The following is a 288,358-nucleotide window of genomic DNA, read 5'->3' as shown; positions in this document are numbered from 1 at the left end:
TTTATAGTAATTTATATACATGATATTAGAAACATTTTGTTTGTGTGTTTTGTGTTATGGATTCTTTATACCTAATAAAGATGAAAATATTTTATCCAAGGTATTTGTATAGAACATCAGAAGTGCACAGGGACAAAAGGATTTCGCGATTATTTTGGCCAAATTTCGCGGTACCGTGAAATTTAACAGGCTATACATTAAACTACACATAAAATTTGTCGCGGAGAATGGGAAATTTCGCGATTTCGTACTTGCCGCGAAATCCTTTTGTCCCTGGAAGTGCAGTAGGATCAGTTTCAGACAAAGTAAGCATAAATAACATCATTGCCATGCCTGAAGTGGTTTGTTAATGGGCCATTGTTAGTCCCAAGCGTTTTTGGTCCCTCATTCCTGCCACTCAGCATTGCCTACTGTAAAGTAGACATTTTTCTAAGACAATAGAGAAACTGACCCTGTCTCACTAAACTGACCCTGTCTCACTTCAACCACTTGCCATAATAAAAATACTAACAACCAAATAAAGTTTAATGAATAATACAATCACCAAAGAATATTTCCTCGAGTTTACTTCTAGATAACCAATTCGTGGTTTAAGCTCTTATTTTATTTAGGATTAAAGGAATGTAAAATGATACTTAATATTTCATTGAAACTTATTGTTTTGTTAAATATTGTAGAAGAAAACTTAAGCGAATTAGGTCCATTACAAGATTCATTTAAATAAAATTTTAGATTTATAGTAGGCTGTCACTCTATTAAGGGGGCCAGAGGGGGTCGGGTCTCCATCAAAATTATCTCGAAATTGATTTTATAGTTGTTTCTGATAGGGGAGGGGAGTATATGTATTAGCTGCTTTTGGTCTTATATAAAAATATTGTTCCTAGCCAAAGTTATCGCCAGTCAAAGGTCTGCACTTCTCCAACATTTTTTGAGCGATCACCCTGAAACTTTCAGGATATGTTTCTAAGGACCATTTAAAAGAAAATGTCGGGCCAGAATTTTGAAATAGGTCTAATACAATTTTTTATTCGATTTTGAAAATCTTGGACCTTGAAAAATCGTCAAAAAACGCCCCACTCTGCTAGTTCTATTCCGTGTAACACTATCTTAATCGCAACTCTGTCGTATCTAGACCAGTGTCTATGGACATTCAATATTTACTCAGTTGCCGTTTGGTATGAGTAACAGCACACACACCCCTTTGCCCGTTCAAACTATATCTACACTTCTTAAAGTTCCTTTAAATATTGCATTGAACTGTTTAAATACCCTAATTTTGATTGTTATAAATGACTTCAAATTGAAATTGTTTTTGACTGCAGATTATTTCATGCATTTTGTTTACTTGTAAGCTGGTTGGGACGTTACCACTGCATCACATCTTCCTACCCACCCAGTTAAAGTGGATTTAGCCCACAGACCAATAGATCTGTTTGGCTCCAGTGAAGTGTCCTTTCACATTGTATTGTAGCATATCATGACAATTTTCTTCCACTACAATACATGCTTTCACAATTACATTCGAAGTTATAATAGTCACTGGTACCTCTTGTATGAAAGCTAATGATGATTGGTCCCATATGTATACCAACCATGTCTTGGTGGAGAAGCATTTGGACCATAAAATTTTCACAGGCAGGACATTACATTACATCTTATCATTCTGTTCCAGGAAATAAGTAGAACATAAATATCTATTGTCACATTCTCTACAATATGTAAATTAAGTTTTATCCAATTTCACCCTCTGAATACTGATTAACTTTTTCCTTAGAAAGCTAAAATGTTGTATCTCGCCTTCCTGCTCTGTATGTGCTTGGGTTTTGTTGGAGCTCAAGATGATGCAAGATGTGAACCCCTTACAATTGGAACATGTGCTGAGTTTGGTTATTCAACTGTCCGGTTTCCCAACGAAATAGGTCAAAACACCCAGGAAGCTGCTGCTAACGATCTTCAGTTACTGCAAAGATTCATTGACACTGAGTGCAGCAAGGATCTAAAACTCTTCCTCTGTTCCTTATATGCCCGATGAAGGACTTCTAGAGCTTGTGTAGAAGACAAAGGACCCATTGGAAAAAAAAGACTGATGTTACTATGGCATCACTTAAAGGAAATGGTTGATAAGGAGTGAAATAACTGTTAACTTATGCCCTCAAGGACGATGCCTGCTGATTGTTTTGACTAAGAAGTTCCTAGTTCTCAAAGTCTGCGTATGTGTTTTGAGAGGGGGACTAGTATTTTTAAGAGTGAAACATCGAATTTATTTTTTATTTAAGGATTTAACGTTTATATTTTTAAGCTTTTTCATACTTTTTTAAATGTCATTTTTGTTTTGAGTCAGATCTTTATTTTTACTTTGGCAGATTAAGTTTTTAAAATCAGTGCAAGTTATTTTCAGATTGTTAAAGTTCAAACTAAGTTATTGACTAGTATTTTGCTTATGATTATTAAAATGTTTACCTAAATTTATTAAAAAAAAAAAAAAAAAAAAAAAAAAAAAAAAAAAAAAATATTAAAGACCGCAGTCCGGCCAATAGCCTGGTTCCCCTGGTTGTTGTAAAATGAAATATAAAAATCCGAAGTCCCGTCAGTAACCTGACTGTGTATTAAGGATAACTGAAAAAAAAAAAAAAAAAAAAAAAAAAAAAAAAAGAAAAGGGATATATATTAGTCATTGAACCAACCTGTTCACCTCCCTCTGAAGCCTCCATTATGAGGCAAAGCTTTAGCCTGCCAAACTTTTTGTGACTGGTTAGATTGTTTGTTTGTTCATTACACTGCTTTTAAGTTAGTTGAGATTGCATATCTATCCTCATATCCCAACCATCTCATTTAATCCATCATTCACATATGGCCATTTTACACAGAAAAAAGAAGATTTATAAAGATCTACAGGAAGAACATTTTCAAACAGCTCCAAACGCTAACGATAAGTACTCCTGCTACATTTCTGGTATCCGTGAAGATCGCCTAATAAAGCCGGATAACAGTGAAGAACTAGAAAGAAAAACTAAAAGAGGACTGATGTTAATCTATATACCATTTGCAGATGGCAGAAACGCCAGGAGGCTTTGTCTGACTTGATTTGTATTCCTTGTTTGAAGTTCATGTTTCAATCACCACTATGTGTACTGTCTCACTATAATGAAATTAAAAATAAAACACTTAAAATCGAAATCCATTCATACAACAAAATACAGGCCTACTGTATATTATTACATCTTATCACATTGTACACAATTATACACATGAACAAAACCGACAAATCACATCGCAATCTACCCAACTACCGACTTCTGACAGGACTATGACTGGATCCACAGTCCGGGCGCCCCTCGCCTTAATCAATCTTTTCTGTTATGTAATATCAAATTCTTTAAGAGTAACTAGTTGCTGAGCATTGATATTGAGCAGACAATAATCTTAGTTTTTTTAAGTAGTAAAAATGCACATCCGTCACGATCTGTCTTGCACACAGAACTGAAAGGTCTTGCAAACGATACTACCAGCCTACTGTCTACACCCATCAGATTATATATTAAGATCAAATTTTTCTTTATTCACGTTTTTATTACATTATGTATCTGTTTGTCAACTCTTACTTTTTTCTGTCACTGAAAGTGGCGCGAAGTAATCATAGGCCAACTCGGCTCACCAGCCCAATTGCGACAATTGATATATCTACCCTTAAAGTTCACACTGACCTAATTTGTGACCTAGTGCGGAACGTAAAACATTATATATCCAGGAAACGATCAATATACTATGCCCCGGCACATTATATTTCTGGTTACCATGGTTCTGCTATGATTGCGTTAAGAATATTCATAACAATCATGCCTCATGTCCACTCGAATTATTAAAAAGTGTGAAAATGAATTTTTTTAAAAAATAGTGATTGAAATGTTAAGGGGGTTTGTTGATTTCTAGATTTTTATAATGTGGTTTTGTTAAATGGTAAGTGGTGTATGGAAGAAATTAGTGTGTGTGTTTAAAGGTAGGATGATTATTGTGCTGTGAGGAAAGTGATTAAAAGGTTTTTATGTATTAGGTGTGAGGGGGTTTTGTTAGGTGAAGAAGGTTATATATAATATTGATTGATGTCTAAGATATATGGGGTTGGGGGGTGAGGGGTTAGATGTGTGTTATGGGTTTAAGTGTTGGGAAATTGTATGTTTATTGATAGTTGTTTTAAATTGGGGTTGTATTATAATAGGTTATGGTTTTGGAAGAAAGAGTGGTTATGTTTGGGGGGGAAGTTGGGATGTATGGTGGGTTTTTATGATATGTTATGAAGTTTTTGAGAATGGTGTAGTTGTTAGGGGGGAGGTTTATTTAATTGGGTTGGTGTGTTGTAATTTATTGAGAGTATGTTTTGATTGGGGATATGAAGTGGGGGATGTTAAGGAATTTGATTTTTGGAAGGGGTTGGTATGTTGTTAGGGGGGTAAATTTTGTGTGTTTTGAGTTGGATTAATAATTAAGTTGTATATGAAGTGGATTGTGGTTGGGATGTTGGATTTGATATTTAATTATTTTGTGGGTGTATAGTGGTATGAAAATGAGTTTGTAGATTTAGAGTTTGGAGGGTTTGGAGTATGGGGGTATTATGGAGAGATTATGTGATTGGGGGGGGGGTAAGATTATTGGTGATGTTTGTTTTGGAATTTAGTGTGGAGGTATTTAAGATGTGGTAAGAAGGAATTGGTGGGGGTGGGGGTTAGGGGGATAATATATGGATAATGATGTAGTAAGTTGGTGATGGAGTATATTTGTGTGTTTGTATAGGTTAGTTAGGGTTAGGTGGGTGATGATGAGAGTGAGTAATAGGGGTATATTGGTTAGAGGAGGATTATTATGAGATAGTAAAAAAATAGTTATATATTAATTAGGTGTGTTTATAGGGGATGTTTGTTTTTTTAAATTATTTAGAGGGGTTGGTTAGATGAGTGTTAAGGGTATTGTGGTTGTATGGTATAAGTGGGATGATTGTATTTTAAGGGAATGTGTGTTATAATTAATAGTGTTAGAGGAAGTGAATAGTTTTTGATTGATGTTGGAAAGGGTTTTGTGAGGAGTTGTATTTTAAGGTGTGTAAAGGAGGGTTGTTGGGGATGGAATTTATTTTTGGTTATTGTTTGGTAGGGTTAAGTATCTGTTGTTGTGTTAAGTGTTATTTTGGATTGTTAGGGTAGGTTTTTTATGGATTATGAATTTATTATGTAGTGTTTTTTATTGGATTTTTTAATTGAGATTTTTTATTGGGATTTTTGATTAGGTTAGGGTTTATTTTTTGTGGGGATGTTTAGGTTTGGATAGAATGGGGTTGGAGTTTGTATGGAGTTTTGGTGGTATTGGGAGAGTTATGGAGTATTATGATTTTAGATTGTTGAAAGATTAAGGGTAAAGGGAATGGTTGTGAGAAATATGAGGGAGATTGATGAGTGAGAATAGAAGTTTATGAGGGGGGTTTGGATTTGGTTTATATATATGGGGGTGGTGTGAGATTGAGAGAGTGGGGGAGGTTGTATATTTTTGGTTAATAGTTTTGTAAAGGAATGATGTGGGAGGAGTGTGGTATTTTGGTGATAGTTGAAGGTTGTATATGTGGAATATGGAAAGGTTTGGAATTTGTTAGAAATGAAGTTTTTAGATTTAGGTAGGTTGGTGTTAAATGAGAGAGAGTGGGAAGAGATTTTTGATTAGTTTTTTATGTGATTAAGTAGGGAGGTTTGGGAGATGATTTTTGTGGAGGGTGGATTTTGATGTGGAAGATTTGAAGTTATGGAGAGGAGGTTGAATTTGTATGGGTTATAGAGAGTATTTTTAATTTGGATAGTAGATAGGTGGTGTGGTATGTTTGATAGTAATATGGAGTATTATAGAGTTTGGTTTGGTATATAGTAGTGAATTGGGAGATTTGGGGGGTGATGTAAGTTTGTGTTTGAATTTGGATGGTTTATTGGTTTATGGAGAATATATTAAGTGTGATGGGGGGTATTATTTATTAGTGAAAGGTAGGGATATGTGTATATTATGAGAAAGGGTGTGATTTATTGTGGGTTTTGGATGTTATGGTTGATTATGATTTGTGTTTTTGTAAGTGACATGAATATTATTTGGCGTGTATAACAAAATTTTCGTTTAAGTTGATAGTGGGTTTTGTGAATAGGTTAGCTAATAATATTTTAAGTGTAATGATTTTCCGGAGTAAAGCGCATAGAACACATCTTTGATTATAGTTAAAAATGAAAAAAAGTTTTAGAACGTTAAACTGAAGCCCGGTTTCTTGTGGTAATTGTAGATGATAAGCTTAACTGGAGTAGCCACATAAAAGACTGAGGAGCAAGATGTCAAGATTTATTGGGTGATGTACATAAGGATGTACATAGGATAAAACATATATTGCCAATGAAGGGCCCGTTACAGATTTTCCAAAGTTTTGTTCATCCATAGAATACTTATGCTCACTTGTCTGGGGATTTTGCTTCAAAACTCTTATAGAATCTCTTTTTTGGCTAACAAAAACAAGGTATGAGGGCAGTTCATGGCCAGGAAATTGTGAACTACTACTACAAGACGGAAAACCTTGCCAGAGCCACAACAAAAACTAGCATTTAAAGAACACGAGGTCTTAACCGGTATTCAAAGGGGTTATCGTAAAACGTACGCACTTATTTTACTGCACAAGTTCGAAATATGTCCTAGTTTGTTACCTAAATCGATTTCAGAACTTTCCTCCCACTTCTCCTAAGCACACCCAATCAAGGACGACACACGACAAAACTTAGACAGTATCAATTTACTCACAAGACTGACCTGAGATCAAGCATCTTTTAATAAAGGCCCAATGCTCGCTACTTAAGAGCACTAACACTCGCATTACATGCCCATACCAGTATATTTTCTATCAACTTATATAAAGAATTCGTCAAAAAAAGTACTACTAGACTTGCAAAGTGCTGGCTGCAACGACGAATGGCCACAATTTTTACCTCCATCATCCACCTGGTTTAACGTAAATCAACAAAGAACTAGTCATAATCACTCAAAACCAAACTCAAACAGCTCAATTAAACAATCGATCAGGACAACATTTCAAAACCACCTGCCATTCTAACAGCACCTTCCTTATTTCACTCACATAGCGCATATCGAACTGATATCAACACTAATTGCGGTGAGGCAGCATCTTAAAGTTACCAATATCAAATAGTTTGCAGATTCAGGGCCCTCGACTCGACACATAAAATATTTAATATCGAATAGTTTTAATAGATACATCACAATTATTTTCTGCGTGCCCCTCGGGGATAATAATTAACTTATTTCAATTATATTATAAACTTTTGGTAAACAATGGCTGGTACTACGGACCAGATCCCCCAATCAATAAACAAAAACCAAGGCTTTACATTGGATCCTCTCTGACTCTAAAATCCGCAGATCAAGAAGCTGAAAGCTGCAAACTGCACAAGATGCGGAATAATAGCAAAGATGAAACCATTCCTCTCTGAAGATCAAAAAGACAATCATCGTACAATCTCCCCTAGTTATTAGTTCGCTTGACTACTGCCATGCAACTTTACTAAGTGTACTAATCATTCTGTTTTGAAACAGCTACAATCTCCTGCAAAACATAGCATGTCCTGCTTAGTTAAAGGTCAAAAGAGGAGAGAAGAAGTTGAGCCCTACATAAAATAACTTCATTGCTCAATGTACAAGAACGTATTGAATTAAAATAAACAGCTAACTTTCAAACTGCACTCGCGGATGGCAGCACGCGTCTTCACACCTTGTCAAACTTGTCAAGTACAATCCCAGTGTGTGCAGAGAATGTGTCTCTCATGCCCTATAAACCAGTCCACCAAGAGCCTTCTCTTCATCAGCTCCAAGATAAAGGAAACAACCTTCCTCAAAAATCAGAACAGTTAAACCAACAATGACTTTAAGGGAACACTAAAGCTATCTGTATTTAAAAGTCCTTTGATATGTACTGAGTAAAAATACATTATCAGCAAATTTTAAAATCTCATCCTATAGCAGGTCACTTATATAACGCTTTTAGAATTAATTATTTTAGCTACACTAATTTTTCAGGATTTTCCGGGGAACATTCGAGATAATATTCTTTCCGTGTATCACTGTGTCCTGCAACAAAATTTAGTGTCGGTCAGAAATAAGGAGCACTATCCCGGGACAACCAAAATTTTGGGTGGCACCCAGGAAGAAAGCCTGCCTTATTATCTTGGTTAGCTATTGTCTCAAGTAATTTTTAGCATCTTCTTCCACTTCTGTTTATTTCACCTCTCTAACTTTGTATGTTGCCCCAGTTAATATGACATGACTGTAATGGTGATTTTTTCTGTAACATCACGTACTGTCTGCAGTAAAGCTTTTTTAATTATTTTGTATTGATATTGAAGTATTCAGATTGTTTGTATATTTGGAGTTATATATATTTGGAGTCTCATACATAAGATTTCTTGTGGTCATCATCTATTTTTCATATGTTTTGTTAGAAAACCTGCTTACCTTTCTTGCTATCTTCTTGATTTAACGGTGTTTTACTGCCTTATTTTAGTCAGTATTTAACTGTAGCTATAAACTCCGTTTTATTCCCAGTCCAAGGCGAGTGCACGATCTTTACTGTACACACACACACACAGTCACCACACACAGCTATCTCTTTAGCGAGTGTGGAGAGCGAGCGAGGTTAAACATTTAACCTTATCGGTGCAGACTCACCAAAATAACATTAGACTAGAGCAATATTAATTACTTACACACACAATCTCCTTTTTCTCATCTAGAAAACACACACGACAACCACATTCACAATGGGGGTTCCATAAACACACACATAGCACTAAAATCTAATCAAGCCTCACACACAGCTTGCCTTGGATGCACCCTCGCAGGAACACATCTCTCCACACGGCCTACCGTCGAGGAATGACTATCTGCGGTTCTCATATAGTAACCATCTTTACTTGCGCCAGCTGCTATGCTCTGACTACAATTCTCTCTCAATGAGGGACCACAAGATGATGATAGCATAATCCCCCTTCTTGCTATATTGCTCTATATCTCATCATATCTACTACAGATAGGAGAGAGAGAGAGATTGATAATTGAGAGAGAGGGCATCTACATGCTAAAATTCACAGTAAAGACACACTTTTCTCTCTCTAGTGTATGCGAGGTGCGAGGAGCTGTTGAGAGTAGGGCAACAGGGGGCGCTTCACCCTTAGGGATATTATCTTATATCTCATATGGTTTGTATTGGAGTACGTTGAAGTATGTTGGTACATAGGGTGGAACTCATACAGGGAAGGGAGTGAGATAGCACAGATACTTGCCGCGCTTTATATATCTATAGTATAGATCTTCTTTGCTATTCTCTGGGAATTCATTTCCCCAGAAGTCAGTTGGTAAAAGTAGTCACTTCTCTCATCATCTCCTATCTTCTATCTAAATTATTCCGTGCATTTTATCGAGGAACTCGAGGTGATATGTTATCTGTCGTGTTGTGTGTGCATGACATATTACAAAAATAAAACTTCCCGAGATGATCTATGGTTAGAATATTGGCACCTGCGGGAGAGGAGTGCGTGGGAGGGGGTACTCTGTGGCGTGGGAATGTACTCAGTTCCATATAATAAGTAGCTAAATGAGTTCGTGTGTACTTGTAAGCAACGTGCTTTGTCATGGAATGCAAGTATGTTCTTATGTATGGTTTTGGTCGTTCCAACGACCTGTATTAATCTATTGGTATCATCCCTAACTAAATGTTGCAAAGTATGTGATATACATCTACGTACCTTGTGAACTAATACTAGTTCGAGCTAATGTCCGATCTAGACCAGTAAACCCCTCCATATATTCCCGTTCCCCGCATCAGGGTGCGCTTTCCTCTTTAGAGTTTGTCCAACGTCCTTCAGTAACTGTACAAGTAGCATTTCTTGGTCTGGCCTTGCTGTGCTCTACCGTGGCGCTAGGTTACCCATAGACTAAATCAATGCAAGTAGCGCAGGATGTCGGATGCATGTGACCCCGCCATTTTAATCTCCTCTTCGTACTTGTTTGAGAAGCCTGGGAGGCTACCATTACCAAAGTTATATTGCGACTCTTGTCCTTCATGAGATACCCAGCACCATACGCAACAACTTTGTGTATGTCCCGTCCAAACTTTTTCTCGTGACCTTTGTCAGTGTCCAGGTCTAGATTCCGTAGAGCATAACTAGAATCACAAAGCCGCAATGAACAAATCTAATCTTGAGGCTCTTGAGAGTTTGGATTCAGATATTCCATTCATCTATGTAGGCACCCCACGCTTTTCCTTTTCTAACCCTTGATCTCCCTAGCTGTGCTCTTCAATCCAGGTGGGGCGTGCGGGGTGGGGCTGGTAGAGCGTAGGTGCGATCCGCTTCACTAGCTCACTTCTCAAGTTATCTATGCTTCCCCGATCGACTTTGTAGGTCGCTAGATCGATCCTCCATTCCAGTGTCATGACCTTGGGTCATGCCTTCGTTTATGTTGTAGTTCCCCCGCTTGCTGCAGCCGAGTTCTACTCATGAGCAGGAAACTGCGTTAGCGGCTGTAGCCAGAGGGGACCTCAGATATAAGTGCTATACAACTGCAAAGTCCACATCGGTGATGATCTGGACCCCACTCTTCTGCTTTATTCTAGGCAGGTCGAGGGGTGAGTACAAGTCGCTTCCTCATCATCCGCCTATGGCTTGCCTCATACAGTAGTCGGATGACTATTGCAAAGTAGGGTAAGTGCTAAGGTATCACCCTTGTAACACACCTGCAAGTATCTCGAACAATCAGTTCTCCGTCTGGAGGTATGTAGAGGGACTTTGGCCATTGTGAAACCTTGGACACCTGTAAATCCACAAAAAAAAAAGGAGTGTTACTCGGCATCAGTCCAGGACGACGAAGATGATGGTGGTGAACTGAACTTCGGTCCAAGAACAGGAAACTACTGATGTCTACTCAAGAAGATATGAGCTGAGCGCTAAAGCCGATGGAAATGGTAAAAGTCTAAAGTATAAAAATTTCGGGCGGTCACGCCGCGCATTTTGCGCGCTGTGCCGCTATTTTTGGCCAAATTATCATATTATTACAATGTACTCGCACAGAAACATGCAGGGCATGCCGTCGGAGGCAAGATCATATTGTTAGGAATCCGGTTATATTTTCAACAATGTTGCAGTTATATGACGAATTCAGCAGTGGTCCTCTCTTTCGTCCGGTTCTGAGTGTTTTACGCCTGTCTGGATCCTCGAAGGTCATGAAATTTTAATTTTTAATTTTTAATATACTGGAGAGATGTAGTGGTTAGTTTTAATTTAGAATTTAAATTGTTTCAATTTTCTAAATGTGTTCTGCTTCCGGGACACGATTACCGTTTCGGCTTTCTTGAACTGTAAATTTGGAAGCCAACTATGCGGGGCGCCTGCCACCGGCACTGAAGAGTGATCAAAATGAATTAATTAAAATTTCCTAATATCACGATTTGAAATATAGAGTAAGTTTGTAAACCCGGCGCGCCATGGGTGTGTGGCCTAGCTTTGGCTGCACACCTATGACTGCGCTGTTGCTGGTGGACCTAGCCAGCTTTTGTTGGTGCAGTAGTGTTGCTAGAGAATAAAACCAACTGATTATGTACTAAATGAATCAAAAATAATAATGACTATATTGATGAACGATGAATTGCTAAATTTCGATCAATTTATATTTTCGGTCTCCAATTATTAACTGCGGAAGCTGGGTATGCCTCTCAACAATGTTTGACTATGCATGGGATGACGAATTGTAAACACGTATAATTGAACGAAAAATAAATGATGAACATGATTCAAAAACTGAAACCACCAATGGATTTATCGAGCTTAAATATAAATAGAGTATTAACAAACAAAAACCATCAAGTGCCGTTTAGCACAGGGGGGGCGCCCGGCTCATATGGGCCACAGCAATCGGGCGAAAATGGTTCGCGAACAAGCCGCCTATTGGCACTCGAGTCCCCTTGGATCTTTCCGATGGTTCACTGGGCATTTGAGCTGCCGTCCTTTCAGCTTCTGTAAACTGAAATTACTACCAATCCAAGTTTAGGCCCAGCAGCCAACGTAGGGCGGCGCGGCTTTATGGTTAGATATGTGTAAGTTGTAGGGTCTGTAATAAAGATCAAAGAATTCAAATTTGTTTCTCTAAAAAAAATTGTTTCTTCTATGGTTATATTCCGTAAAGGATGATTTGTTTCTAAAACAGGGTGACCGTCGAACGAGTCCAACTCAAGCGCGTGTCCTGGTAGATTATAAACTACAAGAGTATTGGCAAAGATTAATAGGAAATCTCCAAAGTTCTTTTATCTTCCATGATACGAGTTATTACTTACTGCAGAACAAACTCCTTCAATGATATGAACTCGGTGACTGTTTTAACTCGATTTAAAATAAATTAGGAAGGGTTAAAGATAAATTGATTTCTAACGAGCATTCTAAATACACTTTAACAGTTTATCCTGAGAATTGATTCTAAAAGGGCCCCCTTATCTACAGTGGAAACCAACTTCATTCAGATGTATTTTCGAACGCTGATTCCGAATTACCCCCCATATCAATAGTGAAAAAGATGAATAAATACAATAATTCAGCATATGCTTTTGTTAAAGATTGGGTAAGGTTAGGTTGGGAATCACATAAAGGTTAGGGTAATTTTCGAATAGTCGTTCAGGACCAGCTACAAGAATTGTTATAACGTTGCTGTTGTATGACCCGCCGGCGCAACGAGTGCGGCGGCTCCACCTTTTAATCGCAGGGAAACGACCGTGGGCACGCACATGATACAACTAAGAGTAACGGTTGAAAAAGTTACGAAGACAGTTTGAGTGTAGAGTTGATTCGGTAACGTAGCGTCCAAAAATACATCGATCTAGATCACTATTCAACGCCTAAAAAGGGCCTTTTTGTCACAAGAAATTTTCTTAAAATTTTTTATGGGCGAGTGATATTAGTAGGACGCATCACGCATGTTTACAAAGTATCAAATCACTTGCTCAAACCAGACCCTCAAAGTCGCTGAAGTCGCGCGCAATATATAGCTTGCGCAATAACATGTCAGTAGCGCCGATAGAGATTCGCGCGATATGAGATTCGGGCGGAATGCCAGGCTGAGCGCGGCCCAGCAAGCACAATCAGCGAGATAGATTGCTGTTGTGTCTCCTCTCTCCTTGTAGATCAGTGTATTGATTGCAAAAATGAGGGAAAAGAAAACCGAACGCTGGCACCACCAAAAAAACTTTATTCAGGCTTCTATTACGCGTCCCACAACCTGTACAATACACATGCTGCTCTATCCAGAGCCCTTCGGCGCTTTGCAGTAGCGCGCGCCCGCCTCACTTGTGAAACAAGCGGCGCCCCAAAGGCGCGAAACCACAAGGTAATAGAACCCAAGACACTAAGAACAGAACAAAATGTCAGATTATATTAATCACCCACTCTCACTCCTATCTTACTGAACCACAGATCACCATCACAAAGGACGTTCAGACCAGTTCATTACCCGAACGTCATCCTCCTCTACCATTTAATCAAACAACAAACATTGTTGGAACGACTGTCAAAAAATTGAAATTTGATAAGCGATATCTACTGCAACTAAATTATTAACGAACACAGAAAAGTGAGCAACTCAAGATAACAGTCCACTAGGTCACGAAGAATAGACTGGACAAATTACACTTCCATCAAATGGAGCTAATAGAAAAGGGGAAAATGTGGCATTCCGTTGGATTCGGTGTTCACGACGGGGTTACGTCAACGGAATAAGGTAGTTTAGACCCTTTAAACGAACATAATTAGACCTTGTTGGCCAATTTTGTATCTCGCCGCCACAACCTTTTTTTGCCACGCGCCATCTTTGAGGGATCTCCGCGAGAAGTGAAAATAGAGTTTTTGATAAATTTGTCGAATTAGTCAATGCTATATAATCAAACTAGGGTATTAAGACACATAAACACGGTGCCAACTATCTATATTTAGTCTAACAACTATTCAAAATCACATTTTCGATAAATTATTTATGAATTTGATCTTGAAAACAGAATAAACAAACTTTTTCCCATCTCAAGGATTAACTTGAAATGATATTTAAACATCAAATCTAGTATCATTGATTGACTGAAAATACTCAAGAATAACCATAGGCATGTTGTAATACATCAAAACATCATAAAACAAACTTCCTCCCAATGTGTAAACCGCGGCAACGGAAATAAACAAGGTACAATTACTGCGAGCGAAATAAGTACATTCAAAATTAACGTGGCACTTCATAACCAAAATACCATATATATTGTGTTGATGCATTTGATCATAGTTCATCTAAAATTTGTTCCATTGTGAAGGCATTCATTAAAGCTAGTCGACGGTTTCAACATACTATCATTCGTTATCGCAGTCTATGCTAAACAGGCTTCTGAACACCTTTGATTGTTTTTGTGGCAACCACCATTGTTGTTCACGCACTTGTTTCTTTTTACATTGCAGGATATCAACTACGAATACAAAATTCCGGTGCAGGTAAAAATGCCGTCCTAGACAGCTGCCAATCTGCTTGCCATCGTTACAAACTACCACCTCACAGGTCTACGAGAACAATCGGGAAGTGGTGGATGAAACTTAAAATTGAACGTTTCCACATGAGTGTGACGTAGTATTGCTCGTTAATAAGGAATTTAATTGCTGCCTTTTCCGGTTGGTGGCATGAGACTTCGTCCATCTTCCTGATGATTTTGAATATAAGCTTCCCATCCAAGGAGCCAGACGTCCCGACATAGAGTATCTATTGAGATCGTTTGTCTCTTTATAAACAGTTTTACAGGAACAACTAAGACATATTGTCAACACATCATTGCGATTTTTCTTCACCTGCGGACTGGCACCGAACAGTTTCATTGCCTCTCATATCGGCTTCGACATCGCAGAATACAAACGAAGTGTTTTAAACGCCCTTGATTTGGTGATTTTGATGAACTGCCTTTGTAATCACAACCACGTGAAATGTAAGCTCCAAAAGGTAGTGCCTCGCATAAACTTAATACAAGAGAATTCACCTACGCGACTTTATTGGACTACTTTTCTTCTTTACCGTTCTACAGCTCAAATCATTATGTACTTACCAGTTAACGCTGCGTTGTAAGATATATAGCTAGTATAAACACATCTATCATGGAGATACATCGCGAATGTCGGAGTGTTTCACAGCATCAGAGCTGAGCGTGCCTGATAATGCACAGCAAAAGTGTATCCGCTTCGTGCAGGCTATGTGTTTCAATTTCCCACTCTGGCATATTTGATAGGTACCAGTTCCTGCAACAATGATAAACAACTTGTGCAGAGGAACCTAATTCACCATAGACCATCTTTGAGAAAAAACTGACACATGATTTTTTGTTTCTCCTGGTGAAAGACCTAAGCTCCTAAGTTTGATGTTTTTTGGATAATGGTCCGCTCTGACAGTTTGTATTCAATTTGATTTTTGTGATCTGTCACAATCCAGTGTCCCTGTTTCTTCAAATTGGACAATGATTGTCGTAACTAGCAAATACTAAGACAACCTTTGGATACAGAGAAGTTTCGTCAATAATACGAATGTGCCGTTTAGAAATTGTTTCGAAAGATCTTCTAGGTATCAATATCTGGATACATTTTCCACTAGGTTTGCAATACCCAACCGTCGATAACAAAAAGTCCTGCGATGGGAATGTGATGATTTCCTGTTGAAATCCGGACGTGACCAATTATATCATTGAAAAAGTCACTTGATCAGTGCACTTCAATAATCTTCCCTTCCAGAGTGAACAAGAGAGTGACGGGAACCAAAACTGCTAAACTCGTAAGTCTTCAACCAGTTCTGCAACATCCAGGCCTTGATCTTGAGCGTGATATTACGAAGGAGGACGTGTCATTAGAACCTCGCTCCTCCTGAGTTTAACAATCTTTTTTCTGGTGGTCTTTGATCGTTATGGCTTAGTCAAGTCTTGAAGTTTTTTCAGTTTCCCGTTTTGTTCAATGGTTTCCCATAGTAGAGACGTTTGTTTCTCGACCCGATCAAATCTTTCAGTTGTTGAAAATCATTCAACATTACTTCCCCATTTTCTTTGATGTCAGTATCCATATCGATCTTTCAGTACGGTGTGAGACATCACATTGAAAACCAATTTTGGTCGACTTCAAGACAACAACAGGAAATCAACTAACGCAGCTTTGTTAAATTTTGGACTCGTACGGTTGGACTTTTTATAACCATTTTGCGTCTTCAATAATGAATATGGTTTGTGTATCAGGATTTGTGTCTCAAACTGCTTTAGTAAATTGCTCGCCGCAGTAATCGTTTTAAATCGGGTCTGCCAATTAAGAACGTACGTGTCAATTCTTCGTCTGACAAAACATACTAACCCTGCCAAAAAATCCCTCCATCGACATAAGCTCTTTGTAAACTTGCTCAAGACAGTGGTCCACTCTATCGCTACGAAAGTGCGCTTTCAGTTTTATTACAACAAAATTTTGGAGAGGAATAACCCACCGTTGCTGGGATCTTCGTTTGGGTCGGAGTTTATTCATTGAGGACAAGTACACAGTGTCATTTCTGGCGTAGTTTTGCAAATCCAAAGCTAAGAATATTTTGTTGAATTGTATCCAATGATACTAGGTGTAATGTTCCAAAGTTGTTTGCTTGTAGCTCTCATAATACTAACATTGTTTTATCATTACTAACACATTATTGAGAAACTTTCCTGTGTTCGGAAGAATCTTCCCTGAATGTCTGGACTTTGAAAAGATTTTACCCGATCTTCAATTCCTCGATGAGCTGAATTGTGACAGGAACGCACATCTTGTAACCTGTCCTCATCATTAATGCAGAATGGGTCCGACAATTTCTTTTGACCCTTTTCCTTAGATTCATCGTCATGTCCCCAGAAAATTTGATCGATAATGTCTGAAAAATGGACGTATAATATCAGGCTAAGCATCCCCGCACCGTTTCATGTGCATTCCTTCTAGAATCTTCCCTATGGCTTAATGGACCGTAAATAACGCAGTGACTGAACAGTCTCTCGAGTCCACTATTGGTCAATATATTTCCATAGCTCTACACATAGCAAAAACTACATGTAACTAGTCGCCCATCCTGAATATGAAGTGATCGCCGATATCCCTTTGGAATACAACTCGGTATCGCCTATATGTACAGCTGCAGATCTAAAGTGACGATCGTTTTTTTGATCTGGGGGGGGGTGGGGGGGGGGGGGGGGGGGGGGGGGGGGGGGGGGGGGGGGGGGGGGGGGGGGTGGGGGAGGGGGGGGGGGGTGTGATTTTTGTAGAAATGCATTGGCACATCATCAATGCTGTATACAGTGTCGACAATCTGTAGGCGGTGACTTTATAAGAGGAAGCAATTGCAATGTTTGTGACCCCAGCTTTGGAACAAAGGTCTCGCGTGTATGATTTCCAGGAAAGTGTAAACTATTTCTGTCATCATAAAGCTGTTGTATAGGCACCCAGGTTTCGTCGGTAATGTTGATATTCTTTGCTCGTCACTACATACAGATCCACATACTTTGGATGAGGTGGAGATAACATCCTTTGGGGGTAACATAGCTTCAGCTTAAGCGTTGAATCGCTCCGTGTGTCATCATTTTGAGTTTAAGATAACGCCTTGACAACTTAATCACTTGTTCTCCCAACTTAACATCATTCGGATAAACTGTTAATCAATGTACCATGGAGCTGACGCTTTCCCCATCTTTACCTGTCCCGCTGAAATCAGAGTTATCATGGGCAAAATAGGGTCTTGTTTTTTTGCAGATTGGTTAAAGGCACGTAGCAGTGTTTTCATCTAACAATGAACCTTGGCTAACTCACGATGCAATTCTTCAATGAGCTTTATTTTTTGTAGTCTTCAGAAACTTTAAGGCACCTTCGTTTCCGTATGATCTTTTTGGCTCCGAGTACTGTTGTGTATGGAGAGTCCTAAACAACAGAGAAAGGGGTTTCATACTGTGGAATCGCTGTTGTGGGCCATTCAATCATCACCTTGTCTAAGCTTCTTCTCACAGATCGATCCTTTTTCGTGTTAATGGAGATGAGCTGACACACGCATTTCTAGTGTCTTGCTGGTTTCTTTAGCTTAAATTGTGTAAGATCGCCAGGTAACATCACTTCATATCAGCACCATTTCAGAACGAATTCAAATCAATAAGGAGACTGGGAATGAGTAAAATGCTCCTGTAAACGTCCATTTGCTAGCTCTGCGTCCTCCAATCGACTTTCGAATCACAAGTCGGCCTTACGATATTCCACATTAAGATCCTCAATCAATGCATCAACTGCAAAAGAGACCAGCGCGATCTATAGAACATACAGTAACAGGAACGATTTTTTAGTGTGTTCGGATGAAGACTATACCACTTAGATTTGTCAATAATCAATTCCTTAATGTGCTTTTTAAACTTTTTGCTCAAGAACATCTCTCATATCGGCAGGAACTCTGGTGTCGTAAAAATGGTGACGTACTGTTTAATGTAGCCGTCCTTGGTATTGGTCCGAAAGTCTCTGTAACCAACAGTCTCGCACTTATCTAATAGCCAATAAGAACTCAAGGTTACGGCCTGTCCCTGGCTTGTACTTGTCTGCACCCATCTTCTGTTCATTTGTCGGCATTTTCTCTGCTTCAACAAACACTTCTTATGATAACATGATATACTCCATCAACCGCATCTGGGACAGCTCTCAGCGAATCCCAAGCTGTTCATCAGTAGTGACTCTAGCAATACGACAAAATGATTCACTTACAGGAGAGTGAGAACGCGATGCAGTGTATCACTGTCCCCAGGCAGAACACACACAACTGCGAACAGAAATAAAATAGAATCAATTGAACTCGCTGAGAATTTATCTTTAAGATTAATAATAATTAACAATTAATTAGGGTTAATATTATCAATTACATCACCAGCAACACGCTCAAACGGAACACAAGGACCAATATCACGAAATAAACAGACTTATCACGCACACAGGGACAATATCACGCAAAAAACGGAACTCAATCACGCACACAGGGACAATATCACGCAAAAATGAACAGACTATCAAGCACACAGGGACAATATCACGCAAATGGAACAAGACTTTATCACGCACACAGGGACAATATCACGCAAATGGAACAACTTTATCATGCACACAGGGACAAATAATTCACGCAAATGAACAGACTTTATCACGCACACAGGGAAATAATCACGCAAATGAACAGACTTTATCACCACACTTGGGACAATATCACGCAAATGAACAACTTTATCACGCACACGGGGTCAATATCACGCAAATAAACAGAGTTGATTACGCACACAGGGACCAATTCCCGCAAATGAACAGAATTATCATGCACACGGACAGATATCACGCAAATGAACAGAAACTTTATCAGCGCACACGGGACAATATCACGCAAATGAACAGGCTTTAATCATGCACACAGGGACAATATCACGCAAATGAACAGACTTATCACGCATCTAGCAGGGTAAAAATTAATGGAGCAGACTGTTCTAGCTGAGGTAAGATATTTAATGGAGCAGACTGTTCTAGCTGAGGTACGATATTTAATGGAGCAGACTGTTCTAGCTGAGGTAAGATATCTATAGCAGACTGTTCTAGCTGAGGTAAGATATTTAATGGAATGTTGCGGTGGTAATAGACATAATTTTAAGCTCATTCGTGTGACCTTTCAAAAAAATTCCGGAGAAAACTTCGAAGTATAATTGTTTTATCCACTTTTTCGACATGATAATTGACATCCTTAGTGGAAGTTGGAACATACTGAGAATACTACACTGACGTTGTACTATATTACAGGTAACACACAGGCTGTCTCAACACGTTACACTTCTCAACGTTCAAGTGATAAAAGAAGAGACCGCCGCCTTGTTCAACAACATAGCTCATACTCCCTTGATGACGTCATCACGACCAACTGTGACGTCAGCATCGGCTACCCATGGCTTCAGACCTGCTACTAAACTTAACGCTTCTGGCTTCAGAAATGAGAGGACGCTTTAGTTAGAAACCAATATGTGTTTATTTTAATTTAAAGTATGTGATTTTTTGGGAGAAACGTGACGAAGCATGATTTCTGTATCATTTGGGTATTTTAGATCAGAATAAGCGGATTTCTTAATCATCGCTTTATTAGAGAATGTTGATAGAATTAATAACTAAGATTATTATCCTGTCAACTGTGATGTAAGATTTTCTGTGAGAGTGTGAGCGCTGGTTCGCACTGAAATAATAACAAAGACAGTTTCAGTTAGTATAAATTTCTGGTCGCACAAATTTAAAAAACGTGACGGATGTTACTCGTCTAAATTTCTCCGAATTAGCGCGCGCCGCTTTCTTCTCGAAGTGTTGGCACGTGCTACGAAGTAGCGCGCGCCGGGCCAGACCATTAACCTAGCAAAACTTAGTTGGGGACCCCAGGCTATTATCAATTATGCTCATAAACATATATATCCGCCGAATAGAGATTCGGCGGAATGACAGGCCGAGCGCCGCCAAGTAAAACAAAACTCGCGCCGAGTTGGACTCGTCGACGGTTTGGAGGACTTCGACGCGCCGCGCGAACTAGCATTCTTGCTTTGCGAACTAGCATTATTGCTTGCAACCCATCTTCGATCGTTGCTCTGCTTCGCAGAGCAATATTATTATATTATTATAATATTTTGTTGCATAAAAATATCATTCTTCAGTGTTCATTGACGGATGTTACTTACCTGAGGACCCCAGGCTATTATGTTCATTAACATAAAGAATAAAGATTTGGCGGAATGACAGGCTGAGCGCGGCCCAGTAAGATGTTACTCGTCTAAATTTCTTCGAAGTAGCGCGCGCCGCTTTCTTCTCGAAATGGTCCGATGGCAAGTGCTACGAAGTAGCGCGCGCCGGGCCGGATCATTAACAATGGTCAACAGTGTTCATAAAAGACTGATGCATGATTGAAGATATGTCGGAATGACAGGCTGATCGATGCCCATTAACTTATATAATACATAGCTAGCAGAATTCAGCAAAGTTATAACAAAAAGTTATTATGAAAATGGGTCAACTGTCAATTCATTATTGTATCATTGTTAGTTTTTTGCTCTAACCAGAGCCCTCTCGTTAGCGCGCGACCACCGAAGCAGTACGCGTATACACATGGCTATAATGTGTAGTTATTAGTTCTATTTAATTTGTTTACTCAATAGTAAATATATTTAAACAATATTGAATATACACAAACAACAAATAAATTCAGAACCGCGCACGATAGTTTTCGTATTCTCTCAATTGTATTCTCTCAAACTCAAAACTATATATACAATATAAAGTTAGACACCCTATAAAAATATAATTTTGGATGAAAACATTTTATAATATTTAATCTATTGTATTGGTTTATTCGTTTTTCGAGGGTGTCTATCCTTATATAGCTAGACAATTATCATGGCTGAAATTATTTGTATAATGTTCGAAACATTTTTAATAAAAAATTTTGAATGAAAAACCGTTTGAAAATTCAATAGAAGTGTTACAAATATGAGTAAAATCTATAAAATAGATTTTTTAAAATCTCTTATTTGTAATAAATGCATATAATTTTTATTTGCTTATCACAAGTTGCAGATTTATGGGTCTGTCATCTTTTATCAGGAAAACTCGTGACGTTGCAATTACGAATTTAATTTACATGATTGGGAGCCCAAATCTGATGCTATTGATAAATGAGTTCCAATGTGCCCAATAAGTATAATGAACTTTTGGTCCGTATGAATGTGTACTGAAGGGAACCCCTTCAAGATTCACCCGAGTCATGATAACTGAAACAAATTTTCAGAGGGTTAGTATTAATTTGATTCCCCTTTCAGGGTGTCAGTTAATAATCCTAGTCAGGCTGTTATCTGTTAGAGTGCAATTGATGAACTATGCTAATATTCAAACCTTCCATAGGTTTAAAAAAAGGGGGGACCCCCAACCCATGTAGCTGAGACACCTCACAGCAAGTAGACCAAAGTGGCTCTTGCTTGTGATCAGTGCATCAACTACCTGCCGAAGCGGTGGGTTGGGAGTCCCCCCTGGGATCATTTCGTCCGTAAAATTATATATACAACATAAAATAGTACAGTAAAATATCAAAAATTACATAAACAAATCTAGGAGACCTCAAAGCTCGTCTTCTGGGGGATGAGGTTGAAGGAAATGTCTTGCAGTTCAAGATGCTGGGCCGTTGATCTTCCTCTGATTCCTCTTAGTGCAATGAGTGTACTTCTTAACAGATCAAATCTGAATCGTGTTCTGATATGGTTTTTGACTTGGCTCTTGGCTTCTTTTTTATGGTCAGCTATCATCTCAGAGACACGATCTACAATACAGTGCATAGCGGTCCCATACCTCCAGAGGTTGTGAAGACTAGAGGGGCAAAGGATCCTTTCTCTGACTGAAGTACTCTCTCTTCATACAAATCTTTCTTTTCTTTCTCATGTTCTTTATAGATCCTATCTAGCGTCTTAAATGTGTTTGTGTCACAGTTAGGATGTGTGACCCTAACGTCAAAAAATGTTCTTTCAAAGGGTGCATACAATCCGACAGCTGCAACATCAAGACGGGCTTCATCCTTTCATAGGTAGAAATTTCTCATCAACTCATGTTGAAGTGTGGTGAGGAAGATAAATAAACACACCACCTTCTTAAAACAAATTTTTAGATGTTTTAGGCTTTCTTGACCCATTCAACCCAACTTATCACTTATTTGCAGTGTAGATTAATTCATACAGGTTAGATGCAGGAAATTTGCAAGAATAATGACATAAACATCATAACCATTAATATTCTTCCTAATTTCTACATTATCAGAACAATGAACATTTCACAGCCTTCTTCATGAAAAAACAAACGAATTTGGACATGGTCTTTTTTATAAAAAAAATTAATTAAAAGTACTATTTTGTCTTTCAATTTATTCGAGTTTATTTTATGTACGTTATATTTGCTGTACTCTGTAAAGTTTGAAAAATATGTAATACAAAAATTTAAACGATCGCGATGGGCACAAGGTCGATTCCTGCATTTTCTTCATAACCTCATTCTTTAAGAAACCGCTCGTTTGGGCTATCTTTATACAATGAGATTTGCCACAACTTTTAAAGTTTAAATCGAGTTATATCACAAATATATATTCCTGTTATATTGAGATGAATCTTGATAAGCTGCAATATTGTTCACGGTTGTCTGCAAATATCATATTTTTTGTTTTAATAATTTTCACATTAATTTAACAAACTATTTATCTAAGGAGAAGTGTGAAGTGTGAGAGATTGTGAGTGAAAGATGTTTCATTATACCAAGCCAGAGTGAGTATCTATTAAGTAGACATGGTCATAAGAAATACGATAAACTCAGGTGTGCTTCCCCAACATTAGGCTATGATAAAGTGTAAAATTATAACCATATGCTAGAAGTGTAATTCTACATTGCCTTCTTTAAAAAGGTATTACAGGGAGCCATATCCATTACATTGGTCCCAGTCATGTCCCAAATTTTACACAGTTCAGTGATGAATATATATATATATAATAATATAGGTGTCAGTACCTACACTCATACTGTAATATATTGAATCAATTTGATGTTGTATATAAAGTAGGAATGTTAACAAGATGTTCTGAAGATGATGAACACAACTCTTCTGAACAGCTCCTATCAACTACCTTATCGCTTCCAAAAGCTTACTCGACCACTTTCTGTACAACTCCGCAGTCCTCAACATGAACCATCAGAAGAGGCTCTGCTTGACAGAGAGGATGACGATCATAGGGTAACAAATCTGACTATAAAGAACAGTTACAGTCAACCTATTGATGAAATTGAAGTCAGCAATCAACAAGGTTCAAAACACGATCAACTCCAGATCTGGAAGCAATCTGAAAAGATGTAAGATGCTACATGTCCTAGCAACAATTCCTAGACCAATCCTGCCATTTCAAACAACAGAAACTCTCAGTGATTTTCAATCCGTTATGAGTTGATTACCCTGTTAATCATTCCTATTTGGTTTGATTGTGAGCATTGTAATCGATTCAATATTTTTTCAACAATAGTGTAAATACTGACACCTAATCTTAACAATGCAAAATTGGAAAACCACTGAGGCACAAATGGGACAAAAGGACACGACACAGCATGTGGTGTTACCTATTTTAAGCCTCTCAAGGCAAAAAAGTAAAACAATCGAGGCCCTAAGGATGCACACCTGGGATATTGGTATTCTTTCTGTTATAAATACTTCATATATGTGTTGTGTGGTGGACCTTGATAGTGCAAGTGTGATTAAAGCAGGAAGCAGCATTTTTAGAATCCAGGTACTTTTCTTTACTTTCCGAAAATATTCTTTACAGCAGAAGCCATTTTTTAACTTACATTTTCTACTAAAAACAATCCTACCCCATTTGATGATATGCTTATGACCACATTTAATCACAATCCCTCACCCCAGAATGCACCAATGGGCGCTTAAAGTAAATGTCCCTGACGCAAGCGTCACCAAGACGTTAACTGTGTCTGGTGAATCTACTGTATCAGAAGTCACTCTTAAACTAGTAGAGTTATTAGGTAATTGCTTCATTTTCACTTTTATCATGAAAATTAATTTCGATCAAAGAAAATGTTCAAAATACCAGTCATTTACCTCGTTTATCTTCTCAATTTTATTGTAATTTTCTTTCAGGTAGTTTAAAAAACTGGTCAAAGTATGCACTGTGGTGTACGGATAAAAAGACTTGGTTGATAGCTCCTCGTGCTACACTCAACACATATGGCCTTGATGCAGGTACGTAAATTTACGATTCATTCCTCTGACTTGTAACTTACGAACAATTCTGGGGTTGGCTCCATATACCTTGAACATAATATATTATGTTATATATACTAGAATAACTAAAACATAGCTCGTCAGTACACCAGTTATAGTGCAACAATTTGTGCAATTCCAATTTTACAACTTCAAAAGTTTTCCAATGTATTATACTAGACAAGGTTTCCACATCGATATGAGATACTACTCAACAACGCAGGTAAAGTAACCGCTAATGATTTTAAATTTAACAGTAGATACAATAATACAACTAATTTGTACGAATTTTCAGGTAACAAAGTGATCTTCACGACAACCAGTAAAAAGTTGTCAATCCAGCTGCCGGACAGATCTCAGCTAGATTTGGAGAAAGCAGATTTCAGTAACACTTTGTTCTCGGTAGTGTGTACTATCTGTCGGGATCTGAGGGTACGACATCCTGAGGAGCTCTCTTTACTTAGGTAAACTTGTTATCTATAATATCTAGATAGTTTTGTTACATTACACTGTTACGATCTTATTATTTCTGTTTTGTTACACTATTATTACAATGTAACAATTATATTAAGATTGTTTTGTTATCACATGATCTGAGTACAACTCGTCTCCTCACGTGTACAAATTGTAACATTCTTTGTGACACGTCATGACTGACACCAGTCTGCTCAACTTGTAGTGAAAATAATCGCAAAGCTTTTACCTTACACCTTATTGTGTAGAATTTGACAGAGCGACACTATTTCTTGAAGTATTTCATACATTATTAAGAATTGTTTCACGGCTGATTTAATTTAACATAAAACTGAGAAAGAGTAAAATCCTTCCCTTCTCGTCCCCTTGTCCTGTAATTATATTCGGAGTAATTCACTCAGCGCTCACACATTATGAAAATATGATATCTAATCCGAGCATTACAGTTCCTTGTTGTAACACACACTCCCATAATATTACTACTCGGCTAGTGAGATTCGCAGGAAATTAGGAAGAGGTGCTGGTAAAAGCTTGTTCCCTCCTCGTAATACAATGTGTCGTGTACTCGCCCAGCACTCCTCTTGACAATGTAATACTATTACCACACTCACCAATCACAACACCCCATTCCGCCCACGAGACTAAAACCAGCCAATCACAGCCCAGACGGTCAGCACACGTGACTTGTTGTGATGTTTAAAGTTATTTTGGTGATATGTCATCGCGAGGGTTGTAAGGTTGCGATACAGAACGCACGGAGGGCTGGTTACATATAACAAACAGAACACACTCCGTAGATCTGTACATTACACACACACACACACACAGATGCCTTGTATCTGATATTTTAATAGTATGGAGATATCTTAGGACTGTAATTTCATTAGAGCAGGTCTCCTGTAGTAGTATCTTGTTGAACTCAGTACATTTGGAATTAGACTAGGTTTACGATGTAGTTATATTGTCTGTACTGTATACCTCTCCTGGTATGTGAGTATTATAATTGAGTTTGTTAATTAACCTGCTACTAACTCAACTCAGCTTCACTGCCTCAGCTTCACTTACCTGTCTAAGAATATTCTACAGAACACTACAAATGCACTGTTCTAATCTCTGTACCATATGCCGAGCTATATAGAGATATATAGAGATATAGACTTACAATACAAGTGCTCAGATACGAATAACACGCACGGATACAACATTGTAGCCAGGATATCATCTTCCCTGCTATTTCACGACTAGATGCTCCGAGTGTACCCATAGGAATGTGCCTATCAGCTATCACAGAACCCTGTATAATACACCCTGTATAATAAACCGTGTAACGTACTCAATGTAGTACGTGCGGCTATAAAGCTGTGTGTTAAATGCTGTGTTTATTTATTTATTTACACAAGTTTCCTCTCACAGGTGTGCTAAGGAAGAAGATTTGAAGGATGCGAGGAATGTCACAGCTCGTCGTACTTTCCGTGTCCGCAAGGCAAACAAGCCCAAACCAAAGAAGGATGCTGGTGCTTCCCAGGATAAGATGGATACTTTTGGTGCTTCAAATGGTGAGTTTAGTACTAGTAGCACGTGTTATCGAAAGTTGCTTGTAGCACATAGTTTACATATTGTATGTATAATGTACAGTGTACACCAGGGTATTTCGAATCCCCTTATAATGACAATATACGTGTATTAAATATAAATCTAAACCTCAGTTTAACGGGGATACAGTATTGCTGACTAAATTGAGGGGGACTGAATAGTGAATAGGGTCGAACCAGAATACTGTTGAAATAGACTATTTAAAAGTAGTATTAGGTGAATCGTGTGAAAATATAATATTTCGCCACCTATGTATGTACATTCATTACGTTAATGTTATCTTGCAATCCCAGCCGTGGACGAAAATGGTAAGTCCCAGGCTTCCCAAAATCACTGGGGATATTTTGACAAATTGGCTCGGGTTTAATTGCCCGTGTAATTTTTATTACAATAATTGTGAGGAGTCGGAGTTTATCATTTGAACATTGTTCAAAATGTTAAAAGAAAATAATTTTGAGGGAAATATGGTCTGACGTTTCTACTTTGAAATGTTGAAACCGGAGTTTGCCTAAATTATACCCAAATTTTGACCTTAAGTTTTGATCAGCAGTAATTGATTTGTGTAATTGCATAGTACATACTCAACACTATGGCCCATGTTTCCAAGCAGAATATATCTGCTCTTTTATGAACCTGTTGGCTGTAATCATTTTGGCGTTTTAAATAACACACAGGAGTATCAACAGTCTCATTGTACATAGTATATAGAGCAAAATTGTACTACTAAACGCAAAAACCATGTCAAATTGAAACTCTTTAATAATGCAAATGTGTATTGTTATAACATATATAATTAATTAATAACTAGATTATCCAATCTCCTAATTGCTGCCCTCCCAGGAGAGACGCTGTCACCTCACGGATCAGTAGCTAACGTGTGCCAGCTTACTCCTGATGAGATAGATCATATTGACATCAAGGAGGGTAAGACCATGGATGAGCGAGCCATGATGAACGCGGGATGGCTGGACAGCAGCAAGTCTCTCATGGAACAGGTACGATATTATGTTACTTTACTTTCATTTACACTTTCACTTTCAATGTTAATAAGTGTTCTGTTATTTTTTCATTTAATTGTGGTAATTCTACCGGAGAAAGGTTGGTAGCGCCTAAAGAATTTCTTAGCAATGCAATAAAGTTATGATCGAACGGTGGCTTCATGGATACGTCAAAAAGGCAAATATTTGCATAATTTTGTAGACAGAGAATAAATCGCATATATATTCTTAATCTGCACTTAACATAATGCAATTAATGTTGATCTGAAGATCTGAATTACTTAAGGTATCACTTTTCAAACATATTCTAGTCGCATTAAAGACAATCTCAGTGTCTCGACACTATTAGCAGTACTTTACCAAATTGCTACATGCTAAACACGCACATATAATGTTAGAATATGTAATCGGAGAGAATTAAGAGCTCTATTTTTAGGATTTCAAATGAAAAAGAGCTTCTCTGGCTTCCAAAGTGTTTTGTACATCAAGTTCACGCACTTATCGTGGGCGGTGCAGAAATAACCCGGCATAATTCTACGATAACTGAATTACTAGCGTCAAGCTCATTCGCTGTAAATTTAACACCTCGCACTGTACCAATGTGATGTGGTTAATCCACGTGACAAATAAATAAATTTACATCAACTGAAAATGTCCGAACTCTGTCGGTATTCGTGCAAGTCGGTGCTCTGAATAAGTTGGAAACATAACATTTATCAGGTGCAAACACATCCCGGACAATTCTTTAAATAGCTTGTCTGTAATTTGTGGGAGAGCTTCTCTGGCTGTTGTATTAGATTAGTGAATAATGTTGAAGCTATAAATATGTGTATTTCGTGCTTATTAAATCAATGCTATAGGTTTTCTCTCTGTATAGCTATATAATAAACATGCACCGTGACGTGCAATAGTAATACATGTACTGCGTCTTGTGACACATTTAAAATGTGTCTATGGCTACACGTGCAGTATAATCTAGAACTAAATTCAATCATTTATGATTATTATATTGAATCGAGCAGTGTTCACGGGCGATACATTTTAAAAAGGAACTTTAAAATGTTCTGTGTTATGGGCTATTCTAAAATTCTCTTCCAAGGGTTAAATTATGATTCCAATCAAAATCATGGAACATTTTACTTTAAGTAGCTGTTAAAAGTAATTAAAAAGTAATTAAAAGGTAATTAATTAATCAAATTCTAGTAAATCTAGATATACCCACTTGGATAACATGCTAAAAGTAACCACGTTATTTTCCTCTCGCACGATGACCTTTGAGAAATTATTATAATTTACACAACTCTCACTCTCACGGCGTATTAAACATGTAAACATGTGGATTTGGAAATATTTACTGTGAAACTTCAAGTCCTGGTCCGGCGTGTAAACTTCGAACAAAACGGAACATTTTGCTGGGAAATAAACTTTATAATGTTGTAAATGTGCGCTGGGAAAGTTAAGCAGGGCGGGTCCTGTACAAATATTGTTCGGGAATATCTGATTCATGAATTTGTTTGTTCCACTCTATAACATTTGTATTGTGTATCTCCGTACTGTGGAAGTAGAAAGTGGGGGGTCAGGTGATGGTGGGTCAGGTGAGGGTTGGTCAGGTGGTAACGAGAGTTCCTGGTTCGCTCCTGGTTCACGTTACAAATTCAATAAACCTGTTAAGCGGGTGTTAAGTGTGAGTACTATCTGAACACAATGCGGCTGAAAATATATACACAGAGTCCTGTGCTGTGTGTTAGTACACACAGCACTGTGCCAAGGTTATTGGATACAGAATAGTTTATCAAATTAAAAGCTAGAATCCAACCTCACTACCATGACCAGTCTCTAATACTGTTTAGTTATAGTATTAGTAGTTGGTAAATGTGTATAAAACATATTCCCTGTTGGCGATCAAATTTGCGTTGAATTCATTGCACCTTATTTCAGTCGTAGCAATTAATTAGTTTTTGTCAAAGTAGCGCAATATTTCTCAGTGCTACATTATATCACACATTCTCAGTAGACATTTGAAATAGCACTTTGCGGTGCTTCTTAAAATAAAATCCCCGTGAATAGTTATTTGAACGTTCTATCAAGCCGCTAAGTAGTTTGTTGACATTTCGTGTGAAGTTTAAGACTTCTCATAAGATTTGCATGTTATTCCTCAAAACTCTGTCTTTATTCAAACTTTGTGGTACACGCTTCATTTAAATTGTGGTACATGCTTGTTATAATAATTTCTAAAACCGGTTTTATATTTGTGTAACATCCTCTAAACATGTGACATACTAACGATTGTTTACTTTTCAAACATACTAACGATTGTTTACATTTCAGGACGTTCAAGAAGGGGACATGTTGCTCCTGAGGTTCAAATACTTTGCTTTCCTGGATCTCAACAAACAGGTAAATTCATCTATATCACGTGTTCTCTCTCTCATATATCACGTGCTAGCAGGATTGCCTCGTTCATTCAGAGTCAACACCAGCTGTTGTCCTGACGGGATGTGGATTCCCAGCGCTGGGTAAACTGTTGTTTTTCAGAACACTATACCATCTCGGGTTCCCTCAATTTGAAACCCACCTCTCACATCTCACTAACTCTTCCTCTGAAACGTCTACAGTTACGGGGTAGGGTGGTAAAGTGTAGACTACACACTTTACCACCATGTTTATCCCATGGTTAGGGTGGTTAAGTGTAGACTCTACACTTTACCACCATGTTTATCCCATGGGTAGGGTGGTGAAGTGTAGATTCTACACTTTACCACCATGTTTATCCCATGGGTAGGGTGGTAAAGTGTAGATTCTACACTTTACCACCATATTTATCCCATGGTTAGGGTGGTAAAGTGTAGACTCTACACTTTACCACCATGTTTATCCCATGCCTAACGGCTAACTCTGTCTCTAAAACTTTACCACCCTGTAAATTCTCCTTCACACACAAAACTTGTCAGTTATATCATGGTCAGAGTGTCAGCCACAATATTCTCCATGTCTACAAATGTCGGGAGTGCTAACTTGTGATTTAATACGTGTCACGTGTTGAAACCGCCTAGTCACGTGACATAACGCCTACAATATGTGCGTCATACTATAGTTCTACTAGTTAGTACTACTACATCATTCACTGTTGAGTTTTGACCTAAAAATGTCACTGATATCATCTTGTTTGGTAATCAAAGACCTTCAATATTGAATAATGTTATACAAATGGAGCTCTGAACCCTCTTGTAAATCTGTCCTGGACAGACCATCCATAAAACTCCACAACATAACAGAAGTCAGAAGTAAAATGTAGAATTCAGACGTGATGTTCACTGTTCATGCCAGCATTACAAAATAGAGCGGGCTTTTGTCACCATTATGAAATATCATCCAACAAAATTCAAACACGCGACTAATTAATTAAAGGTTATTAAAGCTTGATTAATAAACTATTGTTAAAGTTTACACGTTACATATCAGGCTCAGGAACAAATCTCCCAGCCTGTGTAACTGATCAGAGTAGCGATTATAATACGTGTAGTGACTACAATGTAGTCAGATCACGTGACTACATTGTAATCACGTGACTACATTGTAGTCACTTGGGGGTTGTTATAGAGTTTTCATTGTGTTAACTATGACACCCCTCCGTGTAACTGTGTAAGTATGATTGTGTGATAGTTGTTGTGTGATTGTGTGATTGGCGACTGTATGTTGGTGGGTAATTTGGTTCTTTTCACTCGGTGAGACTGAGTTAAGAGTAGTAATATAATGTACTCACACTTGTAGAGAGTAATACATAATTCAGCTTGTTGAATAATCTGGGGCCTATATAGAAAAAAAAACTAGGTTCCATGAGGCCCAAAAAAATGTTCAGCCCTCTACTATAATATACGGGTCAATGTGTAATGTCCCTAATGTGTAATGTCGCTAATGTGTAATGTCCCTAATGTGTAATGTCGCTAATGTGTAATGTCGCTAATGTGTAATGTCGCTAATGTGTAATGTCCCTAATGTGTAATGTCCCTAATGTGTAATGTCCCTAATGTGTAATGTCGCTAATGTGTAATGTCGCTAATGTGCAATGTCACTAAATGACCAGACTAGTAACGCCAGCAGAATGGAGCAGATTATAACAGGTGTTCTGTAGTTGACATGTTAACCTTGGCATTTATAAACAACAGTCTAACGGTGATAGTTAGTGTGAAAGTTAGGAAATTGTAGGGACTCGCTTGATATGAGCTGGTCAACTGTATTGAACGTGTTCGCGATTGTATGTGTAGCATTGCATTGTGCAATGGTTCAATGCTCGTAGCGGCATATAAATTATGCAAGTATGTAGGCGAATTATATATTCCTTTGTAAAATATTATTCTTTTCTAACTATAATAGAATAATAACTTATAAAGGAGACATGTCTATTGCACTGTCTGCACAGCTCCCTCAAGTCACTTCTCTCAAGGCATTTTACTTTAGACAGAAAGATAAATGAAACAGCACGACCTATGGCTATACAATATATTATATATCCTACATTTGAATTTGAAACTTTGATCAGTAATAAACCTAAAGCAATAAAAATAGAGCCCTTTTCATTCTGTCTAGGAAAACATCCTGATTGCTATCTATGTTAGTGTACTAGTTTTTAGTGATGTATAGATGAATTACTGACTGTGTGTAGTTAATGTAGAAGTCTGCAGCTGCTGACTTCTAACTAGCTTCCTATACATCTAATAACCCTCTAATTACCCCCTAATTATCGCTAATTAGTACTTCAAGGTTGTCCTAAATGTCACCTCCATACCGCAAAACTACACCCAATTCTTCACTTCTTACTACGCTTAATCAAACAAGGTTCTGGGTATGGTTATAATTAGCAGAAACATAATAATCACATATGTTTTTAATGTTCTTCGCGAGGCTCTAAAAAGCAATTAATTAAGGTTTCTAACAACTTGTTCATTAAAACAACAGCTGTTATTTCCTTACATTAATAGTTCCAGGCGGCAACGTGGGTCGGGTGACATTCTGTTAGAATGCTTATTAATGAAAGAAATTGAGTCGGGTATACACTATACAAGGCAAAGCTCCTTCTAAAAACTATGTTCGTTTTCCAATATAGTGTTCAGTGATTGTGTGATATTAACAAGATATTATCAAGATATTAACAAGATATTAACAAGATATTATCAAGATATTAACACCCGACTCCTCTCCAGAGAGACGAAGCTCGTATAAACGCTCTGTTCCACCAAGCTATCAGATCAGTGTTATCTGAAGATGTTGTACCTACTGAGTCAGAGTGTCTTGAGTTCGCTGCTCTTCAGGTTAGCTTTATCTTTTAACTTTGTTACCTTTTCATGGTACTTTTTCTTTGTGGTTGTGAATTACTTCATGATAACGATGCAAGCAGCCGCAAAAAGCTGGGATATAAACTTGGCAGGAAATTAACCCAGTTCCCCCTCAGTTTGCAGTTGAGCAAGCAGTGAGGAATCCCCCAAAACTAGCCCCGGCCATGGCACCCGGTAAAGATGACCTGGACTCTGCTTTGGCTGATTTGGAGGTCTCCCTCGGAGCTAACGATCCTGATCTGGAGAAACTGGTGAGTTTTGATATTGTGAGGAGTAAGGCTTGTTGGTTATATTTCTGTGTGTAACTCGCCTTGTTATCATAATATGTATGTTGTTCATAGTCTTTACTTTACCATCTTTTGGTTTTGTAAAAGCTCGTCAATCTTGGATATGAGTCGAAAAATATTCGGACATACGTCATCTATCATCGAACACATCATCAATTTTGAATCCTTACATTTTACATTACGAATAAGCTACACTGGAATGCGTGAATGTATCGAAAAATGTTTCTAAAGTTGAGGTCCCGCTGAGTGTAGAGTAATCATGGCTGACAATCTTTAATTAGCCACAGTCGAAATACGAGACCACTTTAAACATGGGAGTTTTTGGGAAAACCCCGAAACCTGTGCATAATGTGCAAATTCCATTCCCCAATATAATAATCATCTCCACAATCCTTACCGGATATTATTAAATCCTAAAATTCTTTCAATAACCTCGTGTTGATGATATAACGTTACTAATTTTACATATTCAAATAATGTCACATCAGTGGATTAAAGGTATTTTTCTGTCTTTATATTTAGTGTATTCAATAAATGTAATAAATTTGCTGTTAAAATCATATAACACCCACATTGCAAACAAACCTGGTGTCTGGTGATATTAAACATGAATTACTGCGTGAAATTTAAACACCCCTCAACAAAGACAGCTCGGACTTAACACAGATATTACATATCATGATATATTCTGAGCTGTAATATTAGTTTTCTAAAAGTGACGTTACAGCAGTTTGATCTGTATCAGTGAGAACAGTAATCAGTGTGACATTATAAAATGATGTAACAGTGGGCGTATATCACACATTTAACACCTCTCAGTATTGCTCCACCACTAGACTGCACAGTGTACTGGGACACCAGTGAATGTGAAGTAGGGACTCTTAGAAGTGCGTGTGAGGTCACGCGTGTGAGGTCACGTGTTATAATAATGGAGACTTATCAAGTGTGATTACGTCTGGACACCGTGGATTTTGTGTGGAACCGTCCAAAGTGTTCTGTGATATGGAGTGTAACATCTGAGTTACTATTTTGTAGACACACAACACGTTTATAAATGTATTATCAGTGGACGAAGCCTTAGATAGGCACTTTACAGACACAGTGTCTAAAATATTTAATTATTGAAATAATTCATTACGACTCATTTCATTGGTTTCAAACTTTCAAAATTTTACAGCCAGCTAAAAATGTCGAGCTGCCACCGCCACTATGTTAATACAGCACTTCCAATTGGTCGATACCAATCACGTGACATGACACCATCCTCTGATTGGTTAACAGCAGCCTGTCCTGCCATGCGTAATACGGAAAAAGCTATTAGAAAGTTTTAGAACGGCTGCAGAAAGTAGTTTATTTCACTTATACAATCCGGCTGACATTGCCAGTGTGACTTATAACAGGGTGTAGGCCGTGCCGGTAATATTATATATATTATATGTATTGTCAGGTACATCTTATTACTAGTCAATACTTTTATCAGTATGTTACGTCATGATACCATTGTCAGAGGATGATTTAATATGTGAAGCCGTTACTGTATAAAGGCGCGGGAACACCAATAGTGATCTAATAAGACCTCATATTTTAATGGGTGGGGGTTCTAAACACTTGTTATTGATACATCTGAATAAATTTAATTAAAAGCATAATGTGACAATAGGTACTCTTCTAAATATAAATGTTAGAATTTATTTATTAAAGGCCGTTAACATTAGCTTCCTACGCCGAAAAAATGTTTTTCGCGCTAGTTGACATATCAAAATAATGATAATATTTTCTTTTCAGAACAACACAGTGCTCCCTAACTACAACAGAGAACTACAAGCAAACCTGAAATTCAAGAAGTAAGTAAAAGCACAGCAGACATTTTGTTAATTCAATTTGGTGACATCATAATGCCTCCACTCAGCAATATATTACGACGATTGTGTTGCGACTGAAGTTTTGGGCGTGGTTTAATTTAAAGCCGGTACCATGACTGGAAGCACGATATGTTGACACATGACCACATTGTGTCCGACAGTTTGTGTGTTTCCCTGCAAGTTACACTTGAGTTACTATATTAGCCAACTAGAACCAACGTCACAACACTTTTTTAACACAATTTGTAATGTTTCTGACTGAGGAGTCACAATTTGGTGCCTAGTGTTCGGGCTAAATTTAGAATAATATGTAATATTCCTAATTATGACTGGTGGTAGTAATTGTGACCTCCAATACATCACATTTGTACTGGTTTCTTCTCTCCAGTCTCTGAAATTAACAGTAAAACTAGTTGACTTTTGTATCTTCTAACTTGAAATCGAGAAAAGGGAAGCCAACCGAACAATTAGCACAGCAGTGAACACTTGAACAGTCTATTTCGTAATTTTCTCTAAGCTGATAAGGCTTTCTTAAGCAATGTACATTCCATTCTATACTGTAAGTGCCGGTGACCGGAAATTTTAGTGTTCTAATCGGTCCTCATAGAAAACTCTTCGAAAGGAATTTTTCGAAAAATACACTTTTTCTTTAAGTGTGTGATTTCTTAGACTGGTTTAATCATGTATCGTTTTCAGGCCGAACAAGATTTTCTTCTTCTTGGCCAAGCCAAAGATGCACAAGTTTACATTCAGAGGTAAGAGTATTTCTATATTCTATGATAATTGACATTCCCCGATAATTACTTTGCAGGAAGCAAATATTTAAATCAATGATAATGACCCAGTCTTAATAACTTTATTGGCACCAATTTTTCAGAACAATAAGAGAAGTTCAATGCGTAATTAATTTCCCGTTCTGTCTCCGACGGAGTGGCGGCTAGCTAAATTCCCGCGCCTAAAATGTTATAGTTCTACTTGCAGTTTACTGTAGCGCGCGAAACAAATCTCGTTGTACTGAAAATTGTGCGTCATTGTTTAGTGTGACGTACGGCCATTACGCGCGCGCATCATATTCAAGAACAAATACGAGAAATGTTCTTTCAGATCTATTTTAGTCGACTTAACTGAAATATCACCTCTTTCCCTCAGATACAACCATGTCATTCTTTAAGGATGCGGCAGGTTCTGGACCCCCTGATTTCGTCCAAGATCTTAAAGGTATTACACTCTTAAAACGCTGTTTAACCAATATTATCGACCTCATTCTCTCACATTAAAATATTTCTTTGACCGTTGCACGGAGCTCTGACGAAATTTTTTCAGATTGCTCGATTGTTCCAGAAGTGGATGTCAGAAAAGGAAAATACATCCTACACATCAAACCTCCTGGCGGAAAAGAATACCTCGTTCTGTTCGGAGATGTGAGTGTTAACCTATAGTTATAATAACCAGTAATCGACCGGGATTCCCGGCGCCGTGAAATCCCGGCGCCGGGGGAGCTATTTCTTCCCGGCCCCGGCCGATTTTCAATTTTTGCCGGGAATTTGGCCGGGAATTTTTGATCGAGATCGGCCTAAAACTTTCATATAAATCTTAAAATGGATTTCAATTTTGAAAGGATGATGTCAAGAGTGCCAACTTTTATTTACTGTTTCAGCTGAACAAAATTATTTTACCAAAATATATATGAAATCTAATTACCTTCTAAACTGTTCAATTGATACTCGAACATTATATTGTCATGTAAAAATAAGTTCAGATCCTAAGTCCTGAAAAGTTCTAACTTGGCCGTGGATTTATTAAATTCACGGCCCCGGCCCCGGCCAAATTCCAGAACGGCCAATTCCCGGCCCCGGCAAAATTTGGACATTCCCGGCCCCGGCCAAATCCTAGCCCCGGTCGTTTACTGATAATAACTAATAATCTAGTCTTACTCATGGAAATAAAAGTTTTATCGTTGCATATCCAGCGTGTATTTTGTAATGAATGTGACTCACAAAATATAATTGCCAGAAAGAAGAGTTTTGCCAATGGACTGCAGCGTGCCGTCTGGCTAGCAAGGGAAAGCCAATCAGCGACAGTACCTACGACAGTGAGATCGACATCGTAAAGACGATGGCAAACATGCAGGAGCATTCCCAGACCCTGAAACTAAACAGGAACAAGCGAGCTGTTGTCACTTCTGACGAGGTAAGTTCCTTAGCGTTTAAAACTCAATTATAATTTATTACAATCCAAGTGATATGTTCTGAAAAATGAGTATTAACTTGTGTGAACTAAAGGACAACTTCCCGTAGATAAAAACTGAAGACTTTGTCTCGGCGAGGGTTGGAAGAAAACACCGACCGGAACAATTGGCTAATTTGATCCTTGATGCTCACAACATGTTACCCAGACGAGATCACACCGCTACCGAACTTAGACTCAAGTAAATTTCCCTTATTTAAGTAGTCTTTTGTGATCTTGCCAACTCTTATATTTACCTTAAAACAGCTGTTATTCTGCTGACGGTAACTCCTCTGCCATCTTATCTAACGATTTATTCCAACAGTTACATCTTGAAGTGGGAGAGACTGATGGACTTTGGAATCAGCTACTTTATCGTCAAGTTCGATAAGTCTAAAAAAGAGGAACTACTGGGAATATCTAGAACCCACATGAGCAAGTTTGACCTGGCGCCCCCACATGAGCTTCTCAAGACCTGGCACTGGACTTCTCTGCAGAGCTGGAATGTTAACTGGGAGGTTGGTGTTTTTTAGATTGTTGTTGATTTTAAAATTTAGATTGCAAACTTACAGCTTCTGTTAAACCACAAATACACTGAGATTCATATTTTAAGCTAAAATGCATGATTTGAAACGATCTCCCAATTGTATCTAGGTCTTAAATCACAATTTCTACAGATCAGAAAGTTAACGTTTAACGTTGACGGAGACTCCCACGCATTTGAATGCAACTCATCCGAAATCAAGATCGTGCACGAATACATTGGTGGTTACATCTTCCTGACCCTGCGCAAGGAGTCGGACACTGAGCTAGACAAGGAAATGTTCTACAAGCTGACCGGAGGATGGCAGTGAGGGAGGCTCGCTGACTGGAGGGCGGCGGTGAGGGGGTCTTACATCTCTCATACCCCTTCCGGGATCTGGGATCTTCTGGTGTTAGTTGGCAGAAACTTGATAGTAGACCGACTTGTAAGGGTCGACTTCCTCGACACTTAAACTAAACTCTTGCACCCCAATATTTTATATTTTCTCATACGTTAGGCTCCGATTCATCTTTTGGCAGAATTTGTAATTGTTCCCAGTGATAAACAAGCCGTCATTGACTGGAATTTTCGCTGTCTGAAAAGACGTTTCTACTGATTTTAAAACGTAGCTCCTGAAGAATTTTAGGTTTTACCATGAGCATGGAATGTTATGCGGAGCTGAGTGTGAAATAGCATTCATTATTTCTCGAATGAATCGCTCTTGACTGAAGCCGTTTGTAAGCTGAGAAATTTTGATATTTGATTCTTAATTTTTTGTTAGATGTTGCGTGTCTGTTTTGACAGAAAATAATGGACACCGAGGACCTAAGTGTCACTTAAAATAATTTAAATGGGTCTTACGAATCATTAACTTTTATGACTAGGTTGGTAGGTGTAGACTATATATCATTAATTTTTGTACGTTTTTAAAATATTATTAGTTTAACTTACATGTTGAAAGATTACAATGGTGTTGGAAAATTTCTTACCGGAACCCTTCATATTGTTCCAAATAGATATTCTGATTTCCCGTCATATATTATTAAAACTGTTTTCAAAAGTTAATCAAACCGCTCAGAAACTCTGTAATATGTATTCAAAAATGATGAACAAATATTGAAAAACTTTATCAATCAAATTTATTCTGCTTCTGATATTAAAAAATCCCTTTTTTGCGATTGGTTTCCATTGAAACGATTGCTTTATTATCGACCGAGAAAATTCAATCTTGGAGCATAATTTCCGTTCTTTTTTGACATTTTGTACATACTTTTTTTGTAAATCAACTGCCGAGGAATTATGAGTGTGATCGATGGTTAAAGATTTTCTCTTTTTGTGTCAAATTATTTCGCACTGCAGTTTGCTTTTCTGTGGTCAAGATTGTGCGTTTGTCTATACCTATAAGTGTGGAATGTGGATCTCAACAAGGGTGTAGCAGTTATTTACAGAGTTGGAAACTGGAAAAGATTTGAAGGCTCAGAAACTGTAAATTTAATATTCGCATAAATATGTTCTTACTTGCAATGGTCAATTGAGCGGCGTACGAGGAATGTTTTATTAACGTTGAAAAGTAAAGGACGATAAATAATAATTTGAATGTTTTGGAATGAATTTTACTTGACCGGTAATGAAAATTTCATCTAATTCTATTGTTGGTCTCAATGTATTTTTAGTATGATCCAAATTTTGTGGTTCATACCTGCAATCGATAGTTCATCGAGTGAATTTCTGGGTTCATCCCTCTGAGGGTAAACTCTAGAACATTTTCCGAATTTATAATCTGATCCGTGGTCATTAGCAGAACCATCCACTATCTATAATTTTGTAGTAATGTTATACAAAAAGTTTTATGATTGGTTTTATAAATTTAATTTTGTCTATTATTTGTTATCCGCCTATGTCAGTCCATTTGCGACGACGGTACATTAAATTTACAGAAATTAAATTCCATTATTGTAAATGTACCATGCTAAAATCATTCAGTCGTAATGATATCAAATACTTATCGATTATTATAACGCCACGCCAACAATATGGCTTTTCCCTAAAATAATTAACTGTAAAAATGAGATAAGAGGCAAGATTCCATCAAGCTTGCTAAGTGCTCTCCCGGACCTTAAGAGCTTAAATTAATTTACCATTTGTCGTAATATGTAATATCCGGCCATCTAGTCTTAGCCTTATCACTTATATATATATTATATTTATATATATCGGTCCATCAAATCAGTCCATAAATTCATAGTATAATCTGAGTGACTCCCCGTTTGTATGTCGTCCCATCAGTTCAGTATAAAACAGCTTCTAGGAGACAACCACATGACACAGGCCAGTGTCACGTGTGATGAAGCTGCTGCGGAATCTGCTAGTAAAACAGCGGGGAAGTGTAAACGAAAACAGCGTACATCTTTTACAGGTTTTATTTTTTGTTCAAATAAGGTGTCGTTCAGTGTTCACTTATCACGTAATAGTATAGTAATAGTAATCACTTTTTAGACAATTTTTACCCCCCCCCCCTCCCATAATCAGTTTTAGTTTTACACATAGCTATTGTGTAAAAATTACATCAGCGCGTAATCATTCAAATTTCCTGTTCGCTATTTCTGCACCGTCCAAATACTAATAGTTCGGTCATTAACCTTCAACAAGAATTGTGCATCACCATTCACCATAGCGTTCACCGTCTTCTAATTAGGAAGTACTAATTTGTAATTAGGAAGTAGTAGTACTAATTCATAATTAGGATGTACTAATTAAAAAGTACTATACAGTCATATTTCTGGTATCAGAAATATTTATTTTTAGATTACAGCCGCGCATTCGTGCACGGCAGGTACTGGTAAGGTCTACAAGTACAACGTGTGACAAGTAGATACTACTACTAGATTGTAGTGCGATTCACCACTGAGCTCAAATTAATGTTTTTCACAGACACATCCACGATACGAGATCGAAGCATTAATGATCAAGAGCTCTACGAGCTGGAATTATGGTTGACATCGTCAATCAACGTTGTATAGTGTATACTGTGACCTTTGAATCGAATAAAAAGTTTTAAAATGTCCTGATATCTGAAAATCCCGCACTTGGTTTCGTTGATCAAAATTTTGCGGTTAGCTGTGGCCTCTTCTCGAATTATTTGTATTGGCCACCTTGCCTAAAAAAAAGTTCTGTTACTTGTTAGGATCAGGAGTGATCTTTCAATCCAACATCCCACAGAGAGACAGCTAACAGCACTGGAGACAGTGTTCAGATACAAGATGTACGTCACACTGATCGACAGAGCCGTTCTCGCTAAACATCTCGATTTAACCGACAGTCAGATAAAAACCTGGTTTCAAAACAGGTACCTAAAGATTTTGTTTAATAAATCGGGTTTTAAATCTAGTTATAAATTGATTATTGTAATTGTATAAGCTCGTAATGTTTTAGGAGTTAGCAAATATTTGTTTTCTTTATCCAACATGTTGGTAACAATGAGATTTGCTTTCGGTATCATATTGATTTACATATGATTTCGTCTGTTCACTCTTATAAGCTCGATCAACACTTTCAGAAGGACTAAATGGAAGAGAGATAACAAACAAGAGATGTTATTTGGTTCTCACCCTCTCCTTCAACAGCTTCTCGCCAATTACAACAATCATCAGCCTCCAGTTTCAGCCAACAGTGGCAGACTTTATCATTAGGACTATTTTTTTTAATTTTTTATAATGATTGCTGTGAAAAACTGTGAGAGACATTCAGATATTGGATCAAAAATGAAGAGAACCCTAACATTGCTAAGAGGATTTGTCTATATTCACTTTTATTAATTCAAATTGGACTTTTTAATTTGAATGAGTAAACCCGAAAACTTTGTTCACAAACTTTTGGTCTGTATATTTTAAGTTACACTTCTAAGCATCTATTTTCCCGCTCCGGAAACGAAACAAGGGTTTTTGAACATTGGTATTCAAGTTGTAGTACAGTACTCAACGTCTTATTTTATAGCGTTAATGGGTCGGTGGGCCACAAAATGTATTAATCAGTTGATTAGAAATGAGTCCATCCCGTACCAATATTTTAAAAACTGAAGTAAAAATGCTAACAAATGTTTCTTCAACAATAAAGTATACAGTATAAGCGTAATTTCCTTCTGCTTCATTAAAAATAACGTACGAAATATAGAAAAATTATTAAAATTCAACTTATACTATATTATCACAATTTAAAAATAAATACAATGTATAGATATAATATATAGATATAATATATAGATATAATATATAGATATAATATTTAACTGAATTTATATACAACATTTATGGAACATGCTCGAATAAACAAAAACCTCTCCATTATTTAAAGTTTTGCACTTTTTAAACTCCCATCAGTTCAGAGTTATTCCTCCCATGGTTTGACGGGCAATGCTTTTGATTTGCTCCTCTTCGTTGTAACTTCTTTTCTTGAATCCTGAAATTATTTCCATCTTAAAATTATTTTCAATGCGCGCAGTTCGCGCACCGAATTAAATATCAAAGTGGCTAAAACACTATAGTCATTTCGATAAAATTATGTTATTTGTACTTCGCGGCCGCGGTATATACTTGGAACAAATGTGGAAATTCGGCGGGAGTTGTGGAAACTCTCACTTCATTATTCAATCATATAAAAATGTTGTCACAACCTAGCTTTAATGAGCACCTTCAATTGAAAGAGCGTCAGTAGCAAGTTCTCAACGCAAGACTCAATATTTAATGAGAATGTTAACAAATGATCAATGATGTGGTGTTAGAGGACAGTCTATGCGGACAGTTTACAGTTGTTAATAACCAATTAACCATGCTGGCTTGAACTGTGAAATATTACACCATTGTTGCGAAATAATTCACGTAATATTAATCATAACAACCACCAGATGGTTGTGATGTGAGCTGCTCTTGTGAATGACAATATTCAAGATTGTAGATCTACGTATTATATAGGAATGTTTGACGTGGGTGAAGGGTCAAATTTACAAAGATTTTATGATTTGATATTTTGTGTGGTGACAACTCGAACTTATAGAAGAGACTAGTAATTTATAGTGCTGTCAGAGGAAGTTGGCGTCTGATTCTATATTACACTCCCCCTTATTATGCTTGTGTGTATTTGGACTGTACTAGCAAGTCCGTAGTATTATAGCTTTATAGTAGATATTATGTGATCACAGGACAAAGACACCACTTTCAGCCGATGAAACCAGTACAAGTTCCTACTATAATTATTATATATGTAATTAGTAGGTATCCCTTCTCTGGTAAAATACCGAAGAAGAGTGAATGCCTTCTTGAGGTTTTGGTTTCGTTTTTTGGTCAATAATTTAGAGTAATTCAAAAACTAATCTGGCACTGAGTGTCTGGTTACTTATAGCGTAACTTTCAAAATTTAGAAAAAGCGCGGTAAAAATATTGCAAATCAGTACCTCAAGGCGTCTTTTCTTGCAGGCCTTTTTCTTCAAATTTGAAATCTTGATAATAATCTTTTTCAACAATATAGCTTGTCTCAAGTTCTTCTCAGGTTTTCTCATACATCTCCACTTTCTTATAGATGTCTCCCAGAGGCAGTTTAGAAATGAATCTGTATCTCCTGTAATACAAAGATGAGAACTTATAAAACAGTAAAACATTTTAAAGAATAGTTGGTTACAAATACGGCATCCCAAATTGGAATAAATGAGATATTACCAAAAGACAACAATACATAATACTTCGTGACATTTTGCCCCACTACATTATTCAGAATTTTCTCATCTGAAATTTTTAAGCAATTCTGATACGAATTACGTGAGTCATTAAAGGGTTGCGTGTGGGTAGTTACTTCTGGGCCACCCTGTACATTCATGATATCACGACCATATTACCAAATAGTAGTACACCTCGGAAAAGGACACGGTTGTACAGTATATTCTTACTTAAACTGAGATTATCACGAAATTTGATATTCTGACCTTAACGGTCACCAACACGTTTAACTGGAAAAACTCTCTAAAGTTAGAAATCAGCGCTACTCTAAGAGAGATTAGCACTGTAATGTCTTCACCGAACTTAAATATTGATAATTGATCAAGTTTTACCGATTGATTAATTGAGATTCTGACCTTTTTCTCATTAACATTAATGATTGAAGTCTGAATTTTAATAAAAAAGCTATCAGACCCACACGATGCATTGAAAGCAAGTTTTATCGGTTATATCGTGTAAATGGTATGAAGCAGCAAGCAATATTTTCAGTGATATCATACACCAAACCTTGTAATGAAACTTGAACCACGTCAGATTTGAGTTTTGAGTTTCATTTATCAACATTGCTTGCTTTCTTTAGCTTTTGTTTGGAAGTGATTTACGTGTTGTTAACATTGTCTTTTTTCCTATAATCGATAATAGAGCAGTAAATTTTGGCCGATTTTTCACAATACGCCAAATCAAATTGGGTGACATCGAATATTAATGGTTGGAAATTACTGCAAGATTTTCATCATTACATGTCCGAATTCCGATCTTGCCATTGTTAAACAAATCAAAACACGACCTTTACCAACCACCTAGACCTGGTCAAAAAGTAAACGTTTACCTAATAAAGTATTTACCTAAACAATTATACCTACAGTATTTCAGGAATGACAAATATTTGCCTCTATCTCTACCTCCTCCTGATAGTAGCAGACGGATCTTACTTCTCCCGTATAGGGAACATGTACCACGGACTTTATCTGAACGAGACACTCCAGCCCTCTACCAGTCCCACTTACTGGATATTCCGGGACAACATGAATATCCTCACTCCTGACGCTAACTACCAGCTGTGTATAAATGTTACTAAACACCTCGACCTGTGTAATGACACCATGGGTAAGATGGAATGTAATGTGTAATTTTCAGTGCCACTTCATAAACAATAAACATTATATGTAGACAAATATGTAATTCTCTGTTATTTGGTTTTTACAAATTCTGTGCTTTTCTGGATGTACTTTGAGCAGTCAGCATATTTTTCAGGATTTCAGCCGCTGTAGATTTCACTTTCCACTCCAAGAAATAACAACCAACATTTAACTTACAGGCTTGAAAGACACAGAGTGGGGATATGAGATAGGGAGCATGGGGCTTTATACAATATCAGCTGGAGACAGATATTATCTGACTCTAACGGAACTGGGGCGGGAGTGACACAACAACAAACTGGAAACAGTGATAAAATCCTCCTTTCACCAGCCACAGGAAACACAGATACCCCACTAGTCGCTACACTGGGGAAGGCGGTTAAAACTCTGCGACAAGAGTTAGATAGTGTTAGGGCGAACTACAGCAAGTTATTGGAGATGAAAGATGGAATGGTCAATAACAGTGCATTACTTGCTGACCAGGCTAGGAAAGCAGAGGAGGATTTTGACGGGAAAGTGAAGATGATCGCGGATAAGTTGGAGTATTATAAGACTGAGGTAGAAGAAATGAAGCAGAGCATGACGAAAGAGATTCAGGTTATGAACACCACGCAGTATAACATGGCCACAACTACTCTTCCTTCTATATCTGACTATATAGAGGATATGAGAATCAAACCAGATCAGTTTTTAGACAAGTTGAAGACGACAGATTTAGAAAGCTCTCTGAAGACTCAAATCACAGAAATCAACAAGACTCTCAGTAGTTACCTCCACAAACACAGGTAAGCTCTCAACCATTAACCATATTATAATTGAACATTATTATTTAACACTTAAATTACCTCGATAGTTACTTTGGTGTGTAATATACGGCTCCCAAAACGCTCATGAAGTTTTGGCGGGTAACACTTTAAAAACACTTTCTGAATCTCTTAACTCATGAATATTTCCAGGATAGCACCAGTCTCGGTGTACGATTGGTTAATCCTCCTAACTACACTTCTTTACATACTCTACTTTGTTGATATAATTGGTAGAACTGCAGGGTGGAAATGCTTTTCCACGAAGAGTACAGTTAGAACAGAGTTGGAAATGCAAATGGAGAATCCCACCAGTATTCCGCCAGGTTTGTAACTACTACTAGTAGTTTATAAACAGTAAACACCATAGTATCAACTTATCAATTACGGGATTAATTTCCTCAAGCGGCGTAAGTGCTTAATTGTGTATTTCAATTTTCATCCGATTTTATTATAGGTCTTAAAACTAGTCTTATTTCAAAGCTACTAAATGATTCCTTTCACCACACTTGGAAAGATATTATGATAATGCAACTGAAATTTCCCGAGCATATCACCATCTCTGTAGAAAACGGTCTCGCAAATATCAACTGTAATTTTACACAGGACGTACTTGATTGCTACACTGAGTGGAAGATTAGTTCGGCTAATGCAGCCTTGGGTTCTATTGATCACTGTGTGTGGTCCAACCCAGCAATAACTGACATCGGGTCCAAACTTTGGAACAATCATCTTATTGATAAGGGAATATTTTACATCTCAGATTTCCTTTCTATAGATCAAAGTACAGTCCTTAACTACGATATGTTCATGAACAAGTGGGAGCTGTCTCCGAATACGATTTCCAAAATTGATTACTGTAACATTATCATGGGGATACGGAGATATAACTGTCCCACGATTAACTCAAGGAATATCGAATTTGTTGACCCGAATATAAAACTTCGATTTTTACATTCTGCAACTGGGCAGGTGAAGGGAAGCAAAATTCGGGATAAAATGTACGATTCTATTTGTCCAAACGAGCTGTCTCCTTTACGTCAATGGGTTGTTGACTTGAACAGCCATTCCATCGATTGGGCAGTCGTTCTAAGCAACCTGTTTTTCTTAGTATCTAAAAACTTTAAGTTGATTCAATTTCAATACAAACTCTTAATGAGGATCACAACGTGTAGATACATGAGACATAAGATGAAAATTGTTACAGATACTCCCATGTGTAGCCTGTGTAACACATACTTAGAAACAATTCCTCACATTTACCTCCATTGTATTCACACAAATAGCTTCATCACAATACTTGAAGACTTTATTAAAAGGAAAATCGATAGTAATTACGAAGATCCCACTAAAATTAATTTTATAATCTGTAATCACACTTCACAAATTATAAATTATTTTAATATCGTTGCCAAATGGTACATTAGCAAAAAATTTCAGGCAGGAGACTTGCCGATCTGGCAGGGGTATATCAAACTTCTTAAGCTATCACTTACAGGAGATAAAATAGGTCACAAAAGTTCTATTGTGTCGATCTTGGCCGATTAGGGCAATATGTCCACTCCATTTTTATTGCTGTCTATGTTATTTAATTTTTATCGGTTATTGTTACAATCTTGTAGTACTACTAGTAGCTGTTTTTTTGTAGTACATGCCCTGCTTCCTTCCTTTCCTAAATTCCTTACAGGCTCCTCCAGCCTCCTCTCTTAAACCCTTTTCACTCACTTCATTTCACTCATTCACTTCATATTTTATTACCACAGTATCTGCCAAAACCAACATGGCCCAAGTGGAAGGGGGCCTTGACGTTGTTTCCCGCTTGGCCCTGCATCCCATGCTGACTGTCGGCCTCCACTCTAAAAAAACTTACCTTTAGTGAAGGCCGATGGTCGACAATTAGCGATGTAAGAGCTTGGCGGGAACAAATCCTGTCCTCCTTTTACACCTTCGGGACGACTTTCGCAAATGCGAGAGGAATGACCCGAGGAGGGCTCCATTGGTTTTAGTAGGTTGCATATTTATTTTTTTTAAAAATTAAAAAAAAAATTTAAAAAAATTTCAGTAGTTCAAGAGAATCAAACATTTTCAATTTTATACTTTCGCTTTTGGCTTTTTATGGCAATCTTAAATAGTTTGACGCTTTGGAATATGATGTGATGTAATAATAGACACATTACACAATGCAATTAGTGCATAGTGAATGATATCCTAAAATGGCGGCTAACTTTTCAGAGTATTTCATACAAGAAGAAGGTGAAGCAGCTAACTTTGAACGGACTCGAGCAAGTATCAAGGGAAAACTACATCTCAAACCTGTGGAATAATCTGGACGCATCACGTGATTTAACTCATAGACTTTCCTGACTTGCTTGAACATAATAAATCTCGTTTCTGTTCTGTTTCAGCCAATTCACCATGTATGCGAGTTGTGAAGGTCGAAAGAGATAAGGTTTAAATCTGTGTAAATCGCTTATATTGTTAAATACAGAGTATGAATATTATTAGGCTTGGGTGCGGAGAGTAAATAATTATGCGGAAATTGCACAAAACGTCACTTTTTCTTCGCTCACTTTTTCTTTTGTAAATCGTGTAATCTTAACAACAACTGTTTTAGTATTAATGTACTGCCTAGCAAGTTTTTGATATCTTTTAAAATGTTCCCACGATCAGTAAAATGAAGATAAAAACCTTATCTTTTATAATTATATTGTATATAACCTAACACTGTTCAACAAACAAATTGAGTTGTCACTTAAAATAGATAACTGATAAACTAACAGAATAAGAAATCTTATCAGTAAAACGTACTGTCATCTGCGGATTTGTTCGGCTCGTTATTTTCCTTATCAGTGCTATCCGAGCTGATATCGTTTAAAGAAACGGGTTGCGCTGCGTTTTCTAGTTCTAGGTCCATCATATGCAATAAATCTGAAATTATATGTTATAGAACCATGTAATATTGTTTTACTGAGAAATTCCTGTCGTAATCATGGAATTTTCAGTTCCAAGGGTATTAGAGCAAGGTATCCCAATCTAAAATAGCACTCACTAGCTTACAGCAGTCTATGTATCTAGATAGTTATTCGACCTACAGTAGAACGTGATACATTACGTATATCTCAGTCTGGTAAATCTCAGACTATCTAGTAGCCAGTTTCATGATTACACTGTCTATCATTGCTGAGCAGGAGCCTATCGTAGTATGTGACTCGTTTCTCTGCATTAACATTCAGTATAATATTATAAAGTTGTAAATAAAAATGGGGTTTGTAGCTTAACATATCATAACCACACGACGAATCACCATCTGCAATACGCGGGTAACGGGTTTGATGACTAAAGGACATCTCCGCGATAATTACATGCTCGTTTTATGTACGCTCTCTGGCTAATGCCTCAAAAATGATTTTCGAGTGTGCAGGGCTGATAATTATGAACATGGTAAAATATATAAAACTATAGCGTTGTAATGGTAACATTGATGTTACGGCCATTACTGGGTCTCTAGTCAAATCGTCAATATATTCTTAAAATTCAGATGGCGCAGGTTGCCTAGTAAAGTTTGGCGTGATTATAACGACAATTTAATGTACTGAAGTTGAGATGCTGACGTCAGTGTGCGTCTTCCTACTTGGAATTTAGACAAAAGATGCTGGAAAAATAATGATAATATAAGTGGATGTAATGAAAAGAAGTGTAAATTAGGACGCTAAGCCTATGAGTTTTATACACGGTGCGAACAATGAGAAACTCAGTAGAGCTTGGTGCTAAACTCATTACCCTCTAATGCAAACAATGAGAAACACTGAACTCAGTAAAGAATTAGAGCTAGAAATTATAGGTGTGTGTATGCAGGGAGTAGGGACACCGTCAAAACATGCCCTGTTTAATCTTTTTAACTTGTTCTCAAGTTCAAAACATGTTGAAAACACACCCAAAACAAGTCCTCTGGTCAGTAATATCAAAGAAAAATAGACTAATAGCCAATAAAATATTACTATGTTTATTGGGAGTTGAGGTAGTTACTGGTAACCAGTTACCAGTAACCAGTAACCAATTACCAGTAACCAGTAACCAATTACCAGTTACCAGTTACCATTTACCAGTTTACTCACCTGAAGAGGATGGATCATCTCCCTCTGCATCCTCTGTCGATCTTCTCTCACGTTTTAAAGTGAGCAGAGGAGAATTTGAATCTGAGATTGTTTCTTCTTTGGAGTAATAAAGTTCATTTTCTGAAAATTCCATCAAGCTACAGATCAGATCGCTGCATCAACTATATCAGGTTCTTATCGCTTGAGATGAAATGTTATTTAGTTTTTAAGGTAGCACAGATGTGCAAATTTGAGATTTATTACTATGATGACACATTTATAGGTTTCTTTAGGGGTCGTTTACATATGTAATAAATTTTTAGACAATTTTTATCCCCCCCCCCCCTCCGTAATCGGTTTTACACATAGTTATTATATCAAAATTACATTAGCGGAATCATTTCGAAACCCCCCCGGCCCCTCCCCCTCGGCTGATTACGTAATATGTGAACGACCCCTTATGACAAAACAAATTGGTGTCACTTTTATACAAGCATCATGTCTCAAGTTTGTGATAATTTCCCGTTCAGGTTATTTTATCCAACAAATTGGTAGAAAACAGCAACCTTCCTGCAGCTACATACGTATGTTATTCTAGTTGTGAAATAAAATTTGCTAATTAGGCGGTCATTATGATCTATAAAATCAATGTTACAGGTTTTCACACTTGCCAACCAATAAAGGCCTACAGAAAATTTGTAAAACCGGGTCACTAATAAAGGCTGACAAATATAACAGTGTAAAGATGATGATATTACATTTCACAGACATCGTTTGATCGTTTATAATCTCAAGTAAAGCAGTACATAATTTAACAAATATCCCACAGTACAGGGCATCATTAGATATTTAGCTCTTGATTGGGCACCCAAAGGCCAAATTATAATGTTACACAGTTACACAGACCTGTAGCTACGGACGAGCTTCCTGTACTGAAGTATCTAGTATATTTATTATTTATGAGTGTATAACAATCTGTTCCATAGCATGGGACGATAATAGATATCATAATTTAAATTTAAATTTGTTACTTGGGCTGTCTATGACAACCTCGATTGGTCTATGCAAAATAAGCAAATGGATAGTATAGATGAAAGTCAAATAGTTAAATTAAAGGATATCTATCAAATTAAATTACAAACAATTATTCCGACATAATGCATCTTCAATCAAACGTTATCGATGCATCTAACAAACAATTAACGCAATTCAAATAAAATAAGACCTTATTTACCAAGGAAGTTTTGAATTTTTCAACTTTTCAGCTTGTTTGTCTTTGAGCTTTCTTGATAATGAACGAAAATTCCTTGTATCTTTGTTAAGTTCCGCTGCCTTGGTATCTGTTTTCTTCAACGTTTCATCCCTCTTAGCTAGTCCCATGCCCACGAAGGTATTAGCAGCAAACTTGGCTGTCTTGGTGTTCCATTCAGGTGGAAACAAACTTTTATCAGTTTCTTGAATGGGCTCTGCAGCCTTCTCCTCCACACTGGAGACCACATTGGAATCTTGGGATGTTGAATATTTCTTTTGACATTCTTTATTGCTCTTATCTTCTTTTTTCACCTTTTTTTCTTTCTTTGAAGATTTAGATTTTTTGTTTTCGGCCTGGGATTTTACTGGCGGATCTGGCGACAGAAGTTTACTTTTTGGGTCATCGGAGCTGCCATCTTCAGGATTACTGTAGCAGCACAAGCACATTATTCATAATTACCTGATGTGATTTTATGATGAGAACAACTAATATGGCAATTTCGGTTATACATTTTTGCTCAAAAACTAATTTTGACATAACATTAAAGTATAAACTTTTTCAAAATCCTTAGGGGTCGTTAACATATTACGTAATCAGCCGAGGGGGTTTCCAAATGCTTACGGTTGATTACGGGGGGGGGGGGGGGGGGGGGCGGGGGGTGAGCGCAAACGCGAGAACAGCAGAGTGGGCGGCAAAAAACGGTACACACGGTTATGGTAAAGACGCAGAAAATAAACCGTGTGCGGTAAGTTAGCCAGTGTCTGACAGCCGGTGAACTGTGGAGGCAAAGTTTGAGGCAAAAAATCACAGAAAAAATCATCTGTGGCTGTCTACCCCGTACATAGGCACTAGGCAGTGTCCGAGATTTCAGGCATCTGGATACACTGAAATAGTGCAGAGCTGATTACGACCAGGGTCCTCACGGATACCCCGCTTCGGAGGTCCAGTCAATGCCCTGCTTTCGATACTTATGTCTACTGGTGGAACCTTCATATTTTTTCTACTAGCAGTCACTGTAACCCTATCACAGCTCCTACATGGACATACAGCCAGTGGCGTAATGTTGCCTGTTGGAGTGTTGGTGCTCCCCCCCCCCACCAAAAATGCACCCCCTCCCCTTTTGGCGCTCCTCCCTAAAATTGAACAAATTAGGTGATTTTTGAGGATAAACTGGTAAAATCTCCAACAAAGTGTTTCTAGAGCAAAATGCGCAGTTTTGCTAGTACCTCAGTTAAGTCATTCAAACGACGCTTTTGCGCCCCCCTAAGATGGCGCCCCCCGCACAGCAGGGTCATCAGGGCCCTTCGTCACGCCACTGCGTACGGCCGGGAGCCCATGGCCATATTGGCATATGGCATTTGCTGGTTGGACCATGTTTAGCTCCTAAAGCAAGTTCTTTCAATTTGACGAGGCAAGATTTTAGGCTTGGCCCTGTCTTCTTGGTGTAACTGAATATTTTCTTCCTAGGCGTGGAAGCTGTTGAGGAGGTCTCTTGGGATGTTTCAACAGTGTCACTTTCACTGAAACCACATAAATCTTTTTTGATAAAATATAAAATTATTCAAACAATATACACATAATATAGAATTGACCCTATATAAAATCTACCCTTTAAGAATTAAAAAAGTTTGCTAAACAATCAAAAATTACCCTTGGCCTTGTGGCTCCAAGTTAAGATCTAGACTGTTTATAATATCAACAATGTTTTTTCTCGCACCTCTGTCTCCACGGAGAGAAATCACTGTTGTTTTTAGGATTTCAAAGCGAAGGCGCTTTCTAATGTATCCTACAGCATCCGAGTACCTCTGGCCAGTGTGGTACTCCATCTTACTGGCCAGCTTCTTAACCAGTCTTTCAGCTTCACTGAAATTCCAGTGTAACAGTGATCTTGCTGAATTGAGAACCTTATTACTAATGTTCTCAATCATTTTCCTAGGGTAACACGCTTTTTTGAGGTTGGCGAGGTGTTCTTTGACGCATTCTTGGCAGTTGATGATCCTTCTGAGTCTAAGGCATTGAGAGTACACGATACCGGAATAGATATGGCACAGCGGGGTCATCAGGGCCCTTCTTCACGCCACTGCGTACGGCCGGGAGCCCATAGCCATAGGGATAAAAGTGACCGCAAGCCTTCCATCACATCCATCACAGATTCAAAGCTGGGAGGAGAAAAAGGAGGAGAGGAAAAAGGAAAAAAAAGAAAGAAGAAAAAGAATACAGAAAAAGGAAACTAGATATCTGCTTTCAGACTGTCTTTGAAGTTGAGGGTTGAGTCCGTAGATCTTGTTAAGGTTCTGGTCGAGAGTTTTATCAAACATACGTCCTCATCACTGAGATTATCTTTGCGATCGGGATGCGACATGAACGTGGAGGCAAGATTGAAGCTACCATTACCGACATTGTTGAGTAGATTTCAACTGAAATTTTGAAATTTGTCCCTTGGTACTTGGACCTTTCCCTAGGGGACAGGAATAGAGCATATGATTTTCGTCCTCGATTACGTTACGTTTACGTAAACGCTACAAACAAATCAAATACAAATAACACCTCACAAAACTACACAACACAAAAGCAACCACTTTATTCGATTTCTATTTTTTAGCCAAATCAGTTATTTAAATCATACTGATAAGGCCCTAGATAAGGACACTTTATTTCACTTAATTATCCGATTTTAGCATAAAATAATATAATTTACTTTTAAATCATATCACGATTCTGTAGCATACAGGACCTCCGGTTCTCGTGAAAGAATCTGATTTGAACTATAGTTTTATATACTATCAGTATCATAATCATAATATTTAGTTATAAATGGAACCCACTGTTACATCTGAAAACAAAGTCAAGATCAAATGTCCAAGCTGCAGCGGCTGGTGTTACTCTATTAGAAATATTCGCACGTGCTCATGGTGCCAAAGTAATGTCCATGTCAAATGTTTTAAGGATAATTTAGGCTGTACGAGTTGCTGTGAAAGTATCATTCCTGGATTTCACGCAACCTACTATGAAATCTATGACGACTACAGTAAACTTAATAGTGACATATTCAATCCGTACGATCAGAATAGTCGATTTAATCTTATTGGCGACGCCATGACCAACGAAGAGCATCAAGATTCAACTTGGAGCAATATTTCATCTTTCCTAACTAGTTGTCAGTACAAACAACAACGTAACGTGAAAAAATCTACCTGCTCTCAACTTAAAACATTTTCTATGAACATAAGATCCCTTATTAAGAATATAGATCAACTACGTGATGATATTGAGACTTATGATAAGTATGATATATTGTGTTTTAACGAAACTAATTGCACTTTAGGGAAATTACCGAACGGAATAAACGACGTTACCTTAGATGGATTTCATGAACCATTTATCCAGGATCCAATTCGACCATCTGGAAAAGGTGGGGGGCTAGCCACTTATGTACACAAACGTGTAGTCGATTATGATAAAATTGATATTTTCACTCCAAACCCTGAACCAACTAATACTAGTGGCGAATTCCAATTTATCAAGCTCCATCAGTGCAAAGGATACAACAGAACGAAAATAATTGGCAATGTTTACCGTTCTCCCGCTAGGAGACCTGAAGCGTTTCTAGAAATTTTCAAAAATACGCTGCACAACCTAGGGAGACACACCCGTAAACATATGACGCTTCATGGAGATTTCAACCTTGATTTACTGAAGCACAGCAGCGACCAAGCATGTCAGAACATTATAGATATTGCGTCCTCTTACGGTTTTATTCAAATTGTATCACGCCCAACTCGCCTAACGGACCATAGTGCCACGCTTATTGACCACATCTACACAAACAATCTTGAGGATACAATAAGCTGTAACGTCTTAACGACAGATATGTCTGATCACTTAGCAATAGTCACTACAATAAATCTTGATAACACGCCAACCAGCAGCTACCGCTCTGTGTCTAACTCACAAAATGTATCTCAAACTGAAACACGTAGATTTAACGACACCAACAATCAAAAATTCAGAGACTTAATTATAAATGAAAGTTGGTCAGAAATTTTTAACAATACCAATGATGCCAACGAACAGTTCAATAATTTAAATACGGCTTATAATAAGATTTACGAGTCTGCCTATCCTACAAAAAGACAATCACGAAGACAAAATGAACGTGTTAATCCGAAACCATGGATGCTGCCCTGGCTCGAAGAAGCTATAGAACGTAAAAATGAGTCATATTATGATTTTGTTAAGGAACCATCTGATAGTAACCGCAGTAAATATGACCGTCTGAAGAAGTTTTGTAATAGACACATCGATAAAGCTAAAAACAAGCACTTCAAAAAATTTTTTGAGCAAAACAAAGAAAATTCTAAGAAGCAGTGGCAAATGATAAACAGTCTTCTAAATAGGAAAAAATCTAAACCTACTTCAATAAAACTGACTGACGAAGACGGCTCAATCAGCACTCCGGCAGCTGTAGCAGAAAAATTTAACGATTACTTCTCAAACATCGCTCCAAAAATTAAGTCTGAAATTAGTAGTAGGACCACTTTTGATCCTGGTGGAACCCATAGCACACTTCGCAACGCCACTCCAAGTAGTATCTACTTAAAGCCAGTCACTGCCACAGAAATTCAGGACGTCATAAACCTGCTTAAGAATAAAGCCACACTAGACACTAAAATTGAACCTCTAAAAATCGCTAACAGTTGTCCCAGTTTTACTAGTGTACTAGCCCACGTTGTCAACAGTTCTTTTGAACAGGGGATCTTTCCACAGGCTTTGAAAGAAGCGAAGGTGGTCCCAATTCACAAAGGTGGATCTAAATCTGACATAAAAAATTACAGACCAATATCTCTTCTTGCTTCTTTCTCTAAAGTATTTGAAAAGCTAATGCATAACCGAGTTATAAGTTTTTTAGATAAATACAGCATATTACTATGTGAAAACCAATACGGTTTTCGCCCGGGTAGGTCTTGTGAACATGCTCTTCTCAACGCAAAAGACACCATTCTTAATTCAACGTCTAAAAAGCAGGTAACTTTACTTCTTTTAATCGACTTCAGCAAAGCTTTCGACCTTGTGGATCATTCCATACTCTTGCGCAAGCTGGACCATTACGGCATAAGGGGTCAAGCCTTAAACTGGTTTAAGTCATATCTCACTAACAGGAAACAGTTTGTATCAATTGGCTCGTCAAAATCCTCAACCAACCAAATTTTATACGGCGTGCCTCAAGGGTCAATACTAGGACCTTTACTCTTTATAATCTACATAAACGACCTGCCGCAAATATCAGATATAGCCAATTTCATTATGTACGCAGATGATGCCAACATCTTCCTGATAGGAGAAAATCTTAATGAAGTTTACGATAAACTAATAACTCTTAGCGATGCTTTAGTTAAGTGGGTAGATAATAATGGTTTAGCTCTCAACCTTAAGAAAACAAATTATATGATCTTCTCTCGACAAAGAAATCTTAATTATCGTGATGTGGCAATTTCTGGTGTTACAATTGAGAGAAAACAGAAGCCCGTTTTTTAGGAGTTATAATAGATGATAAACTAAACTGGTCCCATCATATCTCTGCCATGAAAATGAAAATGTCCAGATACATAGGAGTCATGTACAAACTTAAAAAATATCTGCCTCTCGAAGCACGTCTTCAAATTTATCAAAGTTTTGTGCAGTCACACCTTAATTATTGCAGCCTTGTATGGGGTTTTGCTGCCAAGTCTCATATTGAATCACTTTTTGTAAAACAGAAAATGGGCCTTCGATTTATTATTATTATTAAATCTAAAATAGCTAATAATTTAATAAATTATTAACAGGCCCCTTTTTTTATCAAGACACTTATTTTACTTCGGTGTATTCCAACAGCCACATTGTTACACAAGTGCAACCAGCCAATTACAGGAAGCCGAAGGATCTTTTTGGCCAGTGACGGTTAAGGTAGTGTGTACCATACTTTCTTCGCCCGAGACTTTGCTGCAATGTGCAGCTCCTCATTTAACCCTCACACCCGATTTCTCGAGTATTCGGCTGAGTAGACCGGGGGGCTGCATAGACCACTCATGATCCTTAGCTGAACGTCGACGACGCTCACCCCACGACCAGGCAGTCAGTGGGATTCGAACTCGCAACCTAACGATTGTAAGACAGGCGTTCTAACCAACTGCGCTACCTGGCCGTGGGCAATAATATACGCTTTATAAATTATATAAACAAATTGAAGTCTATTTTCCAATGTTGTTAAGTGTCTCTTTAGATCTGTTTTGGTCTTCCGTGGGAGTTCCCACATTTGTTGGTTGAGAATGCTCAACATAACATACATGATGCTTGACTGCTTTATTGACCCGGACAGGCACCGGGGGCAGACATCCCAACACCAGTGCGTTGGGACATAGTGTTGGTCTGCTTCAGGACGTGTTAGATCCTAGAGAAGCCGCCATCCCCTCTACTGCTTTAGCTCAGCGGCAGCATGAGCCCTGGTTTCCTGCCACATTGGTACCTCTGAAAGTACAGAAAAGTGGTGGATTTCGGGGTCCAGGATACTCCCTCTTTGTTCTTTATGGTGGTAATATTTCTCTGAGATGTTTGCAGAGTCTTTATTTCATGATCTTTCTAGTCGGATAAATCCTGGAGAGCATCATTTTGTCCCCAAAGAAATTCGACTCTCCTAATGAATGCTTTTTGTGTGCTGCTTTTTGTTAACACTTCATCTAGATAGGAATGTGAGTCTGCCCCACCCAGCTCTTCTTTCAGTTGCAGGTAACTGGTGTCTTGCACCTCCAGACACAATAGGAGCTGGTGTACGGGGGAATCAATGAAGCTGTTACAGAAACGACAGGCCTCACCACTGCCACCACCCATGATCTTTTGGATGTTCGCAAAGAGTGGTGAGCTGCCGTGAATGTAGTCCATTATTCGGCTGTCCAGATTTTTACTCGTGTTGTGCCCGAATAAAAAGTTGTTTTTGTCTAGGAGCAGCCCACTGTTTTTGATCTTTGTGATCACACCGAGTATTTTGGTCTCCTTGTTGTTACTGACAGTTCTGCATTGCAGATTTGTTTCGATGCTGTCAATCCAGATCTTATTTTTGTAGCTCATTATGTCTGCCTGAGTGTAATAGGCTAGATCCTTGAAATGTTGCTGCGTTAGGTCTATCATTCTGGTTCCGTGTGACTTATTTTCTTTCCAGAGGAAGTACTTTTTCAGTGACATTGTTAGGACATGAAAACTTGGTATTCTGCTTTCATCAACTTGGTAGAGGGTAGCTGAAAGATTGTCACCTTGTGTGAGTATTTTGCACATGAATTTAACCGAGAGAGCTTCGAGTTGCACATCCAGTGGTGGTAGGTGGAGAGCAAGTTCGGTTAATTCCCTTTGTGGGTTCAGGACTGATCCAGATATTTTTAGAATTATTTTATTCCAGAAGCTTTTAAATTGATTGAGACACTTGTGAAGCCAAATAGGTGCTGCGTAGAACAGTTTAGTGAGGACCATTGTCTTAAGGAGGAGAGTGAGGCTGTAAACGTTTAGACCATAGTTGCGGTTAGTTGATTTTGTTATTAATCCCCACTTTCTTTTGCATTCTTTAAGTTTTTGAGACGCATGTTTCTTGAAATTGAGGTCCTCATCTACTATTACCCCAAGGACCTTCGTACTTTTGACGTAGTTGATGCTTTTCCCATTAATACATAATTCTGCAGGTTTCTGTTCTTCATTATAAGATTATAGGCTGCAGTTTTCAAGATTATTGCCTCTGTTTTATTTGTATCACAGTTCACTACTAGCTTGTTCTTGATGCACCACTTGCTAAGGTGGTCACATACCATCTGCATTTTTTCATGGCATCCGGAGATGTTCTCAAAGGAAATCATAAGTGTACCATCATCAGCAAATTTGTAGCAGCTTAGATATCTTTTTACCTCTTCCGGGGTGTTGTGCGTCATGTCTGCTATGTATAGGATAAAGAGGAGAGGTGAGAGTACAGCCCCCTGAGGTAGTCCAAATATTGTGCATTTTCTTTTTTCTCCTTTATAGTTGTTCACTTTTAGACATATCGTCCGGTTGAACAGGAAACTTCTCAGCACGTTAAGAATATTTCCTTGAATACCGAGAGTTGATAGTTTGACACATAGTGATGGAAGATGAACACTGTCAAATGCCTTTTCGAAGTCAAGGAAAAGCACTATACATGCCAGCTTCTGTCGTTTAACTTCCTCAAGGTTAGCCAGCATTCTGAAAAGATATCGCGTTGTTGATCTCCCTCCAATAAAACCTTCCTGATCTTCATCAAGAGTTCCTTCAATGTCCAGGAAGAGTCTCAATCTTTTATCTAGCACTCTTTCACAAATCTTTCCAAAGTAGGATGATATGGAAATCGGTCTATAAGCACCAGGTAACATGTAGCTGGATTTTCCTTCTTTCCTCAAGAATGTTACATCGGAAGATTTCCACCGCCATTTTCCTGTGCTCATACACCAGTTAAATATGATCTGCAAGACGTGAAGACAATTTGTTTTAATGTGTTTGAGGATGGTGGGGTGAATATTGTCTGCATCACATGATTTGTCATTTGTTTCTTGCCTTTCTATAGCTGATCTTATCTCGTCTATGGAAATATGGTTGTTCAGCGGATCATCTTCACTGTAACTACTTGCAGATTTGCTGCTAACATTCTTTAATTTACTGAACTCATTATTTACATGCATTTCGTGCTCTTGGTCATTGGGTTGGTTTTGAAGGTGTTTTCCTGTGAAGAAAGTATTAAATAACAGCTCTTCCTTATCTTTTTCAGATGTGACCAGCAAGTCACAGTCTTTGAGGTTGCAGATGAAGTTGTCAGTTTTGGCCCCAAAAACTCGTTTATATTTTCTCCAGAATTGAGTGCAGTCTTTGGTGTTTAGTGCTTCAACTCTGTCACGAATCCATTCATTCTTTTCTTTAATCAGCGCTTTTTTGAATGATTCAATGCTTTCAGTGAGTGTGGCCTTGTTTCTGGGAGTTGACCTTTGCTTGAATCTGTCTTTCGCTTCTAGAGCTTCATTAGATAGAGTTGTAAGTGCAGGACACCAATAGGGTTTTGAATGAATGGATACTGTCTTCTGAGGGATGAACATTCGGTTAGCCTCCTGTATTTTATGTAATAACTGTTGCCATAGCTGATCCCCTTGGTTTAATAACTCTGGGGCCGAACGAAGATGTTGACAGTTAGTCTCGATTGCATTTGACCATCTTTTCCAGTCTGCATTTTTCCAGTCCATACACACTCTGGGGACAGTGTCTGATTTTGGGATCCCTCTGCAGATTTCTTGAAGCACCGGATAGTGACCTCTTCTTGGGGCACCTGAAAATAATTCAACATCTTTATCCATCCACTGATTTCCCAACTTTGAGATGATGGGGCCTTCGGCTAACACTAAGTCAATAACACTTCCTCCATTTGTACAGACAAATGTGCAGTCGTATGGTGAGCAGAGCGTTAGGGTTTCCTTTTCGACGTAGTCTAGAAGCTTCTTTCCTCGCTGCGTGGTAACATGATCTCCCCAGTCATGATGTCTTGCATTAAAGTCTCCATATGTGAGAAGAGAGTTGAATTTATATTTAGCCTTAAATTCTCTTGCTTTATCAATGTGGGCCAGAAGTCCTTCAAATTTTCTTATTGAATCATTCGAGTTATTGCAAGGTTTGCAATAAACTGATCCCACCAAATATCTCTTTCCTTCAACTTTTATTTGGCACCAAACAGCATCAACTTCTTCTACGTTAAGGTCATAGACCAACTCTGGATGTAGTGAAGGATCAATGACGAGCGCTACCCCAGCTGTCCCTTTATTTATGTCCCCAGCTTTATGAAATACCTTTTTATTAAGGAAACTTCCGTCTGATTGAGTCCAAGAGCTTGTTTCTTGAACCGCCATCAAGAGTATCTCATTTTCGTAGATAAACTTGTCAAGTGTCATCTCAGAGTTAGTTGACATCTTTGCTATATTTATTTGGCCAAAGATCATTATCTACTGTTGGGTTGTGTGGGTGATTTTGAACATTTGTTTGGTTGCATGTTGAGTTTCATGACAATATTTTGGTATGCTGAACAATCTCTGTTTGTAGCTACATGGCCAAAGACATCACAATTAATACAGTAGTCTCTTCGGTTACTCTTGCATTGATAGGAGTGGTGATTGTCTCCACATTTGCTACATGTTGCATGGTTTTGGGTACAAAGTTTAGCAACATGGCCAAACCTGTAACAATTGTAGCATTGGATGATTCTCCTTCTCGGCTTATACTCTTCCGCAGTATAAATTACCTGTCCGAGCTTTAACCCGTTTCCTAAGCATTTCTCATAGTCTTCCTTAGTCTGAAAGTTGATCAGAGAAATGTTGTCCCGTGTCACAAATCTTTTTGCCCTAGCTCCTGGATAACACCTTTCCACAGAAATTGTTAGATCACTATCCTGAATGTTTGTGGGTACTCCTTTGAGAATGACTGCCCAGCTTAGCTTTTCTAAGATCCTGCATTCTGTAGTCATGTTACTGTTTGCAAAGAAATCACCTTTCCATGATCCTTCTACTCTTATTGCATCTTCTTTAGATGTGAGCTCAATCATCAATGATCCACCTTTGGTGACAAATGTCGATTTTATGGCCATATCTTTAAAATATTTATTGAAGTTTCTCTTAATAGTTGCACTGTTTTTAAGATAATTTCCTGAGAGTCCTCTTGAGACTAGGACTGTCATGGAGTCATTAACAGTGGTTTCTGATGGCTGGTGAATGTAGTATTGTTTGCCCTCATATGTTTTATCTTCTGCTATGGTACTGAAAAGATCCAGGTTTGTGTGTCTTGTAGAAACACCTTGATGTCCAATTGCAGTTCTCTTGAACTCTACTCTGTTCATCTCTTTTAGGATGCTTTTATGTTCCTCCGTTATGTTATGCAGTGTGCGAAGTGCTTCATCCATGCCACTGTCGGCTTGTGGGTCTGAGGGTACTTTGTTAATCACGGGAACCCCCTTAGCTAACAAATTTCCCATATTCTCCGTTAAATTCGTCTTTAGATATTCAAAGTGTTTCGTTTCACTCTCTCGTAAGTCTTTCATTTCAGCCTTCATTTGTGACATAGATCTTTCGATAGAGCAGATTGCAGAGTGTTGCGATGCTAATACCTACATCAACTTGGTCACTCAGAGTTCTGTTGATGTCGACATTTTGTTCTGAACTACTGATATTTGAGTACAATGTCAATGGGTCAACCATCTCTTTATTACAAACTAGCCTATCTTGTGATTCTACCTGAATATTTTTCTTTTTTTCCTCATCTCTTCTTTCAGGTGTTGAGGTTCGGATTGGACAACAAATTTTTTGCTGAACTGGAGGATTGAGGTCTGGTGTTTTGATTATAATAGAGTCTTCTAGATGTGTATTGGACTCAATGGATCTCAAGGACAGACTGCTGCTGAACATTCTGTCAGATTTGCTGCACAAGATAGAGAGGTTATCATATGTATCTGAAGCTGACAGATCTGAGATGTGTTCAGTTGGGGCCGAGTCATCTATGGAGGCGCTATCAGACAGCTGTTTATAGGGGTGAATTGTTGTTTGCGTGTCCATATCTTTTCTCATTATAGTTGTGTACTCCCCATCTTTTTTGGTCAACTCTGCGATTTTAGCTTTAACTTTTACGGTGGCTAGATCCAGAATGTGGTTTAGTAGGCTTGGAGAGTCACATGAATTACAAAGCCAATGCAAATTCTCAATTTTGCATATATTTCTATATGTGGAGTCTGCCATTGGCTTCTTTCTAGTTTCACCAGATCTTTTTGTTGTTGTTGTTGTTGTTTGTGAATCATAACATTTGTAATGTACTTTCAGTTCACAGTATCCGCATGTGAGCAACTCCTGTTTGCATTCATTCTGGCAATGGCAGCATATCATCCCAGAGTCCTCTTGGATAACATGCAAGTCTTTCTTTAATATGGACGGAACAAGTGAAAAGTCTGATTCAAGATCGATTTGAAATGAGCTCAGTGTGCTCACAGACGTAGGACTTTTCATTAGGAGTTGCTGATTTCCCACTTTGTTATTGGGTCCTGATTTTTGATTTGCAGAGTTTTGTAAGGATATTTTGAGACGTGGCTTTAAATGGGTATCATGAGGTGGTGATTGCATCTTTGTGAATAGAGTCTTGACTTGAGAGACATACTCTTTGTTCTCGGCAAACTTGATACAGGACCAGGAACAATCCAAGGGAGTTTTCATAGAAAATGCAAAGAGTGCATAGTCAAAGTTACTAGTTGCTCCAAACTGCTGTTTGAATTCTATACCAGACTTGAGTTTGGTTGCCAGCCAGGTGTAGGGGTAAGAAAGTGCTCTTACTTTTGTTTCAACAATGTTTTCAAGTCGTTCTTGGGCAACTGCAATCATCTGTGGGAGTGTTAAGGCCCACCATGGGACATCTGCTACATCGTGTAGTTTTTCTCCTATGTGCATCTGGTATAGCACTTTCTTTTTGTCTTCAAAGCTTAATGTTTTGCCAGAGTATGCAAGAACAATATCTTTAGGCAGGGAAATTTGGTGAGCAGTATCTGAAAGTTCAACAAAGGAGCAAAGAAAGTGTGATTGCCCATCAAAGCAAAATAAAACTTCTAAACTTGGACTCAATAGTTGAAGCTGTTTGTATATGTGACTTGTTTTTATACAGTTTGTGAGCATCTTTTTGTTTGAGGCTGACAAAACAACTGAGTCTGTAGTCTCTAATAGATTACAATACAAACTTTCGAGTTGGTTGTTTTTTGCAGTGTCAACTGTTGCAATTGACACAACCTTTGGTTTGTTAGGTTTCAGTTTAATAGACATCTTTGTGTGCCGTCACAAGAAACCAAACCAAGTAGAATTGTTACAGCTCAGAGCTTTTGTAAAACTAGCTTTAACTGTCACAATTCTATGTTAACTGACTTGATTAATTTCTAGTCAGAGTAATGGGGTGTTAAGCTTTAACAAAATGAAAGCCTTGTTAAGACAACAATACAACTTCGAATTTGACGGTCAGCAGCAGGGGGATATCAATAATGATAATGGAGGGGACATTAGCAATAATGAGAATGAGAATACGCTTTAATGAAGATTTGACTTATTATTGCTATAGATTTATTTTCCTTTAAATACTAGACGTGTCTTTTTTCTATTTCTGAGTAATATCAGTAACTGTAAATTGAAATAACTTCTTTAACAAGTAACTGGGCCTTCGAGCAGTATTACCTGGTTTCGTCAATTACTGGTACAAGGACGGTATCCCCCCAGCAAGTACCAAGTCTGGCTTTTATTCACATAAAATATTGACAGTACACAGTATCATTGTAAAGAACGCACTCATTTTAATGCATAAATTGAAAAACTTCCCTAATCTAGTACCATTGTCTCTTAAGAAAACAATTCCCAAAAGCGCACCATTATTTAATACTAACCCGGATTCTATTCTCACTACACAATGGTCAGAAAAGTATGGTCAACACCCTTACAACAACTCAGTATTTTTTAAAGGTCCATTATTAGCAATAAACCGATATAATGTTGCAGCAACTTCCCCGCCTAGTCTATTTAACCTGAACATTTACAAAACTTGTATAAAAACTATGCTCATCGATCAGCAAAATGAAAACATCGAAGACGAATGGCCTAATTTCATGTTATTTTGTACTAGAAACCCGCCGCTAGTCGAAAGCTTTGTTCGAGGAAATTTTAAGCATCAGTTATGTTTTAATTTCTCTTCATCATATAGCCCCAAAACAATACTTTTTACCGCATCAAAAATTTCAATCACAACCAAAGTTATAAATATATATACATCAATTTGGTTTGGACACATAGTAAGACAGCACAAATATAGGTGAATTCTTCGTATATTTACATCACTAGCCTATAAAAATAAAATTAGGTTAGACTAATGAAAGCAATTTAAAAGTTAACAACTTGAAAATTTAAAACAGATTTTAATCTGAAACTTTACTAAAGCGCTCAATGTGCTAGGTAGAATGGACAACAGAGCATAACAGATTATTCAGCGAGTAACTACAATCCTATTTAACCCAAAAATATTAGTTCTAAATTTTGAAATAAGAATGCTCTCTTCTCTATCAAGTGCTGTTGGTCGGACTTTTCTTACTACACCTAATTTAAAAACTCCCATAGTGAAATCAGATTTATGCGCTAGAAAACAATGCATGGAAAGTGCCGACTTCTCAAATGACAATTCATTATCAATTTTAAACTTGTTTCTGTGTCCATTCATTAATATATATAGGTATTTATCGGTCATCGCTAGTCAATGGTCAAACAATCCAACAAATATGCTTTAGTTCCCGAACCCTGCTTCACTGAAAATATATGAATTACACATTTGAATCATTTCGGTAAATGTCGGGTCCCTCATCGTCTCATTTGATATTCTTTGCAATATTGCCCCGACTTGACAGCACCAAGATATCCTTAGGATCGTGTGTTCTTGACAAAGCTTTGTTCGAGGAAATTTTAAAAATCAGTTGTGTTTTAATTTCTCTTCATCATATAGCTCTGTTATACTGTAGACATAATGGAATTTATCTAACAATGGCGACAGCGTTGTTAGTATTCGGATTCCCAAAACGATACTTTTTACCGCATCAAAAAATACCAATCACAACCAAAGTTATGAATATAAGTCATAGCGTGAGCGTAAATGTGAGCTAGTTTTGAAATTATGACGTAGCATACAGCATAACAACGCGCGTAGTTAAGATGTTTTTGCTCGCGCACGTGCATTTTAACGTTGCTACGCAACAGCGCAGTAAACCTTTGCTAAAATAACGACATTATTCTAACGGTTATTTTACCTCACTTCCGACGTTAATTATAAAAAATCTAAAGCCTAAATCAAAATTCTAAGAATGCTATAGCCTATTCCTATCCTTTTTCTACAACCCTGCTAAAAATGGCGAGGTTTCAACTCCATTTGCGAGCTGGGTTTGATTTCACCAGAGGGTCATTTTGAGGTCGATTTTCGGTGTTTTTTCTTCTATGTCCCCGTTGCCGGGGAAATTTCGTCAAGTTTAAAATATAATATAGATAACAGGACTAAGAAAATCAAAGCGTAACATAAACCAAAATGCCGATAATAACCTTGTCTCTACATCTTAGATTATATGCACACACTTATGCATCACTCAATAAACGTCGCATATCTCATAAATTACACTGCCAACATTGGACATTTTTTATTATCGCCGCGTATTTCAAATCAAGTTACAAATTTTACAAATTTTGAAGTGCTCAGTCTTGTTTTACTTTTTTAATCTTTACCTACTAACCATTAGAAAATAAAACTTTAAGTTATAAACCTTCCTTGCATATTTTACCGGTAGAGTCTAAATTGAATAGTTTGAGATTTCCTTTACATTTTTATTTATGCATGTGCCCCACGGGGATGAATTTCTTATTACCATTGATGTTATATATATTTTTTTGAGTAAACATTGGCTGGTACCACGGGCCAGTCCCCAACAAAAAAAAGCTGGTTGGTGTTCAGCTCGCAATAGTTGCAGGTCCTTTCATCAAGTGGAGTTTTGTCATATCTTCCCCTTTCAATTAATTTAAAGTGATGAGAACTGGAGCGAATCTGTTTGGTTGCCCTTCTGCCCTGGAAAGATCTAGCATGTGTTAGATAGGGCTCCCATGCAATTTCTGTTTTGACTTCACTGTAGAATGATAGTTTCAACATTTCAATAATGATTGAGTATGAGCCAGTTTCTCCACAGGCTGTAGCATTGACTGCTCTTCTGTTTATACCAAAAAGGTATTTCAGGTGTCGTAGATGCACCTGAAGCCCGGCGTGTGCTACTTCGTAGCACTTGCCTTGGGCTTGCTCTAACCAGAGCCCTCTCGCTTTCAGTAGCACGCGGCCGCTGTTAAAATAATGATAACAATGCAATAAGATATTGTAAACCATAAACATTGGAGGACTTCGCCGCTTCGACGCGCCGCGCGAACTATAAGCAATAGCATTCTTGCTTCGCATCGAGCAACGATCTCAATGTAATGGGTTGACATCGTCAATCAACCTTAAACATTACCTTGCTTGTTATTCCTATTCTGCGCGGCGCTCTTATCATTTCTTGCATGCAGTAAGAAAATAATAATAAATAAATGCAGTAAACTACTTAGCATATAATTGCTTGTTGTATACATCATCTTTAAAAGAAAAGAAAGCGATTGAAGTTAAGTCTCGTAGATTTTAAACTTACCAAGACGCCCGCCGAATTGGACTCGTCGACGCGGTATTTGAAACAAATATTTCACAAGTATCACCCGCGCGGCTAAGGTTTTACTGGGCGGCGCTCAGCCTATCATTCCGCCGAATTTTTATTATGTTTATGAACACAATAGCCTGGGGTCCCCAGGTAACTAAGGTTAAGTCACGTAATGTTTTTGTAGCGCGATGCACTACTAAGCCGGGCATCCAGTAATGCACGTCAGCTCGCGACCACTATGTTCGTTAGATCGGCAAAATGCGCCAGTACAGTGGGCCTCGCTGAGCTGCAAAGGATTGACATCGTCAATTAAGGAATTTAATTATCCCTTTGAATCAATCAAGCTAGATGATTTGTTGTAAATACTGAGATTAAACTATCAATTTACTGGCTATCATCAAAAATGTTGCAAGGCGTCATCTTTAGTATAGTGACATAGTATAGTGACATAAGCCTAAAAATTGTAAAAAGTTAGTAAAACCCAAAATTCTTTTAAAAATCTGAACACTCTTAAAACGGTTATATAATTAAAATTAAGATGTTAGGAGTAAGGGAAGACCAAAAGGATTTATAGTGTTTGTTCCCAAAGGTTTTAAAGTCTTGAGTTGTTAAATATATTTATGTTCACGAACTTCTAAAGTTTTAGGACTAGAATTATCAATTACTTTATTGTATAAGAATTATCAATAATTGACACATTAAAAATGTTGTTCAAATCCTCCCTTTGTCTAAAACCACGATCTATCAAATGTAAGCCCAAACTATATTCATCACTTGTTTCATCTACCTTATCACCATTTAACAGTTTATAATATTCGACCCTATGTTCTCCAGTCCTAACCCGTAGAGAGTGAGTAGTGCGACCGACGTAAGCCTTTCCACAGAAGCTACATTGGAACAGATAAATGATGTTGTAACTCAGGCAGTTTCCAGGGGAAGCTTTAACCTTCTTGCCGTTCACTTTGAATTCATGGCTGCCTTCGACAAGTTCGCAGCATTTGCATCTTGGCATATGGCTTGTTTCAACAGTGTCACTTTCACTGAAACTCCTTGTTCTTGAGAGGTGTTCTTCTTAGTCACAGACACCAGATCATCATCACTACCATGAGTAGATATGACCCTGATTAGAAGACCTGTAAAGATGTCTGGTCATCAGGAGTCTGAACTTTGCGTAACAGTGATCTTGCTGAATTGAGAACCTTATTATGTTCTCAACCATTTTCCTAGGGAATCACGTAGCAAGGAAGGCTTTTTTGAGGTTGAAGAGATGTTCTTTGAGGCGTTCTTGGCAGTTAAGTTGATGATCCTTCTGAGTCTAAGGCATTGAGAGTACACAATACCGGAATAGATTTGGGTGGGAGCTTTTAAAGTGTAGGTAGGATACAAGGATACAAGGATACAAGGATACAAAAGTGATAATTATTTTATTGAATTCACAATAGTTATAATTCTGAAATAATTTAAGGTTACACAATTCTAGTTATTTACAAATGTGTAGGGATAAAATAGAAATGTTTTATAATACTATTTTTGAGGTCCTATAGCATTATGCATTGGCCAGTATTTGAGTGGAAATCTGGGCTCTTATAGTAGGCTGTAAAATTTTCGTTCACAGAGAGAATTGAATGGATTGCTCTTGCTGTGGCAGTAAATTTTGTAGGGTCTAGAGTTTTATCGGATAGCAAACCGGCTAGGTCAGTAATATTTTTGGGATGGAAGTTAAATTTTTCTCTAACTGAGGAGTAGAGTAAACAGTCAGTTAGAACATGAATTTCGTCCTCAATAGGTTTAAGCCCCTTGCTGAAAAAGCAAAAAGTGCACCATCGATGTTCTCTTGGTACTAGGGGGGTTTCGTAACGGCCCCTCTCAATGTAAAGATTGTGGCAGCTAATACGAAACCTTGTTAAGCTTTTTCCGAGCATCGGGGATCTTAACCACTCCTAAGTATGTTTCTGGTTCAAAATCATGTTTAATTTGATTGCAGTAGCGCGCAACCGCAGTACGCGTCGGGTACTTTTTTCTCGCCCCCCCCCCCCCCTACAGCTTTTTGCACCCCTTGAAGCATAAAAGGGGGGGGGTGTCACGTCCGTCTATGTCCGCTTGTCTCCTAGAATCCAAAAAGGACAGGACAGAGGCGGACATAGACGGACCTAGGCGGATATAGACGGCATAGACAGACATAGACGACATAGGCGGACATAGACGGACATAGGCGGAATAGGCGGACATTAATGGACACCTAAATTGCTAAAAAAAAAATTGTTGTGCAAGTTTTGCGGGTCTTTAGGGGGATGCTTGTTGTTGTCCGGTCGGTACCCGAGTTGGTGCATAACGGGTAACTAAAAAATAGAGCGGACATATAATGGGGAAAGTACTGGGAGAGGCTGCCGCCGACCGTATAGTCGGCCCTCCGTTCTCCCACCACGGGGGCGCCAGGTGCGGCAGAGTTCACCGCGGCCCGCCGGCACCAAGCCGCATGGCCGATCCGCCCCGTACGCCGCCGCATGCGTCAGCAAGGGCGCCGCCATCGCTTGGGGCCGCCACTGTCCGCCCGCCTGCCCCAGGCACTCCGGCCTGCATCTCCTCCTTGAATCCGCCGCCCCGCGCGGAAGGCACGCGCTGGGGGCCGTCCTAGGGGGCCGCAGCGCAGCGTGATGACCGCGGCCCACGCGGCCGCCCGCTGGCCGCCGCATAGGGCAGCCGCCGCTAGCAGGCGCCGCAGTCCCCACGCCTGCCGCAGCCGCAGGGCCGCCGCCGGTGGCCCCCGCCGCCGCCGCAGTGGCTGTCAGCAGCCGCACGCCCGCAGCACAGTCCGACGGCCCGCCGCAGGGCGCTGGCCCCCGCATGGAGCAGCCGGCGGCGCTGCGACCGCACCGGGGGCCGCCGCCGCCCAGCCAGTGTGGCGGAGGCCAGCCGCCGCCGGCCGGCCACGCCGCTGGTAAGCCCGACCCCCGCAGCCCTGACGCCGCAGTCCTCCGCCTACGGGGGCCGCCGCCCGCCGCTGCTGCCCGCCGCCGGCGGTCGCCGCGTCCCCTGGCCGCTCCGGCCTCCTCGGGGGGGGGCCGCCGCGCAGACGGGCATGCTGGGCCGACCGCCGCCACATTATCACAGAAGGCCGCGCCCTGGGCCAACCGCCCGGCAGACCTACGTGGCTCGGCCGCCGCACCGCCGCACGCCGCCGCCGTTGGGCCTCCGCAGGGCGATGGCCCCGCCTCAGGGCTCGCCTCACGGCGCTGGTCGCCGCCTGTGCCGGGCACGCCGCGGGCCGGAGCGCAGGCCGATCCGCCGGGGGGCCCCGGGCACCCGCGCTGGCATGCCGCACAGCCAGCGCCGCAGTCGTACCGCCGCCCGCCGGGCGGACCGCCGCCTCCGCGGCTGATCGACTCCGCGGGCAGACCCGCCGGGCCCGCTGGGGCCGACCGCAGCCGGGGGGACGCCGCACAGCAGCCGGAGCTGCCAGGCCGCCGCAACGCAACAGGGGCCGCTCCCTAGGCCCCCAGCCGGGAGCCGGGCTCCGCCGTGTCTCGGGCATGCCGCCGCCGAGCCCTCCAGGGCGCCCGGCAGGCGCCGCGCGTCAGATCTGCCTATGGCCGCCCCTCATGAGTCCGTCCTCCCGCCCGCGTACGCCGGGGGCCGCCCGAGGAGGCCGCACGTCCCCCGCCCTCGCAAGCTCTGCAGCCGCTGGGGCATGCACGCCGCAGCCTGCCGCCCCAGCCATCCGCCGCAGCATCGCCTCACTCAGAAATATGAGGTCGCATCTGGTACGCCGCCGTGACCTGGCATCGTCAGGCCCATGATCCCGGACCGGCACTGGCACCGCCTCCGCCGCCGGGGGGGCCCTCCCGCCCCCTCCTCCGCATGCTGGGGGCCGCCGGGGGCGGCCGGAATGCATACCCTGGCCCGCGGCCGCCCGCCCGCCGTGGGACACTCCGCCTCCGCCGCCGGCCCCTACTGTCCTCCGCATCTAGGTCCTCATCTGTGTGCGCCTCATCCCCAGGCCTACCTCTCCTACTCCGGGGCCTTTTCCTGGGGTGCTCCGCCCGGCGGGTCTCCTCCGCCTCGGGGCTACTGCCTCGCCGGGGTCAGCCCGGCTCCGGCCGCAATGCAGACGTCCTTGGCTCCGCCTGGATCTATAAGGATTCGCGCGGCATGTTACGAAAATGCGCGCTCGAAATAATGTCCCATGGTCGCCGCGGTACAAATTTGTATGGATAGTTTAAATGTAGAGCCTCCGTTTATCAATTTCCCGCGGGGGACCGCGTGAGGGGGGCCATAAAACGCTAAGTATGCGAGGCGTAAGCCGGTGGGGGCCCTCGGGGGCGCCGCCGCCTCGAGTCACGCGGTCCGCCGCGCGCCGCCTCCGCGCCCGGTCCACGCCCTCAGGCAGCGCCTGCAAGCCTTCCTCCATGCTAGCCAACTCCCCGCCTCAGTCCTCCTCCTTCTGTCATGTGCCGCCGCCGGTGGCCGTGTGTGGCGGTGGCCGCCTCCCGCTGCAGGGCATGCCTCCCTCTGTGCTCCTCCTTCATCCTAGGTCCGCCTGTATGGGGCCTCCGGCGAGACGCCGCCAGCCTGGGGGGGCTGATGCGTGTCGCCTCCCGTGCACGCCTCAGGCTTCCTCCTCTGGCAGTCCTCCCGCAGGGCTCACTCCTCAGCCTTATCCTCCTCAGGCCAGCCTCCTCATGCCATGTCCTCCGTCTCAGCCCAGCCGCGCCCTCATGTACGCATTGCAGTAACTCTTTCAGTCCTCAAAATGTGTAGTCCGCTAATGTCCACCAATGTGTCGCTTAATGTCACCAATGTCAGGCCAAGTCCGCCAATGGCCGTCCGGGTCCGCCATTGTCCGTCCGGGTCCCGCCAAGTCCGTTCCGTGTCCGGCCAATGTCCCAAAAAATAACAGCGTCGTTGGTTTCCCATAGAATCCAAAAAAGGGACAGGACATAGCGGACATAGACGGACATGGACACCCCCCCCTCCATTTAAATGGGTTTCCCAATATTTTTGTTCGCGGGGCCACGAACGCTATTAAATTGGACATTGGGAAAATTACTCACAATATTTAAAGGCGGGTGTTGTTTTGTCTTTTTTAGTGATAGGGGCTTTAATAATGGTCCAGGAAAAAATTGCGCCCCCCCCGTTGTACCGGCGCCCCCCCCTGCACAGCGGGGCCCTAAGTTACGCCCACTGCGTTATACACATGGCTATTTGAAGTCATACATGGTCTAGTCTAGTGTTTGTATTTGTTTATTAGCTAAGTGACGCAATCACAGGAAGTTTATCAAATGAATTAAAGTAGTAAAAGTAAAGTACAAATTATGACATAACATCATCACTAATGTCTACAAAGTATCATCACACTACATGGAAAAATAACTATTTCTTCATCAAATTTATCAAATATTAATCATGAATAAAAACAACATTAAACAAATTTAATTTATTCATACTTCCCAGTGGAGTAAGATTTATAGAACGTTTCTTTGCTACATAAGGATGAAACCACAGATAATCATTGTGTTTTTCCTTAAGACTGATATAACTGGTACCAAGGATCATGCTTAATCAAAGTTGTCCTCGACCTGAACTTACTAAGTCTTGTAACCTCCTGGAGTTTGGGCCAATGACCCACTGAATTGGAAACGACTAGATATTAATTTTGTGTATCGGGTCTAATTATAAGGTAGATGCGATGCCTTGTTGTTTAACCATCAGCCTGGCCGTCATAAACCTTCTTCCTTTTACCCAACCGCTAGCTGGAATTTAGCTTTGATCTCAACATAATACTCCTTCACCTCATCTGTCTAAGAATTTCCTATGGGAATAACAGCATTCATAATGGGCTAGGTCAGAAACAAATATGTCTTTGTGTCTGTAGACAATGGATATTGGATTTGGATAAAAATGAAAAATGCAGCTGTGCTAGGAATCCCATTCATACGATTATATTTTGCTACCTTACGTCAGGCTTTAGCATTTTCTTCTGTGAGGAACCTGTCTAACCCTAAAGTGGTGTCAAGACTCAAGAGACTATTATCTATTTGACTGAACCTAGAGAAAGATCGTTTCAGAAAGTTTGCTCTAAATTATGAAATGAGCTGCCTCGTGAAATTAAGAATTGCATGTCACTGGAATCTTTTAAAGTGTATCTGAAAATGTTTCTTTTTAAACTCTGCGATAAATCGGGGTTTTACTGTATAATATACATATTACCAGTAGATGTAAATATATGATGCTTGAAGTTCCTTATATAAAATAACCTTCAGATTGTTTTGAATAGGTGTGAACTGTGAAGGTATTACTTTTTAATAAACTGATCGTAGCGGCCAGGTAGCGTAGTTGGTTGATCATCGGATTTGTAATCGTAAGATTGCGAGTTCGAATCCCACTGCCTGCCTAGTCGTGGGGTGAGCGTCGTTGACGCTCTGCTAAGGATCCCGAAGTGGTCTATGTAGCCCCACGGTTCACTCAGCCGAATGCTCGAGAAATCGGGTGTGAGGGTTAAATGAGGAGCTGTGCTTGATCAACACAGCGAAGCCTCGGGCGAAAAAGTGTGGCATAGTGCCTTAACGTTGCTGGCCTTAGGAACGATCCTTCGGCTTCTTGTAAAGCTCTTCCTTGAAAGTGCTGGTTTACATTGTAATGCAGGTAATGCCGAAGTAAAATAACAAAGGTGGTCGACTCATTCGATGGCCTTGTTGCGTCGCAACGAATCCTCATAAGAAGATAAGAATAGGTGTGAAGGTATTACTTTCTAATAAACTGATCGTTTCTAATAGGTGTGAAGGTATTACTTTCTAGATGTGATTTGGAAATATACCTCCAGAGGAACTCCTACTCCAGGTGCCACAGATCATGTTGTTATATAATGTGTAAACATGGAGCCGCACTGCCGATAGTAGTACTTTTTTCAGGTACGACTAAAATATACGTTGTTTCCATGGTGACACTTTGATTCAATTATGTTACGTACAATGTCATGGTAACATATTATTATTCAACATAAAATAGAGTCATAATAAAGATTTTTTGATCTCCATCATAGACATTCAAATCAATGTATTTTTTCAGTTCTGCTGACTCCAGTGTTTTCTACACTCCCTCCGGCTCCCCATAATGCAACTCAAGCTACCTCACAAAACTATACCACCACCCCCTTCGGCAACACCAACCAGTTTACCAACACCTCCCAATTCAGCAATCCTTTACCTAACTGTTCCACCAATGAAACATGTAAGTTCTTGTTTTACTTTTTGGTTATGCTAGTGTTAGCTGCATCCATTTTTATTTGAAATGCGATTAGTTATTTTATATGAGAGCGTTATATTTCAGCCATGCAAAATTACACAGACATTTTTTTGATGAACAAAAAATGGTATTGCAATATAAGTTGCATGTGTGGCCAGATGACAACTTACTGAACTAGAAAAATAAACTTTATTATACAATAATTAATTGTGCTGAACTAAAATATAGCAGGAGCCACGTTAACGTTACTCAGGTTGCTTTGGTAATTTAAGTAATAGCATAATTATTCTGTGATGTTATTGCTTTAATTGTTTTAACTTAAAGTTAAATACTTTTATATTCTTCGGCCAACAATCGCGTTGGACTTCATCTGAATCCAAGTATTCGTATTGTTGAGGGATTCAAACTAATATTAAGGTTCAAGTATGATGTCAACCGCTGGAAACCACACCCTCTTTTCATTTTTGCGTATCAAATTATTAAAAGAACACCTGGTTCAACATAGAACCTCTAAATAACACTTAGCTAAATTATTTGAAGATTGATCTTGCGAAACTATCTAACTTTATCGGAGTTAACACATCTCCCCCTCAGTGTATAACTGTTCATCACAACACAACTGCTGCCAGAGCCAAAGTAATGTTCTAGTTCAACAGTTGGAGCAGATAAAGGATAAGTTTCAGGGAGTGGACGGTATAATCAGAAAAGACTATCAAAATATCCAGGGTAAGCTTTAACTATATTTTATTACATTTTCTCTTGTTTTTCCTCCAAAAACTATGTAAACATAACATCTCATAGTTCACAATACTTCATTTACAGGGTGTTCATAAAGTCTCTGTAGCTACAATAATACTGACCATATGCCAAGAATTATGTCTAACATAAACAAACACTCAATAAGAGACTGCCTCTGCCGTGTTGTTCGTTAGAACATCATCATCACTGAGTTTATTCAGAAAAAATCAGAAATCTTCTTTAAAGAATCATCTAATAAGAGTCATAAGACATAAACAGAACACAACTTAATCAGATTACTCAATAGAACAGTAATAGGAACGGCTATGTGCACTGTTCTGCTTTAATATAATTACCTGTATTATTGGAGGAAATTAACATAACAATGACCCTAGCAGACTGGTTTTCATAACCCGTTTCAGATGAACAAGTTTGACACTTTTTCGCTTTGCTATTGTGGGTTTCTCCATATATGGGCATGACATACCTAGACACAGCCCCCCCCCCCCCCACTGTTTAATAGTGTGTACCAGGGAGTGTGTAGACATGAACAGTGAGCACACACTGTATCTTGAGCTCTATTGTAAACTGTAAAGCTCCCCCCACTATTGAACACACGTTTGCTGTCAGACAGTGAAGTGTCCCTGAAACCCGATATGTTAACTCTCATCTCTATCTTACCTTATCATTAGCCCCACACTGTAGACTGATAATGTTCATGTGGTGTAAACTGGCGGGATGAGTAGAATGGTCACAATATGCCATGCAAGGTAGTGTTGCTATGGTAACACTGTCTATTAGGTAATGTAACCAGGTGGTCACAATGCCATATAAGGACATTAAGTGTGCCCTGTTCCGCCACACAGGTAAGAAATGAGTTGTAAAACCAACAGTTTAGTTCTGATACAAATGTTGGACTTTGTAGAAATCTCTAAAGCAGATACTATGATCCTGAACACTGTAGTACACAGTATTCTCTATAACCATTACAGCACACTTTATACGGCACTTGCCTCACCCTAGAGGGACATGTGTTATCTTCTGCACTGCTAGAATGTTTTAGTGATAAAACAAGGGTGTAAAAGTCTGAAGAGAGAGACTATAACACTAACAGTAAAGTAACTGGGGGGGGGGGGGGGGGGAAGTAATACTACTACTACTATACTGTGTACTGTCTAGCTTTGTTAACTGTTATGAAGACAGGGGGGGGGGGGGGGAATACTACTAATGTGTCTAGCTTTGTTAACTGTTATGAAGACAGGGTATCATGTATAATTTATACACTATTACAGTCTCACTGTCTGATAAGGGGGACCATTATTGATTTTTACAATTACTTTAAGAGTGTTATTGTAAAACTTGTAAAGCTTGTCAGGCAAGGAGATTTACTTGATTTCTTGAAAATTGTATTTCCATGGAATCGGCTCGGAGGTATTTGATATTGTTATACTATAATCTCAACTAAACCTGACAAATTTTACAAGTTTAAAACATTACATTGCATATTACATATCACTGATAAAATTATTAAAAAGATACGTTTATTGAGAGAATATAATTTATGTTTATTGGATTATATTGAGTGTTGAATATAATTAGCTTTTGTTATGATTTTCTACACTCATTTTCTACTACTTAATAAGATCTTTACTCTTTACAACATTCGCTTTATTCTACACCCGTCACGTACTACTGACCAAGATATTTACTCTTGTCTTTTATTCGAGGCTAATTATTAAGTGTTGAGCTTGTCTGGTGGCTTGGTAGATTGTAGTGGTAATACTTTACTTTATGAAGGAGATTATTCTTATAGTTTCTAGGCAACTTTAATACTGTATCTGTCCAAAAGTTAGTTTATCAGAATGCAGGTGATATACTGATATTATTCAGTATTATATCTGTTATTCAACATCGGGTATTATTATATGTCTATTATAATAGACTCCTAAATTCTGGAATCTGGATAACCAATATTTACTAGTTAGTGTAACCGGTTACTATTGGTAAACTAGTGGTTAATATTGGTAACTAATGTAACTGGGCCTTGATGGTGAACGGAATCTAAGCGAGTCTAGCTCAACGTCCATTTTTATAATTACTAAGAAACTGCTCACAGCTGTAGTAGTATTACATGTAAGGGAAAATAACTCCTTCTCATCTAATAATTTGTCCGTATGAATAGCCTATTTATCATATTCAATGATAATAATATTATGATGGTCCCAGAATTTTAAAGATATTTACCATATAAGTTAATGTTTCCTTGGTAACCAACCATATTATATAAGGTAATGTTACCTTGGTAAAACTACCCTCTATAAACGTTATGTAACCACAGTAACACTACCATATAAGGTAATGTTACCTTGGCAAACACTACCATATAACGTTATGTTACACAGTAACACATCCTGAATTCCAGGTGAAGTAGAGCGTGGACTCACGTGGACTAAAGGTTAACCTATCAGAAAGACTAGGAGACACCTATTCCCTCCTTCTGCCTGCCTTCAACACTACAATAGATAGACTGTTATCGACTATTTCTAGGACATGATAAATCAGATGACTTAGATAGTTATATCCGGGGACTCTCCTCTCAGATACTGCACACTGTTCTCAGGTTAGAACTGCTAATTGTTTATATTATAGTAGTCATATTACCGTATAATATAATAGTTGCTAGGGGTTGCAAGGGCCGGGATGCTACCATAAAAGGTAATGTTACCTTGGTTACCAACAGTTTCATTACAGTAAGACGGAGGTGCCACCTCGGAAGTTTCCTAGAAACATAAAAGGAAAATAACATATTCTGGGACTAAACACCGTTCAGAGATCTTGTGTTGTGGACTACATGACCGGGGTCTACCCATCTTGATTAAGGTTTGTTACAGATATTATAACTGATTTTACTTTCAGTTTCACGTTCACTAGTCTCACTTTCTGTTTCACTTTCACTAGTCTCACTTTTACACAACACAACTCCCAGGTATCAGACGAAGTGATAGCGCAGATGAGAAACTCTACACAGTCACTACACGAGTATATGTCGTTACTGGGTACCATGGTTACCATTATTGAGAACATGGTTAAAGCTCAGCAGACTAGGAATTGTATTGATGAGGTGAGTGGTTGCTAGGTTTACATGTTGTACAATTGGGGGGGGGGGGTCCAACCCGATGTCCGATATGAGGGTTGATGAGGCCAAAATCGGAATCGGAAAAATCGGAAAAAATCGGAAAATTGAGAAATTTACAGAATCGATCTCTAAAACCTCTCAGAAGTGATATAATTCAACCAGAACCCCTACATATGCTATATTGTTACGAGAAAACAAACCAATTGGACATCCCAATAGTATGTTTTATGAGTTTTTCCACTGCAGGGGCTAGTATGCTCACTACTAGTTGGAGTTGTCATATACTCCCAGACCCAGGTGCTTTGGCCTCTTGACGTGAGATCGATTGTTTCTGCTCATTAATTTTTTCCCTGTTACTTGTTATTATGTATTAATAGTACAACACTAGGTACCGGGTTATATTTTGTCATTTTGTGGTCCCGTCTTTAAACATACCATAATATCACTAGTACACTGCACCTTAAATGTATTAGTCAAGTACATTTTGTATCGTAACCACATGCTTGGCTGGGGGAATCCATGTTTCGTGTCCGTTCGGTACCCTATATTTTATAAAACTCCGGGACCCAAAAAAAGTATTTTGGGGGGACAAAATAAACTCGGACAAAAACAGACAAAAAATACAGAAAAATAACAGACCACGTCCGAGTGATACACTAATAAAAAAACACCATCGGAGTCCCGCCCCTCACCAGTGTCCCCCTGTCTATGTACATCGTGGAGTCCCTCCAAACATTTAGGATGTCCTCCTCCCCGCCTGTCCCCCCCCCTCTCACCGAACCGGGACACCCTCCCCCCCCCCACCGTTGCGCCGCCCCCACATCTCCTACCCAGTTGGCCTCGTTCTCTACCTGTCCTCACCACACCCGCCTCCCCTAGCCCCCCACGTCTGTATATGTATGGTTGCCCCCCGCCCCTAAGGCGGTCATCCGTCCTCCTCCAGAGGCCTTCTCTCCGCGGTGCCCTCTTCAGTCCTCCTCAGGGGGACTCTCGTCCTCGTCCTTCCTCCTCAGGGCCGCGCTCCAGCCGGGCCGCGCAGGCCCCTCCGCCTCTGGGTCCTACTCCCAGGTCCGCAGGTGTCGACCCGGCGCGCCGGGGCCCGCCTACTTCACCCCGCACGCAGTGATACCGCCGCTGCCGCTCGCCTCGTGTCGCCTGGCCAATCGCCCTCCATCTGTCCGCGGCAGAGGCGGTGCATCCGCTGCCGGACGGTTCCGCAGCCTGCCGCCGACAGCTGAGCTATGACCGCCTCGGGCCCGTCTCATCAGGCCGCCGCGCGCGCCATCCCGCGTCTGTCCTCCCTGCGCGCGCCTCCGCACGGCATGGCCGGTCTGCCGCTCTCTGTGCCGTGCGCAGTAAGCGGCCTCGGCTCTGCAGCCACGGCAGGGACCCGGCGCCCCAGGTGACCCAGGCGGCCGACCGTCGGCCCCGCCGTGGCCGGACCGCCGCAGGCGCCCCCTGGGCGCTCGGACTCTGGGCCTGCACGCGCGGTTCATCCTTTGGGCCTCATGGCGCCTGTGCTGTCGTGCCTGACCGAAAATTGCTGGCCTCCTGCGCACAGTCGTCCGTTCGCCACTCTAGGCCGTGTTATGTGCCAGGGCGTCCTGCGTCCAGTGCGGCCTCCGTAGTCCTCCAGCGCTGCCAATGCGCCTCCCGACGCCTCGACTCTACAGTCCTCCTCCTCCGCCATCAGGCTCCTCCTCCCTCCTCATACCTCCTCCGCAGGCCGCCTTCGTACTGTCCCGCTTCTTGAGAAGCCTACGTCCGTCCTGCATGTGCCGCCTCCGTCTTCCTCCGCCATCTGTCCTCATCCTCAGTCCTCCACTTGGTCGTCCTCGGGGGTTCCTGAGGTTCCTCGTCCTCGTTCCCGTCTTCCTCCTCATGAGGCCCTCGTCCTCTGTCCCTCTCCTGGAGTCTCCGCCTCTGCAGTTGCTCCTCCTGAGTCCCTACGCCGCAGCTGTCCGTGCCGCGCCTCGTCAGGTCTCCTGCCTGGAGGGCCGCCTCGTCAAGTTGCCTCCGGAGGTCCTTCATCTCATTCCGCCTCACCACCGTCCTGAGTGACTCCGCCTGGAGGTGCCTCCGCCTGATCCTGCCGCCGCATTTAGCCTCCGCCGCCGCAGTCCGCCTGTCAGCAGCCCCCGTCCGGCGCAATGTCGCCTGATCCTCCTCCCGCCGCAGGCCGCCGGGGCTCAGCCTCCTCCGACTCCTCGGCCGGAGCCGCCACCCGATAAAAAGCAGTCCCTGCCGCCTCAGGTCGCTCCGTCCGCGGCCACGCGCTCGGCCTCAGCCGGGGAGGTCCTCACTCGTCCTTAGTCCGCTCCTCCGCCTGCCTGCCCCGGCCTAGGCCGGCCCTGCTTGGGCCGCCCCTCCCTCTTGTCGCCTACTTGGCGCGTCTGTCCGCCCCTCCTCCCTCACCCATAGGCCTGTCGCCTCGGCCTGCAGTCCGCCCTGCGCATGCTTCAGTCATCCTCCGAATGGCTGTCCGTACGTCGGGTCCTTCCGCCCCTCCTCCCCAGTTTGGAACTACCCAAGTCATCCTTCTTGCCTCCAGCAGTCGTCTGCTCTGTTCTCTGCTCTTTTCCTCAGTTCTCATCCTCCTCCTCCTTCTCCTCTTTCTTCTCGTCCTAATCAGTCCTCCTCCTCAGTCCTCCTCGTCCTCGTCCTTAGTCCTCGTCCTCATTCTCGTCCTTAGTCCTCGTCCGGGGGGGGGGGGGGGGGGGGGGGGGGGGGGGGGGGGGGGGGGGGCCAATGACTACTTTTGGGGACTTGGAGAATTACGTCAACGATTTTACCCCGAGTCCCCATTTTTAGTCCCCATTAGTCCCCAAAAGTCTCCATTAGTCCCCATTTAGATTTCAAAAAATCTGGCTTCTCCAGACCAGATCGTAAACTTCTCAAGACTGAAGTCTTTAATATTTATAAATGGTCACTGGACATTCCTGACTTCTTGGGAGCTACTTGAGGGCTGTTAGAGTACCTAACTAACTTGAAAACCATAAATAACTGTCAAAATTCTGGGGACTTATGGGGACAAATGGTGAATTACGTCAACGAGTTGACCTCTAGTCCCCATGATTTTTAGTCCCCCATTAGTCCCCAAAAGTCTCCATTGGTAGTCATTGGCCCCCCCCCCCCCTCGTCCTCATCGTCCTAGTCCTGGTCCTGGTCCTCCTCAGTCTTCCTCCTCTGTCCTCCTCAGTCCTCCTTCTCCTCGTCAGTCCTCCCCAGTCCTCCTCCTCCTCAGTCTTCCTCCTTCTCCTCCTCTTCCTCCTCAGTCCTCCTCTTCTTCAGTCCTTATCCTCCTCCTCATCAGTTTACACAATTTATTGTTACTAAAATGTTTTTAAACGCATGTGAGTCTGTAACATATTGACATGTTACTGTTACTGACTCAAAATGTGCTGTAGAATTTTTTTGTTTAACATAGTTTTACTCTCCAGTACTATGGAAAAGTTGTTACATGATAAATAAAGATTTTGATTAAAAAAAAGTGATTTTCATCCCTTTTAATGTTATTAAAAATTGTGTAAACTATTCTTTGTATCTAAGAGATAACCGTGCTACCCATTTCTGCAGATAGCCTGTTACAAATTGTGGAGACAATTTAAATCAAAAGTTACTAAAGCGTTCGCTATTTGTTACGATTATTATTACCAACCGTACCTCTTTCAATTGTGGACCGGGGTGGATGTTTCTGTCAAACAAGAGTTGATACGACAGTGTGTTGTTTTTCGGACGAAACGATTCTTGTTTGGAACAAGAAACTATTTTGGGGTTCTGGGACCACCACCAATCGATTTCTTGTCATATTTAAGTACAGAAATAGCTACCTATATCGCCTAGAAACCTCAGAGGGAAGATTTAAATTTTCCCGATTTTTCCGATATGAGGGTTGATGAGGCCAAAATCGGGATCGGAATGATCGGAAATGATCGGGTTGGACCCCCCCCACAATTTATTTGATATTCAGTAGTAGATAAATCTGAATATCAAGTAAAATTGCAATAAACTGATGGCTTTTATCACCTTGATATCACAGTCACACTGCATCTTATTAACTAATTTCCAATGTTCCTGGCCCCACAGGGAGTATATTACCATATATGGTAATGTTACCATGGCAACACTACCATATAAGGTCACACTATCTCCTGCTGTTCTATACACACTGCACTGTCGAGCTTGATTGGGATCCTGAACTATTGCTACTTTTAAGGATTTAGGCGAAAATTGCCGGAAAAACTTACAGCTGTTTATTACACAATGTTAGTGCATGTGATATGAACTGCTAAAAGTTTCGTTTTTACACTTTCCAATAGTCAAATGACAAATGTACTGAATATGTACTTCTTACAGTAGTTTAGACATTATATCGAAAGAAAGAAAAGTGTTCTCACAAACATGATCAGCTAGTTAGCTACTCGCAATAAGCTTTCAGATCTGATCCTGACGTTTGATTTTATAAAGGAGCACATGATGTCTACTGCCCTAGTCTCTCTTAACGTGCGATAAGAATATACATTAAATCCATCCTGTAGTACAGAGACTAGAATCAGAAACAATGTAGTCCTTGGTGCGCGTCAACAAGTGTCGGCCACGCCCCCAAGGACTACATTGTTCTGATTCTAGTCTCTGTACTACAGGATGGAAAAGATTTAAATAATGTCTCTGCTAACTTTTACTTTGGGTTGGAATACGATAATATCGCAGCAGTGGCTTTTTAAACCTGAAATGTAAGATCGTGACCAAATTGTTATATATAATAAGCATTATTATTAACGACTAAACACAATCTGGTCGGAATACTAATTCTACTGTGTAGCAACAATTTGATCACATCGTGTTACCAATGCTGTATAAAATATACTGTTCTATAAAAAGATAATAAACAGGACAGTAAAAGTGAATGAGTTTCACCTAATTTCACCTAATTTCACCTATTATGACGTCACGTCTCCACCTTATATTGTCCCATTTACCTGAACCTATAAACTACAATGTAATATTTAAAGTAGAGCGAGTTAAGGATATTACAACCCCCTGTCAAGATACATGGGGTACATGGTTACAGATGTCTTTACAAAGGAGCAACCCTAACTAATCACAGATACTACGTACCTTGTAATAAAAATATACGAGAGAGCTGAGACTCAGAAGCGGAGGTTATACAACGAGAGAATTCTGAATGTAGAACATGGGAGTTTCTGTCCTCTGGTGTACTCTGTCACGGGTGGCAGCGGGCCAGAAGCGAGAACATTCTTTAGATTATTGTGTGAGAAAATAGCATATAAATCTCAACAAAATTATTCAGATGTTGTAAATTTTTTAAGATGTAAACTTTCATTTATTATCAGGAAGCTGGTTCTCCTGTGTATAAGAGGAACCAGATCTTCTGTCAATTCTGTTGACAAAAGTTGTGAAAGCGACTTTGAGTTCGCATGCTTTGTATCAAAGCTTAGCTAATTATGAGTCCTATGGACTCAATTAATTGGATGATTCAAATCTGGTCGATATACATTGTTGTAAATTATATTGTTATATATTATTATATTTGTTTTCCAAAAAAATACGTACTACGCACCACTATTCTTGGAACCTAGTGTACATTCAACATTACATCTGCACCTTATCTATGCGCCCTCATAAGATATAACGTTATGAATAAAAGTTAAACTTTCCTCGCTCAGGCCCCAATGCTTTTACAAACGAATGCCCAGCTAATTTAAAGCTAGTTTATTAAATCGTAGTATTTTACCCAGCTAGCTGGAAACTAGTTTTGTTTCCAGTGTCGCAGGAAGAGAAGGACTCTGATAGTAGCCGGTATAACCCACATAGCAGACATCACCTCCCTCATTACTTACCTAGTCTACCTCATTAGGACCACGTATCAGAACAATGATCTACCAACTGTAGTCTGTATCTGTTGTTCTAAACTTGTTTAATTTAATTGTAATCTACTCAGAGAATTTCGTATTCTTAGTATTTATCAGAAAGAGTGTTAATAAAAGGTTTTGAGCTGGCATATTCTTCATATTCTTCATCAAAATTCTGAATAACTACATTAAATAGTGCATAATATATGATTAAAAGTCACCGCCATTTTCGTATTAACGAGTTGATACGATTATTATATCAATCCTTAAAGTAATGATTTTACAGTGTACATTATTTTGTATATTTAATCGTCATACGAATAACCATTAAATAAGTTATAACTATGAGTCTGGTCTGTGCTCCTTTATAAAATATAACGTTACTATTAGCCCAAGTTCTCATCAACATGAGGATTATAAAATGCAAATGATTTGATAACCATGGTGACTACCTGAGTCTGTGCGTGACACAGATCATGACTCAGAGAGAGGGGCTGGATATTGTATATCATCACCACTGACAACAATAATACAACTCAAGAGAACAAATCGTTCAAGCTTCCTGATTATTGTACTGTTTATCAAACAGAGCTTCCAGCCATCAGAGAAGCTAGCAAGCACCTCTCAATTTATACCAACACGCACATAATCATCATTATATGGACTGACACTTGACAGCCTCCTCCACACAGCCTCCCCCACAGCCTCCCCCTACACAGCCTCCCCCAGGGGTGTAGGAAGAGGGGGGGGGGGGCACTGGGCAGGGGGCGACCCCTATATAAAATATACATTATACAACAGTCATTACTTTTATTTAACTACATTTTCAATTCAGAGCTTTGAGTGGACAGGTTATTGTAGAGTTGTAGCTGGTGTATTATAGTAGGGTGGTACTAGTGTGGTGTGTATAATAGCATTTAATAAGTGTAGCTGTACTCCCTGGGGGCTCAGGAAAAGTGAACAATAGTTAAGTGTGCAATAGTCATTATGATATCAAGATTGGTAGTATGTTATTATTGATAAAACAGGATATTTGTTACTAAAAAATTATAGACCACACAATCCAAAAACCATTTACTATAGCCCTATAGCTTATAATTAAGTAGAGACACGTGATGCCCATACAAGGATATGTAGAGACATGTGATGCCCCGTACTGCCAGTCGAACACAGTAAAAATAACATTTGTCTACGTCTCTAGTAACTCAGTGTAGAACTACTTACTTTGAAATGTTGAAATTTCACTGTCTAGCTTGCTCCGTTTAAAAATATCAGTTCAAATAAAAGTTATCTCCAGTCTGTGAACTGGAACAGTCCCTACAACACGTGTAACACGGGAATTATACACGTAATAATGTATCACGTTACCATGGTTACACAACTTACATGTTCCTGCAAAAAACACCTGTTACCAATACCATGGTACTGGTTATGAAACATCACCTTATATGGTAGTGTTACCATGGTGTCACTACCTTATATGGTAGTGTCACCATGGTGCCACTACCTTATGAGGTGCTGTTTACCCATTACACTAGCTGTTGCTACAATTCCCGCCCTACTCAATACTCATCACTATATTGATACTTGTGAGTGTTGCGTAAACACGGCTGGAAATGGAGTGCTCCTTATATGGGCATCACGTGTTTCTACATCTCCTTATATAAGATCACGTGTCTCTACATCTCCTTATATCATGGGCAGCTCGTGGGTAAACACGGCTGTAAATGGAGGGGAAGCAGCTGGAAGGTATAATGGCAAAAATTGCGATAAAAATCATTTAGCGACTTTTGTCGTTGTTATCTGAAGAAAATATTCTCAATGTTGAAGTGCTCACTTTAAGGAGATAGTGATATAGATCAGTAACAGCTGCCCACCATTATACTCCTTTGAGACAACTGTTACAATACACTCGCTATATAATCTATCTATACTAATAATCCCAAAATGTGCAGTGTGTGTCTGTGTGTCTGTGGGTAATTTCCGAACGGATTAATCAAGAAAACGGCTAAAGTTATGGGCATGGTTTTTTCGGTATAGTACCAACAAAACTCTGACGAAGCCAAATGGAAATGTATATTCGGAAGATGGTTTATTTAGTGTTTTTGTGTATCATTAGTGGTATTGTAAATTGTAATACTAGCCTGTTGTCATTTACTATAACAGTGTTAGATTCTAAACTCAGTTCTAATTGCTTCCCACAAAGTAACCTCAATGCTGAGAATATAGTTAGCAGTTGGAATAACACATGACAACATCTCCTTCCCATGGTGGGGCGCGGAGTTGTTGGATCTCTATACTACATACTGCCCTGATATTTCCAACTTGCTGTTTGAGTAGTAGCCAGTTCTTTTTATTTGTCATTATGTTTCTAGTATGATGTGTTTAGAGATTATGTTACCCTGTTTTCTCAAATAGTAGGTTTGAGTAGTTCGTGTTAAATAAACTATACACATAATAATATGTGGTAACAACCAAGGTAACACCCTAACCAGGTGTCCATACTTCACACGCTGTCACGTGTTACCCACCCAGTCACGTGTTACTCTCACCCACCCAGCTGTCCCTGACCCTACTACTACCCAATTCTAAAGGAACTCCACCTCTCCCCTACCAATAACTCTGGGATTCTCAGTGAGATTCTGCAGAACAAGTTACTGAGAGTAATAAATTATGTGTATTATATACAGGGTCCGGTGATTCACCAAATTACAGAGGGACCGGTGGTTTGTTATGTTGAAATGTGAGAGTTAGTGTATTCTGCTATTATTTAAGTTAACGACTAACGTTCTCCTTAAACACTACACTCTGAATATGAGCCGGTATTAAGAGGATTAAGAGCATTTTGTACTTACTTAGACGGAAAAATTAGGACCAATGTTATAGCAGAAACAACAATTTGAGATTTTTCATACAAATAAGGGATAAACGTTTCATTGTTGTATAAGTAGTTAGAAATACTTCATGATGGTTAGCTCGCAGTGCGGCAGTGGGTAAAGGACTGGCGACGTTTAAATACTTAAATACAGCCATCTCCTCACATGGGCATCATGTGTCTCTATATCTCCTTATATATATGGGCATCACGTGGGTGTTATATATTATAATATACTTGATTTATAGTTATGATTATTTCACGGAAGGTAAATTGAATTCTCCATAGTCCAATCAACCGTTTTCCCTACCGGAAAACCGTTAAAAATGTTTCCTTGTGTTTGACATTTGTCTCCTATTTCAGATAGTTAAGATGCAACAGTGCTCGCTGTGTACGGAGACGGCTGTGTGTCCTGACTTTTATAAACAGCTTGTAAGTACTCATTATCACTTTAATTTTTAAATGTTACATCTATTTTGGAACGGAAAATTGATCTGACGACTTGATTGATAGCCGATTGACTATCTATGAGTATCTAACACGTGTCAGATAACCTCCCCACGTGTCAGATAACCTCCCAACGTGTCAGATAACCTGCCCACGTGTCAGATCACGTGTTTACTAACACCTCTCTACCCCCCAGTTGTCGGGTTGTGTACCACAACTAGAGGAGCTGTATAAGAGATGGGATAACCTAATGAGCGCTATGTCAGAGTTAACACTGAGACTCTGTGAACACGACCTGGGCAGCCTTTATAGTCACGTGTTCTTACTCTCAGACTTTGTAGTTGAGGGAAAACTGGAGGACATTATCTACCAGCATGGCGTTCTGGTGAGTGTCCTTTATTGTTACCATATAAGGTAATGTTACCATCGCATAATAACACTACCATATTATATATAGAGTAATGTTTCCATATAACGTTTTTTCACTTTTATGGCAATACCTTCTAATTCTAATCTTTACCTTACAAGCACTTATATAATAAAGCATAAATATAATAAATCACAAGCGTTTAATAACGATCTAAAGCTTTAAGCTATCTGTTTCATTAGGGTCGACCACTCGGGGTCTCCTTGTTATATATAAGGACCTTATATGGGCATCACGAGGTTTGGGAACTGGCGGCGCGGGGTTTGGTTATACGGCTACTTTTAGCGTTATTTAATTGAAATTTCGAGATATTATCTTTTATCCAGCTATCATGGTAACCCGTAACTAACTTAAAATGTCCAGACTCCAGACTAATACTATTTTAATACCATTTGAATACTCTAATGATAATATATTATATAAACGTGAATTTATTGGTAGACTTACCTTTCAAATAGTTAGCGTACCATTTAACTTATATAATAATAAATGTAAGCTCTGTTTCTGCTCACTACCTTTATAATGACTAATTCAGTACAAGAGAGAATTGAGAAATATTGGGGGACAGGGGCCTGTGCGGTTGTGTGTACGTTTGTATGGTATTATGTAATAATATTATGATATTATATGTAATAATATTATCATTATATTTATTATAGGTCTAGTTAAAGTTGCATATCATATAATGTAGGGCTACAGCTGTTACCTACCTAAAATAGATGAAAACAGGAGATGTTTATATTAAAGATTTCGGGTATTGGTTGGACGATAATAATGTCAAGAATTTTACCGAACCGTTCCGACTTTTAAACTATTTCCTGAAATCGTAGCTCCCTCCTCTCCCCTAATACTACAGCTTAAAACGTTCTCACTTTATAACGACAATAGTGAAAAAGAGGGAGTGGCGTGCCACACCCTCTGTAATTGATGACATTTTACGAAATGTTCAGGAAATCTAAGTTTGACCCATATCTATATTCTCTGAAATTTGTGAGCAATTCTGAAACGAATTACGTGAAATATTATAGGGTTGCGTGTGGGTAGTTACTTTTGGGCCACCCTGCATATTATAAGTGGGATATATAACAATGTTATATTGTTCCTTTCTCTGTATCTGCAGTGTGTTTCTACACTTAATTAGAGTGTAGTTAGTTACCTCTTTTGTATTGTAAGAGGTTGAAAGATTTATATAGATCATGGGGGGGGGGGGGGGGAGAATGTGATCATGGGGGGAATGTGATCATGGGGGGAGGTGGGATATGTGATCATGGGGGATGTGATCATGGGGGGGGGATATGTGATCATGGGGGATGTGATCATGGGGGGGGGGGGTGTGGTGTGATCATGGGGGTGGTAATGCGAATGTGAATCATTCAAGAGAGAAGATTGTGAGCGCCATTTCACAGTACTATATTATAAACATTATACAGTAATACTCCAATTTACCGCGGCGTTGGGGAAAAGAGATAGCCGCGGTAAATCTGGGTTTTACTGCAGTATACGGAGTATCATCACTGTTAATCTGATACAGCTGTGAACTCTTGTCACGTTAATTCTTATCTCATCATGTTCCCGACTCGAGTAGACCCAGAGGAAAACTTTCCCATTACAATCTTGTTATGAGCAGAAAAGCGTTGTAATGTAGAAAATTGCAGCATACCTTATATGGGCATCACGTGTTGAAGCTCATCACAATAAGGAGCGTCTTCATTGTTGTGTTATTATACAGTGAGTCCACACATAGTCTGATGTGTTATAACTACAACATAAAGACATAAACCCCACGTACCTCGCTCTACAGGTGCCGGAGCGATGTAGTCTACTGGGAGGGGCCGGTATGAAATCGAAAGGGGGAGGGGCCAGGGGGGGTTATATTGTTCAAACTTCGGCTTGTGTGAAATATCTATAAGATAAAAATGTAGGGAGCAAAAAACTCTGTGATACATCTCACTTTCCACAGAGCTTACATTCTAACTACCTCATCGCTGTATTTCATAATTCTAAACTGTATTACTAGCTCTATTCGTATTGCTAGCTCCACTCAGCAACATGCAAGGTGCACTTTAGTGCATATTATATTACTTCTTTTATTGCATATCATTATTATAACGTTTCTTTAACGTTTAATGTAATGGGAGTGTTCATCAGAGAGACGGCGCTGTATAATCTCCTCTTAATTCTGTCTCACTTTATGATGTTGCTAAAATGTTAGTAATTTAAGACTTTAGACATTTTGAAATACAGTTTAGAAAGAATATGATATATATAGAATTGAACTTCAGAACTGAGAATAATACGATTATAACTTAAAACTTTATTAATTACCATGGTTACTACTAGGAATGAACTAAAACTACACTCAGCCACTGAATATAGTTTCTATTCCCTGAAACATACTCCCACAGCTGCCTGCCTCTCTAGAAACCGTAATATCAAATATCAAATACCAATCAGCCCCACACTGTCCCCAAATTCAAAATTATATATACGGTTTGTAATACGACCTCTGAAACTGTAACAACGTTTCAAGTGTAACATGTTGGGTAGTGATCTGTAGTACTGTCATGTGATCTGTTGTATTGTCACGTGGTGTAGTTGTTACCATGGCAACTTGTTGGATAGTATTGTTACAATACTGTATTGTAGCAGACCTTACGAATATCACAAGACTGGGGATCAGTGCACATTGCACAACTCCTCGCGTTGAGCGAATATGATCCTGGTGCAATATAGTCTTTGGTTCTGGTATCATTGAAAATGAAGATAACTTCCTTAACCATTGTGATCTTAAGGGGGCTGGGGGGGGTCTTCATCAAAATTCTCTCGAAATCGAGTTTATAGTTGTTTCTGATAGAGGGGAGTGATATCTATCAGCTGCTTTTAGTCCCACGGAAAAATATTGTTCCTAGCCGAAATTATCGCCGGCCAAATGCAAAGGTCAGCGCTTATGTGTAATTGTATTGCGCGAGCGATTTTCAATCGCGCGTTCTGAAAATCGAGTCTAAAAATCTATCTTCTCCTACATTTTTTGAGCGATCACCCTAAAACTTTCAGGATATGTTCTTAGGATCTGTTAGAAGAGAACTCTAGAGCCAGAATTTTGAGATAGGCCTTTAAAGATTTTTAATTCGATTTTGAAAATTTTGGACCTTGATTTTTAGAGGTCCAAGATTTTCAAAATCGAATTTAAAATCTTTAAAGGCCTATCTCAAAATTCTGGCTCTAGAGTTCTCTTCAAACTGATCCTAAGAACATATCCTGAAAGTTTGAGGGTGATTGCTCAAAAAATGTAGGAGAAGATAGATTTTTAGACTCGATTTTCAGAACGCGCGAAATACAATGCTCGCGCAATACAATTACACATAAGCGCTGACCTTTGACCGGCGATAATTTCGGCTAGGAACAATATTTTTCCATGGGACCAAAAGCAGCTGATAGATATCACTCCCTTCTATCAGAAACAACTATAAACTCGATTTCGAGAGGATTTTGATGAAGACCCCCCCGGCCCCCTTAACGCTGCATCGAGGCGAAAAGTCTTAGACAAGATCCAGACAATCATGTCAAATCCAAACACACCATCTGCGACATAATCTTATCCTCTTCACACTGTCATCCCTTACCTGGAGCTTATATTAAATCCATGGATCACATCACTAATTATACACCAGAAGCTTGCATGTTAATTGTACATAATGACGTATATGGTGGTCATATCAATTCTGACCCAAGGTCTGGCAGCCCTCACGAGAGTCGTTGCTAGATTTGCTACTACGTGTATTAACAACAACAAGAAATTCGTCGACTCTCTGGCCAGTACATGAACATTGCTGTACCAGCGCTATCTCGTACCAATTCATTTTGTATTTGCTTTCACTAACACTGTAACAGTAACAAATTCGTTTCTTCGCGTCTTTTCGCGCAAAGTGGCCTGGCTCCAGCATCATAATCTTTCTTTTTCTTTTTAGTAAATTATATTAATATTAAAGGGGGGGGGGGGGGGGGGGGGGGGGGTGTCACGTCCGTCTATGTCCGCTTGTCTCATAGAATCCAAAAAGGACAGGACATAGGCGGACATAGGCGGACATAGGCGGACATAGGCGGACATAGACGGACATAGGCGGACATAGGCGGACATTAATGGACACCTAAATTGCTAAATAAAATGTTCAATTTTTGCTGTTATAGGGGGATCATGTTTTTTGTCCGTTCGGTACCCTATATTTTCAAAACGGACAAAAAATAGAGCGGACAAAAATGGACAAAAACGGGAAAAAATGGAAATAACATTTAGATGCTTCCTCCTCCTACTCTTCCTCCTCCTCCCCCTGGGTCTTCCTGATCTTCCTCAGTCCTCTTCCTCCTCCCCTCCTCAGTCCTCCTCCTACTCCTCCTCCTCGTCCTCAGTCCTCCTCATCAGTCCTCAACAGTCCTCCTCCTCCTGGGTCCTCCTCCTGGGTCCTCCTCCTCTTCATCCCCCTCCTCTTCCTCCTCAGTCCTCAGTCCTCCTCAGTCCTCCTCCTCATCCTCAGTCCTCCCCCAGTCCCCCTCCTCCTCCTCCTATTCAGTCCTCCTCTTCCTTCTCAGTCCTCCTCAGTCCTCCTCCTCCTCCTCCTCCTCTTCCCTCTCAGTCATTCTCCTCAGCCATCCTCCTCAGTCCTCCTCAGTCCTCCTCCTACTCTTCCTCCTCGTCCTCAGTCATCCTCATCAGTCCTCAACAGTTCTCCTCCTCCCCAGTCCTCCTCCTCCTCTTGGGGCCTTTTCCTGGGTCCTCCTCCTGGGTCCTCCTCCTCCTGGGTCCTCCTCCTCCTGGGTCCTCCTTCTCCTCCTCAGTCCTTCTCCTCCTCCTCCTCAGTCCTCTTCCTCCTCTTCCTCCTCCTCCTCCCTCTCAGTCATCCTCCTCAGCCATCCTCCTCAGCCATCCTCCTCAGTCCTCCTCCTTCTCAGTCCTCCTCAGTCCTCCTCCTCCTCAGCCATCCTTCGCAGCCATCCTCCTCAGTACTCTTCAGTACTCTTCAGTACTCTTCAGTCCTCAAAATGTTTGTCCGCTAATGTCCACCAATGTCCGCTAATGTCCACCAATGTCCATCCAAGTCCGCCAATGTCCGTCCGGGTCCGCTTATGTCCGTCCGAGTCCGCCAATGTCCGTCCGAGTCCGCCAATGTCCGCCAATGTCCGTCCGTGTCCGCCAATGTCCCAAAAAACACGTCCGTTGTCTCATAGAATCCAAAAAGGACAGGACGGCGGACATAGACGGACATGACACCCCCCCCCCCCCCCCCCCCCCCCCCCCCCCCCCATTAAATCTAAATCTTATGATATTGTTATTATCTTAACAGTTACTGTTGTAACAGATTTTAAATTTGTATTCCTTGTGTTCTGTCGTACTGTAACGTGGTGTAGTTGTTACCATGGCAACTCTAACTCGTTTTACGTGTTTCTCTGTCGTAACGTTACACTGATTCACTCGAACACCATGATGAAGCTACGTTAGTGAAATATTTCAACTCCACATATTATTATTAGTGAAAATGAAAAATGTTTAGACAGGCACCTAATCTCTAGACTCTTAACCTTACTGTGTTCACCCCCTCGACAGTCGACACCCCCATTACGTATGTGCATAAAAACATATTCTAACCTTCTCAAATTTCTGTACTGTAGTTGGTTTTATTCTAGTTTCATAGTATCTATAAATTTCTTATAAATTTCTTATAAATTTCATTTAAATTTCATATAAATTTCAAATTATAAATTTCATATAAATTTCATATAAATTTCATATAAATTTCATATAAATTTCATATAAATTTCATATAAATTTCATATAAATTTCATATAAATTTCATATAAATTTCATATAAATTTCATATAAATTTCATATAAATTTCATATAAATTTCATATAAATTTCATATAAATTTCATATAAATTTCATATAAATTTCATATATATTTCATATAAATTTCATATAAATATTATGATGAATATTCTAATTCGGTACTTAGCTAGACAAATAAAAGTCTCAGTAGGAAATAAATCATGTACTTCCTTCACGTTCCTCGTGCACAGGATAATAATATTATGTCTGCATTATTATTATATTATGTTATTACTTATTATGTGTATTATTATGTGAACATTTTCATTGGATTGTCTGGCTTACATTTTACATATCACCTGACATTACCATGAAGTAGTGGCATTTGATACACTCTTAGCGAAATTACATGTTACTTATAATTTCATCTTACTCAGCTGTACGGCATCTCACCCGATATACCAAATATTAAATGTTCTCATTCAGTTCACAAAATAGATTGAGGATTTTATATTTTTTCAAGGAATTTTCAACCATGGAAGCCCAAAATGATAATGATCCCCAAGTTAAGCTTTTTATACAATAGAATCTGAATTTTACCAATTGATTTCATGTGCAAAACTATGCAAAATACACATTATACGTATTATTATGTATCTTCTTGTACGTAGTGATAAATCTGTGTGAACAACTTACGGTGTTCACCTTGAAATGGCCCTATTATAGAACCCTGTGGAACACCCATAAAATTATTGAGAGAAGTCTCGTCAAAGTAGAAACTGGTCACATTGTTACCATGGTAAATACTAGTTGAATAATCTACAGTTACCGTGGTTACTAGTGTTATAGTTCATGTAAAGTCCAGGAAGAGCCTATTTGTATGTGGACCACATTGTACACACAACTCTATATACTGTATAAACTATGTCTGCCTAAGTAGTGCAGTGTAACAACCTCTGTTACATTAATAGTGATCTCACTACCGGCACTGAGAGAGAGGGAGAGGGAGAGGGAGAGGGAGAGGGAGAGGGAGAGGGAGAGGGAGAGGGAGAGGGAGAGGGAGAGGGAGAGGGAGAGGGAGAGGGAGAGGGAGAGGGAGAGGGAGAGGGAGAGGGAGAGGGAGAGGGAGAGGGAGAGGGAGAGGGAGAGGGAGAGGGAGAGGGAGAGGGAGAGGGAGAGGGAGAGGGAGAGGGAGAGGGAGAGGGAGAGGGAGAGGGAGAGGGAGAGGGAGAGGGAGAGGGAGAGGGAGAGGGAGAGGGAGAGGGAGAGGGAGAGGGAGAGGGAGAGGGAGATAATATCATCATGTTTACATGATGATATATTTTAATTAACAAAGGACTGGAGGGGTTTATTGAAGCATTGCTTTCAAAGACGTGTGTTAATTGCGTTCAGCTTCATCTGAAAGGGTTCCACACCTCTCTAACAGTAATATGATCTACTTTCGTATTAGACTTTTGTATTATTGAGGCCAGGTGTGATAACGGGTAGAACACTTGATGTAGGTGTTATGTTACTGGTAGTAGGAAGACGATTACAACGGGGAACTTATCTGGTTACCTGTGTGAACTGACTAACATTTCATAATCTATACTAATAATCTCAAGATGTGTGTTCGTTCGTTCGCGTGTAATTTCCTAACGGCTCAATCAAGAAAACAGTTAGAGTTCGGTATAGTGCCGACAAAACTCTGACCAAGCCAAATGACTAAGGTTTTTTAAATTGGCCGGTGGTAAGTGGTTTAATTGATTATTTTGTGACCCAAATGAGATACTAAAGTGTGTGTGTGTGTGTGTGTGTGTGTGTGTGTGTGTGTGTGTGTGTGTGTGTGTGTGTGTGTACTCTCCCACTCTCACTCTCTCCCCCATAACATATTTGCTATATAATTAGGTAATTTGGCAGTAGACCTCAAGATTCCCTATCAAGTATTACCTATTAGATACGTGAGTGGCACTAACAATTAAATTGCGGTCTGTTTGGACTGAGCGACTTCATGCTTTCGCACCGGTTTAACTACGAAAATGTAATGCATGTTTTCGAATGTAATAGGCGGGTTTATACTTTTACATTTCAACTGCGACAGTTAACTCCCGGCCGTAGGCACCGGGTTACACTAGTACTCTAATAATAACGGCAGTTTGGTAATATTGTATTAAAGTGTCTCACGCACTCTCGAACGAACACACATCTTGAGATTATTAGTATAGATTATCTGATATTAGAGTGACCTAGAATGTGATATTCCTGCGTGTTGCTTGCTTGATCCCACTCAGTTGCAGTGCCTGCTCCGTGTTTAACTAATCGTCATATCGTATTATCAATCTTCATTATATTAATATGCTGTATATATTTTTATGTTTTATATTTTATTGTTGTATATTATATGTTTAATATTTTATGTTTTGGCGTGCTCTATATTAAAACTTATTCCCATGAGATTTGCAACATGTTGCAGTTTATTAGGTATTGTATCTACCATACTATAGTGTATCTACTATTGTTTAAAAGGACATGTCACTTTATGTTGCACTGGTAGCTGACCATGTTCCTTGACTGGGGGTCTGCCTTCACTTTATGTTATTGTTGGTATATTTAAGTCACTATTGTGACGGTACATCAAGTTTGAATTGTCCACCACATGTCCCGCCATTGTCCCGTATTTAACATGAAGACCACCATTGTGACTTTTAAGAAGCACTTAATTTTCGACAACTAATGTGTTCCAGTTTAAATACATTTGAATAGACTTTTTCAAAACCGCCTCAGTTAGCAATCAGTTACAATCACGTGCCCAAATTAACACTGAAAAATAACTCTAACTGATTATAGCCTAATTGCTAATAAGTGTTACTTTTAATGTAAGGCAATTTAGTTAGTGTTGTTTATTTTTAGTGTATGTATAACTTAAAAAGTATAAAGTTATATTTGCTATAATTACATGTATTATAATGTACTTTGTTATAATGTCAGACATCCTGAGCTACTGGCCAGTGATTTAGTCTTATGGGAACTTGCATGGTAGAGCACAGCAAGGCCGACCGAAATTGAAACAAAGTTATATGTCTATGTTACTAAAGGAAGTTGGGACAAACTCTAAAGAGGAACTGCGAACCCTGATGCGGGACAGGGATATATATGTAGAATTGTAGACATGACTTAGTTCCGACCTAGTAGTAGTAGTAGTAATACTACAATGTACTCTGTTACTGTTATGACTTGTGTGTACTAATTAAATCACGTACAATGTCTCTTACTTATATTCTCTCTGTTTCCATAGCAACCGCTGTATAATTTGCACTCCGCATAGTTTTCTATACTATACTGTAGTATTTATCTACAATATCATAAAACTAGTTACTGTTGAAGTGTTAATACTTAACACTATATATAGCTATATAGTACAGTTGTTACGGCTAGTCATTTATAAACTTAGCGTTATACTCTTAGCTATATTATATATTAGTTATACTCTTATCTTTATACTCTTATCATTTTCACAGTTACTGATAACACATTAGATTTACAGATTTAGAATAAGATGAGCTGATACTTACATTTAACTTTGAATATGGTACTGTAACAAGGTAACAAGGTACGGGGGGCCGGGGGGGGGGGGGGGGGGTAACAAGGTATAGAAGTGTGTACTGAGCGTATGTACCTTAAGTCTACCTCGCAACGTATAACTGAATATTTATAATATACACAACGAGGCAACTGATTATTAACATTCCTGACTGTTTGCAGATATATTTGATGCTGTTAATTGCGCGGTAAAACTTGTACAAAAGCTGTGGTCAGGAATGGACAAACTAGATGAACTGCGAACCTGATGGGGACAGGATGTATTGTAAAATACTTAGTGTCACCTAGTAGTTATGATTAATACAAAAGTACCGTTACTTTCTACTTGTGTACTAATAATCACTTACATGATCTCTACATAATCTTATTTTATTACATACAACGCTTTAATTTCAGACATCGCATGTTCTTGTACTATATATAAGATTTATCTACAATACATAAAACTAGTTACTGTTGCAGTAGTTATACTTAACACTATATATAGATATATGTACGTTTAGCTGTCATTATAAACTTGTTATACATCTTCGGCGTAATATTTTATTTTTATCTTATCATATTCTCTTATCAATTCACATGTATGCATAACTCATCAGATTTCAGATTTCAATAAGATACGATACTCATTTAACTTTGAATATGGACTGTACAAGGTACGTTTCGGGGCCGTGGGGCGGTGGGGGTTTCATCAAGTAGAAGTTGGTACGACGTAGAACCTTACTGTAAATAGTTTGAAAATTCAACATAATAAACAACATATTATAACATGGACAAACAATATACATAAATGTATGTGTAAACAACTTAGTGTACACGCTGTTATGATTTACACCAAAAGGTACCTTACTTTCCTCCTGTAGTACTCTAACAGTAGGCCTGATTACACAAATCTTATTTTATCAAATAATAACTAAGTCAGACAGTGAATGTTCTTGTACTATATATTAAAATATTATATTGGTATATAAGTATCAAAGTAAGTAAGTAAATACTAAATTTATTATACAGATAAACATACTATATCGGTAGTTTATACTATGTTGGTAAAATTTTTATATTGGCAAATATTTGTAATTATGCTATTTATACGCGAAGTAACTAAAACACTTAAATGTAATTGTCAATATTATGTGTCACGAAATTTCGCGACGATCGTTTTATCGTCTACGGAGCGCGCGGTGCGAATCTTATGCATAAAATAGCGCGCTCTTGTTAACATCAAGTGCGTGCGCTGAATGCTGCGCTCGCGCGCGCCAAATCACAGTTATCATTCAGTAGTTTCCAACTGCCATCTCCTCTTCTATTCCAAGGTGTTCAATCGAATCGTTCACTGTCACAACTACTGCAAATGAACCAAATACGTGACGCAGTAATAGGATCTCTTTCAAACATCATCCTCGGGAGCCCCCACTAAATTCAAATTGATATGATTTGAAAACTTTATAAGCAGAAGTATTGTTCTCGTTCTGATTCTCTTAATAAAGCAAGTTTTATTTCAGGCGTACATGAAGTGTGTCCAGCCTGACTCACACAAGCGCTCAACAGGAAGTTTAGATTACAGCCGGAGTCAGGAGAGCATGGTTCCTGAAGAGAAGTTGAGCAATGTCCCTAACCAACTACTAGCTGAGGAATATGTTAGTTTATCAGATATTTAGAATATATATTCGCATGTATCCACACTATATTTACATTACACGTTCAACGTGATATCATTATCAGTGCAGTGTGTACAACACCAACTACACCGATCAATTGCCAATCTGCGAAACATTTAATTATTATTATCACTTCGAGATGGCAGGGCCTACTCTCATGCTGTCTATAGGTGATGATTAATTCTGAAAAACTAGGGACAACTGGGGAATGATCCCAGAACCTCGACATTTCGCGTGCCTTGCTTGGTAGAGCAAGGCACGCGAAATGTCGAGGTTCTGGGTACTTTATTCTTTGCTGTCATTGTTATTGAGTATACAGTACAAGCAATACATCCACCATCGAGGAGGAATATTTCCATTTAGATAAAGTTACATTTCAAAGTTAACATGCTAACCAACTTGTTTTCTGATATCTAATCAACTAACCAATTAATTTGTCATTTAAATTAACTGATTAATTAACCTATTAACCTTCTTCAGGTGTATCACGGGTCAAATGAAGGTATTTTATCAGATATAAGATTATCAAGAAGAGAAGCAGTTTCAGATCCTCGTTCCTCTAGCTCTCCTCCTCCTCCTACCACTTCCTCCCCTAAAAGTTAGTGACGTCATCTTATAGCAAAGATTACTTTAATATGGTCAGCCCCCCCCCCCCCCCCCCCCCCCCAAAGATTACTTGGACCTTAATCAGAATTGAGGGGCTGATATGAGTTTACAAATTCTACAAAATGTCGACAAAGATGTGTTCTTTTCATAGTCATTTTCAATGAAGCGTCTAGCCCACACATTACCTGTATATACAGTACAAATAACATTTTCTTTTCAGCAGCTGTAAGTCACCTACCGAAATGCCGTGAAAAGTTAGGGCTAAATTTCCCGCCCTTGGATCTTGGAACAACAACTTCGCTGCTGAACATTTCCATCAGCGATTATAATCTGGACTGTTGGAATGGTTCAGAGATTGGGAGCTATATTGTTGATAAAACTGTATCTTCTAAATCCACTGCGGTAAGTTCTTCTTCTTTTAGTGCACATTTAGGAATGTAATATTCGGATAGGATAACATTATTCATGAAGCGAATTGTTGTGATGTTTCTGATAAATTTCTGATAATTCCGTATATACGAGAAAGGGAAAATTATCTTTTCAGAGAGGAAACTGTTCAACGTTTCAACGTGACTACAATCTACATCTATAAACTAATTACAGCACTTCGCATTAATTACATCTATTGAGAACATGATGTAATCACATAAAAATGTTGAACAGTTACCTTTGGGGTCGTTCACATATTACGTAATCAGCTGAGGGGGACCGGGGAGGGGGGGTTTCCAAATGATTACGCTAGTGTAATTTGACACAATAGCTATGTGTAAAACTATTACGGAGGGGGGGGGGGGGGGTAAAATTGTCCAAAAGTGATTACGTACGTAATATGTGAACGACCCCTTTACATGAAAAGACCATTTTCCCTTTCTAGCATATAAGGAATTATCAGAAACATACAAATTTAGGTTGTAGTTGCACCTAATTTAACCAAATTTCAGCGCCCAGTAGCGCTAGCTATTAAGGAGCTAGACTAGAATACTAATCCCAATATTTCAGCGCCCAGAAGCGCTAGCTATTAAGGAGCTAGACTAGAATACTAATCCCAATATTTCAGCGCCCAGAAGCGCTAGCTATTAAGGAGCTAGATGAGAAGATGTGTAAATATGCGCGAGAGTGTCAACCGCCGGAGGACCCGCCCCCCTTCAATAACTCCCACCACGGACCATCTGCATTCCAAGTGTTAGCTTCCCTCGTCGCTTCCATGTACTACTGTTGTTGCTAGCCAGTGCAGTGACGTCATATCACGTGTAGTGACGTTATATCACGTGTAGTGACGTCATACCACGTGTAGTGACGTCACATTTTATACAATATTATCTTCGGTTTACGCTGCTTAATTTGATCAAGAAGTTGTTTGCTAACATTGGGAAAGAAACTAGTGCTGCTCATCAACATTTAATAACCTTGGTAACCATTTAGTAACCTAGGTAACCACCTTAAGTAACCGTGGTAACTACAACGTCAATCATGATTAACATTGTGTATATCATCATAGAGGTGAAACCTTTTTTACTCGAAGTTTTGTGGCATTTCAGGGATCAGACGTGATTAATATCATTCACCTGACAGATTATTTCCTGTGCACTTTTACAGCGCTCTGATTGATTAAGTTGAATCACTCGGAATAGAGCTCAATTAAAATATTCCCAGAAATTGTTGTTTTTTTCACATTTGGTTAAGTTCAGATGGTTACCATAGTTACCTGTTAGATAGACAATGACTTGAAAATTGGACTTTAATAATTTGTTTTAACAATTCATCATTGTGAAACATTTTACTATGGTTACCATGGCTACCCATTATCATGGTAGTGTTACCATGGTTATAACCTAATATAGTGAGATAATTATTCCTTATAATAATGAAGCCATGAATAAAGAAAAATGTAAGTTGTTTGTCAAATCCGTGAAATAGCTAAAGAGCTTCAATTATATTTATAAATTACAATCGCAAAAATATGAATACAAAAATGATGGCTCTTATTCCTACTCAAACCTGAAAATTTAATTATATACAGATGTTTCCTAGTCTGAATGTTAGGATTTAAACCTCACAATCTAGAACTTTCCCTAATAACGCACGATTATGCTCTTGATTCACTTAATGCAATTAGCTTGTTGATACTTGCGTTCGAAGACAATATTCATAAATTATATGATGAATATTAAATGAAAATTAGAACTTGATTACACATGATTTGCCTTTTTTATATCAGAAAATTAATTTTAATAGAGTTTTTGATCCAGCTCAACTTTCCAATATAATGATAACTATGTTTTAGTAGTATTAGAAATCAGCAATATCATAATTATTTAATGGACTCCTCCAGCACCTGTTAAAGCTATTCGTCACGTGGTTAAAATACCATAGTTGGCAGTTCGCCAAATATGTAAAATCCAGCTCACATGCCTACACGTTATTTGAATTGAATGAGAGATTGTTTTTAGAATGAATATTACGTGTAATGTATTGGAATGTTATCATTAACAAAATATTAACTAATTTCTGTTGTCTTGCTAATATAGTACAAATTGCAATCTCCAAACCCCTGCAAAACTGATATGATATTATTCATAATTAGTAAAATTTTGGAATATTCCGTTCGTTTCCATTTCTGAGACATCTCAAATCGTTATTTACAGATGTTGCCTTGCAATCCCAGATTCTTATATCATAATACCATATATGGTAGTGTTGCCGTGGTTACATTACCATATATGGTAGTGTTGCTGTGGTTACACTACCATAGAAGGTAGGTTTCCATGGGAACATTATTGTAGATGAAGTTAGTTTTCACTGCAGGGATCTTTAAGTTTAATGGAATACTTTACAAGTTTTTGCCATTGTCAAATTATTGAACTATTTATTGTTAAAGTTATGGACCGTGTCTGATTTTGTCACTGTTTGAAATAAACTGAAACTAAGATGGTTGTTACAGCGTATTAATCAAAAAACATCTTTCAAATTTGATAAACTTGATGAAGCGAAGATGATGGTTTTGACCCTGATGATTAGAAACTAAAGCATAAAGGATGGTTTATCATTCCCTTTATCCCATATTCAAACGACGATTTGGTGCCCTCCATGTCCAGAGTGGGACCCTTCGTTACACCACTGTAACAATGTAACACCACTGTTCTGAGAAATTGTGCTTAAAATAACCGTGAAATTGCGCTGACGAGTGAATTAGTAGAAGCAGGTAACTTCAATGTGTGACTGATAATTTGTTTAGTTCAACGACTAGTTACTTGGGTTACTTTGTAGATTATCATTAAATGCTCAATGCACGCACACACTTGATACACTTTTTAACAGTTAAAACCTAAATATCATATTCCACTCTTAGTTCTAAACGAGAACTTAAAATTGTACTTTAATGCCACAAGTACAACAAAGGAGGAACCCTTCGCTAATTGCAATGCTCATGATGATGAATGAAAATTGTTTTATTATTGGTCTGGGTAGCTTCTTTGACAGTGACTCCTTTCTTTGTCTCGCATAAGCGGGTCTTTCACCGTGATGTCTGCAGTTGCTCCTGCTCATGCTGCAAGTTTATATACTTGTTGAGCCGTAGTACTAGTACATACTTATTACATTACGATATAAACTACGTATTGCGATGAAAACTGCCATAACACATAAAAAGCTGCGCCGTAACAGTACAGCCGTGAGCGTGTTACGGCGCGGCTTTTTATCGCAGCTTTCTTGCAATGTAGTTTCCATCGTAATGTAATATGTATGTACTACGGCTTTACCTGCAGGCTATTATATATGGCTCTTACTAAATTGCTCGCCCAAAAATTTCACGTGACTTTGGTTTTTTGGTTTTGCAGCCGTACAAAACGGTTTTACATAAACCCTAATCCCAACCCTAACCCTAACCATAACCCCGAAGCTATCCATAATCTCAACCACAACCCTAACCCTAACCTTGTCATACGTTGTATGACCTGCCGCGCACGAAGTGCGCGGCTCCCCCTGTATCGTCACCATAGTGAAACGACCGTGGGGGTCGCAACGTGATACAACCCTAACCCGAGCCCTAAATAATCGAATTCACGTTTTACTAGCCTGTCACGTGACAAAAACGGTTTTTTGCCCATAACTCTCCAGGGAAGCATTTTAACCCTACGTCATGGGGGGTGATTCGGAATCAGCGTCCAAAAATACACCGCTAGATCACTGTCATGCCTAAAGGGCCTTTTCACAAGAATTTTCTTAAAATTTGGGCGAGCGATTTAGTAGGAGCGATTATATATATATCAATATGTTCATAATCAAAATCCGAATAGAGATTCGGTAAAATGACAGGCTGAGCGCCGCCCAGTAACGGCCGACGTGGACAGAAAGTTACGAAAAGACGAAATAATTTAAATCAAATATTCATTTAAAATCTAAATATCATTTCGAACAACTAAAAGACAATTATTGCCCTTTTATCGTATTTCGGCTTGTAGGTTTAACAAGACGCGCGTCGAGTTGGACTCGTTTCGTCGACGGTCTTAAGAATAATAATATATTTGAAGCACTATCACCCGTTAAATTTCGACCTTCAATAATTTTCCAGCTCAAACACAAAGGTATAAAAGGGAGGTAGCAATTATATGGTTATAACATATGACATATAAGCGTTCATGTAGCGCAATGCACTACTAGGCCGCGCATCAAATAATCTTAGCTTCTCGTACATCGTAAGGGGTCGTTCACATATTACGTAATCAGCTGAGGGGGAAGAGTTTTCGAATGATTACGTAATATGTGAACGACCCCTTGTACTGTGTACTGTAGGTTTATAACCTACCAAGACGCGCGCCGAGTTGGACTCTGAGTCTGGACTCGTCGCGACGGTTTTGTCTCCTGATATAAAAGAAATATAAATATTTTACGACTAGTATCACCCGTTAAACGACTCCCAACCACAGTATATGCAGTAGATCGGCGAGATGCACCACTGTGCACTGGGCCTCGCCGAGCTGTAGTGAAGGATTGACATCGTTCGAATCAATACTATGTAATATATGGTTAGTAGCACTAGCTTACTGCATTATTATTATTAATAAATTCTTTTACATGCAAGAAGTGATAAGAGCGCTCATGGACATAAAATAGAAATTAGGCTAGGCGGAATGACAGGCTGAGCGCGGCCCAGTAACGCAGAATAGGAATGGCGCAAAAGGTAATGTTTATCTAGTTTACAGTATTTTATTACATTGCTACCTGGGGGCCTGGGCTATAATATTAATGTTCATAAACCATAAACAGAGATTTGGTGGAATGACAGGCTGAGCTAGTGAGCTCACCGCCCAGTAAATTGCGTTGTCATTATTATACTAACAGGATCATGATTTGATTCACGATGTCAATCCTTCGCATCTCGCCGATCTGCATACGATCGGCGAGAAGCATTATTGGATGCGAGAAGCATTGGATGCGAGAAGCATTATTGGATGCGCGCGCGCGACCCAGTAGTGCATCGCGCTACAAGATCATGATATGACGTAGGGTAGGGTAAAAATGCTTTCCTGGAGAAATTCGATTGTTTAGGGTTCGGGTTTTACTTTTGTATCACGTTGTGACACCCACGGTCGTCCTGACGATACAGGGGGAGCCGCGCACTTCGTGCGCGGCGGGTCATACAACGTATGACAATTCTTGATTCACGATGTCAATCCTTCGCATCTTGCCGATCTGCACCTGTGGTTGCGAGAAGAATTATTCGATGCGCGGCGCGACCCAGTAGTGCATCGCGCTACAAGACAATTCGGGTTAGGGTTAAGGTTGTGGTTAGGGATTTGGATAGCTTCGGAGTTATACTTCTGGTTAGGGGTGGGATTAGGGTTTATGTGTAAAAACCGTTTTGTTCGGCTGCAAAACCATTAAAACCAAAGTCACGTGATAATTTTTGGGCGAGCGAATTAGTAAGAGCCAGATTAAAATCATTAATCAAAATTGTCCCATCATTTGCATTTATTGCAGTTGCACGCAGCCATATCTTTCACCTCTTTAAGTTAAAGTTCATTATCAACCTCACTAAGTTTAGTATTTTATAATGATACACTCTAAATCTCAATTAGGGTACGATCAGTGTTTATTTTAAAGTAATTGAGATTATAATTGAAATGAAATAAAAGAGATCAGCAAAGTGACTTTGTTATCTAGTGGGTTTCACTGAAAAGTGAAACAAAAATGAAATTAAGCTCACATTTAACAAGAAACATAGTAACTACATCTAGATCTCAAAACATATCACAAAGAGGAATATACTGAAAAAAAAAATTAAACATAAGGCATTGCTTAAATTGTAGAATATGTTCTCTCATCAACGTTTATATAAACTTTAAGATTTGGTTCAGCTAAAAGAAGATTTACAATTCTAATGGGCATGCTCATTAACTACAAACCGTGCTATTTACATTAAAGTCTCAATGAGGTATGATGTTTAATTTCAAAGACATTTCCATTAAATTCATAAACAATTTGGTAAAACCCGTATTAGGTTTAAACCCATATAAAGTATTTAAAATCAAAACTATCGTTATATTAGGTTAATACTTTTATACTTTTAATATTGCCAATATACTTATTTAGCGGATTTCATAATAATTGTCCGAATTCGACCATTAGCGGGCAAAATTGAAAATAGAAATGTTCTTTGTGACGTAGAAAATAAATTATTGGGTAAAAATAGGACTAAGAGGACGCGTAACAAATACACGTGGAAACAGTTACCATGGCAACGCATCATCGTAACACAATAACTACAATAACCACGATAAGAGACAAAACTGAAAACAGATCTGATCAAACTTGATTGAGTTGTGGCATCCGTTACTATGGAAACAGCTACCATGACAGTTTAAATACCATGATAACAGCTACCATAGTTACTAAGCACAAAAATCAGATTAGATAAAAAAGTTTAGTGAAATTAAAAACTAAAAATAAAGCTAGATTATCAATATCATGTAATATATAAATTCACTGTCCTATACAAAATCATAGACTGTCATTACCCTCAACATCAGCGTACAACAGTTACTTTAGTAACTAAATAGTAACCATAGTAACTAAACAGTTACCATAGTAACTACATAGATACTTTATTAACTACATGGTTACCGTGGTAACTATTTAGTCATCACAGTAACTTAATAGTAACCATAGTAACTACATCGTAACTTTAGTAACATTAGAACTGTAGCATATGCTAATATACTAGAAAAAAACCAAAACTTCAAGCAAAAAAAACTACCGTTCGTAAATCGCTTTCCTCATTTACAAAGCTTTTAAAAATTCATCATAATATCGTTTAAATGAGAAGTTAAAGATATATAACAATTGTCACCTCAGGTTGAGACTCAGTAACAATGAGTAACAACTTTAATATTTTTTTCCCTACACTGTAGGGTTACCGTTAGTAACTACATAGTAACCATTGTAATTACACTTTAGGGTTACCGTTAGTAACTACATAGTAACCATGGTAATTACACTGTAGGGTTACCGTTAGTAACTACATAGTAACCATTGTAATTACACTTTAGGGTTACCGTTAGTAACTACATGTTAACCATGGTAACTACACTGTAGGGTTACCGTTAGCTCCAGTACTGTCCTTCTTAGTTGGTCCCTTCTCAAAGAGCTGGTTTACTTGGAATTGTTCCTGAAGCGAATCAGATATAAAAATCAGGTTAGTTAGTTAAAGACATAGATGAAAGCGAAACCGATCAAAACGAAAGTGAAAGAGAAACACGTACCTTTCTCATCTTGAACTGCACGTCACTGGGCACGTCAGGAATAACGTAGGAAACAATGAACTTCAGTGCAAAACACACGTGTTCAAATGCAAACGCTACCATCCACCTGAGATGCAGAGTTTTAACCAAACAACAAGAATAAATCAGACCTCATTCTACTTACTTGATACTTGATAAGGTCTCCTCAATCATTCGAGTGGCCTGCACCAAGGAATTGCCGCTTATGTCGTATCATCTCTCTCCAGTGCTTTCGGTTTCCTGCCAACTCTCGGACCTTATCAAATACAATGTCTGGATCTCCTGTGAATGTTACTGCGTCGATTTCGTACATGCCGCGAAATCCTTTTGTCCCTGCTTCTAGGACACAGGTTCGCCAATTCTTTCTTGGCCGCCCACGTGATCTTCGGCCGTGAGCAGGTGTCCAATCAAGTAGATACTTTGGTAGCCTGGTGTCCGGCATTCTAGAAACATGTCCAAACCAGCGAAGACGGTTGGCACTGATGTAGGTTATAACCGGGTTTATTCTTGCCCGCTCCAACACTTGAACATTGCTCGTCCGGTGGAACCACTTAATTCGAAGGATTCTCCTCAAACAGTTTTGATGAAAAACTTCGAAGCGATGTAGTTGCTTTGAAGTAGTGTTCCAGACTTCGCTTCCATAAAGTAATATTGTTAGAACCGCTGCAACATATATCCGTATTTTGGTGTTAGTTTGGATATTGCGATTCTTCCAAATATTACCGAGCTGATTGAATGCTCCTGAGGCTTTCTGGATCCGTGCAGACAAGTCCCGGTCAATAGTCCCATCACTTGATATAATCGACCCAAGGTAAGTGAAGTTGCTGACTTGCTGGATAGCCGTGTCCTACTGTAATGTCCACTGTTGATGCTTCAGTATATGGCCTCTGTGATGTATTCTTGCCGATGGCCATAACCTCTGTTTTCTTCGCATTGATTCTGAGGCCAGCCTGAGCCGCATACTTGCATAAAAGATCAGTTGTCTCCTGGAGACCGTCCTTGGTGTTGTCCATGATAGCCAAATCATCTGCATAGTCAGTATCCAGGACGACTGTATCCTGACCAGAGCTGGTGGTAGCTCTCTGCAGCACTGCCCCGTGTGACAACACTTTGTTATCCTCAGCCCGCTGCGCAGGCAGGTTGATGCAAACATTAAAGATAGGTGGACCCTGAATATCCCCCTGCCCAGAACCAGATGTAACGTCAAACCACTCAGAGAGCTCGCCATTATGTCTGACAGCGCTGACGGTGCCGCAAAAGAATGCTTGCATTATGCGAATGTATTTACAAGGCAAGCCATAATGACTGAAAGCTTTCCAGATAAACTCCCGATTAAGTGAATCGAATGCCGCTTTAAAGTCAACAAAATTTATGTAAAGGGGGAGATTAAACTCAATGCTGTTGTGAATAATAGTACGGAGCGAATAAATCTGATCTATGCAAGACCTGTTTTTCCTGAACCCGCACTGATTCTCTCGGAGCAGTTCTTCAAGCCCCGCATTCATCCGTCGCAACACTATTATCTGATAGAGTTTTGATGCCGTGGAGCGTAGGGTAATGCCCCTGTTGTTCGAGCAGTATGATGTATCACCCTTTTTCGGGACAATAACAATGATACCCTTAACCCAATCCTCTGGCACATTCTCTGTCTCCCATACACGTGCAAACAGTTTCTCAAGCCTGTCTAAAAGACCAGGAGCCCCATACTTCAGCTGTTCGTTGGAAATGTCATCAATTCCAGGGCTCTTGTGATTCTTCAGACTCTTTAAAGCTTCAGAGATCTCTGTTCTGCTAGGGGGTATATCACTATCACTCAGATACGGAAAATATGGTGCGACCTCTAGACTGTCTAGGTCTGAAAGGTCCACGTCTCCTATCTGCGGGTTTAGTAGTTCAGCGAAGTGCTCACCCCATCGTTTTCGTTGAGCAGCGGGGTCAGAAATCAACTTCTCGGTTTTATCTCTGACAGCAGTTGACTTCTGACTTTTCTTGCCTGACAAGGACTTGATCATCTGCCAGACCTCCCTCTGCTGACCGTGTGAAGAAGCTGTTTCCAGATCGGCTGCAACCCGTAAAGCCCAGTTCTCATCGTCCTTCTTGCAGCTCTTCTTAACACGCTTATTAGCAAGAGAATACTCAGATCTATTGACCTCATTCAGTCTCCTTTTAAGGGTTCGTTTGTAAACTGGAATTTTAATGAACTTAATGGCCTGATATTCTGTTTCCAAATTGATTTTATATTTACTAGTGCGTAAACAAAGAAAAAACTCCAAAACTCACGGTTCATATGAGTTGATGTTCGATCCCTCAACATCTGGTTTGAATAAAATAGAGCTGCTTCCCTTCAGAGTGAAGGCTAAGATAAGAGAGTTCACCACAACACCCACCATGTTCAGAAATTCTAGAATATACTGCCAAATACCTGAGTAGGAGATGGTTACTAGGTTACTAGCTAGTTACTAGGTTACGGGCTGGTTACTAGGTTACTAGCTGGTTACTAGGTTACTGGCTGGTTACTAGGTTACTGGCTGGTTACTAATACTAGGTTACTGGCTGGTAACTAAGTTACTGGCTGGTTACTAGCGGGTTACTAGGTTAATGGCTGGTTACTACGTTACTAACTGGTTACTAGGTTACTGGCTGGTTAAACAGGAAACGACTAGGAATGAAGTGAAACTAACCAATATCCTCAGCACGCTGTGCAATGTATCTTCTGTTTTTCCAGAGTATTCTGTAACCGTCCACTCTGACGTCCACCATGTTACAGATAAGAGCGACTAGAGGCGCTAGAGGGAACACAGTGCCAAACAGCATGATAATACCGTACATTATACACTTCTCGGTGTACTCAGACAGCGTGAAATCCTGGGGATCACGTGGTGTTACATCTCCTTATATGGGCATCACGGGAATCAATATATTAATCGTATATCTCGGCAGAAAGCTATCTGGAAAAAAATATAACGTGAAATTGTGAAGATATTTAAAACTCACAGTATCTCCAGCGAGAAGTTTCCTGTCCTCCTCAATAATATCAATCAGCTCTTTTGTCTTTTCCGGACCCGCATTAACTGCCTCTATATTATCATTACTGTCTCTGGGTAGCACACTGTGAGTACTACTTAGTGAGCTGGTTACTAGGTTACTAGCTGGTTACTAGCTGGTTACTATGTTGCTAGGTTACTAGGTTAGGCTGACTTCTAGGTTACTAATAGCTAGTCACTAGTTTATCAGATTAGCTTGCTTCTATAACTCACTTGTTTCTGAATTTAGCCCACAAAGTAAGCAGAATAGGAATTACAACATCTTTAAAGAACTTGGGCATCGGTTTCAGGATCATAAGAACAGCGACCTGCATCACCAGCATAGGGTAGCAGAGAGGCCTCTGTGGGGTTTTACTAGGTTACAACCTGGTTACTTACTATGTTACTATCTGGTTACAAGGTTACTATCTGGTTACTGGGTAACCTTCTAGTTACCAATAATCGTAGAGGATAATTCGAGTAAAAAAAGGAAGTATTATATTGTGTTCAGTAGCATTACTTTCTCCTTCGTAAATATTTGAGATTAGAAATAACTTACTCCGTTGCTATCTTCGTATCCGCAGGTGTCTTTCCATGAAGACATTCCGAACATACCATTCTCAGACACATCCTCCTGAACATTGGACATGGGGTTACTGGTTGGTTACTAGGTAACCAGCTGGTTACTAGGTTACTAGTTCATAACTAGGTTCCACTGCACTGCTCTACTAGATCACAGAACGGAAATAAAGTTAGCCGTTAAAAAACAGTTTAAATAGAAAATGAGAATATAATACACTTATGTAAAATCCGGATTGGAGTATTATTTATGAGTCGCATTGTTGTAATGTATTCTGGGTAAAATTATCTTTATCCCGGTTGTTGCGACAAGTAAAAATGCTCTTATTAGGGAAAGGAGATTACTCGACGTTTCAATGTAACTACATCGTATTCATGATCTAAAAACAAGTGTTAAAAATTCAAAAACGTAAAAAATAATAATAATACACTTACCTTGAAGAAAGCAATGTAGATAAGAGACGCATAGTTATTAACAAACTGGAATGCGAATAGTTTGATAATAAGCGCATCATCGTAAGCAGTTTGCGTCCTGTGGTTCTCCCAGTTAGTTAGCATATACGCTAATTTCTCATATACCTGAAAAAAGAACCAAATCATGAGTCAGCATCAAAGGAGAAGCAAGAATGAAATTTGTAACGTTTATGAACTAATAGCAATTCATCTTTCAAAATTGGCTCCATCACAATTTCAAAATCATTTTTACAATCCCAACATCATTTTTACATCACCATTCACCCTAGAATTTCACAATAACTTAGATCCAGACATTTCTTTCGATATTTTAGAAATTAACTTATATAGCACCATTTAACGAAAAGTGACAGAAGCGTACTACATTAATTTATTTAAACCTAGTATCAATAATAAGGAAGAGTGTGAGAAGCTTAAGTGATTTCTTTTACAAAATATTCAGAGACAAATTTAAACAAATAGCACACGACCCTCATGTTCGGTAGATATCATGTACTCGGACAGAGTGTAAAACGTGTGTACATCACCATTTAATATGTAATATATGATGCAAAGAAAACTATATTTATGGACGTGAGGAGGGTTAGGACTCCTTCAACTACATTAAATCAATTCCTTCTGTAACGTCCTAAATAAATATAATTACGAAAACCAAATTTATAAACCTTTTAAAATATAATACTATTTGATGTAACCTGTATTCAGTGTGTGTAATTTTAATTTAGCATTTTAACAAGTGTAGAACCATTTATAATTGTATACTAACATTTGTACCAGTTTTAGCCTGAAGACGCCGAAAATTTGCCTACATTCCTAACTTCCTGTTTCATTTGTCCTTGTCTCTTCCAACCGGATATTATCTAACTATCAGTATTTCAACCATGAGACTAATAAACAGCGAACTACTCCATCATTTGATATACCATTCACCCTGTATGACCATATAAGGATATAAAAGGAAAGTTATACTCACAAATCCCAGGAACATAATAGCCAGTGCGTTGAGAACAGAAGACAGAACGGATGTGTAGAGAGCGTTATTATCTTTAGACAGAGCCGTAGCAGCCTCAAACGCCGCATCGGTTTCATAACTTTCCCTAACTGGAAGACTGGCCAGGTAGTTTCCAGCGTTGAAGGCAGTCCTGAACACGATAACACCTGACAATACAAATACAGTTACCATGGTTACAATCAAATTGTCACGTGGTGCAAGGTCACGTGATCAAATAGAACTTAATTACAAATATATTTGACTACTGGTGGGGAGGTGACTTCAATTGTCTTGATAGTAGTGTTTTAATGGGGTTACCATGGTAATATAACCTTATATGGTAGTGTTGCTATGGTTACATGACTTTATATAGCGGGTTGCGATGGTCACGTGAAACTACTCACCCACAGTAGAAGCCATAACAAGGAACACCATAAAGGCGATAGTGAGTACAGAGAAGGAGATCTTGAGGTAGAGTCTGTAGAATGGGTAGTACCACTCCTCCTCCTCAGTTATAGGGTTCTTTCTCGTCTTACTTCCTGAGATGAGGGGTTATATAACTTGGGGGGGGGGGGGGGGGGGGGGGGGGGGGGGGGGGGGGGGGGGGGGGGGGGGCGGGGCAGATAAATGACAATTAAACATCTTACATAACTACATAGTAACAATTGAGAATTAAAACTTACCGTAGAATTGTGGTCTGTCTGGTTCAAGTTGTTCAAAGTTGCTCACATCCCACTCGTACTTGAGGGAGTTACTAAGGAGAAGTTACTAAGGTTACTACTATGGTAACTGGTTATTATAGTTAAATGGGTTACTACTATGGTTGCTGGTTATTAATTATTATAGTTACTATGGTTACTATATTCATTGGGGTGATACTTCAATTCAATGTATCCTTTACTTTAATGATAAAATATGCAGGCCACCAAATTTACATTCTTGAACGATCTTACAAGATTTAACAAAACAAATGATAACCCAACAGTACCTCCTCCGTTTCCATTGTTCCACAAAGAGAGTCCCCCAGATACAGAGAGCTAGAGAGAACCAGGGAGTAAGAGGATTATTGAAGATTGTAAACGCGTTGTACAGAGCCGTTGTGACGTTCTCCTCGTCTAGGCTGACACCTTTTCCTGAGTAGCTGATTCCGTAGATAAAAGAGACGATGCCGAATATAGTGGGGACGATGAGCGTCAATATGTAAAGTTCTGAGGGGGTATAGTCGTTACAAGGTTACTAAAAAAGAGGCTTGGCCAGTATTTAAAAGTCGTTAAAACGACTTTTAAATTCCTGATAATACTGAACTATCAAACTTGTTATACAATGTACAATGTATAATGTATTGTAAAAACATAACACTCACCTATCCAAGCAAAGTAAAAAGCTATTTTCTCTCCAAAATAGTTCCGTATTTTCCAGAGGGGTTGGAATTTGTACCAAAGTTTCCAACTGCTCCATAGCTCAGCTCTGGGGTCCACAACTTTCTGCCAAAGTTGCTAGGTTACTGACTGGTTACTAAGTTACTAATACTGGTTACTAAGTTGCTAATACTGGTTACTAGGTTACCAGTAACCGGGTTACTAATACCGGTTTGTGGTTTCTAATTAGTAAATAGAAAGTTAGTTATTACAGGAATGAGGTATACAACACGAGGTATACGACATGAAGTATACGACACGAGGTATACGACACGAGGTATACGACATGAGGTATACGAAACGAGGTATACGACATGAGGTATACGACACGAGGTATACGACACGAGGTATACGACACGAGGTATACGACACGAGGTATACGACACGAGGTATACGACACGAGGTATACGACATGACGAAGTTTCACCGAATAGTTTTGAAAACAATAAATAAGGAGGGATGCGACATTATCAAAGAAAAGAGTAATTCTGATTAAGAAATCACGAGCGTATTAAATGAGGAGATACTATTACTGCTGCTACTATTCAGCAAGATACTGTTCATGCAGTCCAGTAGTGGCGGAGCTCAGTAGTATATTATAAGCATACAAGTGTGAATATAAGTTAATAAACTCCGCAGAACACTTGTTTGGGTAAGAACCGGAACGTTATATTACATGATATCATCATTTGCATAGATTTTTTAAAAGAAAGTTTTAAGTCTCCGTGTTATTCAATTTTCTGTTTTACTTTGCAGGAGGGCGTAGTATTTTACATTCTTTTTTTCAGCGTAGGTATAGTACGTAGGTATAGTGTTTATGTACTAGTTTGGTATTTTTGGTTTGTTAACACTTACTTCGTTCGTAATTTTACTTACTATTTCCTGATATGATAATATATCTGTTATTTAGAGCTTGTAACACTAAATGGAACTACTCAGATGATGAATACTTACAATTTACATAGTATAATAGAATATGAATACTTTGTTAGCAACTGTACATTAAGTGACAGAGTTAGTAAATAATTAGGAATATCATCAGTTGATAATCTAAATTAATTAGCAACCCAAATTATTTTATTATTCAAATTAAATAATTCTTTAATTAATTAATTAGCAAGTAAAATATCAGGTACCGAATCTTCGTCCTCTTCTTTGAAAGCCTTTCTTCTGTGCAGTGTAGAGGGTCTGTCGTGTAAAATAAACACGTCAGTGTAGACTCCTTTCAGCTTCAGGTAGTTCAAACCTGGGGCGTTACTAGGTTACTAATACTGGTTACTAAGTTACCAGTACTGGTCACTAGGATACTGCTAATGGTTATTCAGTTACCAATTCTGGTAACTAGGTCCCTAATACTGATTACTAAGTTACAAATACTGGTTAATAAGTTACTAGTATTAGTCACCAAGTTACTAGATGGTGGTCAATAAGGTAATTATATTGCCAAGGTAACAAAATGATTAAAAAGTAACAAAATAATTAAAAGCTATAAATTTTAAGACATTTAAGTTAAAGCAGATAAAACAAACAGAGCACTCTTTAGAAAAGATATATATAAAGAAGATATATAATATATATATTATATATATATAATATATAAAGAAGATAACAGTTATGACAGCAGATGTGGATTCTGGTGGGGAGGGTCGGCACGTGGCAGTGATTCTGGGGTTCGATGGGGGTGATGCAACGTCAATTAATGTCAATTAATGTCAATTAATGTCAATTTATGTCAATTAATGTCAATTAATGTCAATGTCAGTTTTACAAAATTTTGGAATACTGACATTAATTGACACGATATTTTTCGACCAGAGATTATGTAGTTCTACCATATTTTTAGCACTTTAGAACGTTTATATCATCAATTTATTCACTACTATCACATATGGAAATGTGAAAAAATTCAGATCATTAAACAATAAAACTAAAATAATACGGTTTTCCGAAATTTAATTTTCTTAAATGGGCGTGGCCATCCAAGGGCGTGGTTCTCAACATCATCAGAATTTAGAACCCACATTAAACGAAATGCCTTAATGACATTTATATTTGAATAACGAATCTTAAACAGCTAACATTACTCCTTCATACTAAAAAAGCCGATTCTAAATATTTTACCTGTATAAGAAACCAATAAAATATGGGCGTGGCCGGTGGGGACCGAAGATGGAAGAGTTGGAAGCTGAAATTTTTTTTGGTGGTCTTTGAACCTAAGGATCAACAGATAAGAACATACTCATAATTATTCAAGGACTTTGTTTTTTTGAAACGGTCTAACTTACATGATAGACGTGAATATCTTGAATATATATCGAATAATGATAATCTCAAATTTCAAGACAAATTAATGTCAATTAATGTCAATTAATGTCAATTAATGTCAATTAATGTCAATGTCAGTTTGGGGTTTTTATGGAATACTGACATTAATTGACGTTGCATCACCCCCGGTTCGATTGGTCAATAATGGAAACTGATTTGTTGGTGTCTCACCTCCAGAGTTAACATTTATATGTTACTATGGTTACCAGTACTGGTTACTATGGTTACCAGTACTGGTTACTAGGTTACTAATATTTTTGTGGAAAGCTAGACTAAGATGTTAAGAAAATTAATCTGATCTTTTTAAACATTTGAAATATAATTTAGGACATTACATCCAAATCTCAAACAGAAAAAGTATGTTTCAAAGCATTGTGTTTTGATTATATGATTGTGAGTGTATAGTGATTTTGATTGCATGATTTTTGGTTGAGCAGTAGTGAGAAAATTTTGGGAGTGTCAGCCACAGTATCTCTGTCAAGTGAACAGCCCACTGAGGAGTGGGTGAGCGCAAACGCGAGAACAGCAGAGAGGGCGGCACAAATCGGCACACACGGAAATTACACAAAAAGCTCGCGGTAGACACTTGGAAACTAAAAGACTGTCTAATAAACTAAGACGGAAAAAAAGGGACCCAATTCTCGAGGAAATTAAAGACATAAAAAAATGCCAGAATCCGTCTCCTACCAAGAGAATTCATTCCTCCCTTCGTTTGAGTATTTCCTGCTGAACACAGGATACAATATTTAGATGTGACGTGACGTCATACCGTACAAGTGACGTCATACCGTGTATAACACAACAAAAACACAGCATGTCATGTACCTTGACACCTTAGTTTGTGATAATATTTTCTTGTGTTCCAGTCTGTTAATTTGTCTATCGTATCAAGTGTATGTTTCAAGAACACCCATTCAGTGAATTTGTCTGTTTGTCTGTTTGTAAGTTTGTGTGTACGTTTGTGGTTCTCACCTCGGATATTGATTCCATCAGAGGTGTCCTTCTTTTTGCTGACGTCAGTTCGTATCAGAATGTGATGAGTCTGAAAATATGAAACTCTTATTAGATGAATTAGCAAAAAGTTGAGCATAATATTTTGAATTAAAAAAATGTAACTAACAAGGTTCTATGTTACTAAGTAACTCACAAGGAAGGATCGGAGAGAAGATCTGAAGAAAGTGTCCGGATCCTCGATACCAGCAAACAGCTCCTTTTTGTCCCATCTGTTAGAAATTATTAGTTAGAAATTATTGGTTACTAATTTATATTGATTACTTGGATACCAAATAGTAGTTACTAAATTATCAGATATTAGTTATTATGCTTACGAGCTGGTAACTAAGAGTGTAATTGGTTACTAGGTTACTAAGTAACTAGATGGTAACCAAGCCTACCTGAACGGAGCTGATATATAGTCGACCTCCTGATCAGTCTCGAAGAAGCTCGTTATCTTATCAATAATACCCTCCTCTCCTTCATCCTCTATCTGAAAAGAAACACTGGTTAACAATGTAAAATAGATATAATCAAACTTTACAATATAATGGGTTAGTGAGGAAAATGAGTCTCGAACATTATTTCATTTTGATTTCATAAATTTTACCATAGGAACATTTCTTAACAAAATAGTTTGATTGATAGTAGACACCAGAGTTAAGACCGCCCCTTAATTTACAAGATAAAATAGATAAACCCCAAACAAATATTAGTGATCCCCAAACCATGCTACCAGCAACACAGAAATAAACAACGCAGCAGTCAGCACACCCAATAAACAAACAGCAAATCAAATGGGAATTTTAGATCGAATTTTTTGTTTGTTTTATTAAGAGATAAGACCCAAAAGTGACGTGCTATTGGCCGATTCCAGGTTACTAAATGGTAACTATGTGGTAACTAGGTGGTTACTATGGTTACTGCCTAGATCCCCTAGTAACCAACACGCACGTGCTATCTCACCCTATGTTGAGCAGTCCTGGTGACGTTAAGAGGACAGGACACGTGGAACTGTACGGCACTCTCAACCAGACACTCCCAGCCTCCCCCTATCACTGTGTACACATACTCCTTCTCATAACTCTTAATCTTCTGTATAGTAGCCCCCAGTTCCTCAATCAGGTTATCCTCAAACTCTCCTCTAAACAGAGAGTCACTGTGTGTGATATGAGCGGTACTGTTAACCAGCACAATGTCAGCACGTGGTAACGCAGGGCAGGGAGGCCGAGTGAAGGGGTTGCAGGGGGGAGAGAGGAGGCGAGAGCAGCGGATACAGTGCAGAGCTGAGTCTGTGGTCTGGACACTCCGGTCTGTGTGGAGGTGGTGACTGTGGAGAGGGGGAGAGGGATGGAGGAAGGGAGGAGAGGGAGGAGGTTTGAGCCGCCGCCGCGAAGCTCTGGAGTGTTCAGGAGAGGGTGAGGAAGGAGGGCGAGGATAGAGATTGAGGGAGACTCTAGATGGAGAGGGGGAGATATTCGTACCTCCGTCTACCTTTACATCAGGGGGAGCAACCCACCTTCTGTAGCAATTAGGAACTCTTTCTGCACTTTTTTTCTCTCTTTTCACGCCCTTGTTCCCGCTGTCCTCGTTGTCTCCGTTCTCCCTCTCCTGTCCATTTAGGAACGTCAGTAAGTTTAAATTAGAATTCTCATTTTCAGGACTAGAGCTGCCTTCTGTAGTTGAGCTTGTTGCTTGGTTACCGGACCCTGTTTCTAGGTCACCGGAAACCTCGTACTGTCGAGCTCTTTTCGACTGCACCTTTCTTCGTTTAGAGGTTTTGGGTTCTTCTGAGTGCGCTGCTGTGTCACCACTGCCGGAGAAATACCGTTACTAGGTTACTAGTAACTAAAATTCAGGAACATACCGTTACTAGGTTACTAGTAACTAACATTTAGAAAGTCAAGCTTGGCTACTAGGTCAATAGATACTGTTGCTTGGCAAAAATGATATAATGTGAAAATCATATTAATCCAGTAAAAAATTCAGTTATTAACACGTTATCTTGACGAAGGAGCACTGACCGGCTAGTATCCAATTTCATAAAAGTCACAACGAGAGTAGATAAGCGGCAAAAGATACGTGGGTTTGTACAAAGTAGTCGAACACACAGTATTACAGTGATAGTAATTACAGAGCTCTATTTAGACGGAGGGATAATGAACACTTGAGACTACTCGGAACCATGCGTTTTTAAACTATCAGGCGGTGTGACGTCACATCATGTGGTGTCACGTCACGACATGTGGTGTCACGTCGCACGCAGTTTGAGGTTGTGGTAGGGACTGGGACGGTAAAAATGGCTTTGTTGTACAAACAATCCTCTTACTCTCTAACTTACTAACGATAAGTTTACAAATTATATGATGTTATTTAAATGACTCTGTTATAATCCCTTACAAGCTCAATAACTCATCTTACGTAAGATTTGTAGTTCTAGAAACTTCTCCCAATTCCACGCTGGGAGATCACGTTGTAGACTAAAGATAAATCTCGGCTACCTCTTGAGAACTCATTAACAGTGAGCTATCATCAGAGTCACTAGCAACAGAGGGTCTCGCTCGGATAATTAGCTTTGTTAATTTATCATATCTTACTTTTCTGCTATTTCATTAGATATTAACTTATTTAGAAATCAAATCATTTTATTTTCCTCCGGTTTAACTTACTCGCGCCTGTTACATTATTTAGGACTGTTACTTATCACATTTATACGGTGGTTATATTGACGACCATAAGAGACAAGACGGGCATGCAGACATCTTTATAAAGGAGCACTGACAGGTAGACAAGTAAGTATTTAATATTTACGAGCATTTAACAGACTCCTTTATTTTTCCAGGTGGTAGTTAAGGGGGGAGGGGGTTCACCCTGATTTTTTGTGAGGGTCCAGGACCCAAACACAAAACGGTGCCCGCAGGGCAGCCACGCCCATATTTGGTCCAAATTAGGCCCAATTTAGCCAAATACCCTCAACATGCCCAAAACCTAAATTTTAGGTACTCTACTTGTAGCTATTGGTCCCCTGAACTCGTGTATGAATTTTCATTAAGATTGGACTAAAAATAACTGAGTTATGAGCTAAAAACTATATGCCCATATTTGGGCATACGAACCAAATTTGATCAATTTTGGCCCATAAATAGGTCAAATATCAACATTTTGAATGAAACCAACTTTATATAAAAGTTAAGCCGAAACTACACATTCTCTACGATTATCAGCTCAATATCTATCTAACTGTGGATCCTGTGTTCAAATAATCGTAAAAAATGAACAAAATCGCCCATATGTCAGTTTGCGATATTTGCGAAACTGATTTCGCTCAAACAATAAATCTCGATAGGTTTTCACTATATTTTCATGAAATTTTCAGAATCGATGTAGAATCGCATTTCGATCTTAAGTTTTGTAGTGGAATTTTGAGTTAGGCCTTTAAAAAAATTTGGCGGCCAAAGGCCAAATTCTAAAATTTGCTGTGCATTTTTCAGAACTTGGCCGTCAAATTTGTTGTCCTAGTTTGTTGGTCAACTGCTATCTCGAAACCAAGTTTCAAAAAAAATCAGGGTGAACCCCCCTCCCCAGTAACCGTTACTTGGTAACCAGGACAATGTAGCAACAGTTCTGATCATGTGAATATCTAATAACTCAATTTTACAAGACCGATTGTCATTTAAACTTTTTAAACCAGGTCAGATATCATGTAAAGACAAGCATTTTAAAGATATGTAAATCGTCTGCACGATGTTAAGACAATAAATGATAATAGTTTGTTTTACGAAGAGATACGGATCCTAAGTTATGTTGTTGCAGTACAGATAGTACTAGTAGTACTAGTAGTAGTAATAGCAGTCTACAGTACTGACCTTATTCATAATGTGTATCTAGTTAGTTCTGGTAGCCCAACAGTTGATTATATGATTGCAGAACATTTGCTGTACTACTAGTAATAGTATTGCAGATAGTATTGCAGATTAGTAAGTCTAATTCATAATTGGTATCTAGCTACCTCACTACAGTTTCAGTGGAGGAAGTTTTACAGGACACGTTTAATCCCCTTAGTTCATCAAAAAGCACGTCAGTTACCAAGTGGTAGCGCCCACGTGCACTGTCACGCGTACTGTCACGTGTTAGCGAGGATTTACCACTACCAAAGGACGACGTGGCAACGCGTGAGGGGTCACGCGACTTGACGCCATTGTCGAGTGTATTGCGTGAGGGGTCACGCAGTAGACATTCGCTGCTCATAAAACAGGTTCTTTACTTCTTAACTTCAACTCTTATCTAACAAAGTAAAATCAAGATAACACTGGATATCAACTTAATGATAAACTAAAACGTCAAATACAAAATATAAAAGTCTGTACATCATACAGGAAATTAAACTGCTTATGACAACCAATAACGAATAGAGATACAAAGTAATATCACTGAGAATGTACAGTCTACACTGTCCACAACGCAATCTGATTAACATAAACAAGGGGTTACACAGCAGTTTATTCGGCAATTTATCGAATTATGGAGTGTTTACATTCCAAATCCAATGAGGTAACTGTGATCTAAGCGGTACACCTAGTTAGTAGTTCGACACGTTCTGTACCTCGACACGTTCTGTAGTTCGACACGTTCTGTAGTTGGACACGTTATGTAGTTCGACAGAGGTGATTTCTGACGAACTTTAGTTGTCGAACTAGAGTACTTGAACCGACCGGAGCTGGTTAAAACTAAAATCAGAGCAGAATAGAACCAGTAAATCAGTAATATGATACATCCGAGTTTATTAAGCGCATTCCATTGCAGCTCAATATCAATATTAAGTTCCATGTTCGCCACCTAGTGTCTGGATTCTGGAACCACCAACTACCAAGTTCTCACTTACAAGATATACTGCATTTATACAGCTGATAACGATTGAAGCACAACCAGTTAAGTAACCTAAATCTATAACAACAGAACCGCACACAGTACAGACACCACAGCGGGGTGTAAAGCTTATAAAGCTTAAGTTTAGAGTGTTAGTGTGGGGTTGTGTACTTGTGGTTTAGTGTCATTGTCCATACTGGACAAACACACCAACTTGGTGACCTAACAAAGGAACTTGGTGACTCAACATCTTAACAAAGGCTTATAATATTCACAGCCTCACATTGTGGTATAGATACTTAACTAATGAAAAGTGGACCAGAGAACAAACTTCCCAATATTAATGATACAGAAAAGGGGAGAAATAAAAGAAATAAAAGAAAACAATTCAGGATACTTTGCGCGAATTATTATTGCTGCAATCCCTATTAGCGGTCCCTATTAGCAGTCTCTATTAGACCGCTAATATGGACCACTGCAGACTAGGCTATGAACCTTGAAAGACCCGGCGTGATGCTGCTGGAAAGGATGCTGAATGAAGCTACCCTAATTACACAATCATTACTAATCTACTTGTCTACGCGAGAAGATGTGATTGTAGTATGTATTATGCATGTGTATTATGTGCATTGTGGTTGCTGTTCATTATTCATCATGGAATGAGACCACTGCAATATTATTCAGAGAATAGGGTATTACTATTACTATCCTATCATTACTTATAACAAGGCTACTGTGATGACAGGGTTTGGAGGTGGAGAGCGCTGTCAGTTATGGTTATGATTTCAACATAACCAAATTACAACGTATTTTAAGAGAGTTAAAGTCAACAAGGTCAACATGAGGCCTAAAAGTAACCTAAGCGTCTACACCAGGCCAGGCTACGTAGTGCTTGGTGTAATGACGTAAGGAAGATCATAAGTCTCCATTAGACGAAATTAGAAAAAGTTTGAGCCAAATTGACGAGAGGTCAGGAAAATGAAGGAACTTCGGGAGACTCTAACGAATAAATAAAAATAAATACAATTATAAAAGGTTTAAGAGTAAAACACAGGTGTAACGGTATAACTAATGACTAATAATACATGGTGTGAAATGTGCATCACATTCAATTATGTATGGTATAACGTCATCTATATTCTCTGAGTTAACAAAAGAATATTAAATACATATATTTACGTTATTATATAGGATTTCTTAGAACGTTAACAAATGAAACACAGCTGTGCTGGGTGACTACGAACCCCTCCAGCCTCCAGTCTCTAGGTTGTCATGGTTACCTGTTGGGCTAACACATATTTGCATTATTACTGTTAGTTACAAATAGTTTTAGGCTTTGTTAGTACAAGCAAATTTCTACCGTTTCCCGTACATGTAAATTGTAAACAGTGCGACACAGGTACAAGTTAAGACAGCTAATCCTGTGTAAAATACAGAGTTCTAGCTAACAGCGTCAGAAGGAGAGGTTAAGTTAAGTATAGGGTACTTTTATTTACTGGATTTTATTTTAAAACCTTACATTTCTCTTTGGAGATTATCTCACTACAATATGTAAACCGAGACGATCACGCTTTAGAGATAGACCTGATAAGTTAAAATAAAGATTAAGATAATGAAGCTGAACCTGTACTTCTTCTGCAACATTAGCAAACCCATTCTATATAAACTCCTGGTCACCCTTGAGAACTTCTGAATCATAGCTTCTAAGCAAGTAGAGGACTGCGACAGAAACTAACTCACGTAAAGAGAAAATACACGTGTAAGATAAGAGAGAAATAAGAGGAGATAAGTACGGTAAATACTATTGTAAGTGTAACGTAAAGTAAGTAAGTGGCAGAAGAGGAAATGGACTGGAAATAATTGTACTATTAGAAGTAACCTTCTCTGTGAGTGTTCATCGGGAAATCACCAAAATACGTTATATATTACTTAACATTTGTTTAACAACACTAAACATTAATAAACCATATAATACTATTAAAAACCATATATACTGTTAAAATGGTAAACTAAATAAAAAACGGTATCTAATGAGTGTTATTAAAAGCGGTCCTTCGTAAGTTTTACACTATTATAGTCTATTACACTACTTCACTACATGCTTACATCACAACACATCTCAATATCACTACACGTATGTTCCTCAGATCTTAAGCTAGTAATCTCAACTAATGAGTGGGATCTAGGGGACAGGTAATGTTTAAGCTAATGTAATTTCTAGGTGTAAATCTGGCTGACGGAGGCGAGGGGGATCTGCAACCATAGGAACCATTTACCATATTAACCATATTGATCTGTAATACGAACTGTCCCGATTGCGAATCTGTCGATAAAGCTATACTGTTTAATAAAAATACACGTCCACGAACGAGTGAGAATCATTATAATATGTGAATATGTGAATATGACGCACACTACACCGGGAGGGAGACGTTAGAAAACAATTGCCTCAAGGCAAGCGAGTGATTGAGTTAAGTTACTTCCGTGTAACTTAATGCTTACGATGAAGTGGTTAATATTGGTTACTATTGGTTACTATTGGTTACTATTAGTTACTAAAGTAACTCCTCCTTTTACTCCCCTTGTAAAATACGACAAATCATCGGTGTCGAATCAATCGTGGAGTGACAAATCAGTCTATATCGCAGAACTAACTGTAAGTATCTTACATTGGAATATAAAGGTTAATATTAGCAGCAGCAATAATGATCTGGGAGACAGAGAATTGAGTTTAAGTAGTTTTACTTGATTACTGTTTTACTCTATAACTGCACAGCTGAGGAAGTGACGGTTACTCGCGGATATTATGTTACTGCTGAGTGCTGAGACACCGTTTAATTTGTATCTTACAATACCATTTAATATTGCAGCTATGCAGATACTGTGGCATTTGCGATATGATTAATTTATATAATTTTATAAATTTACAAAATTTCATTTATAATTCATAAATGCTGATCACTTAGATGGTGTTCTGTAGAACAGTATTGAAGTGATAATTAAAATTGCGCAACTTTAAGTTTTAGTTTTAGCAAATTATACAAGTGAAACACGCGGCCTAAGCAAGCAGCTTCATAAAATCAAAATTACGAATGTGTCGACTGTCGGTGCCATGGTAATATGAACATTTACAGAGTTTATTTGATATTTCGCTGTCAGAGCGAAACCACTTTGTTCCTGTAACATTTGAGGTTAATATAATGTATGGTATATGTTAATAAGTGAAATTAACAGCATGCATACATATGTTACATAATATCATAATATGTGAAGTTTCCAGCACGAATATTTTATACAAACAAAAATATTATCTTTCAATGTTTACCTTGAAAGAAGTGCACGCACTATACAAATATTATATTCACAGTTGCAGAAACAGGATAATTGTACGAACAATTTGTACGTGTAAAACATAACGCACGTGCACAGCCTGGACGAATATTGCACGTGCACATTTTCACAGTCTGCACGTGTTCTCACCCCACTAAACAGCCTCTGAACATGTGCAGGATTACTGAGATCATCAGTTTTTTTTATCAGATGAGCTGGAATTATCTTGAGGAGGTCGAGTGGGAGATGAATATGACAAAACTCAGCTTCATTACTAAGACGCCAGAAACTAGCTGATACCAAGGTTATCAGCTGCATACCTGAGACTAAAGTGAAAGTGAAAATGATCAGTTGAGGCGAAAATGAAAGTGAAAGGTTGGCAACCTGATACTATAAGGTGTAAATGTTTTATTAATGGCAGGCTGAAGAGTCAGAACTTAGATAAGATCTGGCTAGTAAGATCTTGGTTTTTCTTTGAACTTTTCCATCACATTTTTACTCCTCTAAACTGGCAGAGTTACTGAATGTCTTCTAACAGAAATATAATAGAAATACAACTGAAAAACAGTACCAGATCTCATATGAGAGAGTCTTATAGTTGGCTCCACATACTCCCCAGCATTTAACTTTCTGTTTAGTTCATCTCTAGGTACACCGTAATACTTCAGACTTTTGTGGAGCTCGTTCCTTTCATTCTCCAGAGTCTCATCCTCCAGATTCCACCTAGACAGCAGTGAAAATGAAAATGAAAGTGAAAGTGACTGACCATTAACCTCGGTCAACCTAATATAATAGATATTTAGTGAACTAAAATTGATAAAAGAGTCCAGCTTCTGCTTTTGCTAATTCAGATTTACAGGAAAATAAACAGAAAGTGAAAGTGAAAGTCATGCCTGGAAACTAAGATGATATCAATCTCAGAATGGTCCGGATAATCCTGAATCTGCCGCCCCAAACTCATTACATCAGTTATAATACCCATACCCATCCCACCAGAACCCTCCGCCACACTAGTCTTCTGTCTGAGAGTCAGTTTAAAGTTGTCTACAAAGGACGTATCAGTGTGTTCATCATTAGAATCAGTGTCGCTCATGACGTGAAGGTGAGCTTCACTACGTGTAGTAAACAGCTCATGGTAGGAGGAGTTAGTGGTAGTGTCCTGAGTATCATCTAGCACTTCAAGAGAGTTGTTAACATAGCCGTTAACAGTGATAGTAGGAGGTGGCTCATCATTCATCTCTGGGTCAGAGTATACAATATACAATATACATTATACAGTATACAGTATACATTATACAGTATACATTGTCCACTTTCCATTGGTATAATGTATACATGTACTTGATGAGTACTACTCGTTATTAAACATTGTAATATACGTAAATAATTATAATAAACATTCGACACCCAATGAATGAGTAACGTGTTATAACGGTTATGCCACACGAGACATGACCCACAAATTAAGATCACTCACGAGTTTTACTTTGGTAATTTTCCAACGATATCAAGTCATCGGCATTTAAGATGAGTGACACATCAACATGGACAAACTGCAAAATACTGTACAAATGTTAACAACACAGATATTGTTGAAAAACTCCAGGGATTATACAGTTATACCAGTTTAGAACTAACTACGAATCTACAAATCTGAGGTAAAGAGATAAGACGATAGTTATGTGTAATGATAGTAATAGTAAAACGCGTTTAAATCTGCAGATGACGCAAAGTACCCATATTGTTCTGTATAATTGTGAATACCATATCAGCCCTAATGTGAGTAAATCGTCAATCGTGACCAGGCCAACTTGTGACCAGGCCAACTTGTGACCAGGCCAACTTATGAGCGGTCCTAATTGCAAGCATTAGTGGGTATTTCAATAGAGTCCTCCAAATTAGGACCGATAAGGTATACTGCCTACTGGAGGCGGTGAGAAAATAGTAACAGCAGGTGAGTGTAGAGTGATTACCTTTGTCAATTCAGGCAGAGGGTCATCATCAATAACAGGATAACAGTGATAAACATTTCGGATCCACTTTTACAAATATGCAATCATCAGGATGGTTCTAATCTCAGATTTAAAAAGGGCTTACGGATTTTCATCACAATTGAAAACTATTTATTATTAATAAAAACATCAGCAAAAAGACATGCGTAAAGAGTTTTAATTCAGCACTCAGCAGGTTGCTAGGTAACTGAATTGAGCTCAGGAGCAACCCACCACACAAGACTGTTCTTTAAGGGACATCCTCAAACTAACACTAACAGCCACCCTTTGCATAGCCTCCGGTTCCAGGGAGATCGTTAACATTTGGCAAGAAGGATCATCAGAGTTTGTAAAGGGTAGCTTGGTGATAATGGCACCCTGATCCTTTAGTTTGTCCAGAAACAGAGCGTTCAGTTCCTCGTCTTGGTGATGATGGCAAGTTAGGCACACCCAGCCTTGGAATGATGGTTGTGTTACTATGGCAACATTACCATATATGGTAGTTCTACAGGCACACCAGTCTTTGAGAAGAGGGGTGTTTAAGGATAATGGTAGTGACTGAAGAACTTAGAATCTCCTCAAAAACTATAAAGGAAATGGCAGATGAAGTCGTCTCATAACGTTTAATCAACAAACGTTTACAAACTAATCAATCTTTTGAACTATATACTCAACAAACTGAAACTGGCTATAAGTACAAAAAGAAGACAATGTCCTACCATTTATAACGGATGCAGCTGACTCGGGGATAAAACTAAAGCTCGCCAAGCTTTATAGGTACATTACGACCTCATATAGTAACGCGAACGGGTTGGAAAACGGGGGTAACAAAGCAAGCTATAAGATGATATATATATACTTTGGAGTTCCTACCTCAAAGCGATCTCACTTTATGGCGACAATACGTGATTTATTAAAGGGTTGCGTGTGGGTAGTTACTTTTGGGCCACCCTGTATATAATATAACGAATCCGGATACTAAATTGAAATAAGTAAAGTTTTTAATTAGGGGATTCTTCAACATTTTAGTTAAGTAAAATTAGGGATTCTTTATATCATTTAAATATTCAATGCATTCTTAGTTCTTACATGTAAATTTGTATTGATCCCGTCTCTAAATGTTTGAATATTCATAGTTCAGCATAAAGCCATGCAAGATTCCTTAGCTTCGTTTCAAAGGTTATCTAGGTTACCTAGCAACAGGTTGCTAGGTGACAAAGCTTCACTCACCAGACTAGACCTCTCGTTAAGGGGCATGCTCAGATGAACACTTGTAGCAACCCTCTCAAGCGCACTTCGCCCGAGAGATAAATGAAGAATGTGCTGTGAAGGGTTGCCAGGGTAACCAGGGTTACTATGGGTTACTAGTTTAGTGATCATAGCTCCCTGCTCCTTTAGTGCTTCTAGGAATGTAGTGTTGAGATCACATAGTTCCTCTTCTTTGTGAGCAGCACAGACTAGACACACTGTGCCTTAGAGGGGAGGGGGAGTTTAGTAACTACAAAGTAACCGTAGTAACTACAAAGTAACCATAGTATTATAGTAACTACATAAGAGGGGAGGAGGAGGGGTTTAGAACTTCCGACAGTGAAGAAACAAACTTGTGTCACGAGTTAAACGTGTGGTATTTAGTACGAGACATTTTTCAAATTTATTTAAAAACGAAGGTGAACTTATAAATTCCGAAAGAAAAACCATCATATTACCATTAATATCTGATCCATGTGAAACATCATGTGACACAGCAGAGGTATCAGCTTGGATGGTGGAGTAGTGGGGAGAGATCTCCTTCTGGATGATAGGAACCTTCTCTGTATCCATTATTCTGCAACTGTCACAGTATTCCGTAACTGTCACAGTATTCTGTAACTGTCGCAGTTCCGGGTTTATCAACCAACTCAGCCGGCCTCACAGCACAGAAAACACAGAAACTAGCTAAGAAAAAAATGTGAAATGTCTTTATTGTGAAGCTGGAAACTAAGGCCCCTCACAGAATGTTTGCACGCAGCTATAATCTATTAAAGCTCTGGTCTCTCAGCCAAAACTTTGTTGTGTTTATTAGTTTACTAAGTTAGATGTGGTTAGAGTGCACCTGGTAGCAGGGCCAGGGGGGGGGTGTTGTTACGAGTAGACCGTGTCTGAAGTTTCACGGCTCTAGTCTTGGCTTATCAGTTATATTCGAATAATGGAGATTATGTTACAGCAGTTTCCTTACAATTATTAAATGGAATACTTCATCATGTTTTATCTGACACTGTTGGAGAAATATAACGAGATGTGATGTAAATGATAAATTTAAAATTGCGTCCAGGGAATAAGGAGAAATTAAAATTCAGGACAGAAAAAAACTATTAAAAAACAAAATGGAACAAATTCAAAAACTTAACAGTAAGATAAGATCTGAAAGGGTGACGCTCATCTCTTATCTGAAATGATTACCAACTACTGCACTTATACTAAGTATAAATTCTATACTATACGATATTTAACAGCCGAGAAGTGAGAGCTAACTGACGGACAGGACTTAAGGTTCTTTTATCTTTCTCATTGTAAGTATAAATATAATGGAGCGTGAGTTGGTTTTGTTAGAAGCAGCAGTAACAAAGCACTAGGTTCATTGTATAAAAGTATAAAGTAACAATATACAGGACACCAGTGACAAGAGATGCTTATATTGAGTTTCATAATTAACACGAGTCTAACAAATATGAGTCTTACAAACTGAACTTATATTAATAAACCTTGTTGATTAATGCGGTGCACCGGGGCTGGACGACGAGAAGTATAATAAACACGCTAGTAGTTGCCAAGGCTGTAACTACGTTAAATTATGTAACTCAAACAAACAGCACTGCAAAATCAAACAAACCTCTCACAGATTTTTTCAGCTGAAATCGCAATATAATTTATATAACTCTTAAATAGAGGTTAAGAACAAGGCTGGTTAACGGCGAAAACACCCAAAATAAAGTAGTGTATCAACAAAGTTGAGGATAAGAGTTTAACAGTAGGTTTAGTGTAACCATGGTAACACTAGTAAGAGTGAGTTTTGAAAGAGTGTGTGTTTGACGGTGCCTCCAAGAAGGAAGTAGCAGCCACATCTTCTGAACACCCACAACACTAACAAGCCAGTGCTTTCTTTATGTTACAGTGTGTGTTTTATGTTGCAGTGTGTGTTTTATCTCTTTGTGTTACCCTTTCTCAGCAATAAACTAGTGTTAAAAACCTCCAACGTAAGATATGGTTATGATACAAACTTTGTATTTTGATGAATTTAGATCCAATCAAAATAACAGATATCTCATATCTCGGAGTGTTTTTATATTACATTTCGTGTACTATATCATAACATCGACCTCATTTTATGAGATGAGTACGTTTGCTTTGGGTTACTTTAGTTAAAGACACACGAGAGCTCAACTCAGAGAACTGTAAAAGTTCAATGTGTCTGAGTTTGTTAGAACTCTCTTTACAAGGAAAAAGAAGAATTGAAGGGAACGCTTAGAGTAAGAGAGGTTTTGTAATAGAGAAAGTGAAAGTGAAACACTTGGGTACCTGGAACATGATAGTCTCTAATAAATTTAAACTCCCGTTGTTCTCTTCATCCTCACTTTCAGAACTGTCCTGTGGTAGCCAGCTTAGCGAACATGCAATAATGCAGGCGACACGTGGTATAAAATAACCATATATGGTAACATGACCGTATATATGGCAGTGTGACCAAATATAGATTTTCATCTTTTAGGGGCTTTTTGCTTTTAACCCTGCTGGTAGGTTTGATAGCGAAATCTCTTCACAGCGAAATATCTAGCAGCATTTGCTAGCTTGTATCAGGCTATACTAAGCATTCAAAATCTCATGCAGAGTTAGAAGATCTATAAGTATAATGTTCTACACCTTATATTATGGTAGTGTTACTATGGCAACATTGCCATATATGGTACTTTATAAAGGTATTCGCTTACGGAACTCTCAGAGCTGGCATAGTTAGCCTCCAGATTTAGAGGCATGGAGAACCTGCACATGTCCAACTCTGCAAACAACTTGTAATCGTCATACCTGAGGAGGGATTATAAAGTGAAAGTGAAAGTGTTTGAGAAATTGCACATGATTAAGTCAGATTTTCAGAAGATCGAACGTCTTAACCCTATGTTACTATAGTAACTGTGTTGTTAGTATGGTACCGTACCATGCCAGGGTGTAACGGAGATTATCCTCGGGAACATCTACATCTTTAATATGACCCCCTCTCATCACGGCCTTGTCTCCTTTCATTTTGCCCACAAGTTTTCTCTTGAACCTCGTTCTCAGATCCTCCTTCTCCAGCTCCTCCTCATCTGCCTCCTCGTCATCATCCCAGTACTTTATAGGACTCACTAGTACACACAGACCCTGTGCTACTTTTCTGATGGGGTTCTAGATAAGCATAAATACATCTAAAATATAGAGATAACCTCGAAAGGAAAAGAGATAAAAAAGCTTCTTACCTGTCCACAACAATCAGCAGTAAGGAGGTCATACTTTATACGGTTGTATTACCAAGGTAACATAACCTTATATGGTTGTTTCCAAGGTAACATTACCTTATACGGATTTTCCAAGGTAACATTACCTTTGGTATGATAAGAAATAACAAGCACTAACCTGTCCACATCCTCAGCAAGGAGGTCTAGCTCTGTAACCGCCTCCCTCACCTTCTTCCTCACCTTCTTCTCACCGGGTTCCTCTGTCATCTCTACTAGCTCTTCAGGACATGCAGTGTAACCACCTCCTTCAAATGAAACACGTGACATTACCGTGTGTTTGTCTGTTTGTCTGTCTGTTTGTATACACCTTCGCGGAACAAGATAAACAACAATCGAGCTAATAAGACTACCTTGTGTTGTAGTTCAGTGTTATCGTTATATTGTTATTGTCTCTCTGTGACTCAGTGAGGGAATGTAGTATGAAAGAAAATTCTATATCAGGAGAGAATGGAGATAGCAGCGTACAAGGTACAATTATAGCATATTTGGTATGATTGGACCAGTTATTTATCTAAAGGTTAGATGATTGGCGCCCTAAAATATTCAATATAGTGTCTACAATAATTACATGGCATTGAAGTTAATATAAGTGACAAAGCAGGGAATGTACTTGGCCTTGGGTACGGCAAGACCCCGATTTACCGCGAACCCCGATTTACCGCGGCCATCTCTCTCCCCCAAATAGGGCTTAACATCTTAATATGAGGGACCACATGCAAAACTGGTATATCTGTTTTTGATAGTTTTGAGATAAATGCATTTTACTGATTTAAAGATTCTATATCATGTGTAAAAAACACTTCTAAAAAATGGTATATCTGTCTATATACCATTTTTTCCGTTCACCCTTTTGTAAAAAGGCAATAGTGAAAGGTTACGAATGGACGTTTTTGCAGAAAAACGTGGATTTTGGAGATAGCGGTAGGCGGGTCTGAGTATGTTGTCATCTGTCCTTCCGTCCGTTACCATGACAACCAGCGCGCAGTACAGCGCGCGAGGATTGCTTGCGGAGATGTGATGTATAGATAACCTGTGGTCAATGAATGCGCGGCGCGACTGTGTTTCAATGTACTTGTATAGTATTAATTAATGATTAGGTTATAAGCGGGCCAAGCCCAATTTGTACGTGGCATGCGTAGTATAGTGTACTGATGTGTATCAATATTATTATTATGAAGTGAGCTGATTGGAGCTTATATTTATAGTTATAGTGAACGGAAATCTAGCGTCCGCCAAAACGAAACAACGGGCGCAATTCTTGTTAAAACTAGAATTGTACCAAAACTGGTATATCTCACGATATACCATTTTTTCTATACTATAAAAAATAAAATAATTTAACTGAGAATGGTGTATCTGAAGATATACCATTTGGGCTGGCTAAAGTCTATAAAATGTGTATAGATATACCGGTTTTATTGAAGATAAGTTTCTTGAAGGTGGTCTATCTGCAGATATACCATTTTGTTTTCATGATTGTTAAAAGCTAAAATGGTATATTGTAACATATACCAGTTTTGGAAAAATAAGATTTCACTTTTTTTCAAAAATTTCTTCAAAATTGTTCAAAAAAAATTCCAAAGATGCACCTTTTCACCCTGAAGACTATGAGCTACCTGCGCAAAATTGGTATATGTTCAGATATACCAGTTTTGTATGTGGTCCCTCATATGTATAATGTAAACAAACAAAACCCCGATTTACCTCGAACCCCGATTTACCGCGGATGTTTTCTTTCCCCCAAAGTCCGCGGTAAATCGGGGTTTTACTGTACATATAATCATGAGAATAGGAGGCTGACCATGACCATAGCCCCCTACATGATAATAATAGTGGACAAAGGGTGTCTTAAAGCAAACAACTACGGGAAACAAGGCAACTGTTTGTAAACAATCTTTTAATCACATATCACTGTGGTATTATACTGGTAGTCAATAAGCACTAAGTTTTTGTGAAATGTAAGCCTAGAACGATAGTAGCGGGAAAAGGGCTGGATTTGGGGGCTAGATTTGGTTCTTATCTCCCAGATATTCTCTGGAGATAGTAGTGCGAAAAGGCACTTTTTTCGCTGTAGTGCTAGCAGAAATATCAAATGTTTTGTGAGAAACGAATGATTAATAGCTTTATCACTCTCAAAAGTCAAATATATTATGAAGGAGTAATATGAGGGAGTATCCTTAATCCTACTATCCTCCAAAACAGACAAAATCTACCAACGAATAAATTACTTTCAAAATCAAACAATTCATGGACGAATAATCTCCTGAATTCAACACAATACTTTTCAGGACGTGGCCGATCTAACAATAAAACATCAGAGACTGAAGAGATAGAGAGTGCATTATACCTTTACAAATTGAATACCATGCAAATTAAACCTACAGACTGAACAATAGAAAAATAATAACATTCCCGGGGAGGATTGTTTTGGAGTGCTCACAACAAAAGCACTTGGTAGTTGTGTAGACTAAGAGAGTAAGAGAAATCTTCACAAAGGAATTTGACAGAGCTGATTCACTTCATTTACCAGGATAACCTCTGCAGAGGAGGTTATCAGCCTGTATAATCTGGAGGTATTCTGCGTTATTAAATCATAGAATTCCCACTTGGACAGGTATTGAGGTATTCATTGTACCAGTGGTCAGTGAATAGGAAACCAGGCTGGTCAACAGTCAGTGCAAGATAGCCTGGTTGTGAGCCGTTCTTATGATAATTGGAAAATTGTTGTTTTTATTGATTGCCCGATAAGGGGGACGTTTATTGAATATAGCGGGTGGAACCGAGTGTGACCACTTAGTCCGGATTATCTCCCAACAATTTGAAATCAGGATCAACATTCAACACACTCAACTTGTCAAAGCAGAGCGCCAAGTATGATAGTAAATAATCCCAGCAATTATACGTTTATTACCAGCTGTTCTATGACACTGTCAGGTGTAAAAAGAGTATGATTTCCATAGTTATCTCCATATTACAGGAAATATAGCTCTTAAATTCAGCTAATCAGCTGTGCAGCTGCACAAACGGACAAACTAGACAGCTGTAGACAGCAGACAAGAGAGCATTTAAGACGATCTACCTTCACCTCTTACTCTCTCTGTTGCTAGGCTACTCTCCTTCCTCACCTCAAATTAGTACAGTACCGACAATTTACCGTGTTCAGATTATCAGGCGGCTTGGAATTAAAATAAATTGTCGACTGATTAACACTTGATGAGGAATAATTGGTATCCTGGATCAGTGATCATATGGAGTGCACCAATCTATAAGGATCAACCAGAAGAGACAAGTATTAGAGAAATAATGGTGCTTCAAGAAGTCTCTACAATTGGGTGTCGAATTATGGGTGTTTTATTAGTGTGCAGGCGATAATTCCACCATCATACAAATGATTGGTCGAAAAAGCAGTCAAGAGTATGAGAAAATTCAGACGGTCAAAATTATACACTAATTGCTGAGGATGAATAAGATAAATTTGCTGGTCCATGCCTTGCTTAGCTGCGTCATTTATTTGGATTACAAATTATGGAATCGCTGTAAATTTCTGATCATTTTATTCTGAGCACATCAAAGAGAACGAAATTAGTTCAAAGCCAAAAAGAGGATCTTTTAAATCATCTAGACGAGACCTTTAAGTCGAGAATCAGGATAAAGCTTTCAAGGCTTGAACTAGGCTTTGGGTTTATAACAGGAAATGAGTACCCTAACAACAGGAAATGAGGAACCTTACAAATGAGGTGCTGTGTAGGATAGAGGTGTAGCTCACAAGAAAACACACTGCTTGCATGAACGATACTACCTCTACTAATGACACTTTAGAGTTAACACCACATACCACTTCTCAAATATAGTGTGTGTTAGACAGCATGAAACGAGAGCTGCTTCTACAACTATTCGCCAATACAGCTTCTAACAGCTGTTAAATTAGTTGTTGTTATCTTGTGTTATTCATCAAACAAATGATAGGCTCGCTACAAATGAAAACGATATCAGGATTTGTTGCTTATAGGGATACGTTGATATTAATTTAAAGATAAATCAGCAGCAAAAATAAACATAATGCACCTCTAAATAAAACTAACTCACTATATACGACCCGGATATAATAACATCACTATCAACATCGCTAGCTCTGCTGCAAACACAGAAGAAGAGTTCCTCTTATCGATAGCGCAGGTGTCTGTTGTTTACATCATTACAGAGCTAACAATCCAGCGTGTGGGAGAATATCACGTGAAACTAGATATAGCACAGCGAGCAACTAGAGCGTGTGTTAGTGTAATTACCAAGTTATTCATTAAACAAAAGAGAGCTCTCGTTTGTTAAAATGAATTTCAGTTATTTCAGTGACAACACATGGAACCACGTGAAACTTAGAGTAATACATTGTGCATCAAGATAAATAACCAACTATATAGGATAGAGATAGAGGTCCAGCTGTGTATAGGGTAGAGATAGAGGTCTAGCTGTGTATAGGGTAGAGATAGAGGTCTAGCTGTGTAGGATAGAGATATAGGTCTAGCTGTAAGCTTGTAAACAATATAAATGTGAAGGAACTACAGTAACAATAAAGATAACTACAAACAGAGTGCATCAGAATAACAATATGGAGGTTAGACAGCGTGCTGCTCTAGCAGTAAACCATTAGTGACCATTACAGTGACCATTACAGTGACCATTAGTGACCATTACAGTATAATAATATATAAAGATATACTACAAGCTCCAACTGAAACAACGACCACAAATTCACTGTGTGTATTGAGCTCTCTGTATCAGCTGCAGCTAATGGGTCTGCTGTCACGTGCGATACCCCCTATAATCTATATTACTATATTACTATTACAGAGCCATTATACATTATACATCAAGTAAATGATGTATTAAGTAACTTGTACATCTGTGTACATTTATAAATCATGTATGTAGTAAATTTTGTACTTTTGTGTATATTTTGCAGCTATAGAACGTTTCTGTTATGTTATCAATAATCATTAGTGCTAGTGTGGGTCAATGACCGAACTATTAATGATCCTGCTTTCTAGCAGGGCATTACCATGTAATATGGAAGAGTAAACATGCAGTAGAATTGCCTCATATGGTAGGGTTACTATTGCCTTATATGGTAGGGTTACCATTGCCTTATATGGTAGGGTTACCATTGCCTTATATGGTAGGGTTACCATTGCCTTATATGGTAGGGCTACCATTGCCTTATATGGTAGGGTTACCATTGCCTTATATGGTAAGGTTACTATTGCCTTATATGGTAGGGTTACCATTGCCTTATATGGTAAGGTTACTATTGCCTTATATGGTAGGGTTACCATTGCCTTATATGGTAGGGCTACCATTGCCTTATATGGTAGGGTTACCATTGCCTTATATGGTAAGGTTACTATTGCCTTATATGGTAGGGTTACCATTGCCTTATATGGTAGGGTTACCATTGCCTTATATGGTAGGGTTACCATTGCCTTATATGGTAAGGTTACTATTGCCTTATATGGTAGGGCTACCATTGCCTTATATGGCAGGGTTACTGTTGCCCTATATGGCAGGGTTACCATTGCCTTATATGGTAGGGTTACCATTGCCTTATATGGTAGGGTTACCATTGCCTTATATGGTAGGGTTACTATTTCCTTATATGGTAGGGTTACCATTGCCTTATATGGTAGGGTTAATGGCCTGTTACAGTAGTGAAATATTGTGTGTGACTTGTTGTTTTTGTGTGTGTTTGTCACTGTTAGTTTGTCTTAGTTTTGCTTCTGTCAGAAAACCTCAAACACGAAGTAAATACTTCAAGACAACAGATTCAGAAAATAACAGCAAACAAGAGAAGGTTACCATGGTTACAAGAGCAGCAAACAAGGTTACCATGGTTACAAGAGCACACACTGCTATAATATTACTGAGATCTCAATCCAGTAATAACAAGGCTGACATGAACAGGAAATGGGGTCTGAGGAAATTAGCATTCACAGGAGAGGGGAAAGAGCCAGGGGGGGGGGGGGGCTCTTTTAGTATTGTGTGATCTTCTGTGGTCTTCTACAGGCAGATTAGCAAGTTGGGGATGTCTCTGTTTTAGTAGCCTAACAAAATATATTTAAAATTAATTCGACATTTAGCGATGTCATAACAACAAGAACAACAGCTTCCATCGCTGTGATAATGGGAATATAGCTATTGGAACCCCCTGGCCCCTCCTCCATTACCACAGCTTCACACAATCCTGTATCCTACTGCTTCTTTCTAGGTAGTTATGATGGTTGCTATAATACTACTGGCTAATTCACTACTGTCAGCAATAGTTGGTGCATTAAATTGCTGTTTCCTTCTACAACATGTGATGGAAGTCTTTTACTTTATTTAGCGCTTGTTAACCCAGTGGGATAATCCGTACTTAAATTAAGCACAAATTAAGTATTTTTTAAGACCACATAATTGGTATGCGAGTATTATCTGAGATAAGATAATAAAGTTAAATGTTTACACTTACTTCAGGAGTAAAGACATTAGTGATAACAGGCAATACATTATATCTTTTAAGGAATACTAACTGGTGTAAAGATATCAGCAGGGGTGATAACTGGCATAGCGAACACTCGCTCCTCTGCTGTGCGACCAAGGGACTCATATGGGAACCATATTAGGACATACGTGTCCGCACCTGAGGAACAACCTTCTATTACCTTATATGGTAGTGTTACCTTGGTAATATTACCCTATAAGGTAGTGTTACCTTGGTAGTGTTACCTTATATGGTAGTGTTACCTTATATGGTAGTGTTACCTTATATTGTAGTGTTACCTTATATGGTACTGTTACCTTATATGGTTATAAATGGAACACTGTTTCCTCACCTGATGAGAGGTACTGAATGTCAGCCCCGTGTTTCCTCATTAAGTTTAGCTCCCACTCCATTCTCCTCTGGAACAACAATGGCTTAGTGTTCTGCCGACAACACAGAATTACAGACGGGTTAGAGTAGTTCACTTGTTCTGCGTCATACATTCCTAGCCCTGGACAAGGAGTGATACATTTGCATTATTGGGGTAACCCTGGGTGATAGACTTTAAGTATTCTTCGTTCGCCAAAATGTGATAAAATGTGCGACTAGTATTTGATTAAAAAACACATAACAAAGAAAGGCATAACAAAAACACTTACCGAAAGCGTGTGACTGAGCCTTAGGAGGTACAGATCCGGGGGAAGGAACAGTTTTAGGCTCTGTACTCTGGCACACGATCTCCTCCAACTCATCATCCTCGTGTTCCGTCATCAGCAAATAGAAACAGAAACAAAACTAGAAACAAAACCTTATATGGTAGAGTTACCTTGGTAACATTGCCTTATAACTATAAGGAATACTAACTAGCTACAGACAACAAGTGAAGAGTTAACCTCAGACTGAGCTCAGATATTATGAAGGAGCAATGTACAAGCGAAAGAAACTCGCATTTTGCTAAGCATGACGAATTATCGTCACGTGTAGTACATAGCATAGCATCGTTTATTTTGATGTATTTGTAAAAAACAAATAGTTGAGGGACTGCCAAAATTAGAAATATTCGGGGGGCTTCATTGGGTTTTATACTTCTTCTGTTGACGAATTAATTGTAAACATGTTCCACCTGATTAGTTTATACTAATATTTATTTTTAATTTTTTAATTATATTTTCCACAGAATAACAATCGTTCTTCAGATACCACAATACTGTGCTTCATTACAATGTAGTATTTTATAGTTTACATGTCATGCACTGATTTGAATAGTTCATTGAAATTGTCACGATGGAATATTTACAACTGTAGGTATTAAGTTGTGTTAGTTTGTCTTCAAAACTTACAAGAGGTTCGTACGCTCAAATTTAATGTTTGATTTATAGAATATCCTTATTAACTCTCCGCGTATTATATACTTGCAAAATTGTTGAGTTGCTGAAATAAACTACTACTACTACTAGGTCGGAACTAAGTTCGATCTACATTAGATATTGATAACCCCTCCAATCTCCATAGATCCCTGTTCCGCATCAGGTTTCGCAGGTCGCAACTTTAGAGTTAGTCCCAACTTCCTTCAGTAGAAAAATAAAGAGGAGAAAACATATTATATAAAACCAAAGAGGAAAGCATCCAAGACACGGTAAAAATAAAATGATGTCACTCTAGTCACCAAAATAGATCTTCTGGACATCCACTGGTGAACGTCTTTTATGACGGCAAAGTCCTAGGTTAGATATAGTGGAATGTGATCGAATAAAGAGACAATAACTTTCACTGTTAATAGTATCTGACGCAAGCCTCTGGTGCTGTTCATTACTGCAAGTACTACTGTTCATTACTGCAAGTACATTAATAACTATGGAGATCAGCACCAACCGGCAATGCTTAAAATCAGATCCAAAGATATTAAGGTAAATCTGGGAGATAATCCCCTAAATAAGGGTCTAACGTGCTATTAGCAGTGTAATAAGTTATCGAAATAAATAAAGTAAATAACATTTATTATAATTGCAAGTGTGTGCACTGCACTAAACCTGATCGAGGGAATCAGTGTTGTATCCCAGCTTGGTTGGCATGACAACCATTAGTTGTTGTGCTGCCTCCGCTAGTTGTTCTATATCCGCTTCTATAGCAGTAGCCTTTTTGTAATCATCCAAATCAAAGTCAAACTTTTTTAGCTTCTTCTCGTCTAGCTTTTCTAGGAACTCTTGCTTTAGATCCGCAGCTTGGGGGAGTCACTTGTTAACATGGTGACACGTGATAGCATGGTCACGTGTTACCATGGTGACACGTGATAGAAATAGTTGCTTTAATGAAAAGAACGGTATCTGAAACAACCTTTATAAAATACTCGTAAAATTGAAAGATATTCTAGGATTATTGTGCAAAATAACTTAGTAAATAGTGAAATAAGACTGTAACCAATCACCTTTATCACTAAGATCATCCTCAGGGGCATTAATGAGCACAACTAGTGACCAGTTCTGTCTCCCATACATCATCTCTGCTAGAGGGAGGTTGATATTGGGATACAGTGCCATTCCCCCTGGAGGCTTGTAGTTGTAGTTCCTCTGTGTGTTGCTAGGCAACAGTAGACTCTGAGACCTGCCTTCTGCTAGGATTGTCTTCTTTCGGGAGTAGATAAGACTTCAGCCAGGGATTCGGGTATAGTCTTTCAGTAGCGGTTAATTCCTTTTATCAGTGTTTACTAGAATATTAATAAAGATTCGTTAAAAATTGTCTTTTCATAAGCAGTTCTTATCAACCACCGAGAAATGACTGCGAGTGTTAAAATCAAACTAATATCAAACCAACGAGACGTACAAAAATAGATCGAGATAGTACGATTGGACGTGACCAGGATTCCGTTTCTTAGATAGTACACCTCCGAGAAAGAAACGGTGAATATACTGTAATTGTCAGGCAGTGATGTACCCGCGGTACATTATTAACGTAAAGTAATTTGAACTTATAAACTGACGAGACGAGTGTAAAGTATAAATGATTTTAGATTATTTTATTAACTATATAACCAGATTATTTAATTATGTGTACAGCTAGCGGATAATAGATATACACAATTTTTATCGGTATATTAACGAATAAAGAAATATAGCTTCGACTTGAAATGCAACTTGAAAATCGGTACGATTGAAGAACAAATTGGATTCGAATAAAATCACGAACAAAATAATGACTGTCTTTTAAAGTTTTTACATTAAACTGGACAGTGATCAAGTAACTGCTCTGATGAGAGTTACATGATCATAATGTAACTAGGTTTACAAAGTCAGGCAAGAAAAAGGATCAGAAGAACAAAGAATGGATAAAGAGCAACGCACAAGTGACAGTGAAATAATAAATCCGGTTCATCGTCCAGGAAAATCTAATATATCCAGCATGATCTCATAACATTCACATTACACTGCGAACATAACCCACTAACCACTGTGAAGCGAGTGCTGTTCATGTAGAAATTGAGTAATCATTCCTCATCGAATGCCACAAATATCGTACACGTACACACCCTATAATAACCTATATCCACCAGCGTGCGCTTTTTCGCATAGCGGGCTCTCACCAGCCCGCTGTCAAAGGGCCCGATATCTCTACAGCCCGCTCATGATATAGCCCGCTAACAAGTGACATTTAATTTGACCAGTAGCAATATAGCCCGGAGTTCTCTAAAATATTTTCAGTTTCTGTATCGTCTCCATGTGAAATTCCTTATTACACTGAAAAAAATTATCTCACGTATTTTTCAACTCTGACTATATTACATACATTTTATTTTTGTGTCCGGTAGGGCTGCTCATGCAGCTCGTGAGCAGATGACATGATACTTTGATTTATATCAAAGTTATTATAACACACTACATAATACACATCAGCACTATAATCCCCCTATATTATTGATATTCATCGTCACTGACATTACATTCATTATTCCCACGGCCCAGGAATGCAGTGCATCTCCAGCCCCTATATAGTTATACGACACACGTGACGTGTTACCATGGTTACAACAATTAGTGGCGACCTTTTCTAGAGTTGACTTTTATACAAGCTCCATTGTTTATTTATAAAATTATATATTAACTGTAATACGCCCGCTGGTGGATATAATCCACATCACCTCGACCCGCGGGCGGAAAAATCGTATAGCACTCGGGCCCGATGGGCCCTCCGTGCTATACGAAAATATGTCCTCCTCGGGCTAGCGCCCTCGGGGACATATGAAATATTGCACGCGCGTGCGCGTGCAATATTTTGTTCCGCCCGCGAGTCTCCGGTGATATGTATATATATCCACCAGCGTGCGCTTTTTCGCATAGCGGGCTCTCACCAGCCCGCTGTCAAAGGGCCCGATATCTCTACAGCCCGCTCATGATATAGCCCGCTAACAAGTGACATTTAATTTGACCAGTAGCAATATAGCCCGGAGTTCTCTAAAATATTTTCAGTTTCTGTATCGTCTCCATGTGAAATTCCTTATTACACTGAAAAAAATTTATCTCACGTATTTTTCAACTCTGACTATATTACATACATTTTATTTTTGTGTCCGGTAGGGCTGCTCATGCAGCTCGTGAGCAGATGACATGATACTTTGATTTATATCAAAGTTATTATAACACACTACATAATACACATCAGCACTATAATCCCCCTATATTATTGATATTCATCGTCACTGACATTACATTCATTATTCCCACGGCCCAGGAATGCAGTGCATCTCCAGCCCCTATATAGTTATACGACACACGTGACGTGTTACCATGGTTACAACAATTAGTGGCGACCTTTTCTAGAGTTGACTTTTATACAAGCTCCATTGTTTATTTATAAAATTATATATTAACTGTAATACGCTGAATATTGCACGCGCGTGCGCGTGCAATATTTTGTTCCGCCCGCGAGTCTCCGGTGATATGTATATATATCCACCAGCGTGCGCTTTTTCGCATAGCGGGCTCTCACCAGCCCGCTGTAAAAGGGCCCGATATCTTTACAGCCCGCTCATGATATAGCCCGTTAACAAGTGACATTTAATTTGACCAGTAGCAATATAGCCCGGAGTTCTCTAAAATATTTTCAGTTTCTGTATCGTCTCCTTGTGAAATTCCTTATTACACTGACTATATATACATTTTATTTTTGTGTCCGGTAGGATCATGCAGCTCGTGAGCAGATGACATGATACTTTGAGTTATATCAAAGTTATTATAACACACTACATAATAGACATCAGCACTATAATCGGTCACCCTATATTATTGATATTCATCGTCACTGACATTACATTCATTATTCCCACGGCCCAGGAATGCAGTGCATCTCCAGCCCCTATATACGACACACCCCTTTATGATTGGCTTACATTGAACAAATGACGTGTTACCATGGTTACAACAATTAGTGGTGACCTTTTCTAGAGTTGACTTTTATACAAGCTCCATTGTTTATTTATAAAATTATATATTAACTGTAATACGCCCGCTGGTGGATATAATCCACATCACCTCGACCTGCGGGCGGAAAAATCGTATAGCACTCGGGCCCGATGGGCCCTCCGTGCTATACGAAAATATGTCCTCCTCGGGCTAGCGCCCTCGGGGACATATGAAATATTGCACGCGCGTGCGCGTGCAATATTTTGTTCCGCCCGCGAGTCTCCGGTGATATGTATATATATCATGATCAATAATAATAATACGCCGTGAACTACGCCGCTAAATATTCCTTTTAAAGTTCTGATGTAATTACCAGCCTAATCTTGATCCCTCTAGGAACTTACTTACAACATCTGGTCATGTAATAAGCAGATTATTGACGAACCTCTAACAATTTAAGAAAAAAGGGTGCTAAACATAAAGGGGCTCAATACTATTCAACAGCTGAATTATGTAGGATATATGTATGCTAAATATGTAGTGTACAATATTCAACACACGCAGATAACTGTAAACTCAAATACATTATCTAGTGCTTAGTCTGAATTGACCTCTCTTCTCCATAATAGCGCCCTAACGGGACACTGATGATTAGATTTAACCTATTTCGGAGTTCCAACACTTCATAATTATCAACCTAACATAGACACAACAAACCTAAATATTATTATATTATGTAACTGTTAACTTTGTTAGTGACAAGTTTATGTGTTTAAAAAGAAGCATTAAGGTTACCAAGAGGGTAATATTCAAAGCACACAGAAACCAGACACTATTATACTGGCTCACATCCCACATCTCTTTCTTATACATGATTTCGATTATAAATACCTGTGTCCCAGATGGTGATATAAATCAATTTAAGTGTTCGTTAAACTAGGTATCATATTTCATATATACCATAAAATATATATCAAGACACCCGGTGTGTGGTAGCATCTAACTTTAACTTTTTTATCTCGATTATCTTGAGGCTGTTATTAATATTTTAACGTTCTTAGATCTTGAATGTGTATAATGTCATAGGTTTAAAAATAACTAAATAACTTAAGTATTCTGATCATGACAGAGCAGTGATATTTAGTGTTATCACAGATACAATTACACCTGAAATTGAATATTGCAATTTGCACATTCTGTAGGTGCAATAAGAATGAATAATCGCGTTATCGTCTGAATAATGTTATCAACAGAGGGGGGTTAACACTTAACAGTCTGATCCGGTTCATTGTTAGAACAGGAAGAATCAGTCTACATAAAACGATAAATTCTGAACTTATCCGAAAGAAAACTCAGAATTGAAACTTTAAATTAAAACGGAAACAAAATTAGGTCACCAGAGTTTTTTCTTTACTATTTCTGGTTCAGAAATAGAGTACATGTCAATGAGAGTACGAAACTACTACAATTAAGTATAAAACAGAAAGTAAAAGATTGGAAGTAGAAGTGTGATGAGGCTCTGTACTTTTAAACAAAAACAAAATATGACATAAAGTTCTAGAACTCCGTCTTGGTTTACACATTGCATCTGGAGTAGTGGAATATAGTATACTATATAGTATATTAATGCTTTTCATACAAAGTTACAACAACGTCTTCATGTTATGTATCCTGGGTTTGGACAGGATATTACCCGCTTAAAATATTTCCATCGCGTTACATAATACTCAATTATAAATGTAATGTTGTAATCATTACTAAACTATATACTATAGTAGTATATAGTTTAGCATTGTAGTAATACAACCATAGTACTATGGTCTTACTTAAGGGGGCAGGGGGGGGGGTCTTTATGAAATTTCTCTCGAAATTGATTTTATAGTTGTTTCTAATAGAGGGGAGTGATATCTATCTGCTACTTTTGGTCCCATGGAAAAATATTGTTCCTAGACGAAATTATTGGCGGTCAAAGGTCAGCGCTCATGTGTAATTGTATTGCGCCAGCGATTTTCAATCGCGCGCCCTGAAAATCGAGTCTAAAAATCTATCTTATCCTACATTTTTTGAGCAATCACCTTGAAACTTTCAGGATATGTTCTAAGGAGCATTTAGAAACTTTTGCTCATTTTAGAATTTCAAGATAGGCCTTTAAAAATTTTTAATTCCATTTTGAAAATCTTGGATCTCTTTTTTTGACGATTTTTCCAGGTCCAAGATTTTCAAAATGGAATTAAAAATGTTTAAAGGCCTATCTCGAAATTCTAAAACGAGCAAAAGTTTCTAAATGCTCCTTAGAACATATCCTGAAAGTTTCAAGGTGATTGCTCAAAAAATGTAGGAGAAGATAGATTTTTAGACTCGATTTTCAGGGCGCGTGATTGAAAATCGCTAGCGCAATACAATTACACATGAGCGCTGACCTTTGACCGCCAATAATTTCCTCTAGGAACAATATTTTTCCATGGGACCAAAAGTAGCAGATAGATATCACTCCCCTCTATTAGAAACAACTATAAAATCAATTTTGAGAGAAATTTCATAAAGACCCCCCTGCCCCCTTAAGACAAACTGCCAGTAATTTAGTGTAAATTTTACACAAACTTGGGTAACTGGTCTATTAGTGGTTTGTTTGGGCATTAGAATTGTTCTTATTCCGTAGGTTGGACGTTGGCATTACAACCATTAGTTCTTGTGCTGCCTCAGTTAATAGGACACGCGACATTGGTAAATGTGTCAAAACAACCAGCTTTGGGTAAACAAGCACTACTCATCTTAGGGTAGGGGGGGTTAGATTGCTGACGGATTTTAAACACAAGCACATATCATTAGGAATTTCCGAATCGTGAACTAGGTGATTCTTGCTCTTGCAATAATTCTATTTGGAGGTGACGAGTGTGATCCCCTAATTTGCACTACATCAAGAAGTTAGGAATACTCCTAGAAATATCTCAAGATCCCGTAATAGTTTAGTTGAAATTTAATATCAAATCTATATTATAATTCAAAGAATTGTTTTTGTATGTCTGTACGACCGCCCACGTGCAAATTAGGTAAACAAATAAAAGTTGCATAGTGTGACCACGGGCTTTCAAGTATTTAATAATATAATATATAATCCCCTGAAAGAATTATTATTTAATTAAATATCCTCTTTTAATATTAGTCTACTTTGGGGATCCTCATTCCAATATATAAATAAACTATTGATATCTTTGTGTGATCTCTCTTCTAGTAGATAACCGGCAAGAAACTAACTCGTGGTTACTAGGCAACTAAGGTAACTAACTATCTGGTCACTAGGTAACTATCTGGTTTCTAAGTTACTAAGTAACACTCACCTCGTATGTATCTGCAACAGTTGGCGTGCTAAGTTTCGATTCCTCTGCTTGTTTGCCCAGCAGCTCCCACTCAGACTCCACTAGCACCACTTTCAGTCCCTCCTCTATTTCTACCTCCTGTAGCTTCACACCTTTCTCCCTTGGAATACACACAATTCATATCTCAACACTTCACCGTCATGTATAATAAGCTCTTGGTCAGGGCTGAGATCTCTCTGAGGTGCTAGGTAACATTTCATGCAAAGCAATCTGGTTACTAGGTTACTATCTGGTCACTAGGTTACTATCTGGTTAATCGTTAACACTCACCTCAACAATTCCTCGTAATACTCTCGGAGTTCCTTCTCATCATCCTCAAGCTCCTCAGCCAGAACCAGCACTGTCGTAACAGTGTGATTGTGTCCTTTCATTCTCACTTGCTGATTCTTATCTTGGATGGAGAGTGGTATATACTCTGTAGTCATACCAACAAACTGATCACTATAGCAACAAACTGATCACTATAGCAACAAACTGATCACTATAGCAACGAACTCTAATACTCACTAAACTACAGCAAAGGGAACAACAGGAAGGCTAATATATTTGTGGAATGAGGGTAGGAACTGGATTCCTTCTAGCAGGCAGCACTAGAACAGTACAGTTGCAGAGAAATGTGTGCTTGTTTGGAGTAATCAGCGGAGACGGGCCAATATTATTAGTACAGCTGCAGTACTGTCAGGAATAAAGTATAAACTAGTAGCCAGTACGAATATCAGATGTCAAAGAAAATTTATACACAATTTGAAACAATCCTAGATGAAAACAAACTGATATTTCTAAACAATCCCCAGATTATTTCTACATCAACAATGATCACATTAGAACGGAATGCCGGAAAGTGGGATTCCTTCTCCCCTTTTACCCATTATCGAGTTATGGTATCAGCAATTTGCATTCTACAAATGGAGACAATCCTACAATACCTCTAATAGGGTATCAGTACTTTGCAATGATGTCCCAAAGCTGTGACTTGTAAGAGTGCAATCCTCGTGTTGGGATGTTTTACTGGTAATCTACTCAGCAAATAAATTTGGCGTCCTTTTAGTTTTACCCAACATTTTGGATATTCGGCTGAATTCGGTCCCGGCTTCAACATCCGGTTACGGTTTAAAAGCTGCGAAAGACGGAAAACGGCTGTTAGTGAGAATATGTGCGGGAAACGGCTAATACTCTAATAGTTCGATTCCGCACCCACCGCCCTCATTATATGTTTCCTCTTCTGTGAAAAGAGGAATAAATTGAGTACGGACAAAGAAGCGAAATGTAAAGCGAGATTTAAAGTGAAATTTGAAATGTGAAATGTAACGTATTTATCCGGTAATAACAGATGTATAGGTATAGAACAACCTTAAATTAGGAGTAATTATATTTATACGTGTGAAGAGTAGAAACACGGAGAAATGAACCGCTGAAAAATGGAAATGTTCACTAATTATATATTAATTAAGAGATACACGGATAAAAGAAATACCATGAAATACCATGAAAGTAAATGCCATGAAAATAAATACTACGATAAATAAGATATTGGGGGGGGGGGGGGGGGGGGCACAACCATATTAAAGTATATAAAAAGGTAGGATTTTTCCCGATTATGACCCGGGGATATACTTTAATATACTTTAATATACCTACAATATACTTTAATATATCCCTATCTCCTTGGAGGCCTACATCAAAAATTGTTGCCCAAAATAAGCTTGAAATGCAATTCTTAATCGTTTCCAAAAAGTTCTTGAAAAAATATTGAAAACTGATGGAGTTATTTCAATTTTAATGAAGTCATTTTGGCTAGTATTCCGAACCGAGATATTATGTGCAATTTTCCCAATTTTGTTCATGGAGGTCTTTTTACTTAGTATCCAATATATTCAACAAACACTGAGTTATATCTTTCACATAGAGTTAGTCTCATTAAAAAATATTGAAATTTTATCGAATTTGGGCAAAAGCGAATTGAAAAAAAAAAAAAATTTAAATTTTTTTAATAACATGCAACCTACTAAAACCAATGGGGCCCTCCCCGGGGTCATTACTCTCGCATTTGCGAGAGTCGTCCCAAAGGTGTGAAAGTAGGTCAAGATTTGTTCACACCAAGCTCTAGCATCGCTATTTGTTGACCATCTGCCTTCACTGAAGGTATGTTTTTAGAGAGTGGAAGCCGACCGTCAGCTTGGGATGCAGGGCCAAGTGGTAAACAACGTCAAGGCCCCCTTCCACATGGGCCATGTTGGTTTTGGCAGATACTGTGGTAATAAGATATGAAGTGAATGAGTGAAATGAAGTGAGTGAAAAGGGTGTAAAAGAGGAAGAGCTTGTAAGGTAGTTTAGGAATGGAAGGAAGCAGGGCATGTACTACAAAAGACAGCTAGTAGTACTGTAAGATAGTAATATATAATATAACAATAACCATTGATAATTAAATAACAAAGACAGCAATATAAATGGGGTGGACAATATGCCCTAATCGGCCAAGATCGATACAATAGAATTTTTGTGACCTATTTTGTCTCCTGTAAGTGAAAGTTTAAGAAGTTTGGTATACCCCTGCCAGATCGGCATGTCCCCTGCCTGAAATCTTTTGCTAATGTACGGGCATGTACCATTTGGCAACAATATTAAAATAATTTATAATTTTTGAAAAGCGAATTTGGGCAAATTTGGGCAAAACCGTATGCCCAAATATGGGCATACTGTTTTAAGCTCATAGCTCAGCCAATTTTTGACCAATCTGGATGGAAATTCATGTACTATTCCTAAAACAGGCTTATCTTGCGAATCTGAGTGAAAAATATAGTTCATCATGTAAATCTTAACGAAGAATATAAATCTTCTAATTGTAATTTGTAGGTATATTAAAGTATATTAAAATGTAGGATTTTTTCCGATTTTGACCCGGGGATATATATACATATCACCGGAGACTCGCGGGCGGAACAAAATATTGCACGCGCACGCGCGTGCAATATTTCATATGTCCCCGAGGGCGCTAGCCCGAGGAGGACATATTTTCGTATAGCACGGAGGGCCCATCGGGCCCGAGTGCTATACGATTTTTCCGCCCGCGGGTCGAGGTGATGTGGATTATATCCACCAGCGGGCGTATTACAGTTAATATATAATTTTATAAATAAACAATGGAGCTTGTATAAAAGCCAACTCTAGAAAAGGTCGCCACTAATTGTTGTAACCATGGTAATACGTCACGTGTTCAATGTAAGCCAATCATAAAGGGCTGTGTCGTATATAGGGGCTGGAGATGCACTGCATTCCTGGGCCGTGGGAATAATGAATGTAATGTCAGTGACGATGAATATCAATAATATAGGGGGATAATAGTGCTGATGTGTATTATGTAGTGTGTTATAATAACTTTGATATAAATCAAAGTATCATGTCATCTGCTCACGAGCTGCATGAGCAGCCCTACCGGACACAAAAATAAAATGTATATATAGTCAGTGTAATAAGGAATTTCACATGGACACGATACAGAAACTGAAAATATTATAGAGAACTCCGGGCTATATTGCTACTGGTCAAATTAAATGTCACTTGTTAGCGGGCTATATCATGAGCGGGCTGTAGAGATATCGGGCCCTTTGACAGCGGGCTGGTGAGAGCCCGCTATGCGAAAAAGCGCACGCTGGTGGATATACTTTAATATACTTTAATATGGTTGCCCCCCCCCCCCCCCCCCCCCATTTTTGAAATAAATACCATCAGGAATAAATACCATGAAAAATGCAAACTAGCGAAATAACTAAATCGATAAATAGATAAAACAAAAATAAAATAAACAAATAACAAGTAACTAGATATACTGGTTACACCGTATGAAGTGTGAAACTAGTGCTATAGTAGTGCATTATCAGAGTCACTGTGATATAGTACTCTACCAGTGTCAGCAGTGTGTGGTGTTAGTAGATAATAGTATCAAGATATCGAGTATCCTAGTTTAGAGAGATCAGTAACATAACAGAGATCAGTTTCACAGGAATGTGCACTTGTTTTGATGAACTAATCTCTCTCCTACCTCCTAGCTTATATCAGACATATAAGTTAGGAGGTAACACGTGATGCCCATATAAGGAAAGTTGACACAAGTAAATTTAATATTGAGTAGGTCCGAATATTACCAATAACAAGATCGCAAGTGACCTAGAGAGAAAACAAAACAAGTGTACAAAATCAGATGTGACTGTTCTACTGTTGCCAAAGTTACCAAGGTTACTGTTCTTATTTCTATACTGTTCGACTGTTAACTTGGTATATTAGCTAGTTAAGATGACGAGTAATATATATGAATTGGGGTGGAAATATGTAGAAATTGTATCTAGATTATATCAAGACTATAGTGGATCATATCAAGATATGGAAACATGTGTACAGTGTACAAAGATATAAGTATATAGAAATTACAAGAATGTACCCAATTTGACAGCTACGATCCAATGTGCTCTTCAAGGAGTTCTGTATCTCTACTAATAATACTCACTTGAAGGTTTCACTTGGCCCGGACAGTTGCGACCTTAATATAAATCTGCAAAATCTGTGCAGGAAACTATATAGTACACATATGCTGTGCATTATTTCGTTATCTCGTCCACTCCGGTGTGTTTAAGCTCCTTATATGGGCATCACGTGCTAAAAAAGAGGCTGCCCAGGTCGTGTTACCTAGTAACCAGATAGTAACCTAGTAACCAGATAGTAACCTAGTAACCAGATAGTAACCTAGTAACCAGGTTGTGTTACCTAGTAACCAGATAGTAACCTAGTAACCAGGTAGTGTTATCTAGTAACCAGATAGTAACCTAGTAACCAGGTAGTGTAACCTAGTAACCAGATAGTAACCTAGTAACCAGATAGTAACCTAGTAACCAGGAAGTAACCTAGTAACCAGATAGTAACCTAGTAACCAGGTAGTACTCTCTTCAGATAGTCTCTATAACGGTGATTTTGGCTATATCCTTGCTATAGGACGTTACTTCTGATATGAGATCAAATTAACAAACTACAAAGTACAAATGTAATTTAACTAACAACAACACTTGATTATATGAGAGAAGAGACGTTATTCAAAGAAGACTAACTAAAGAGTAAAAAATAAATAGGAGTAGCTCTAAAATATACTAGAAAATGAAATACAGTCCAATTTGAAATTGAATTAAGCTTGATATCATATTTTATCATATTTTATCGAACTAAGGTGTAGTATTGCCAGATCCCAGTTCATTTTGTAACGGAGTTTTATATTAACAGGAAACGTTGTAACAGAGTCGATATATTTTAATGTTGCCATGGGGTGGCAAGTCCCCATACATCGTGGTCCGGTAGTTTCATTGCGTCCTAATATATGAACTATAACAAGACGTAAAAAGTTCTTCTAGACGTGCTATCCTCATGGACCATGGTTTCTTACCAAGAGGCCAGAGGGCCCTAGAAAATAAACTCAAATAGACGTTTCTCAAGGCGATCCGCTTATGAAACTAGTTTCGGATTTTTACGGCCATCGACAGGAGTATCATTTAAATTATAGTGCTACAGTACTGTTGAAGGTATCAAAACTTTACATGATGGCCGTAAAAAGAGAGCCGCTATTTCATGTCTACAGGAATAGTAAATCTCTTTTAACTCAACCCTGGATTATTTAAGAGCTGGACAGTCAATATTCCTACTGAAATCTTCTCGTACAATTTGAATAGTTTCGTAGTAGTAGGCATCTGTAGTAGTATATTTGTAATTGTAACCGATAAAAACGTACTTACAAGACAAACGATGAACTATGAAAGTAGCACGTAGATAGTATGCAGTAACGTATAACCCTCTGTAGATAGAGTCCCAGTACACACTACACATCTTACTAGGTCACACAATCAAGCAATTTACTAATCCACTATACACGCAAGTTGACATTTCTCCAAAACTTTTTGTATTAGTTTTTATCATTACGAAACTGTTTCTGACGAGGAGAGATTCGCAGAAATTAATAATAATCATTAATTATTAGTCTCACCCTGCTGAAAACAGCAGTGAGCAGGGTGAGACTCACAAATATAAAACAAAATTGTTAATAATCTTGAAATGGCACTCCATACAGTCTTAATGAAGCTCATCGATCCTATGGCACCCGACCAGCAACGATATCCACTCGAACCATCGGATGAAGGTACAATTAACAATGCAAATACCTAGCACATACCTACTATATGTATTATGTAGGTACCACTACCAGGTAACCTAGGTAACCTGTAGTATTACGGCCCAGGACACACAAATATGAGATATTCAACAGTTTTACAGGGGGCATCTTCGTAAACCAGATTATTTCATGATCCTTAATCATAAATCCTTATATTATAATCCTTCATCAAAACGTTTATTTCCGGTCCCGGACAAATGGAACCTTTTACACGAAATAAACAAACGCGCCGCGCGCGTGCTGACTTTACGGAATATATCACATGAGCCATGACGCTCCATATTATATATGGACGGGGCTGATTCTATAATCCTCCTATTTAAAGGCTGAGGGGGAGGGGGTAAGCAGCAAGACCCTGGCATTCTGTTTAGGGTCCCCCAGCTGCTATCGAATGTACCAATATTATAGGAGTTGTAACTTTCTACAACCTGGCTACTTCTTGTATTACATGGAAATGTTGCCATGGTAATATGACCATATATGGTAAGTAAATATCTCACCATGTCATCATAGACCAGTGGAAGTTGGAGATAAAGGAGCTCAGCTAACTCCGCAAGCTTCTTGAAGGTGTTCTGGACTATCATGAAGGTGAAGCACGCGTTTATCTTACTTCTCAGAAACTTGAGCTGGAACCCTTCACTTTGTAATACTTCCTCGTACTGTCTTCTTAACCTTGGGACAACGTTTTATGTCACCTTGGTTCAAGTAGCAAATAAAATATATAGCATATCATTGCTAAATCTGTAAGATAACCTAATTATATAAAGATATAGTAGTGTCACTAATAGTAGCGTCACTAATCGCACCATACCAGGTAATGTTACCATGGTGACTCACCTTGTTACCATGGTGAGTGGTGACCCACCTTAGTAACATAACCTAATGAGGCGAGAACTCACCTAAGTATCTGGGTATCCTGTTCTCTGTTATTATAAGTAAGGACCACATAAGAGTCCATCACCACACTCGCCACTCTCCTCCTTTTACCCCCTAACTGGGAAACACCCCCGACAACGCCCCCTAACACCCCCCAATCTGACCCCTCGTAAGAGAGGGGGGTTGAGTATTGGTCTATGGACCCCTGCTTCTCTGTGGGCGTGGTCTGAGTTGAGGGGGTGGTCTGAGTGGAGGGAGAGATCTGAGTTGAGGGGGGTATTGGCTGTATAACGTCCCAGTTGTGTAGGGGGGTTATGTTGTTTTTGTTTATGAGGGCTAGTTCATCTGATAGCACATTGTTCCTCTTCAATTGCTCATCAGTCACGTGGTTCGGACTGATCACGTGGTTCGGACTGATCACGTGGTTCGGACTGATCACGTGGTTTGAGGAAGTCACGCGGTCTCGTGATGTGTAGACAGGGTGGTGGTAAGTTAGCTTATCTAAACTATCATCAGAGTTCCAGGGGATCTGTACAGTCTCCTCATTAATAACCATGTTGCTATGGTTACTACTCCTGATCTTCTTGTCACGTGTCACGTGAGAGAAGCGTCTGTTCTGGCTTCTGATTGGTTGCTTTTTGTGGTGCTCGTTTTTTATTGGAGGAATGAGAGAACTACGGGGGGAGATCTGGGTCATCACATTCCACTTTCACTTTAGCTTTTACTTTCACATTAAACCTGCTGAACATGTGTTATGTTAGCTTGTTGTCATGGTCACTACACATTAGATTATTGTTATGTGAGCTTCTTTGGTTAAACAAAATATAAAAATTCAGCAGAATATCAAGAAGAAAAAATTTAAAACGGGAGAAATCCAATAGAGAATTCTAATTTTATTGAACTCTGTTTTGTTTCGAAAATTGTCACATGTAATACATTTACTATACCTAGATATTGGCAAATAGATAATAAAAGCAAACTGATAGTCACTACAAAACAACAGAACATCAAACGTTGTATCGTACAATTAAAAGCAAGTTAATCACGAAATAACAAGTTAGGTAAAGTTGTGGACCAACCAAGCAAACATCCAATAAATAATACATCGTACAATTTCCATACTTACATCCCAGGTCTATTTGAGTTCGAGCAAATCTGAAATCTTGCGAAATTTGGTTGGTCCAGGACTTAAATTCTGTAATGTTATATGCATAAAACGTAAATATGCCAAAGCCGGAACTATCGTCAGGCAATTAATTGATCAGATCATTGTTATTCAGGTTTATGATAATTTTCAACAAGACTGTGGTTTGACAGGTGAAAAGAGGCTCACATGCAGTCAGTTGCCATAGTAACAGTTGCCATAGTAACGCAACAGCAATAATAACAGTGCCTGCTTTACATTTAGCTATCAATATATCCGTGTCTCTTTTATAGTAAAGTTAACAAGATGTAGCAGTCAAGAAGAATCACAGATGATATCAGATCAGGATACACGTATTTAACGTATAGTGTATCCAGTATCCACGTATAGTATATCAGTTGTCATGGTAACTAAAAGAGTTTGAGAGTAATGGTACTGGTCGGTAACCTACCCTGGGACTCTGATAAAACAGCTGGTCTAAGAGCGGGACGTGGGGAAGAACCAGACATTCGGGGAGTTCTGATGTTTCCGAGAAATTTAGTATGGGTCTGAGTAAAATTCAGCGATAGTTTTTATTGGTAATCACTCGTCCTAAACTGCATTTTGATCGAGCCGTCAATAGCAATACGGTGCGTGTTTATCGTCATAATATCCTTACTGTTATCAATATCATACACCACATTAACCTTTTATTGAATTATATTAAGTTCAACAGAAGCTATTAAACAGATCAAGAAGACGTAGGTTGAGAGTAACGTATACCCCACTGAGTGGGGCCAGCCACAGCACGTTCTATTACAATATACTGTCGTGTCAAGACAGGGGTCTGGGGTCAGATTGTAACAATTAGAACTGACTACTGTATTTTAAAAGAGAAACCTATCACTTAAAACCTCAGATTGAAGACTAATTAAGGTTCAAATTGTAACAAACCAGATTGTAAATCTCAAATGATTAAAACACAACACGAAAACTGGAGCCAAGTGGGGAGTTAAAACTTTCCACCGCACAATTCAGTGCGATCTAACAACAGAATTACAATTCAAACTCTGCCAGTACATGCTGAAATACAATAACTTTGCACGCTAGCTCAGGGTGTACTACATGAAATCTAGTTACAGTTTCTCTTCAATTGTAATGAGAGTGGTCAAGAAGTGCTTGATGAGATTGGACTTCAATTGAGATCTTTAATTTGCACGTGTTTGTTATTTAAACTGTTTCATATGTAACTTGTTGGGAGTGGTTTATGTTGAATAGACTGGATTCCAAAACAAATTTACTGGCGGTTAAAAGGTAGTTATACATTTCTGGCTCTAGCGTGTTTCTTGTGGGTTTTTAGCAGCTATAAACTCTATTGGAAAATGAAAATATTAAATGATTTAAACTTTTTTTAAATACTGTTCATGCTAGAGAAGTTTCGTGAGTGTATTGCTTACATCGGACTGTTAAACAAAGTGGTATTATATTATCAATTATGTGAGAAAGGTATCTGATTCAATAATAACAACTTGGTTACCAAGCAACCAGCAAAGCCATGCTTTACAGCGCGCGGCGCATGTGATTCAAGCGCGCCAAAAGGTCTTACGCTAGGATACTTTATCTATTAAAATGTCATCTGGTAACTCTGTTTTTATGGAACCTGTTCAATATCAACTTTCAACACAAGCTATGACTTTATATGTATTCGTCAGCAGGCTAAAGCGTACAATGCATTTGAAAAGTTTCGCTTGAAATAGACTTCTGACAGTTGAGAGAGGAACTGGAGGTAAAACAATTAAGGCACAATTGTAGCTCGATGGACAGGTGCTGATGGCTAATTACCAACTGAGTTTTACACACTATGTGCAGCGCACATATCAAATTACAAAGACTTGTATGCAGGCTGCTTTGAACAAAAACCGTAGTAAACAACATTAGGTCATGGATTTTCTTTACTAAACTTATGTATGTTTAGTAAGATTTCATGGCCTACAATACTCTGTTCAGATCAAATAAAAGCTGATTCATACAGTAAAATTTACTTGTTATGTCTCAAGTAACGTAAAAATAGCGAAATGAATGGTAGCACGTAACATTTACGATATGGTGAAGCATAAAGAGAATGTTAAAGGGAGGGGATATTAAGATATGAAGGTAGTTTTGTAGTTCTGATGTTTACTGATCAATAATTGTGAGAACTTTTCTGTCCAATTAATCTATCAGTAGAGGAGAACAAAACACTATTTGATCCAGTTTAATGAAGTAACTTAAATAACCTGAACCTTTGATAATAATCTATGAGAGGGGACTCTAGTTGAAGAATCTGGTCGCAACTAACAACGGAATAAAAACTATCACAGCAACAGTCTTATCTTTCTTTGGGCGAGTCAGAATAATAACGCAATAATCAGGACATTTGAGTGAAACCGGGGTTGTTGGGAGAAACCGGGGTTGTTGGGAGAAACCGGTGTTATAAGTGGAAAGAAAATTACCCCAGCAAATCGGCATTCCCGGTAAATCAGGAAACTGTTTTGTGTTATTACCTACAAATGGTACACCGAGTATTAATTTCATTTAATTTGCATGGGAAATTATATTAATCTTCACAATGAAGTTGTTCGTCGGGAGAGAACACCACACTCATAAGAATTGAAGGAAATTATAATCATGAACTCACTTAAAAATCATGCATTATTCACAGCAAAATAACATTACTCGGTTATTATTGAACAAAGAAACTAGCATTAGGGCACACAATTTGCAATCAGAGGGATGAAGAACACTAATAGGAATGATAAGCTGACAGCAATAAAACGGTTAAAGTTCAGAATGGTGCAAATTGTCCACAGACACAGATCCTAAGAAACAAAGGGAACAACAACCAAGTACTATAACTTTAACCAAGTACTATAACTTTAAAGACTATCAAAGTTGGTGTGAAGGAACTGTTGTCTTGGCAACAAAACCTCGACTATAATAACAGTGTAACAACTCAGTAATTACAATTATTAAGTAGTATAATCATGACAAGATGTGAGTAGAAAGCTGATTAGATATCAAGAGAACAAAGTGGTTAAGATAAAGAAGCACGTGATAAACTAGTAGATGATGTGTAATGGTTATTATCATGATATGTCTACTATCCTGTGCATACCAACAATCTACAGATTCTTCAGAACTGGTACCCCTTCCCCCTCATCTGTCCACCTTAACCCCTCTCATTTGTCCACCTTAACCCCCCTCCTCTGTCCCCCCCCCCCCCCACGCCCCCTCTCCCCCTCCCTCTATCCCCCTCCCCCCTTCCCACCAACTAGTACTTTAAACCCAGACTACCCGGGCCAAGTGGGGACCAGCATTGTTAAACACTAAAATAAAGTGAAAATTCGAGCGAATATAATTTTAACACATTTTATTAAAAGCGCAGAAAAAAGACCCAATAAGTCAGTACAGGGGTTTAAATAAGGGCAAAACACCACGGGGGACGTAATAACTCCTTATATGGAATAATCACCCGGCAATATTCCCTAATATGGGATAATGAGAGAGGAAGCTGAGCTAACGACTACTGCTTAAGAGACAACACAACATTGTAGGAAGGTAAACTATAATGATGATAGGTATCATGTAGTGAGATGAGGCCCGGTTGTCATGGTTACTTGGTAACAATGGTATGTTGGGGTACATATTATTGTATACCGGTAATGTTTTTATTTATCAACTATTGTCATTGCTTGACCACCTGTCTGTATTTATTATATTTACAGAATCTTCGGTTATTTTCATACTTTTAAATATATGCATAGTTATTGAAATTATGTAGTCATGCTAAGTAAAGTTGTTAAAAAGGATTTATAGATTAGAACCTCCACAAATAGAAACTGGCAAGCGCCTAAATAAAGCACATAAAGCGGAAATACAAGAATTCAATACAGTAAAAACATTCCATACCGGGCCTCACGGGGAAATGGCTCACTGGATCAGAGTCTTGGATTCCGTCACAGCCTCGTGGATCACTGGATTAGGGTCAAGACCTAATTTTTTTGACTCGTGTTCACATGTTTTGGTTTGGATGACAAGAAAGTGTAAATTGGCTTGCCTATCACAGTTAACAGCTGCAGAAACACGGGAAAATGAAGCTCAACAGACAAGAAGGACGCGAAGAGATCGTCCGAAGCACAGACAGGCGATGGTAAACAAAAAGCTACCGCACAATTCTGACTTTTTAAGGGCATACTACCAATAATGGACCTAAGAAATAAAGATAAAGGTAACCAGACCAATGTCGCGTGATTAGCTGACCAACGTCACGTGACGCTAGACCGACCAATCCCGTGCTGCGTGTGTTGCTTATTATTTGTATAGTTATCTTGTCTCATGGATTTCCTTGAACATGCGTTATCTTTAAAGATTAAGGATACAACTTGTACATCCAGACTTCTCACTTCTACTGATAACAAGATCACACTAGGAAACTCTATTATACTGCACCCATACTCTTCAACAGAAATCGAAGGAATTTTAGAATAGATAGAGCACTGGTATGAGGCTAAAGTTTAACTACAAGTACATGGGTTGGGCCTGGCTACAAATAATTGTAACAGCTCTTCAGACAGTCGGTTTTTGTTCCACGGGGTTTCCTAATGATCACGCTAGTGTAACTTTGACATAATAGCTATAGGTAAAAATGATTACGGAGGAGGGTTAAAATTGGCCAAAAAGTGATTACGTAATATGTGAACGACCCCTAATCGAACCTCCAGTAGCTCTAAAGGAAAATATCTTGCAGGGAGTGCGCTGATTAAATCATAATTCAATCTCGTAGGTTGCTCGCTCACGTGACTCGTATTTTTACAGTTGCCCTTTAAAACAGTTTTTGTCGACAAATCTCGATGCTCAGGAGTTCTTACTCCAAACAAGCGATCAGTTTCCTTTAATCCATCGATTCAAGCTATTCCATACTCTCAAGGCTCTTTCAGAAATTGTATCTTTCTATATATTTCTTCTTATTTAGTAGAACCGGCTCCAAGGTAACCGTGATAATTTGATGATAAACTTTACTGATAAGACAAAATTTAAGATGATCATCTATTTCATTGCCTTTTCCGAGGATTAAATTCTAACACAATTCCATCTTTCTAAGACAAGTTATAGAATATATATATACGTTTTCTTTCCATTATTTCGTCTTCGTTTTTCAAATGTTGCTCTTTCTGCTCAGTACGTTACTGGGGGTATTATCAGGAGAGATAGGTAGTGTAGTAGTGTAGTAGTGTAGTAGTGTAGTAGTGTAGTAGTGTAGTAGTGTAGTAGTGTAGTAGTGTAGTAGTGTAGTAGTGTAGTAGTGTAGTAGTGTAGTAGTGTAGTAGTGTAGTAGTGTAGTAGTGTAGTAGTGTAGTAGTGTAGTAGTGTAGTAGTGTAGTAGTGTAGTAGTGTAGTAGTGTAGTAGTGTAGTAGTGTAGTAGTGTAGTAGTGTAGTAGTGTAGTAGTGTAGTAGTGTAGTAGTGTAGTAGTGTAGTAGTGTAGTAGTGTAGTAGTGTAGTAGTGTAGTAGTGTAGTAGTGTAGTAGTGTAGTAGTGTAGTAGTGTAGTAGTGTAGTAGTGTAGTAGTATTTCTGCTACTTACGTCTACTCCCACCCAGGTAAAGTAACATTGTCTGAACATTATAACGCCAGAGGACGTACAGTGGTAATTACAGATGCTGCTTGGAAACTAGCCTTGATGAGTGCGTTCGATAACATAATGTCTTCCTACATGATAGAGGGGGATGAAGAGTGGGAGTTCTATGATAAGCCCAACTATGAGGGGTTACTGTTCACTGCTACTGGACCCCTGGGCTGGACGGATGTTTTTTATCTATTTAATGACAAGGTTTCTTCAATCAAACCTGTTAGAGGTTAGTAAAGAGTTCCCATTCTTTGTTGGTGTAGAATAAATAAATAACATTCTTTGTATATTATATAATAATAAATAGAATATATTGTATATGATATACATATAATATTATATAATATTATATGTAGAATATTTAGTAGACCATTTAATAGACTATTGGAGTTTAGATCGGAACCTAAAGTAAGTAAAATGAAAAACTCGCGTGTTTCCTGTATTTAAAGGTTTAAATATATTAGGGTAAACTTTTCAGCTTGAATAACGTAACAAGTAAGAGGGATTATAAACACTGATAGTTGGATAATATCCAATATAAACACATATGTGAGTAGCAGAGTGTAGTTGAGTGTGCACTACACAGTACACTCTAATACTAGAGTCTAAATAAGAGGCAATCGTTTTTCATTTCAGGAGAGGAGGGACCACAAGGAGAACAAGGAGTGACAGGAGAAGATGGAGTGGAAGGAGAGCAAGGAGATCAAGGGGCTCAAGGAACCAACGACTTATGTTCATTTGATATCTGCTCGTCTGTAGGAGAACCTGGTGAACCTGGTAATAATGGTTCTGACGGGGAGAAGGGAGCAACTGGGAATGAAGGAGAAACAGGAGAAAATGGAGAGATGGGATTGCCTGGTAGTGATGGAGTTCCTGGATTTGCTGGACTTTCTGTACTGAAAGGCAAACCGGGAAGGGACGGATCCGATGGTTCGCCAGGATTAAATGCAGGACAGTATTGTAAACCAGCGAGCTGTGGTCTAAAGTTGGGACACTGTTACGGGATGAGCAGTGTTACCCTCACAGTCCAGTGTAGAGAGGGGTACGGAGCAGCTTCTATCTGGAAGAACACCAGGTTCTGGGGTCTAAAGTGCTGTAAGATAGTTGGAACCTTACTTAATTAAAGTAAAACACAGCGTATTTAAGTTATCAAGATCTGGCGGATTGCTTTTTACTTTACTGAACTGAGAAAAAACACTGACCCGTACAGATAATCAGTACTTTAGTAAACCTATTGATTATTAAATAAATCTATTTAAACAAAAACAAAGTTTTAGTCTTCATTGTCACTACAAGAAATACCTGTAATGTAATTATAATACTTGCACTATATGATCAGGGCTGAACGGGGTTCGTAGTCCCCAGCATAGCAAACCTGTGTTTCATTTGTTCTTAGAAATCCTATGTGATTTATAGAACAAAACAACAGCAAAGCAATCATTTAATTCACAGTTCAAGCAAATGTTATGTTAAAGGGGTTCACCCTGATTTTTTTGTGAAACTTGGTTTCGAGACCAACAAACTAAGACCGGTGAACGAACTTTTGAGCGGGTCCCGGACCCCAACCGCCAAACGGTGCCCGCGGGGCAGCCACGCCCAAATTTGGTCCAAATTAGGCCCAATTTAGCCAAATACCCTGAACATGCCCAAAACCCAGATTTTAGTGGTCCCCTGAACTCGTATATGAATTTTCATCAAGATTGGACAAAAGCTGACTGATTGGACAAAAACTGACTGAGTTATATGCCAAAAACCATATGCCCATTTTTGGGCCTACGCACCAAATTTGATCAATTTTGGCCCATAAATTGGTCAAATATCAATAATTTTGAATGAAACCAACTTTATATGGAAGGTAAGCTTATACTACACATTCTCTATGATTATCAGCTCAGTATTTAGCTAACTGTGGAGTGTGGATTCTGTGTTCAAATAATCACAAAAAATGAACAAAATCGCCCATGGCCATATCTCAGTTCGCGATATTTGCGAAACTGATTTCGCTCAAAACAATAGAACTCAATAGGGTTTCAATATTTTTACATGCAATTTTCAGAATCAACGTATAATCGCATTTCAACCTTAAGTTTTAATATGGAATTTTGAGTTAGGCCAAGTTTCACAAAAAATCAGAGTGAACCCCCCCTTAACACCGAGAGTATGCAGAGGACAACTCAAATTGAAATGCTCTACAGAAAACACTAAAACTGTAGTAGTAGAGGGAGCCCGGAGCACGTGTCTCTACATCTCCTTATATGGGCATCACGTGTATTAGAGGGAGCACACTACTAAAAACATGTTCTATCCAGATACAATGTGACTAGTCAGCGACACCAATTATACAGATACTATAAAGATGTCTGAGAGTAGCTTAGTAGCAGCTCAAGTAGACGGAGAGAGAGAGAGAGAGAGAGAGAGAGAGAGAGAGAGAGAGAGAGAGAGAGAGAGAGAGAGAGAGAGAGAGAGAGAGAGAGAGAGAGAGAGAGAGAGAGAGATAGAGAGAGGGGAGCTTACTATCTATGTCATTAATCAACTGTTTAAACGTTTAAACATATTAATCTTTTATAATACTCCTTTATAATACTAAGTGTTTTAGGGGACATAGTATTGTATATTGTGATCATAGTTAATCATAGCTTTTGTAGTTGCAGCTAATCTATTTGCCTGTCTGGCGTAAGTATACGTTACAATAGGATCCTGTTCATTTCAATAGGGGAAATCGTACAGGCATAATCTTCTTTTGCAAATTTCCCTTTACCCGGTCACTTAATAGTTTAAGTAATTTTTTTATAAAAGTAATTGTTATTATACGAAATGAGCTTTTTTGATGCCTTTTTATTTTCTTTATATTATAGTTAAATATCTTTTCTTTTCCGTCTCATAGTCCGATACCAGACAACCTATACCAGCTGCTCTAACTTAGTAATATTAACCAATCAGAGCACAGCATCCACAACACGTGACAGCAACTAACCAATCAGCGCACAGCATTGGTTCTGTGCGCTAGTTGGACGTTGGTGCTGAGTAATCTCATTTCCCAAGCTGGTAAAAACAATTTACATTAGCAATTAACACTGTGTATTTTACGCTCACAACTACATGAGTTGAACAATTACTATGGTTACAGTGCGAAAGTCTGCTTTTTACACAAATTGTGCTCAGGAGTTCACATTAATTGTATTCAGAAGTTCACAATAAATACTATGATTCTAAAATTCTGCGAAATAAATTTCAAATTCTTAAATTCGCGCGCAAATAATATTTAAATAGTTCAAGGGGGCTATATTTATGAGTCGCATTTGAACTTGATTTCTCTTGGAGAATTTCTCTTTACACTCTTAACTTGCGAACAAATTGAAGCAGCAGACTTTAAGCTAGAAACTTTATTGAATAGAAATAATCATTCCACGTAACTACGTCTTCTTCAGTTCTCAAATTATTTGTTATATAGTAGTGTTGAAAGTATTAAAACTGTTTTTAATACTTTCAACACTACTATATAACAAATAATTTGAGAACTGAAGAAGACGTAGTTACGTGGAATGATTATTTCTATTCAATAAAGTTTCTAGCTTAAAGTCTGCTGCTTCAATTTGTTCGCAAGTTAAGAGTGTAAAGAGAAATTCTCCAAGAGAAATCAAAAAAAAAAAAAAAAAATGTTTACCCCATTGGTTTTTATACGGTCAGTTATTTCTCTTTACTCTCTTCCTGCTAGCATTGACCAGTTGACTGTATATTAACAGTTAGCACCTACAATAAGTGTGCAGTGTGCGTTATAACACCTACGAGGAGAGAGTGCCAGTATATCAGCACCTTCTTCACATCTATTACCCTCAATTAGATACAGGAGAGATGTATCCAGCAACTGTAACATTAACAGACTTTAGGTTGGTCTGTACACCAGCAGTACACCCAGCAGATGTAACACGCACTGCACTGTACAGTATACTCCTCTGCCCTTAGCTGGTAAATTTGCTGCGGAGCTAGGCTGTAAATAGTAAGATTTGTAGCTTATCTACTTATGTTCCTTTTCCATAGCAAACAGATATTGATCACAGAGCTGAGGGAACTACTGTAATGAGAAGCGTTGAGAGGTCAGTACAAGTAACTTAGTAAGCACACTTATTTCACTCATTCCACTATTTACAGTGTGAGAACTGTGGGTTAATATGTTGTGTTGTTAATTGTTATTGTGTATTAATACAGTACAAACTAGAACAGCTTGTCAACGCCAGTAAAAGTTAGCTCATCTAGTTAGCATCTAGACACACACATTCCCTTCAACTGGGTGGGGAGAAGCGGACATATCTTAAAACTTGATTCTAGTTCAGGTCTAGCAGCTGTCTTATTTTATTAGGAATGCTGGAGAAGTAACATTTGGTTATACCCTCATTCTTGCAGAATCCCTCTCTGTGTACCCAGCTCAGATACAAAATGAATGTTTTCAATTAAATAATATAATTGCTGCTTGACTACTACAAATGTATAATAAGTGGTTAGTATTGAGCGGAAGTTACCATGGTAACATGTTGCCACACTACCAGAGCTGAAGTTATTTCCAGGATACAAGAATTAGTGTCCACCAGTCAGCAGGAATGTAGTTTAATATACCCTTCAGATGTAGGTAGTGACATTTAAGGCCACAGGGGGGGGGTCGAGGCTTCAAAAAATGCAAAAAAAAATTATGCTTTGAATCAATATATATTTTTGTGGTGGATACTTTGCCACCACTCATTTGTCTGTAGCTATTTTACTTTTTTTTATAAATGAGGTTAACCAATTCTTCAAATAACCTCATTTTTTTGATAAATCGATAATGGAGGGCAGAAATATTGATGCCATTACAACTGAAAACTACGATAAGCTTTGTTTTTATTGTTTTTGTGTTATTTCAGCAGTTAAACTTTGAAAAATATACAAATAAAGGCAAAATACTCAAAAATCACATAACATAAAAAACAGTTTTTTGCCTCTCCTGAAAACCTCGAATTTTTGACTTCAAAATCTATCTTCTCCTAGAGTTTTTATCCATTTCACCTCAAATTTGGAACTTATGTTCCTGACATAAATTTAAAAGTTTGTTATGTAACGATTGTTGTAATTTTGTTCCTAACTCTTTTTATGAGGTTAACCATTTTAAATTTTGTAACCCGCACTCATGGTTAACCTCATATCTCAGCTTTGGAGCAAGATATCATAAATCGTTACATAACAAAAACTCAAAATACATTGAAGAACATTGTTGCCAAGTTACAAGGTTCTAAGTCATAAACTGAAAAAGAAGATAGATTTTGAACACGATTTCATTTAAAGTTTTCATTTACAATAGAATTACAGGTAAACCTCAAAATTCAACGCGCGATATCTTCAAATAGGAAACTTTGTTTTCGGTAAGGACAAAAGCATTTGAAAATTTAGATCGAGCTCTACAACATATCTCAAAATCTCAAAATCGACCTCGGACCCCCCCCCCCCTGTGGCCTTAATGAACATCTACATTATCCTCTCTACATTATCCTCTGTACATTATCCTCTCTACATTTTACATACTCTATACTCCCTATACTCCCTGTACTAGCTGTACTCCCTGTGCTAGCTGTACTCCCTGTGCTATACATTACACTGTGACAGTGTTCAGAGTTGAGTATAGAGTGTCAGCACTCAGCATACTTTGACACGTTAATGTTAAATATTTAGGATATTTTCTGTCAGCAGACATTTCATCTAGAATATTAATTTATATCGTCAAAGAATAAGAAGAGATCCTCATTCAACATAATATAAAACTATTTTCCAGACAGAGAAAGATGCAGTCACACAAACAAGAAGGTTTTATTGCCAGGCACTAAAAACAAGTCAGTGTAACATTTAGTAACACAAGTATAGTAATAATTAGTAATATTAATTATATTAATAATAATTAGTAATAATTAGGGTAATTGTAAAATTTCATGCAGCAAATTTTCACTCCTTTTACCTTCACAAGATTCTTTACTTTACTTATCAGCTACCAGTCTGATTAATTTCTGTTATTAATAAAATTATGTTCAAAAAAACGAACATTACGGAAACCATGTTAACATGTCTCATAATACGTGCCAATCATTAACAGCAGAAAATATATTTTTGCTGGAGAATAAATCCTGGGGATGTATTTTAGGGAGAATATGTACATAATATTAAGGTTCAGCATTAAGTGATATTAATTACAAGTAACGTACATTGCACCAAATTGGGACATCTCAAATTAAATTGATTTGTTATAACGTGCAATTACGAGACATTTGATGTACATGCCATCTAGCAGTACCTTGTGTTTCACTGTGACCTCAGTGTTGTCAAGATCACCAAATATGGGCATTGTAACAGTTGTGGTGCTGTGACGACGAGGTCCGCTGAAAGCTGGATAGTTCTGATATATCTCAGCTAGTGTAACTAGTGTCACCCCCTAATTTGGTGTTTTTAAGTTCCCCAAATGATTTATGTCTCACTGTATTACGGTAACCATGGTAACATGTCTCACTGTATTACGGTAACCATGGTAACATGTCTCACTGTAACACGGTAACCATGGTAACATGTCTCACTGTAACACGGTAACCATGGTAACACGTCTCACTGTAACACGGTAACCATGGTTACATGTCTCACTGTAACACGGTAACCATGGTAACACGTCTCACTGTAACACGGTAACCATGGTTACATGTCTCACTGTAACACGGTAACCATGGTAACACGTCTCACAATCACCCTCTCTTCATATCCTCACAAGAAACTGGTAGCTCCCAACAATAACCTCACTAAATCAGAAAATACATTCAAAAGTTATAATAATAAAATAATACCTAATACGCACTGAATCCCTTTTTTTGTAAAAGTTGAACCTCGCTATTTAGCGATAAATCCCACAACTGAATAGTTCACCAGACAAATCTCACACACTTAACAAACAACGGGTATTTCGCACTCCACACTGCACACACTAAATCACACAATATATCATTTAATCACACAATATATCCCTTTATCACACACTAAATCACACAATATATCACTTAATCACACACTAAATCACTGCTCCTTTATAAATCACTCAGATTACCTCCTCCTCCTCGAACTCTCCATACAGTGCCTCATCGTACTGAAAACATCATACTCACTTTAGTATTTAACTCTACAATCTACATATTATATAATACTTTTACTCATTTCACTTGTTCCACTAGTTTCACTTGTTCCACTAGTTTCATTTATTCCACTAGTTTCATTTATTCCACTAGTTTCACTTGTTCCGCTAGTTTCGCTAGTTTCACTAGTTTCACTTGTTTCCTTGTTGGCTAATCATATTCAGACCGTGGGATTTGTTATATTGTTGATTAAGAGTCTGCACTGTCCACTGTCCACTGTAAAGCTCTTGTACTTCTCATTCCACACTCCATACTGTGTATTTTAGTGTATTTCGTCGAGAAATACAACATTTCTACTAAGTTTCTACATGTATTATTATTTAAAACTCCTGATATATAAAGTTTCCCATTTAGATAGCAAGCTCAACACTGACGTATAACAATAGCAAGCAGTAAGTTAAACTGCTCATCTGTTATCTCACAATCTCTAATAAGGAACATAGAAGTTATATCTTGATCTCATTCAGCATCATTGTTTAATTATACATACTATTAGCAGCTTCTTATCACAAATTAGAATCTGCTGGTTTAGCTGGTCAAGTTTAACAAGGGGTTCAGATAATATACTTATTTCAATCAAGTTTGTCTGAAAACTCAATATGTTCTGGAGAGGTTAGCACACGATTACAGCACATCACTGGGGTTACACACGTGACACACAGTTTGCTATCTAAGCTAGTACTACTACTGCTGTCTGAGTAACAGCAGAGTTGGGTACAAATTATGTGAAAGTTATATTTCACATGATAATTTGAATATTTGGGGGGCTATAGTTAATACTATATTTTAACAAATAATTGTAAATGTGACATAAAAGAGTTGTAAAAGTTAAAAAGTACCTTCTTCATAGGCATAGAGAGTCTAGCACATTCAGCTGCCTGACCAACACAGGTGATGGAGAAGGTAACTGCAACTGCTGTAGAATCTATAACATCTGGGAACACTGTTATCAATTAAAGCATTGGAGTGGCAGCAAATGAGAAAAGGAATTGATGAAAGTGAAAGTGACAGTGAAAGTGGAAGTGAAAGTGAGAGTGAACCAGAATATGAACTTTAACCTTGAATGTAAAAATGTCAGAGAACGTACATGATATCCTCCTCGTCCAGAAGCGAATCCAGTCAAACAAACCTAAAGTACCTAGTAAATTGTGAATGTGATGACATATGTGACCTTATACTTTGATTTCATACTCCCATGTTAAAACGTTTAAAAACACAAAATGACAAATGTATCAAACAACAACTCATGTTGTCTAAGTCACATAATACATTTTTAATCATTTATTTTTTATGGCTGAAATTTGAAGATACTTTTTTTTTGACTGAGCATGATCGCCAAGTGATCGGTGCGATTCAACCCTATAATAGGGAGTTCCAACTTTTAGTATCTTACCTATAGGGTGTTCCTGAACCAGTACATCAGGGTCCAATTCTCTGAGTTTCCCCATCAAGTGCTCTCGGTCGTGTTGGAACTCTTCTGCAGTTTCGTTTGCATATACCAGTACTAGCTGCACTTTTGCACTGGAGATATCAAATTATTGTGACTTAAAGAAGATGCAATAAGGGGTAAAAAATTAAAAGCCAGGGTGCACCTGGTTAAAGCAATTCCTTCCCATTGCATGATAATACTGTTACAAAATCAATAAAATATACTATGGAATGAGATGTCCACTTACTTATCTTTCTTCACAGGAATTAACTCATTTAAAATGATTTGTTCTGTCGAAGGTGGCGGATCTTCCCCCATTATTGGACTATCTATCGAAATAAGCATTGAAAAACTTAATAATAATTCTGTCTTCAGGTCAAATTACATGAAATGTGATAGAAAAGTAATTTCTCAGATATTATGTACAATTTAAGATTAAAACCACATTGCCTGCTACTGGATGTTCCTGTAATATCCGCCTTACCTACAACTTCATTGGGAAGGACTTGTGAGTCCATGAGATTTGAGTGTTATCCTTTTCACTTTCACTTTTTACTTTCTCTAAAAACTAACATCATACCTTACCATCTTGTACTGTAAATATGAGTACTTTAAAGGTTAATTGAAGAGCTTGACATATGTATATGATATCTGTTGTATTTCAGTATTTTAGTTGAACGTTTCCAATTGTAATATTAAATAGGGTTTTTATTTACGGGCATAGAATCGCCAATGGAACACGAATAAGAAATTATGGAAAAGGTTCATGCAAAACTTGTTCTTATTTTTGCAGTAATGTAGCCCCAATGACAAAATTACGAGGATCCTGGTAGTTTCACTCTACTAAAAGGAACTATTGAATTTTGTATAGTAGGTAGCTTTCACTGTTGTCTTTCAGATAATATATTGTAGCTTAATAACCTACCAAAACGCACACCTAGTCGGACTCGTCGACGATCTTGGAATAATATTAAGAACAAACAGTTTACAAGTATCACCCGTTATATAACATAGTGTTAAAAATTGTTGGGCCCTGGTACGCCTGTTAACTTTCACAATAGCAGTTTTGGGATAAAAGGGTTAGTCTAAGATCAAGATTTGCTTGTAGTTAGTAGTACAATAGCTCCTTTACTTTTAGTAGAGTGCTTTTTTAGAAATCTGTCATATCTCGAGTTATAGCCTTACATTAGCCTAACATCATAAATATCAGAGTCTAGAGGCACACGCCAGAGCAAAATTGGTTTAAGGGAGTCAAATTATAGAATATATTATAGGGCTCGATGAGAGAAAGCATCTTTAACGATATTGCCTTTATATTAAGACCATATGTGCCATAAAAGCATAGATATTACTGGGCCGCGCTCAGCCTGTCATTCTGCCGAATCTCATGTTTATGAACGTGATAGCCTGAGGTCCCCAGGTAACATAAATAAAGAACGCACAGAGAGCCTTTACTTGGCCCTTTGATTCACGATGTCAATCCTTCGCAGCTTGGTTTTTACGGTTTTGAAGCCGTACAAAACGGTTTTATATAAACCCTAATCCCAATCCTAACCCTTACTATTACCCCAAACCTATTCATAACCCTTTCCACAACCCTTTCCATAACCCTAACCCGAGCCCTAAACAATCGAATTCATGTTTTACTAACGGTTTTTTTGCCCATAACTTTCCAGAGAAGCATTTGTACCCTACGTCATGGGTTCACATAGCCATGTGCCTACGCGTACTTCGTGACGCGCTTGTTTCACAAGTAGGATAGGCACATACAGATCAGCACACATAAGATGGTACGTGTGCGCGCGCGCAGTGCTGACAATTGCGTCGTATTTAACCCCGGGTGCACGTACATCGTGTGCGATTATTTATACTTATCGAAGGCTATAAATGCCTCTTGTTTATTCTAATTTGGTATTGTTCACTTTTAGACGATAAAATACAGGAATTGCGGTATAATAATACGAATAATTAAGATTGTACGATCAAAATACATCACGAAAAAATACATCACGAAACAGTATCAACTACCTCGCTACTTATCAACTTATACTATGTACTATGCGACAAAGATACACAATGCAATATTTATATACTTATAGGATAAACGAAACACAGTATTCAGTATTTACTAGTACTACCCCGCTACTAGTAGTAGTACTACAACTTAATGCGACAAAGGTCAAAGATATTGTATAAAATATAACTAAATAAACAATACGGTGCCCATGCCTGAGCTTTATAAAACTGGAAACACTTCTCAGATTAATTATTTTGCTTCTCAAAAACAATTACAAACTAACAATTTTCGACGTTAAACAGCTACATTAAACATTAACATTACACTTCACAATCCGAAAGAAAGGGGCTCGTCGCTGCAGGCCTGACTTTGACTTGATCCTGAAAAAGTACATGTCATTTAGGTACCGCGACAATTGTGAATTGACCCCCCGACAATTGACCCCCTATGTAATTACACTGGGGTCAATTGTCGCCAAATCTAGGGTTTAGTACGACAATTGGCCCCCCGAAAATTGACCCACCGACAATTGACCCCCTACCTATGTAATTAAACTAGGGTCAATTGTCGCGAAATCTAGGACTTAGTACGACAATTGACCCCCATGTAATTACACTGGGTCAATTGATCGGGTTAGGGTCAGGGTCAGGGTCAGAGTCAGTGGTCAGGGTCAGGGTCCTGGATCAGGGTCAGGGTCAGGGTCAGGGTCAGGGTCAGGCCTAGGGTTAGGGTTAGGGTTAGGGTTAGGGTCCTGGGTCAGGGTCAGGGTCAGGGTCAGGGTCAGGGTCAGGGTCAGGGTCAGGGTCAGGGTCAAGGTCAGGGTCCTGGATCAGGGTCAGGGTCAGGGTCAGGGTCAGGGTCAGGGTCAGGGTCAGGGTCAGGGTCAGGGTCAGGGTCAGGGTCAGGGTCAGGGTCAGGGTCAGGGTCAGGGTCAGGGTCAGGGTCAGGGTCAGGGTCAGGGTTAATTGTATTAAATTATATTGTCGGGGGTTAATTGTCGGGGGGTAAATTGTCGCCCACCCGTCATTTAATGTAATTACATAATACAATATAATACATAATACAATGTAAATGTTGCTGTTACAAAATGTATAGCTAACATAAGCGAGCGTTCATGTATGACGTCAGCAGCCGAGGGAAAAGGGTATTTGGAAATGCTGACGGTTGCTGACAGGAGGGGGAGGTATGAGCCTTGTTAACGTCAACAAAAATACGTGAATTCAAATCAATTTATTAGCAATAAAACGTCACTAATTTCCTTAAAATTAGTACTCGAACTGAACTCTGGTGACCAACTGCTTAAATCAGTCACACACTAATTTTCCCTGCCTCATGCCTACTACTGGAAACTGTATCTCCAGACAAGTGTCAGACGTTACTATGCATTGGTTGCTCTTCAAAAAGGTTAGCAAAAAGATAAAGAGTGCGACCCTGATAAACTTTTGGGAGATTCATCGACGACATATTTGGAGTGTGGATGGGGACAGCGGGACAATTTACAATGTTTGTCGAATTGTTGAACAAACTGGCTAAATCAAACTGGCAGTTAACCATATAGAATCAAGGTTAACTTTTTAGACCTTACCTTGAGCTTGGACTCAGAAAATCAGATCTGGTACAAGCTATTTAGAAAGGAAACAGATGCTAGGAACTACTTGAGATCAGATACATATGTAGTTTCCAACCCCACCATGTGTAGAGGACCTGGGCGAACTAAAGGAGGATCTTGCCAGATGCGGACACAACAACAACGGTGACAAACTAGAAGAAATCGAGCCGAAAGCAATACAGAGGTCTATTGAGAACCCAGGAAATCCAACCAGAGACACTGAGGATAAGACACAACAGAGCCTCGTATTTTCCGTACAACACTCTTGATAACATAAGTCTTACAAAGTTGGTTAAGAACTTAATCTGGTCATTAAGCTACTAGGTTAATGTTATGTGGGGATGTACGGATAGTATTTGCCACTAGGAAACACCCTTCAATCGGTAATACACTAGAAAAGAATCGACAACTGGGACAACTGGAAACCCTTGATGTAGGACAATTACAGAGGTGTAATGGACCTAGCTGCAAAATTTGCCCCGTCCTCTTTGACAAGGACTCAAAAGATCATGGGGGGGGGGGGGGGGGGGGCAATGACTACCAATGGAGACTTTTGGGGACTAATGGGGACTAAAAATCATGGGGACTAGAGATCAACTCGTTGACGTAATTCACCATTTGTCCCCATAAGTCCTCAGAATTTTTGACAGTTATTTATGGTTTTCAAGTTAGTTTAATAACGATACGATCGAGATGTTTTGTCCAAGATAAGAGTAGGATAAATCTAAATGGGGACTAATGGAGACTTTTGGGGACTAAAAATCATCTAAATGGGGACTAATGGAGACTGTTGGGGACTAAAAATCATGGGGACTCGGGGTAAAATCGTTGACGTAATTCCCCAAGTCCCCAAAAGTAGTCATTGGCCCGGGCCCCCCCCCCCCCCCCCCCGATCATGGTCACAACATAGAACTGGTGCTAGACGGAACTCTAAAATGCAAGGACAAGCATGTTATCTACCTTATTGGTCATAATTATCACGGACATTACTTTCACACTGAAGACCTCAGCGTGAATAATTATGTCCGTGAAAATAATGTCTGTGGTATTAAGGTCCGTGAATAATAAAGTCCGATAATTATTTCCATTAATTTTAGTGTGCGTCCCACATAGGCGTAGATATGTCTGTAGCCGATTACTATATTAGCTAATTAGTATACTAGGACAAATATAATCACTCCTCAGTCACATTCTAGAGTTCAGAAAAAGAGTAAAAAACTGAATATTAAAAACTGGAGTTATTTCAATTTTAAAGAAGTCATTTTGGCTAGTATCCCGAACCGAGATATTATATGTGCAATTTTTTTCATGGAAGCCTTTTTACTTAGTATCCACTACAGGCACGTAGCCAGGATTTTTCTTTGGGGGGCCCTTGGCGAGCGGAGCGAGCCGACCCGTTCAATCCAGCTGCACAACAAAATTTGTTGTTTTCTTGATTTTTTTATGTATGGTGTAAAACAGTGTAGAGAAGTGTACGATCGAAGAATATTTCCAGATTAAAACATGTAACAATTGTTGTTTAAATGCTACCTGAAGCTGTTCAAATGAAATTGAACTGGGAGAATCGAGAAGATTACAAGTCACAGCTACGTACAACAATCAGGGTCAGGAATGAAAAGGGATACGTAGATAGAGTTCCTTATAATCCCTGACTACGACAGGGAGCTGAAGGCAGATCTGGGAGGGTCTGGGCACAATATTATATTGCTATTATATTATCATCTGCACACTTATACTTTAACTTAGCTTAAACTAATTACAACACTACAAATCCATTACATTTATTGAGGATATGAGTATGACGTAGTTATGTCGATACGTTATTCAACTATTTATTTCTATTAGAATCTGTCTTCACTAAGTCTATTTAGAGACAATCAGAAATTTGAATCATTTATCAAGACATTATACTTATACATCACAAAACCTCCGACTTGATTTACAACTTAACTTCACAAACACTAATCATATAATACAAACTTACTCTGTCGGTTATCATACTATAATTCAAGGCAACATTAGCGTCCGTGAATTGATCTCTGCAGAGCCCTCCCTTACTAAAACTTGTGTCTTCATCTGCCGTATTACTTGGGAATATCGCCGGTCTCAGCTTCAAACATAAAGGTATGATATTCAATAGACGCCGCTCTGCAAACGTCACCTGAAAAGGGATAAGTAGATAGAGCTCCTTATAATCCCTGACTACGACAGGGAGCTGAAGGCAGATCTGGGAGGGTCTGGGCACAATATTATATTTCTATATTATCATCTGCACACTTATTCTTAGTTTTAAACTAATTACAACACTACAAATCCATTACATTTATTGAGGATATGAGTATGACGTAGTTATGTCGATACGTTATTCAACTATTTGTTTCTATTAGAATCTGTCTTCACTAAGTCTATTTAGAGACAATCAGAAATTTGAATCATTTATCAAGACATTATACTTATACATCACAAAACCTCCGACTTGATTTACAACTTAACTTCACAAACACTAATCATATAATACAAACTTACTCTGTCGGTTATCATACTATAATTCAAGGCAACATTAGCGTCCGTGAATTGATCTCTGCAGGAGCCCTCCCTTACTAAAACTTGTGTCTTCATCTGCCGTACTACTTGGGAATATCGCCGGTCTCAGCTTCAAACATAAAGGTATGATATTTAATAGACGCCGCTCTGCAAACGTCACCTTATCGCCTACCTGAAACAGATTTTAAGATAAGCAACTAAATAAAGATTCGTTGAGATTCTGAGTTTCTGCCCTGACGGCTAACCAAATAAAATTTGGTCGGACAGACTCATCTCGCATATTAGGAAAAGCAGCTGAGGTTTAAGATATTTACCTTCTTTCAGATTTCTTTTTTAGACTGAACTTAACTTTAAACGATAACCTCTGAATGATCTGAACAACTAACTTTAAGGACATCGATCCTAAGAAATGGCCGTTTTTAAAAGCTTTAAAAAATTTCAAAGGGTCTACACAATGTCAATAACGCGCGGCCGGCTGGCGCTAGATATTGTAAAAGGCTTACGATTTTTTCCTTTATTCATCAGAAAGTCAATGTGGCAGACATAAAGAGCTAAAACTCTGTCAAAGCTTCTAGATCAATCTTTCGATACTGTTTAGGCGGGAACTACAGGAGGTGCTATTTTCAGGTCCGTCTAGATCTCTGATAGGAAAAGTTAGTGGATCACTGGATCCGTCCCTGAAGTGAAACAAATGTTACTATCTTGCAAATGTTAACCATTTTATTTCGATTAGAATCGAATTTAACATACTTAAACTTGATATGATGTAATAATGAGGTACGTGTAAAAATCAAGGGTATCCCTCGAGCCAGTTCAGCTTGTGTAATATAACAAAATAAATAGGGAAAAATAAGGGAGAGTACCTCATGGTGCCATGCTGTGTCAACAGAAGCGCTGATGATAAATTCAGTGAGCATTAGTTGGAAAGGATTGTCATCAGTTACTGTGTGAGTTAGTGTTGTGGTGGACGAAAGGATAAGCCGCTGATCAGGGATATAGGCCCCTCCTCACGAACTCTCTGCTGTGTTGGCGCAACGAGTGAGACTTTGGGGTGGTCAAAAGATGTGATGGTCCCGTCAAGTCTTGGCGAAACTCAACATAGGTCAGATAGGTAGAAAACAATGCCATTGGAAAACTCTATCCAATGCAATAGTCACATTATAGTCATTTCTAGAAAAAAAAAAACCTGGTTAATGTTGTTTAATGTGAGAGAATAAGATAAAAGAGTCGACCAATTTTTGTCAGTGTAAATATCGTCAAACAGCGGGCTCCAAAATCGTATAGGGGGAAAGAGCCCTGAATATCAGCTATCTGCCTTAGTACCTTGGCTCTAAAGTCTAAATTATGCAGCGATGACGACATAAAAAGTCGCTGTATCATGGCAAATCTTGCTTTGTCAGAACTAAAAGAAGGTTTAGGAGCAAAGTAAATATCAGACTTAAGATATGAAAGCACAGAAAGACTGAGTCAAATGTACAATTGTAGCTGCTGTCAGCTATTCTGCATCAAATAAAATATTAAGGGGCCATCTACTTAGGACGTCCAGCAAAAAGGGAGGGGGAGGTGGTTTTGGAATTTCGGACAAATCCGGACAGTGATAGGGAGTGGTTTCTGAAAATCCGGACGTCCGGAAATTTTGGCAGAATTAACGAAAAAGTCGCATTTATTTCAACTCTTTGACACTAATTACTCAGTAAGTTTAGATCCCTGTATTTTGAACGAGAAGTCGTTTCCCAGAGCAGCTCATGAGAGCCGAGACACAACTCGCATATTCTGCTACTGCCTTAAAACTTATTCCATTGGATGGCTACCTACTTAAGTACCTTAATGTAACTGTGCTAAACTTGTTCGACACTAAATGTATTATTGTCTATTCTAAGTGACTACACATTTTATTAACAATGAATTTGAGTTGGTTTTATTTGTACTCTTTAAAGTAGCTGGAAATCCGGACGTCCGGGGGAGGGGGTTTGAAAATTCGGACACACCCGGACAGGGGGAGGGGGTGCTCCCCGGGGGTGGTCTGAAAATCTGCAATTTTAACGGACGTCCCAAGTAGATGGCCCCTAAAGTCTAAACAAAAGTTCTCAAAACGTACACAACGAGAGAGTGTCGACCTACATGTCAATGAAACAGACTGTTTCACTGTTTGAGACAACACGTGTGTTTGCGCGCAATTCTGGAATAATCCGAGAGATGAACTGTAGCGAGTGTAACTTTAGTGTGCAGATGAGTGTGTACTTCGATGTATACTATTTCTGCACGTACAGGATCCTTTGTAAGGGGTCATTCACATATTTAGTTATCACTCACTTTGCTAACCAATACAGCAATACTGGGGTAGGTTCACTGATAGTGTTTCTCAGAGATATAGATGGCTGTAAATTATGCTAATAAATATATAAAAATAAATATGGTCAAATGTTAAACAATGAGATGATTTAAGAGAAGCAAGTATTAGTGGACTGAAATTATAATCTGATAAAGTGCAGCTGTGAACTCAAATGTATAAAACAAACTCACAATTCGGATCGAACAGTTTAAAATGAAACACAATAAGACAGAGTAATTGGCACTATCCGTCGCGGAGTAGAGTCCGCGGCGGAGCCGCCGGACTCCGAGCGGACTCCGGCGGTGCTCCGCCAAAATGTATTTACACTGGACTCGAGTACATTTTGGCGGACTCCGAGCGGAGCCGAGCGGACTCCGAGCGGACTTTAAAGTCCGCCGCGGACTCCGAGCGGCTCCGCGGCGGCTCGGCGGAGTGTCCGCCGCGGACTAAGCCACTAGGCGGACTCCGGTCCGCCGCGGACTCCGGCGGAGTGCTTGGCGGACTCCGCCGGACCTCTCCGCCAGACTTGAATCCGGCGGAGTCCGGCGGAGCTTGGACTCCGCTCGGAGTCCGCCGGACTCCAACAGAGTCCACTGACTTCCGACTTCCGACTTCCGACCGTCGGCTAAATTTGTCACGTGACATACAACATAGCCAATAGCATTTTGCGATATTGTGGTCAGATGCATGAAAAGGTCGCTAGTGATAAACCTTAACTATTACCCTCACAATGTCAATAGTGTACAACTCTAGTCCTAACTTTGACCCTATAATGTATAAACGTTGACCCTAACCCTCCACCAAACCGCCAGCAGCGAAATATCAATGTCATTGACTGGTCACGTGACCAAAACAATTTTTGTCATATTATCTCATTGTTTATGATAACTAAATTATATTATCAAACTACGCCAAGTTGGTACGGTGGAGTTTAGTTTATACTAGACTCTAGTGGGCGTTATAGAAGAAACCTTACAGTTACTTAGCCAGCTAATCTCAAGGTCGTTTCTCTCACCAGAGGCGCGGCAAAATTCACCGAGCATTAAGGAACGCGCGCTGGGTAAGAAGTAGGTAGTGCGCCATCGACAGTGAGCCGCGCGTGCCGACTGAAGGATGGTTTTTTAGCGCTAATTTCGGCCAGCACAATTTTCTTCAAACAAATAGATATAGAGTATCCTTCCCGACCTCCAATTGCAACAAAAATTGGTAAGCTTACTCATAAACTTACAAGGAAAGTGTCCGAAAATTTTAAAGCATATCCAACCATCAAACATTATGTTACAGCTAAAAGCAGCGTATTTTGCCCCATTTTTATTACTATATCAACTCCGATATCCACCAAATTTTTCGGACAGTTGTAAAAGCCCAATTGGAAGGTCGTCGCCAATTTCCAGAATGATCTCATTTAAGGAACTGAAGATAAATCCGAATAATACGACAAAAATGGTCAAATTTGGACGAATTTGGTCAAATTACGCGACGCGACTTTTACAGCTACTTTTGCTCCAAAAGCCGCGCACCATCAAATATGGCACCTAGGCAAAACTCACTGATCTTTCCAAAAAGGTATAACAAATTTGGTATTGTGAAAATTCTCACAGTCTCTACAAAACAGTGGTACAAAATTTTTTTAAATCCAAGCAACTTTATTTTTATCGTGCACCCCCTATTTAATGAGGGCGCCGACTTCCACTCTGGCTAGGTTTTTTCTTATAGATAAGAAAAAACCTAGCCAGAGTGGAAGTCGGCGCCCTCATTAAATTTTTGGAGAAAATCGCTCGCGCTCGCCAAAATTTGTTGGACCAGGACGATGTCCTAGCCTGGCAGCTCTTTGCGCGTCGCAACGGAGCTTCGTTGTTCGTCGATCACGTGCGACGAGCAACGAGAAAAATTGCGTGGCGCGTCGGGTGGCACATCTTAACGGGTGATACGCGTATAAATTTCGATCGCTGACGTACAACGAACATCACAGCTGCGAGTGGCGTCAGCTAGTAGGATTTCATCCTACAATGCAAGGCACATCGCGTTCATCTAGCTAACCAGGTGCTTTCGCGCCGCTGCGGGCGCGGCGCGCTTGTTCCACAAGTCATTTCCGGCGGTCGCACGCTACTGCAAGCGAGAGGGCTATACTTAGAGCAACACATCGCGCCACAAGCCAACATCTTGACTAGCTACGCGGTCCTTTTCCGCATGCGCTCGCGCTGTGCTCAAAAATTGACGTCGTCAATCAATCAACATCAAGATTTTAGTTTTACATTTGACCTTTATGTATGTTTATAAAAATCTTTGAATTTTCAATCGGTGGTCGATGTTACCTGAGGACCTCAGGCTTCGTCCTTACTTCGTCACCGGACGATCGGAGCTCGAAGAGCGTAGAGAGTGCTGGCTGGCGTCGTCCTGTGATGGTCGACGTATTTTTGCTTGCTGGGATCCGGCCGAATGACGCCACAAGCAACGTGTAGGGTAAAACTAAAAACGCTTCCCTATATGAGATAATATGACAAAAATTGTTTTGGTCACGTGACCAGTCAATGACATTGATATTTCGCTGCGGACGGTTTGGTGGAGGGTTAGGGTCAACGTTTATACATTATAGGGTCAAAGTTAGGACTAGAGTTGTACACTATTGACATTGTGAGGGTAATGGTTAAGGTTTATCACTAGCGACCTTTTCAACTGACCACAATATTGCAAAATGCTATGTTGTATGTCACGTGACAAATTTAGCCGAGGGTCGGAAGTCGGAAGTCAGTGGACTCTGTTGGAGTCCGCCGGACTCCGAGCGGAGTCCGCCGAGCTGGCGGACTCCGCCAAGCTCCGACGGACTCCGCCGGATTCAAGTCTGGCGGAGAGGTCCGGCGGAGTCCGCCAAGCACTCCGCCGGAGTCCGCGGCGGACCGGAGTCCGCCTAGTGGCTTAGTCCGCGGCGGACACTCCGCCGAGCCGCCGCGGAGCCGCTCGGAGTCCGCGGCGGACTTTAAAGTCCGCTCGGAGTCCGCTCGGCTCCGCTTGGAGTCCGCCAAAATGTACTCGAGTCCAGTGTAAATACATTTTGGCGGAGCACCGCCGGAGTCCGCTCGGAGTCCGGCGGCTCCGCCGGAGTCCGCTCAGAGTCCGCTCGGAGTCCGGCGGCTCCGCTGCGGACTCTACTCCGCGACGGATAGTGCCGAGTAATTGGTAAAATGTTAAACAATAAGCTGTTTTAAGACAAGAAAATATTAGTCGACTGAAATTATGATCTGATAACTTGATAAAGTGCAATGTGAACTCAAATGTATAAAAACAACAGATCGAACAGTATACAATAGTACATTTAACAAATGTACTATTGCAAATGACAAAAGTGTAATAAGGTAACTGGTAACAAGTCCGCTGGTTATTCAAAATTTAACATTAAAATATGTCCCGGCCCTTTGAATCATCCGCCGAATGATCAACTGAATGATTGCAACAGACAAAGAAACAAGCAAAATTTGTTAAATGGAGTGCATGATCAAAGAAGGTATATTAGCTCCCTACAAAAATCTAATCCAATGAGAAAATAAATCTAAAGTCCAATTGCAAATGACAAAAGTGTAGCAAGGTAACTGCAGGTAACAAGTCTGCTGGTTATTGAGAATTTAACATTAAAATATGTCCCGGCCCTTTGAATCATCCGCCGAATGATCAACTGAATGATTGAAACAAACAAAGGAACAAGCAAAATTTGTTAAATGGAGTGCATGATCAAAGAAGGTATATTAGCTCCCTACAAAAATCTAATCCAATGAGAAAATAAATCCAAAGTCCAATTGCAAATGACAAAAGTGTAGTAAGGTAACTGGTAACAACTAACAAGTCTGCTGGTTATTGAGAATTTAACATTAAAATATGTCCCGGCCCTTTGAATCATCCGCCGAATGATCAACCGAATGATTGCAACAGACAAAGAAACAAGCAAAATTTGTTAAATGGAGTGCATGATCAAAGAAGGTATATTAGCTCCCTACAAAAATCTAATCCAATGAGAAAATAAATCTAAAGTCCAATTGCAAAAGACAAAAGTGTAGCAAGGTAACTGCAGGTAACAAGTCTGCTGGTTATTGAGAATTTAACATTAAAATATGTCCCGGCCCTTTGAATCATCCGCCGAATGATCAACTGAATGATTGCAACAAACAAAGGAACAAGCAAAATTTGTTAAATGGAGTGCATGATCAAAGAAGGTATATTAGCTCCCTACAAATGACAAAAATCTAATCCAATGAGAAAATAAATCTAAAGTCCAATTGCAAATGACAAAAGTGTAGTAAGGTAACTGGTAACAAGTCTGCTGGTTATTGAGAATTTAACATTAAAATATGTCCCGGCCCTTTGAATCATCCGCCGAATGATCAACCGAATGATTGCAACAGACAAAGAAACAAGCAAAATTTGTTAAATGGAGTGCATGATCAAAGAAGGTATATTAGCTCCCTACAAAAATCTAATCCAATGAGAAAATAAATCTAAAGTCCAATTGCAAAAGACAAAAGTGTAGCAAGGTAACTGCAGGTAACAAGTCTGCTGGTTATTGAGAATTTAACATTAAAATATGTCCCGGCCCTTTGAATCATCCGCCGAATGATCAACTGAATGATTGCAACAGACAAAGAAACAAGCAAAATTTGTTAAATGGAGTGCATGATCAAAGAAGGTATATTAGCTCCCTACAAAAATCTAATCCAATGAGAAAATAAATCTAAAGTCCAATTGCAAAAGACAAAAGTGTAGCAAGGTAACTGCAGGTAACAAGTCTGCTGGTTATTGAGAATTTAACATTAAAATATGTCCCGGCCCTTTGAATCATCCGCCGAATGATCAACTGAATGATTGCAACAAACAAAGGAACAAGCAAAATTTGTTAAATGGAGTGCATGATCAAAGAAGGTATATTAGCTCCCTACAAAAATCTAATCCAATGAGAAAATAAATCTAAAGTCCAATTGCAAAAGACAAAAGTGTAGCAAGGTAACTGCAGGTAACAAGTCTGCTGGTTATTGAGAATTTAACATTAAAATATGTCCCGGCCCTTTGAATCATCCGCCGAATGATCAACCGAATGATTGCAACAAACAAAGGAACAAGCAAAATTTGTTAAATGGAGTGCATGATCAAAGAAGGTATATTAGCTCCCTACAAAAATCTAATCCAATGAGAAAATAAATCCAAAGTCCAATTGCAAATGACAAAAGTGTAGTAAGGTAACTGGTAACAAGTCTGCTGGTTATTGAGAATTTAACATTAAAATATGTCCCGGCCCTTTGAATCATCCGCCGAATGATCAACTGAATGATTGCAACAAACAAAGGAACAAGCAAAATTTGTTAAATGGAGTGCATGATCATAGAAGGTATATTAGCTCTCTACAAAAATCAAATCCAATGAGAAAATATTGTTTTCCGATATTACAATCACAATCCACGGACATGACTAAAAATGACTGACACGTCCCGCGCGGCATCAGAAATATGGGAGGAAATCTGGCACCACGATTTGTGGTGCCAGATGTGGCCATGGATAGAGCCCTCTTTGCCTTCACATAGCCATGTGCCTACGCGTACTTCGTGACGCGCTTGTTTCACTTGTTTCTTTGCCGCCTCCGGCGGTCGCGCGCTACTGCAAGCGAGAGGGCTCTGGTTAGAGCAACTCTTTGCCGCCTCCGGCGGTCGCGCGCTACTGCAAGCGAGAGGGCTCTGGTTAGAGCAACGTCATGGGGGGTGATTCGGAATCAGCGTCCAAAAATACAACGATGGAGATAAATTTCATACCCGACGGGCCTTTTCCATTTTCACAACAATTTTCTTAAAAATTTGGGTGATCGATTTAATATGTAATAGGAGCGGCCCTATAAGGGATAACTGAGGTCACGTGTAATTCAGTCCTATCACGTGATCGCTAATCCTATCACGTGACCTTGATTCGTAAGTTTGCCGCCAGCAATACAGTAGAAGTGCGCGGCCCTCAGTTCCACAGTACATGTGTTAGATTAACCAAATTAGTGCACATTGTCATCAATTTCGTTTGGCGCGGCTCGCATGAATGCGCGTATTGAAAGTATTTATTTCAATCCCTGACGCATGACGAGATCGTTGCTCTGCGAAGCAGCGCGCGCCGGGCTAGTTCATTAACAATGGACAATTCATACCGAAATTGGAAATGAAAACAGCGTGGATCGATATCTGATATCGTGATCTGAATAAGATTTTATCAAGTTGTGACCCCCATTGTCGTTTCACTAGTATTGTTGATTGTGGCAAAAGCTGAGATCAGATACAGCCACGCACTCGTGCGCGGCTGTACTTGACCATTGTTGAAGGTTTATAATCTACCAGGACGCGCACCGAGTTGGACTCATCGACGGAACAAATATTTTACGAGTACATAGTATCACCCGTTATAAGACCATTGTTAATGGTCTGGCCCGGCGCGCGCTACTTTGTAGCACTTGCCATCGGGCAAATGTATTTCGCGAAGATAGTGGCGCGCGCTACTTCGAAGAAATTTAGACGAGCGCCCAGTTTAATAATTTAATTGTTAATAGTAAATTGTTTGGAGGACTTCGCCGCTTCGACGCGCCGCGCGAACTAGCAGTCTTGCTTCGCATTCCTGCAACCAATCGTCGATCGTTGCTCTGCTTCGCAGAGCAACGATCTCGATGGGTTGACATCGTCAACCAATAAATTGTTAGTTCATAGTTGGTACTTATTTTCACATAGCCATGTGTATATTGTATATTGTATATGCGTACTGCGTGACGCGCTTGTTGTCCGTTCAAATAAAGTCCAGCGCGGCGAAGTATAATAATACTTTACATAGCCAATAGCCATGTGTATACGTACGCGTACTGCGTGACGCGCTTGTTTCACAAGTAGAATATAATAGTAGTTAAACTTAAATTAAATACCTTAAACATTAAATGAATGCCTTCGAGCTTGTAGGTTTACAACCTACCAGTACGCGCGCCGAGTTATATGGAACAAATATTTTACGAGTATCACCCGTTAACTTCGAGCGTTCATAATGATTTTAAATTTCAATATCCGTTGATCAAAATTATTACCGTTCACGCAATGCCCGGTCAAATAACGTTCGATCAGATATGTCACTCTTTAATCACAAATCAGAGTGGATGTTATCATTTTCAACATAAAAAATACCAGCTGAATATGAGGGATCGGAGGATGTTATTGTTCCTAGTCCTACTAGACTTGCTGTCAAATAATCCTAGTCTGTAGTCGTTACCATAACCAAAGCTTTTCGGGAGCATGCTTAAGAAAGCGTGTGTCAAGAGAGGAGCTTAGTAGGGACTACTATACGGGTGGAAGATGAATAATTGAAATTCCAACAGCATCTTGTTCCCTTCATTGTGCTGATTCCGGGAAGCATTCAGTTTACGCTCTCATCATTCTGTAGAATGAGATATCGTTCATTTAAAATTGGGTAATTATAGGCCTGTCAAGGATTACAGCCCAATTAAGAGCTGATCAATTGCAGCTCCTTGTGCCATATAAGGGATAACTGAGGTCACGTGACAGTCGGTCCTATCACGTGACCTTGATTCGTAAATCATCGAGCACGTGATCCATGATCACAATCGTAACGTGTCGTATGCCGACTAGGATATTTTGTGACGTTACCAGAGCTCAAGTTACTTGATCAGGCCTTATATGGAATAATATAGTGTTTCGTGTGAAATTGGACCCAATTAGCTGAGCGCTCAATTATAGCAGCATCTGGTACCACCTTCTGAAACCCAGCAGACAGCTGGCCCGGAGAATCGAAAATAAAAGGATTTTTTATGGATGAAAATCGAAGGGAAAACCTTGCAACCCTACGTTTTCGATGACACTGAACAAGTTATCCCCTAATAGTTATATGGCACAAGGAGCTGCAATTGATCAGCACTTAATTGGGCTGCAATCCTTGACAGGCCTATAATTACCCAATTTCAAATGAACGATATCTCATTCTACAGAATGATGAGAGCGTAAACAGAATGCTTCCCGGAATCAGCACAATGAAGGGAACAAGATGCTGTTGGAATTTCAATTTTTCGTCTTCCACCCGTAGTCCCTAGGAGCTTAGCTACTCGGTTTTAAAGCAAACATTGTTATATAATAATGTTAACCTATGTTCGAGGTTAGCCTTAGGTGCATTGTTCGATAATGGATCGATGTGCGATGGCTTGAGTTTTATAACCTACTAAGACGCGCGCCGAGTTGGACTCAAAGTTGAGGTAACATTTAGCGCATTTTTCAGATATACTCAAGTTCTTACAAAAATGTTATGTGACAATATATATTATTATTATGTATGAAAAGACGAATCTAATTATTCATGCACAACTCAGTTGATCACTAATATTAATAAAGTATTTAATTGACAATACCAATGCCATTTATATACCCTGAAACTTATAAAACAAAGAGTGAGGGGGACCCGGGACAGTTAGTGTTATGTTGGAATTTTTGCTGTTAAGTGTTAAATCAAGGATCAAGGATAGGAATTAGGAACGTGAAAATGTAATACTTCGAGATTATACTTACAGTACTCTGTTTATTTCAGTTTGAAATAAGAGATGAGAATTCCGGGAATTGCTGAAGACACTTGAAACGCCTTCATACTCATTACCGTAACTCTTAACGTAATTTATGATCTTAGCTGCACGTATTTAGGTTTATGTTTACGCTGCATTTGTAAATTTGTACTACAGCTACAAATACAAGTACACTGTCTACATTATTGATCATGATTTAGTACAATTATTCTTTGGTGAATTCTTATAGTCTTCTGTTTGGGTTTCGAGTCAATTATATCATGCAATCTTTTCCATTGCACATTGTTGAAATACTACTTGTAATCATTGTTCAAGTTTACCTATTTGAATATCAATAATCCAATAATAGAATCAACAAATTGTTAATAAGCAACAATTCAATTTACATTTAAAGTCTTGCATGATCAATGATCAAAATTCATAACCAATAACAAATAACTAATACTATGCAGATTTCATGGAACTGTTTTACTTTTATTTAATTTTACGTTTTACTTTTGCCTTCAATGAACGAAATGCATTTATTTGAATTTAGGCAACTTAAAAATATCTTTTAAGCTAGTACCTAGTAGTAGTAACGATAATTGGACTGATAAATGTTTATATATTACGTCATACGTACATAAACAATAAACTCGAACACTTGTTTTGGTGTTAGTGTTACGAATCATGCGCGCAGCGCGCGCAGCTTTTTCCGATTCTATTTCAAATCTTAAAGTGAAGATAAATAACTTTGCGGAGGCAGTTATTTTTGCTGCGTCATTGTGTTGTAATTTTGCCAATTTTGTTCCAGCTGTTGAACTCCAATATCGAATTATACCTAAACTTAAAACTGAATATGTTTTTAGCACAATATAGATATCTGATATGTCAATATTTGGTTTCGCTCGATAAATCAGTGACTATTTCTTGCCTACCTAATTGATCAACTAGCTCAAGTTTGACTATACTGTATATTATTACTTGTGTATCGTGCTTCTTAATCTTTAACACTAGTAGTGTAATTATTATCGTAATATCGTTGGTAGATCGCATCGCCATGCTTTTAATTCTTAATAGTAATAGTAACTAAGTTCGATCCTAAATGTAAAATGACAGAACCATACCATGTTGCAAGTCATTAACCTAGAATAATATTTACAAAGACCGAGGAGTCGTTTAATTCGGAATTGGTTCCATTTCTGATTTCGAAATCAGTTTGAGTTGGCGGAATTTTGACTTTTGATTTCATTCTTACGCCTTAAGATTATTAATGCTAATAACACGTAATAGTAATATCAATCGTTATATTTGAAGTTATATCGACAGCATATTTAACTGCACTCATGCTTCGGCAATGTTGATAAATTTATTCTTATTCAGGCATGACGCCCTCGCCGGTGGATCTCACGATTAGGGGAAACAATACATCGCAAAACCGGATGATAACAGATCAAACTTTGGACAGGGAAGGTTTCTGTTTACCTGAGCCTCCTCAAAGATGTAACCGACGGGTAAAATCCGCAGTTGGAATTGGAAAACGGGAACTGAACCACAAGCCATTCGGAAAACACCTGTCAACGGTTAATCGACCAAAATCTGCACATTCTTCTCTCAGTAAACGGCAGACATCAGCTGATGATCCCGGTTGCGTCAAAGATCAAATTAAAATCAAAAAAGAAAATAATGAGAATGAGAATGATACGGGAAACCAGAAAGAAATAAATCACGAAAATTTCATTAAGGCCAAGAAAATGACAGTAAATCAGAAATGGTTGTACCAGGGTGAAAATCGAAAGTGGAAGCCAAGGAATTCTCAGGTTCGCGAAAATCAGCACTCTCGCTCGAACCAGAGTTCAAAAGAGAAGGATATGAACTTGAAGCAAAGAATCAGCGTGTGTGAGGTTATGGCTAAAATGCAAAGGTCCGATTCGCCTGATCATTCAAATGGAGCATCGGCCCCACCCAGTTCACCCAAATTCAAAGCATCTAGCAGCGCAATCGTCGGTCAAAAGTTTGTAAGCGACCCTCCGTCTTCACCTCAGGCATCTAATAACCGACCAAACTATTTACACTATGCTAAATCAAAACACCGGACCTCTCACGATAAGAATATACCCAGGAAATCAGTTTCCTTCCTTCAGGAAGATATGACTGTAACCAACCAGCCCTCAGGGCATCGAGATGGTATACATGTACCGACTAACAGTACGAACATGTTCTCCACGGACGAGCCCGATGAAGAAAGTGAGGTAGTTGTCGAGAATGTGACTGCTAGGCCGAGAGCCACACCAGCAACTCGGACGCAAAACAACATCTATAAATCAGTTTACCTGAACGACTACAGGGCTCGAGAACCGGATGTACGGCTCAAAGAGAGCGTCCGGCTAGAACGGCCTAAATCCATCAAGCAAGTCCGGTACTGCCCGAATACTTATAGATTCCACGACCAGCAGTACACTCGTAATTCTAACACCCGAGACTTCGTTCAGAATGTTGCTTGGGACAGAGTGCAGCCTAGATACCCTGTCGGTAACTCGAGATCTATATCTTGTAGGCGGCCATCCGATTCTCTTTACGTCGGAACGTCATGACAGGCTAATAAAACAAACCAAACTTGATTTTATCCAAGCAGCAGTCTCGTCCATCACAAATTCGGATACATAAAGCCATCATTAATTGGATTACGGTATTCCCCCTCTTTACGCCGCCTGCACATTGCACAACTATAACTACAAAGCGTTTTTTGGACACAATTTTCGTCCCTTTAAATTTGAAGCAGCGAAAATAAGCATCCGTTAATTATAGAGGGGGAAATACTGTACTTTAACTTAGCCAATCTTTAAAACTCACTCCTGAATTGAACTTAATAAAAATTAAATTAAACTACACTAATCTAAGCTCAGTACAGCGTTTATCAGTTCACACTAAACAAATATAATTATAAAATTGGATGAGTTCTGCAATCTGTGTTTTTATTTTTTCAACAATGTGAGAATGGGATTAAAACAGGAGCTCAAAATATGTTCCTTTATTTTATTAATGTTTCGAAAATACGGGCGTTTCTTAAAGAATTAAATATATTCCAGAATATATTATATTAACATATTCCAGAATATACACATGTGTCTTCATTGAATTCGATATATTGATAGTGGAAAGGTTGGTTGAAAATTAAGATGAAAAGATAGTTCAAAAATATCGTATTTTGTCGATGACAATATACATGATATAAGTTAAGTAGATGCTATATAGCTACTTAAAAATTAATCTTTTCAATAACAGTAATATTCTTTAACTGCGAAAATCGAATAGAATGGTTATCCTAAAAAAAGGAACTTTCTAAAATGTATCAAACATTTCTTGTCATGACAAACCGACTGAAGCTGAGTTGTAAGACATACGAAATTTTCATATTTATTGTTTCAGTCTTTACTTTTGGGTGAATTCTAAATTAAAAGATAATAAAAATACACATTCAATTTCAATTTTATCATAATCATGAACGCAGTGCATGAATAACGATCAAGAAGTGACCAGAATTAGTTGCCACCAACTGTCCAGCCACGTATAAATGAAGATATAACTGGCCATAAATATAGTGCGTTTCTACATACTGTATAATATTCCCAATAAATAAAATATTTTCTCAAGTGTAATAAATTCTAAATTAATGTCAAATCAACAAACAATGCAATTCTCGTAATTTTAAAGCAAAAATCAAAATGACATAATTTAATTACATCTATTATATCTTTAAAGTAGGTTTTAATACTACTTTAGGTACTAATACACAAGATAAGGATTTAAAAACCAATATCGGCTGAAATACACTTAAAATTGAATATCCGTGTCATAAATGCATTTTACGAATATGTTCGTTAAATAAACTTAAAATATTTGTAAATATGAAATAGTAAAACAAAAAAAGTCATAATATAATATATTATACGTCTGGATTAAAATAAAACATGAAATAGCACATGTGATTCATTATAATCATAATAAGCCTAGAAATAGGATTTAAAGCTTTTTAAAAACAACAATAAATTCCAGAAGAAATTTAGTTCCAAACATTTTAATTCAAACAAATTACAGCTACGTTGAGTCGAAATTCAACAAATGACAAAGTTGGGAAGATGGAACTGGAAGGGCCAGGCCATGGCCATCGGGCAAAGCTTTGCTGACGTCAACAAAAATCCTAATCTTTTTCAAACTTATTATGATATCAATTTTGATTGTAGATAAGAGGTCGTTCACATATTATTACGTCATCACTTTTTGGTCAACTTAAACTTCCCCCTTAAGGCGGCTTCGGCGTCCAAGTTTTAATCAGCTTTACACATGGCTTTTGTGTTAAATTACACTAGCTTAATCAAACCCACTTCACAGTGAACGATCCCTGAAATAACACTTCTGCAACCCTCTTCCCCCAACGGAAATAAAACGTAAAACAAGACAAAATTAGTACTTTAAGTTTAATTTTAATAAACTCTCAGGTACTGTCATTTATTTAAATCTTGTTGCTCTAAGATCGCAAAACTAAACCATTCCACATCAGAGTGGTAAAGGACGCTGTTCCCTTACTCTAAATGTGCCTCTTAGCACCCGCTCTAAAGCCGCCTCCCCCGGTAGAGAAATAAGACCGGAGAAAAGAGCAGAGCCACTGAAAACCAGAACAGTCGAGATCCAGTGTTCTGTAGTGAACGTGTTATTAAATAAAACTATGGAAAGAAGTAGACTGAGAAACTTGCGGAGTGTGGTAACCAGAGTAACCGATAAAGAGGTCCACTCGGAGAGAAGGTAGTAAACACTTCTCACGCAAATATTCTGCATTCCCACATTCAGCAGACAATAGACCCACAGACTCGGGATTCCTGCGAGATCAGGAGAGTTGTTGAACTCCGTGATGGTGTTGAGGATATTCCCGTAGTTGGGCACAAACCCGACAATGCCCAATAAGTTGCTGTAAAACAGAGCTTCTTTAGGATGTTTCCCAAACTTTGCAAACAGTTTCTCCTGGAACACGCCGGTTGTGGCAGATCCAAAGAGACCGTACCCCAACATAAGGAGACCAATGAACCAAGTGTTAATGTCACCACTCTCACCTGAGGACTTGAGTTTGGCGGTGGTGGTGGTGGAGATTAGAACTCCCAGTGTTACCGTGGCAACGCTCAGGTATTTGGAGAGGGTGTAGTGTCTGCGGAATGCTATAATAGAAACTATCATGTTAGCCACTAGGGACCCGGACCTTATTATCACCACTGTGGGCATGTCCACCTGAAATACCAATATTTAAGTGAGGAGAAAGTGGGATGAAAATACAAATTTCGAACTGGAGACAGTGAAATTTGAGAATAGTGAAAATGAATATGAAATGAAAATAAATTGAAATTTCTGTACCTGGAAACTGAGAGCTACGTTGTTGCAGAGGTTTGTTGAGAAGAAGAGAATAGTGATGATAAGGTAGTTTCGAGCAGGGATCTGGTTGTTAAACAGAAATTCCGGGTTCAAGATAATTCCCTGCAGCACTATGAATATGTAACCTGTAATATTTGGAATATTGCTAATTTTTTAGCATTTTATAAAAACAGTAATAACACATGTAATTATTAGACTATTTCCAGCTTGGCAGAATATTTCCGCAATCCGCACATACAATATACATAATTAGTAGAATCTGAGATATTTGTCTTAATTTCATTCATGATAAAACATTTACTTGTGTTTGACTTACTTGAGAAAGTGACGAAAACAGTGCAGTTAGGAGACTCTTTCACCATCTTTTCTAACAGCACCACATTCAAACAACAACATATAAACACCAACATCATCGCCAGTATAGGCTTCACTTTGAAACTCATCGCCATTTCTTTGGGGGTCTTCACTCTTAGCTAGATATTAAATACATTCATTAGAGGACTGGGCTAAATAAAACTTCTAGCACAGTTATAACATAAAATATGTAAGTAAATAAATAAATGCTAGCATCAGTACAACGCTTCGTCATTAAAAACATACAATGCCTATTGCCTAAGGTATATGATAATATTAAGACTCAAGACATTGGCAATCTAATAAAGTTTATTGCGGCGGAAATATTTGTTTAGTCTCAGTTGGAAAATTTTTGATGTATTAAAACTGAAAAGTAACGATCCGTCCGTTAATTTGTAAAATATTTGCTGTTCGATAGCGTAATCGGTTTTTACATATGGTTATTTTGGAATCCACCAAGAAAATGGACATTATATTATAATGGTTCGTTTTTAAATTATTAGTATTTGAAACCTATTTAAGAAGTCTAGAAACACTAATTTTATAATTTCCTTTCGTACATCAAGAGTTTCAAAGTTTTTGTCATCGATGCAGATGAACGAAGTCATGATAGTGGTCTTCAGTTTTAAAGGTCCTTCTCGGTTGAATTATGTTTGATACGATCAAGTTTATAATTTCCATAATTAATCATATTTTGAATGGGATTATAGCATCAAACTTTACTGTTTACTACTACTTAACTCAAGCGAGTTATCAGTCCGTCAGTCCGTGCGATATAAAGATAATTAAGTAAATTAAAACACTGATAACTTGTGAATATAAATTGTAAGCACAGAGCTCACTTTATCAGTTGACCAGTTATAAAATTAATAAGCGTTCTAGTAAATAAATGTCTAGTGATTCTTTTGCCAATTTAGAAAGCCGAAATATAAGGTTTGTCGCCTATGAAAATAAAATCTAAGAATTCAATAAAACAGCAGATTTGTAAAATTTTAATTAAAATATGTCCAATGCTGATAATACAGTAGCAAACATATATTATAGTACTATTTACACCACGAGTACACGTGACCTTAAAAAGTCTAAATTATTTACTTTAAGTGATACTTTCTCAGTTTCTATAACTTATGACTGTTTTTATTATTTTGGCTTTAAAAAACAGTTAAAATCAAACTAAACCTCTTTATGTGACCAGTTATTATGAAAATTATAATAGGAAATTAGAAAAACTCAAAACTTTTCATCAAATTCAGCCGTATAGAAATCACTACATTATACAAACGAAACTAAATCGGTGGATAAACAAAAAATTTGTAATCCAGCTTAATGAGTGTAAAAGCCCCGCTTAGTAAACGGGAGTGTTGCAAGACTGCAGTTACCATGGTTACTACAGTTACCATGGGAGTATTGCAAGACTGCAGTTACCAAGGTTACTACAGTTACCATGGGAGTGTTGCAAGGCTGCAGTTACCATGGTTACTACAGTTACCATGGGAGTATTGCAAGACTGCAGTTACCATGGTTACTACAGTTACCATGGGAGTGTTACAAGACTGCAGTTACCATGGTTACTACAGTTACCATGGGAGTATTGCAAGACTGCAGTTACCATGGTTACTACAGTTACCATGGGAGTGTTGCAAGACTGCAGTTACCATGGTTACTACAGTTACCATTGGAGTATTGCAAGACTGCAGTTACCATGGTTACTACAGTTACCATGGGAGTGTTACAAGACTGCAGTTACCATGGTTACTACAGTTACCATGGGGGTGTTACAAGGCTGCAGTTACCATGGTTACTACAGTAACCATGGGAGTGTTGCAAGACTGCAGTTACCAAGGTTACTACAGTAACCATGGTAAGGTTGCAAGGCTGCAGTTACCATGGTTACTACAGTTACCATGGTAATGTTGCAAGACTGCAGTTACCATGGTTACTACAGTTACCATGGTAATGTTACAAGGCTGCAGTTACCATGGTTACTACAGTTACCATGAGAGTGTTGCAAGACTGCAGTTACCATGGTTACTACAGTTACCATTGTAATGTTACAAGGCTGCAGTTACCATGGTTACTACAGTAACCATGGGAGTGTTGCAAGGCTGCAGTTACCAAGGTTACTACAGTAACCATGGTAAGGTTGCAAGACTGCACTGTTTTGTTCGTCTGTAAACACATCTAGCTGTCACTACATAGAAAATAACATTTAAAACAACACACATAATAACTTGACAACTTTTACACAAACAAACAACACGGACCTATTATTATTATCTGTAGCTCTGTGAGCTATGACCACTGTTTCCACAGAAACTTCACTCGATGGTTGGACTAGTAACCATGGTTACTACAGTCACCATGGTTACTATAGTCACCATGGCCTGGTTATTACAGTACTACTCGGATTACGATCTCACATGTTTCTGTTAAGTTGAAACTTAATAATTGTGGCGAAGCCGTCTTCTTCACCACTACACCACTTCTTTAACGATACTTTATTTTACATGTACAATATTGATACCTTATTGGACGTTATTTGACCGGACATTGCGTGAACGGACAGAATTTTAATAGGATATTAAAATGAACGCTCAAAGGCATTCAAACCATCAAAAGTATGTTGATATAATCTAGTCCGATTTAATAGAAATCGAGTAGGCCGAAATTAAAAAGTAGCCAATTTCATATCCTGGACAACAAGTTAGAATTGGAATACATTTGGGGAAAATGTTCAACGGACTTTGACTTGGACGGAGCGTAAACAGACAGACTTTATTCCAGCGTCCAGTTAATGTCCGTTCAAATAAATTTCGGTAAGTTAGTTTATTGTTGAGCTGTTCAATAACACTACAGTATAAGTTATGGGAGCGTTACTGTGCCACGTTACTACAGTTAGTAGTGTAGTTACTACAGTTTAACCAAGGTTACTATGGTTACTAGTACTACAGTTGTTTGCTGTGAAGAAGTTTATTTGCTACTCCAAGTCCCCTAGGATATCTGATCTAAAGTTCGTGCTAGTTATATATATATGAAATATATTTTTGTCTGCTTTAATTGATACTAAATAAAATTGTTGTTTTCTTGAAATTGTTGTTTTCTTGAAGTACAACCGTAATATTAGTGCCCTTTTCTACTCACATTCGTCCTTAATCACTTTTTATGGTACATTTTATTACTTTTAGCAGGTATAGTATACCATGTGATTTACTGCGGAAATTTGTCCTTAATTGATTTCCCATCAGAGTAAATAGTAGTGTAGTTACTACAGTTGCCAAGGTTACTATGGTTACTATTTCCCATCAGAGTAAATAGTAGTGTAGTTACTACAGTTACCAAGGTTACTATGGTTACTTTTTCCCATCAGAGTAAATAGTAGTGTAGTTACTACAGTTACCAAGGTTACTATGGTTACTTTTTCCCATCAGAGTAAATAGTAGTGTAGTTACTACAGTTACCAAGGTTACTATGGTTACTATTTCCCATCAGAGTAAATAGTAGTGTAGTTACTACAGTTGCCAAGGTTACTATGGTTACTATTTCCCATCAGAGTAAATAGTAGTGTAGTTACTACAGTTACCAAGGTTACTATGGTTACTATTTCCCATCAGAGTAAATAGTAGTGTAGTTACTACAGTTACCAAGGTTACTATGGTTACTATTTCCCATCAGAGTAAATTCAGGTGCCGCAACAGGATAACAGTGGAATTCATCATCAATGTTTCAGATTACATCTTTTTATACCAGCGTATGGTAGTGGAGTTTATAGAATATAAATCTTTAACTTACAATGAAAAAAGATATTTATTTCCCGCTTATATCGTCAACAAGTCTGACTGCGATTGGCTGGAATACGTAAATTGTAAACTTCTCGATATGTGAAATTCAAGTAAAGATAATAGGAATTACTACAGTGATCACGGTCCAGTCCTCAAGATGGTTACCGCAATAACCCACCTGTTCATTTCGTACCTCATACCATCTCAGGAGTCGACCGGGTCCTCGGCCTCGGTCAAAAATGGTCCCTCGGTCGACCCCTGTGCCATCTACAAATCAAGCACTAGTGCATAGCGCATAGTGCTTACCATATGTGCACAGTGAATCATTATGTGGCATCTTTCATAGTAATGCCACACCCTAAGCGCAGACAAAGCGTATTCATGCTATCCTCCCCTGGGCTTTTTACGTCAATCCACTGGTGCCATCAGGGCTGCTTCTGACCAGCTGTTCAGAAGGAGCCCTGATGGCACCACTCTTCAGAAGTCATCACTTTAAAAACCGTTTAGCGTCGCTTAGCAGAGGAACCTTGTAGCACCTTCATTACCTCTGATGGTGCTGTTTAGTTTGAGAACACTGTTATCCTCGCAAACCTACTGGAGGGACAGCATAACATATAAGGTAATGTTGTCATGGTAACAGTCTAGTAATCTCACTAGTCCCAAATTTTCTTTTCATTGATCTTTGTACTCGCTCACTGGTTTCGTAGTACGATTCTCCTTACACAACCCATAAAACCAGTCTATACTACCACAACAAAACAGCCTACTAGCTAACCGTTTAGTACTGAGATCCTCAGTACTGGTAACCATGGTAACTTAGCTCACAACTAGTCTATACTAATATTCAGCTAACATCTGATAAAAGACAAGATCCACCACCAGTACCTAGCAGCTCCTTCATCCTCTAGGAGCTAGCTGGCAGATGAAGGAGGTGTTAGTTTGATGAAGGAGCCGGCATGCGATGTGGCACGCTTTGTGGTGTGTACTCTCTGTGGAGTACTACTCGAGTAGATTAATGTCTATCATAAAATAGATTTAACTGTATATACTGGTTGAAATTGATTGTCTCTCATTATTCTTTCATCTTCTTATATAAGGCAGATTCTTTTGTTTTAAAGATTTAAATAAAGTATCTGTCTCAAGAATTGGATCGTTTTCTATCAGTTTAATTTGGACGTTTTTGCGTTAACAACTATTTCTAATCATTTCGCTTATTAAAATCAGTGACACAAACAAATTATACTAGCTAGGACTGTTGAAAGATCAGAACAAATAGACATGTGGCAGATACTACTACTCTTACATACAGGTAGGAAACACTACCTTATATGGTAACACTACCTTATAGGGTAACACTACTTTATATGATAACATTACCTTATAAGGTAACATTACCTTATATGGTAACACTGCCTTATATGATAACACTGCCTTTTATGGTAACACTGCCTTATATGGTAACACCACCTTATATGGTAACACTACCTTATAGGGTAACACTACCTTATATGATAACATTACCTTATATGGTAACACTGCCTTTTATGATAACACTGCATTATATGGTAACACCAACTTATATGGTAACACTACCTTATATGGTAACACTGCCTTATATGATAACATTACCTTATATGATAACATAACCTTATATGGAAGTATTCGAACACTCAGTAACTGTTACAGGAACGTCACAAGACCAGCTGCCCACACGTGATATGAGAGCGGTTAACTACGATCAGTCCTCCACACATGGCAACCACCCAGCAGACAAATGTTGTGATAGCAACTTAAGCACCTACTCTGAGACTCAGCAAGCAGGATCAGGTTTTACAAATTAACAACTATCAGTTTCTTTTTTGAAGGTTGTTTTTTATGAGAATTTTGATAAATTTCACTTGAATATTTAGTGTTCGTGACTACCACAACCTGATCAAACAACGCAACGTTTCATGAATGTACCATATTGCCTTATATGGTCATGTTACTATGGTCACGTGTTAACAACCCTCCCAGGTACCTCACAGTGGTTGAGAATGGACTACGGTTCCACCTTTAGCTTCAACTCCGTTACCATAGTGAACATGCACGATGGAGTGTTTGTTCACGATTGGCGAATAATAGAGTACATGAGTAACGTCAGGGTGGTGTTGTTGGACGAGGGAAATAACGAACAGTACGAGTGTGGAACTATAGGTGAGTTGTCATGGCAACACTACCATATTAGGAAATGTTATCATGGTAACTATAGGGGATGTCTGCAGTTTTATGACTAACCATTGAAATTATTGCGTTATTAATAATTTAACACAATTAATGTAACTGATAATATTTGTAAATTGTAACATACCCATTACAGGAGAAATAAGAAGAGACAAGACAACAGTCCAGTCACAGACCTATGTAATACAATGTGGAGGAGAAAAGGGGAGAAAAGTGGAGTTTATCAGCGAGGAAAATCCCGACAGAAGAGTCCTGGTAGTGGAGACCTGGGCAACAGTAAATATAGGGGGTAAGTTGTTACCTTATATGGTAGTGTTGCCATAGTAACATTTCCTTGTATGGTAGTGTTGCCATGGTAACATGACCTTTAGTAGCCTAAAGGCAAGAAATTATTTTAGCCAATCTTGACTACATTTTGCCAACTTAACCAATCACTAAGCCGCGAAACTCAATTTTCACAAGAAAGGTAATTTTGTTTTGTCCAAAATAAAACAAAACGCGTGCATCTTATTTTAACAGGTCTGATTAACGGTTCAAAAGGCGCTGCAAAGAAAGTTAAAAACTCGTCTAGTCTGCTGTAAAATGTTAATATTTCTTAACTCAGATATCATGCAGTTGTTTTATAGATCAGCACAAACCGCCCCTAGCTAACAAGCACTGTCAACATTACCTTATATGGTCATGTTACTATGTTAGTATTACCTTATATGGTAGTGTTGCCATGCTAGTATTACCTTATATGGTATTGTTGAAAGATCCAGACGCAGCTCAGTTATCATCTGGTGGGCTCCTAATGCGGCATATTTCTTTTACTACAACCCTTTTTAACATAAGATCTTAAGTAGCAGACTTTAATCATAGTCAGATCTTGCAAACTCGGCTGTAATTACTTAAGTTCTAGTGTAAATTAAACTTGAATAACATGTCTGTTGATAAAAAGTTCAGTCTCGAGCGTGAAATTCTCTTGAAAACTTAGTATTTTGTTGATTAATTCAGTTTCGAGTGTAAAATTACTTCATCTTTTCTGTTGGTGACCATTCTTGGACACTCCATTGGCCGAGACTTTAACATTTAACAAAACCCACTGAATTATTATCCTATCAAAACTATCATGTACCATTACAGCACGTGACTAATGGAATAGCCACGTGACTAAATGGAATAGCCACGTGACTAAATGGAATAGCCACGTGATCAAACTTCACACAATGAAAGATTGACCGAGCTGGAGACTAATTTAGTGTGATAAGCAAATATCAAGCAGAATGTGGCCACAGATCACACTTTACAAATATCTCTTTCTCTCATTTTACTTGTTTACATGGCCCCTCTTCTTGCTCTAATTGTTTTTTTTTTCTGCTACCTCAAAGCTTTTACAACACGAACGCTATTCTATAATATATTCTACACATTTATTATTTACTTTACTACCGCATATTCACATATTTCATTACCATAAGAAAGCGATCTTAATGTTAATATAAATATTTAACGTTACTGATATTAAAGTATTTACCATCGAGCAATACTTAGTAAGTATCTTAGTACTTAGTTACGATTATAGTTCCCTTGCAGAAGCCGTTGTTGGTGACTGACTTTTGAGAAACAGTTATAGACTATAGTATAATCTCAGTACTCGTTTCTTAGTGGAAGGGCACTAAACTGACAAATAATAAGTTGATGTATTAAACGTTGTAAATAAATCCTAGCCCGTCAGAGTCAGCCTGATCATGAAAATCACTCTATTGCTTTCTTGTTTAGGTTATAATAACGATGCCGATGAAGGCATTGATTTCTTTTGGATGAGACAAAACTACCAAACATGAGTCGAGATCAACTTTATACATTACAAGGTAGCTGCCGACAATAACGCGTTTTGTTGTTTAACAGTTTAGCATGGTTTTAATCTAATATTAGACTACTCACTATTGTATGTAATATTATGTGATATTATGTGATATATCATGATAATATTAGAGGTGAGTCTGCACGATGTAACCAGAGCCACGACAATTGACTTTGTAACTTCGGTTTCATATTTACAGGGGGAGGTTTATTAGATCAGCTTGATTTATAATTGATCTAATATTAAAACATTTTTGTTTTGTACATTGTGTAGCAAAACATTTGCCACCTTACCGAACACTGTAGATATTTGGTATATATATATATATAATATTAATATTAATATTATAACATATTTGAATATTTTTGTATTGTTATTTAAATTGTGCTCTTACTACTTTACTAGTCTGTATCATTCGGAGAAGAGGCAACTTTGTTTTTGACATCAGAAAACTGATCGCGTGTAGTCGTTACTGCCATCTAATTGGTCAATAATTGTAAAATAACGCGTTACCATGGTTACAGTAAGTACCTGATGCCTGCTAAAGACAGGGCGGCCTTGTCAAACACTTCTCTTGACGTTTGGGTGCTGAGAAGACCACTGTAAGTTACCATGGTTACCTTATATGGTAGTGTAATCTCACCACCGTAAGTAAAAGACTGTAAAGAAGGAATCTGTAGCGCTGAATTCGCTAGCTTTACCTTAACATGCTCAATATAATAGTTTACTTTTGTAAAGTGTATTACAGGAACAGTTTAACATTTATTATTTGTGCTATTATAAAACGTTCTACTGTTTAGTAGGGAGCATCGATTATAAAACTAGCAAGTAAAATCAGCGCCAAACCAACCCCAACAATACAGCATTAACAAGCATAGTTAACTTGCATTTCACTTTACCTTATATGCTAATGTGACATTACCTTATATGGTAGTGCTACGATACCTTATATGGAAGTTATACAATGGTTTAATCGGTAGAGTTACCAAGGTGATACTACCTTGGTAACACAATAACGGTAGTGTGTTTGCAGAGTAAAGCTACCCAAGGAAGCAGAAGGTATTAACATGAAGATAGAGGACCCTCTAGCGCTTCTAAATAATTATATGAGGTTAGTGAAACATTAAATAACAAGATGTTACCTTATATAGGGGGGGGGGGGGGGGGGGCCAAGTGGATATTTTTAGATATTTGTAGATTAATGTAGAGTGGATAATCCACGAAAAAAGTGGATGACATTCTACAAATTTATACATTTATCTCCAAAAATTCAGTCGAATTTCTGGGCACATATTTGAGATTACATTTTTTGTAGATAAATGTAGATATTTGTAGATTATTGTCAATGGATAATTCACGAAAATTCTACAAATTCTACAAATTTATACATGTATCTCCAAAAATTCAGTAGAATTTCTGGGCACATATTTGAGATATACATTTTTTGTAGATAAATGTAGATATTTGTAGATTATTGTAATGGATAATTCACGAAAAAAGTGGATGACATTATCCAAATATCTACAAATATCCACTTGGCCCCCCCCCCCTATATAGTAGTGCAATGTTAATTAACATGACATAATTACATCCAACCACAGCTTACATTCATTCACGGTCCCTGGCCCACGGTGAAAAGTGACTGTTTAAATTCACAACACATTCTGTTATTAAAATTATACATGTGGCGTGTATTACTTACATAATAGACTGGTAAGAATACACGCAGTTGTTGTAAACGGAACAACAGACCACGTAATGCCCATATAAGGAGACATACAACAGACAACAAAATAGTGCAGAGTATCACTGTGGACAATATTTTCTCTTTTCTGAATATAATATAAAAACGTATAAACATATATTAACAATATGTACATATTTTACAGTTGCAAAATATTAAAAGTTGTAATAATGTCTACAAAATATCATTCCCCTTCTATCGCTCTAAAATGATAATAATAATCAGATAATATTAAGAGTTATAGTGCTCTCTGAATGTGTAGCTAAAATACCTTGTTACAATGCTGTATCATCACCTCATCACCTCAATCTGTTTCAGTATAACTGAAGTAGAAGAAGAATACCAAGCTTTTGCCGCCTACCAGATGGTTTACGAGCGGTTCTACACGGACACTGAGGAAGCTACCACCAAGTTCAGAGCCTTCCAACAGACTATGAGGGAGTGTAAAGGGTTAATGCAGCGGGCTAAGACTCCAATAGCTTTAGGAATCACTGAGGAGGCGGACAAGGAGGGAAGTGAGCGGAGGAAACCGTTTAAACTTGCGCGAGAGGCGGCGCAGCAGTCTGTTATCTCTGGTAATAGTGCCTAGTTACCAGACAGTTACTTAGTAACCAGCGGGTAACTTAGCAACCAGCAGTCAGTTGTCTCTGATGACTGTTCCGGCTAATACTCGGATTCCGATTTGATCCTTTTCTATTTTAGACATAGTCTCGTATCTGGGGTAAAAGTTAGTAAAACTGACCGCTGACTTTTAGTGTCGACAAAAGATCATTGATCGGGTTACAATTTTATTTTAAGGCTAGTTTTATCAAAGTTCAACAAGTGTTACATTATATTAAAACACTGAGAGAGATTCAATAAAATCAGCTAAAATCTCACCTTGTTTTCTGTCTGAGTTGAAGAAGCCGCTGAAACGATTTCTGAGCAGGTGGAATAACACTTCGTGGGGGTCGGGGTGAAGTTCCTGCAGTGCGACTTATTCTACCGTTAGAGGAGGAAGGAGGGTACATTTCCAGTACTGAGATCTGGGAGAGGGGCAGCGCTTTTCCTTTAGTTCTGAGAATAAAACCGTTTAGAATATCTTTATATATAGTATTATTACCATGGTAACACTACCTTTTATGGTAATGTAGCCACGGCAGCCCCTTTCCCTTCCATCTGTGAGACTCTGGTTATCTAACTTTGTAATTATAGAGATTGTGCTGAAATTATATTGATCTGAATTGCTGTATTGTAATTGTAAGCTTCTGATATTGTACCTATCTGTATTTCTCTATTTCGGTTCAGTCAAATTGTGGTTCTTTTTTACGACTACTATCTAAGAAAATCCGATTCCGTAAAACACGGGGACGCTGAAAAAATAAAGAATGCTCCAGATCGAGGGAAGGCCAAAAATAGACTAAATGGTAATGTTACGCCACTGTTGTCATGTAGCCTGTAGGCTTTAATTCATTTAATAAAGTTCGTCGCTTAGCAACTGAGCACTTTTAAACCATGACAGCCCATCTACAAGCTATTCACGCGGTAAACTGCTAATCAATGAGAGACGTGTTCTCTTGAGAACAGTAATTGTCATGCAATATCAGGTAACGTGTGCACCACTAACTTGAAAGTCCAGCTTGAAAGGTCAGTTTAAACTCACGGACCAGGAATTTTGCTAATTTACCACGTGGCGCGCAGGGAAAATGCGCGCTTTTGCGTGGAACTTTCTTAAATTATTTAAGCGCGCGCTCCAATTTCAATTAACTGTAGACCCTCTGAATATTGTGCTCCTTAGATGTGATACGTCACAAGAGATGACTGTTCATTTATTGAGTCTAAGTAAACTATAGGTAAAAATATAATATTAATCATAAGCTAAAATGTACTAATCTTTGTATTCTAAATGGGGAAAAAGAAGAAACATTGTCAGTCAGTCGAGAAAATTGTCAGTCAGGCTATATGGCCGCTTTGTAGATGTTGTGACTATGCTAGTAGTGGTCCCAGGCTTGCGACTGGAATTGCGGTGTTAAATCGATTTAATGGTACCAACGATCCACCTCCCACTTGTTGTTTGGTACTTAGCATTAATAGTGTTAGCTGTAGCCATTTATAGCAAGAATCTTAAAACTAAAGGGGATGACAAGGAAAAGAGGAAGGAAAAAGAATAACGGGACAAACAATTAATTAAAGTATTTATAGGAGCATTAGATATTGTAATTACAAGCTTCAATAATAAATCACTGACTAAAACTTCTAATTAAAATGACACTTGGTACGCTCGCCCATTTTCACTGGTCAGTCTGAACTTCGGTTTAGCACGTTGTACACTTATTCACCTAAGTTTCAGAATTTGTTCAGTTTAGCAGAGTTAGTACCCGTGTTTCAATAAATCAAAAGATATCAGGGGAGTTCTTTAATAATGTTACGGTCATCTAGAATACCGAACTTCCTGAAAACGTTATCATATTTCCTCAGACAACGTTTAATGCCTTTAATCAGTCTATCACGGCTATATCCTCTATCAATTAGAATTTTGAATATTTTGTGAAGATGGGAGGTAAAGATATCCAATCTAGTGCAAACATTACCATATCTAAGAACTTGACTTGAAAAAACGTTGTAGCCAACCTCGGTTGGGATGTTACTGTGAGGAAATGTAAGGGATACAACATGAAAATTAAAATCATCAGTTTTGTTATACACTGATATTTCTAGTCCTTCTGTGGAAATATTAATATTTAAATCAAGGTAGTTAATGATTTTATTATTGGAACCAGCTCGCTCCATCTCCAATGAATTAGGATAAATATCTTTAATCAATTTATGAAAGTAAAGGTAGTTAATAATAGATAAATCGTCAACATATCGTTTATTATTGGATAATATCTTTGCTAATCCCATTTTCTTTTCCTGAAGTAAACGTTTCATATAATTAAATTCCTTTTTGCCAACAGTGAGATCAGCTATAGGGGAACTTGAATTTCCACCCATAGGAATACCCTTGGTTTGTATGAATACAATCCCACCGAAGACGACATAAGTGTTATAAATAATAAATTTAACAGCCTCTTTTAGGTCATCTTGACTAAAGCAGGCATGAGAATCATAGGTTTTATTGGAAAAGAAACATGTATTACTGTCTCTTTTAGAAATACAAATATATCTATTACGGTCTGAAAATATTAAATCAACAACTTCATTAATCATATTCTCTACTTCAATCAAGTCTAATCTGGTATAAAGAGTAGTAAAATCATATACTTGTATATTATAAACATCACTATTTTTGATAGCTTCAAGGAATTCACTTGAGGAATCTATGCTCCAAAACATGTTTATACCGCTGTTGTTGTAGATTGCCTCGCAGTATTTCTTGAAATATTTCCTCAAAAGTTTCAGACAACAGTTAACTTGGACGTTAAGTTGTTTCGTAACGCAAAAACGGGCACCTGCAATGAACCTCGCCTTGTAAGGGTTCTTATGAAGCTTAGGGTTCCAGAAGATGCGTGCTAGTCGCAAGTTTTTATCTTCAACTTGTACATTAAATCTCTCCTTTAGACTCTCAGATATTTTATTGACATAATGAGTCTCGTCTTCGCTACAGGGTTTATATGTATCATTACCTATACATTCTAGAGTATTAGGATCAAAACCCATTTCATTGACAAGAGTTTTTACATAAAACTTTTTACAAATAAATGAAAAATTACCAGAAGCTTTGTCGATACTACAAATAATGTATTTACTTTTCAGCAATTTAAGACTTCTTTTAACATCATCTTTTTCCAGTGTGTTTTCTTTTATTTCAAATGTTTCAGGAAAGTTTTTCTTGTAATATTCAATACGATTGGAAATTATTGATAACACTTTTTCCTTCCAATCGCTGAACTTTACTTCTTTTTGACAGTACTTTCTACTTTTTGATTTTATAAATTTATCGACAGCTTCGGTAACTGACATATATATCTCATCTGGAGATTTAAATGTGGGAATTCTGTATTTACAACCGTAGGAAAGTACTTCCCTAAGTTCAACATTATCAACAATATCTAAATTACCAGTAACTACATGTCCATGAGGAGGATAATTGAAAGGGGAGGAGTGACAATCGCATGGACTACCTAAAATAGATTTAATATCAGAAATAGAAAGTTTCTTTAAGAATGAAGCATAGTTACAAATAGAAAGACTTATAGGATCATTATACTCATAATAAATCTGTAATGGTGTAAAAGACTGAATCAAAATGGGAAGCAAATCAATGACTGAAGTGTCAGAGAAAATAGATTTTAGGTTAAGATTATCAATGAATTTGCAATTAAATGGAACAATTATAAATTCTCTATTACTGGATTCAGATTTGTTCTGATGGTATTTGGGGGAAAATGTTGAACAGAAAGAGGAACATACGTTGTAAATCAATCCTGAATTATTTTGACTCAAAGAGTAGAGAGTGTCTAAATCTGATAAGCTATAACATTTTAATGTTTTGTATATGGAATGTTCTGAAGAGATGTTATCTTTCAGCCTGTTAATATCAGACTCTATGGTATCCAGAGACTTCTTAGGCTGAACTTTCTTCTTTCCATTCCCTCTGCCACGTTTGTATCGAGCAATCTGTCCACTAAAATAATTCATAACCCGATCTTGGGAGATGTTGCCCGTTCCTTTCTTCTTGTCATTAAGACCAAGAGGGAATGCTGTCCCAAGCTTCTCTATCCAGTAATCCTCCAGGAGAAGTAAATCATTTTTGACATCGGTGGACATGTCAGAATCAACATAATCTACAATCTGTATGGAAGCATCTGAGAAGACGTGACCAGGAATATTAAAATGTTCATATAAAAATGTGGATGATTTGGCTTTGACACAATTTCTGTGGCCATTGACTCTTTTATGAAGTGGTTGAGTTGTTTCTCCAACATATTGTTTTTTACAGGTAGAACAGGTAATAACATAAATAACATTATTAGTTTTACAATTAAATATAAAATTTGTATGTCCAAAGATAAAATCATTATTAAAAGTACTGCTCCTAAATGTATTAACAGGATTAAAACTGTTGCAAGTGAGACAACCTCTACCATTGCAACATCTAAAAGTGCTAGAAAAAACATTACTAGGGGTTACCCATTTATTCAAGGATTTTGAGAAAAATTTACCATTACGTTTAAGTCAAGAAGGTAACATCATCCCTTTCGGCGTTTCCGCCTAGACCCAACGACTCGAGATAGGCCAAGGACAACGGGTCGGACATCAACCTATTGTCATGGGGCTGCCATGATTGGGCGGGCGTTAGATGTCATGAACCTAAATAGTTCTCCCACCGACGCAGTGTAGCCTGGCGAGATTCTTCGCGACCATAAAAATCTCTTAGAACCGGATCTTGCACTGCCGCTGTTTCTCGTACCGTAGCATGGCGGACAGCTCACGCCAGAAAATGAAATAAACAGGTAAATACAGGATAAATCAGGAGATGTATGTACAACAACAAGACTTCAAGGAGGGCGCCCAAGAAAACAAAGATCAACCAAATCTCGGAACCAATGGCCGGGAGAGATATAAATGTAATTATAGAGCAATATCAAGAAAAGCTATCAATTATGTATCCAACGGGGCGGAAGAACCGACCACCAGTACTTGATACCATGATACGGACGTAATCTAAGTAAACTATAGGTAAAAATATAATATTAATCATAAGCTAAAATGTACTAATCTTTGTATTCTAAATGGGGAAAAAGAAGAAACATTGTCAGTCAGTCGAGAAAATTGTCAGTCAGGCTATATGGCCGCTTTGTAGATGTTGTGACTATGCTAGTAGTGGTCCCAGGCTTGCGACTGGAATTGCGGTGTTAAATCGATTTAATGGTACCAACGATCCACCTCCCACTTGTTGTTTGGTACTTAGCATTAATAGTGTTAGCTGTAGCCATTTATAGCAAGAATCTTAAAACTAAAGGGGATGACAAGGAAAAGAGGAAGGAAAAAGAATAACGGGACAAACAATTAATTAAAGTATTTATAGGAGCATTAGATATTGTAATTACAAGCTTCAATAATAAATCACTGACTAAAACTTCTAATTAAAATGACACTTGGTACGCTCGCCCATTTTCACTGGTCAGTCTGAACTTCGGTTTAGCACGTTGTACACTTATTCACCTAAGTTTCAGAATTTGTTCAGTTTAGCAGAGTTAGTACCCGTGTTTCAATAAATCAAAAGATATCAGGGGAGTTCTTTAATAATGTTACGGTCATCTAGAATACCGAACTTCCTGAAAACGTTATCATATTTCCTCAGACAACGTTTAATGCCTTTAATCAGTCTATCACGGCTATATCCTCTATCAATTAGAATTTTGAATATTTTGTGAAGATGGGAGGTGAATATTTTGTGAAGATGGGAGGTGATACGCTGTAAAAATGTCGGCTTAGTGTATTAAAAAAGAGTAACGGTATGGTCGTTAATTTATTCTTAGCCCATACTCATTATGGACATTGGATGAGAGCTTCTGATAAAAAATATGGAACAAAAGCGTAAATTTTAGTGATATGCCATTCGGTCAGCGGTAGTCCTTAATCGAGAAAGATTTTATTTTCAATCAACATTTCCACACAATCAACCAATAATAGACTAAACTGAACAAGTTTCTTCAAGTACAAATGTAATACGTTTAATGATTTGATAAAATTAGCATCGCCATCATACACGTTTGGTAATATTTATTTTCCGCTTTGAAAGCTTTCTCGCTTGTCATGCACTGCGTTGAATACAGACTTGATCAAATAAATACGAATTTAGTGTTTATATTGCAACATCGTACGGTGCGACACCGTGTAATTAGCGTATTGAATGTCTGCTAGAATCCCACATTTAGAAACACGGCAGTCTGACTTCCAGGAAATTTTGGATTCCAGAGGAAATTTGGTGCCAAAGAGGACACCTAAAATTTCTTTTTAGGGCATACAAAAATTTTTAGGGAAGAAACATTGGACTGGGAGGAAATTTAAAACTTTCTGGGTGTTGACTGTGGGGCTAGAATTAATATGAATGTTGGTCGTTGGGTGACTCACAATTTCATAATTATAATTACATATGTGATTATAATTACTAACTTTTTATCAGTTTCCTCCGGAATCAAGGCGTCCAGTTCTTCAATCCTCGCTGTTGGTGTAAAACAGTTTACTTCCGGCGACGTTTCCTGCAAAATTGAACAATTTTCATTTCTTTTTGTCTAAGATTTTTTCATTTTCATCCGAACAAATGCTACTCAAAAGTGTCCGATAAAATGCACACGCCCTCGTATGTTTAAACTTTTCGTAAAGGATCGCCCACAAAAGCTCAGTTTATGTTTTTTGCAACAAGAGGGTTTTAAATCTGCCAATTATCTTGGTTTCTGAGGCGACAGTCTTCATTGCATGTTAGAGGGGAGTGTTTTATTATATTAACATTAGTTCTATGATATTCTGCTCAATATTTCACAAAAGATCTTTATAAAATAACTTTGCGGGCAGCACGTAACATTTTACACATTTTACAAAGTCCGAGTAACAAAAGATTTACCGCCAAACTTAAACTCTTTAACTTTATTCAAGATCATATTTCTGGTAATTTCTCATCAGATTCAAAACGGATGATCAGACTTAAAAGAATAATTCGGTAAGATTTAATAATATTTGCTTGATAACGAAAGTTTTTATATTTAAATATTAGGAGGAACGACTGGTTTTACAAGATTTTTGTAAGTTATAAAATGCAAAAGTTTGTTCCTCGACATAATTTACAAAAGTGATGAATAATTAGCCTGAGTTAAATTTGTTTTATCACAATATGTTCCCGTGCAGGATTGTGGTTTTTGAGAATGTTAAATTTGAATATACTGTGAGAAATAATGCACTGAAATGAAAGAGAAGAGGTTTACTGTTTTACAGGAATGCTATAATATAACGTTATGCTCTATCTGAAAAGGTTGATAATTACAACTCTAATAACATTTATAATATCAAGTTTTACCGTTACTATTATATAATAATACAGTACATTATATATATATAGCCATAGTTGATCTTGTAATTTTAGCAAGCATCATTGTACGCGTCCATGTGATGTAGACACGCTATATTGTTACTCACTTACTCTATTGGTATGATAACAAACTATAAAGGTATTGTAAACACAGCATGAGATGACCGCAGAACTAACAGATGCAGATGAGATGAGAGCTGATGAAATGACTGCAGAACAAGCGGATGCAGATGAGATGACTGTAGGACAAGCAGATGAGATGACTGCAGAACAAGCAGATGATATGACTGCAGAACAAGCTGATAAAATTGCAGAACAAGCGGATGCAGATGAGATTACTGCAGAACAAGCGGATGAGATGACACCCGAAAAAGGAAAGCAGGTATGTCCCTGGCCCAGTATTAAACATGTTTTATATTTTTTATACCCGCGTGTTTTTTTAATTTAAACTTTTTCAACCATTTCTGAAGAATTTAAAAATGTAAAACATAGCGTAACAGATGTTTTCAGAAGTGTTGGCAGGTGACCAGTAAGAAATGTTGCTGCTCAGCTATAACTTTTCGGTATCTTCTGTGAATAAGGCTGCTCAGCGAGTCTTGTGACCAACACGATTTTGAATTTTGTACATTGTACCGCAACTTGAGTATTATATTTGTAAACACGCCCTTACTTATTCTTAATATTTGCCACAATTTCGTTCTGTAGTTATCCATCTGGCATTATTGGCAATTTGCCATTATGAGCTTTGAAGCCGATATAAAAGTTTAGTTGAAACCTTATGAAACATTTTAGGAAATTTCCGAACGCATTTGTTTAAAGTAATGCTTCTGTTTTTTAGTCTGATATTTGTTATTTGTACCTTACATTCCACTCCGTTTATTAACGATATTTAGTTACACTAAAATCAAGACACTTCATTTTACCTTTGGTATCGTTAATCAGTATTCATTAACAATTAGGTGCTTTCCGCGCCAGATTATTGATTATCATTTTCTCGTTATTTGCCCCGTCAGTTTCCCTTAAAATCATTGTAGCACTTTAAAGTAAACATTCCATGGAATATTGCCAAATATTTACCAACTAATATCACGTGTAGGGTACCCCCACATAACAGTACCTACTAATAGCACGTGCAGGGTACCCCCACAGTACCTACTAATAGCACGTGCAGGGTACCCCCACAGCACCTACTAATAGCACGTGCAGGGTACCCCCACAGTACCTACTAATATCACGTGCAGGGTACCCCCACAGTACCTAACTAATAAGACGTGGTTTGTGGTATAATTAAAGAGTTATGATTTCACAGGTACTGCCTGGAGAGTTCACAGTAAATAACAAGACAATATGATCTACTCGTGTGTGGACTATGAAACCTTAACTATACTAGTCAGCAGCGCTACAACTACAGCTGAACTGGGACGTGATCAGCGTATCACGTGATATGACGTCATCACGTGACACTTGATTAGGGTATCACGTGTTATCACGTGATAGAATGTCTTGTCGCGTGATATCATTTAAATTCTAAGTACACTTACTATATTTATATGTATTATGTTAGAATACAAGATATGTCAGTTATACTTAACATTGTTTAATAATGATCCAGATATTATCTCACCGCACCGGATACAGATACCATACACATGGCATGTACGCCACTATGCCACAACCACTAATACTGCCAAATATAAGGAATGTTCACAGGTTTCCCCCAATCTCTGTGGAGAGTTTACCCCACTAGTTTGTACGTGTCTGCTGATCAGGATTGTGTGACTATTTCCCAAATTCCCTAATTCCTATATTTCCCTAATTCTATATATATTTTAGCCAGGAATTTACCGGCTCACAAAGTTGCTACAGTTATTTTCTAGGTACATTGAACTGCCTAAACTTGCTCCTTCATAAACTTGTTTAAACATATTCTTTGTTTCGTGTTCTACACAGCATTATTAAACTGACGTATCAGACATTACTTGCTCCTTCATAATATTATCCGCGTGATTACAATCCCGGTTTCCCTGTCAATAATCTGTGCTTAGTATTTCTCTCTCAATCTCTCGCTCTCTCTCTATCTCTCTCTCTCTCTCTCTCTCTCTCTCTCTCTCTCTCTCTCTCTCTCTCTCTCTCTCTCTCTCTCTCTCTCTCTCTCTCTCTCTCTCTCTCTCTCTCTCTCTCTCTCTCTCTCTCTCTCTCTCTCTCTCTCTCTCTCTCTCTCTCTCTCTCTCTCTCTCTCTCTCTCTCTCTCTCTCTCTCTCTCTCTCTCTCTCTCTCTCTCTCTCTCTCTCTCTCTCTTGATACTTCGTCAAACTGAATTAACTTACTTGCTCCTTCATAAACAACTTCTGACAGTTTGCTCGTATCACACGGATAGTTAGTAGTACATATCATGTTTGTGTGACCATCCATTTGTTTTCCTCGAGTTTTTGTTGGCTTTTTTATTTCCAAGATTGGTACGGTAAGAAGTCACCACGCCCTAATTTAACATTCACCAGTTTACCGGTATCTTCACATTTCTTATAAAATCAGGAGTTGACTTAAGTAATAACTGTAGAATTGAATACCATAGTTTCGATATGTTATGTCATGGCAGAATTATTTAATATTCATACGATACAGTTTAATAATAATCTCACTTGGGCAGTATCCAAGAAGCCCGACCCAGTCCGAGGACTAGTCCGCGTACCAGTCCGCGTACTACTTATGACATCATGATAAACAGATCATATTAAAGGTATCTTGGATGCAATTAGTTAAGACAATAAGACTAGCATTAATTGACATGCTGGTATATACTGCTCCGCATACGACCCAGCGACCGCTTCTGACGCCAGACAACTCTACATTTTCTCCTCCTCGATCTGTCCTCCTAAATGTAAGGGACAGGACATAGAGTTCTTTAAAGTTTTTTTTTCTGGAATAAGAAGTCTCGAGCATTCTCTAATATGGAGGGCGTGGGCCGTGGGTCCATCAATTTGTACCATCAATTTGTACCATGTCAGGAATTGGAATAGTTGATGCTGTTGATAAAAGTGGTAATTGATAATACTCGGACACAGAAATCGAATGACTTATATACCACGTTTAATTTATCTTAATCTTTGACTTCATTCAGCGATTTACAACCATTTATACCATTTATAAGGATACTGACTTGAGTAATTTGTTCTCTCGTGATTTAACAGACCTCAAATTGTGAAGCTCACTAAATGTGATATTATAAAAATGAGTAGATGATCGCTGGTAAAGATAGAAACTGTACGGGGAAAATTGAGATACTGGAAAAATTAGGGTGTGCCAAAAATCTCCCTGCTTCACAAATCTGAAATATAGTAGCAGATTTTAAAGGCCTGAAGCCAAAGGGAGCGTTTCGTGATTAAAATAACTGAGGGTAGCGGCACTGCAACTTATAATACAATGATTTCATACTATATTCTAGTTCCTTATAGTAGTGGTTTAAATACAGACAGGGTCCGCTGATCTGCCATCAGTGTAATCACCAGAGTGTTATCATATAAACAGTAGATACTCCCTCCTGATGCAATCACTATTAATGAAATACTACTTGCTTTAGTAGCTAACTTCACAATCTCCTTATCAGTGTAGGAGTGGAATGATAAGAGTAGTGCACCTGTAGTTTATTTCAATATGTTATTTATTTTAGTTGGTTTAATCGCAGCAACCACCGTTTCAGGTCAGTTTATATTTATGTTTAAAGTTGGGAATTTGTACAATTGTGACCATGACTTTCATCTTGAGTTAACAAAGACTTTTGCTTGAACCCAACAAATTAATTAAGAGTATGTTTCCCAGATTAATAAAAATGTCCCGAACTTTTAATATAACGTTCGTGTTCACTGTTCATGTTTCAGGAGAGTTTACCCTAGTCGACAGAAGGGGACAGCAGATAGTAGGCGAAGCTCAGGGATTACTCCTTTATAATGGGGGGACAGTTTGTGACGACAGTTTTAATGAGAACTCGGGCAATGCAGTCTGTCGTCAAATGGGGTGCTTGTTATTTTGTTATTTGATATTTTATAAACAGTTTCCATTCTGTATTGTTTAGTCTGGCGGAATTAGTCAGAATTAACGTCGATGTCGAGAAAATCTTTTAGAGCAAATCAACTCTTCCTCATCTCTTATCCTGTATTTCTCATCCCTCATCTGTTTCACGTCCCTCCTGTTTCACGTCCCTAATCTGTTTCACGTCCCTCATCTGTTTCACGTCCCTAATCTGCTTCACGTCCCTCATCTGTTTCACGTCCCTCATCTGTTTCACGTCCCTCCTGTGCTTCACGTCCCTCTTCTGTTTCACGTCCCTAATCTGTTTCACATCCCTAATCTGTTTCACATCCCTAATCTGTTTCACATCCCTAATTTGTTTCACGTCCCTCATCTGTTTCACGTCCCTAATCTGCTTCACGTCCCTAATCTGCTTCACGTCCCTCCTGTTTCACGTCCCTTATCTGTTTCACGTCCCTCATCTGTTTCACGTCCCTAATCTGCTTCACGTTCCTCATCTGTTTCACGTCCCTCATCTGTTTCACGTCCCTCCTGTGCTTCACGTCCCTCTTCTGTTTCACGTCCCTAATCTGTTTCACATCTCTAATCTCTTTCACATCCCTAATCTGTTTCACATCCCTAATATGTTTCACATCCCTAATCTGTTTCACGTCCCTCATCTGCTTCACGTCCCTCATCTGTTTCACGTCCCTCCCCTCAGATATGACAGAGCACAGACCTGGAACTCTCACGTGACCTGGGCTATACAGGAGCAATACGAGATAGTACTTGATGACGTCATCTGTGATGACAGTGGGTCTTGGGATAGTTGCAGTTACGTGGAGTCCCACAACTGTGGACATTCTGAGGACATCTTTCTTACTTGTAAAGGTATTTACCGGATTCAACACTATTCTCGTATCTGTCATCTTTTATCTGCTACGACTATTCAATTTTATTGTCACCAAAATGTTATGGAGCCATTTTTAGCCTCAGAAGCCCCCTCCCCCTAATAACAGACTGATCTCTCAGAAGCCCCCAGATTCACACTGGTAGATTCAGCTGGTGAAATTATCCGAGGGGAGGAGCTAGGTTTACTCCTTTATAATGGTGGTACCGTGTGTGACGATAACTTTGATAACAATGCTGCTAACGCTATATGTCGCAAAATCGGGTAAACACTACTTTTATACAACTAATCTGTAATATTTGTGATTGTACAAGAAACCAAACTACCAAATAAAGTTTGGAGGTTAATTTATAAATTTATTAATAGAGAAAATTTGTATAATAAACTGGTTTGTTAATTGTTTATTACTTGTTTATTACGTGCTTGTTCCTTGCTTGTTCCTTGCTTGTTACCATCTAAACCCACAGGTACACAGGTGCAACCAGATGGACACCAGCAGATAGCTTTGACATACAGACAGATTACGAGATAAAACTTGACAACGTGGAGTGCAGACGTGGAGAATGGGAGAGTTGTAGTTATTCTGAGTCTCATAACTGTATGCACAGGTAATAACTAATAGCACCATATAAGGTAACGTTACTATGGAGGTAATAACTAATAGCACCATATAAAGTAACGTTACTATGGAGGTAATAACTAATAGCACCATATAAGGTAACGTTACTATGGAGGTAATAACTAATAGCACCATATAAGGTAACGTTACTATGGTGTCCTTGTAGTGAGTTACCATAGTAACACTACTATAATATAGGGTCATTTCTCGATAACCCTATAACATCTTATTGTGACCGTGCTACATAGTCTCATAGTGATCGGACAACGTTTTTTAATATTACAGCTCACGGTCTGATTTCAAGGGTAACGTAAATGAAACTTTATTTGTGTTTTATTAAATTTACTAAATTAACAGAGAAGATGTGTTTCTGAGTTGTGATGGCGAAATAGAGCAGCAATCTTCTGATATTCCCGCAGTACCTACAGTACCTACTGTACCAACAGGTAATTTGATAAATTAAAATGTAATGTTAAATGTACCTTTATGTTTATCATTATGCTATTTAAGGGAAATAGTTTAGTATTACCATAGCAACATAACCGTATATGGTAGTGTCACCCTGGTAACCCCTCACAGATACAGAAGAGCCCCTGTTCAGACTAGTTGACTCAGAAGGGAACGTTATTGAAGGAGAAGAGCTAGGTTTACTCCTTTATAAAGGTGGAACTGTTTGTGACGATAGTTTTGACGCTACTGCTGCTACTGCTATCTGCAGAAACTTGGGATACACTGACATGAACAGGTAATAATGTGGTCTTGTGTTATTGATACTTTACTGCTGCATCATCTATCAGAACGAAATTTAATTGAATATAATTGTAAAATTCATGGAGAATGAGACTTTTTCTTTTGTTTCCTTTGAGATAATAGTATCAAAATATTGTGATAAAATCATAACTAAATTAATATATTACGTAAATACACTCCCAGGTGGTCGAGTAGAGGGACGCGTATAGAAATCCAGGATAGCTACGAGATAACGCTGGACAATGTGGACTGTAGTGACCCACACTGGGGGAGCTGCAGTTTCTCAGAGGAGAACAACTGCGGGCATATTGAGGACGTGTTCCTCAGCTGCAACTCAGAGGAACCAACAGGTTAGTTACAACTGTGGGCATATTGAGGACGTGTTCCTCAGCTGCAACTCAGAGGAACCAACAGGTTAGTTACAACTGTGGGCATATTGAGGACGTGTTCCTCAGCTGCAACTCAGAGGAACCAACAGGTTAGTTACAACTGTGGGCATATTGAGGACGTGTTCCTCAGCTGCAACTCAGAGGAACCAACAGGTTAGTTACAACTGCGGGCATATTGAGGACGTGTTCCTCAGCTGCAACTCAGAGGAACCAACAGGTTAGTTACAACTGTGGGCATATTGGGGACGTGTTCCTCAGCTGCAACTCAGAGGTACCAACAGGTTAGTTACAACTGTGGGCATATTGAGGACGTGTTCCTCAGCTGCAACTCAGAGGAACCAACAGGTTAGTTACAACTGTGGGCATATTGAGGACGTGTTCCTCAGCTGCAACTCAGAGGAACCAACAGGTTAGTTACAACTGTGGGCATATTGAGGACGTGTTCCTCAGCTGCAACTCAGAGGAACCAACAGGTTAGTTACAACTGTGGGCATATTGAGGACGTGTTCCTCAGCTGCAACTCAGAGGAACCAACAGGTTAGTTACAACTGTGGGCATATTGAGGACGTGTTCCTCAGCTGCAACTCAGAGGAACCAACAGGTTAGTTACAACTGTGGGCATATTGAGGACGTGTTCCTCAGCTGCAACTCAGAGGAACCAACAGGTTAGTTACAACTGCGGGCATATTGAGGACGTGTTCCTCAGCTGCAACTCAGAGGAACCAACAGGTTAGTTACAACTGCGGGCATATTGAGGACGTGTTCCTCAGCTGCAACTCAGAGGAACCAACAGGTTAGTTACAACTGTGGGCATATTGAGGACGTGTTCCTCAGCTGCAACTCAGAGGAACCAACAGGTTAGTTACAACTGTGGGCATATTGAGGACGTGTTCCTCAGCTGCAACTCAGAGGAACCAACAGGTTAGTTACAACTGTGGGCATATTGAGGACGTGTTCCTCAGCTGCAACTCAGAGGAACCAACAGGTTAGTTACAACTGTGGGCATATTGAGGACGTGTTCCTCAGCTGCAACTCAGAGGAACCAACAGGTTAGTTACAACTGTGGGCATATTGAGGACGTGTTCCTCAGCTGCAACTCAGAGGAACCAACAGGTTAGTTACAACTGTGGGCATATTGAGGACGTGTTCCTCAGCTGCAACTCAGAGGAACCAACAGGTTAGTTACAACTGTGGGCATATTGAGGACGTGTTCCTCAGCTGCAACTCAGAGGAACCAACAGGTTAGTTACAACTGTGGGCATATTGAGGACGTGTTCCTCAGCTGCAACTCAGAGGAACCAACAGGTTAGTTACAACTGTGGGCATATTGAGGACGTGTTCCTCAGCTGCAACTCAGAGGAACCAACAGGTTAGTTACAACTGTGGGCATATTGAGGACGTGTTCCTCAGCTGCAACTCAGAGGAACCAACAGGTTAGTTACAACTGTGGGCATATTGAGGACGTGTTCCTCAGCTGCAACTCAGAGGAACCAACAGGTTAGTTACAACTGTGGGCATATTGAGGACGTGTTCCTCAGCTGCAACTCAGAGGAACCAACAGGTTAGTTACAACTGTGGGCATATTGAGGACGTGTTCCTCAGCTGCAACTCAGAGGAACCAACAGGTTAGTTACAACTGTGGGCATATTGAGGACGTGTTCCTCAGCTGCAACTCAGAGGAACCAACAGGTTAGTTACAACTGTGGGCATATTGAGGACGTGTTCCTCAGCTGCAACTCAGAGGAACCAACAGGTTAGTTACAACTGTGGGCATATTGAGGACGTGTTCCTCAGCTGCAACTCAGAGGAACCAACAGGTTAGTTACAACTGTGGGCATATTGAGGACGTGTTCCTCAGCTGCAACTCAGAGGAACCAACAGGTTAGTTACAACTGTGGGCATATTGAGGACGTGTTCCTCAGCTGCAACTCAGAGGAACCAACAGGTTAGTTACAACTGTGGGCATATTGAGGACGTGTTCCTCAGCTGCAACTCAGAGGAACCAACAGGTTAGTTACAACTGTGGGCATATTGAGGACGTGTTCCTCAGCTGCAACTCAGAGGAACCAACAGGTTAGTTACAACTGTGGGCATATTGAGGACGTGTTCCTCAGCTGCAACTCAGAGGAACCAACAGGTTAGTTACAACTGTGGGCATATTGAGGACGTGTTCCTCAGCTGCAACTCAGAGGAACCAACAGGTTAGTTACAACTGTGGGCATATTGAGGACGTGTTCCTCAGCTGCAACTCAGAGGAACCAACAGGTTAGTTACAACTGTGGGCATATTGAGGACGTGTTCCTCAGCTGCAACTCAGAGGAACCAACAGGTTAGTTACAACTGTGGGCATATTGAGGACGTGTTCCTCAGCTGCAACTCAGAGGAACCAACAGGTTAGTTACAACTGTGGGCATATTGAGGACGTGTTCCTCAGCTGCAACTCAGAGGAACCAACAGGTTAGTTACAACTGTGGGCATATTGAGGACGTGTTCCTCAGCTGCAACTCAGAGGAACCAACAGGTTAGTTACAACTGTGGGCATATTGAGGACGTGTTCCTCAGCTGCAACTCAGAGGAACCAACAGGTTAGTTACAACTGTGGGCATATTGAGGACGTGTTCCTCAGCTGCAACTCAGAGGAACCAACAGGTTAGTTACAACTGTGGGCATATTGAGGACGTGTTCCTCAGCTGCAACTCAGAGGAACCAACAGGTTAGTTACAACTGTGGGCATATTGAGGACGTGTTCCTCAGCTGCAACTCAGAGGAACCAACAGGTTAGTTACAACTGTGGGCATATTGAGGACGTGTTCCTCAGCTGCAACTCAGAGGAACCAACAGGTTAGTTACAACTGTGGGCATATTGAGGACGTGTTCCTCAGCTGCAACTCAGAGGAACCAACAGGTTAGTTACAACTGTGGGCATATTGAGGACGTGTTCCTCAGCTGCAACTCAGAGGAACCAACAGGTTAGTTACAACTGTGGGCATATTGAGGACGTGTTCCTCAGCTGCAACTCAGAGGAACCAACAGGTTAGTTACAACTGTGGGCATATTGAGGACGTGTTCCTCAGCTGCAACTCAGAGGAACCAACAGGTTAGTTACAACTGTGGGCATATTGAGGACGTGTTCCTCAGCTGCAACTCAGAGGAACCAACAGGTTAGTTACAACTGTGGGCATATTGAGGACGTGTTCCTCAGCTGCAACTCAGAGGAACCAACAGGTTAGTTACAACTGTGGGCATATTGAGGACGTGTTCCTCAGCTGCAACTCAGAGGAACCAACAGGTTAGTTACAACTGTGGGCATATTGAGGACGTGTTCCTCAGCTGCAACTCAGAGGAACCAACAGGTTAGTTACAACTGTGGGCATATTGAGGACGTGTTCCTCAGCTGCAACTCAGAGGAACCAACAGGTTAGTTACAACTGTGGGCATATTGAGGACGTGTTCCTCAGCTGCAACTCAGAGGAACCAACAGGTTAGTTACAACTGTGGGCATATTGAGGACGTGTTCCTCAGCTGCAACTCAGAGGAACCAACAGGTTAGTTACAACTGTGGGCATATTGAGGACGTGTTCCTCAGCTGCAACTCAGAGGAACCAACAGGTTAGTTACAACTGTGGGCATATTGAGGACGTGTTCCTCAGCTGCAACTCAGAGGAACCAACAGGTTAGTTACAACTGTGGGCATATTGAGGACGTGTTCCTCAGCTGCAACTCAGAGGAACCAACAGGTTAGTTACAACTGTGGGCATATTGAGGACGTGTTCCTCAGCTGCAACTCAGAGGAACCAACAGGTTAGTTACAACTGTGGGCATATTGAGGACGTGTTCCTCAGCTGCAACTCAGAGGAACCAACAGGTTAGTTACAACTGTGGGCATATTGAGGACGTGTTCCTCAGCTGCAACTCAGAGGAACCAACAGGTTAGTTACAACTGTGGGCATATTGAGGACGTGTTCCTCAGCTGCAACTCAGAGGAACCAACAGGTTAGTTACAACTGTGGGCATATTGAGGACGTGTTCCTCAGCTGCAACTCAGAGGAACCAACAGGTTAGTTACAACTGTGGGCATATTGAGGACGTGTTCCTCAGCTGCAACTCAGAGGAACCAACAGGTTAGTTACAACTGTGGGCATATTGAGGACGTGTTCCTCAGCTGCAACTCAGAGGAACCAACAGGTTAGTTACAACTGTGGGCATATTGAGGACGTGTTCCTCAGCTGCAACTCAGAGGAACCAACAGGTTAGTTACAACTGTGGGCATATTGAGGACGTGTTCCTCAGCTGCAACTCAGAGGAACCAACAGGTTAGTTACAACTGTGGGCATATTGAGGACGTGTTCCTCAGCTGCAACTCAGAGGAACCAACAGGTTAGTTACAACTGTGGGCATATTGAGGACGTGTTCCTCAGCTGCAACTCAGAGGAACCAACAGGTTAGTTACAACTGTGGGCATATTGAGGACGTGTTCCTCAGCTGCAACTCAGAGGAACCAACAGGTTAGTTACAACTGTGGGCATATTGAGGACGTGTTCCTCAGCTGCAACTCAGAGGAACCAACAGGTTAGTTACAACTGTGGGCATATTGAGGACGTGTTCCTCAGCTGCAACTCAGAGGAACCAACAGGTTAGTTACAACTGTGGGCATATTGAGGACGTGTTCCTCAGCTGCAACTCAGAGGAACCAACAGGTTAGTTACAACTGTGGGCATATTGAGGACGTGTTCCTCAGCTGCAACTCAGAGGAACCAACAGGTTAGTTACAACTGTGGGCATATTGAGGACGTGTTCCTCAGCTGCAACTCAGAGGAACCAACAGGTTAGTTACAACTGTGGGCATATTGAGGACGTGTTCCTCAGCTGCAACTCAGAGGAAACCAACAGGTTAGTTACAACTGTGGGCATATTGAGGACGTGTTCCTCAGCTGCAACTCAGAGGAACCAACAGGTTAGTTACAACTGTGGGCATATTGAGGACGTGTTCCTCAGCTGCAACTCAGAGGAACCAACAGGTTAGTTACAACTGTGGGCATATTGAGGACGTGTTCCTCAGCTGCAACTCAGAGGAACCAACAGGTTAGTTACAACTGCGGGCATATTGAGGACGTGTTCCTCAGCTGCAACTCAGAGGAACCAACAGGTTAGTTACAACTGTGGGCATATTGAGGACGTGTTCCTCAGCTGCAACTCAGAGGAACCAACAGGTTAGTTACAACTGTGGGCATATTGAGGACGTGTTCCTCAGCTGCAACTCAGAGGAACCAACAGGTTAGTTACAACTGTGGGCATATTGAGGACGTGTTCCTCAGCTGCAACTCAGAGGAACCAACAGGTTAGTTACAACTGTGGGCATATTGAGGACGTGTTCCTCAGCTGCAACTCAGAGGAACCAACAGGTTAGTTACAACTGTGGGCATATTGAGGACGTGTTCCTCAGCTGCAACTCAGAGGAACCAACAGGTTAGTTACAACTGTGGGCATATTGAGGACGTGTTCCTCACCTGCAACTCAGAGGAACCAACAGGTTAGTTACAACTGTGGGCATATTGAGGACGTGTTCCTCAGCTGCAACTCAGAGGAACCAACAGGTTAGTTACAACTGTGGGCATATTGAGGACGTGTTCCTCAGCTGCAACTCAGAGGAACCAAAAGGTGGCACACTGAGTTACCCGTATTTAGTGTTGTTTTATTGGCAAATGGCACTGACTGCAACCAAGTTGTTTATCGTATCATTCATTTTAATAAAGTTTTAAGACAATTCTGAAATTTCCCTAAAACAACTTGAATATTAACGATTGTAAACAAACGAAAAAAAACCCGGAAAGACCTGAAATTGTGAATCAGAATGATCGTTACTATCAGTATTAGTAACACAGGTACCCTCCCTCAGAAGCAGGACACTCTCCCTTCTCCCTGATAGACGCTGACAGTAACGATATACTCGGAGAAGAACAAGGACTGCTCCTTTACAACGGAAACACAGTGTGTGACGATAGCTTTGACGAGAACGCTGCTAACGCTATCTGTCGTCAGATGGGTCGTCCTGGATCCTTGGGCTGGATTGCTGGGAGCCTGTTCGATATTCAGACCGGGCTGGAGATAGGGTTGGATAATGTGGACTGTAGCAGTGAGAGCTGGTCTAGTTGCACACACAGCACAGTTCACAACTGTCAGCACAATGAGGATGTTCACCTGACTTGCTCGGCGACTGTAACAAATACACCAGCTCACGTAACTGAAGTGCCAGAGTTTGCAACAGATCCTGCTGACACAGAACCACCACAGCTACAGGTTGAAACAGAACCTCCACAGATTGAAACAAGTTCCCCACAGACTGAAACAGATCCCCCGCAGGTTGAAACAGAACCTCCACAGATTGAAACAGATTCCCCACAGACTGAAACAGATCCCCGACAGACTGAAACAGATCCCCCGCAGGTTGAAACAGATCCTCCACAGACTGAAACAGATCCTCCACAGACTGAAACGGATCCTCCACAGACTGAAACAGATCCCCCGCAGGTTGAAACAGATCCTCCACAGACCTGTCCACCTATCCTGGAGTGTCCCACTTCAGAGTGTTATGTAACCTGTCCGGCTGGCCACTACCTGATAAACTCAACCTGTGAGGAGTGTCCTGCTAACTTCTACAGCTCAGTCTCCGGTTCCACGTCCTGTTCAAGTTGTCCGGGTATCTCCACCTCCCGGCCCGGTTCTGATAAGTGTAACTGTCGTCCTGGTACTATGTGGAGTAACGGCAGGTGTAAGAGGTGTCCTGATGACTACGCAGGAGTGGAGGGAACCTGTCACCAGTGTCCTGAAGGTTCACAACCTGTAGACAGTGATAGGTCCTGTTCGTGTCCTGACGGACTGTACTGGCTGTGGAACCACGCCCTTTTGGGAGCCTGTGTGCCATGTCCTCAGGATAAATTTATAGAAGGAGAGATGCTGCATTGTGAGCTGTGTCCTACAGGATCCACAGCTCTAACAGGGTCCAGTTCCTGCTCCTGTGAAGCAGGGACCTACTGGAGTAACCAGGAATGTGTGGAATGCAGCCCAGGATTTGCAAGCAACGCTGGAGCAACAGTCTGTGTGACCTGTGAGAACGGAGGAGCAGGATCTAGTTGTCTGTGTGATGATGGTCTGGTTTGGGAGTGGGTAGATCAGAACACAGGGTCCTGCAGGCCTTGTCTTGCCAGCACCTATAAAACAGGGAACATGTCCTCCTGCTCAACATGTCCCCTAGGTTCTACATCTGCAGCAGGAGCTGAACATTGTAGCTGTCCTCCAGGAGAGCACTGGAGCGGAGAAGAGTGTAACAGTTGTGAAGCAGGGTCTGTCAGCTTAGAGGGTTCTCTCAGCTGCTCCATCTGTCCCCTGGGATCCTCCTCTACTGAAGAAAAGTGTACTTGCCCTGATGGAACGGTCTGGGAGTGGAACAGTTCAGGTGATGGGTCCTGTATACCCTGCTCCTCAGGAAGCTATAAGAACAATGAGGCTGGAACGTGTCTTTTCTGTCCTGAGGGATCTACTTCTCTCTCCGGCTCTGCTGGCTGCTCTTGTGATGGTGGTAAGGTGTGGGATGGAGCACAATGTGTGGACTGTGAAGAGGGAACAGCAAGTAATGGACTTGGAACAGAATGCCTGGTTTGTCCGCTAGGAGCAGCACAAGATAAAGCCTCGTGTCTGTGTCCTGACGGTGCAGTCTGGAAGTGGGAAGATGGCCAGTGTTCACCCTGCTTACAGGACACCTACAAACAAGGAGAGATGGTGTCTTGTGAAGTGTGTCCCTCCACCTCCACAACTCCTGCTGGCTCTGCGGAATGTAGCTGTGATCAGGGAACGCACTGGAGCAACAGAGCGTGTGTGATGTGCACTGGTACTGCTTGGTTTGACAATGCTGGTAAAGTGTGTGTTGAGTGTCCTGCTCACACATTGCCAGTACACGGACACACTGCCTGTAGTTGTAGTGCTGGTAGTAAGTGGGATCCTGTAACCAAGACGTGCACTGCCTGCCCAGCTAACCACTTCAGTGAGGGTTCCTCAGTAGAATGTACCAAGTGTCCTGCCTACACAGTGTCTACAGCAGGAGCCTCTCAGTGTAACCACTGTCAGAACGGAGAGTACTGGACTAACTACACCTGTGAGACCTGCAATGATTCCGACCAGATAGGTAATGGGGTATTCTGTGTGCAGCAGTATGATATAGAGACGCAGCATTACAAAGGTTCTGCTAAGGGTATAAGGGGAACAAGTCCTAGGAGCAGTCTCAGTGCCATATTCACCGGGATTATAGTTGTACTGGCAGTGGTCTGTATAACTCTAATAGTTCTACTCATCGCAAAGTCACGCAAACAGAAGAAGAAGAAAGTTCCGAGGATGTCCTATTCTACAGCGCCTCTTACAGGTTCGTTTCAGAGGGAATACGTATGACCTTATATGATAGTGATACCATGGTGATATTACCTTATATGTCATCATGGTAGATACTTAAAATTCAATAATCAAATAGTACAAAGATAGAAAGTAGAATCTTGTGTGATATAACAACAAAGTTTCACGTTGTTTTTTTATTTCAGGAGGATCAGAGAGTGACTGGCAGGACATGAGAGCAGACAGTGTAGCAGCACCAGCAGAGGAGAGGGATTACTGCGGAGGAGGGACAAGTAACCCAATGCCGGGGAGTGAGGAGAACATCTATCATTTCCTGGAGGAACCCGACCAGAGGTTCTGAGAGACTGAGGAGTGAGAACATTACCTTATATGGTAGTGTTGCCGCGGTTACATTACCTTATATGGTAGTGTTGCCACAGTTACGTTACCTTATATGGTAGTGTTGCCACAGTTACATTACCTTATATGGTAATGTTGCCACGGTTACATAGTACATACTTTATATGGACAAAAACTGGGATAATATGTGAGATGGGTACTAAGGTTAGGGTTTCAGTTTGTATTGGTAGATATCAGATACGTACAAATATCTTATTTTAAGTTTGACATTCAGTTAAATTTACACAAGACTGCCGGCACAACCCAGATCCAAACAACAAACTTTATTTTAGGTGTGCGATCTTATTTGATTGTTGATAATTTTAAATATGACCTGAAGCGATTAGAACACATTAATAAGAGTGGGTTTTCAAATTATGATAAATGAGTACTGAGTGCTGAGTGCTGAGTGCTGAGTGCTGAGTGCTGAGTGCTGAGTGATGAGTGCTGAATAACAATAACTGTTATGAGGCCTCCTACTATTTAACAAAAACAATTTAATTAAACAAAATACAAAATCAATTTTTACGATAACGTTAATTATTGATTCACAATGAAATCCGTTTTTTGGTATTGTCAGATTGGCTTGACTAACCGTTATTCTAATATAATAAGAACGTCTGCATATTTTTGTAACAATCAAATTAGATTTCGCTTCGATGATACAGTGACCTGTCTACATAAAATTATGACAAAAAACCTTGCTACGTAAATTATTTTACAACAGACGAAAATAGTGTCTAAAATATTGGAAATTACATTCTTTTTCTTAATTAAAATTTGCATATAACATTTACATCATCATTCATACTACCGATTATGATTTAATTCAGTATTTAACAACAAACGCTTTGTTCAGTATCGTGGTTAGACTGTATATTGACGGTTACATTACCTTATATGGTAGTGTTGCCACAGTTACATTACCTTATATGGTAGTGTTGCCACGGTTACATTACCTTATATGGTAGTGTTGACGCGGTTACATTACCTTATATGGTAATTGGTAGTGTTTTACGGTTACATTACCTTATATGGTAGTGTTGCCACGGTTACATTACCTTATATGGTAGTGTTGCCGCGGTTAAATTACCTTACATGGTAGTGTTGCCGCGGTTACGATTATTTTTACTTTTATTTGCTATTTTGTACAGCTCAGTTAATTCATTTTATCTTTTAATAATGGTGTTACAGTTTTACTAATCATCTTGTTTGTAACATTTGATTGCTTTACTTTTTTATTTTGTAAGTTTTTCTTTTCTTTTGTAAAGATGTAATTATGATTTGTCATAACATCATACCGACAGGATGAACCAGGCAAATCATTTAATTACAGAAACAATTAGTTTACTAAATTAACAATAGCTGAAATAAAAATGGCATTATCATTTATAGTAATATTTAAATAACCGACCTGAGGAGTACTGTAAGACTCGAAAGTGAGTGATTCCGGTGTTTTATCATCAATACCACATTCTGCCTTATCTCCTAGTCTTATCACAGTGTTAACCAGATAGAACCTGGTTAGATGAGTAGTATTAGTATAACCTGAATTGTTGACCTTGAACGAAAAAGTGAAAATAAAACAAAAGTGAAGTAAGATTGGACCGAAATTAAAAGAGAATGTGAAAATGAAAGTGAAATATCTCACCTGAAAGGCCACACGCCGTTAGCAGATACCTTCAACCGGTGTCCAGTCATATCCCCGATGTGTTTACCTCTAGAGAGTGCTGTAGAGAGTGGTATCTTTATACAGGTCGGATCTGTACTGTCTGGGACTCTGCGAACAAGGGACATCTTATCAACTTATTGTTATACACTTTTCCATTTGAGGGGGTCCCGTTTGACATGGTTTGAGGGGTGAGAGGGTTGAAACAGAGGCGGCTGTTGAGGGCGTGCAGGCGTCCGTGGACACCCTAAAATTATAATCTGGTGCTTGAAATAACACACACTTTATTGTAAATGCTACAAAGCACATTATCGCATCAACGTACTGGAAATTAATACGATCAGGACCCTTTAGCGACCATGCTATTTGAACTATCTGCTATCATACTGCGCGGCTGAGATCGTAAACGTGTGGTATTTCACTCATTTCATAAGTTTCCGTTTTTGTTTGCTGTCGCCTGTCACACATTACATAGTACATACATGCCCTGACACAACCACCAGCCAGCTCCCACGAGCCACCTCTGGGTTGAAGTAACAAAATCACCTGTCAAGGAGGGTTTGAAGAGGAGTTTTGTCAGTCAAATCGTTCAGATAAACATCAAACTTCCACTCAGTCACTGGTGGATACGCTGCAATCAGTTTCTCTGTCTGAAATATGGGTTCAATTAGGCACGCAATCGGGCAAAACTTAATGCATATTAGATAACTTTAAATCAAGATGAATGACAAATCTTGAAGATAAATGACAAATCAACTAAAATATGACCTCAGCAGAAGTATCAATTGCTGGTGTTATCCAGATGACGAGGAGATCTGAACCTTTGTTGGGATCAGAGTCTTGTGTTTCACACTGCCATGTTACTGAACCTAGGGTACAACATGATAAACTACCAGGTTAACACTAACAGGTAAACACTACAAGGTTAACACTACCAGGTAAACACTACCAGGTAAACACTAACAGGTTAACACTACCAGTTTAACACTACCAGGTTAACACTACCAGGTTAACACTTAACACTACCAGGTTAACACTACCAGGTTAACACTACCAGGTTGACACTACCAGGTTTAATTACCATGAAAATATTGAAGGAAGAAAACGTATTCCTAAAAAGTTGATAAACCTGAAAATGGAGCGAGAAGCGGAGGTTTGGGTGGAGTAGATTGGAGGTAAAACTTTTTCCTGGCTTCCAACAGTGAGTTGTTACTGTCAACAATTATCTGAGGTGAATTATAAGTGAATCATAAAACAACCAGATTATGATTATAATTTAATAAAATTAACTTATATAATAAAAGAAATGGCACTACTAATTCTTACCTTGCTAACATTGTCTTCCTCCTTCAAATCTATAGTTTTACTTCTTTGCAGTGCGTCATCCCAGCAAATAAGAGGAACATTTTTTCCTCTGTTTGTTGATGACAAAGCAGCTTTCAAGTCTTCCTTACACATAATGCTACTTTTACATATTATCTGACATATAAAACAGTTATGGTAGGTTAACTGTTTGACAAGATACCTGACCGAGTCCCCCTACAATTTCTCAGCATCAATTTAGAACAGTTCTATTTTCACTACAGTAAGGTTTAATGCACATTTCTAAATAGTTCATTGATAGCTCATTGCAGGAAAAATCATTCTCTTAGCTGGTAATGTTGACTTAAAAATGCTATTCTGCACGTGAAGTTAGCGCATTTGCACATTCAGATGTGTTTTTCAATAATATATCTAGACAAAGGAAAGTCGAAATAACTTCATCTTTGTTGTGATCGTCCGCTATTCCAATTCTCTTTCCAATGATTATATATATGACATAAGATTCACAAAATAATCAAAACTCTGAGTGAGTGGAAATCGTAGGGCTCATTATGTTATCAATGAGCTTTAAGACTTCAAAAGTTCAAGGCAAGCACATGTGATCAACTCAGCCGAATGATTTGAGGAACTGTGATAGGTTGAATGAAAATGGGCCATGCCAAAAATTGAAGGCCAAGTTTAAGTAGGCTACCGGCTATCCTTCAGTACAAAAACATAAGATTGTACTGTAAACAACATCGATTTACGATTTACTCTAAAAGGCTATGAAGAAAACAACAATTTCAAGAAAACGATAATTTTATTTCTAGTATCAATTAAAGCAAATATAAATATATTTTATATATAACTAGCAGGACCTTTATACCAAATACAAAAATACGTCGAAAAGAATCCAGGTCAACATTTTTTATTCTCATCTAGGTAAACTATAGGTAAAAATATAATATTAATCATAAGCTAAAATGTACTAATCTTTGTATTCTAAATGGGGAAAAAGAAGAAACATTGTCAGTCAGTCGAGAAAATTGTCAGTCAGGCTATATGGCAGCTTTGTAGATGTTGTGACTATGCTAGTAGTGGTCCCAGGCTTGCGACTGGAATTGCGGTGTTAAATCGATTTAATGGTATACCAACGATCCACCTCCCACTTTTTGTTTGGTACTTAGCATTAATAGTGTTAGCTGTAGCCATTTATAGCAAGAATCTTAAAACTAAAGGGGATGACAAGGAAAAGAGGAAGGAAAAAGAATAACAGCAAATGTTACAGCAAATGGATCCACTACCCATAAACAAAGTAAGGATGCCTTGGCAAACATTAGGATTACAATGATAACAAGGATTACAAATTATAAGTTTTGTATTACAATCGTGATAGTAAAAACAGTAACATCGTCGTATAAATTAAATTATTATGGAATGCATAATTCCAGCAAATGCTGATCAGTTATCTAGAGTAGTGGAGAAAGTGTAAAATGTGGTATGGACGAGTAAGTCTTAGCTTAATGGGATGGTAGATTGCAGTTTGACTTTTGAGTGAGTCAAAAAACGTTGCTACACGTTGTATACCTCTCGCGCGCGCTCAAAAGGGGTTACAGCGTGTGTCAAAAAAAACGATGCGACGATTGTGAAAATTTCTGGGAACAGAGCATATAATACGACGATGTTCGTTGATTGACAATGTCAACCCTTCCAGATCGTTGCTTTGTAAAGCAACGATTTAGTCAACGATTTAGTCAATGCGAAACAAAGAATGCTAGTTTGCGCGGCGCGCCGAAGTCCTCCATGAACGATGTTCGTATTTTATTTTTCACATAGAAAAACAAAATTTTAGTTAAATAAAGAAATGCAATTGGCAAAGCACAATCGTAACTCATGAGTTATAATTTCTGGTTGTTTTATTTTTAAATGGTAAGATGGATTTATTTCAATTAAATTAATTTATTAAATGTTAAAATAATTTGTACCTCATGATCGAGATAATCTACTTTGTAGAACTAAAAAAACTCGTTGTCAACTTTTTCCATCCAGGAAACCAGTAAAATTGCTTTATCCAGGTCCCTTGCGCTTACAGTGGCGCGCGCCTGCAGTGGCGCGAAAGCACATGGTTAGGTGAACCAGTAAAATACTTTTAACCCTACTAGACTGAGTAGGGTATAATAGTATCCAAAAGTTAAAAAATATCGCGAATCGCGATCGACATCCGATCCGATTTTCAGCAAAATATTCGTTTCGTAAAACTAATAATTTAAAATTAGCTTAGCTTCTGTGGAGCTCAATTTGGGACATAACAATTAAATTAAAGTTTATAATTATTTCAAAAAGTCTTATTTTGGGCTAATAAATAAAAGTTTTTAACTTTACGAATTTTTGTTCTCTGATTGGCTAAATTGTGTCACGTGCTGCTTGCACATTGACACGCGTCACGCGTGCAATCAGTATTGTACTCAATAAAATTTGACTGTAAAGTTGAAATGAAATATTTTACGTGCCGCGCATATTTTTAGTGTTTAGAATTTCAAATGATTTATACCGTATTGTGAAAATCGAGCGCTACATAAATTAAACAACGGAAACTTTCACGGATACCATAGCATATACAACACAGTTATATTTACAAAAAGTTGTTGTTATGAAACATGTTTAAATGGTATAACGACAGTCGGCGGTGTTTTTTTAAAACACCATATTTTTGGACTACCAAAATTGAGGTTACCATCATTATTTTCCCCAAATTATTTTGCACGTATTTTCCTTAATTGTGACTTTATCGATTTACTGTTTACTTATCAAGGAAGCAACCTCAAAAGCCGGTTGGTTAAGGTGAAAGACATAGCAAGCTCTGTCACTACGTTATTGGCCATGGCGGTGACATTTTGGGAGTATTGGAAGATAACAAACTCTGTCGGTCTCTTATACCCTTTTTTTAGAGAGGCTGGACCTGGGTGGCCCACGAGAGGATAGAAGTGTCAACTGGGTGTGAAAGAGAAAGGTGAACTAAGACGATGTGTGAGTAGTTGCAATGTCACACCAGTCTGGTCCAGCTCCTCCTCCAAAGCATTTGGTGTGGTTTGCGAAGTTGACAATAGTGGAGATGTGTTGGTTGTCGAATATGGAGATGTGTTGGAGATGTGTTGGTTGTCGATATAAACAGTCTAGATCTTAACTTGGAGCCACAAGGCCAAGGGTAATTTTTGATTGTTAAGGGAATTTTTTGAATTCTTTAAGGGTTGATTTTATATAGGGTCATTGCTATATTATGTGTATACTAGTGTAACCCGGCCTACGGCCGGGATTTCACTGCCGCAGTTAAAAAGGGTAGGAGTAATTACCCGCTGAGTCAAAACCCGCATTAGGTGACCCAATAGTTTCTTAAACAATAATCTCATAATCAGTTATTTCTTGTGGATAATTTAATCATTATTAGGCACCACATTCCATGATCATAAGGTCTGAACACCGAGTATTACACCTCATCACTCCCGTCCTGAACCGCTTTCTATTTTTATTTAAATCGTTATAGAAATTAACCCTTGTTAACTCCGCACCACACCCGCATATTATATTTGAAAACACGCATAACATTGTCGTATGAACTCTCTCTCTCTCTCTCTCTGCAGTCCAAACAGACCCCAAACACTAACAGTACTCCCTCCCCTAATAAGCTTAAGGTATAACATTACAGCAAATCTTCCGGGCTAATCCAATTATGACGCTACTTAAATGCAGCAGATAACATATTACACAGTAATGAGAGAGAGCGAGAGAAAGAGAGAGCAGGCCCCGTAACTCTTGCCGTTCTGCTCAAGCAACTTTATGTAACATTTGTGGTACAAAACCATCAATAAAACCACTAACCACCGGCCGATTTTTTTAAAAATTTCCTATGGGCTTCATCAGAGTTTTGTCGACACTATACCGAAAAAATCAGTCCCGTAACTCTTACCGTTTTTTTTGTATAACCGACCGGAAATTACACACGGACAGACAGACAGACAGACACACACACACACACATTCTGGTGTTATTAAGGTGATTGTTTGAATAATTTTATTAATTTATATACATATATAAAGTTGGTTGTCGAATATGTCATTGACGGAGAGTTTGTAGCGCGATGCGTTACTGTGCCGCGCCGCGCACTCAATGAGGCTTCTCACAGAGATCGGCGAGATGCGCTACTGTGCCGCGCTGAGCTGCCATGAATTGACATCGTCAATTAAACGGAGAGGTAATAGTCCTGGAAATATTGACCTCTTATTTGGGCAATAGCCGGACACTGTCCTAGAAAGTGTGACACAGTTTTCTCTCCGTTGCCGCACACAGGACAAGCACTGGTGCTTGATTTGCGGATGGTGTGTAGGTGTTTATTTAAACCACAATGATGAGGTGCACTGCAGTTCTGTAAGTTTGTCTGTTGTTGCTGAGTGTAGTGTTAAGATTTTTGATGATGTTGATGTGTTTGTGATACCCTTTGGAAGATTATAAGTTAAGTTGAGGCTAACTTTCCAAGGCTCTGGAGAAATTGTTTACAAAATGAAACATCTGATCTGAGAAGATTTTTGTATTTAATTTTCTCAAATATCGGGTTTCTTTTTGTAAAATTAAAAGAGATGAAAAATCCCCAAATACCACGATTTATTTAACTGTACACTCGATCTTTGGGATTTTTCTAAAAGGGCCCCGACAGTTGAAACCAACTCGAATGGATGCATGTTTGGACGTTGATTCCAAATCACCCCCGGCCCCCATGACATAGGGTTAAAATGCTCCCCTGGCGGGATATTGGCGAAAAACTGTTACAATCACGTGATATGACCGTACATGGAAGTTGGTCTAATTTCTTGTAAGGGTTAGGGTTTCAGCATATACTTTTGTCAGGAAAAATTTAGCAAGGAGCGGCCCACAGGTACATTTTGCCACTGCCAGTCATACTGCAGAAGGAGTGATAGTTGACAAGGCAAAGGGACACTCTTGGTATTAGCTTTTGCACTGCAACTATGTTGTGGGTGTTATGGATTAAAGAAGGACAGCTTCAAGAGATAGTAATGTGATGGTGTGACTGGATGATTTTAGGGAAGAACTGTTGTTTATTAATTATTTAATGCTATATAAGGATGTGTTAGCTATAAGGTAGAAAATGATACAGTGAATGATTTATGTTATCAACAGTGTTAAACCTTCTTTCTTTATAATAGCTTTTAAAGATTTGCTTGTTCATGTATCGATGTATTGTTTGCATCGATATTTGTTGTATTCCTCATGGGCAAAATAAGAGCTAACCTAATGATTTGATTATAAATTAACCAATACATGTATAATGTTTCAGCATCTATACTATGAAAGCTGGCGAAGTAAATGTTGCTGTTAGCGAGGAATCTCTCTCCCTTCCTTCAACATCATCACTCATTGAGAGGCTAATTGGGAACTTTCTCTACTCTCGAGGTCAAATTGAAAAGCCCATAGATCAATTAAGACAAGATAGCATCCCTGAAGTACAAACCAAGCTACAATATGCCAACAGATCTACTCCGTATCAGAGTAGAGGCAATCATTTGTTTGCAACTCCCTGTGTTCAGCTTGAGTCTGAAACTTTACCATCCAATGAGTCAGACTTACCTATTCTTGCAGACTTGGTCAGTGAATTGAGCCTTCAAGAAAATATTTGTTTTAAAAGGAATGAAACTCTCAAGAACACTGAATCTGTCCCAGGTTTGGTTCAACTCTACTTGTAAATGATTTATAAATCTCATAAATAAAGATATAACGAGGAAATGTTTTCATTTACAAAATTTTCAAATTAACTACCAATTCCCAAATCCAATGATATGTAATTTAATTTTTCTCTTGAGTTTTATGGACACTCAACATTAATTGAAGAGATCTACAAAAGATTTTCGATAATTATCCTATCTATATTTGCAGACACACCTCTCACTACAAGAACAAATGGTTACCCAGCACAACAGAGGAGGGTGCTTGGTAAACTGCAAGAGGTAGGACTAATATTCACTGCTAGTTCTTAACTTGATATTTTGTTAACAACTGACATTAAACATCTGTTTTTTGTTTTAGTTGTTACCCGTGGAGCTTTAAACGAAGTCATGACTGTATAGTACTTACGACTGTCTACAAATTACTTAAGCTGGATTTTGACCTTTTCAGACGGTGCTAACATGATTGAATGTTTAAATTTTTACCATACTGTATTAATTTGCAGATCAAAACAGTTTTGGTCACATTGCAACTGAAGCTACTGATTTTATCACAATCCAATCTCTCAGGTTTCAGTGCCACTTACACCTCAGCTGACTTTAAAAGAAAACAAGTCCCGTTCTACAAATAATTTTCTGATCGAGATTGTAGACCAAGTCCACACTCACATTCTGAATGGTTGGCATGTTCAACAAGTTATCATCCTGATAGGAAGTACAATAATGTCCCCTCGAGAGACCTACGTTATAGATATCTCATCTCTGAGAAGTGAGATTGAAGGGTCTGATGATGATAAAGGCCGCTGTCTGAGGAAAGTTATGCAATGTCTGTTTATAGAGCCCTTCCTCAGCGACTTACCTGCTCCCCTTGCTCCAACTAACTGCCATGTTGTTCTCAAGGTGGATAAAGCGACTGTTGCTGAGAACCCATCCTCCTTTTTTGTTCCTAGATTGCGATTTTATCTTTGTAAAAGAGGTTCAAGGTTCACTTTAAAAATCACGAACAAAGAAATAGCTGAGGAGAGTTTAGAAACTGTGTATATGTCTTCACCCAGACCTTTTAAATCAGTTTTCGGTTCCTCACCTGAAGGAAAAAGGAAAGCTGCTGGCCCAGCAAGCCGATCTCGGGACATTCTTGATACCATTACCTCATGAAATTATCTGCTGAAGCGAGGGGGGCAAATGGGTTGGTTAGAACTGTCTGAACCCCCATTACACTGTCCATTACACTGCCCATTACACTGTCCATTACACTGCCCATTACACTGTCCATTACACTGCCCATTACACTGTCCATTACACTGCCATTACACTGTCCATTACACTGCCATTACACTGTCCATTACACTGTCCATTACACTGTCCATTACACTGTCCATTACACTGTCCATTACACTGTCCATTACACTGTCCATTACACTGTCCATTACACTGCCCATTACACTGTCCATTACACTGCCATTACACTGTCCATTACACTGTCCATTACACTGTCCATAACACTGCCCATTACACTGCCCATTACACTGTCCATTACACTGTCCATTACACTGTCCATTACACTGTCCATTACACTGTCCATTACACTGTCCATTACACTGTCCATTACACTGTCCATTACACTGTCCGGGCCATTTAAAAATTACTGTTGGAATTGGGGGAAACATTCGATAATTTATGGTCTTTCTTACCAAATTATATTGGATCATATTAAGATAGTCAAATTGTAGTGATTTGTCGTTTCTAATAGAAAGTTTTGAACCAAGAAGCACAATAATAATAGGGATAATAAAACCTTAACTCTGATTTATCAGGGGTTTTATTTCCCCAAACTAAGCTTATTTTAAAATTCATGATACAGATAGCGACAGTCAATAGTTATACCAAAAGTTAAATTTACTGTAGCTTATTTATAAATTATTTCACTTCATAAATCGGTCTAAATTACGCAACCACGCAATTATCAACATGTTTCTGAGCTAATAATTATTTATTCGTTTGAAATCAGTGATAGTACGACATATCCTATTTTCCTTTTATAAGTTGTGAGATTTTAAATTTCTGTTGGAATTGGGGGAAATATTTACTTCAATGATTTATGAATATGATCTTTCTTACCGAATTATATTGGATCATAACTATATAAGATTGTCAAATTGTAGTGTTTATCTGAAAATTTCGGTGATTTGTCGTTTCTAATAGAAAGTTTGAACCGAGAAGCACAATAATAATGATTTAACTTATCTCTGATTTATCAGCGGTTTTTCCCCAAACTAAGCTTATTTAAAAATTCTTATAGATAGCTATAATAGTCAATAGTTATATCGAAAGTTAAATTTAGCTTATTTATAAATTATTTCACTTCATAAATCGGTCGAAATTAAATAACCAAATTTAAAAAAGGAATGCAATTATCAACATGTTTCTGAGCTAATAATTATTCATTCGTTTGTTCAACTTAGAAATCGGTGATAGTACCACATATCCTATTTTCCTTTTATACTGTAAGTTTTTAAATTTCTTAATATTCTATTTTAACATTTTAAACTGTATGTGTTGAAGTTGAAGTAAACTATTAATTTTCTGGTACAGTTTTCATATTTGGTAACTTTCTTAAGTTTGATAACATATTTAATAAATTTCTGACTATTCAACAGTAACTATCCAGTGTTTAATTCGTTTTAATCTAATGATCCAAATTACTGCTTCAACGAGATTGTTATTTTATGTGCTGATGATTCGAAATGACTGACCAAAAAGTATAATTATTGGGATATATATAATTATCACTGAGCTAACCGATATAAAAATACAGGATGGTTAATGTTTCCAACACCACTAACCCCTCATTTGAAGAGAAGTGAGTTCACCAGTGTATACCCACCTAGTGAGGACACATTCCTTCTCCTAGACTGTTTGGAAGAGTTCTACACAGCAGGAGATAACAACCACCCTCTCATTTCTCTTGAGATAGGTTCAGGTTCTGGTGTTATATCCACATTTGTTCAGGGAATCTGCCCTGAAACTTACTGTATAGCTGTTGATATCAACAAGCAAGCCGCTGAAGCTAGCAAAGAAACCTCACTTGTAAACAAGAAAGAAGTAGAAGTAGTGTGCAGTGATCTCGGAGCAGGATTATCAGGATTGTTTGGGAAAGTAGATCTGCTGATCTTCAACCCTCCGTACGTTCCTACTGAATCAGAAGAGGTTTCTAGTTCCGGTATTGAGGCATCTTGGGCTGGTGGTATCGACGGTAGAGAGGTTATTGACAAGTTTCTACCTACTGCGGCCAAGTTTTTATCACCAACTGGAATCTTTTTCTTGTTGGGAATCCGCCAGAATCGACCAGGGGAAATCTGTGAAATATCAAAATCGTTTCAGCTGTCTGGTTCTATTGTTGGAGAGAGAAAAGCTGGTATTGAAAAGTTGTGGGTGATCAAGTTTGTCAAAAGTAGCAATGAATGAGATCAGAGGTGGCAGAGGGGGAAGAGGTGGAAGAGGTGGAAGAGGTGGCAGAGGCGGGAGAGGTGGCAGAGGTGGCAGAGGTGGAGGAAGAGGTGGGCACTCCTTCAAACGGACGAATAAGTTGCTGAACAAGCATGGTAAAGCTTACCGTGGACAAGATCTCAAAAGTGACAAGAAACGAAAACGTGAAGATCAATTTGCACCAGATGAAAATACTCAAAATACGAAAGAAGATCAGCCCGTTATCAATCAACAAGACCATTACTCAGAACTGATAGGATCGCTGAAGAAACGACCGAGGGCATATTTTGAAGAGTTATTAGGTGGGAGTTCAGAGGGAGAGGAGAGTGATAAAGAGGGTGAGGATGAGGGTGAGGGTGAGGGTGAAGAGGGAGAGTCAGAAAGTGGGGCTAGTAATGATTCTGATGAGCAGAATGAGGATGAAAGTGATGATGAATCAGAGTCAGATGAAGCTGAGAGTCCAAGTGATTATCTCAAGTTAAACTTTGGATCTGATGTTGCATTAAAATACACAAAAGATGTGTCCATGACGAATGTTCCTCATACTCTCTACAGAGTTCAGAAGTCGACTAATATTTCGGGCAATATTTCAGAAATGAAAACCCCAGCTGATTTATCGAACTTGGGATTAGATCCCGCCTTAGTGAAACAATGGACGAGCACAACCAAACAGATCCATACTAAAGGTGTTATGAAGCCGGTATCCGCTGCAATATTCCCTTATATAGCAACCGGACAAGATTTTTTATTCACTGACAGTACGTTTGAGAATCAAGCTGAGCTTCTCAAGTTACTAGCATTACATACTGTTAATCATGCTTTGCAGACTAGGAAAACTGTTTTGAAAAACAACGCTAAATTGAGGAGCGACCCAGATGGGTTAGTGGATGCAATGAAGGATCAAGGATTTACCAGACCGAAGATATTGCTGCTGTTTCCTTTCAGAAATGTGGCACATAAATTTATTCATCAGGTCCTGAAGATAGCCTTGACTGGCTCTAAAAAGCAGGTGAGTTAACTTTTTTGATGGTTTTATTAGACGTCAATTCTATATAATTGTTGAATTTTTACCATTTTGTATGGTTTCTCACGTTATGCTGAGCTGTGTTACTAGTCGGCCTAGCTATCTTTTTGCTGATTATGCGCTTGCGAACATTGAAATTTTGACATTTCTAATGATGCGAGATACTCGCATAGTTTTTAAAGCTTTGTCCCTGATTCTTTGCTAGCAAATATTTATAATTTGCATTTGCTACAATAGTTGAAATAATTGGCCTCATGCGACTAAAAACAGCTGAAGTTGGACTTTCTGTACCAAACTGTACCAAAGTACAATATTTGGTACCAAGGCATTTATCTAGAGATCCTATTGTACGATTTTCTGAAGGGTTTTAAGAAAGTAAGATAGCTATTAGACTAATAATCTGTGTAAGTTTGGGCAAATTTCTATGTGCCAAATTTGAGATATCAGTTCAAACACAAGAAAATTGATCTCTCAATTTGATACAGTTTTGACGAAAGTCCTCCTGGAAAGTGACAGCTTATATATCATGTTTGTAACGCGCGAGGATCTTCTTGTATATCAATAACATTTGTTATCCTGGTGCCACTGCGCGCGCCGCATTGACTGACGCGACGCGCGTGTCATCATGTTCGTCGTGAGGGTGGGGCGTATTCAGTTTTTTTCAATGATCAAAATCCTTACGTTCAATTTGAGCGATACGACTTTATGATCAATGAACATTGCAGGTCAGCAATAAGAAGAGGTTTGAAGAGGAGTATGGGCCTGGAGATACCGAGAAACCAAATCTCTCAAAAGCTCTCTCTTATCAGAAGACTTTCCTTGGTAACAACGATGATTTCTTCACTCTGGGAGTTGCTTTCGCTAAGAACAGTGTCAAGCTATACACAGATTTCTACAATTCTGATTTGATTGTGGCATCTCCTCTCGGGTTACGGAGTGTTGTGGGGGCTCCAGGTAAAATGTTCTTACTTCTTACTTTTATCTCAACTTAATTTCAATTACAATTGGGGTATCTAGTGGAATAATAAAACAGATAATAATAGATAATTCCGTAGGAGGCTATATATTTCTAACAGAAGACCCCATTTCAGGCGATAAAGAACGTGATTTTGATTTTCTGTCCTCCATCGAAGTTCTGACTCTGTTCATGTCAGACGTGTTTCTAATGCAGAACTGGGAGCACCTTCTCCTTTGTCTAGAACATCTTAATCTGCAGCCTTCTTCACCTAAATATACTGACTTTTCTAGGTAAGCTCGCTTCTAATCAGCCTGCTGTTCTACTCATTTTGCTTAATTTAGTCTTTTCTTCTGTAGTTTTAACCTGCCACCCCCCCCCCCCAATTGTACACTATTAATAACATACTGTGTTTCAGGGTAAAACATTGGGCACTGGAAGGACACGGCAAGAACTTCCGACAGAACTTAGTTTTCAGTTCCCTGAGCTCTGCACAGGTGTCCGCTCTGTTCGGGAAAGAGTGCGTCAGTCACAGGGGTCTGGTGAAGGTATCTTCTCATTCCAGCAAGGATGTTCTCAGTCAGGTCCTCTATCCAGTCAGGTTGGTTACATTATCATGAGTAACAACACTCTTTATAAAAGGTTATAAGTCTGACCTTCTTAATTATAGACCAGCATCTTTAACTTGTATGTTTTGTAAAGTTTATTAACAGTTTGTTCGATCTTATGTTTTAGAATTTTTAGAGGACCTTATTTCGAAACACCAACATGGTTTTGTAAAAGGTAAATCTTGCCCTGTCAAATCTTTTAGAGACATTTGACATTATATTTGATTTAATAGATGAAGGTGCCCCTGTTGACTTCAGTAAAGCTTTTGATTCTGTTCCCCATTATAATTATCGCTTGATTAACAACGCTGGCAGAGCGGCGAATACGTGGTGATCTTATCGAAGCTTTCAAAGTTATTAGCGGTTTGGCCGATTATGGATCAGGTTTATTCAGAATGAGCAGATCCGGTTTTAATCTGGTATCAAACAGTAGATGTAGTAAAAATAGTAGTAGAATCTCAATAGTTCTTTTCTTCCGTAGAGAGTAAGACCATTGGATCAAACTTCCTCCGGACGTCAAGAGCTCAGAGACAGTTCTTAGTTTTAAAGTTAAATTAGACGGATTTAAGAAAGATATAATTTCTATGAGTTTTGTTAATGATAGTTATTTTTGAAATTTTTCGAATGAAGTTGTATGAAAAATTGAGGGAACCATGCTATTAATAAAGAAAAGCATAATGAATATCTTAGGTTTAATCCCCATGTTGCTAAGAAACGTTTTATTAACTTATATAGTAGTGAAAAGTATAATTAGGTAGATTTTTACTGGGTCTTTGAACCCAGAATGTTATTTAAATTTTAAAATTTTTGTAGAAATATTTGTGATGACGTGTGTGTCATTATTATTTGATTTGATTTTAAACAAGGATACCCTTATCAACCCCCCCCCCCCCCCCCCCCCCTTTCTTTATACCCTCTCTCAGGCAAGTTTTCTCCCGGATGAGGGAGAGGAAGGACGGGGAGGGTTTAGTAGATTATCTCACAACCGGGAGATACGATTACTTTGTAGATAACATTCTCCCTCGTCTGAGAAGCAGTGATATGACTAGCATCGTCATCGTCATTCCTTCCTACTACGATTATGTCAGGTAAATGGAACATTTAATTGTTGTTTCATCGCTGTCCGCAAAGTACTGCATAATTTTATAGTTTTATCGTCTTCTTGAGCAATATATGAAAATATACATATATTTGTATTTTATAATGAAGTTGAATTACCATATCCATAGAATTGGTGTGTCTTTATGAAATGTTAATTTTTAAGTAAAGGCCCCAATTTCTCTCCCATTTCAGAATAAGGAATTACTTCAAGAAGGAGAACTTGAAGTTCTCCCAGTTATCTGAGAACTCAACAAACAAACAGATAACAAATATACGAAGGGATTTCGCGGAGGGAAACGTTAAATATCTCCTCACAACTGAACGATTCTTCTTCTTTAAAAGGTGATTATATTGAGGTGTAATCTGTTAGACCCCAGCTACTAGTCTACTAGCTAGACGGTGCCCCCGGTAATACATCTCTGTTGCACAAATGAATGGGCTATTCCAGCAATAAATTTAAAGTCTCACTATTATCTTTATTATAATTTCCTAACGTTACCCCATCAGATACAAGCTGAGAAAGGTTGAACAAGTTGTATTCTACGAGTGCCCAGTTTATGCGGAGTGTTACACACACTACTTGAACATGCTGACTGAAGAGGGGGCTCTTTCTACTCTTCTTTATAACAAGTAAATTATTTATATTTAAACTTTTAGTACACGTTGGGGAACCTGTAAGCAGGTTTATCTTGAAATAAGGTACAAGTAGCGTAGGTAATGGTAAAAGCCACTGCGCTACTATCCCAGAGGTTGCGAGTTCAATCCCCGTCAGGGGCAGTTCTAACAAATCAAAAGGAACAAACTATGGTTTGCATAGCATAAAATGGTACAGGGTCCCTGACCTTGGCAATAACGCACGGAGGACACCAATAACGCCATCACAGACATGAGCTGAAAAGCTTACTCGGTTGTAGAGTGTAAATTACAGGGGATACTACCAGGGGACACATAAGCCCCGGGAAATGTAGACAATTTCGAATTCGAGTCAATCATGTTCGGAGACTTTCGGGGGAAAATAGTTATGTTATATGGAGAATGATTCTTCGGAATTTCGCTGGATTGTACAACTTTCGTCTTGGTAGATTCCAAACACAAGGAAATTTTCCTTCTGGTTGGTAATATACTCAATGATGGAAGTATAGTGTATTGGCTATGCCCCGCTTACTAGTTTAGCTCTTTCTAGTCCCCTGCTACACGGCATGTAAACAGGGATTGGCTAGTTAGAGGCGGTCCGTGTAGGCCTTACACTGTGCTTTCAGCAATACTCATATGTACTATAGTATAGGGCTAGACGCTCGTTCTTGTCACGTCATTAAAAGATAAGATAGTGGTCTCGAAATGGGTGCCCAATAATAGTTGGCAGCATTCTACCAGTACTCTATTTACATTGTAACACCCCCAGACCAGTACTCTATTTACATTGTAACACCCCCAGACCAGTACTCTATTTACACTGTAACAACCCCAGATCAGTACTCTATTTACATTGTAACAACCCCAGATCAGTACTCTATTTACATTGTAACAACCCCAGACCAGTACTCTATTTACATTGTAACAACCCCAGATCAGTACTCTATTTACATTGTAACAACCCCAGATCAGTACTCTATTTACATTGTAACAACCCCAGACCAGTACTCTACTTACATTGTAACACCCCCAGATCAGTACTCTATTTACATTGTAACAACCCCAGATTGGACGGTGAGAAGCTGGTAAGAGTAGTAGGGGATGAACAGTGCAAACAGCTCATCAACTCTCAGCAGTCTACCCACGTGTTAATGTCAGAGTAGAGTGTGTGTGTCTCACTCTCACTACTAGAGAGTGTGTCTCACTCTCACTACTAGAGAGATGGGAGCTTTATGTTTATCAGAACTTTCTAGAACTAGCCAGAATTTTCTAGAATATTATTTGATAGGTACCGGAATTTTCTTGATTTTTTAGGATTTTCCTTGATTTTTAGATACAGTTGCGGTATTTTTTCAATTCAACATCAGTGTAATGACTATCCGTAACACTAATTTTATTGGGGATGGTTTCTAATGTTTTTATCTCTTTTAACTTATTAACTTATTTTATTTTACTTTAACACAGCGTATCATCATTTTATCCAGAATATTTCCAAACAAAATTATCACCTTTTTCTCTAGGCCACTTATAGTTATGAAGTTTATGGATAAATGTATCGTCCAATTATGTTACTGTAATTAATTACTCTAGTTAATAATAATCACTAATTAATTTCCTCTTCTTTAGTTTTAGATGTTCAGTATAACTTGATGGAAGATAGTAAAGTCTGGTTTTGCCGATGGAGTGACAGGAAAAACAAAGTACGTGTTTTATCAACTTTATCTATTCATAGATCCGTCCGGGTTTGCTGGCAGTGAAATTAAGCAAACTATTAATTAAATAAACATTATTTTACCATTTTCATGAAACGTTAGTCTGACACCTTGTCTGTGTATATATTGTTGCTGTTTCAGGTATTTTACGTTAACATAAAAAATCGGAAATCTAGTTGGGTGAAGCCTGAGGGTTACCTTGAGACAGAAGATGAACTAAAGAAAGTTTGTATTTTATCCTTTGTTTGAGTAATGACAATGTGATCTTTTTGGAAAATAATAAAGTTAGGTTAAATTAAGTGTCCATCCTTCACTGTACCGTACCTTATATAGTATATACGTTCATTAAGGTAAATCGTTTTATCACCATCATTATATTTGTAGACCGAAGTAACGCAATATTTCTCCTTCATCTAAGATTACTTCAGATAGCAGAGTGGCAACTAACAAAAAGGAAACCTTCCTCTGAAACTGTACCCTTAAACGGAGGTAAAATTACTTTTACCTTAAATAGTTGTAATCCTGAGAAAAGGAACACGCAGTTTTGCCCCTTTTTAATGCGTATTTCGTTTTATTAACAAGCTGCTCTTCAGGTTCCAAACCAGACAAAAATACAGCAGAAGAAAAATTAGCACCTTTAGAGGGCAGACTTCCTCAATCTCCAGGTAGTGTTACCATAGTAACCAGTAAGTGTTACCATAGTAACCATAGTAACCATAGTAACCATAGTAACAATCTCCGGTTAGTTTTGATGCATTATTTGCAGTACCACGCGTAGATTTCTCTTAGAACACAGTTAAGACGGAAATATTTCAAAATTGAACAAATCGATAAATTCCCAGATCAGAAAAAGCGGAATAAGTCATCAAAAAAGCGGTCTCCAAAGCTATCATCTGAAGAAATCAGAAATATAAAGAAGATCAGGATGACATCAGATTCTATGGCTGATAAGACTGTATCGGATCCTGCAGGAGGTAAACTTCTCTTCGCTGCAGTTTATTATTTACAAGTTAATTTGCTTGGTTCTCTAATATAATACCGATTCTTTCGAGTAAGTCTAATGGGGGGGGGGGGGGGGGGGGGGGGGGCAAGTCTAATTATTCTTGGTGTTCCGTAACCAGTAACTCCCCAGTAACTCCGTTATTTCAGATATATCTGAAATAACGGAGTTGTAGTAGTGGTATATATATATATACTACTACTACAACATAACTTTATATGGTAGTGTTACCATATAATAAGGTAATGTTACCCTGTTATTTCAGACTACGTACAGGTATTCAGTGAGAAGAGACAGATATACTACTACTACAACATGAAGACTAAAATCTCTCAGTGGAAGAGACCAGCTTGTTTCCAAGGTAACTGCATGCTTGTTTCCAAGGTAACTACCAGCTAGTGGTAGGTGCTAAGTGGTACATGAGTTGTTGTGTGATTCTACAAGATCTGAACCATGTTTAATGTATATAATATGTTTATTGTATTTGTATTTATTGTATATTGTATAATGTATGTTACGAAATTGTATCTAGCAGTACTTTGTAAGATGTGTCGGCTATTGTTAACGTATAATACTAAGATCCTAAGTTAGTGTGCGCCATTATTGTGCAACTTGAGTGCAACACAGCAGCAAGCTCTCTTATTCTCCACATAATGTGACATTATAAGATTCTGGGATTTAATTTTCACTGGTAACGCTTACATTCTGCCATTTTTCTGGCAACTGAAGATATACGAATGTAAAGTTTTACGAAGGAGCAAACTCGCGTCTTAGGTTGCACTCATTCTTAATATGATAACATAGCTTTCTCGTTGCCTCTGACTTGGATAGATTTGTTTGACATGTTTTCGTCGGGTAGTGATTTAGAATCGTTGATTTCCTTACTTTACTTAAAAACAGCTGCCGAGACGGAAAAAGCTATCGAGAACGCAAACCTGAAGAAATCGGAGATTTACAGGAACGGCACATTGAACAGCAACCTCAATGATAGTTAGTAGTCATGATATTTAAATAAATTGCTTAGCTCACATTGTAATTGCAATTTTAAGGTCGTGATTAATAGTCATTCTGCAATTTGAATTTGTAATGGATGATCGCTGTTTTTGTTTAGGTACCACAATATTTATTCTCTTCAAGATTTTATTTGTTCATGATTTAGCTGAGTATAACGGTACAAAATGCGTTTTCTGACAAGTTGATTATCCTTATCTAAATTGCGCAATCAGGTGTTTTATCAGAAGAAGAATTAGAAGAAGAAGAAGAAGAAGATCATGAAGAAGATGAGATCCTCTCAAAATCCACTCTGAATGTTGACGCGCCGTGTTTTGAAATGACGTCCACACTTAACGTCAACGCTAAACCTTTCGTTCCGAGGTGAAATTTTAAACTGCCTTTCGTTTCTGCCTTTACAGGTTCTATAATAAATGTGTAAGAATTGATTTATCCTCAAATAAGTAGGTTGTTATGACAAGATTGAAAAGTTTGTTTCGGCACTTGACAGCGATACTTGCATTAAATTGGTCAATTGCTGTCACTTGATGTCCACATAAGGTGATATTAACTACTAAACTCCTCAGGCCTCTGGAGCAGATAAAAACCCTGTCGTGTAGCGATTTGTCTCAAACCGAAAAAAAGACAGAAGATGATTCGTCCATTGAGGAGCCGAAAATGCGCAACCGAAACGGTAACTAATATAATTATCTTATTTTCAATATCCCGATTTTAATGTGGGGAGGGTCTCGATATTTTGGACCGTGGACATTAATTTTATTGTGTCCTATAAAAGACGACAGTAAGACCTACCTGATGCAATACGGATCCTGACTAAAGTTACGGGTTTTGAATATTTATATTTCTATTAAAAGCGCCATTTTCAATCGCGATTCACCAAAAATTATCATTTTTGAAACTTCAATCCTCTACTCTTCCTAAAGATCTCATGGGATCGTTATGAAAATTGGCAGGCACAAACTAGGCAGTTTATTTCGGCACAGAAACCTAAAAACCTAGGTCTATTTCTCCAAGAGACTTATGTTTCGCTTTGTCAGTGATGTTGAAAAATTTGCAGGTAAGAGAAGAGTGATCCTAAGTAGGCGTAGTGATCCAACTCCGAATAGAAAACTAGCTGGTTCACCCAACCATGTCAGGTATGCTGTTCTGTCTGTTATCGTAGTTGAGACCCTTTGATGGAACACAAGTAACTCCTTATATTAGTTAGCTCGCGTAGTTAAGTTAGCTGGGTATTATTCTTGTGCCAAGTGTTTTTTCCAGGTTGATATACTTTATTATATTCATGAAATTCTCTATTTTTAATGATAAATGACCTCGTTTGTTTACATTACGTTTGTTTAGATTGCCCGCAAAAGAGCGCTTGTCTCTGTCAGGAGTGAAACCAGGAAGAAGTGTCCACGATAGACTCGGTATCAGGACTCCAATATGTGCTCCTGAACCGTGAGTAATCAGAGTAATTAGGTTAATTAGGCTAATTAGGCTAATTATGCAATTATTTAATTATTCAATTATGGTAATAAGTTAATCTGAGTAATTAATTAGTTAATTAGGGTAATTAGTTAATCTGCGTAGTTAATTAATTAGGGTAATTAGTTAATCAGGGTAATTAGTTAATCTGAGTAATTAATTAATTAGTATATTTAGTTAATTAGGGTAATTAACTGAGGCTTGTATCTTAAATTGGCCGATGTAAATCTTAGCTCCTTCTAATTTAACAAACTCTGGAGAGTGGAGATGCGTCAGCAGTCATCATCATTGCCACTCTCCATTCATTACACAAATTATGGGATTCTTAGCTTCCACCATTTTCCCCGATCATTGCAAAAATAGCCATTGAGGCAACTTCAACTGTGAAAATCATGTAGCCAGTTCTCTCTTGCAGGTTCCTGTTGAGTGAAGTAGAAAGTAACGTGTTCTCTTTTCCAGGTTCCTGTTGAGTGAAGTTGAAAGTAACGTGCTGGTTCCGGAAGTAGATCTGATCAGATTATCAAACCCTCCCCCTCACCCTGACTGTGAGATTCTGAGGTACTCTGAAGTTCAGGCTCTCAGACAACTCTTCTCCAACCTCTGTCAACACAAACTTGGTTTGTTTATTTGTTATGTTACTTACTGTCTTACCTCTGGTTATACTAAATTACCTTGTTGTTGTTATTTACTGTATTACCTCTGGTTATAATTAGTTACCTTGCTGTTGTTATTTACTGTATTACCTCTGGTTATAATTAGTTACCTTGTTGTTGTTATTTACTGTATTACCTCTGGTTATAATTAGTTACCTTGTTGTTGTTATTTACTGTATTACCTCTGGTTATATAATTAGTTACCTTGTTGTTGTTATTTACTGTATTACCTCTGGTTATATAATTAGTTACCTTGTTGTTGTTATTTACTGTATTACCTCTGGTTATAATTAGTTACCTTGCTGTTGTTATTTACTGTATTACCTCTGGTTATACTTAGTTACCTTGTTGTTGTTATTTACTGTATTACCTCTGGTTATACTTAGTTACCTTGTTGTTGTTATTTACTGTATTACCTCTGGTTATATAATTAGTTACCTTGTTGTTGTTATTTACTGTATTACCTCTGGTTATAATTAGTTACCTTGCTGTTGTTATTTACTGTATTACCTCTGGTTATACTTAGTTACCTTGTTGTTGTTATTTACTGTATTACCTCTGGTTATAATTAGTTACCTTGCTGTTGTTATTTACTGTATTACCTCTGCATCTGGTTATACTTAGTTACCTTGTTGTTGTTATTTACTGTATCACCTCTGGTTATAATTAGTTACCTTGCTGTTGTTATTTACTGTATTACCTCTGGTTATACTTAGTTACCTTGTTGTTGTTATTTACTGTATTACCTCTGGTTATAATTAGTTACCTTGCTGTTGTTATTTACTGTATTACCTCTGGTTATACTTAGTTACCTTGTTGTTGTTATTTACTGTATCACCTCTGGTTATAATTAGTTACCTTGCTGTTGTTATTTACTGTATTACCTCTGGTTATAATTAGTTACCTTGTTGTTGTTATTTACTGTATTACCTCTAGCTCTGGTTATAATTAGTTACCTTGTTGTTGTTATTTACTGTATTACCTCTGGTTATAATTAGTTACCTTGTTGTTGTTATTTACTGTATTACCTCTAGCTCTGGTTATACTTAGTTACCTTGTTGTTGTTATTTACTGTATCACCTCTGGTTATACTTAGTTACCTAGTTGTTGTTATTTACTGTATTACCTCTGGTTATATAATTAGTTACCTAGTTGTTGTTATTTACTGTATTACCTCTGGTTATAATTAGTTACCTTGTTGTTGTAATTTACTGTATCACCTCTGGTTATAATTAGTTACCTTGTTGTTGTTATTTACTGTATTACCTCTGGTTATATAATTAGTTACCTTGTTGTTGTTATTTACTGTATCACCTCTAGCTCTGGTTATACTTAGTTACCTAGTTGTTGTTATTTACTGTATTACCTCTGGTTATAATTAGTTACCTTGCTGTTGTTATTTACTGTATTACCTCTGGTTATACTTAGTTACCTTGCTGTTGTTATTTACTGTATTACCCTCTGGTTATACTTAGTTACCTTGTTGTTGTTATTTACTGTATCACCTCTGGTTATTTAATTAGTTACCTTGTTGTTGTTATTTACTGTATTACCTCTGGTTATACTTAGTTACCTAGTTGTTGTTATTTACTGTATTACCTCTAGGTTATACTTAGTTACCTAGTTGTTGTTATTTACTGTATTACCTCTGGTTATATAATTAGTTACCTTGTTGTTGTTATTTACTGTATTACCTATGGTTATATAATTAGTTACCTTGTTGTTGTTACTTACTGTATTACCTCTAGCTCTGGTTATACTTAGTTACCTTGCTGTTGTTATTTACTGTATTACCTCTGGTTATACTTAGTTACCTTGTTGTTGTTATTTACTGTATCACCTCTGGTTATAATTAGTTACCTTGCTGTTGTTATTTACTGTATTACCTCTAGTTATACTTAGTTACCTAGTTGTTGTTATTTACTGTATTACCTCTGGTTATATAATTAGTTACCTTGTTGTTGTTATTTACTGTATTACCTATGGTTATATAATTAGTTACCTTGTTGTTGTTACTTACTGTATTACCTCTGGTTATACTTAGTTACCTTGTTGTTGTTATTTACTGTATTACCTCTAGTTATACTTAGTTACCTAGTTGTTGTTATTTACTGTATTACCTCTAGTTATACTTAGTTACCTTGCTGTTGTTATTTACTGTATTACCTCTAGCTCTGGTTATACTTAGTTACCTTGTTGTTGTTATTTACTGTATCACCTCTGGTTATAATTAGTTACCTTGTTGTTGTTATTTACTGTATTACCTCTAGTTATACTTAGTTACCTAGTTGTTGTTATTTACTGTATTACCTCTAGTTATACTTAGTTACCTAGTTGTTGTTATTTACTGTATTACCTATGGTTATATAATTAGTTACCTTGTTGTTGTTACTTACTGTATTACCTCTGGTTATACTTAGTTACCTTGCTGTTGTTATTTACTGTATTACCTCTGGTTATACTTAGTTACCTTGTTGTTGTTATTTACTGTATCACCTCTGGTTATAATTAGTTACCTTGCTGTTGTTATTTACTGTATTACCTCTAGTTATACTTAGTTACCTAGTTGTTGTTATTTACTGTATTACCTCTGGTTATATAATTAGTTACCTTGTTGTTGTTATTTACTGTATTACCTATGGTTATATAATTAGTTACCTTGTTGTTGTTACTTACTGTATTACCTCTGGTTATACTTAGTTACCTTGCTGTTGTTATTTACTGTATTACCTCTGGTTATACTTAGTTACCTTGTTGTTGTTATTTACTGTATCACCTCTGGTTATAATTAGTTACCTTGCTGTTGTTATTTACTGTATTACCTCTGGTTATAATTAGTTACCTTGTTGTTGTTATTTACTGTATAACCTCTAGCTCTGGTTATAATTAGTTACCTTGTTGTTGTTATTTACTGTCTTACCTCTGGTTATACTTAGTTACCTTGTTGTTGTTATTTACTGTATTACCTCTGGTTATAATTAGTTACCTTGTTGTTGTTATTTACTGTATTACCTCTGGTTATAATTAGTTACCTTGTTGTTGTTATTTACTGTATTACCTCTGGTTATACTTAGTTACCTTGCTGTTGTTATTTACTGTATTACCTCTGGTTATACTTAGTTACCTAGTTGTTGTTATTTACTGTATTACCTCTGGTTATATAATTAGTTACCTTGTTGTTGTTATTTACTGTATTACCTATGGTTATATAATTAGTTACCTTGTTGTTGTTACTTACTGTATTACCTCTGGTTATACTTAGTTACCTTGTTGTTGTTATTTACTGTATTACCTCTGGTTATAATTAGTTACCTTGTTGTTGTTATTTACTGTATTACCTCTAGCTCTGGTTATAATTAGTTACCTTGTTGTTGTTATTTACTGTATTACCTCTGGTTATAATTAGTTACCTAGTTGTTGTTATTTACTGTATTACCTCTGGTTATATAATTAGTTACCTTGTTGTTGTTATTTACTGTATTACCTCTGGTTATAATTAGTTACCTTGTTGTTGTTATTTACTGTATTACCTATGGTTATATAATTAGTTACCTTGTTGTTGTTATTTACTGTATTACCTCTGGTTATAATTAGTTACCTAGTTGTTGTTATTTACTGTATTACCTCTGGTTATATAATTAGTTACCTTGTTGTTGTTATTTACTGTATTACCTCTGGTTATACTTAGTTACCTTGTTGTTGTTATTTACTGTATTACCTCTGGTTATAATTAGTTACCTTGTTGTTGTTACTTACTGTATTACCTCTGGTTATACTTAGTTACCTTGTTGTTGTTATTTACTGTATTACCTCTGGTTATAATTAGTTACCTTGTTGTTGTTATTTACTGTATTACCTCTAGCTCTGGTTATAATTAGTTACCTTGCTGTTGTTATTTACTGTATCACCTCTGGTTATACTTAGTTACCTAGTTGTTGTTATTTACTGTATTACCTCTGGTTATACTTAGTTACCTTGTTGTTGTTATTTACTGTATTACCTCTGGTTATACTTAGTTACCTTGTTGTTGTTATTTACTGTATTACCTCTAGCTCTGGTTATAATTAGTTACCTTGCTGTTGTTATTTACTGTATCACCTCTGGTTATACTTAGTTACCTAGTTGTTGTTATTTACTGTATTACCTCTGGTTATACTTAGTTACCTTGTTGTTGTTATTTACTGTATTACCTCTGGTTATAATTAGTTACCTTGCTGTTGTTATTTACTGTATTACCTCTGGTTATATAATTAGTTACCTTGTTGTTGTTATTTACTGTATTACCTCTGGTTATAATTAGTTACCTTGTTGTTGTTATTTACTGTATTACCTCTAGTTATACTTAGTTACCTAGTTGTTGTTATTTACTGTATTACCTCTGGTTATAATTAGTTACCTTGCTGTTGTTATTTACTGTATTACCTCTGGTTATAATTAGTTACCTTGTTGTTGTTATTTACTGTATTACCTCTGGTTATAATTAGTTACCTTGCTGTTGTTATTTACTGTATTACCTCTGGTTATAATTAGTTACCTAGTTGTTGTTATTTACTGTATTACCTCTGGTTATAATTAGTTACCTTGTTGTTGTTATTTACTGTATTACCTATGGTTATATAATTAGTTACCTTGTTGTTGTTATTTACTGTATCACCTCTGGTTATAATTAGTTACCTTGTTGTTGTTATTTACTGTATTACCTCTGGTTATATAATTAGTTACCTTGTTGTTGTTATTTACTGTATTACCTCTAGCTCTGGTTATACTTAGTTACCTTGTTGTTGTTATTTACTGTATTACCTCTGGTTATATAATTAGTTACCTTGTTGTTGTTATTTACTGTATCACCTCTGGTTATAATTAGTTACCTTGTTGTTGTTATTTACTGTATTACCTCTGGTTATAATTAGTTACCTTGTTGTTGTTATTTACTGTATTACCTCTAGCTCTGGTTATAATTAGTTACCTTGTTGTTGTTATTTACTGTATTACCTCTGGTTATAATTAGTTACCTTGTTGTTGTTATTTACTGTATTACCTCTGGTTATAATTAGTTACCTTGTTGTTGTTATTTACTGTATTACCTCTAGCTCTGGTTATATAATTAGTTACCTTGCTGTTGTTATTTACTGTATTACCTCTGGTTATACTTAGTTACCTTGTTGTTGTTATTTACTGTATTACCTCTGGTTATACTTAGTTACCTTGCTGTTGTTATTTACTGTATTACCTCTGGTTATAATTAGTTACCTCGCTGTTGTTATTTACTGTATCACCTCTGGTTATAATTAGTTACCTTACTGTTGTTATTTACTGTATTACCTCTGGTTATACTTAGTTACCTTGTTGTTGTTATTTACTGTATTACCTCTAGCTCTGGTTATAATTAGTTACCTTGTTGTTGTTATTTACTGTATTACCTCTGGTTATAATTAGTTACCTTGTTGTTGTTATTTACTGTATTACCTCTGGTTATACTTAGTTACCTTGTTGTTGTTATTTACTGTATTACCTCTAGCTCTGGTTATAATTAGTTACCTTGTTGTTGTTATTTACTGTATTACCTCTGGTTATAATTAGTTACCTTGTTGTTGTTATTTACTGTATTACCTCTAGCTCTGGTTATACTTAGTTACCTTGCTGTTGTTATTTACTGTATCACCTCTGGTTATACTTAGTTACCTAGTTGTTGTTATTTACTGTATTACCTCTGGTTATAATTAGTTACCTTGTTGTTGTTATTTACTGTATCACCTCTGGTTATAATTAGTTACCTTGTTGTTGTTATTTACTGTATTACCTCTGGTTATAATTAGTTACCTAGTTGTTGTTATTTACTGTATTACCTCTGGTTATATAATTAGTTACCTTGTTGTTGTTATTTACTGTATCACCTCTGGTTATAATTAGTTACCTTGTTGTTGTTATTTACTGTATTACCTCTGGTTATAATTAGTTACCTTGTTGTTGTTATTTACTGTATTACCTCTAGCTCTGGTTATAATTAGTTACCTTGCTGTTGTTATTTACTGTATTACCTCTGGTTATAATTAGTTACCTTGTTGTTGTTATTTACTGTATTACCTCTGGTTATAATTAGTTACCTTGTTGTTGTTATTTACTGTATTACCTCTAGCTCTGGTTATAATTAGTTACCTTGTTGTTGTTATTTACTGTATTACCTCTGGTTATATAATTAGTTACCTTGTTGTTGTTATTTACTGTATCACCTCTGGTTATAATTAGTTACCTTGTTGTTGTTATTTATTGTATTACCTCTGGTTATAATTAGTTACCTTGTTGTTGTTATTTACTGTATTACCTCTAGCTCTGGTTATAATTAGTTACCTTGCTGTTGTTATTTACTGTATTACCTCTGGTTATAATTAGTTACCTTGTTGTTGTTATTTACTGTATTACCTCTAGCTCTGGTTATACTTAGTTACCTTGTTGTTGTTATTTACTGTATTACCTCTAGCTCTGGTTATAATTAGTTACCTTGTTGTTGTTATTTACTGTATTACCTCTGGTTATAATTAGTTACCTTGTTGTTGTTATTTACTGTATTACCTCTAGCTCTGGTTATAATTAGTTACCTTGCTGTTGTTATTTACTGTATTACCTCTGGTTATAATTAGTTACCTTGCTGTTGTTATTTACTGTATTACCTCTGGTTATAATTAGTTACCTTGTTGTTGTTATTTACTGTATTACCTCTGGTTATACTTAGTTACCTTGTTGTTGTTATTTACTGTATTACCTCTGGTTATAATTAGTTACCTTGCTGTTGTTATTTACTGTATTACCTCTGGTTATACTTAGTTACCTTGTTGTTGTTATTTACTGTATTACCTCTGGTTATAATTAGTTACCTTGCTGTTGTTATTTACTGTATTACCTCTGGTTATAATTAGTTACCTTGTTGTTGTTATTTACTGTATTACCTCTGGTTATATAATTAGTTACCTTGTTGTTGTTATTCACCTCTGGTCACCCCTGCAGATTTCGTCGATTTCAGGTGCCGTCGGCACCATAAAAATTAAAAGCAAACATACATTTTTTCCCCTAAAATCGAGCGCTTTCTGCGCAAAAAATTGACCTCAACAGAAAAATTAAACATGGCTTCAAATCCAAATTTGAACCAGAGATTTTTCACTTCCTCTCGATAAACTTAATTTTCAACCCAAAATAAAGTCTCAAAGGGGTAAATTACTCAGGTCAGGATTGTAGGCAATGATTATGCCAAACCATACATTTTTGTAAATTCATTAAACTTTCAATTTAGCCTAAAACACCATATTTCGCACAATTTTTCCGGGGGGCTGCGCCCCCCTAGCCCCCGCCAATGTGGTCCGCCCCTTACCTGGACCCCGCTGGGGGCTGCGCCCCCAGACCCCTGCCACAGCTTGCAGCTTCGCTCGCCGACAGCCCCCCCCCCCCAAAGAAAAATCCTGGCTACGTGCCTGAGCAAAATATAGGTTAAGGGCTTTTCAGATGATTTGGCTCCTCAACAGATACCGACGTACATAACGGTCAATATGTAGTTTAGGTTTACCTGGCCCGTAGGTTACGAATGTGCCCGAGGAGGAAAAAAAGCAAACTGAAGAAAATTTCTCGGGAACTTAAAAGTTCACCTCAAAAAGAAATCTGCACCTATGCCTCTGGTTATATAATTGGTTACCTTGTTGTTGTTGTTAAATCTGATGGACTTGACGGTTGTTTGGAAGGTGACATTAATTTTCAAAATTAAAGAATGTTCCTGGACCTACTCAAGGAAACTTCACTAGGGTTTTTATAGAAAACAAGTTTATAGTTTCTTACAAGAACTGACTAACAAGTCTACTATCTATTTTTTATGATATAATATAGTTTTATACTCTTTTTCCTCGCCATTATTGTATTACAAAGCTATTTTATAATTGGTTGAATTTTCAACCCACGATAAGCTAAATTCGTGTCCAAGCCCTATCTGCCAGCATCTACTTTTCTCAATATCCGGTTTATGTTTGATAATGAGAAATCTATGTATTGTTTTTTTTGAATGTACGACAATACTCCCCTCACTGGCTCCAGATGAAATCTTGAATTGAGTCTGAGACAACGCGCTTTAAACAAAACCGTCATAGATTTAGAAATATATTTAGATATTGTTATCGTGACTGATGTTTTGTGTATGATAATGAGAAATCTATGTATAGTTTTTTTAAATGTACGACAATACTCCCCTCACTGGCTCCAGATGAAATCTTGAATTGAGTCTGAGACAACGCGCTATAAACAAAACCGTCATAGATTTAGAAATATATTTAGATATTGTTATCGTGATTGATGTTTTGTGTTGACCTACCTTTTTCTTCAAATCTTGATGGGAGTGGAAGACTATTTGCAGCCCGTATTATGTTCGTCGTCCCGTTCAACATTCCTCTGTGTATCCTAGTATTAGCTGTTTGTACCACAGTCCTATCCTACTACTGGAGAAACCGTGGTACCCTCACAAATAAACTATTTATCCTGATAACAGCAGCTGACCTGATCACGTGTGTTGGTCACCTGGTCCTCATGATATGTGTTGTTCTCCTGTCATACGACGTCATACCTCCTATTTGTGCCACGGTGTGCGCGGTTATTCACATCATACTGTCGTTACTCGGCTACGCCTCGTCCGTTTTCTTGAACATAGTACTCGCTGTTTTGAGGACGGTTAAAATATCATTCCCTTTCCATCAGGTCAAAGTTGGAACACTGAAGATTGCAATAGCTCTTTTCAGCGCAATTCTAGTGCTACTGTGTGTTGGGGATGTATACTACTGTGTAGAATATGGATCAGTTTCTATAGTGCCGGCGTGGGTGGTTCTTTGGGATAATGTAGAGCTTGCTTTTGTGGGTCACGATTTTACAGAACTTCTTCGCAAAATATTTGATGAAGTTAGGAAGTTACCGTGGAACCAGCTCATATTGATATCTAAATTTCAAGTAGGGTTGCTCTATCTAGCTCCAATCGGAGTTGTCCTTGCTTGCCTCGTGACCCAATTTATTGTCACGTGGCACAGAGCACGTGCACGTGACCCTGACCACCCCGTAATGACTGATTGGTCACGTGTCAACACCACAGTTTCCATCCTGTCAGCTGTTTTCTTGGTCTGTAACTCTGGAATAGCAGTTATTACTATCTCCTATCAAAGTCCTAGTGGAGGTGATCTATTGGATTCATTTGCTTTGCAGGTTTGCAAACTGATGGTGAGTACAACTCTGCCTCTGTTGCATGCTCTCCTGTCACCACTCGTCATGTTAGTTAGAAGCAGAGAGATGAGGGGAAATGTTATGATGATGATTAGAAGAGCCGTCAGGGCGTCCCCTTAAGGGGGGGGGGGGGGGGGGGGGGGGGGGTTCTTCTTAACCTCATTCTGAACTTATCACAAGGACTATCCAGGGAATAATAATACACATGATGCTGTGTTTTGAACAACAAAAGTAAGCCAGATGCCGTGTCTGTATTATGTATTGTAGATATTATGAGATATCGTTAACTTACGAACATGATTTTGGACTGAAGTTGAGTGGAACATTTCCAAATTATAACCAAATGTTATTATGAATATATTATGATATACTAGAAACCTTCTATATTCGAAATATAATATTATATTAATGAATGATATAAATGAAGGAAAACAATACATGATTTGTTATTTGAGTATGTTTATACTTATTTTGATAGTGTTTCATTAATATCTTTCTTTTTCTCAAACAATATCAATTATTTTATTAACTGTCCTTGTTTTATTAACTGTTATTGTGATATTTGAAATATGTAATTATTTTAAACCCTCTTAAAGTTATCACATGTTTCATTACTGATACTCTAAAGAAACACCGTATTTCGTATGTATAATACTTTTGCTTTTGTAAGTGAAATTCAGTGTGAAAATAAACTCAAAATTATACGGTATGCCTCAGGGGTAGAAATTATGGAAATGATAAGTTTACAGTTAAGTTATTTCTCCAAATACCAGTCAAATACCAACACTGATAAAACCTCTTCTTATTGAAGGTTTAGAAGAACCGACTGAAGCATTAAACCGTTGGTTATTGGAACAAAAGCTCAGATGTACTGAACACATCGACCCTTTCTTCAGCTTCTCTGGTATGTAGTTATCAGTTACCATGTAGTTACCATGGTTACAGTGTAGTTACCTCGGTTACAATACAGTTACCATGGTTACCAGATACCATGCAGGCGCTCATAACAAAGTTTTTATATAAATAAATAATCTTATACATTTCAATCTAACATCTGAGTTCTTTAAGCTGCACTTTCACCATGGTTACCAGTTACCATAGCACAGTGGGCTGTGAGTGGGGGTCATGCTAGCATAGGGTATTTTAGACCATCACACATGCCCCTAACTTTGTTTTTAAGGTAATTTGGGTACAAAAATACGATTCCAATCATTTACAGGGCCCAAAATGTCTTAGAAAAAAATTTTGGGCCGATTTTGAGCACTCCTGTAGTCCAAAAATAAGAGGCTGACCCCAGGAAAAGTTGTTTTTTAGAGGTTTAATCAATTTTAAAGCTCTTCTATGAACTGTAAACGAAGGACAGCTATCTTAGGAACTCAAATCTTTTTGAATTATGAAAAAATATTGATCAGAACAAAAGTTGTGCCCATTTATATGACCAAAATTTTCTGAAACACCAAAATTTTTCCTGTTATTTTCAAAAATTTCGTTTAAAATCGCGATTTTTTTGGATTTTTATCAATTTTAACTATAATAATTGTACTATTTTGATTTTTCATCCATATGCTTCTAGTCTAGGATGCAAAAAACGCCACAAACATGGAGAATAACTAAGATATGTCAATTTAATAGCAAAATTGAGCTCATAAATTATCTAAAAATGCAGCAAATTTGACCCCATTTTTGAGTTTCTTAATTTTTTAAACAGATATAACCCAAAGTGGCCCAGACAGATTCCAAAAGCTTCTAAACCAAAATTGTCTCAGCTTTAAGATGAAGTAGGTTTCCATTTGAAGTATTATGAAGTTAGTAACTATTTGTGCCCTTTTTAAGAGAAAAAAATGCTGAAATTTAGTTTAAAATCGGCGCTCCATCAAAAAATCAGCAAATTAGCTAGACCCTTAGGGTTTTTTTCTAGTAACTAGGATGCTTGGATCATCACTAACTCATAAATAACTCAGGAAACTAATACAAAGACATTTTATGGTGAAAGGATAAAAGAAGAGTAAATTTTGGCAGTCAAATACAGAATTTTCACTGCCAAAAAATACAGATTTTAGGCGCGGTGCCATTTTCACACCATTCATCCTTTTTCATTTTGGTTTTTTGCATTGCATCAGGATTATTTTTATCTTAAAAGATAAATCAATTAGAAAAGAGGGGGGAAAAAGCCAATTTTTGGCCTATGCTAGCATCCCAGCCCACTGTGTGCATAGTTACCATATTTACCATAGTTACCATGTACATGGTTACCAGTTACCATAGCTTAGTTACCATAGTTACCATGTACATCGTTACCAGTTACCATATTTACCATATTTACCATATTTACCATATTTACCATATTTACCATATTTACCATATTTACCATATTTACCATATTTACCATATTTACCATAGTTACCATGTACATGGTTACCAGTTACCATGTAGTTACCTCCACTTATAAACAGATGAGAAGACAGTTTCTATGTATCGTGAAATAATGGAAGACGTGCCCATGAAGTACAAGCTACCTCGTCAAGTTAAAACCTGCACTAAAACTCTTGAAAAGTTTGTAGACAAGATGAAGAACCTCGCTAAAGAATGGTTAGTGATCAGTTACCATACATAATTACCATGGTGGTAAGTGATCAGTTTAAGTTGGGGAGAATTGTAACGTTATTAACTGGTAATTTATTAGTTTTTTTTGTTAGGTCAGATAAACTGATTTAGCTTTAATGTCATAATTCTTAAAAGCCGTGATTTCATCATAAATCAGCCGGGATCGAGTATTTACCTGTTTTGGAAGATATTTCGTTTCGTTAATAATAACGGTTATTTAATTCAAAATTGGCTTCAACATATTAACGGATTCAAGAATTTCAACCGTTTTCACCGCAGGGGAGAAGAAAATGAGGTCGACAAAAAATGTGAGGCTGTTCTTTCTAAAAACGTTCCATCCTCTGACACCAGGGTTAGTTATAATGGCGGCAACAATTCAGATATATTTTAAGATGTATTTTACTGTATAGTATATTGTAATAAAATGTATATAAATGTATACTTCATTTTAAGACACTAGACATAATGTCGCAAAGTTCATTGTAATTTATCTGTTAATATTTAATACAAATAATATCGTGAACCATACAATTATTTGAGAGTAATTTTTATCGTAATTCGTGAGTTATTTTAATTCTTGTACCTAGCAATCATAATATCTAGTGTTCACAGTAGTTAAGTTGTAGCTCCTCGGCATTTGTGTCTCTGCGCTCTAGAATCATGCTTGGTATTTCCCTGTTTACAGAAATCTATAATGTCCAGGGGCTGATGTCGGAGCTGCGAGACTCATGTAGAGATGTGATAGAGCGACACTTCAAAGTTAAGGTAGACGAGGTGTGCGAGCTGATGAACGACCAGTGCAGAGACAGTGCTGTTAAAGTTATGGAGTTCTCCAGATCGGAGGGATTGGACCGGACTATGCCCCCTCCCTCTGTCTCTACCTCCACTAGACGTTAGTTCCTTCTTGTCTCTTCTCTCTCTCCTTCTTGTGTCTCCTTCTTGTCTCCCATTCCTCTCCTTCTTGTCTCTGAACTGTTTAAAAAAAATCAAAATTCTACAAAGAGAATATCTTTATAATTATTATTTTCTAATAAGCTAGAAACACACACATATTACGTAATTACTAAGGGGGAGAGAGGGAGGGGGTTTGTAAGTGATTACTCATTACGCTAGCGTAATTTTAACATAACAGTTATGCTTGTTGTTTTCTTGAACAGTTATGCTTGAAACTGATTACAGAAAAGAAATGAGGGGTTAATAAATGGCCGAAAAGAGATAAGGTAATAATATGTGAACGACTCCGTATCCTCAGTGGTAGGATGCCGCCCGGCCACGCCCCTCATCAGTGAGGAAAGTGTACGTGGGGGTGACGTGTCGGTCACCATGTGTAGCACTGATAAGGATAGTAGTTGTAGAATCACTTATCAGGGAAGTTCTCTCTCTATCAACAGATCTCACTACAAGAAACTGGTTTGTTTATAATATTACTTATCGTGGATATTTTCTGGAATTCCAAACTTATCACCCTGAATGGATTAAAAAGTGTTTGACTTTTGAGTGAATATAATTGATTGATAATATGACAATGAGTGATCTGAAAACAGTGTTTTATTTCAGGAGGATCTATATAAAGCAACCAACGCCACTAAAGAGAAAGAGAAAGAGGAGTTTAATAGCAGGGTGTGGTGCCTACTAAAGAGATACAAGGTTAGTTCAACTTAGTAACCAACTTAGTAACCAGCTTAGTAACTAACTTAGTAAACATCTTCTTAAATCATTATGTAAAGATATAAATGGTACAATCGAAGATGAAAATTGAAAATTACTGTTGAAAATTACTGTTGAAAATTACTGTTATGCTACAAGAAATTCGAAATGTCGTCATGTTTTTTATCTTGATCAACCTGACTGAGGCAACCTTGATATGTAAAATTTCATAAAATAAAAACGGCTGTCTTATCCAAAATCGTAATTTTTATCCCTCTTCAGATGTTGCGCTCCTCAATAGTAGGAACAAAGTTGTGCCAAGAAAACTTCGGGCTCCACGCAGCTCTACCCCACAAAGCCTTCCACCTCCTTCACCGCAAGTTCCACGTCTCTTTCGAGTGTTTCGCGTCCCCTTTTAACTGCTACTTCAGTCAGTACTGTTCAGCTTTCCCGGACATTGACTGTTATTTCGGGTCCCGGGGCTCCTTCTTCGACTTCAAGCCCAAGAGAGGCTCGTTTCAAGCCAACCCACCCTTTTCAGAAGAAGTCATGTTAACCATGGCGGATCACATGATTAGTTTACTTGAGGGTTAGTGGAACTATTTGTCATCCCTGCATGCTGGCCCTTATCATTATTTTAATTTAACGTTTTTAACAAAAGTCCTCTCCCATATATACAGTAACGTATTAAGCTGTAAAATGTAAATTAACCCCATACCCCTCTCCTCAGATTCGCAGGATCCTCTCATGTTCGTTATCTTCATTCCTGACTGGAGGGAGCCGATGACTCCCGCCATTACTAGACTAGAAAACACAATTTATTGCACCCACAATATTTTATTAGCCAGCAGATCTCATCAGTACATTACTGGTAGGTACCCTCCTCTTGTAGTAGTTTCAATATTGTACACTTAAATCAGTCCCTTGTAAGTTTTGATATTTTCACAAATCATTTTTTCAGTAGTTTATTTGGTCCTTCTGTAGCTTGTTTTAAAAATGTAACTTACGATGTCGGCAAATGTAGAGTTCGCCAGTGTATTTTGTATTTTTACCCGTCGGTGGTATTAACTATTGATATTGACTATTACTATAAATAATTAAGCCGCTGACTCTGCAGGAAACCAGCACCTACAATCAGTTACCCACTATGATGCAGTCCACGGTACGCAAGTGTACGTCCTGCAAAACGACGCCGCCATCGACGAGTGGCCTATAAGCCACAAAGATATGGACCATCTCCGGGATGCCATGTCTTATAATAGAGAGTGGAACTGATCTGGTAAAAAGGTGCAATATTAAGGGGACATTACGCGGGACTTTCATAGTTTGAGAAGTAGAACTGCTGGGGGGGGGGTTTTAACACATAAAGTTTTAAAGTTTTTCCACATAAAAACAGATATTTGATTTTTGGGTGAATTTTGAATTATAAGTTTTAAGTTAAAACATAAACCAGTGTTATTATTTAGAGCATGAAGAGCTATTTGTGTTTAATGAAAAGAAATTAAAGAGGATATATAATTAATTTGTGCGTTAAGATAACTTAAAGTTTATATGTAATATGATCACAATTTAGATTTCCGTATTTCTACTTAGCATTTAATTTAGTTTAGTTCATAATTCATTCTTTGAGTTTATAAGAATATAATAAGTTAATTAGTTAATTAGTTCAGAACTATTAATTAATTTTTATCAGAAAGTGCAGTGATATGTTTTCTTGGCTGTTTATTTAATGAAGTTCTGGGATTGCTTCACCGTTACTATTAGTTGCACCGTTACTATTAGTCGCACCGTTACTATTAGTCGCACCGTTACTATTAGTCGCACCGTTACTATTAGTCGCACCGTTACTATTAGTCGCACCGTTACTATTAGTCGCACCGTTACTATTAGTCGCACCGTTACTATTAGTTGCACCGCTACTATTAGTCGCACCGCTACTATTAGTCGCACCGTTACTATTAGTCGCACCGTTACTATTAGTCGCACCGTTACTATTAGTTGCACCGTTACTATTAGTTGCACCGTTACTATTAGTCGCACCGTTACTATTAGTCGCACCGTTACTATTAGTTGCACCGTTACTATTAGTCGCACCGTTACTATTAGTTGCACCGATACTATTAATCACACCGTTACTATTAGAGTCGCACCGTTACTATTAGTTGCACCGTTACTATTAGTCGCACCGCTACTATTAGTCGCACCGTTACTATTAGTCGCACCGTTACTATTAGTTGCACCGTTACTATTAATCACACCGACCTTTATTTAGAGTAAATTCAAATTAGTTATTTTTTGGCATCAAATAAAATGTAATATCTAATGAACTTTATGGGAATTTATTAGAATGAAGATGAATAGTTTTGCAAATTAATTTTATTGCTTTTTGTGATACAATTTTTCTGTAATTTTCTCTGCAATTTGGTAAAAGGAAATTAAGCTTCTTTTAGCAACGTTAGCTGACTGAAAATTATCTAATTTCAGCATGATGTAACCATGGCAACCACCATGATGTTAGTTGTAACTGAAAGAAACACTACACGTTAAAGCAATTTTTTAATCTAAATAATGATATAAAGGTAATTAAATGAAATATCATATTATAGCAGCACAAAGGTATGAACATTATAGCACTAGCTACTACTATTCGGTGTGTAATCAGTTATGATTTTCAGTGTTGTATTTTCCATTGTTAAAATTATATTGTAAAATCAATGTCTTTCTTTTTGTCTAGTGAGCGATTCCCCCCCCCCCCTCTGCCATAACCTTGAACTTTTTTACAGGCATGGTTGACACTGAGTGTTTCGCCCCGACTCCTTACTGCAAAATTTGTTTTTGTTTCTCGGCAGAGTCAGCGCTGCATTGTCTACATTTTATTTTTTTAATGCATAGACTGCTGAATGATATTTCACAAATAATTTTTGTTAAAAATAAAACATTATACAATACGTATCATAATCATGATAATATGACCAAGATTATATTTATCAGAAAAAACTTCCAAAATAGTCGAACTTTTTTGTTGAGTAGTTCCACCTTGTAAGAATTATTTAGATTTCAAAATTCTCAGTTCCTGAGAATTATCCCCTGGTCCCAGCTGGCAACTATTTGATTGGCTGTTCAGATACGGTGAGCAATGCCACCTAATGCTCTAATGCCATAAATTTACCCGCTCAACTTCAAGAATAAGGAGTAGTCCTTGTGACGTAACAGAGCCAGCAATTAACAAAACACGCTTTTTTCTTATTTTTCATAAAGAAAATAGAGACTAGAGAGGTCAAAGAAAAAGAAATTTTGAATCTCCTAGAATGTCTGACAGTTCTGAGTTATAAGGGCTATAGAATTCATCCAACAACTCTGCGGTTCCATGAAGCATATCGCCAACTTTAACCTTCACGTATGTGTTCACATTGTGTATTGTAGACTGCTTTATGAAATTTCCCAAATCTTCTAAATTTGGTTTTGCAACAACGATATGACTAAAACTTTCGTGAGAGTTTCTATAGGATGATACTCTTTCAAAGTTACTGTTAACAAGTTATCCTCAAATACTTCTAAAAAGTCTCTGATGTAGCAGACATAAACCCCAAGTGCAATTCTCAGTCTAAGACTGGTCTGAGGAGTAACAGCAATTTCTAAGGGTTTTCCTCTCCAGGCAACTATTAAACTTTCTTATTTCCACAACTACTTCAAGCTTCCAAGGTGGAATTTCTGCGGACTCTGATCCCTTCCTGCTGGGATAGGTAATCTGAGTACAATCTTTCAGTAAGGTTTCTAACCAGAGCTAGTATTAAGTCTGCATTATAGTACGGAGGTGATTCTAATCCTGGGTATCTAGTCTCCCATCCTCTCAGGTCCAACAATAGAGAGGGTGTTCCATCTACTATCCTCGTTTCTCTGTTATCCTTTACTTTCTCTGACCCTGTGCCAGCTAAAAACTGACTAAATAGTTGTTTGGAAACGGAGTGCTTTGGTCTTGAATTAAGCAAGCTCTGTTCGGTCTCAAAACTCCTGCTTTTCTCGATATGCGATAGAATCAGGCAAGCTCTGTTCGGTTTCAAAACTCCCGTCTTTATCGATAGAATCAGACAAGCTCTGTTCGGTCTCAAAACATTCGCCTTTATAATTATCAATAGAGTCAGGCGAGTACTGTTTGAAGGAAGGTGCAATATTTGTAGTGTATCTTTCATCGTGTTGGGAGCTGAGTCCCCTGTGTTAGAGTCCCCTGTGTTAAAGACACACAGTACACTGCACCCACTCAGCCGTATAGCGACTAATAACCACAAATAACGCACGGTAGATAGGATATTTAGTATCGTATACTAAGTTAATAATAATGAGGAAGATACGATAAGTTAGTATCGTATAATTTTACCAAAACCCATAATTGGGTAGAGTGGACCGTTGCAATGTCTCCCTTTCCCAAACAAAGGGAAATGATATAAATTGGAATAACCGTTCTCAAATGCAAAATGATACCGAGAATGAAATCAGTCGCTCGCTTTTCCCATTTATTCACGGCTTACGAATTTTCATCAGTTTAACTTTAATAGATCGATGACACTTTCTAGAAAATTGCAGCTCAGTGGCGTTTTGTGGGCGACTTAGAGGTGGCGGCATGTTACTGAAAGGAACACTACACGTTAAAGCAATTTTGTTAATCTAAATAATGATATAAAGGTAATTAACTGAAATATCATATTATAGCAGCACAAAGGTATGAACATTATAGCACTAGCTACTACGTCTACTATTCGGTGTGTAATCAGTTATGGTTTTCAGTTTCAAGAACGATTAAAATAATACGATTTTAAATGCATATTATAAGGGCCTGCAAGCAGCTCTTGCGAAATAATATAAGTGTAGCGTACTAGTTTGAAAAAGGAATGTATATTGCATTCTCTCGAAAAGAATTTCAGGAAATTTGCTTCCAGAATTGAAATCTAGCAATATGAAATGATAAATCCAGAAAGATTTTGTTGTGCAAATTTATTTAAGGGTCAAAGGAAAAGTCCTGCAACTTTTGAAAAATATTCTTACAGTAATAGGTCTCACTCTCAAAAAGGTTACAACATGCAAAGAGGGAGAAACTGGAACAATTCTTGGAAAATTTGTTTTAAGGAATGAATTCTAGCAATGAAGTAATGTAAATTTGGACTACAAGGGGCAAACTGTGTCCTGCTAATTTACTCCCACGGCATAAAAGAGTAATAAGTCATGTTATCTGAATTTTATAATCGCTAGGCTTCTGAACTTCTGTTGAATCCTGACATGTAATATGTTTTGTTTTTAAAAAGACCTTTAATTCACACACCAAAACTTTAAATTTTATCAAATTACAAATGTCCTAATATATACGTCTAGCTTATTAAGTTAAAAAGTCAGGGGTACAGCCGTTGTACTTTAATTAAAATAATTGATCACGCCGGATCAAGATGTTATTTATCAAAATCAGCAACCCGTTTAATATCAGAATATGTAATATAAATTAACAGATTTCTGGTTCATCGAAAAATTCTGGTATTACTATTGAAAATACTGAACACGGCATAGAAGAGTAACCAGCAATGTTATCTGAATTTTATAATCGCTAGGTTCCTGAACTTCTGATGAATCCTGACACGTAATATCGGAATATGTAATATAAATTATCAGATTTTTGGTTCATGCCAGCTCACAGCTGGATTGTATCCTGATAATTTACTTGAAGATACTGAACACGGGACAGAAGAGTAACTAGCAATGTTTTCTGAATTTTATAAATCGGCAACTATCGACATCGTGCAGTTAGACTGCAGTTAGACACTAGACACTAGACAGGATAGGCCAAATGAGGCCAAAAAGTTGCAGGCCCCTTTTGGCCCATTTTCCAGATTTTATGGGGGGGGGGGGGGGGGCGGTCCCCCCGGCCCCCCTGCCCACCCCTCTTCCTACACACTTGTGACATTTAATGCTAATTCATGGTTAAAATAGGAATTTACCATTATCGGTTTCTGTACTCAATATTTACCTGTAATTATAAATTTACTGATCAGCGACACTAACAGACACAGACACAGTACATTAGCATCACTTTCACTTTCACTTTCAGTTAGTATTCTTCCTGTGTACGTGGTAAGCTGCTGTTCTCTTCACTTTGATCCCACTTACCTGGAAAACTTACTGTTAAATGATATGGGGAATGGACATTATGATCATTAATCCCGGAAGATGAAATTTAAAATTGGGAAATGTTTTTCCGATGAATTAAGGGTGCTGGCGTCGCCCGATTAACTTATTAAAAATCGGATTATTAATCATGATCCAGATAGGTCATGATTAAGATTGAAATAATGTAATTTATTATAAAACCCGGTTAATAAATACTGTGATTTGATCGCGATTTCAGCAAATAGCATGCAAAGGAGATTGAGAAAAATGGGATTACATGTCATAAGGACTGGCAGTCTGACCTATTGCCTTGCCAGCATAGGTGTACTTATATAGTTTTGCATGGTTCAGTTGCATAGTAGTGTCCGAATTGCACTGATTCTAGCCCGAGTAGTGTTCGAAAGGGCGCCCTGTTTTGACATACCTCTAATATCAGAATATGTAATATAAATTAACAGATTTCTGGTTCATCGAAAAATTCTGGTATTACTATTGAAAATACTGAACACGGCATAGAAGAGTAACCAGCAATGTTATCTGAATTTTATTATCGCTAGGTTCCTGAACTTCTGATGAATCCTGACACGTAATATCGGAATATGTAATATAAATTATCAGATTTTTGGTTCATGCCAGCTCACAGCTGGATTGTATCCTGATAATTTACTTGAAGATACTGAACACGGGACAGAAGAGTAACTAGCAATGTTTTCTGAATTTTATAAATCGGCAACTATCGACATCGTGCAGTTAGACTGCAGTTAGACACTAGACAGTAGACAGGATAGGCCAAATGAGGCCAAAAAGTTGCAGGCCCCTTTTGGCCCATTTTCCAGATTTTATGGGGGGGGGGGGGGCGGTCCCCCCGGCCCCCCTGCCCACCCCTCTTCCTACACACTTGTGACATTTAATGCTAATTCATGGTTAAAATAGGAATTTACCATTATCGGTTTCTGTACTCAATATTTACCTGTAATTATAAATTTACTGATCAGCGACACTAACAGACACAGACACAGTACATTAGCATCACTTTCACTTTCACTTTCAGTTAGTATTCTTCCTGTGTACGTGGTAAGCTGCTGTTCTCTTCACTTTGATCCCACTTACCTGGAAAACTTACTGTTAAATGATATGGGGAATGGACATTATGATCATTAATCCCGGAAGATGAAATTTAAAATTGGGAAATGTTTTTCCGATGAATTAAGGGTGCTGGCGTCGCCCGATTAACTTATTAAAAATCGGATTATTAATCATGATCCAGATAGGTCATGATTAAGATTGAAATAATGTAATTTATTATAAAACCCGGTTAATAAATACTGTGATTTGATCGCGATTTCAGCAAATAGCATGCAAAGGAGATTGAGAAAAATGGGATTACATGTCATAAGGACTGGCAGTCTGACCTATTGCCTTGCCAGCATAGGTGTACTTATATAGTTTTGCATGGTTCAGTTGCATAGTAGTGTCCGAATTGCACTGATTCTAGCCCGAGTAGTGTTCGAAAGGGCGCCCTGTTTTGACATACCTCCTGAGCCGGTACTCATTTCCTCTCTGAGCTAGCTAGTGTATATCAGTTTCTTGTTGGTGTTTTGTCTGTGTTTGTTTGTCCGTAGTAGGAATTTACTGTAACTTTGGAGACTGGGCGCAGTAATGTCCCAGAGGGTTTGTAACATCATGGATGCTGACTAAGCTTACCTGATCCTCTCCATCTTGTATTAGTACACTACTTCATTCACACCAGTCATTTCACTACATTAAACTGATTGAGGTTATGCCCTTTGTACATGCTGAAGCGATATGCTATGATGAGTGGAATATGAGTTAGGATCAGTTTGGTCCGTTTCATGGCAAAAACATTTATTGATTTTACATGTCATAAGATTGAGTCACAACCACAGAACTTATCTTAGAGTGAAATCTGATTTATCTTAAACTCGATTTCTTCTGAATCGATAATTTAATTTAATTGTTGTATTTTATTTTATTCTACTAGGTTTGTGTGAGCACAGAAGTCCAGAATCTGATTATATCTCATGGTTCATCACTAGACTACAGATATTAAAACATCAATAAATGAAACACATAATTCATGTAAACCAAAACTTGCATATTATATACTTAATCACAATCACAAGGTTGAGCTTGCATAAACAGGCTGGTTCAAATGAATTATCCCTTAGTAATTTTTCTGTCAGTTTCTCTTTCACTTTGTTATCGTTCATCGACAGTTAGTGTCCTTATTGCGGGTTACCTCCCTGCAAATGTATGAAATTTTGTAACATTACATAACCTGGGGACCTCCGGCTTCAATCTTTATCAAACGAACTAAGATATGGTAGAGCCACTCTATTTATGCGAAACTAACAACATAAAACATTATCACTGGATGTGTGTTGTTTAATAAGTTTAGTTAAAATAAACCCACCCCGTTTGCACCCCGTCCCCACCAGTTTGGCCACTGCTCCTCTTCAGATCCCATGGGTGTCTGCAAACTCTCCTCACCGCTGGTTATTACACCACATTCCACTAAAACTAACTCTGCTATCATTGCCAGGAACAGAGAACTGAAATGATGTTAAATTTCAGATCTGTAGAATTGTAAGATAATGAACTTGTAGTTTGGACTGGTGATCCATTTGCGATAAATCTCAAAACAGCCGGTGCATATAAAACCGATAATTGGAGAATTAAATCAGGCCCAGTAAATCGAGAATATAGTACTGCGTATCAGTATGCAGATGATAACTTACGCTAGCAGAAAGAATACTGAGGACTTGATCATGATGAGATGGAGATTGAGGAAACTTGAAATTCTGTAGTAAAATCACCGAGTCAAACTTTGAGAGTGAGGCAGTGCTACAGAATCTGCCACATTTATACCTTTCAGCTTGCTTTGTTTCCCTGCACCAAATCAGCTCTGGGCGGCCACTTGACCACGTGGGCGCCCACGTGGGTGTTGTGTCACGTGATGAGGCGCTCTTTATAATTATTAGTTGTCTGAAATTACTGTTTGCAATACTTAATTTCATTCTGTGTTTGATTGGCTCCAAAGATTGCTCTAGCCTTATCCCCATTTGCTGAGAGTAACCTCGATTGTCTGTTATAAATCTGTAACTCATTGATTGGGTGCTGATCGAGATCGTTGGAATGTTAGTTCAATACGATCCTAGCAAAGATTTCAGCTCTTGCAGAGTTAACGTGCTAAATTTTCTATTTTGGTATATCAATATCTTCCTAAAAGCAAATATTACATATATCGCTATTATCAAAATACTGTGATTCGTATTCCAGGTAGCTCTTGCAGCTAAATGTAGTATTTAAAAAAGATGCCTGCTAGCTTAGACTCATTAATTATACACGTATAGTTCTATAATAATCAGGAATTTGAACATACATCGTTCACCCCTCAGACACGTATCATAGTCATGGTCAATAATATGACCAAGATTATATTTATCAGAAAAAACTTGAGTAGTTCCACCTTGTGATAATTATTTAGATTTCAAAATTCTCAGTTCCTGAGAATGATCCCCTGGGCTCTTATCTAGCTGGCAACTATTTGATTGGCTGTTCAGCTACGGTGAGCAATGGAGTTGTCCTTGTGACGTAACAGAGCCAGCAATTAACAAAACACGCTTTTTTCTTATTTTTCATAAAGAAAATAGAGACTAGAGAGGTCAAAGAAAAAGAAATTTTGAATCTCCTAGAATGTCTGACAGTTCTGAGTTATAAGGGCTATAGAATTCATCCAATAACTCTGCGGTTCCATTAAGCATATCGCCAACTTTAACCTTCACGTATGTGTTCACATTGTGTATTGTAGACTGCTTTATAGAATTTCCCAAATCTTCTAAATTTGGTTTTGCAACAACAATATGATTAAAAACTTTCGTGAGAGTTTCTATGGGATGATACTCTTTCAAAGTTACTGTTAACAAGTTATCCTCAAATACTTCTAAAAAGTCTCTGATGTAGCAGACATAAACCCCAAGTGCAATTCTCAGTCTAAGACTGGTCTGAGGAGTAACAGCAATTTCTAAGGGTTTTCCTCTCCAGGCAACTATTAAACTTTCTTATTTCCACAACTACTTCAAGCTTTCAAGGTGGAATTTCTGCGGACTCTGATCCCTTCCTGCTGGGATAGGTAATCTGAGTACAGTCTTTCAGTAAGGTTTCTAACCAGAGCTAGTATTAAGTCTGCATTAGAGTACGGAGGTGATTCTAATCCTGGGTATCTAGTCTCCCATCCTCTCAGGTCCAACAATAGAGAGGGTGTTCCATCTACTATCCTCGTTTCTCTGTTATCCTTTACTTTCTCTGACCCTGTGCCAGCTAAAAACTGACTAAATAGTTGTTTGGAAACGGAGTGCTTTGGTCTTGAATTAAGCAAGCTCTGTTCGGTCTCAAAACTCCTGCTTTTCTCGATATGCGATAGAATCAGGCAAGCTCTGTTCGGTTTCAAAACTCCCGTCTTTATCGATAGAATCAGACAAGCTCTGTTCGGTCTCAAAACATTCGCCTTTATAATTATCAATAGAGTCAGGCGAGTACTGTTTGAAGGAAGGTGCAATATTTGTAGTGTATCTTTCATCGTGTTGGGAGCTGAGTCCCCTGTGTTAGAGTCCCCTGTGTTAAAGACACACAGTACACTGCACCCACTCAGCCGTATAGCGACTAATAACCACAAATAACGCACGGTAGATAGGATATTTAGTATCGTATACTAAGTTAATAATAATGAGGAAGATACGATAAGTTAGTATCGTATAATTTTACCAAAACCCATAATTGGGTAGAGTGGACCGTTGCAATGTCTCCCTTTCCCAAACAAAAGGAAATGATATAAATTGGAATAACCGTTCTCAAATGCAAAATGATACCGAGAATGAAATCAGTCGCTCGCTTTTCCCATTTATTCACGGCTTACGAATTTTCATCAGTTTAACTTTAATAGATCGATGACACTTTCTAGAAAATTGCAGCTCAGTGGCGTTTTGTGGGCGACTTAGAGGTGGCGGCATGTTACTGAAAGGAACACTACACGTTAAAGCAATTTTGTTAATCTAAATAATGATATAAAGGTAATTAACTGAAATATCATATCATAGCAGCACAAAGGTATGAACATTATAGCACTAGCTACTACGTCTACTATTCGGTGTGTAATCAGTTATGGTTTTCAGTTTCAAGAACGATTAAAATAATACGATTTTAAATGCATATTATAAGGGCCTGCAAGCAGCTCTTGCGAAATAATATAAGTGTAGCGTACTAGTTTGAAAAAGGAATGTATATTGCATTCTCTCGAAAAGAATTTCAGGAAATTTGCTTCCAGAATTGAAATCTAGCAATATGAAATGATAAATCCAGAAAGATTTTGTTGTGCAAATTTATTTAAGGGTCAAAGGAAAAGTCCTGCAACTTTTGAAAAATATTCTTACAGTAATAGGTCTCACTCTCAAAAAGGTTACAACATGCAAAGAGGGAGAAACTGGAACAATTCTTGGAAAATTTGTTTTAAGGAATGAATTCTAGCAATGAAGTAATGTAAATTTGGACTACAAGGGCCAAACTGTGTCCTGCTAATTTACTCCCACGGCATAAAAGAGTAATAAGTCATCATGACTTATTACTCTTTTATGCCGTGGGAGTAAATTAGCAGGACAAAGTCATGTTATCTGAATTTTATAATCGCTAGGCTTCTGAACTTCTGTTGAATCCTGACATGTAATATGTTTTGTTTTTAAAAAGACCTTTAATTCACACACCAAAACTTTAAATTTTATCAAATTACAAATGTCCTAATATATACGTCTAGCTTATTAAGTTAAAAAGTCAGGGGTACAGCCGTTGTACTTTAATTAAAATAATTGATCACGCCGGATCAAGATGTTATTTATCAAAATCAGCAACCCGTTTAATATCAGAATATGTAATATAAATTAACAGATTTCTGGTTCATCGAAAAATTCTGGTATTACTATTGAAAATACTGAACACGGCATAGAAGAGTAACCAGCAATGTTATCTGAATTTTATTATCGCTAGGTTCCTGAACTTCTGATGAATCCTGACACGTAATATCGGAATATGTAATATAAATTATCAGATTTTTGGTTCATGCCAGCTCACAGCTGGATTGTATCCTGATAATTTACTTGAAGATACTGAACACGGGACAGAAGAGTAACTAGCAATGTTTTCTGAATTTTATAAATCGGCAACTATCGACATCGTGCAGTTAGACTGCAGTTAGACACTAGACAGGATAGGCCAAATGAGGCCAAAAAGTTGCAGGCCCCTTTTGGCCCATTTTCCAGATTTTATGGGGGGGGGGGGGGGGGGCGGTCCCCCCGGCCCCCTGCCCACCCCTCTTCCTACACACTTGTGACATTTAATGCTAATTCATGGTTAAAATAGGAATTTGCCATTATCGGTTTCTGTACTCAATATTTACCTGTAATTATAAATTTACTGATCAGCGACACTAACAGACACAGTACATTAGCATCACTTTCACTTTCACTTTCAGTTAGTATTCTTCCTGTGTACGTGGTAAGCTGCTGTTCTCTTCACTTTGATCCCACTTACCTGGAAAACTTACTGTTAAATGATATGGGGAATGGACATTATGATCATTAATCCCGGAAGATGAAATTTAAAATTGGGAAATGTTTTTCCGATGAATTAAGGGTGCTGGCGTCGCCCGATTAACTTATTAAAAATCGGATTATTAATCATGATCCAGATAGGTCATGATTAAGATTGAAATACTTACTTGTACTTGTACTTGAAAAGGTCTCCTCCTAGTCGTTGGAGTGGCCTGCACCACATAGTAACTCCTTTCTCCGATGTATTAGGCCTCTCCAATGTACCCTGTTTGTTGCTTGTTGTTCTGCATCTTCTATCGTGATGTTATCGACACCTGTGAAGATTGCTGCATCCTCCCGGACACATGACAGCTAGTTTTTCCGAGGTCTACCTCTTGATCTTTTACCATGCTTTGGGATCCAGTGCAGAAGATAGTTGGGTATTCTTTCTTCTGGCATCCTCACCACATGGCCAAACCATCGGAGCCTAGCTGCTCGTACGAAAGTATCAACAGGGGCGATGTTGGCCCGCTTACGTACGTCAGCATTAGATACGTGATAAAACCATTTGATTTTCAGGATTCTTCTCAGACATCTATGATGGAACACCTCAAATCTTTTCATCTGCGTCTGTGTGGTATTCCATACCTCACTTCCATAAAGCAGTATAGTGAGGACTCAGGACAGCCGCTTTGTAGATCCTGATTTTAGTCGGTGTCTTGATGTTGCGACTGTACCATATACTGCTAAGCTGATAGAATGCCCCAGAGGCCTTCTGAATTCGAGCTGATAGTTCTTTGTCGATTGTTCCATCCGCACTGATGATAGCACCCAAGTAAGTGAAGCTGCTGACCTGCTGTATTGGGAGACCTTCCACATTGATGTCCATAGTGTCGTCTTTAGAATACGGCCTCTGCGATGCACTTTTACTGACAGCCATGCTCTGTGTTTTGCCAGCATTAATCTTCAGACCCGCATAGGCACTGTATTTGCAGAGAAGGTCAGTGGTTTCCTGCAGCCCCTCTTTTGAGTTATCTAACATGGCCATGTCATCAGCGTAATCAGTGTCCAAGAGATGTTTCTCTTCTACCCCGGGGGCTGGCAGCTGTAATAGAGCCCCCTTACTAATGACCTTGTTCAGTTCCATAAGGTATGCCGAAAAATTCAGACAGAAGTTGAATACTGGTGGTCCCTGTATATCACCTTGCCCAGTTCCCGAGTTGACATCAAACCAGCCTGTAACCTCTCCATTGACCCTAACAGCACTAACTGTGTGAGTAAAGAACGCCTTCATGATTCTAATGTACTTGTCAGGTAAGCCGTAGTGCTGCATACTTCTCCAAATGAACTGCCTGTCAATTGAATCAAAAGCTGCTTTGAAATCAACAAAATTAATATACAGAGGGATATTATACTCAATACATTGGTGTATAATACAGCGGAGTGAATAAACCTGGTCAATGCATGAGCGATTCTGCCTAAAACCACTTTGATTCTCCCGGAGAAATTTTTCCATGCCATTGCTAAGTCTTCGCAGGAGTATCATCTGCAGGAGCTTCGAGGCTGTGGATCTTAATGTAATGCCTCTGTTGTTAGCGCAATGAGAGGTGTCACCCTTCTTTCCAACGATGATAATAACACCTTGAATTATTGAAAGATTGAAATAATGTAATTTATTATAAAACCCGGTTAATAAATACTGTGATTTGATCGCGATTTCAGCAAATAGCATGCAAAGGAGATTGAGAAAAATGGGATTACATGTCATAAGATTGAGTCACAACCACAGAACTTATCTTAGAGTGAAATCTGATTTATCTTAAACTCGATTTCTTCTGAATCGATAATTTAATTTAATTGTTGTATTTTATTTTATTCTACTAGGTTTGTGTGAGCACAGAAGTCCAGAATCTGATTATATCTCATGGTTCATCACTAGACTACAGATATTAAAACATCAATAAATGAAACACATAATTCATGTAAACCAAAACTTGCATATTATATACTTAATCACAATCACAAGGTTGAGCTTGCATAAACAGGCTGGTTCAAATGAATTATCCCTTAGTAATTTTTCTGTCAGTTTCTCTTTCACTTTGTTATCGTTCATCGACAGTTAGTGTCCTTATTGCGGGTTACCTCCCTGCAAATGTATGAAATTTTGTAACATTACATAACCTGGGGACCTCCGGCTTCAATCTTTATCAAACGAACTAAGATATGGTAGAGCCACTCTATTTATGCGAAACTAACAACATAAAACATTATCACTGGATGTGTGTTGTTTAATAAGTTTAGTTAAAATAAACCCACCCCGTTTGCACCCCGTCCCCACCAGTTTGGCCACTGCTCCTCTTCAGATCCCAGAATGGGTGTCTGCAAACTCTCCTCACCGCTGGTTATTACACCACATTCCACTAAAACTAACTCTGCTATCATTGCCAGGAACAGAGAACTGAAATGATGTTAAATTTCAGATCTGTAGAATTGTAAGATAATGAACTTGCAGTTTGGACTGGTGATCCATTTGCGATAAATCTCAAAACAGCCGGTGCATATAAAACCGATAATTGGAGAATTAAATCAGGCCCAGTAAATCGAGAATATAGTACTGCGTATCAGTATGCAGATGATAACTTACGCTAGCAGAAAGAATACTGAGGACTTGATCATGATGAGATGGAGATTGAGGAAACTTGAAATTCTGTAGTAAAATCACCGAGTCAAACTTTGAGAGTGAGGCAGTGCTACAGAATCTGCCACATTTATACCTTTCAGCTTGCTTTGTTTCCCTGCACCAAATCAGCTCTGGGCGGCCACTTGACCACGTGGGCGCCCACGTGGGTGTTGTGTCACGTGATGAGGCGCTCTTTATAATTATTAGTTGTCTGAAATTACTGTTTGCAATACTTAATTTCATTCTGTGTTTGATTGGCTCCAAAGATTGCTCTAGCCTTATCCCCATTTGCTGAGAGTAACCTCGATTGTCTGTTATAAATCTGTAACTCATTGATTGGGTGCTGATCGAGATCGTTGGAATGTTAGTTCAATACGATCCTAGCAAAGATTTCAGCTCTTGCAGAGTTAACGTGCTAAATTTTCTATTTTGGTATATCAATATCTTCCTAAAAGCAAATATTACATATATCGCTATTATCAAAATACTGTGATTCGTATTCCAGGTAGCTCTTGCAGCTAAATGTAGTATTTAAAAAAGATGCCTGCTAGCTTAGACTCATTAATTATACACGTATAGTTCTATAATAATCAGGAATTTGAACATACATCGTTCACCCCTCAGACACGTATCATAGTCATGGTCAATAATATGACCAAGATTATATTTATCAGAAAAAACTTGAGTAGTTCCACCTTGTGATAATTATTTAGATTTCAAAATTCTCAGTTCCTGAGAATGATCCCCTGGGCTCTTATCTAGCTGGCAACTATTTGATTGGCTGTTCAGCTACGGTGAGCAATGGAGTTGTCCTTGTGACGTAACAGAGCCAGCAATTAACAAAACACGCTTTTTTCTTATTTTTCATTAAGAAAATAGAGACTAGAGAGGTCAAAGAAAAAGAAATTTTGAATCTCCTAGAATGTCTGACAGTTCTGAGTTATAAGGGCTATAGAATTCATCCAATAACTCTGCGGTTCCATTAAGCATATCGCCAACTTTAACCTTCACGTATGTGTTCACATTGTGTATTGTAGACTGCTTTATGAAATTTCCCAAATCTTCTAAATTTGGTTTTGCAACAACAATATGATTAAAAACTTTCGTGAGAGTTTCTATGGGATGATACTCTTTCAAAGTTACTGTTAACAAGTTATCCTCAAATACTTCTAAAAAGTCTCTGATGTAGCAGACATAAACCCAAAGTGCAATTCTCAGTCTAAGACTATGGTCTGAGGAGTAACAGCAATTTCTAAGGGTTTTCCTCTCCAGGCAACTATTAAACTTTCTTATTTCCACAACTACTTCAAGCTTTCAAGGTGGAATTTCTGCGGACTCTGATCCCTTCCTGCTGGGATAGGTAATCTGAGTACAGTCTTTCAGTAAGGTTTCTAACCAGAGCTAGTATTTTAGCGCCTGGTGCTACGGCATGCATTAAGTCTGCATTAGAGTACGGAGGTGATTCTAATCCTGGGTATCTAGTCTCCCATCCTCTCAGGTCCCACAAACTTTGTTTTGTATGTAGCAGTGACACTGTAAGAACACAATAGTCAATACTTTCTTGCTGGGTTCTAATCGCAATCTTTTTGCTTTTTGGTTGTTTTCCCTTTTGTTGCCATTTCGATTCTTCAAAATAAGATAATATATGTACAATAATCTATGTACAGTGGTGATCGTATGTAAAGTACAATAAGCATGCACCGGGTAGCAGCTTATCAAATGTTTCAAAAGATGAGAGAGCTCGCTAATTTCTAACAAATGGAAAAATGCAAGTGAATACTGAATAGTGAACAAGCGATACAAATAGTTTGATGGGTTGATGACAATGAAATGAGGTATTAATTATATCCCGCTCATACGATTAACCAACAGCACAAGGACTAGGTGGTTAACTATGTCAGAGCGGCTGACTGTGAGCAATTAATGTGTAAAAGTGAACAAAAGTATAACTCATCATAAGGCAAAGATAAAATTAAAACATCTTTTATTGTAAACCACGCTAAACTAAAAAGAAGCAGAAACCATACTATAATACATGTAGGTATAATAAAGGTAACTACAGTGACATAATCAATCAATAAAGAAACAGATCCTATATATATATAGAAAGGTAGAGATCAAGACATAAAATGGAGTGCGGTAAAAAATAAACGCCAAGGTGTCTTGCAAAGTGAAGACAATGGAAAACATCAAAACTGATTATATAAATGGTTCTTTAACATTCGCTTGAAACAGTTGGTATCAGTATAAATACATCTCAATATCAGCGGAAGGGAGTTCCATGCAACCATGGCTTGAGAAACGTCTGTCATTAACTTTGGACTTTTTATTTTTTGGTATCTTGAGCATGAGATGGTCATCCGGTCTCTTCGACAGCTGGTCACGTTGTTTGAGAGTTCTGTATCCACTACATCCACATCCAGTAATGCTTTGAGGTAACCAGGTGCAGTACTGTGAACTGATTTGTGGGTTAATAGACAAACTTTAAAGAAGATTTGCTGGTCTATAGGGAGTATGTGGGCCTTCTTATAGAAGGGAACCAAGTCCGTGGTTCTGTCTTCTATGTTATAGATGAAACGAATTGCCCCATTAAGGATGGATCTAAGTTTGTTTAATCTGGTCTTGGGTAGATTCATGTACAGGGAATTACAGTAATCTAACTTAAATATAACCAGTTGTTTCACCAACATCAATTTAATGCCTTCATCCAGGTAACGACCAATAGTTCTTAGGTTCATCATTGTCCTGCTACATTTCCTTTTCACATTATAATTGATTTGTCTTTCCATATTTAAAGTTTCATCAAATTTAACACCTAGACTCTTCCAGCTGTCTCCTTTGCACTCCGTAGGTGGAATTTCGGTTTAGTCAAAAAGTAAACTGAAATTTCTTAAAACTTGGTCTCTTCGTAATCCCTTTTAACTTCAAGTTAGTACTCAGGGCGTTTAAGTAAAGTTTGGTTATAGCAGAAAAATTTATAAAATAATGCATGACACTAATTTCTATCTACGTTTTGAATGTTAGAGTCTATTAATTATTTGTCGTTTATTCCGTATTAGATCAGTTTAAAGCTGACCCCTTATTTGTATTACTTAAAGTTATACTTTAAATGAACGTATAATAAATATCAATTTTAAATTCAACGTGCATCTACTTACTGTCCAGGTTTCGTTTAGAAAACATTTAAGATCACAATGCTGGCAAGCATGACCGTCGCCCTTATATTCACAATACTATTTACCCCGTGTTAAAGCTTGCTTGATACTTATTACTAATCAAACAGTCAAACATTCACATTCAGTCCTCAACAACTATAATGAGTCCTTTTAATTTTACAGTGCGGACTTTCTCTCGACCAAAATTTCAATTTTCTTAAAGTTCGTGTTCTTGCAGTTGCTAAAAAAAACCCTTGTGATAATTTTGGGCGAATGATTGAACGGCAGGACCCTTTCAAACGTGTATGACTATGCAGGGTGACCTAGTCCCTGTAATTAATATACATTACCTTACTCGGGATTATTATGACCGGGATAAAGTGGCGGGTTTAGGGTAATTTCGCCATATTTTTCCCGAACCACATTTTCACCGGTCGTTAATAAACCCGCCGACTCAGCTTTTAGGGTTCCCAAGGGGTATGGGTGCTCATATTTTAAAGGTTGTCTTATATTCACTAAAGAAGACTATTGGGACACTTGTTGTAGGTTTTTCGACTTCATTTGGCTAAAATTGCAAAAAATTCACCTTTTTGCCCAATTCTTGTCATATATCCTTATTGTCAAAGTTGATTTAAATAGGCCAATTTTTAATTTCTTAGGTATTGACTATCTCTACATAATGAAATAGGACTCAAAGTAAAAGTAACAGTTAAATTAAAACTCGAATTAATTAAAACGGTCAATAACATGAATCAGTTTCATCAGTCATTTATTCATAATTCTAAACAATGTGAACGATGCATTCTTTCGAAGATTTTCTACAAATTGAGTCATAATGGTTATTTGATACACGTAAACATGTAATGCTAATTCAAAACAACGAATTTGCTAGAGTCTACTTTCAACAATTATTGATAATTCGACTTGTTTCACAAGTTTTAGTAATGCGAAAATTTCTGAACCTGCTTATCTCAGTGTGTGTAATCAGTGTAGCTTGTGTTGCAAATACCGAGCTCTCTTATCTTTTGTAAATTTGCAATAAGTTCAGTTTGCTGCTACCGTGTAGTTTACCTTTGCGTGTGTACTTGTACATTACTATACAAGTACACTATGGGGGATGACCCAACTTTGACCCGATCCCAGGAGTTGATTAAGGAGTTCAACTATGATCAACAGGAAGATGTGGAAGGCTGTGTTGCACGCTGGTCCGATAAGTTAGAAAAAGACCTGCATATGGACTACCGTGAAATTGACTACGAAAGTCGTGAAAAGATCAAGACTAAGGATAAACAGACTCTGTCTGGCTGGATTGTGGATGCAGTGGACCTTGTTCGTCGGCAGAATAGTCAGATGTATCTCTTGAAGGAGATCATCGAGTGCTTCAAGACGGAAGCACTAGCAGACAAAGAAAAGGTGATCAGACTGCAGGGCCAGCTGCTGATGCAGAAGGACGAACAACTACAGTTGCTTAAGACGTCTGTTGAGGAGACAGTCCAAACAACGGTGGAGTCAGGGATTCAGAACTATAGTGCAGCTGTTCAACAGAACAGTGCAAGTGGTACGGTCTGCAACAGTAAAATCCTGAAGAAGGTGATGAAGAGTGTGGCTGCAGAGGAGGACAGGAGCAAGAACCTGATCGTGTTTGGGCTGAAAGAAGAGGAGGAAGAACAGCTTCCAGCGCTAGTTACCGCAGTTTTGGAGGAGATCGGGGAGAAACCTCACTTCGAAGCGACTAGAGTCGGTTGGAAGAGGCCAGGTAGTACGGCTATCCGACCAGTCAAGATCACCGTCCCAAGCTCAACAGCGGTTCATCAGATTCTGATGAAAACAGGGAGACTGAGGGAGAAGCACAAAGATGTATGGATATGTCCAGACAGATCCAGCGAAGAACGAGCAACAAGGAAGCATCTGGTCACTGACCTGAAGAAGAAGAGGGCGGAACAGACTCATCTCGACCACTACATCCGGTACGGGAAGGTATGTAGCCGTGATAAGAAGTCATCATGAGTTACACTCTCGGACACTGATCAGTATATATGAAGGAGTGATGATTATTTTAAGAATTTTCAGACGTTATCTGTATTTAAGAGACAACTATATATTTTGAATATTTTATTATTTGATTGTTTCACACTTTTCATATTTCATAATTTTATTACTAGGTGGAGGTGATGTTATTGAGACTTTGGGCGGCCATAAAACTCCTGTTTTGAAAGTTGTCCTCTGTACTTGTTTCACTGACCCACGCTTTATAGCATTTATACATTTCGGCCCATTTTATATGTTTGTTCGACTTGCTGTACATTTTTATATTTGCTATTTTGTAAAAGTTTCAAATCAAATCAAATCAATAAGGAAATTTACATCTGAGACAAAATTTTTGAATCTAAAATTGAAAGGTTGGACACCGGTAAAATGGCGACCGGGAAAATGTGGTGGGTTTTGAGCAATTTCGCCATATTTTTCCCGAACCATATTTTAACCGGTCGTTGATAAACCCGTCGTAATAATCCCGAGTAAGGTATACATTGCTGAAAATTATCCGACCCGATTGTATTCGAATTATAAGTATAATTAATATTATCTAGGGACAAACTCAAAGTAACATTATGTAAGTAATTGAAAGCGACCCTCCCCCGGGGGGGGGGGGGGGGGGGGGGGGGGGGGGGTCAGCCTGGATTTTTGTGAAACTTATTTTTGAGTATTTTTGAGTTGACCAAAAAAACTAGACCCGTGACCAAACATTTGAAGGGGCCCAGCCGCCCACTGGTGCTTGCGGTGCTGACCCCCCTCCCCCGGCCCCCTTGAGTTGGAGTCTGTAAAGTGTTCCAGTGCCTAACCAATAACAATTGAGTGTGCCGTTAGACTTAGAACGCTTGTGTTATTTAATTGTTAATATTCAATTAACGTTTGTAAATTACGTTTCTCCGCTCTCTGGGTCGCTCGCTTCATCGAAAATAAATCTTTTATGAAATTCTTGTTTTTTGTGGAAGATTTTTACCATTGTTTACTAATACTATATAGCCGAATTTTTGGATTTGGCCAATTTGGGACTCATAGTCATGTCTATTCTTTACGTAGTCTCTCAATTTTTAATAAAAAATACTTAATTTATAGTCCATGACAATACTCAACGCAATGGTTAAAGTCCATTCGTGCCAATGAGGGGATCTATAAAGTTTCGCTTGCCAAAAAGGATGCGATCCACTGCTCCTCAATCCTCAAGCATCGAGATCCGACCCAAGACACGAGATCCAAACCATGGTAGGCCCTCCTAAAGCATCAAAAGACACGAGATCTGAGCCTAGGCTGGCCCTCTAACTAACCTGAAAATCTGATCAACAAAAAATTGGGTTCAGTTATCGGTCACCCGATAAACGGGGTGATAAAACTGCAATGTATCTCGAACGAGTGTTTAACATTTTATCATTAGTTACTTATCAGGTTCCCAAATGTACCGGTTCACATTAGTTACTAATATGTTCCCAAATGTACAGGTTCCCATTAGTTACTAACATGTTCCCAAATGTACAGGTTCACATTAGTTACTAATATGTTCCCAAATGTACAGGTTCCCATTAGTTACTAACATGTTCCCGCAAATGTACAGGTTCACATGAGGTAACAGTGAAGAGTGTAGTGTCTCTGACTCTCTAGTATGTTGCGTGTGTCCAGTGTGGCACAATGTGTGACACATGTAGAGTGTGCTGACAATGACATTGTCTATATAATTACAATCTGGGTTGTACTAGATGAATATATTCACTAATGTAGCATTGTTATCTCTGATGTTCAGTTCAATGTTCGCGTCTGCTCCTTGATGCTTATTAGTGTGACTCCTTAACTTTAAGGAGCTTGTTAGTGTGACTCCTTAACTTTAAGGAGCGTTTTAGTGTGACTCCTTTACTTTAATGGGCTTGTTGGTGTCACTCCTTTACTTTCAGGAGCTTGTCAGTGTCACTCCTTTCCTTTGAGGAGATTGTTAGTGTCACTCCTTTACTTTCAAGAGCTTATTAGTGTGACTCCTTAACTTTAAGGAGCGTTTTAGTGTGACTCCTTTACTTTAATGGGCTTGTTGGTGTCACTCCTTTACTTTCAGGAGCTTAAATTAGTGTGACTATTTTACTTTCAGGAGATTGTTAGTGTTACTCCTTTACTTTCAGGAAATTGTTAGTGTGACTCCTTTACTTTCAGGAGATTGTTAGTGTCACTCCTTTACTTTCAGGAGCTTTAATTATTGTGACTCCTTTACTTTCAGGAGATTGTTAGTGTGACTCCTTTACTTTCAGGGGCTTGCTATTCCTTCTCTTTCAGAGTTCTCTACCGATAGTTGAAATTCGATGTATTAATATAGCGCTATATAGTTCTAGATGACGCTAGATAGCGCAAGTTATTTAAGTTATAAAATATACAAGTTATATAAGTTGTGTTCATAACGATACTATTAATACACCTACGGCTACATTAAGCTATTCATACTGGCTATTGTGTATTTCTGTAATGATAAGCAGCTAAAAAGGCAGGGCAATCACATGTTGCTGAGACTTTCTGTCAAATTTCGAAAATAACTTAAAGGATTTAAGCAAATAGGGGCTGGGTCATCCTAGTTGCTATATTTAAAGTATTTATTTAATAAAGGGTGGTTTTTTTGTCGCTTATGGGCGCGGTGACTCGAGAGCAGTAGATATTACACTATCTATATCTCCTTATATGGGTATCACGTGCGCTACTTCTCACCCACCCACTCTCCTAACGTCACATTTAATTGGGCCAGGCAAATTATTTATATAAGTATTTCGAATGTCTCGGCACAAAGTATATATATAAGCAGATATTGTGTTATATATAATCACATAACTAAATAAGCTCCGGGCAGCTCCCCCTGCACTTGAGATTTTGTTCAACTATAGCTCCAAGTTCCAACTATAATAAATGATGAGCCTCGTTCATTTCGTGCACGTGTTCTTGTACTGCAAATTTTATTTTTGTGCACGTGTTGTCGTACATACGTCGATTTCTAGTATATATATAAAATATGGTATATATTTTGTAAACTCTAAAGAAGCGCTGAAATGACTAGTATCTAAAACACTAAGCGTGGGGTTCCCTTGTCGCACGTTGTTACAAGGGTCCCAGGGGCCATGAAGTAACTAAAACAGTCAGACTTTTCTTTATTTCTAATAATAGGCCACACAGCTGGCGAGGTTGTGTGTGGAGACACTGGAGACACTGGAGACAGATGTTGTCGTTCTACTTCTTGCTGTGCACTTAGTAAACCAGTACTTGACCTTTTCAGACCCCCTCCGTAAGTTACTTTGCACATAGCTACAAATATGTTAACGGTCAGACGGTCTACAATAGGGATTATCGTGGTGTTTTATTGTTCAATTCCAGGATTGATTTGATAACATCTGGTTTGATTTATAGAGCTTAAGTTTTGCCGACTTAACTGTTGAAAGCGCATAAGATCCAGAAAATGCTCCTCATTTATTATTAACGTAACACATGCATATTTTGCTATTATAAATTTAACATGCGGAGATGGGTATTACTAGGCGCTAACAGAGAATGGTTCTTATGTAAAGGCCTCATTAATCGGATCCCAGATCAACAACCACCTAGCTAGCCACCTGAACAGAACACGTGATGCCCATATAAAGAGATATAGAGACACGTGATGCCCATATAAGGAGATATAGAGACACGTGATGCCCATATAAGGAGATATAGAGACACGTGATGCCCATATAAGGAGATATAGAGACACGTGATGCCAATATAAGGAGATATAGATCAACAACCACCTAGCTCCAGGACTACTAAAGTCTAATTGTTACCAGGTATGAACTGTAGCACGTGTTTGAAATGTATAACACAGCACTACTAATATATATAGGTGAAACACGTGGTATGACACTACAGATATATAACGAATATAATGAATATAATCACTATAGATAACAAAAGAACAGTAGTAATAGTATCGTGCTACAGATCAACTAGCTCCATTAGCCACACCGTTCAAGTTGTATTTACTGGTATTATTACTTGTGAGGTAACAATCTTATGAGGAAACAATCTTGTGAGGTAAAAATCTTGTGAGGTAACAATCTTGTGAGGTAAAAATCTTGTGAGGTAACAATCTTGTGAGGTAACAATCTTGTGAGGTAACAATCTTGTGAGGTAAAAATCTTGTGAGGTAACAATCTTGTGAGGTAACGATCTTGTGAGGTAACAATCTTGTGAGGTAACAATCTTGTGAGGTAAAAATCTTGTGAGGTAACAATCTTGTGAGGTAACAATCTTGTGAGGTAAAAATCTTGTGAGGTAAGAATCTTGTAAGGTAAGAATCTTGTGGGATAACTCTTAAGGTAAGAATCTTGTAAGGTAACAATCTTGTGAGGTAACAATCTTGTGAGGTAAAAATCTTGTGAGGTAACAATCTTGTGAGGTAACAATATTGTGAGGTAACAATTTTGTGAGGTAACAATCTTGTGAGGTAAAAATCTTGTGAGGTAACAATCTTGTGAGGTTACAGTTTTGTGAGGCAAAAATCTTGTGAGGTAACAGTTTTGTGAGGCAACAATCTTGTGAGGTAACAATCTTGTGGGGTAAAAGTCTTGTGGGGTAAAAGTGAGGTAACATTGTGGTAGTTTATGAATGATTGCACTTAGGGATTGTTTACATATTACGTAAGCTAGATTTTGCCATCTTAGACCCCCTCCGTAATCACTTATACACGTTGAAATTGTATATAAATTAACAGAAGCGGATTACAGATTACATATTACATTTAAATGTGGTTTTGAGGTTCGATTTCATTTTTTTGAGGTTTTGTCGTGATCACTGATGCATCGTGTCAAGCTGTTAAGTTTGACGTGCAAGTAGCAACCTTAATAATTTCTTAATTAGCTTATATATGTTCAACTTATAGTTATGACAAAAAATTAATAAATCCTTCCGACAGTCTGACAGCATGACAAAATTATTTCTTCAATGTAAATTAAATCCGTGGTCAATGGCACGGTACCAATGTAATTATGGTTTAACCGCCGTGTTTTGTTCAAGTCGAAATAGTTAATAGATTGTATTTGTACTAACGTTTTACATACATTTTTCTCGAACTCCAGCTGCAGTCTGGTAGTGCTGAGTTCATATAAAATTTCTTTATAACCTTCTACCAGCCTTCGTAAATCAAGTTTTTGTAGATATTTCGGTTTTGTGTAAATACTAATACATTGATAAAAAATTTATTTGGATTTTTAAATAAAAATGTTGTCAATTTATCTATTTTTAATAGATCTAAGTGAAGCTAATTCTTTAGTCTCATCTCACATTTAGAATAGTTCTAAGTGAAGCTAATGCTTGGAGGTGTATAGCGTAGTCCCCCCTCCCCTCCCCACCTGCCTCAGTCCCCCCACCCACCTGCCTCCAGTAATTCTACACCCCTCTCTCTGCAGCTACACGCCTCTTTGCAGCGGGCTTTAGATCGATTAAAGTGCACTCATACAGGGGCTAGTTAGACTGCACACTAGTGCTCATTACATTATTCAATAGGTCGTTTAGCTTTTTAAAAACTTAGTTTAATTAATCTACAGTTTCTTTATAGATTATGCAATAATTAATTTATACATACTTCTCTAGAAATGTATATCATTTAATGTTCACAAAGCATTACAATAAAATTGCATCGTCATTGGTCGAATTGACATTAATATGTTATATTTAATATGTCTCGCTATAATATTACACAGGTTTTAAATAAAAAACAATGAACACATTGCTGAGCGTAAAACTGAGCGTTTTTACGCTCAGTAATGTGTTCATTGTTGATCTTCTATTTGTAGACTATAGACTATAGTTAATGTTTGACAGTTAACCGATCAAATGTTCACTTTCGATTATTTAGCACATTTAATAGGTTTACTGTACACATTTTACTTTTACAGTAAAACCCAAATTTACCGCGGAGTTTGCGGGGA

The 288,358-nt window shown here is 38.4% G+C and overlaps 14 protein-coding genes across 43 annotated transcripts; 11 read left to right on the top strand and 3 right to left on the bottom strand.

The window, feature by feature from the left end:
• The first annotated feature begins 23,365 nt into the window (after positions 1 to 23,365).
• On the top strand, positions 23,366 to 40,130 carry LOC134818105 (unc-112-related protein-like). Of its 3 annotated transcripts, none has more exons than XM_063827523.1 (17): positions 23,366 to 23,467; positions 24,610 to 24,725; positions 24,841 to 24,942; positions 25,259 to 25,427; positions 26,851 to 26,993; positions 27,871 to 28,025; positions 30,357 to 30,425; positions 33,230 to 33,337; positions 33,478 to 33,612; positions 35,434 to 35,492; positions 36,207 to 36,265; positions 36,660 to 36,728; positions 36,834 to 36,931; positions 37,524 to 37,700; positions 37,808 to 37,938; positions 38,062 to 38,254; positions 38,414 to 40,130. In XM_063827523.1, exons 1-17 carry the CDS (start codon positions 23,445 to 23,447, stop codon positions 38,588 to 38,590), a joined length of 1,983 nt encoding a protein of 660 aa, XP_063683593.1. In that variant the 5' UTR covers positions 23,366 to 23,444; the 3' UTR covers positions 38,591 to 40,130. The 3 variants fall into 3 exon arrangements, with proteins under 3 accessions (XP_063683593.1, XP_063683594.1, XP_063683592.1); XM_063827524.1 differs by lacking the exon at positions 23,366 to 23,467 and adding an exon at positions 23,756 to 24,475; XM_063827522.1 differs by lacking the exon at positions 23,366 to 23,467 and adding an exon at positions 23,765 to 24,047.
• A 400-nt stretch (positions 40,131 to 40,530) lies between these two features.
• On the top strand, positions 40,531 to 48,630 carry LOC134818665 (uncharacterized). The gene is given in 7 exon segments (XM_063828305.1): positions 40,531 to 40,675; positions 41,479 to 41,601; positions 44,946 to 45,131; positions 45,343 to 45,426; positions 45,429 to 45,948; positions 46,120 to 46,292; positions 48,199 to 48,630. Coding segments are annotated over 7 exon segments (1,323 nt in total). The 3' UTR covers positions 48,291 to 48,630.
• A 25,735-nt stretch (positions 48,631 to 74,365) lies between these two features.
• On the top strand, positions 74,366 to 102,876 carry LOC134818231 (uncharacterized). Of its 3 annotated transcripts, none has more exons than XM_063827707.1 (12): positions 74,366 to 74,502; positions 74,660 to 74,821; positions 75,431 to 75,562; positions 77,997 to 78,194; positions 78,326 to 78,454; positions 78,561 to 78,695; positions 87,822 to 87,890; positions 88,102 to 88,290; positions 99,234 to 99,368; positions 99,870 to 99,987; positions 100,219 to 100,397; positions 101,053 to 102,876. In XM_063827707.1, exons 6-12 carry the CDS (start codon positions 78,585 to 78,587, stop codon positions 101,218 to 101,220), a joined length of 969 nt encoding a protein of 322 aa, XP_063683777.1. In that variant the 5' UTR covers positions 74,366 to 74,502; positions 74,660 to 74,821; positions 75,431 to 75,562; positions 77,997 to 78,194; positions 78,326 to 78,454; positions 78,561 to 78,584; the 3' UTR covers positions 101,221 to 102,876. The 3 variants fall into 3 exon arrangements, with proteins under 3 accessions (XP_063683777.1, XP_063683774.1, XP_063683775.1); XM_063827704.1 differs by having other exon boundaries at positions 100,216 to 100,397; XM_063827705.1 differs by lacking the exons at positions 74,366 to 74,502; positions 74,660 to 74,821; positions 75,431 to 75,562; positions 77,997 to 78,194 and having other exon boundaries at positions 78,376 to 78,444; positions 78,552 to 78,695; positions 100,216 to 100,397.
• A 3,092-nt stretch (positions 102,877 to 105,968) lies between these two features.
• On the top strand, positions 105,969 to 189,803 carry LOC134818226 (uncharacterized). Its single transcript, XM_063827699.1, has 2 exons — positions 105,969 to 105,973; positions 188,503 to 189,803. The coding sequence occupies exon 2, from the start codon at positions 188,505 to 188,507 to the stop codon at positions 189,711 to 189,713; it is 1,209 nt and encodes a 402-aa protein (XP_063683769.1). The 5' UTR covers positions 105,969 to 105,973; positions 188,503 to 188,504; the 3' UTR covers positions 189,714 to 189,803.
• On the bottom strand, positions 106,335 to 170,656 carry LOC134818222 (anoctamin-7-like). Of its 25 annotated transcripts, none has more exons than XM_063827680.1 (22): positions 170,545 to 170,656; positions 170,308 to 170,389; positions 170,025 to 170,152; positions 169,471 to 169,565; positions 167,752 to 167,889; positions 117,978 to 118,069; positions 117,731 to 117,806; positions 117,556 to 117,625; positions 115,395 to 115,504; positions 114,204 to 114,324; positions 113,829 to 114,048; positions 113,524 to 113,594; positions 113,245 to 113,379; positions 112,823 to 113,007; positions 111,811 to 111,954; positions 111,356 to 111,430; positions 111,031 to 111,158; positions 110,768 to 110,870; positions 110,455 to 110,638; positions 110,054 to 110,195; positions 107,756 to 107,861; positions 106,335 to 107,661 (listed from the first exon to the last, which is right to left on the bottom strand). In XM_063827680.1, exons 1-22 carry the CDS (start codon positions 170,576 to 170,578, stop codon positions 107,578 to 107,580), a joined length of 2,523 nt encoding a protein of 840 aa, XP_063683750.1. In that variant the 5' UTR covers positions 170,579 to 170,656; the 3' UTR covers positions 106,335 to 107,577. The 25 variants fall into 25 exon arrangements, with proteins under 25 accessions (XP_063683750.1, XP_063683753.1, XP_063683746.1 ...); XM_063827683.1 differs by lacking the exon at positions 167,752 to 167,889 and adding an exon at positions 117,271 to 117,309 and having other exon boundaries at positions 110,768 to 110,882; positions 169,471 to 169,574; positions 170,545 to 170,631; XM_063827676.1 differs by lacking the exons at positions 167,752 to 167,889; positions 169,471 to 169,565; positions 170,025 to 170,152; positions 170,308 to 170,389; positions 170,545 to 170,656 and adding exons at positions 117,271 to 117,309; positions 131,319 to 131,387; positions 131,729 to 131,822; positions 131,953 to 132,168; positions 132,408 to 132,641 and having other exon boundaries at positions 110,768 to 110,882.
• LOC134818359 (collagen alpha-1(XXIV) chain-like) lies at positions 160,946 to 162,782 on the top strand. Its single transcript, XM_063827871.1, has 3 exons — positions 160,946 to 161,027; positions 161,416 to 161,670; positions 162,078 to 162,782. The coding sequence occupies exons 1-3, from the start codon at positions 160,976 to 160,978 to the stop codon at positions 162,563 to 162,565; spliced, it is 795 nt and encodes a 264-aa protein (XP_063683941.1). The 5' UTR covers positions 160,946 to 160,975; the 3' UTR covers positions 162,566 to 162,782.
• Positions 164,929 to 264,500, top strand: LOC134818224 (mRNA (2'-O-methyladenosine-N(6)-)-methyltransferase-like). The gene is made up of 22 exons (XM_063827696.1): positions 164,929 to 164,957; positions 244,085 to 244,158; positions 244,312 to 244,395; positions 244,599 to 244,659; positions 244,764 to 244,835; positions 245,013 to 245,144; positions 245,436 to 245,531; positions 246,071 to 246,160; positions 246,397 to 246,544; positions 246,748 to 246,854; positions 247,239 to 247,317; positions 247,523 to 247,621; positions 248,108 to 248,265; positions 258,353 to 258,445; positions 259,995 to 260,130; positions 260,425 to 260,497; positions 260,848 to 261,037; positions 261,398 to 261,555; positions 261,703 to 261,792; positions 262,075 to 262,381; positions 262,523 to 262,663; positions 262,910 to 264,500. The coding sequence occupies exons 2-22, from the start codon at positions 244,108 to 244,110 to the stop codon at positions 263,065 to 263,067; spliced, it is 2,523 nt and encodes an 840-aa protein (XP_063683766.1). The 5' UTR covers positions 164,929 to 164,957; positions 244,085 to 244,107; the 3' UTR covers positions 263,068 to 264,500.
• Positions 188,663 to 270,021, bottom strand: LOC134818229 (UDP-xylose and UDP-N-acetylglucosamine transporter-like). Its single transcript, XM_063827702.1, has 4 exons — positions 270,017 to 270,021; positions 192,857 to 193,013; positions 192,523 to 192,665; positions 188,663 to 192,399 (listed from the first exon to the last, which is right to left on the bottom strand). Exons 2-4 carry the CDS (start codon positions 192,987 to 192,989, stop codon positions 191,677 to 191,679), a joined length of 999 nt encoding a protein of 332 aa, XP_063683772.1. The 5' UTR covers positions 192,990 to 193,013; positions 270,017 to 270,021; the 3' UTR covers positions 188,663 to 191,676.
• LOC134818230 (uncharacterized) lies at positions 201,248 to 203,075 on the top strand. Its single transcript, XM_063827703.1, has 3 exons — positions 201,248 to 201,344; positions 201,776 to 201,853; positions 202,805 to 203,075. Exons 1-3 carry the CDS (start codon positions 201,277 to 201,279, stop codon positions 203,073 to 203,075), a joined length of 417 nt encoding a protein of 138 aa, XP_063683773.1. The 5' UTR covers positions 201,248 to 201,276.
• On the bottom strand, positions 202,540 to 230,299 carry LOC134818228 (uncharacterized). Its single transcript, XM_063827701.1, has 9 exons — positions 228,944 to 230,299; positions 228,747 to 228,843; positions 228,386 to 228,486; positions 228,164 to 228,267; positions 227,600 to 227,728; positions 227,363 to 227,468; positions 209,588 to 209,673; positions 203,366 to 203,542; positions 202,540 to 203,202 (listed from the first exon to the last, which is right to left on the bottom strand). The coding sequence occupies exons 1-9, from the start codon at positions 229,073 to 229,075 to the stop codon at positions 203,124 to 203,126; spliced, it is 1,011 nt and encodes a 336-aa protein (XP_063683771.1). The 5' UTR covers positions 229,076 to 230,299; the 3' UTR covers positions 202,540 to 203,123.
• Positions 214,071 to 226,008, top strand: LOC134818220 (multiple epidermal growth factor-like domains protein 10). Of its 2 annotated transcripts, XM_063827668.1 has the most exons (11): positions 214,071 to 214,194; positions 214,373 to 214,508; positions 215,224 to 215,393; positions 215,535 to 215,676; positions 215,880 to 216,020; positions 216,389 to 216,477; positions 216,611 to 216,776; positions 216,965 to 217,131; positions 223,067 to 223,467; positions 223,699 to 225,583; positions 225,756 to 226,008. In XM_063827668.1, the coding sequence occupies exons 1-11, from the start codon at positions 214,149 to 214,151 to the stop codon at positions 225,908 to 225,910; spliced, it is 3,498 nt and encodes a 1,165-aa protein (XP_063683738.1). In that variant the 5' UTR covers positions 214,071 to 214,148; the 3' UTR covers positions 225,911 to 226,008. The 2 variants fall into 2 exon arrangements, with proteins under 2 accessions (XP_063683738.1, XP_063683737.1); XM_063827667.1 differs by having other exon boundaries at positions 223,067 to 225,583.
• LOC134818227 (uncharacterized) lies at positions 234,261 to 237,317 on the top strand. Its single transcript, XM_063827700.1, has 3 exons — positions 234,261 to 234,649; positions 234,863 to 234,933; positions 235,222 to 237,317. The coding sequence occupies exons 1-3, from the start codon at positions 234,277 to 234,279 to the stop codon at positions 235,804 to 235,806; spliced, it is 1,029 nt and encodes a 342-aa protein (XP_063683770.1). The 5' UTR covers positions 234,261 to 234,276; the 3' UTR covers positions 235,807 to 237,317.
• LOC134818225 (U3 small nucleolar RNA-associated protein 25 homolog) lies at positions 237,453 to 243,897 on the top strand. The gene is made up of 8 exons (XM_063827697.1): positions 237,453 to 239,146; positions 239,887 to 240,115; positions 240,253 to 240,409; positions 240,535 to 240,717; positions 241,648 to 241,812; positions 242,018 to 242,167; positions 242,333 to 242,455; positions 243,525 to 243,897. The coding sequence occupies exons 1-8, from the start codon at positions 238,109 to 238,111 to the stop codon at positions 243,619 to 243,621; spliced, it is 2,142 nt and encodes a 713-aa protein (XP_063683767.1). The 5' UTR covers positions 237,453 to 238,108; the 3' UTR covers positions 243,622 to 243,897.
• On the top strand, positions 237,475 to 238,087 carry LOC134818664 (methyltransferase N6AMT1-like). Its single transcript, XM_063828304.1, has 2 exons — positions 237,475 to 237,923; positions 238,033 to 238,087. Exons 1-2 carry the CDS (start codon positions 237,475 to 237,477, stop codon positions 238,085 to 238,087), a joined length of 504 nt encoding a protein of 167 aa, XP_063684374.1.
• Positions 270,022 to 288,358: the final 18,337 nt, after the last annotated feature.

This window comes from Bolinopsis microptera, chromosome 7, assembly GCF_026151205.1.
Source record: "Bolinopsis microptera isolate Bmic1 chromosome 7, MBARI_Bmic_1.0, whole genome shotgun sequence".
Taxonomy (NCBI): Eukaryota; Metazoa; Ctenophora; class Tentaculata; order Lobata; family Bolinopsidae; genus Bolinopsis; species Bolinopsis microptera.
The sequence above is the reverse complement of the archived record's forward strand: the minus strand, read 5'-3'. Positions and strand labels throughout refer to the sequence as shown.

Bases quoted from the DNA above. Each gene is read 5' to 3' on its own strand.
- LOC134818105 (XM_063827522.1), top strand. From the start codon at position 23,785: ATGATGAACACAACTCTTCTGAACAGCTCCTATCAACTACCTTATCGC. The intron at 24,943-25,258 runs GTACGTAAATTT...ACGAATTTTCAG, and splicing joins CACATATGGCCTTGATGCAG to GTAACAAAGTGATCTTCACG. The intron at 33,613-35,433 runs GTGAGTTTTGAT...TTTTCTTTTCAG, and splicing joins ATCCTGATCTGGAGAAACTG to AACAACACAGTGCTCCCTAA.
- LOC134818231 (XM_063827704.1), top strand. From the start codon at position 78,585: ATGAGAAACTCTACACAGTCACTACACGAGTATATGTCGTTACTGGGT. The intron at 87,891-88,101 runs GTAAGTACTCAT...TCTACCCCCCAG, and splicing joins CTGACTTTTATAAACAGCTT to TTGTCGGGTTGTGTACCACA. The intron at 88,291-99,233 runs GTGAGTGTCCTT...GTTTTATTTCAG, and splicing joins TCTACCAGCATGGCGTTCTG to GCGTACATGAAGTGTGTCCA.
- LOC134818222 (XM_063827669.1), bottom strand. From the start codon at position 121,824: ATGAGCAGCGAATGTCTACTGCGTGACCCCTCACGCAATACACTCGAC. The intron at 111,955-112,822 runs GTGAGTATAACT...TTCTTTTTTCAG, and splicing joins CTATTATGTTCCTGGGATTT to GTATATGAGAAATTAGCGTA. The intron at 111,159-111,355 runs GTAAGTTATTTC...AAAACCCCACAG, and splicing joins GATACGAAGATAGCAACGGA to AGGCCTCTCTGCTACCCTAT.
- LOC134818359 (XM_063827871.1), top strand. From the start codon at position 160,976: ATGTTGCTCTTTCTGCTCAGTACGTTACTGGGGGTATTATCAGGAGAG. The intron at 161,028-161,415 runs GTAGTGTAGTAG...ACTCCCACCCAG, and splicing joins GGTATTATCAGGAGAGATAG to GTAAAGTAACATTGTCTGAA. The intron at 161,671-162,077 runs GTTAGTAAAGAG...TTTTCATTTCAG, and splicing joins TTCAATCAAACCTGTTAGAG to GAGAGGAGGGACCACAAGGA.
- LOC134818226 (XM_063827699.1), top strand. From the start codon at position 188,505: ATGACGCCCTCGCCGGTGGATCTCACGATTAGGGGAAACAATACATCG.
- LOC134818229 (XM_063827702.1), bottom strand. From the start codon at position 192,989: ATGGCGATGAGTTTCAAAGTGAAGCCTATACTGGCGATGATGTTGGTG. The intron at 192,666-192,856 runs GTAAGTCAAACA...CAAATATTACAG, and splicing joins TGTTTTCGTCACTTTCTCAA to GTTACATATTCATAGTGCTG. The intron at 192,400-192,522 runs GTACAGAAATTT...TTGGTATTTCAG, and splicing joins ACGTAGCTCTCAGTTTCCAG to GTGGACATGCCCACAGTGGT.
- LOC134818230 (XM_063827703.1), top strand. From the start codon at position 201,277: ATGCCTGCTAAAGACAGGGCGGCCTTGTCAAACACTTCTCTTGACGTT. The intron at 201,345-201,775 runs GTAAGTTACCAT...GTGTGTTTGCAG, and splicing joins TGGGTGCTGAGAAGACCACT to AGTAAAGCTACCCAAGGAAG. The intron at 201,854-202,804 runs GTTAGTGAAACA...AATCTGTTTCAG, and splicing joins CTTCTAAATAATTATATGAG to TATAACTGAAGTAGAAGAAG.
- LOC134818220 (XM_063827667.1), top strand. From the start codon at position 214,149: ATGTTATTTATTTTAGTTGGTTTAATCGCAGCAACCACCGTTTCAG. The intron at 216,777-216,964 runs GTAATAATGTGG...ATACACTCCCAG, and splicing joins GGATACACTGACATGAACAG to GTGGTCGAGTAGAGGGACGC. The intron at 225,584-225,755 runs GTTCGTTTCAGA...TTTTTATTTCAG, and splicing joins TTCTACAGCGCCTCTTACAG to GAGGATCAGAGAGTGACTGG.
- LOC134818228 (XM_063827701.1), bottom strand. From the start codon at position 229,075: ATGTGTAAGGAAGACTTGAAAGCTGCTTTGTCATCAACAAACAGAGGA. The intron at 227,729-228,163 runs GTGATTTTGTTA...CCTTGTTCGCAG, and splicing joins CTTCAAACCCTCCTTGACAG to AGTCCCAGACAGTACAGATC. The intron at 203,203-203,365 runs GTGAGATTTTAG...CTTTTACCCCAG, and splicing joins CAACTCAGACAGAAAACAAG to ATACGAGACTATGTCTAAAA.
- LOC134818227 (XM_063827700.1), top strand. From the start codon at position 234,277: ATGAAAGCTGGCGAAGTAAATGTTGCTGTTAGCGAGGAATCTCTCTCC. The intron at 234,650-234,862 runs GTTTGGTTCAAC...CTATATTTGCAG, and splicing joins GAACACTGAATCTGTCCCAG to ACACACCTCTCACTACAAGA. The intron at 234,934-235,221 runs GTAGGACTAATA...CCAATCTCTCAG, and splicing joins TGCTTGGTAAACTGCAAGAG to GTTTCAGTGCCACTTACACC.
- LOC134818664 (XM_063828304.1), top strand. From the start codon at position 237,475: ATGTTTCCAACACCACTAACCCCTCATTTGAAGAGAAGTGAGTTCACC. The intron at 237,924-238,032 runs GTTTCTACCTAC...AAATCGTTTCAG, and splicing joins GGTAGAGAGGTTATTGACAA to CTGTCTGGTTCTATTGTTGG.
- LOC134818225 (XM_063827697.1), top strand. From the start codon at position 238,109: ATGAATGAGATCAGAGGTGGCAGAGGGGGAAGAGGTGGAAGAGGTGGA. The intron at 239,147-239,886 runs GTGAGTTAACTT...TGAACATTGCAG, and splicing joins TGACTGGCTCTAAAAAGCAG to GTCAGCAATAAGAAGAGGTT. The intron at 242,456-243,524 runs GTAAATTATTTA...TAACAACCCCAG, and splicing joins TCTACTCTTCTTTATAACAA to ATTGGACGGTGAGAAGCTGG.
- LOC134818224 (XM_063827696.1), top strand. From the start codon at position 244,108: ATGGAAGATAGTAAAGTCTGGTTTTGCCGATGGAGTGACAGGAAAAAC. The intron at 244,836-245,012 runs GTAGTGTTACCA...ATAAATTCCCAG, and splicing joins CAGACTTCCTCAATCTCCAG to ATCAGAAAAAGCGGAATAAG. The intron at 246,545-246,747 runs GTGAAATTTTAA...TAAACTCCTCAG, and splicing joins GCTAAACCTTTCGTTCCGAG to GCCTCTGGAGCAGATAAAAA.